This window comes from Notechis scutatus, chromosome 1, assembly GCF_049901735.1.
Source record: "Notechis scutatus isolate UNSWTSFEM ecotype Mainland chromosome 1, rNotScu1.2, whole genome shotgun sequence".
NCBI lineage: Eukaryota > Metazoa > Chordata > Lepidosauria > Squamata > Elapidae > Notechis > Notechis scutatus.
The window spans coordinates 104334093-104622450 of record NC_142009.1 but is presented as its reverse complement, the minus strand read 5'-3'; the positions used below and the strand labels follow the sequence as shown (position 1 = coordinate 104622450).

Below are 288358 nucleotides of genomic sequence, written 5' to 3'. Positions count from 1 at the left end.
TGATCTTATGTCTCAACTTAACACAAAACTCATTATTGATTAATGGAATCTTTTGCAAAAACTCTACCATGTGTCAATACTATGTAAATAATGTCTTGCTACTCTATTGTTCTGCTTTTCCACAATTTCTGATGTACTTGAGAAGACAAGAGTGGGAAGCTAAGATTGTTTATTGCAAGTAGATTTGATGATAAAAATGAAGGAAGGAAATGGAAGTAGGAAGGAGAGAGATGGTTTGTGGAAGTGTTGTTTGGAGGAAGGAAAGAGGCTTTGAAGAGGTCTCTGGAGTTAGCTGAAGGGATTGAAGAAGAGGAAAGATGTGTGTATGTGTATGTCTGTGAATGCAATGAGGGAATTCTGGATGTTTGTTTGAAAGTAAACAAGAATTACTTATAAAATTGGCTTTTTCTAATGCAAATCAAGATTGTCAAAAAATTCTACAGCCAGTTGCTAATAAGCCAGGAGTGACTTTGGCTGAGTTTTTACAACTCTGTAGAATTGTAGGAACAACCACTCATAAAATGGATATGCTTGCTACTGCAATCACTTCTTCATTACCAAATCCTAATTCTGCTTCCACTTTTTCTCCTGATGCTTTTGCTGTAACACGCAATGGCAATTGTTTTAACTGTGGAAAGCCAGGACATTTTAAAAATCAATGTCGTTTGCCAGGGGGTGGAGCTGCCTTTCGTGGCCAAACCAGAGGTCCACCTTCCTCATCTAAGCCAAAAACTATCTGTCCTCGCTGCAGGAAAGGCTATCATTGGGCTTCACAATGTCATTCTAATCCTTCTCCTTCTCAGCCTTCGGGAAACTAATTGAGGGGTCTTCAGCTAGCCTCGCTACAAAGGCTGAATTACCTGTCACAACATTTCCTGTGGTGCTGTTAGAGGATCTTGTGTATGAGGATCCTGGTGCAGTTTTTACTCTTCCTTTAACTACAACATTTCTCAAACCTTTACCTCCTTCCACACCTGTCTTGCTTATTCCCAATTCTTCTCTTACAATAGAGGGTGTGGTTGCAGCTCCTTACTTATATGATTCTTCTGCTCTTAATAATCTTGCATTGGCTGCAATAGGAGATCGTTGCTTTACTTTAAAAAAGGGGACAGTAGTGGCAACACTTATAATTTTGCCTCTTTTTGAACCACTTTCTTTGTTTGCATTACAGCAGCCTGTTCAAGCTTCAAAACCAACTCTTTCTGTTACACTCAATGGTCGAATTTTTGAAGGTCTGATTGACACCGTGCAGATGTTTCTGTTATTCGTTCTTCTGAATGGCCCTCTTCTTGGTCTCTCACAGAAGCTTCTTCAGTGCAGGGTGTAGGTGGAGCTCAAGCTGCTAAGGTCAGCTCTCATTGGCTCTCTGCTTCTACTGAGCATTCAACTTTAACTGCTTATCTTAAACCCTATATCCTTCCTCTACATTGCAATCTATGGGGACGTGATTTACTTTCTCAATTTCAGGCTTTTATTCAGATACCATAGTTTTTCTATTAAAATGTCTATTTCTCCTTTATCTCTTACCCCAAACCTCCCAATGTTGCAAAATATCTTAAATGTTTGTCTGTACACTCTTAACTTTCTCAATCTTACTGGCTCTCCTCCCTCCACAGCGGCTTCTCGCCACTTCACTAAGCCAGTAGTTCCCTCTTCCCGTCCTCTTGTTTATTTCAGACAGCTTCCAGATCCTGCGTGGAAAGGTCCTGCACAGCTCATCACCTGGGGAAAAGGTTACGCAGCTGTTCAACTTCCTGATCGAGTGCTTTGGGTTCCTGCTCGCTGTGTCAGACCTTACCATGGCAAACCTGACTCTAACCCTAATCTTTCTTCTGATATCAATACTTCCTGTCTTTTCTCAATTTAAGGCATCTCCTGATGCTATTTTTGCTTTCCTTACTGACACTGTTACTTTTATTTTTAAAGATAATCTTCTTTCTGCATGTAATTATGTTTTTCAACACAATGGTAGTTTTCTTTCTCCTACTTCTGACATAACTATTTACTATTACTATTCTCCTTGTTTAATATTTTTAACTATACATGTTACTCAACTTACTATAGGTTCTTATTCTTGCTTAGGATTTTTTCACAATCACACTTATTTCAATCACACTGTTCTATTGCTTTCAACTTCTTCAGTGGCATCTACTCCACTATCTTCGGTTTTACTTACATTGCCATCTCAAGCTAATTCTGAGAAAACTTTTCCTGGAGATAAACTACGCTGGCATCTTCGTTGCTGCTTTCCACCCTGTGATGTCACCAAATGCATATTGCATCATTCATCTTCCTGGGTTCCTGATCACTACAAACCACCTGTCGTGCGAAGACGATACCTCATCCCTGATGACATCCATCGCAAAACTACAGCTCTCATTCGAGCTCACTATCTTGGATATCCTGCCTTCATCGCTGACAACTCCATCTCTAAGCAGTCTGCATCTCATGCTGTTCCAAGATTTGGCTATCATCGCACTCCTCGAAGCATGCAATCATCTTCTACAAATGAACATCAACCTCAAACTTATACCTGGACTATCCTTGATTTTCAAGGAAAAAATTTAAACACCACCACTAACTATATTCATATTACTCGTGCTCAAGCACATCTTCCCTGCTCTCAATGGCCTTGTTGTGGACAGAGAATAAATCCACTCAGAATCACTTTTACTGCAAAAGGAAAGACACTTGCAAGAAAACAATGGATGGTTGGGTTCACTTGGGGAGGACGTCAGTGGGATGGTCAAGAAGATGAAGGGAATATTTTTACAATTCGTCTTTCTATATCAATGTCTCATTATGATGTTGGTCCCAATCCTAATTTGAAATCAACCTTTCTACAAAAACCCAATATTCAGGTGAATCCATTAGTACAGTTGGTCAATTCTTCCTACACATTGCTAGCAACTACACTTAATGATTCATCTAAAACTGATAGTTTGAATACACTTGACAATGAAGTTAACAATACTCAAAAAACAGTTAGCTTTCTCACATCTGTAATTGAATCAAAAGACCTTGTCAAAAAACCTTTGCTGGAATGGTACTCTGACCAAGAGTCAGAAGAAGAAATAGACACTAATAACTCCTTTTCTCCAAAAGAAGTTTTGTTAACTCTGCCAAGTCATGATTTGGGGGATGAGGACTTTTCCTCGTATGAGTTAGATCTGCAAGGCACCAACAAACTGAAGGGTTTGTTGTCACCTTGTGGGACTACTCGGGAGGAGAAAGGACTCTACCTAGAATCATGAGCACAAAAAAAATAAAGAAAAGGAGGAATTGTGGCGATTCTATCTCAATATTTTTCTATAAGAGAAATCTTGCTTAGCACGTATACCTCTCAGGGCAAAGTTCACTAAACTGACAGGAAAATAACTGACAGGAAGAAGCTAAATTGATAAGATTAACACAGAGGTCTGTGTCAGATAAAGTAAAGACATATTTCACAAAAGCCTGTGAAAGGATGTATATTCAAAAGTCTGTCAGATAAGATGTGTATTCTGTAAAGACATGTTTACCGGAAAACTATTAATCAATAACAGCCAAGAAGTTCGTTATTTGTATCACTTGTAGCCTGGTCTAAAAGATAAACTTTGTAACTTCTTTGTCTTTCTGTAAACCCCCCTCACCCCCCTCTTTTCAGCATAATAAAAGAGCACAGCGTAGAGCAAGCTAGCCAGCCTAAACATTCCATCTGTCTTAGGCTCAAATGAGGCAATCCCATCTGCCTCAAGCAATGCGCTGTCTCACCTAAAGAAATCTTCGTCTTGTGTTCTTTTTTCTTTTAGCTTTGCAATCACTCTTGCGAGAGTCCCTCAATCACCCTGGCTATAGGGTCCTGCTTTTGCCAAACTTCGCCCTTGCGAGGGCTTCTCTCTATCTCACCCTTGCGAGGGTCCCTTTCTGAGAGGAATTCAGCAATCAACCTGAAGATCTAAACAACAGACCGGTTGCTCAACGCAACACATCCTTCCCAAAACTGAGATCTTGGGGAACGCGTATAACCATCCCAAATGGAAGGAGTAAATCATTCTTCAATTAAAGGGACTGTATACAAAAGCCATGTTCCTCTACTAGAACCTCCAAACCACTTCCATAGCACTTCCAAGAAACTGCATAGATGCAGCCACAAAAGCTGAGCTTCATCCATTACTTACTTACTAGTGAATTTCATAGACATGTGGAAAAGCCTTCCCTTTTCTCTGTTCCTCAGCCTCCCTCCATTCAACTCTAGGAGACAATCCTGAACGCTTGTACTATGTAGGGGGGGGACATCTTTATTTGCTTGCCTCACGCTGTGTATAAATTTATAAAGTCCCCAATCATTTTCCTATTTAACTTTTCTGTAAACCAAAGAGCTCCAGGCTTCCCAGGGGAAATGGCTTCAGCTGCTCCATTCTGCAGGCTTTTGAGCTTGCAATATTCTATGTAAAGACTTGGCCAAATTAAATTTATAAGAGTTCTCCGAAGAAAGAGTCACTCCAATCTCACCACAAATAGTATTGATTAATCTATCATGGCATTTTATTTAGGAACAGATAATCTTTCATGTTTGATATTGTTCAATTACTGATTTTTGAAAGTTAAATATGCCCTGTTTCTACAACTGCTTGTGATGCATATTATCTAATACATGATTTTGATAAACAATTTTCCTCAATATCATGCATTTTATGAGCACTTTCGCCTACTGCATTCACTTTTGTGTGGAATTTGATTGCAAACCATATGGCAAAATTCAGGAAAAATCATGCAAATCAGTATATAAATGAATCATGGGTTAGCTAGTCCTAAGAACACTGTCACTCACTCACAGCTAGCTATCCAGCTTGAGTTTCATTTAGAAAGTTTGGTTAAGGGAATCTCGCCTTTATTTTCTGTGGATCTGTTGAATTTTAGGAACTGGATTAGCAGTAGTGGGTTAGAACAGGGAAAGAAATAGGCTTAGCTATTGAGGGAAGGATTTGGATCTCACACGCCCTTTTAAATTCAATGAGATTTTGTGATATAATTCAAGCATGTCATGCTTTAATAACTTTCTTGAAAAATAGCAATAATTAAAGCATGTCATGCTTTAATGACTTTCTTGAGAAATAGCAGCTCTTCAGCTGCTTCTCAAACATTTATGAAGTCATCATGTAAATGTTCAAGGATCAAAGCTATGCTTGTGATCATTACAGTAACGAAGCAAGTAATGGCCAGAGACATCACAGCCAGAAATTATGCTATCATCACTACTTTCTGGATTATTAACTGCAAATGAACAGCATTCAAATATAATGAAAAGGTCAACTTGTTCTTCTTTTCTAGTTCCTTTGAAAATAACTCTTGACCTTTCATATTTTGGTTTCTTTTTAGGGACAGGATGCCTGGTTTTATATCCGGCTGGGGTGCCCCCCATCTCCTAATTAGACAGGAGACAAATACTGTACCAGGATAAGGGCATCCACCGGACTACAAGAAAATAATATGTGTGGCTCAGGGTTGAACTATGGAGCATCAAGGACACCATAAGCGCATCCCTTTATTGCCAACAGCTCCCCTTTCTCAATCTGATGTTTTAGCTTGACAATATTTTGACAATAGTGGCCTCAGGTTTTCCTGGTTATCTTGGCAGATGCTAATGGCTCCAAATCACAGAAGCAAATTCTATAATTCTGTTAAACGCTCAAGCTAAATGACAGCAGAGGAAAAATCAGCAGGTTTCTATAAAGTCTGTGCAAAAAAGAAAATAAGCTACCACTAAGGCCTTCCCTTCCATGTTGAAGCATGTGTGAATACTTCAGCTTCAACCATAACAACACAAGAGCAAAACAATAGATACAAACTCAAGGTTAATCACACCAAACTTGATTGCAGGAAATACAACTTCAGCAACAGAGTGGTCAATGTCTGGAATACTCTACCTGACTCTGTGGTTACTTCCCCAAACCCCAAAAACTTTAACCTTAGACTGTCTACTATTGACCTCACCCTTTCCTAAGAGGTCTGTAGGGGCATGCATAAGCACACCAATGTGCCTACCATCCCTGTCCTATTGTTTCTTTTATTTTTTTATTTTTCTTATATGTATCCATGTATTCATAACTATGTTTTTACTTATACCTATTATCTTGTAAGCAATTGACAAATAAAAAAAAAATCTTATCACCCCTTTTGTTTTACATGTGCAGATAAATGTCTCTGGAGAATGCCAGCAGCAGGATTATTATCCTTACAGATTACAGGTTAATTGGAAGAGACCTAGTAGGTCATCAAGTCCAACCCCCCGCCCAAGCAGGAGACCCTACACCATTTCTGACAAATGGCAGTCCAGTCTCTTCTTGAAAGCCTCCAGTGATGAAGCTCCCACAACTTCTGAAGGCAAAGCTATTCCATTGGTTGATTGCTCTCACTGCCAGAAAATTTCTCCTTATTTCTAAGTTGAATCTCTCCTTGTTCAGTTTCCATCCATTGTTCCTTGTCTGGCCTTCGGGTGTTTTAGAAAATAGCTTGACCCCTTTCCTCTCTGTGGCAGCTCCTCAAATATTGGAAGACTGCTATTATGTCTCCCTTGGTCCTTCTCTTCACAAGACTAGCCATGCCCACTTCCTGCAACTGTTCATCAGGATTTGTAGGGTCCTGCTTGTGGATTCTCTGAGGGAACTGAGGATTGTTTGGTTACTGCTGGGATACACGGCCTGATTTAGTTTGACTTGTAGCTTTAGTGAGCATCAAAAAAAAAAATCATTTACTGATCCAGATAATATTTCATCTGAAAGTAAGGTTTCTTAAAGAAAGGTATTTGTCGGCAAAAATAATGTATTTTTTTTAAGTAGTTACTTAAAAGCTTAAAGTTTCATTGTAAATTAGGAACATATCTACTGCCTATGACTTTGTTTGCAAAGGACTAAAGGTATGGGGTTTTTTATGTGTTATTAGTTAAATTCATTATCACCTGATGGATTATTATCTGATCCAAGATAACGATGTGCAGAAATTAAGAGGTAGCAATGAGACGAGAAAAAGAACTGCATGCAGAAGATTTAGACAGTAAAAGCACTCCCTTGTTTAATAAAAAATGGGTTTTTTTACTTGTTACAGATGCCACTTCTTAGCATTCTTATCTGACATCCAAAACAGGATAAGTGAATGATTTAGCAGTTCTAAATGTAGACAACTATCGAGGAGATGTCTACATGTGGCAACCTGCTGCACATTAATATTTCTGATTCAGTGCGGACTTCTTTTCTTGGTGGATTGGAAATTGTGCTATTAACAGTTAAACTCATTGATTCATCTACATCTACATATCTCTAGAGAGGGAAATAAATCAATGGTATTGCCCAATAATTGGGGGTGTGTAGCAAAGCTTTGTGCTGGTTCCACTTGGTGTTGATAGAGAAGGAGAAGTCCAGTCTGTGGCCCTGGCTTTGTAGGGTGCCTCAAGGCTTGGTCTTTTCTCCCCTTCTGTTTAATATGTACATGAGACTGCTGAGTGAGCTCATCCAACGGTTTGGGGTGATGCATCACCAATATACGGATGTTACTCAGCATTGCATCTCCATCCCTCTAAGCTGTGAGGACCAGGATGGGCTGCAACCTGAGATCAACCCCAACAAGACGGAGTGGCTTTGGAACTTTGAACTTTCTAGTACCAGGAACAATGGTCTTAGATGGGATGGCACTGCCTTAGACATAACCGATGTATAATCTGTGGAGTGTTCCTGTATTTACGGCTCTTGCTTGAAGATCAAACAGACTTCAAGATGGGAAGAGCTTAGCTTGTATTGTCATGAATAATAGAATAATAACAGAATAATAACAGAGTTGGAAGGGACCTGGTAGGTCATCTAGTCCAACCCCCCCCCCCCCAAAAGCAGGAAACCTACTTACTCCTTTTCTGACTTGTGGCACTCCAGTCTCTTCTGGAAAGCTTCCAGTGATGAAGCTCCCCTCCCCAAGCATTTCTGCGCCCCTAAACTTAAGGATAAGTGTGCCTGGGAAGCCCAGAACATGCAGAGATGGAGCCCAAAGCACTCTGCCCATGTACAGGGGCACTCTTGACCAGGCAAGTTGAGAGATGGAAAAGGTGCCTGGGGTGGGGGAGCACAGCCCAAAGCAGCTCCTCTTTCCTGGGATGCAAAGTCAGGACATTTTGTCTAAAGAAGCCCAATATGAGGAATGTGAGTACATATGGATACACTTTTGATTCCTTTTCTGAATAAAAAAAAATAACTTTTAGATAATTATTTTGATTCAACCCTTCCAAAATATCGTTATGAACATGCAGATAGATAGATCAGGCAGGCAGGCAAACAGACAGACAGAATTAATGTAAGACAGTGGAAATGAAGAAGGAAAAATCTCCCTTACCAAGAAAAATCCACAATCGACTGCATAAAAACATTTCCACTAATTCCCATTCCAGTAATTCCCATCCTGTTGGGTTTCCTTCAGGGTTCTGTTTAGCTTGAAACTTAAGACTGGGGTGCCCCTCCAGATATGTTGAGTGCCAGTTCTCACAATTCCTGGGCAACATAGGCCAGGAATTCCATATCTAGAGGGTGACAAAATAGAGGAATCCTATCCATTCATTGTTTAGGATCTAAATGCCAGATTATCCCTGTCTATTTTGATCATCCATTCTGGAGCTCTTCTAGTGCCCCTCCATTTAAGATAATGTTGGAGCTAGTTGGAAGAAGCATCTTCTCAAGAGTGACTTCACCTTACTGAATGTTTTCTTATTTGTTCTCATAGGTATCATCTAGTGTTGTTCCAAACAATGCTTTTTCCAAATGGAAACTGGATTTTCTTGGTTTATTCTTTGAAAATTCACTTCTCATCCAAGAAGCTTCTTCAGTTCTAACTGAATGGATTGAGAATCTCCATAGACATCATTCAGTGTTCAATGTTCTCTGTATTTTTCAATATATTATGTTTTGTTTCTTTGATGCTGATATGTATGATTGCATTATCCTCTGTCTTTTTTGCTGCATAATTTGACAGCACTTCTTAGCTTCATTTAAGCATATGAGTAATATGCAGACTTAAGACTTGTCAGCAGAACATTTATATGTATGAAAATAAAATGATGGCTCTTTCTTTTCTTTTTTTAAACCTTCACTACAATCCATTGCAGTTTTTTGAGCCATATCTGAGGATTCTTTCTTGGTTCAGAATATAAAGAATGCAGCAAGCTTTCATTTTTCAAACTGCAGCAGCGTTTTTATATTTCTCTGTGGGTTATTTGGGGGCGGATGAATATCAAGATAGGAAGAGGGAACCATTTTGTTTTTCCAACAGGCACGTGCAGAAATAGCTGATTTCTTGGTGGGTTTTATGAGAAAATATTTTGGTGATTGCAATGTATATCCAATCTGCCAAGTGGCTGAGTCATTAAAGACAACCATCTTTTATTTAGATGACTATTAAAAGTGGTGTTGTCTTTATTCAGGGTCCAAATGAAGTTCTTTCCAGAATTCTAACTTGCAATAGGACAATCCTGATAAAGATATGCCAATAAATTGGCCACAGTATTTATTCATAGTATGATCCAAATTTTCTCCTATTCTTCATTTTCAGTTGTTCTTTCTTCTCCAGAGCAATTCCACCAAAAACAACTTAATTCCACCATCCTATGAATCAGTCTAGGTTGTATTACAATTATTGTGACAAATATTTGCAATCCTGGTTTATCATTTAAATTGTCTGTAATTTGTTATAAAGCGAGAACAAGAACAATTCATGCCTATTCAGGAAGAGCTAAGCAGGACCTAAGCCCAAGCCTAATATTGGACTGTATACTAGGCTTAAATCCTGATGACTATGGGGAATTGCCCTGTTTCTGTATCTGCAGCTCTAACAGAAACGTCCCCATCATCCCTGATAGTGTTTATCCATCTTATTGGTTGCCTTCTCTTTCTTCCCTCAGTTGTGCCAACATAATCATGTTTTCTAATCTATTTTCATTCACAGTACAAGTCCAAATCATGTGAGTTTTTGCTTATCAGTCCTTGCCTCAAGTGAACTGTTAGTTTTTACCTTTTTTTTTTTTCAGGACCAGCTGCTCAGTCTTGAACCAAGACTTGGAGCTGCTTGGACGCTCCAAAGATTGCAAATCCATAATTTGAAGTTATCTATTTTCTCTCAATCTTTCCCACTGTCCAGTTTTTCTCAGGCACACACTACCACTGGGAAAACCATTCTTTTAATTATCCTTATATCAATTGTCACTGTGATATTCTTATCCTTTTATCTCCCACTGTCTTCCTCCATAGAATTAAACAATATTTTACTTCTCCAGGACATTTTCCATCTTTAGCTATTCATGACAAGAACTAGTCCTCAGTTTTTGAATGTTAACTTAATTCACTAAACGTATTAGGTGATGTCACTTTTGTCTCCTTAACATTTAACATTAATCCAAATATTTCATTTTGTATTTTACATTTTATAATGAACAGTTCTAAGTAATTCCATCTGCACATCTTAAATTCTAACCTCCAGTTTCTTGTTCACTGCAATATTTCTTCAAAATGTCACCCAATGGCCATACTATATTCTACAATGTAGCATGATTTACCGAAGCAAAATCTTTGGAGAGGGAAATAAAGCAAAGGTAAGCCTCCTTTTTAAATTATCTTGGTCTTATGTTAGCCATCTGATCCTTCCATTTGTTCATTTGGCATTTTTCTATCTATATGCAGTCTTCATTATTCTTTATAAGAATCTTCCCTTGCTTTGTATGCGTTAGGAATTCAAGCAATGTATTGGATAATGTATACAGTTTCTTGCATCTTCCTTCCACAGCATAGATATATACAGCATAGTTTATTCTATCTGTAGGCCTCAGAATCTTGCTTCAAAATTGTTAACACAGAGCTGTTAGCACTTTGGTAGCTTTAAATAAGATTAATACACCTATCATTTTACTTGACAGCTGGCTTTTGGCTTCTCATGCCTCACTTCTTAGTCAGTTTTGAAATTAATTTCCCTTTGACCAATATTGGTGTCATTTTACAGTCCTGTTCCTCTATAGTCCTTCCATTTTTTTTCTATTTATTTATTTTGTTGACTCTTCCAACATTATCTTGAATAGTTTTATTTTAGCTATACATTTTCTTAGAATTTTCCTGATCTTTAGTATTTTAGTATTTATTTGATTTGTCAATCGCTTACAGGATACAGGTATAAGAATAAATATAGTTTTGAATACATGAGATAGATACTTATAAGAAAAATAAAAAGAAACAATAGGACAGGGACGGTAGGCACGATTGGTGCACTTATGCACGCCCCCTACAGGCCTCTTAGGAAGGGGGTGAGGTCAATAGTAGACAGTCTAAGGTTAAAGTTTTTGGGGTTGGGGGAAGAAACCACAGAGTCAGGTAGAGTATTCCAAACATTGACCACTCTGTTGCTGAAGTCGTATTTTCTGCAGTCAAGTTTGGTGCGATTAACCTTGAGTTTGTATCTATTGTTTGTCTTTGTGTTGTTATGGTTGAAGCTGAAGTATTCATTTGCAGGTAGGACATTGCAATGTATGATTTTATATACTATATTTAGATCAGACCGGAGGCAGCGTAGTTCTAGGTTTTCTAGGTAAAGAGTTTCAAGTCTGGTGGCATAAGGTATTCTGCAATGAGTAGAGGAGTGGAGAACTCTTCTTGTGAAATATTTCTGGACTTTCTCAATTGTGTTAATTGTCTTCTTAAAACTTCTCTCATTTTCATTGTCTTCTTACTTTCCGCTATACATTGCATTTTAGATTAAGATCTCTTTCCTTGTCCTTTTTGTTTAATGTTGAAAACATGCAATCGATCACTGAACCACTTTCATATTGCCCAAAGCTTTCAAACTATCATATTAGCTTGATCTGCCAATCACTTGCACTTTTTCATCTTTGAACCTTGAGGGATTGTTTTCCTGCTCTTTGTGGTATCACATCTTTCCTCTTGATTCTTTTACCTAAATTAAGCATCCTGAATCTATTCCTGACATTGATCGTATAGCTGCCTGTATAGCTTTCAGGTATACGTACTCTTCGCACTTTAACCCATTGGTTATTTCTATTGAGAATATTTAAAGATATATATTTATATAAAAATTTAAATGTAGTATATTTAGCAAAAATAATTCATATTCCTTTCTACAAGATATGCCTGTCTGTGGGAGCTGACTGGATTGAACATTTGGTTTTTCTGGTTCCTACAGGGTTAGATTTAATTCCCTGTTGTAGAGAGTCTGTTGCTTGAAGCAGATGTTGGTAATGAATGAAGAATTATCATCTTGAAACTCTATTAACCTCTCCCCTGCATTCTTATATTTACTCAGTTCAAATTGAGCCATTGCAGTTTTCACTTTTTCTCCTGCTTTGGTATTCTAATAATTTATAAGTAGTACTACACCTTTTCTAGATGTTGCATTTATTTCCTCTTGGTATTAGTTAGACAGTTCCTTAATTAATCACTAAGTCGGTAGAAAGGTATAGATTTCTACAATATTAATTTTAATAGAGATTATACTGTTCTTTGGGTAATAGCCCAGGATATACTCAGTGATTTTTAAAAAAATATTATTGCCACAGCATTTATTTGTATACATCCATGGGCTGACATGAGTGGGGAAGACAAGTGACAAATGTACATTATGATATCAAGACTCAAACACCATAACTGATATATCTAAATACAATATCTGAATGCATGTATAAAAGGCCAGCATTTGCATTATGTATTTATGTATTTCATCGATTTTGGTCATCACAATACGATAGCAGGCTTCTGTTGTTTCATGGTCTGAATGGTTTGCAACACAGTAATCAATTTTCAAGTCACTCATTTTGGCCCCACTAACTTATTTATTCTTAAGGCACCTGAACCATGGGGAGCTTAATTTCCACTTTGACAATTTAGAATTTTCCTTGAAACATGGCTCTTACGTTCCATGCCTCAAATATTAAAAAGAAGCTCCCCTTTCAGTACTGGCTGAATCAATGATTGAATTGTCTATCAATGACTAGAACTTGCAATTTTGTTCTGGCCACTTCATCACCTCCACATATGTTGAAAAAAAGGTTCAATATCCTTGCATTACATTGCAGAACCTTGCTTTCTGACATGTGCCTCCCACCCATTGCACCTGACTTAAATGTGTGAGCCTTGCTCATGTAGCTGGTTTCTTAGCAACAGTTCAGAAGTAGTCTTCTCCTGGAGTTTCTTATCCTAGATGGGTTGGCCTTCCTCACACTTATTGACCCTTACTGGCCCTTTCATTCCTCTTTGTGTTTGCCATTTAGCTTTTGTTTTTGTTTTTATTTTATTTTACAAGCAAGGATGATCCTACCAGGAGTCCCCATTCTCATCAATATTGAGCTCTTCTAATATATCAAGATAGAGTTGTAGGGAGGAATTAATTTAGACACAATTAAGCTTACGTCTATGAAGGCATACACAGGATCATATGTAGTTAAAGTCTTTCTTTTCCCTTTGGGGCCTTAGAGTGGACCTCTGAAAAATGACTTGCTATTCTTACAGCCTGCTAGATTTGCCAGAATCATGTTGCTGGTTCTCAGTTTTCCAGCGGAGCTTGTATGCAACAGATTCCTGCTTCGGTATTAAACATATCCAGACCCATCTGGAGAGACTCTTTCCAGATAGGCTGCTTTTCTGCTGCCCAGCCCTCCTGATTACAGCTTAAAATGTGACTAAGATTAATCCAGGGCTGTTCAGAACCCTTTTTTAGATGTATTCAAATATTGGGACACCATGATTACAGGCATGTTTACGTGTTCATGCAGCTAGAATCTCGTAGGGAATTACCAACCAATTACCACTTCCTCTTTATTTTCCAAAATGAAACCTGATCCATTAGTATTTATTACCACATCCCTGAAATGGAGTAAGGAGAGAAACAGCAGAATCCAGTGAATTATTCATAACATGTTAATTCCCATTTATTATATGCAGAGGGATCATTCAGATATATATCTCTTCTTGTTCCTGAAAGGTTCATTACAAGGATGAAATGAAGGAAATTAGTTATAGAACAAGTCAACCACAGTGAAATGCAGCACAAAAAACTTTTGAGTCCTGAAGTAGGGATGTCTGTCACCTTTTTTTGAAAAACCCAATTATTGTCAGTAATGACTGTCTGATGGCTTAAGGGCACTTCTATATAGAGAATGGAATTTCAGATCTGAAAGCAACACTCTGAAGGATAAGTCTCTTTGGATCTAATTTATTCATGGATATCTTAGCTGTCTGTTCTTAATCACATTTATACCAAAGTAAATCTCATTACTTGCATGCAGTTTCCCTTCTAAGGAGCCTGTATAAAGGCCCAGTGACATTGCTATCCGCCGGAAAACCATGCTACTTTACAATGTGTTGTTTCCATTGCCAATTTCTGCTCTGCATTAAGAAGGCAAGTGGATCTTGCTGTCCTTACTTAGGCCAAGTTAAGGAGTAGGATTAGTTGGATTCCCTGCCTTTCTGGTTATTTGGCTATAACGTTTGAATACAGATAATTGGACAAGCTTTGTTGCATTGCATTCTTGATTAAATTATCTTTTCATTGATACATAATCTTATGGTACTACTCCCCCAAAAGTGCTGTTATTAGCCATCAAACCTCAAAAATACACTTTCCCCAAAAGGTTTCCACACTATTGGCCACTACTGTACATACACACAGACACACACAGACACACACACACACAACTCCAGGTGGCAAGCATACTAATTGTCCTTTCTCTTACTATTTTCCTCACAACAACCATCTATGAGGTGGGTTGGGCTCAGAAAAAATGTTGAAACCCTAGCCCAGCTGGTTGTTTTAAGCCTAAGGTAAGACTAGAACTCACAATCTCCTAGTTCAGTGGTCACCAACCGGTGGGCGGCAGCCCACTGGTGGTCTGCGAGAAAATTTTGATGGTCCACAGAGAAATGTCACCCCCAAAGCATCCCCCAAAGAAATTAATCCAGGCTGCTGGGGAACACAAGGCTGCACCGCCCACATGGCCCGCAGGAACACAAGGCTTGCGTCGCTTGCATTAGAAACAACACGAGGTAGTGAGGGGGGAAAGAGCAGAGGGGGGAACTTGCTTGGCCACTGGGTTGCTTCTTCCACTTCTTTCTTCTTCTGCTTTTGGCTGCACCCAAGGAAAGCAGCAAAAGTCTTTCTTTCTCTTCCCCAAACTCCGCCAGAAATGAGTCTCTGGGACTCTGCAAGGCATCTGGCTCCAAGAGGCTGCACTGGCAAAGACTCATTTCTGGCAGAATTTGGGGGGAGAGAAAGAAAGAAAGATTTCTGCTGCTTTCCTTGCATGCAGCCTGAGAACGGAGCTCAAAATAGACTAGGAATGGGACTGCCTTGGAGGGAGTGGGGGCGTGTGAGGGAGAGAGAGAAAGAGAAAGAAAATTACCAGCCCTCGAGGTTAGATCGTATCTCTCTTTTCCCGCCTCCCTCTGAGAACAGAGCTCAAAGCAGGCTAGGAATGGGGCTGCCTTGAAGGGGCGTGTTTGTGTGTGTGTGTGAGAGAGAGAGAGAGAGAGAAAGAGACAGAGACAGAGAGAACATCACCAGCCCTCCGAGGTTAGATCAGATCTCTCTCTCTCCTTCTCCCTCCCACCAATGTCAGCAAGCCATGTCAGTCAAAATTCACATTAGTGGTCTGCAGAATTTAAAATAATGAGTTTGGTGGTCCTTGAGGTCCAAAAGGTTGGCGACCCCTGTCCTACTTTCTAAGATACCACCTTAACCACTACACAAAACTGTTCTCAGAGAACAGTTCTCTCAAATCTGTTCTTGACTGACTGAAGCAGATTGACCAACAGACAGTGACCAACTCTGTTTTCTGCAGCAACTGACAATGATGACACTAATAGGCCCCAGGATTACCAACACCTTCCAGGTAAACCACAGCCTATCTTCTGCATGGCAAAGAATCAAACTCAAATTTCCAAATGGAGCTCAGAAAAAGCTCTGTGCAGTTGAATAAAATGCTGAACTAGTTATCCTAATGACAAACTTCAATAGAGTAATCTTTTAGCTTGCCTTTTGTTATACCTATAAATATTTTTACAGTTGGCACGTGCTTGAATGGAAAGAGACATTCAACCAGGAAAAGCTGAAAGGGAGCAGTAATAAAGAAAAAAGCAAAAAAAAATACGCAACACTTTTAAAAATACTTTTAAAGAGAGTACATTTCACAGAAAATAACCTTAAGGCTCTTTCCCAGTGTGTTATTTAAAAAATCCGTATGCTTCTTCATCCTTCCTACAATTTGTATTGTTATCAGAGGGAAGCAAATCTTGGTGGTACACATGCATTTATGTCCCCGTCCTTCAACTTCATTGCTCACTCCAACACACAGCAGTGGAAATGAAGTAAGAGAGAAGGATTGAATGTCCCATCAGTTGGGCAAGCCAGCCTATTGTTCAGAACTCACTTTTTAAAAATCACTCTATTCATCATTACAACAATCTCAGTTGAGTTCCTAACAGTCAGACTTTTTTTTTAACATGGAGTTCCCCATAAGCACATCTTGCTTCAGCAAAAGCTTTCACTGATATCACAAAAGATTTCAGTCTCACATTCACCATAGTCCGTTCTCCAGTAGGGCCAGTATCAACAGAATTAGGAAGCTGATGCTCCCACCTCCATCGGTTGCTAAGCGATTCTGGCAAAATGCTAATTGCATCAATAAGGATCTCTGCTAGATTGGAGCAAGAATTACTTAGCCCGTCATCTTCTTTTCTACTAAGTATTGTTTTCCAGCTTAACTGTTTTTCTTGCTAGTCCTTGTGTTCTTCAGCTAGAGGGGTCGGGAAAGACATCCATAACATATGGCGCCTTTCCTCAACTTCAGAAGTTAATAGACACCTTTGTGAGCTCCCTGAATGAAAGAAGATTAAGTACTCTGATTTGATCTGTTCAGCTTTTGCCCCCACTATTCCATAAATTTAAAAAGCTGAGACACAGTTATATTTTCATACTTTCTGAGAACCATTGTGAAAAATTCCTTTATCTTACACATTCTGTATTGGCAATAGCTTTATTTGCCTGAGGCTACTGAGGGCCTTATCACATCTATAAGGGGAACATAGAATGGGATTTGGGGTGTGATGCTAGTTCACCTCCTCGTGGTGCATCCTGGATAGCAGGGTAGTGTGAACCAAACATCTAGCAACAATCGGCAGCCAGACTACAGTACATTGAAGAATTGGCAGTTAACGACAGTTGGCAGTCAGACATCTTTGTAGAATTCCTGGTTCTCTAAATGCATGGCAATGGGTAAACAAAACAGGCCTTCTAAAGCCCCAAGTGTGAAAGAGCACTCAACTACCATCAAGAAAGCGCTTTCAGCCTTTCGATGGTCAGCTCCATCACACTCTGAATTCACCTATCCTGGACATTAACATCTGAACCACTATATGGCAGCCTTGAAGCTTCCAAATTTAAAAAAAAATGGCTTCCAGTATGACAATTCTAATAAAATGGAACTTTGAGGAAATGCTTGCCTCAGAGTTTATTGGATTGGAGTTTGTTAGTTGGAATGTTGACACTATAAGTCTATGTATTTACCATACACTAAATAAATAAGAGTGGGATTTTCAGAGTTTTCATTGTTCTTTGTTTTAATTTGCCTGTTTGAGGGCTTATGGGGCATTTTTCATGGATTTCTCATCTGAAAATGGGAAGTAATTGAGAAAGTGTTTTTTGTAGTCATGGTCAGAAAATTTTGTGACAGCTGCCCAATTAAGAATTAAGGCATTCACACAGTCTTTGAGCTACTGCCCTTTGGCCATCAGTTATTATTATTATTTCTCTTTTGCAAATACAAAACTGTGATCAATGGAACAAAAAAGATTGGCCTAAAGCCATAGAGGGGGAGATTAAAGCTGGGGAAGGATTTAAATTCAAGAGATGCAACAAGTCCTGTCATTGCGAAATCAGAAAAAAATAATTTCCCCAAGAACCAAGGTAGCTGCCATGCATCCAGGCTGGATTCGATTGGCAGCAGGGTAATCCCCTCAGCTCAAGGCAATTTAACTACAACTAATGTGGGATAAGTGGATGGAGGAGTGCAATCAAGTCTGAAATGAAAAGGCTTAGTGTGAATTGAAAGAAAGGAAGAAAATCCTATGAAATGCAAAGGTTTTATATGGTCAGCTTCACACATACCCTTGCACCATGTACCAAGGTGCTCTAATTATTATTTTTCAAATGCACAATACAGGGAGAATAATAGAACAATCAATAGCATCTTAAAAACCTAAAAGGTTTGACCTAGCATGATTACTGTCTCTTTTGTCAGAAGGCTATAGCTACTAAAAATGCTTCCTTAAAACAATCAGGCAAATGGGACAATGCTATGTTTGGATGGAAGATGGGAGGTGGGGCGATCTGCAGGATATTTTTTAAAAAATTCAAAGATGGCAGCCACAACAGTGCAGTCAAACTTCCACTGTCCTTTATGTGCATCACAGACCCTCAACCACACTATCTTGGCTGCATCTTGGCTTTTTGCAGACACCTCTGATAACAGTAGAAATCAGTTTTAAAGGCAGGTTACACAAAACAACCAAGAAAAGCTACCTCAAACATCCTGTCAATCTTCTAATTCGTGTGCACCCTCATCCTCCCAAACTGACCAAGGCCACAGAGGGCAATGTGGAGACTTCCAGCTATACCCATGAGTCTGGCTAGTGGAGAATTTCCATTTACCATTCCATAGTAGGATTACCAACCTTTCTTTCCTTCAAAATCTTTCATTCCTAACAAATGAGCCCATAGGCACAATAGAGGAAGGAAGCCCTCTTGATCAGGGGCAAAGATAAACTGGTCAGATATAATAGGCGATAACAAAGATGCCCAAGCTTGGCAACTTTAAGACTTGTGGACTTCAACTTCCAGAATTCCTCAACCAGCCACAACCAACTGATTGGGCACTCTGAGCTATAAGAATAACCTTGGGAGACAGGAAGAAGAGCTGCAGCCTAGACCATAAACAGGATGCTAAGAGAAATCTGAGCCTAAGAGAGTGGGGGAATGGGGCTCTTCTGGTTCTCTGGAAAATAAAGGCAGGAACAGGGGTGGGATTCTACCTGGTCAGACCAGTTCTATAGAGCCGGAGAACTGGCAAATCGTGCCACTGGCTGGCCCCGCCCCACCCCTTCCCTCCCCGCCCAGTTACTCCTTACCTGGCATGCTTGCCTGCGTTTGGTAAGTTGCTATTTTTCCTTTTTTTTACCCCTGACCATCAGCTGTTCTGCTGTGCTGGGAGATTTAGATTAGCTAGAAAGCAGGAAATCTTGGATTTCTTGCTTTCTAGCTAATCTAAAAGCAGAGCTGAACCTTCTAGGACTGAAGCTTCTGTTTTTCGGTGCAGACTCAGGTAGCAGATTGCAAAATCATAGATCTCTAAGTGAATCTTTGATTCTGTGAGCAACTCAATCTGCCTGCCTGTTTTGCCTAATTTGGGGTAAAAGTTGCTCTTTTTTAATAAAAAAAATCAGTATTTACATAAATATTTATAATATTTACATACAAGCCACGCCCAGCCAGTCACATGACCACCAAGCCACATCCACAAATTAGGCCATGCCCACAGAACCAGTTGTTAAGAAATTTGCATCCCACCCCTGGACAGGAGAGAGAGAAAATGTTTTCAGATTGGCAAGATTCTGTTACTGTAATTTTACCATAAAGGTAGCATTATACTCATGATCTGGTTTCCTGTCTGGACAACCCTCAAAAGACTGACCTCAGGTGATTTGGGGCCTGTTATTCCCTCTCAGCCCAGCTCATCTTATATGGTTGCTGCAGTGTGAAAAAGTGTGAAATAAGATATGAACCCTGCTTTTAACTCCTGATTGAAAGGTTACACTGTAAAGTTAACAAAAAAATAACTAAATAAGCTATGCCGTGGAAATAATTCCTACTTCTCCAGTACAGAAAACTAGAAGTCTGGTAGCACCTTTTCCAACTATAACCAATTTTATTAAAGCTCACAAAAAATAATAAAATACATCGATCAGAAGTGGGTTGCCAATTCCTTCTGTTTTGTTTTGTTTTGTTTTTTGCCATCGTAGACTAGCACCGTTCTCCTTCTCCAGTACAGACAGTTGTATAGGCTACTGTATCCCACAGAATGGATCACTATAGCATTTTAGCTACAAAACAAGCTACAGCTATATTTTAAACCACTGCTATTTCTTTGAATAAAAGGTCGTTTGGCATTGCGACAGACTGTCCCAATAACTAGATCTCTAGCCCAGAAAGATTTTCTCTGAACCGGCGTGCCAAGGGTGCATACAAGAAGAATCACTGCTTCTCATTCAGCACAACTCAGGAAGAAGCAGCTAATCTATAGATCTAACTGTAGCAGCTTACAGTTTATTCATTATAGCTGCACCAACACTTCTGTTTATTGACACATTCTAAATTGAACCTGATTGTTTACAACAGGTCAATATTTTCAGAATTGTCTCATGACGTTTCAGTTAGCTGCATAGATGTTTGCGGGAGGAGGAGCATGTGGGAGGGGAGGGGAATGATGAATGCAGAGTAACATCACACTTCATCATGCTCTTTCTCTCTTTCTCTCACACGTTCCCCAACCCTCAGACTGGGACAGAAAAGCTGTTCATAGAAAATAAGGTGTTCCATAGCACATCACTCCCATTGATTAGTTAGGGTAGATGTTTTAGCAGATACAGTGAAATTTCTTCCTCCTTCTCTCCTTCTCCTCTGCCTCTGCCAACCCACAACAGTTTTGAGCTTCTAAATCTGCACAGATACTTTGTAAAATAAAAGCCAGGCCAGAATTTTGGGTGCACTAACTGCTCTTTTTGAAAGCTGCTCTGTGCCTCTCTTCATCTTTCCCATTCAGACTAGAATAAATGCTTTTCTGGCTGTGAACCAGCACACAAACACACACTTAGAAAACTGAGGAGGGAGAGAAGAGATGCAGGAAGTACCCAGAAACCTCCTTTATACCATTCATTGGCCTTAACTGACAACACGGATGTTGTTATTAAAGATTCCGTGGCAAATAACAGCTTCTTTCACTGTTGTAAAAAACACAGGGACTACCAATGCTATGACAGGGAGACTCTGAAAGGGCCCTACTAGATCTACTTTGACATCCAGGAATTCCAGTCTGATTTTAAAAGAAGAACTAAATAATGCAGGCAAATAAAATGCCCTCATTCACACCCATATCTCCTGCTGTGTTCAAGGAAGGGAAGAGGGGAAAAGTCAAAAGAACAGAACTCTGAGTAAGTTATCAAGCTTCGCCTCTTGGTAGGGAGCAGCTTGTTGAAAAAAAAAACAAATCTGTGGAGTCAGAGCTATGACTGTTTCGCTGGGCAGCAAAAATTTGGATGATCACTAGTTGGCAGCAAGAAGAATGGGAAACAGCACTTTGATGCCATCTAGTGGTCTTCCATGGTATCATCTACAATTTTATATATATAGGTAATATATATATTCCCCTCCCACATAGGTGCTAGTCATTTCTGGCAGTAGGGGGCAGTGCTCATCTCCATTACAAAGCCAAAGAGCCAGCGCTGTCCGAAGACATCTCCGGGTCATGTGGCCAGCATGACTAAACGCCGAAGGCGCATGGAATATTGTTACCTTCCCACCAAAGTGGTCCCTATTTTTCTACTTGCATTTTTACATGCTCTCAAACTGCTAGGTTGGCAGAAGCTGGGACAAGTAACAGGAGCTCACTCTGTTACGTGGGGCTAGGGGTTCGAACCACCGAACTGCCAACCTTTCTGATCAACAAGTTCGACGTCTTAGCCACTGAGCCACCACACACACACACACACACACACACACACACACCAGATGCTACATTGTAATTTTGCAACTGATTAAAAATAGGAAAGGCAGCAACCCAGTGTTTATGGCTTCATTTTATGGCTTAAGGATGACATGCAACCAGTGTCCAAAAACTCTCTGTTCTGACTCTGTATAAAGCATAAACATGAGAGATAATCTGGTGTGTTCATTGCTCTAGAATCCAAAAAAAAGAGATTCCAGTTGCTCCTTCTGGAATGATAACCTCCCCCTAGAAGCACTAAAGAGAAGGTAGAAGCAGAGGAGATAGTTCTTTAATAGGAAAAAAAGGACCAAAAGGGACTGGTAAATTTCCTCATGTTTTGGCTGGAAGAAAAAAATAAGGCAAGAGGGAACTGCTGTGTCCACCTTACAGATCTATTGGGAGCACAAAACTCCCAGAATACCCAGATATTCTGCCAAAAGCCTGGAAATTATGAGTAGAAAACCAAGCAGTCTGGAATCCATTTGAGAAAGAATGCAAGTCATACTGAATCTCGTGGTCTCCATTACATGATAAGTGAACACTTTCCTATGAAGTGTTTTCCCTGTCATAGCTTCTCTACTGATAGGTGGTGTATGGCAGGAACTCTCTCTTCAATGAGGGGAATTTTTATGATCAGTGGTGGCCAAAATTAGGCAGCTCCCAACATCTTCTCTTTTGCTTTTCATCTTATTCCTGGAGGATTGCCAAAAGTTCTGCTGTGTCTTCTGGAAAAGTGTCTCATATCTCGCTTTTGTTGATAAGGAGATAACCACATGCAGTGTCACAGATGTTAGTCAATACAGGCTGGTTTCAAATCAGTAATTCGGAAAATATTAGACTGTGCAGAGATGGATAGATTGACATTAAAAATAAAGGACAAAGAAGATACAGAATATTACGTAACATGGAATAGATTTTATGAGTGGTTAGAGATAAGAGGTAGACATTAGATGAAGAAAGATTGTTATGTATGAACTAAATATAAAGATGGTTTATAATTATAAATATGCCAATATAACCAACAGAACTACAAATAAGCTAATATAAAGAGAAATCTAGTTCTGTTACACTATTACTATTGTTATTAGTATATATGTTAATATTCGTTTTTGTTCTTTCTTTGCTTTTCTGTAAATGATATGCCCTGACAATACACTGTATTCAAAATGTTGATGAATAAAATTTAAAAAACCGATACAGGCTAGTTTCATCAGCTTACTTAATGTTCAAATATATGCATACATAACCCATTTTTCTAAGAGCTTTTTTTGGGGGGGGGGGGCAATGTCATGAAACATGTCCCACTGATGCCATTGTTGCAGTTCTATGGCAACTTGCCACAGCCAACTCACCACAAGACAACTCAGTGCGGGAGAACAGTAACATTAATATAGAAGAAATAGTGGAATAGAATAATTAAGGAAAGGATGCCAAAGGAGGAAGGGATGAAATGAAATATGAATGACAAAAAAAATAATTCTTACATTGCTTTAAATAATTAAATTGAATCGTTGAATTGTCCCGGCGCAAGTTGTCCTGTGGCTGAATTGGCCATGGCGATTCGGCAGCGCTGACTTGTCCCATTCGGCATTGTTATCACCTCAACAGCTCTCTGGTTTTCTCCTTGAAGATTACGTTATGCAATGATTTTGTGGTGCAGAGGGGACACAATGATTCAAATCTGCATGTGTGCATCTGTATGATTTGTACAGAGTTGGGTGGTATTACATGGAGTTTCATAGCCATCACCCTTGTGGATTGGTGTCCCTCCCAACTGTTTAAGGAGGGAAAGGCCTGATACTAAGCATTATTAAGCATCATAAATGTCATCAAAAAAGCACAACAAAGAATGTTCTTTCTGCGTCAACTCAGAAAGCTCAAACTGCCCAAGGAGCTGCTACAAAGGAATTATTGAATCTATCATCCCAACAACCCAATAGGACAGACACAGACTTCAGAGAATAATTGGGACTGCAGAAAAAACAATTACTACCAACCTGCCTTCAATCGAGGACCTGTATACTGCACGAGTCAAAAAGAGGGCTGTGAAAATATTTACAGACCCTTCACATCCCGGACATAAACTGTTTCAACTCCTTCCCTCAAAACGATGCTATAGAGCAGTGGTCCCCAACCTTTTTGTACCAGGGACCGGTTTCAAGCAGAAAATTTTTGCAAGGACCGGGTGGGGGGAGAGAAGGAGGCTTCGCTCTCTCGCTGCTCCACCAGCCCAGGAAGAAACTGCTTCAAAGAGCGGGGGCTTTCCTGTCGCCGCAGCTATTCCGAAGTGCCCGTTTCACCCCACCCCACCCCGCCCGCCGCTGCCGCTTCAATCCACAGTGTCCCGTTCTGCCTGCCTGCCTGCCTGCCTTAGTTTCTGGTTGTTTGGGAGGAGCTTCGGCTGAGAATAATAACTATTCGCCTCTTTTACTCAGCCGAAGCTCTTCCGATTCAACCATTAACGAAGGCAGGCAGGCAGGCAGAACGGAGCACTGGGTTGAACCCCCGCGCGGGGGCGGGAGGGCGGGCGAATGGGGTGGGGTGTGGGGGAGAAACGGGCGCTTCGGAGGCGCTGCAGCGACAGGAAAAGCCCCCCGCTTCTTTGAAGCAGTTTCTTCCTGGGCTGGTGGAGGAGCGAGAGAGCGACTGAGAGAGCTGACCCAGAGAGAAGGACAGGCTTGGTTGCTTCCTCCCTCCCCTTCTTTCATTTGTGTCCTTGATCCCCGATCCCAGCAGCATTCACCGAAGGTGAAGAAAGCCGCCATTTTTTTAAAAAAAAAAATTCTTTGCGGCCCGGTAGAGAGTTCTCCACGGCCCGGTACCGGTCCGCGGCCCGGTGGTTGGGGACCCCTGCTATAGAGCACTGCACACCAGAACGACTAGATACAAGTTTTCCCCCGAAAGCCATCACTCTGCTAAACAAATAATTCCCTCAACACTGTCCAACTATTAACAAAGTTAATGCCCTCCTATTACTCTTAATCTTCTCATCACTCCTTATCACCCATCCCCTCCCACATGACTGTATGACTGTAACTTTGTCACTTGTATCCTTACAATTTATATGGACTGTTTCCTAGTATGATTTGATTGTTTATTGTACCCTATGACTATTATTAAATGTTGTACATCATGATTCTTGACTCTTGACGAATGTATCTTTTCTTTATGTATACTGAGAGCATTTGCACCAAGACAAATTCCTTGTGTGTCCAATCACACTTGGCCAATAAAAGAATTCTATTCCATTCTATTCATTTGCTGGGGAAATGGTGATACAGTAGGAGTTCCATAAAGGTTTATCCAGTTATTGCAGACCATGCTACATCTCCCATACATGATCTGCAATCAAATAAGAATAAATAGCAAATGACATTTATCTTATGCCTCTTCACTCCCATTTCTCTTACTGCTTTCCATTTGATAAGCTTCTGAGAAATAGAGGAAATGTTATTTGTATATTTCTTTGGGGTAGTTTAATGATTTCTAACTTGTTTTTAATCATCCACCCAGCAAATACAGGAAGACAATCCCCAGAGCAATGGAAATGCTGGGGCGGAGGATGAAGGGAGCCAAACCAAACTGCCTGGCTGCTTATAATTTATCTTCTGTCTTAAGATTTACCCAGAAATGTTGAGAAGAGTTGAAATCTGCTGCGGAGGTAGCATTTTTTCTTCCCAGGATGCAAAGAAACACAGTCTTCTCTCCATTCCATAACAGATCTATCTCTTACCTAACAAGCCTTGCCAATTTTGCCCCTAGGGGCTGATCCCCATCTGCTAAACCAGGGAGTAACTAATTTAAAGAGTTCTCTCTCATCACACATGGAATTTTAATGAAGTTAACTGAACCCCCTTCCTGCTCCCTTTGTTGACTCCGCTTTAAGAATATCAATGCACAGGCTCACAATGAAAACCCTATTAAGACTTGGCAGCCACCAGGGTCTGGTTTTGAAATGCGGTTGCCAGCGTGCATTAATTCCTTTGGTTCAAAGGCTTTCTGTTCATCTCAATCAAAATGAGATTTCCTGAGACAAATGGAAAATATGGTTAAATAGCAGCAGCCGCCCTTTTTCTGATAGCATCTCTACATCTTTTAAGCTGGAAAAGATGCAGGTCCAGGACCATCACCCCCAAAGGATGCCTGGACCCCCATCGTTCTTGCTGAATCCCTTCAAAGTTGCATTTCTGGTGTTCAGTCAAGGCAAATCCCAAGATCTCAGAAAGCAGCATTTGGGTTGTCAGAGGAAAACAATTATCTTCCAACCAGGAAATTCTGCATGAAAGGGGTCATCAAATTTGTAGTAGCCTTCTTGGCCTCTCAGGTATTCTAGATGGAGAAATGCTGGCACTCTTCTTCCCCAGGCAGCTTCATCAATTTCAAATAGCTCCTTTGTCAAGTCAAGAAAAACATATTTAAGAGAAATACCTGTCTCAGCCTAACCTTTCTCTGAAAAATGTTAAGACGGAAAAATAGCATTTTGGCAAGAGAATTCTATTGATGCTGATTCAGAAAAAAAGTCCATGAAGTTTAGTGAGATATTCTCATTCTCTCTCTCTTTCTCTCTCTCTCTTCCCCCTCGCTCTGAGTTGCTTAGAGGAAGAATAACAACCAATACGTACACAGTGTCTATTCTACATGGCTTTGTATATCCCATTTATTCAAGGCATTCAGTCTGAATAGCCATATAATGAAGAAAAATTTGAATAACCACTAGATGGTAATAAAGGTACTTTTTTTTAAAAAAAGTGCTGCTCTAGTCATCTTGAGTACTGCAGTCCATCCAAGTGATAGCCTTAGATTCAGTAAGCTAGTTGCTGCCTTTTAACTAATGATTCCATAAAGCAATGTCAGCTGTTAGTGTCGAGATTAGCATACACCTTATTGATTTCTCCCTTATAAAAGCAGCCAAATGGCAGTGATGGAAGCAAAATCTAGTAAGATACAGCATGGTTCTTTCTTAGCTAGAGTTCAATGCTTTAAAATTCATTCATGCATACATCTATATGCATGAACCGTGGCGACGTAGTGGTTAGAATGCAGTATTGTAGGCTAATTCAGCTGCCAGGAGCTCGATCCTCACCAGGCTCAAGGTTGACTCAGCCTTCCATCCTTCCAAGGTGGGTAAAATGAGGAGCCAGATCACTGTGGGCAACATGATGACTCTGTAAACCGCTTAGAGAAAGCTGTAAAGCACTCTGAAGTGGTATATAAGTCTAAGTGCTATTGATTTTGCTATGTCACACACTCCACAAATTCTCCCCATGCAGACAAGTCCCCACTTCTACTGGTCTTGCTGAAGTCCCTACTGCCATCCAAAATGTAGGCAAAGGAGTCAGATTAAACTCTGGTGGAGGTAGAGCAAAGGTGCAGTTTGGCATTGTAAGGGTTGACTTTAGTGGAAGACATTACGTTGACCTCATGGCCTACCCTTCAACTTTTTCCACCTTCTTCTATTCATAAACTGCCCAAGAGCTCTATGTTGGAATAACAACAAGCTCACTAGAATGAATGAGAGAGTCCCATTCTGAAAGTCCCAGCAGAGGTACTGGTTCTCATCTGCAAAAATCCAGATAACTAGATAGCAATCAAGAGTTAGGTTTTCTCGGTCTTTTTACTGCACTCTAACAGCCAGGTGGCATTTCATCCCAGATATGTTAGACCTAACACAACACACATTTCTGATACATTGTGGTCTATTGTGGTGCATGGGGGTGTCTGTTTAAATAAGAGATGGTTACTTCCTGGGACACCTTTTTTTTGGGGGGGGGGGGAATGCAGGAAAAACACAGTGGGTAAATTTTGAAGAATAGCCAAATAAGTGACTGATCCAATACTGCCCTCTTCTGGTAGAAGGAGAAGAAATGTGCAGATAGAAAAGATAAGCCATCACAAGGACATTTTATTTCACTGATACCAGCCTTGACCAAGATCATGGCATATTTCTAAATGTAAGCTGTAACTGATTACCTAATGCAGTCAATTATGTATGAATATTAAAATACAATATTTGGTAATAAAATTCAAACTGCCGTATACATGCGGTATTTTCCTCCGTCGTAGGAATTTGACAAAACATTTTGAATACGCAAGCAAGATCATTCAGCATATTTGGATTAAATGCCTATCTCTTGATGATTTCAGCAACCAGGTGATGACTTAAATTGGTGAAGCAGCTTTCCCAACTGGTGCCTGCTAATCCAGCAGTATTTGAGTATAGGGTCCCAAATTTCCATATGGCATCTTGCCATATTTATTGACAATTATTAACAGGTGCTGGAGATAAGTAGAGCCGGCAAAAGGCGCAGGAAGGGTGAACTTTTGGTTGAGCTTGAGGGCCAAAGAATCAAGCAAGGACTTGAAGGTAGTCAACAAACTAGCACCATTCTTGTTTCAGCAAAGTTTCAGCCCAGCAAGAAGTCTTTTTATCTCCCTTCATATTTATTCACTTCTTTCATGTCTCTCCTTCCTTTAGTTCAAGAGCTCTTGGGAGCATACATAACACTCGTTTCTCCCTTCTTCCCCAATTAGCTAGGCTGAGCTGGGAATGAACATGATCAAGCCAAAATCCCTAATGAATGGCCATGATTAATGGTGGAGCTGAAATTAGTTCCTCCCTATTCCTAATTCAACACTTTAACCCAGTGCTCCCCAAATCTGGGTTAAAATGGGATAAAACTGGTTTTTCCTTAGATAATGATCCACAAACCCATTGCCCAATCACAACAGGGAAATTAAAAGTGAAAATGCTACACCTATAATGCAGGAGTGTCAAACTCACGGCCAGCGAGTCGGATGCGAGCCTGTGGGCCGTGAATGCCGCCCCCGCCCCCGCCCGGTTTAGCAAAGGGAGGGAAAGTCTCGATATGTCACATGATGCCACCCTGACAACACATGTTTGACACCCCTGCTATAATGGGTAAAAAGGACTTCCTGATAAATGAGTAATAAGGAACTACAAAGTCTGCATAGGCTTTGGAGCCAGATAGAAAACCATGAACAGAATTAACACATAGAATTAACAGCCGCAGTTATTGCAATGATGTAGCCCCGTTGGACTAGAGTCTGCATTTCCAGATTGGGACTGAAGAGTCACCTCCATATCCACAGATGAACTGCACAACAGTGTAAACCTACATATACAACTGGGGTGGTTGCTTCCCATGAATTAGCTGTAAAAAGTTGAAGGTTCTAAGCTAGGGTCTTACTGATGAGGGAAGTCTAGCAGGTGGTCCTTCTTCCCTTCGGTCTTAGTGCTTGATGTTTTCCTAAGAGGACCACAAGCACTGAGCAATTGCCATAAGTGACTGACATGAAATCAGCATGGATGACATTCCTCCAGATTTTACATCGCACCCAAGATCCTAGCTCTACACAGACTACTGGATCAAAAGAGAAATGTTTCTTTCCTATTTACAGCTTTGCTTTACACCCAGGTATTGCCAGGGTTTCAAGGCACTCCTTAACCAGCTGAGTTGCCTCCTTGGCAGTACCCCGGTGTATTGAAAAACCACCTCCCCCATGGCCATAATTGTGAACCACCAGCAACTTCTCGTGCTTGTGAGTCAGTACCTCCTTCTGTACTCTCACAGCTGACCGAGATGGCCTCAGGCCCACTCTCACTTTTATATTCTCAGCTGTCCGAAGGGAAGGCTCAAGTGCGGAACATCTGTCAAATATGTTTTTGCTGATAATGGGATCCGGGGACAAATTCCAGTTGTCTTTTTCTCTTATCCCACCTAATGTTACATTGTGTATCCCTGGATAGATGTAGGTCAGACCATCACCATCACGAATGAAGTGCTTGATCCAAGGAGCATGAACCTTGAGAACTTGCCCTCTAGTGGGGTATATCTCTAGGTCTTCTGTAAGTTTTCTGGAACCAATGCCTGAGCAGTTTACTACGATGTCAAAGTCATGGTGTAGTTCCCAAAGATCTTCTATTTTCCTTGCATGCACCTGGCCTCCATTTTCTTTCAGCCTATAAAGAATACGTCAGAGGTCAAAATACAACACTTTTGAATCCTCTATGGCTAATGTTTTACTTAGATCACATAGTTCAAAGAGTGAGATCACAAATCTGAAATGCAAAACTGAAGTGAGTAAAGAGAAGCCCAAATCACGTATGTATGTTGGTAGGTCATCACATGTCACAACATCATGACACAAACACATTTTGAACTGTGCCTCATTTATATTATATTATATCACAGGATGCAAACGATATAATTCAAACCATTTGTGCCATAGGTATCTGGCAGAAACCACAACATCCCATGCATTATGACATCATAATACATGGGATATTGTGGTTTCTGCCAGATACCTATGGCACAAATCCCATCAAAATGACAACAAAGAGGAAACATGTATGTAGGAAAACAGTACAGGATATATCTTTTTGCCTTTGGTTATCAGTTTTCAGCTACAAGTTTCACTAATAAGGAAAGGCACTCATCAAAATGATGTGACACCTTATTCCTGAAAAATTGTTATTCAATTTGCAGGTGACACTAAACTGGCAGGAATAACTAACACCACTGAAGACAAGATCAGGATCCAAAATGATCTTGACAAACTTGAACAATGGGTCCAATTCAACAAAATGAATTTGAATATGGAGAAAAGCAAAGTTTTACATTTAGGCAGGAAACAGATTAGGCAAGACCTGGCTCAAAAACAGTAACCATTTATTGAGGGACCTTGGAGTCCTACTGGATGATCACTTGAATATGAGCCAGCAGTGTGCAGCAGCAGCCAAAAATACTAATACAATCCTGGGTTGTATAAACAGAGGCATAGAATCAAGATCACGTGAAGTATTAGTATTGGTTTATAAAACCCCTAGTAAGGCCACACGTGGAATACTGCAACCAATTTGGGTCACCATACTACAAAAAAATTGTTGACACTTTGGAAAAAGTTCAAAGAAGAGCAAATAAGATGGTCAAAGGCCTGGAGACTAAACCATATGAACAATGGCTGCAGGATTTGGGCTTGGCTAGTCTAAAGAAAAGAAGAATTAGGGGTCACATGATAGCAGTATTCCAGTATTTGAGAGGCTGCCACAAAGAAGAGGGGATCAAATTATTCTCCAAAGCACCAAAGGGCAGGACAAGAAACAATGGTTGGGAACTAATCAAAGAGAGAAGCAAGCTGGAATTTAGGAGAAACTTCCTAACAGGGAGGCCAATTAACCAGTGTTCTACTGGTTTCTCCTTAATTCTGAAGCTTGCCTTCAGAAATCATGGGCACTCCATCCCTGGAGGTTTTAAGAAGAGACTAGACAGTCACTTATTTAAAATGGTATAGGTTGTCCTGCTTGAGCAGGGGGCTGGACTAGAAGACCTCCAAGGTCCCTTCCTATTCTATTCTGTTCTGTTCTATTCTATTGTACTCTACTCTACTCTACTTTGCAATTAAAATTATGATTGATGGCATTTTTTTTAAAAAAAGAAGAGTTTGTGTTTTTGGAGCAAAGAAAAGATTTTGAATAGCCTATGGGAAATATCCAGCTAATTATAGATTCCCCTTGCCACCATAATTGGTTCCCTTCTTTAATGTGGATCCACAAAAACTGCAGTCAGGATCCAAAGAATCACACTGAATGTTCTGTTCTCACAAAACTGCTAGGTTTTTGTTTATTGGGGCTTAATACCACATAGCAATTGTGAAAACTAAGTGTCAAGATAGTGTGTAAGATAGAAGTGTCATCAAACTGAGGCATCCAGTCTGAAACTTCAAAAAAATATGTTTCAAACAGATTCTGAATTTTATGAAAATCATGAGGAAATCACTAGTAAATAAAAGTTTCCCTGTGCCACTTTGTCTTTGCTGTATGTCAGACAATACAGGACATTTTGGTTAGACCTGAGTTTGCATGTATGGTTCAGTTTGTTTCTCGGCAAATGTTAGTTTTGTTCTTAAGCCAAAATGTCCCGAATTTTCATTTTTGCATAAGAAATTTACAGGATTCTATAAGAAATGTCTATTTTTCTTGATGATATGGATTGGGATCCTAATGGGTAAAAGTGCTGTTGGGTTTCTGCTCAAAAACACAATCCTCTTTGATCCTCCCAGACATTATGAGAAGTCTGATTTGGGAAATCTGCCCAGTTAATAAAAAGCAACAATTACAACTTAACACGGATGAAAGAACTCCTGCTACCCACAGCATTCATCCCAAAGTCCTGGACTGCTTAATGAAGCATGTGAACCTTTGTTGGACATTACACAATATCGTCACAGGGCATATTTGTTAAAGTTCAATCTTAGTTTCCTATTTCCCAGTTTGTGCCAACATGCAATCGTTTTAAGATCTGAACTTGGCAGAAGTTTTTATAACTGAATAGATTTGCAAGCTATGCCACCTTCAGAGCAGAGGCTGCCTCCCAAAGAAAATCCTTATTATCCACTTTAGTGGTTTATGGATTCCAGTCAAGTGGTTATTACTGATTCCCTTTGGGTGTCTTTTGATAAAGTACCAGCAATAGTGGTTGGGACACTGAAATGATGTTTAATAAACTGCACATTTATCCGTAGAAATTGTAATCGTGTTTTTCAGCTCGCTGGACCTAGGCCATCGTTCAAGGAAGCTGATCAGCCCCCACTGCAATGGGTTTGTGCCAGGGCATTGCACGGAGGAAAGGAAACTCCGGTGGGAAATCACAAAAGGGTAAAACAGAAATGAGACGCAACTGAAGCCTCTGCCCATAAGTCCACCTGACAAATATTAAATGGTTCCTGGAGCTTCCCTGAGCCTCAGTACGATGTTCAGTGTTGTTTTAAAAAATGAAACATGACAGGGCCTGGGTGTCCCATGAGACAGCAGGTAGGATTGGGAGAAGAAAAAGCACTCATGGATAATTACTGTAAAACAAGAAATCCAGAGCTGAATACAGTATACAAAACAGCAATACAACCTAATAACCAGCTAACTTTTGGTAATATTTGACTTGTGCTCTCCATCACCTCACTCTTGAATGCAAAACCATAAAAATGTCAAAATATTTAAAAGGGTAAAGGTAAAGGTTCCCCTCACACATACGTGCTAGTCGTTTCCGGCTCTAGGAGGTGGTGCTCATCTCCGTTACAAAGCCGATGAGGCAGCGCTGTCCAAAGATGTCTCCATGGTCATGTGGCTGGCATGCTTTGGCACACGGAACACTGTTACCTTCCCACCAAAGTGGTCCCTATTTTTCTACTTGCATTTTTACATTACTGCTAGGTTGGCAGAAGCTAGGACAAGTAACAGGAGCTCACTCTGTTACACGGTGCTAGGGATTCGAACTGCCGAACTGCCGACCTCGGCAAGCTCATCCTCGGCAAGCTCATCTTAGCCACTGAGCCACCATGTCTCTGGCCTATAACACAAAATCTCTGGCCTATAACACAAAAGCTGTCTTCCTGAGTAAAGCCAACAATGGTAGAGAGCAATTATCTTCAGATCCTGCCTGATTGCATCTCATGAGTTTGGCTTGACCATTGCCCGAGCAAAGAGGCTGGTCTGCTCCAACAGACATGTTCTTCAGTTTTTACAATCACTGTTGAAGGAAGCTGCTGGGATAAATGGATCTTGGGTTGTCGCTGGACAAAGCTTCCATCATATAATTGTCCAGCCACATTCTTACATTTGTACAAGGGTTTCCAAATTACAAAGTCCTTCCTTTGCAATCTTCCCATATATCCTTCTGTTTTTAATTACAAGAACTTCAGGGTCTTTGGCTGAATTCCAATGTATACACCATTGAAATTTTCACCATGGCTATCTTAATTCATATACAGCTTAATTCATATTCAGAGTTAAATCAGAAGGTATAATCAACATAAATTATAACCCAAGATTATAAACTGCCTATATGGGGTTGCACTAGAGGTGGTATTCAGCAGGTTCTGACCAGTTCTGAAGAACTGGTAGCGGAAATTTTAAGTAGTTTGGAGAACCGGCAAATACTACCTCTGACTGGAGATTTTACAGTATCCTCCCTGTCATGCTCTCCAAGCCATGCCCACAGAACCAGTAGTAAAAAAAGTTGAATTCCACCACTGGGTTGCACTAATAGAGTGTGTCAAATAATAGGCTCAATGCAATCAAATGCCTCAAGTTGGAAATCTAGTTAATGCAAAGTTCCAAGATAAAGTACCTTGCAGTAGTGATTTAGAACATAATTAAATTAATTTAGGCACATTAAGATCCATAATAAATGATCTTTTACTTGATCTTGTTGGACAGTCGACTTTGCTAATTTGACAAAAGGACAGACACCAAAATGTTACATCTTAGGATTCTGAAGCTTTCTCCTGAATGCTTGGTGGGGTAACAAGTATTTTCCTCTAACTTTGCCATATCTTATATTCTAATTCCCCAGATTTGGTTGGATCTTATGTTGGATCTTATGGTGGTGAAGAGAAACACACACATAGGAAATATATCAGTGCAGAGTGACACAATTACTGATTCCTGCTTTTAAAGTCACAGGTCTGACAGAGAGAAATTTTACATATGGTGGGATATCTTTCTAAATTACCTGCCCACAATTACCTATTAATAGTAACCTGTAGGTTTTTAAGAAGAAAAATCCCCTTATCCCTGAATCTCCATGTAAAAGTTAACCTGTAAATACTATATTATAAGGAGGTGTGCTCAAAAAGAAAACGTTAACTGACAAGAGATTATATTATATTTGCTTGCTGGGATTTAGTTCGCCACAATAGACATACCTAAAAACCAGGTCTTATCCTGTACCAGCATTATGTAAGTTTGACAGGAAAGGACCAATGAAGTGGGGAAATGAAGGATTAAGTGTAAAATGCACCAAATGTTTTAGATCATACTTCTTTATTGTATTGCTGCATTTCAATCTTACGTAAAACCCATACCTTTTCTCCAGCCAAATTAAATACGATGGGCAGTCACATTTCAGTGTGGTAAAAGCTTGACCATATTTGTGTTGTGGAAATTTCTTCAGCTCCTTTTCAGTCATTGAGCGAAAGGCCAGAACCACATCAGACCAGAATGGCACCTCCTCCTCAGGAATGTCCTTAAATATTTGCCAGCTTGTTCATATTCAAGAGAATAAGAGTGTAAAACACAGACATTCTTGGTGTTAATGGTCTCTCCCCAGTCCCCACCCTGAAATAATTTTTCAAAACCAAGCTTTTAAAAATTCACCAAATAAAACCAGCAAAACTGAGTTCCTAATCCACATTAATATGATGTTTAGGCACCATCAATCAAGCTGTATATTTTAATTAGCTTTAAATAAATATAAGGTGTGGCAGCTTCTGCATGTTCCATAATTAAACATATATTTCTGCAAATTTGAATACATATTTACTATTCACTGTTCACAAATTCAAAATAAAAAAACCAGTGAATATGTAGATATAGAAGTTTGGATACCTTTCCAGTTGTGTCAGTGCTAGTTTGTTTTTGTTGTTGTCACTATAAAACTGTTAATTAGGCTTGAAGAAGTACCGTATATTTCCAGATTATAAGCCGCTTTTTTCCCATGCTTTGAACCCTATGGCTTTGAACCCTATGACAATGCGGCTTATCTATAGATTTTTCTTCGCTAACTGCCATCAGGGGGCGCAAAAATGTGACAGACGCAAGAGGTCAATGCAAAGAAGATGCTACCGGTAGTTTTTGGCGCGCTCGACGCAAACAGCATGACACGCATGAACGCAAAATATTTTTCACACCCTTATCATAGAAAGTACACGAAGAAAAGCACATGATGAAGCTTTTAAGTTGAAAGCAATCGATCTGTCTATCCAGGAAGGAAATAGAGCTGCTGCACGTAAGCTTGGCGTTAATGAATCAATGGTGAGACGTTGGAGACGGCAGCGTGAAGAACTGATTCAATGCCAAAGGACAACAAAGGCTTTCAGAGGTCATAAAAGCAGATGGCCTAAACTTGAAAATGTTCTTGAGGACTGGGTGAACACACAGAGAGCAGACGGCCGAGGTGTATCCACCATGCAGATCCAGCTGAAAGCTAAAACAATTGCCAGTGAAATGGGTATTGAATATTTTAAAGGTGGACCGTCATGGTGTTGTAGATTTATGAGACGAAAAGATCTGTCCATCAGGGTGCGGACGACTGTCTGTCAGCAACTCCCTTCCGACTATGAGGAAAAAGTTGCAAACTTCCACAAATTTATTAAAACAAAACTAGCCCAGAATTCCATCGGACCAGACGACATCATAAATATGGATGAAGTACCTTCACCGTTTGACCTGCCTCTAACTAGAACTGTTAACAAGACAGGAGCATCATCCATTATGGTGAAAACAACTGGCCACGAGACAACGCATTTCACGTGTGTTTTGAGCTGCACCGCATCCGGACAGAAGCTTCCAGTGATGGTGATTTTTAAGCGGATGACTATGCCAAAAGAAAAGCTCCCAAAAGGCATAGTCGTTAAAGTTAACAAAAAAGGGTGGATGATAGAAAGCCTAATGACTGAATGGCTGACGGAGTGCTACAGTAAGCGCCTGGGAGGATTTTTTCACCAGAAAAAATCATTGCTTGTTTTGGACAGTATGAGGGCCCATATAACAGATTCTGTGAAAGCAGCCATCAAGGGAACAAACTCAATTCCAGCTGTGATTCCTGGAGGTACAACTAAGTTTTTGCAGCCACTCAACATCAGTGTGAATCGTGCATTTAAAGCGGCACTCCAAGGTGAGTGGGAGGCTTGGATGACCAGCGGAGAGAAATCATTCACAAAAACTGGCCGCATGCAAAGAGCATTCTTTTCTGAGGTCTGCCAGTGGATCCTAACAGCGTGGAGCAGTGTGAAAGAATCCACGATCACCAAGGGGTTTCAAAAGGCTGGACTGCTGCGTGGAGAGAACAGCGCAACTTCATCGGTAACTGTGCCTCGAGATGAAAGTGACATTGAGAGCGACACCGACAGAGAGACTGAAAAGGTGTGTGATGGAGATGTTCTGAGGCTCTTCAGCTGCGACACTGAAGAAGACGACTTCAGTGGTTTCAGTGCACAGGAGGAGGATGAATAAAAACATTAATGACTTTTCTGTTTTGTTTGTTCAGCCGTTTTACTGCCGTGTTACAGGTACCGTTTGGAAACAATTAAGCATATAAATAAACATTTACAAGATCTTTCTGTGTAAATATCTCATTTCACAATGTATATATCTGCGGCTTATAGTCTGGTGCGGCTAATATATGTAAAAATATTTTTTTCTTTTAAAATTTAGTGGGTGCAGCTTATATTCCGATGCGCTCTATAGTCTGGAAAATACGGTAAATGATTCAGTAGGCTACAGTTAGCCATTCTAATCTTTTTAACCCCTCAGGTTCTGTTTGTCCTGGGCAAACTCTAAGCATATATCTAAGCCTTAGAAAATAAAGACAATTCATGTTTATAAAAGAGGACAAGGTATCTCTAAATAATTCCAAGCAGCAAGTTCAACTAAGAAAAATATTGTTTTAAAAATATTAAACTTAACTACCAAAGCCAAGAAAAAGCAACCAAGCATGGGGAGGCCAAGAAAAATCTCTGCTAGAGCTATATGGAGTTTTCCAGGACTTCCCATGTGTGGGATACAGTACATAGGGGCATGACCTAAGATAACATCTGCTATTTCTCTGCTTGGAGAGCTTAAGGCAAAGTGGACTGGATATACACTATCTTGATGGAACTTTTAGACATCCTTTCCTGAAGCTGTTAGCCTTAGGACTTAGGTAGCTGTTAAAGCCAACGCACCATATGCCATCATATGCCGTCATCTAAAAGTATGATGGTCTATGAGTTTAATTCCTGGTGAAAGGTTTGAATCCCATAGAATACTTAAATCTGAGGAATCCAAATAAGGATAAACCTGGTCATGTACTGCCTCTTGGTGATGAGTGCAACTGGAGTTAAGTTTCAACTGGCAACACTGCCATCTTACAGCTATAAACAGAGTATAGAAGATGGGAAGCAAGGACTGCTCTAAAGCAGTGGTCGCCAACCAGAGGGCCAGGGACCACTGGTGGTCCGTGAGAAAATTTTGGTGGTTCGCAGAGAAATGTCACGCCCAAAGCAATTAATCCAGGCTGCTCAGGAACACAAGGCTGCACCACCCACATGCCCCGTGGGAACACAAGGCTTGTGTCGCTTGCATTGCGAACAACACAAAGTAGTGAGGGGAGGGGGGAAAGGGCAGAGGGGAGGAATTTGCCCCACTTGCCCCATGTGCATTGTCTGGCCACCAGGCTGCTTCTTTTTGCTTCTTTCCTCTTCTGCTTTTGGCTGCACCCAAGGAAAGCAGCAAAAGTCTTTCTTTCTCTCCCCCAAACTCTGCCAGAAATGAGTCTTTGGAACCCTGCAAGACATCCTGCTCCAAGAGGCTGCACCATTCTGGTGGAGTTTGCGGGAGAGAAACAAAGACTCCTGCTGCTGCTTTCCTTGCATGAAGCCAAAAGTCTCTCTCTCTCTCCCCCTGAGAACGGAGTTGGAGATGGTATCCTGCGATCCCAAATAAAGAATGATCAATCGGTAGGAAAATGGGGTGGGGAATTTTCCTCCAGACTTTTGGGGGGATTTTCCCAGGGTCTCTGGTCCGCGGGATTTAAAATTATATGTTTGGTGGTTCCTGAGGTCCAAAAGGTTGGCGACCCCTGCTCTAAAGAGCAGGCAAGTCATTTTGTTGACCCCTGAACAAAACACAAAAGTGCTGAGAAAAACAATGTTGCAAAATATTGACCACAGGAATGTACAAACTTCTGCTATTGCACACACCCACTGTTTTCTTATTTTGAAACTGGTTTTGTAAGCAACTGGTTCTACCCACAGACTGGAATTTTCCAATAACTCAGCTAAAGAAAGGCAGGAAAAAAGAATTAATAATAATTAGTAATCCAGAGTTCTATACATATCTCATGGTTAACTGTACAAACCACACTGTTTTGTGCAAGCAAAACAGGGCAAGGCAGCGTATAGATGCACGTAACTCCACATTTGCCCTGGACCCTCTGAATATTAGAAGGAGCTTTTATTATATACCTTCTACATAAATGGTATATTGTATAGAAGAGATTTATAATCAGCCCCACCAGCAGAGCCAATTAACAAGGGTTGTGTTCAGTATTATGATCCTCCCAAATACAACCTTAGGCTTCTTTCCCCAGTTGAGATATGGTCATATTCAGATTTTTCCCCCTCCCTTTGTTCAGCCATCCCAAAATTCCCAATTCCATCACAACTTTCTGTGTGAACAAAGAGAAGTCCAACTAAATGTACCCAAAATCAATTTGGCACCGCATCCTATTTGTCACAGTCACCAATCAGATGCACTGTGGGAAGTCCCACAGAGGCAGGACTTGAGAGCAATTCTATCTTCTGATGTTACTTGCTGATAACTGGCATTTAACATCAAACCTGCCTTTGAGTATAAAGTACTGCGAGAAGTCAGTGAGCCTCTTATAGTACTGTTTATCAGCAGCACATTATAAAAATTATAGGCCCAAGCCCAGGCTTTTGAAAACTGAAACTCTCATTTTTAAAAGACAAAAACAAGTGCCAGTGCAACATATTAATGTTTCCCTAAATAAATTCTAAACCCAGTTTAAGGATCACGAGATATAATTCTAAAATAAATGTTTGTATTCTGTTTTTCTTCTGCAGAACTCAAGACTAGGGTTGTCTCCTGGTCCCCACCAGTATTACATGCCTCCCGAATTTGCCCCAATAAAGAGGCTTGCTCAGCACAATGCTGAAAGAAATCACAAAAGCATTAATGAATTCTATATTCACCCAGATACCAAGTGAATCCCAGCTTCTGAGGCCTCTGGAGAATTGCAGATGGACAACAGATGGTCGAAAGTTTCCCTAAACCACTGCTTCTGCTGATCAACAGGTGTGCCTGTAGAGAAGAAAGAAAACAGATTTCAAATGGAGGGAAAGCATTTTAAGAAAACCTAGAAAAAGCAGACATAAAATGGGCTGCACTGAAATTTATTTATTGGATACAAACTGCTAATGGAAGGTTTTGAGAATCAAGCAGAGATTTCACACAGGAGGAAAGGGATAAAGATGGGGTCTCACACACCCCAAATCCCCATACTATTCATGCTATTTTGGAGGGTCATCCAGACTTCCAGGACAAATTTTCCAAAAACACAAGGAGTTGAAGAAGAGAAGGAGAAATCACAGTGCTCTTTTTCCCACTCCTCTCCTCCAGCAAGAGTAGAACTCTTCCTAATGACCCATTTCTCCACATTTCGCTAAACATGTGGAATAAAGTTGTTAGGGATAACATTGTTTCCCCTAACTGGTTTGGGTAAAAATAATAAATAAGGTATCATGGTTTGTTAGTTAAAGTGTGTGTAACTTTAACAGCAAGAATGTAATTAAGGGTGTGGTTGTAAAAGCACTATATAAGAAGCGAGACAATTGCAGCTCGCTCTCTCTGGCTTGAAGATCCCTAATTACTGGTTGGATTGATGACTGCGTTCTTGCTGGAACGGGGAGAGAAGAAGGAGTGTTGATTTTTCTCAACGGAGAGAAGATAAAGATTGGACTGATTTATTGTAAGTGTACTGACATTGGCTATTCAACACGGACTTTGCAAATCCCGACAAGACTTGACTGAAATTGATATATGACTAATGGACCGTTATTTTGACTAAGCTATAATTCTTAAATGGAATAAACTATATTTTTGATAGCACAAGCGTATCTGTATTTTTACTGCATGTTAAGTAGAAAACTTATCTCACACATTTACTTGTCTTCCTATCTGACTTCGCTGCACGTTCTGTTTAGTTTGTTTTCCTTAACACCCGATGGGGAATCCAGGCTTAACACTGGTTATGGGCCCAGAGAGACTGCAAAGTCAGTTTGACTAGGATAAAAACAGGTTTATGTAAAAAGTGAGATTTTGTGTTGTTACACGTTACAGTAAACAGACAGCTGTGTTTTATCAATTATAGTTTTATATCCATATAGTGAAACATGGCACAAGTCAGTCTACAAAGTTTGTCCCTTATATCCAAGCTGGATGGAACAAACTATGTTTCATGGTCTATGAAATGTAGTCTACTTCTACGAAGAGAAGGTCTGTGGAACATAATTGAAAATCCACCTAACGTAGAAGAATGGGATCCTGAAGATGAGGAAGACAGTCAAAAGATAGAAGACTTTAAACAGAAAAATGAACAAGCACTTTGCATCATAGGACTAACACTATCTGATCAGCAACTTGTTCATATACGCGGAGAGCAAACAGCTGTTGGGTGTTGGCAAAAACTGAGGAGGATTTATGTTCGAGATAACGTTGGTGCTCACATAAATCTAACACGGAAGCTTTCCGCACATATCTCCAAAAGAATGGTGATATGCTGAGTCATTTGAATACTATGAAAAGCATTTTTCAAGAACTTCATGAGAAGGAGTTAATTTTCTCTGAGCTACACCAGGTCTACATAATTCTATCTTCATTAGACGAAAGTTTTGATGACTACGTAACTTCCCTTGAAATATTGCCTAAAGAAAGCCTAACTTTAACTGATATCACTGGCAGATTGATTGAAGAGGCCAGAAGAAGGCTTGAAAGAGATCAGTTAAGGAGGGAGCAACCTCAAAAGGAAAATAATGAATCTCCTACTGCATTCGCAATTAAAAAGTATTTTAATTGTGGAGGGAGAGGACATTTGGCAAGATTTTGTAAGAAACCAAAGCGCCAGAATGCAAGCCAGAATGCTGAAAGCCATCAAAGAAGAAATAAGAATTATGAGTTAGCAATGTATAGTAATGGAGTTGTAAAAATAATTTATGGGTGGTTGACAGTGGTGCGTCCCACTGTATTACAAATGATAACAAAAATTTGTAAAAATGTCCATGAGTTCACAGCATATCTCATTGGCAAACGGATGGAAAATGAAGGCAAAAGGTGAAGGTATAGCTCATTGTTCTTCTATAAAGGAGAACATAAAAATGTTATATGTACCTCAACTTAAATTTAATTTGCTTTCAGTTAGAATGTTGGTTAGATTAGGATACATAATTACCTTTAAGGGAGATACTTGTTTAATTGAAAAAGAAGGTAAAAAAATTACTGCATCTTTAAGAGGTGACTTATATGTGTTAAATGATAATGGTTTAGAGGTGGCTAACACAGTTTATGATAATAAGAAACCTCATGATGAATGTATTCACTTGTTACACCGACGGTTAGGTCATTTAAATTTTAAAATGATTAAGAGAACTGTTCAACTATCTAAAGGAATAAATTTAAAACCTTGTAATAAGTATTTGCAATGTTCTGCTTGTAATCAAAACAAAAGCAAAGTTATACCGGCAAATAGAATTGATGGATTTACTACCAAAGAGCCTTTAGAGGTAGTATTTGCCGATATAATAGGTCCTAAAAAGCCAAGTGTAGGTGGTGCTAGATACATATTAAGCATAATGGACCACTATTCTAGGTATGGTTTCTGTTTTCTAATGAAGAGAAAAACTGAAACGTATACAAATTTCTTTAATTGGTTAAAATTTGCAGAGAGGAAAACTAAAAAGAAATTAGTAACTCTTATAACAGATAATGGTGAATTTACAAATAATAAATTCCAGAATAGACTTAGAATGGCAGGTATTCAACATAAAAGTCTGCACCATATAGGCCTCAACATAATGCATTTATAGAGAGACGAGGCCAAACACTGCAATCAATGGGAAGAACAATGTTATCTGATTCTGGATTACCTGACAATTTGTGGGGAGAAGCTATAATGTGTGGTAATCACATATTAAACAATGTTGTTAATTCAACAACAGGTGAATTACCATTCACTCTATGGCATGGTAGGAAACCTGATTTGAGTTATATTCACACATTTGGTGCACCAGCATGGGTGCATATCCCTACACAACTCAGGCACAAAGGACAACGTAGAGCAAAAAGATTAATTTTTGTTGGATATCAAGCAAACCATAGATCTTATAGATTCTGGGAACCAGGTCCATCTAGAGTATACTGCAGTGCTAGTGCACAATTCCTAGAACATATAGGATGGAATAGATTAGAGCAGGATTCAGATAATGATGTTATTATAGAAACCTATAAGAGGCAGAAAGAAAAGACTAGTTATAAGAAAAGTCCAATGAAAGAAGAAGTCCATGAAGAGCAAATAGAACCAGATCAAGAGGAAATAATTGATCAAGAAGAGATAGATAGTCAAGAACAGGAAATAAAGGAAAGTTCACCTGTAAGTCCTATTATACCTAGACGCACAACACGTATAACCAAACCACCTGAAAGATATCAGGCAAGTATTGTTTGCCAAGTAAATAAAGTTCCTACTAGCATAGATGAACTTAAGATGTATCCTGCAAAGGATCAGGAGAATTGGCAAAAGGCAATGGAAAAAGAGTTAAATTCATTAAAGGAAATGAAGGTTTATGAAGAAACCAAATTACCTCCAGGAGAAAAATCCATTGGGTGCAAATGGATATTTAAAGTAAAGACTGGAAATAATGGGAAAGTAACTTATAAGGCTAGATTAGTAGCACAAGGATTTAACCAAAATGTATTTGATTATGATGAGGTATTTATTTATTTATTTATTTATTTATTTTATTTATTTGATTTGCCAATTGTTTACAAGATAATAAGTATAAGTGTATACATAGTTGTGAATACATGAAATGGGTACATATAAGAAAAATAAAAGAAGAATAAGAGAAACAATAGGACAGGGACGGTAGGCACGTTGGTGAGCTTATGCACGCCCCTACAGACCTCTTAGGAAAGGGGTGAGGTCAATAGTAGACAGTCTAAGGTTAAAGTTTTTGGGGTTTGGGAAGAAACTACAGAGTCGGGTAGAGTATTCCAGACATTGACCACTCTATTGCTGAAGTCGTATTTCCTGCAATCAAGTTTGGTGCGGTTAACTTTGAGTTTGTATCTATTGTGTGCTCTTGTGTTGTTATGGTTGAAGCTGAAGTATTCATTGACAGGTAGGACATTGCAATGTATGATTTTATATACCATGCTTAAATCAGACTGAAGACGCGTAATTCAAGGTTTTCTATTTCTAGAATTTCAAGTCTGGTGGCATAAGGTATTCTACAACAGTAGAGGAGTGGAGAACTCTTCTTGTGAAATATTTCTGGACTTTCTCAATTGTGCTAATATCAGATACGTAATGTGGGTTCCAGACTGATGAACTGTATTCGAGTATTGGTCTAGCAAATGTTTTGTATGCTCTGGTTAGTAGTGTGATATTACCAGAGAAAAAGCTACGTAGTATTAGGTTAACAACTCTTAATGCCTTTTTGGCTATGTAGTTGCAGTGGGCTCTAGCACTTAGATCATTAGAGGTGAGTATTCCAAGGTCCTTTACAGAGCTTGGGTCATCAACAAGATCTTGACTATTCAGCTTGTATTTTATTTTCTGATTTTTTTTGCCAATATGTAAGACAGAGCATTTATTTGTTGAGATTTGAAGTTGCCATTTGTTTGACCATTCTGATACATAGTCAAGATCTTTTGTAGGGTAGCAGTATTGTCTGTGGTATTGAACAGCTTTACATCATCAGCGAAAAGAACGCAATTGCTCTTAATATGATCACAGAGGTCATTTATGTAGAGTATGAAGAGAGTTGGTCCTAGAACACTGCCTTGGGGGACACCACTATTGACAGGTACAGAATTTGATAGGACGCCCTATCAAATTCTGCACCAAATCTTAAGGCTACAACTTTAAGAGCCGCTTTAGTATGGGCAGCTAAGAAGAATTATATAGTTAACCATTTAGACGTAGAAACTGCATATCTGCATGCACCATTGCAGCATACAATATATTTGAAAAAACCAGTTGGTATAAAAGATAATAAAGTAAATAGCAATGATTGTTGAAAACTCAAGAAGAGTTTATATGGATTGAAACAATCTGGCTATGAATGGAACCAATATATTGTGAAAGAATTAAACAATATAGGGTTTAAATCTGGTTTAGCAGATCCATGTATGTTTAAAAGAGAAAATAATGGAACGGTGTCATTATTGTTATTATTTACAGATGATATTGCTTTGATTACTAAGACCAATAATGAAGCTACTGAGATTATTTCATTATTAGCCAAAAGAATAAAATTAAAGCATTTAGGTGAAATTAAAAAGTATCTAGGATTGACAATTAACAAAACCACAAAAGGATTTAAGATATCTCAAGAGGATAAAATTTGCCAATTAATTAAATTGTATAAAATGGAACTTTGTAAGCCTGCAAAGACTCCAATGAGTCAGGAAATTTGCAAAATTGATGCTCAAAGTCCCAAATTTGATAAGACCATATACCAATCTTTGATTGGTAGCTTATCATATATAAGCAATTGGTCTAGGCCAGATATAGCTTATAGTGTTAATCAGCTGGCACGATATAATAATGATCCACATCAATGTCATTGGCAAGCATTAAAGAGAATTTTAAGATATCTTAAAGGAACAATGCATCATGCATTGTATCTAGAGCCAAAAGGTGATTTGAATCTTAGTGCCTATGCAGATGCAAGTTTTGCAACTGACATAAACACTAGAAAATCAACATCTGGGATGGCTATATTACTTGGTAAGACACTAATAGGGTGGAGGTCAATCAGACAACAGCATATTAGCTTGTCAATGATGGAAGCAGAATTTTCATGTCTGTCATTACTATGCACTGACTTAATTCTGTACAAACAGTTATTATTAGACATGGGTATAACTGTTAAAGATTCTATTATTGTGTACGAGGACAACCAGGCAGCTATACAATTAGCTACTAATATTGCTGTAAAGACTAGATCAAAGCATACTGATTTAAGATACTTAAATGTTAGAGAATCTGTTAAAAATGGTCTAATTAAACTTGAGTACTGCATGACGGAAGAAAATATTGCAGACCAGTTTACAAAAGCTCAAGGTGTTGTAAAATTTAAAGAGAGTTGTAACAATTATGATTTAAAGGTGTAAATGGTTATATTATTGTAATATTATTATTATTACCCAAAAGGGAGAATGTTAGGGATAACATTGTTTACCCTAACTGGTTTGGGTAAAATAATAAATAAGGTATCATGGTTTGTTAGTTAAAGTGTGTGTAACTTTAACAGCAAGAATGTAATTAAGGGTGTGGTTGTAAAAGCACTATATAAGAAGCGAGGCAATTGCAGCTCGCTCTCTCTGGCTTGAAGATCCCTAATTACTGGTTGGATTGATGACTGCGTTTGCTGAAACAGGGAGAGAAAAAGGAGTGTTTGTTTTCTCAACGGAGAGAAGATAAAGATTGGACTGATTTATTGTAAGTGTACTGACAACACGGACTTTGCAAATATAGTATCCTCGACAAGACTTGACTGAAATTGATATATGACTAATGGACCGTTATTTTGACTATGCTATAATTCTTAAATGGAATAAACTATATTTTTGATAGCACAAGCGTATCTGTATTTTTACTGCGTGTTAAGTAGAAAACTTATCTCACACATTTACTTGTCTTCCTATCTGACTTCGCTGCACGTTCTGTTTAGTTTGTTTTCCTTAACACCCGTTGGGGAATCCAGGCTTAACAAAAGTGATGTGAGACAATAGTTTGGTTTGCATAGAGGCTAATAACACAAAATGATGGTTGATTCTCCCCGTGAGTCCTAACTATAAATGCAGCTGAAAACAGGAGCCACTAGCTCCCAAGATAAACGGCTAGTACATATGGTGAGACGCAGAGGTAGTTATAAATTTATAGAACATAGAATCATGTGGCTGGAAGGGCCCTGGGAGGTCTTCTAGTCCAACCCCTGCTCAAGTCAGGAGCCTTATATGATCCCAAATGGCTGTCCAGTTTATTTTTCAAAACCTCCCCTGATGGAGCATCCACCATTCCGGGAAGCAAGCTATTCCATTGATTAATTGTCCTCACTATCAGAAAATTTCCCCTTACTTCTAGATTGGCTCTCTCTTTAACAAGCTTCCATCCATTACTTCTTGTCCTGCCCTCTGGACAAGAATTCAGAATAAAGAAGAGGCTGTGGCATAGTCATTGAGACATAATGGCAGACACAGTGGGAAACCTCTAAGGCGGCCTTGGCCTGCTGATTTTACAGGGAACTTAGGCCATCCCACTTGCAATTTCTAAACCATGAAGGATAAAATCCTTTAAGTGTGTTACATTTTTTTCACAAAATGAGGGCAACTGTAGAGTATCCTGAGCAAAAAAAATGGCTCCAAGAAAGCTTCTCCCACTCCTAGTTTTTCTGTTATTGATACCCTTCAGAATTTGGCTACATTAATTACTTATTAGAAGGAGGGCAAGTGAAACAAGTCAGCATCACATTTTGTCCTTATTGAGACTCCCCCTTTGTAGAGTCTAAAAATGCAAGAAATGAGGAGTTTAAATCAAAATCACGTGAACATTTATAGATGAAGTAAGAAAGTCCCATATAGGCCAATTGTAGGATATATGCATGTGTTGGGAACCTATTGCCAAACAATTTGTATCATCATTGTCATCATCATCATCACCACTATCATCCACAACAATTGTGTCATGGAATATAATATCTGTACTAGAATGGCATGTGTAAAATAGCAGGAAACTATTATTCCCAAGAATTAAGATAAGATAGACTCTTCCTGACATGGACAATTTATTTGGTGATTTAACACTTAACATCTTAACGCTGTCCAGGAAAAGTAATAGCTTGTACCATCACATACAGCATGGAGTTACTCTGGAAAATTTAGAAAGGCATCCAGTCTTAAAGATAAGCAGATAGTGTCTCTTTCTGAATAAATTACAACAGCTTCAGCTGTCTTACTCAAAATCAGAGGTGGTATTCAGCAGGTTCTGACCAGTTCTGGACAACCGGTAGCAGAAATTTTGAGTAGTTCGGAGAACTGGCAAATACTACCTCTGACTGGAGATTTTACAGATTTTACCAAGCCATGCCCACAGAACCGGTAGTAAAAAAAAATTGAATCCCACCACTGCTCAAAATGTACCAGTTAAAAGACTGGAAGGGCTGTACTTCCTAGAAAATTGATTTCGGGGCTACAAAGTAAAAATCGGGGGAAAATAGGCATAATATAAATACTTGGATAACTTCAGATTTTGCTTTACGAAATGTAAATTTTGCTTGCCTGAATAAAGATGTGGGATAAGCATTCCTGCAGCAACGTCACTGGTCGTGTGAGGAGAAAATCTATCAGCCATGACAGACACACTGCAGTTTGGAATGGAGTCCGAAATGTACACAGCTGTGGATAAACCGATCAGACCGGCACCAACAACGACAATCTTTGCCTTGGACATGTTCTGCTAAGAGGAAGAGGAAGAGGAAGAAGGGGGTCTGAGTTTGAAGAAAAGGCTTCTGCATGGTTGGTTGCCAAGAAATCTACTCAACATAGCCATGGGGTAACTAGGGCAGAGGTCCTCAAACTTGGCAACTTTAAGACTTGTGGACTTCAACTCCCAGAATTCTCCAGCCAGCATAACTGACTGGAGAATTCTGGGAGTTGAAGTCCACAAGTCTTAAAGTTGCCAAGTTCAAAGACCTCTGAACTAGGGATTGAATGGAAGCTGAAGGATACTAAAAAAAATACTTATATCATGTAACATTTTATAATATCTCAACTAATTCTATTACACATATTTAATTCTCCACAGAAAAACAGAAAGATATGAAGGAGCTCTTAAGCCATACTCTGTCCTGCTGGGGTGAAGGGATTTAACAGGAGAATGTGACCACCCATATGACTGAATGGTCCCATTTGGAGACAATTAAATTGGCAACTGGCAACCAGTTGTATTATGATCTGCCATGAGGTAGGTTTTTCTTTTTGTTTAATCATCATCATCATCATTTTAGCCATTGTCTGTCCATTGCAGGATGAAGGCCTCTTCCACGTTTCCAATCAATACGACCCTGAGCTTTCTTTTGCCAAATGGGCCCACAATACTTGCTGATATTGTCACTCCATCTTGTTTTAGGTTTCTTTCATGGACTCATTTTATCAAGTGGGATCCATTCTACAACTACCTTGATCCACCTGCCATCAGTTCTTTTTGCTATGTGACCAGCCCATTTCCATTTCCATTTTTTTACTCTCTTGATGATATCCTATACTTTCATTTGTTCTCTAATCCATGTGCACATCTTGTCTTGTGATGCCAGACATGTATCTTTCCATGGCTCTTTGCACCACTCCTAGCTTTTACATTAATTTTGAGGTTAGTATCCAAGTTTCACCATATTATATTATGATTTAATATTATGGTTTAATGTTGTGGCCCCGATTCCCGAGCCTATGCTGTCAGAGGAAGAAGACCTGGAAGATGAGGAGGAGGAACTGGGAATGCCTTCCTCCCCAGGACCTTCCTCTCTGGCAATGCCTTCCTCCCTGATAATGCCTCAGGTTTCATCAGACAACCGAGAGGAACAGCCTGAGATTAATCAGGAGCAAGGCATATCGGAGCAGCCCCTGACAGGGAGTAAAGAGGAAGAATGTTGGCTTGATCCTAAGCAGCGTCGTAGGGAGAAACGTGAGCAGCAACGTAGGAGGTGTGGGAGAGTCAGAGAGTGAGCTGAGTCATTGAGCCACACCCCACAGGGGATAAAAGTGGGTGTGTTTTCGGCTGGAACTTTGTACGGGACAGAGTTTAATCTTACTTCAGATTTTCTTCGTGAATGATTTTTGTGGACTGCCTTGTAATTTTCTGTGAGTAGATTTTTATTTGTTATCAGTTCGGACTTGGCAGGCAGAGGGTGTTGGAATGCCAAGGATATTATCAGTTCCAAAGAATTAACTCTGTGAAGTCCAAGCCAGCTTGCCTGCCTGTGTTTGTGTGAGTTTGTATTCTTTCATCTTTTGGGAAAGAAGAAAAGTGAGACAGAACAGTTTAATATAGCACTTAGCCTTATATAATGCTTCACAGTGCTTTTACAGTCCTCTCTAAATGGTTTACAGTCAGCATATTGCCCCCAACAATCTGGGTCTTCATTTTGTCCACCTTGGAAGGATGGAAGGCTGAGTCAACCTTGAGCTGGTGGGACTTGAACTGCTGAACTGCTGGCAGTACTGCACTCTAACTACTGCTGTGCAAGTAACAGCCTATTTTGTCTTATTCAATAAATAGTAGTTTAACAGCTGGAGTTGGCAGCTCACAGCTGGCACAATTGTATTTAAATACCAAATCAAAAAGTAAGGTAAAACAACTTTTCCTACCTTGCTAGCTTTAGCTGTGTTGACTCTTAGGGGCAGCATTGATACATTCTCTTCTTTAAGCTAAGACAAGCTGGTCATCGTTTGCCTAAAATCAAAGATCAGCACAAAATGCAAAAGTTTAGACTCCGGTTCAAAAAAAAATAATCAATGCAAAACACAGCATGTGCAAAGAAAACTAGCAAAAGGCCTCATGCTGACACTGTGCCCTTGTCTAAAAGCATCAACAGAGATGTTCAGAGACCTACTCTTCGGTCAGGCACATGTTATTTACTTGGTTGAAACTGCTTCTTCAAGGTTTTTGTAAGTAAATAATTGGAGGAGCAGGGTGGGTAGGTGTCAACAGATAGGCATGCTGGATAAGAGATCTGGAGAGGACATCTGTAAGCTCATTCTAAGTGCTGTTAAGCTACAGTGCATTCCTTCAGTTCCTAAAGCCAACAGAAAACACATTCTTTTTTTATTATTATTCTTGTGACCTATGATACTCATCACCCTGGGAGAGCTTAACTGATGTATGCATGCAATGTTCCCTGTGCAATCAAGTTAACTAGGTGGAAGTAGCTAGGGAAAAAAAGCATGGTACATCAACACTATTATGAGACTTTTTTAAAGTCAGATAGCAGGTCCCTTCCCTTCCCCCTCCTAAAGCATGCTGAACGAAAATCTATTCTCAAGTTACACAACTTGTTTAATTTCAACAGTATTCTTTTGTTGACAGAATTATCAAAGCAATGAATCAGAAACCTTTGCCAATATTATTCTGTTGCACATCCAGACCTGCTTTCGGCCCATCAGAATGGCCCACATATGGACCTAGCAGAATCAAAACTTCCTAGTTTAACTTAATAAGCAACATTAATTCGTAGGTGTCAATAGATAGGCATGCTGGATAAGAGATCTGGAGAGGACATCTGTAAGCTCATTCTAAGTGCTGTTAAGGTACAGTGCATTCCTCCAGTTCCTAAGCCAACAGAAAACTCATTAAGTAATTTGTGCTGTCCCAAAAGACAAGTTCAAATCTGCCAAAGGAATGAGACTTGCAAATTACAATTTTTACTGCAAGATAATTTAAAGAGAGAGATTGGCAAATTTCACTGGCTTCCTTTCCCCTCTCTCCCAAAATAAGCGTCAGGTAGGAAAAATTACCATCAATCCCAGTCCATGGAAAAAAGGTCCACCCTGGTGAATGTAGCTTCATCTGTCTTTCTAATCACCTGTGTGGTAGTTAAACCACAGACTGGTTTCCAAAAGTTTTTCTGCTGACCGGGCACCCTGCATGCATTAAGACAGCTCCTTCCACTTAATCCTGGACCATTCTCCACCCCACTGCACAGAAGGTCCAGAAAACTGGTAGCCTGTAACAAATCAATCACCCTTCCTGTCACTTGAGCTAGAAGAGAATTTGGCAGAGAATGCTTGTCACTTTTACTCAAACTCCAGAATGACCCTCATTTAATAATGCTACAATGCCACGTTAATAATGCTACAAGTTGTTAGCAAGTGGTTGCACCTGAAATTATCCCAGGTGGTCAAAATAGTACTGAATAAGAAAAATGGCACATCCTTCCTTCCAAAGTCATAAAAAAGGTAATAAATGTGCCAAACCCTTTGCTGGCAAAAACAAAAAAACATTTTGACAATTTTTGCACACAGAATCAGCAATACTGTTTCTTCCTTGTTAAATCAACCCTCAGCCCCTTTCTTTTTTTTCCCCCTGGATCCAGTGAAAGACTCTTGAACATTTGTTTAATGATATTATCTTTGTTTTATTGGTGAAGTACAACAGATGGGAGTAATACAATTATGATAGCTCAATAAAACATATGAATACAGTTAATGTCTGTACAAACAATCAACATGCCGAAGTTTTAAGAAATGGAAAATATACTTCCTATGATTTAAAGATGAAGGAAATTTATCCGCACATTTTGTTTAATTTCTATTGAATTCCTCAATGAATGTTTGAAAAAGGATGGATCTTTTTTGGTTGGTATCTTAAGACATTTGAGGGTTGTTTTGTCTGCATGATTTTATCATGTTCCTTCATGGTTCTTTCTTGGTCCCACATTAATACATAGGATAATACAATTTTAGGAAAAAACATAAGCTATATATGTAGTTGTGATGATGTTTTTATTAAAAAGTATGGCTTGATGTTCCACAGGCCATGCTGTCACATGATGTTTCACAAAGTTTTCCCCCTTGTGGAGCTGAGGTGGGCATGGCCTGCTCATGACACATCTGGCCCACGGGCCGCCAGTTTGGCACACCTGTTATAGATCAATATGCTGGTTGGGGAATTCTTGGAGTTGGAAGTCCACACTTCTTAAGAGTTGCCCAGTTTAAAAAGCACAGTGTCCACTTTTTCCTGCAGCCTAAGCCAGCATGGCCACAGATGGCAGAGCACAATAATGGGGGAGGGGGAGAGGGGAAGGAGGGAAGGGAAAAATAATGTGCCAATATCAGCCTCAACCAGCCAAAGTCAGTCCATGGCTACAGCATTATGTGTGTCACATATAACTTGCATACCATAACATGCGACAGAAGAAAACAGAAACTTTTAAAATGCATGATAACGACTTGATAGCCAGGCAGCTTTCTCTTACAAATGCTCAGTTATTGCCCCTATTTTAAAAATGCCCAATCGCACATCACACATTTACAAATGCCCAATCGTATACTAAAAACATGGATATGTTTGCTTGTATGTGTCAGGTTTCTAAGTGATGAAATCCATTTTAAAAAAAAAAGAGCAAAGTCCATCTTCCAAAACAATTTCTTTTATTTAGGAAATCAGCAAATTGGCAAAGTCTGTTGTAATTCCGGATCTGACACAACCCGGAATTACACCACATAATATTGGAAGTTAGAAACATCCCCCAAAAGTCCTATTTCCCATAGAAGTAAATCAACTTTTCCTGGTGTCTTCAATCTCTACCTCCAGGTCTCAATGTGGTCAGCTTTTGTTCCCACGGGAAGAAGAACCACCTAGCCTAAACAACTCTATCTCCACTCCTCCCACCTTAGGAATGTGGCAAGCCCAAACCCTTCCCTATAACCAGCAAAGAAAGAAAGAAAATGAATATATAATAAGGCTAAATAAAATGGCTACGCATATGTCAATTTTAGGCTTGACAGTATGTGCTAGCCATTTAAAACAAATGTTTCATTTTTTTGAATGGAGTGAGGAATGACTTTTGTGGTTTCTTTAAATTGTATTTTTTTCTTTCTCTGATTTTTATTTTGTGCTATGGATCTATCTAGAGTATCTGTCTATATCATGAATCATGGCAGCAGATTCAATCATGGAGATGTTTTGTCCTTGTCAATTGGTCAGGTGCAAAGAGAGGCTCATGATATTCCTATCCTGTCCTCAGTATCCAATGGCTGCAAAAGGGAAGATGATCCCACCAACAATGTGCAAACAGTTTGGAAGGATTGAGGAGTGGAAATATTGCTGTTTTGAAGTGTACAAAATGACAACTTGGCAGAGATTTATGGCACTGGGTATCAATTTGACATGTAAGTGCTTAATGTACATACATGTTTAGAAACACTATCTAAGAATACCTTTGCTGCAGACTTCATATTTTATAGCAATTTTATCTTTGATTTATATATAAATAGATGCAGTTTAGGAAACAAGTTGAGTTTTTAATGGGTTTGAACAAGATGTCTTTTGCAATCTGTTTAAGAATAGCTGAAAAGCTTGAATTTCTATGTAGTTTTGCCATTTTACTGATCTGTTTTGCTTCAAAACAAGAATCTGAACTTTGAACTTGGCAAGAAAAAATCCAGTTGATAATTTCCCAAATATATTACCAGTTAAAAGAACAGCTGAAGTATTTGTTCTTTGTCCCTCCTAGGAAAGAATACAGCATTTTTTTAAATGTGTGTGGATTCCTGCCATACCCGTCCTTTCAAAAGTCACATTGCAAAAGGTTTGGTAGACCAAAGGACTTTGAGTTCTCTTTGAGTATTTGATAGATAGGCTTACAAATTGAAGATGGCTAGCTAAACTCCTCCCTCCAATTAACTTTTGTAAGTGTTTTATTTGCAAGCATTCATGCATTTTTATTAAGATGGGGTTTTAAAACCACATATACAACATGCTTTGCTTTATTTGATTTCATCAATTAGAAAAAACAAATGCTATCATGGGAATTCTGGGAATTGAAATCCATACACATGAATGATTCCCCCCAGGTTGGAGAAAACTGCTCTGGAAAACATATTTTATTTATTTATTTTTATTTATTTTATTTTGTCAAGCGATTATTAGATAACAGGTATATAAGGATAAACATGGTTATGAATACATGAAATGGATATGAATAAGAAAAAAAGAAACAATATACTGCATAGTAGCCTGATTCATAGTAGCCAGATCATGTCGAGTTGACTTTTATTGCTAAAGAAATTATTTGTCTTAGACTACTTTCCCACCATTCTGTAATCTGCGGAAAGATAAAAATTCATAATCTATAGCTATAATTCAGAATCTGACAACAAAAAATGAACAATTCACTTAAAGAATCCAAGCTATTTGGCTCCTAGAACTTTTGCTTTGATTTCTGAATGAACTTTCAGATATTGTTACTATTGTCATCATCCTATTTAAATAATAGCATCTTGAATGTTTCAGTGTGTCCTTCCCAAATAGTGGGATGTGGCTAACAATATGCTAAATCAGTATATAAAAAACAAAACTGCATGCAGTATTCCAGGTGTGGCCTTGCTAAGGCTTTACAGAATGATACTAGTACCTCACATGATCTTGATTCTATCCCTCTGTTAATGCAATTTAGGATTGCATTGGCTTTTTGGGCTGCTGCTGCACATTTGCTGGATCATATTTAATTGATTGTCCATTAGGACTCCAAGATCCTTCTCAGTTACTATTATAAGCCAGGTTCCACCTAATCTGTACATCTACTTTTAGTTTTTCCTGTCTAAGTGTAAGACCTTACTTTTCTCTACATTAAATTTCATTCTGTTATATAGGCCCAGTGTTCAAGGCAGTCGAGATCCATCTGGATCTTGAGTCTATCATCTAGGGCAAGGGTGTCCAACTCGCATTGGTACGGCATTGTCACATGACATATCACAACTTTCCCCCCCTTATCTACCAGCACGTGACATATCTGGCCCGCAGGCCCCAAGTTTGACAGCCCTGATCTAGGGGGTTGTATATTCCCGCCAGCTTAGCATCATCTGCAAATTTGAGTTCCCCTTCCATTCCCTCATCTAAGTCATTATGAAGATATTGAAGAGGAATGAGCCAAAGACAGAACCTTATGCTTACTTTCCCCTCCATATAGATCATGGTGGGATTCAAAAAATTTTTACTACCGGTTCTGTGAGTGTGGCTTGATGGACATGGCAGTGGAAGGATACTGTAAAATCTCCAGTCAGAGGTGGTATTTGCTGGTTCTCTGAACTACTCAAAATTTCCGCTACCAGTTTTCCAGAACTGGTCAGAACCTGCTGAATACCACTTCTGATATAGATGTAGTACCATTTTTGCTCATATGAGTATTATGATAAAATATATCATCACTAAGGAATACTTAAAGTAGCCTTTAAATGATGGTGAGCAATAGTAACAAACAAAACTTATAAAAATTAATTTATGAGAAGCAAACTGATGTTTCCTGTTATTTCACTGTTCATCTCAACTACCCAGATCCTTTATTTACAATTGAATTTCTTTTGGGAAAATGGGTACACTTAAAAAAAAAAACTGGGTTCCAGATACTTGTCAATGTTATTTTCTAAAGATGCTTATGGAATCCAGTGGCTTTCATGGAAATGAAGACAAAGATGAAGGGAACTGGTGCTTTACTTTTGCAGAATATTACCTGGTTGGTGGTGGTCACTGTTGTTTTGTAAATTTTGTAAAAAAGTACAGCAACTCAAGTAGGGCAGAAAGCTTGCTTGTAAATTTATTTTCTGCAATGCAATCTTTTCTTGGCAGTGTTATATGGTGAATGATAACTTAACTCCAAAACAATAATCTGCATTTAGTAAGGGCTTTAAAGGCTGGATCATATGTCTATGACTACTCCATGACTGACAAGTGAAATCTTTGACCTCAAACAGCTGACTAATACAAAAAGTATTTGTATAAAACTAGTACAAAAAGCAGCACTCCAGTCAGCCAATCCCACCCCTCTTGGGAAAGTACCTCCTTTGGTGTTCTTAACAAAACTTTTTTTTCCTTGCAAGGAGGCAAAAGAGAATAAGATTACAAGGCATTCTCCTCTCTATCTCCAACTAAAAGTGTATGGGAAAGGTGGGAAGGAGGCAAGCCAAGAGGACAGAAAACTCTTGCCAATGAAAAACTGTCCATTCCCAAATGTGAGTGTCCCATAAATTAAACAGTAGATTTGTCAAGCCAGAAGTGAATCAGATCAGCTGCTCAATGTAAGAAAGCCACACAGAAATACAGGGGAACAGTACATGCAACCTCAAACAAGGCCACAAACTCTCTTTGGAGGTTTCTTTTTTAAAAAAGAACCTGTCAGAGCAATATTGAGGCTATCTCTCTTTTTTATACTTTTCATGGCTTCCTCACCATCTTGGTTGAAGTCAGAGACTTGTGATAACTAGATCTTGTGAATAAAAGTTCAGTTAGGCTAATAAAAGCATTTCCTTCCTTATGGATTTTGAATTTGACTTTTGCTTACTCAAAAATAAGCCCCATTTCCAAGGAGTAGCTCCTGTTCCTAGATAACTGCATAGCATTTTTGCTGAGCGTTTATGGCACATAAAGCTTTCTTAGAGATTTACCAAACAGGTGGGTTCTATAAAAGCATATGCTATAAAAAAAAAAAAGATGCTAACTATTAAGGAGTCACTGGACACTTTGCTTATTTTTAGTGCAAAAGGTCAGTAGCTCTGGACATGCCATTGCTTCAGTAAATTAAGAAAAATCACAGAACGAATATGAGAATATATTTTCCCCCAAAACATGCTGTCAGGAGTGTATCAATAAATACCAGTCACTAAGCTTATTTCATAAATGTTAATGACAAACCATCAGTTTTCAAGAATCAAGTGTGTGTGTGTGTGTGTGTTTCAAAATATCGTTCTTCCAAAGTTAGTTAAAACAAGGAAAATTAAAAAAAAAGACCTATTGATGGCTTGATCAATATCAGGGAAGAGCAATTTCTCCACGGGTGCAAAAAAGAAAACTTATGTTGCTGTAAAGTACAACTTAACGTACGTTTCATGTACAAGCCTGCATTTGCAAGAATTGACTGAGTGCACTATCGACGTAAAGCTTTCAAGAACCACACGTATTACATGGGGAAGGGAGAGGGAGGACAGAAATACCTTTCTTATTCGCAGAAGAAACCTGATGTTTTCTGACAAGTGCGGCTTTCGCACAGAAGCGTTGCGTATCAGAGAATCAGGCGGATCCAAGCTCAACACCGGAAAACATGACTCCAGTGGGCGGAGTTATCATGATTAGCCAACTCTACTAGATTCTGATTGGACGGAGTGGGAGAAAAGACGTCTTCTGCTCCTTTTTTTTTTTTTTTGGTCGCTCGCGCGTGCGCGTTGGAAAAGTCTTGTGAAAGATGCGACTTTCGGAGGAATTTCTTTTTGAGGCGGCAGCCCTGGGACTGCTATTTGGAGACATAGGGGAAAGTATTTGAATGGGTTGCTTTGCTACAGTCTTTATAATCAGCACGGCTAAATTGTACGGGCACAATAGTAGCAAAAAAAAAACAACCACAGGTAACATGTGAACATTCCATGTGATTTGGTTATGGATTAGCACAAGGGTCTTCAAACTTGGCAAGTTTAAGACTTGTGGACTTCAACTCCCAGAATTCCTGAGCCAACATGACTGGAGGAGGAATTCTGGGAATTGAAGTCCACAAATCTTAAAGCTGTCAAGTTTGAAGACCCCTTGGAGCATATTGCATGAAAGATAGTTCTGCTAGCTCTGCCTTGCTCTTCAGCATATATAGTGCGCTAGAGCCCACTGCAACTACATAGCCAAAAAGGCATTAAGAGTTGTTAACCTAATCCTACGTAGCTTTTTCTCTGGTAATATCACACTACTAACCAGAGCATACAAAACATTTGCTAGACAATACTCGAATACAGTTCATCAGTCTGGAACCCACATTACGTATCTGATATTAGCACAATTGAGAAAGTCCAGAAATATTTCACAAGAAGAGTTCTCCACTCCTCTACTCGTTGTAGAATACCTTATGCCACCAGACTTGAAATTCTAGAACTAGAAAACCTTGAATTACGCCGTCTTCGGTCTGATTTAAGCATGGTATATAAAATCATACATTGCAGTGTCCTACCTGTCAATGAATACTTCAGCTTCAACCATAACAACACAAGAGCACACAATAGATACAAACTCAAAGTTAACCGCACCAAACTTGATTGCAGGAAATACGACTTCAGCAATAGAGTGGTCAATGTCTGGAATACTCTACCCGACTCTGTAGTTTCTTCCCCAAACCCCAAAAACTTTAACCTTAGACTGTCTACTATTGACCTCACCCCTTTCCTAAGAGGTCTGTAGGGGACGTGCATAAGCGCACCAACGTGCCTACCGTCCCTGTCCTATTGTTTCTCTTATTCTTCTTTTATTTTTCTTATATGTACCCATTTCATGTATTCACAACTATGTATACACTTATACTTATTATCTTGTAAACAATTGGCAAATCAAATAAATAATAAATAAATAAATAAATAAATAAATAAATAAATAAATAAAAATATTTACAACTGACATAGATGAGGGCACAAATGGGAGTCTTGGCAAATCTGCAGATGACACAAAGGAGGTGAGGAAAATTGTTAATTTAACAAAACAGGCTGAAGGTTCAAAGATAAGTAGTTCTGTTTAGCAAAGCTCTATCCAGTGATGAGAATTGTGAGATGCTAAGTTGGTACCTTGGCTTGGCAGAGGTTGTGAGAAGGTTCTGGGTGTTCTGAAAAACCACAAGGTAAGCACAAGGCTGCAGCTGCCAAAGGAGCCAATGTAGTTTTGGGCTACAGAAGTGGAGGCTGGTACAGAGGTACGGTATAATGTCAAGATCATGGAAGTGATCATTCTGCTTAAGACAGCATTGGTCAGACAGCAATTGGAATACTAGGTTGGGTTTTGATTTCCCCAAACAAGCAAACTGCTGAGAAACTGGAGAGTGTAGAGAAGAGCATCAAATATAGTGAAATCCTTGGAGATTAAACTCCATGAAATAATATTAAAAGAATTAAATATATCTAAGCTTTAAGAAGAGAAGACAAAAGGGGAGACATCATAGCAGTCTTTTAATACTTGAAGAGCCATCACAAGAAGTCATGCATTTATTCTCTGTAATGCCTTACAGAAACCAATTCTTTATAGAGAAAGGTCCAATCCCAAAATAAAGAGTAATTTGCTGATCATAATAGCTCTTAAAGAGCGGAATACCCTGCCTTCTGAAGTTATGGGTATTCCATCATGGGGTTTTCAAACAAAGGACAACCTGAGACGGCTCAAGAATTCTTATCCTAGAGAGGGGTTTAGGGTAGAGGACATCTTCTTCTAGGCTCCCCTATAGTTATACAATTTTATAAACTTAGTCAAATGTAGTTCATTCATTAAATCAGGGTGAATCAAACCATGGTTTAATATGATATGGGAGTGTAGTCACTAAACTAATCCAAGCGTAGAATCGGTGTTATGTAGGTTTCTTACTGGGAATTGAGTACAGTTTGAAGGTGACTTTACAATTGTTTTTACCTGTACGGAAGTGAATTCCATACAACTTAGAATAGAAAAGTAGAGGTTCCCTTTTGTCACCCCTCCTCCATGAGTTTTTGCACATTTTTAAATCCCATTCCATCTTCATTTCCTGGCAGTACACCCTATCCAACAATTAAGTAGAGCTAGGTCTAATACTTGGATTAATACTTCCGAAATTGATAGATCTGAGCTTGCAGAATACCAGAAGTTAAAATATGAGTGGATTATGGTTCAGTGAAATGAGTGAACCCAGAGCAATTGCAACTGTTCTACGCTTGGACTGTTGAATACAGGCAACTGTGATAGCCATCAAGAATTTCAAAATGTATAATAGAGCAGTGTATTTATGGGGCCAACTGAAAGACTGAAAGGTTTTGAGACCTCCAGAATTTCTCATCAGGATAAGAAAATAAAGGAAAGCAGGAATAGAAAGAGACTGAAATTGAAGTGATGGAAACTGCATTTAATCTTATGTTTTGGCATGTGTAAACTGGGGCTGCTGTATCCAGATCATTGCAAGACAGTAGAAAAATCTCCTGCACGTGGTTCTTATCATCTTGTGATTGTTAGCCAGCACTAGCATTGACAATGAACTTGACATTCTCTTTCTTGAATTTAAAAAACATTGATATAAAAGCATTAGTAACTTTAGCTCAAACTATGTAAGAATCCACTGGAAAAATGTCTGGTACATTTTATGTACACTATTTAATCAATCTAATTACATATAAGGTAGTTCTCGACTTACAACCACAACTGAACCCAAAATTTCTGTTGCTAAAGAAGAGAGTTGTTAAGTGATTTCCCTCATTTTATGACCTTTCCATAGTCGTTAAGTGAATCACTGCAGTTGTTAACTTAATAACACAGTTGTTAAGTGGAATTTGGCTTCCCCATTTACTGTGTTTGTCAGAAAGCCTGAAAAGGTGATCATATGACCCCCCCCAAGACACTGCAACTGTCATACGTACATGCCAGTTGCCAAGAATCCAAATTCTGATCATGTGACCGTGGGGATACTGCAATGATCGTAAGTGTGAAAAACGACCATAAATCACATTTTTCAGTGCCATTGTAACTTCAAATGGTCACAAGACAAATGGTTGTAAGTCAAAGACTAGCTTTATAGTATTGCCAGTGTACATTATTAAAAACTGGAGTAGATGCTGAACATAATGTACATACTTTTTATTAATAGAGCGCTTTAATGTATTGGTTTCATTAGATCTTTTCCTGTTGCCTCCATGCACTTGTAATGGGAGCCTTGGTTCCACATTGAAAGTGGGTTTGCTTTTAGAGGCATGAAAACCCACACATATGTATCTCCATTTTCAAGAGCACCAAACATGGACTTACACAAAAACCAGGAGTGTGAGGGTAGGGATAGAAAGTATTGACTCATTCTGGAGAAGCTGATGGAGGGTGGATGGCAGGAGAGAAAGTGCTGTTTTAAAGGCTGGTTTTACCCATTAGTCTCTGTTTCCCTTCCAGAAGGAATAAGATAATGAACTAAATTAGCAAAGCCCTCAAGAATCATCAAAGGGCTTTGCTCAGAATCAATATGATGTATCAGAATACATGCAATGGTCATGCAACATCACTCATGGAACAAAGTACATTGCTCAAAAAAATAAAGGGAACACAAAAATAAGACATCCTAGATCTGAATGAATGAAATATTCTCATTAAATACTTTGTTCATTACATAGTTGAATGTGCTGACAACAAAATCACACAAAAATTATCAATGGAAATCAAATTTAGCAACCCATGGAGGTCTGGATTTGGAGTTACACTCAAAATTAAACTGGAAAAAAACACTACAGGCTGATCCAACGTTGATGTAATGTCCTTAAAACAAGTCAAAATGAGGCTCAGTAGTGTGTGTGGCCTCCACGTGCCTGTATGACTTCCCTACAATGCCTGGGCATCTCCTGATGAGGTGGTGGATGGTCTCCTGAGGGATCTCCTCCCACACCTGGACTAAAGCATCCCACAACTCCTGGACAGTCTGTGGTGCAATGTGGCGTTGGTAGACAAAGCGAGACATGATGTACCAGATGTGCTCAATTGGATTCAGGTCTGGGGAACGGGCAGGCCAGTCCATAGCATCAATGCCTTCGTCTTGCAGGAACTGCTGACACACTCCAGCCACATGAGGTCTAGCATTGTCTTGCATTAGGAGGAACCCAGGGCCAACCGCACCAGCATATGGTCTCACAAGGGGTCTGAGGATCTCATCTCGGTACCTAATGGCAGTCAGGCTACCTCTGGCGAGCACATGGAGGGCTGTGCGGTCCCCTAAAGAAATGCCACCCCACACCATTACTGATCCACTGCCAAACCGGTCATGCTGGAGGATGTTGCAGGCAGCAGAATGTTCTCCACAGCATCTCCAGACCCTGTTACATTTGTCACATGTGCTCAGTGTGAACCTTCTTTCATCAGTGAAGAGCACAGGGCACCAGTGGCAAATTTGCCAATCTTGGTGTTCTCTGGAAAATGCCAAACATCCTGCACGGTGTTGGGCTGTAAGCACAACCCCCACCTGTGGATGTCGGGCCCTCATACCACCCTCATGGAGTCTGTTTCTGACCGTTTGAGCAGCCACATGCACATTTGTGGCCCGCTGGGGGTCATTTTGCAGGGCTCTGGCAGTGCTCCTCCTGTCCCTCCTTGCACAAAGGAGGTAGCGGTCCTGATGCTGGGTTGTTGCCCTCCTACAGCCTCCTCCACGTCTCCTGATATACTGGCATGTCTCCTGGTAGCGCCTCCATGCTCTGGACACTACGCTGACACAGCAAACCTTCTTGCCACAGCTCGCATTGATGTGCCATCCTGGATGAGCTGCACTACCTGAGCCACTTGTGTGGGTTGTAGACTCCATCTCATGCTACCACTAGAGTGAAAGCACCAAACCATCAGCCAGAAAGCATAGGAACTGAGAAGTGGTCTGTGGTCACCACCTGCAGGACCACTCCTTTATTGGGGATGTCTTGCTAACTGCCTATTCTTTCCACCTGTTGTCTATTCCATTTGCACAACAGCATGTGAAATTGATTGTCAATCAGTGTTGCTACCTAAGTGGACAGTTTGATTTCACAGAAGTGTGATTGACTTGGAGTTACATTGTGTTGTTTAAGTGTTCCCTTTATTTTTTTGAGCAGTGTATAAGGGTCCTGATGGAGTACCTGGAGCCTAACCTCACAAAGGTGTTTTTTCCCCCATTTATGTATATCTATGGAAATTCTCAATCATCCAGGTCCTGGTTGTTCCAAAGGTGCTGTTAAAAAGGCAACTGGACTTTCTTGGTTTTTCCCCTTCTACATATGTTGTTTTCCACTTCTCTTATTTATTATATTTCCATTTGTTCTTGGTTTTCTTGACAATCTCTGCATATTTTCTTCAAAATGTTCCTAGGCTCCTTCCCCCCCAAATTTGCTGAGGTGTTCAATTTTGTAATAAGAATTGACATATATAAACATTTCCTAGACTGTGCAAGTTATTAGACATTTTGAAGAGTGTTATTTTTAATACAATCTGATTTCAGTTGTGTTCTTCCGACTGTACTAAAACTACATCAAGAAACAGTATTTTCTTCCATCTGCACAATGCTGATACCTAGGACAGGGTGCATGAAAGTTATAGAATGCCTGTTTCTTTTCCTTAACTGATGACATTGCTAAGTAAGGAGACAAAATCATAGAAAATACAACTGCATCTTCCATGTACAGAGAAACCACTGCAACACAATGTGAGTGTTCCTGCACTGCCATACTTCTTCCTGAAATCATGAGTTTCTACTTTGTGTCTTCTGGTGCTGGTTGTTGCTGATACAAGGAATTCTGAGACAGGTTTTCAAAATAAGCAGGCAGAAAAAGTAACAGGAACTCTGAAAGAGAACCTTTTCTCTGTGTGTGTCTCAAAAATTAAAATTCACATTACTCCAGTTACTAGCTAGATGATTCAGAAAAGCATCCCGAACAAGGAATTAGATTATATGTCTCCCTTCTTGAGAAAGCAAGAAAATGTTCCAGTTACATGATACCATGTTAAGATGTTGCAGATAAAACTACACAAGCTGGCTAAAACCAAAGGGATGGTTTTATCAATCAGTGCCCCGTGCTCCTTGGTTTAGCATTTCCATTTTCTCCAGCGTTGAATCATTTTGTGCTGGAATAGTTTTTTCTGAATGGCTTTTATTGGTGACCTGGTCATCTAGTTCTGCAGCTTCTGCCCACGTGTTTGTCAATGGTTTTCCAAGTGTTTCTGGCAGCATCAGTGTTAACACACCGCTCAAGAAGGCCATGATTCCAACGATCAGCTAAAAGAAAAAAAAACAGCATTCAAATGAGAATATTAGCTTGAAAGAGAGATAATGCAATAGAATTCTATACCACTGAAATGCACCCATTGCTGCCGCTATACGTTTGGAACATTGATATCTAGAATCGCATGAACAAGTCTAGGTGGCTTTTATACAGGTAATCCTTGATGTACAACCAGAATGGGAGCCAGTATTTCCATTGCTAAGCAAGGCAAGTTAAGTGAATCTTCCCTGATTTTGCAACCTTTTTTGCCACAATTGTGAAGTGAATCACTGCATTTGTAAATCGTGTGATCACATTAAGTTGCTTCCCCTATTGACTTTGCATGTCAAAACTGGCTGGGAAGGTCATAATGGAGATCACATGATCCCGGAATGCTGCAAACATCATAAATACATGCCAGTTGCCTAGTGCCCAAATTTGTGATCAACAATATCCTACAAAGGTAGAAAGTGTAAGGCCCATTAACTTTTTTCAATGCCACTGTAACTTTGGACAGTTGGTCAACAAATGGTTATAAGTCTAGGACTACCTGTTCATCCAATACAAACCATTAAAGCCCAGCTGAAGAAACTTTTGAATGTTTTTCTTAAATATTTGGCTAAAAGGAAGTATTTTAATTTGCTCTTAAACTGTCACAAAGAGCCATCGGCATCAGCTCCAATAGCAATGTCTAAATCACAGTTTTCTGCTTTAACCTTTTTAATGTTCTTCCTGCATTGCTTTATTTATTTGGGATTTTTGTGGCCCTAGAAACAGTTGTTTAAAAATATGATCATAATATAGCTTTTTCAAATTGTTCATATTGTGTTTCAGTAAAATGGCAATAATTATACCAATTCAATCATAAGTAAGACAAAGCAAAAGCTGATTAAACTAGCAATGTTAAAATAAATTACCAAAGGTGGGGCAGCTAGTAAAATCAAGGGAAGGTAAATAAAGAATTAAATTTCCAGCAAAAATGCATCATGCTGGAGGCCTGCCTAATCTCTGTTAAAGTTAATTCTACAAGTGGGCACTGGTACCTTTGTCCTATGGCTGAAAGCACACCAGTATAATCCATGTTATGATCAGTAATACATTCTCCCCTCAATGCAAAGATATGATGGGTCTATACCAGGGGTGTCAAACTTGATTTCACTGAGGGCCACATCAGGGTTGTGTTTGACCTCAGGGGCTGGGATGAGCATGGCCAGGGTGGCACGTCCAGCTTGACATCATTTGTGTTGGGGGCACCTGTGGCCTGAGTGCTCTGCCAGAGAAAATGGGGTCCGGAGCTCCGTTTTTGGCTGGGACAGCCTCCTGCAACCCTCTGCAAGCAAAAACAGAGCTCGGGAAGGTCACATTTTCACTGGCAGAGGACCGTGGTCCAGTCCTTCACTATTTCCAGGGCAACCCCATGGGCCAGATCTGGGCCCCAGGCCTGGAGTTTGACACCCTTGGTCTATACAACAGCAATGTTTTTCAAACTTGTCAACTCTAAGATGCATAGACTTCAAATCATCAAATCATGTTTACAGTGGAATTGCATGTCTAAGCCTTGTACTATATCCTAGCTAGAATTATCTCTCTAAAAATAAAGGTTAGGGCAGACAAAACAGTGAGAAAAAAAAGTACCGTACATATTAGCACAGACTTCAAGTGAAGGATAAATCAATTTAGCAGCTGGTAGTTCCCAGACCCAGACTTCTAAAGAATGTTGTTGTTCATTTTAGTTGGGTGTTGCTCTTAGATATGGCACTTACCTGTGGGAAGAAGATCCAAACACTTGACAGATAGACACAAAAAGGTGCAACCACGCTACCAGCTCGGCACATCATGCTCCCACTTCCAACAGCAAGAGACCTACAATACCAAAAATGGCATTGTTCACTTGAATTGTCCAAATTATGAGGCTACTGTTGCAACAGAAAATATTTTCCATAAAATACTAAAGTGACATATTAATACTGTTAACACTAGCTGTAAAGAGAGGGAAAAAACTCACCGTACAACTGTTGGATAGAGTTCTGCCGTATACAAGTAGATAAGGCCAAATGCAATTCCTATTGCAAATTTTCCAGCCATATTTGCTGATATACTCAGAGTATTGAAATCCTATTAAGAAGAAAGACAATTTGTAAAGCATGTGGAAAGAGAACTCACATTTAGCTTTATCCCTGTGTACCAGAATTCAGGTAAGATTTCTAAACACAAAGAATCCATGTTGTTCATCCAATTCACAATTGACAAGAATCAGGTTTCCTTTATTCAATTCCAGTTTTCTGTATATAAACCCCATATTTCAGAACTCCAGAAATCTGTAAAGTCTCCCCCCGCCCGTTCTTTTTAGAAGAAATCCTTAAAGACAGTTTTATTCGACCAAATTCCCAACCCGAAATAAGATTTATTAGTGACTATCCTGGGAGAATGTTGAATTTAAACTCTGTAAGCTAGCAAAACTAAAATAATAAAAGCCATCATCATAAGCCATCAGCCATCATAAGAACTATTTGTTTGCCAATTTCAATGCTCTTGCAAGATTTTGCAATTACATTTTTAAGGTCCCTGTAAACATGTTCATAGGAACATTACACTGACAAAGGAATATTAATTCACTTCAAGTCAACAGATACCTTCAAGTCAAGATACCTTTGGCTCAATGTGGGAAACCTAATAAAGCAGTGCAAATTAAATACATCAAATGTGTTCCTATAGGATCTTGGTGTGAGTTACTCACCTGAGGTATGAGCATCACTATCCCACAGATCACTGCACTTGTGATGAGGAATGGGATCAGGGTGTTCCTTCGCCCTATTTTTTCCATTCCCAGGCAGGCAATGGCATATGCTGGAAGCTCCACAGCACCTGCCATTAGAAAATGAGAGTTTTTAGAAAGTTCTTAAGAGTATAAAGACACAAGAACATTAATACTTCCCTGCAGTTTTTCTATCTCCTATAGCTCTTTTTCACTCAAATGTCCTGGTGGCATACTTAAGTCCTTGCATTTCATAATATCTCCAATAAATATAAACTGAGTTTTTCAGCCTGTTTTTTTGACTGTTTCTTCTAAGCATATTGGTTCAACTCCCATAATTCCTACCCCACAAGAATGCTGACTGAGGATTATGGAAATTGGAATTAAATCTGAACAAGGTTGGGTTGGGGAAAGTTAACATAGGTGGATAAGCCTCTATATCTCGTTCTTCTTTGGCCTCAAAATGGGAGTAATAAGATTTCGCCTATCTCACAAAGTTAGTGCAAATATTGAACGTAATTTACAGATATGCACTTGCCATTGAGGAAAATGCTCCAGGGAAATGGAAATTGGCTATCCTTCTTACCTCTACAATATGTCTTTTTTAAAGAAAAGACCTCTTCAAGATTCAATCATTTCTTTGGACAAAACTTTGTAATGGTGACTATTCATCTTGTAATATTTACTTAGTGTGGAAGAGAAAACACTTTAGATAAGTCAATTGATTTGATGTATATACTGTATATTTGTATTTGTTTTCTTAAGTTTTCGCAGGTATTTATATGTATGGTATTCAGCTTTGTTCGGGTATTTTCCCACGTCATTATAGTTGTGCTTTTAAAGTTGTAGCAACGTTTCGGCAGAATCTCATCTGCCATCATCAGGCTTCTGTATTGTGTTCGTCTGTCAGACTTTCACAGCCGTTTCTGTTTTAAATTTGGTGCTAGCCTGCGCTGTGCCAGAATGGTTTTTTCTTCATCCTGATTGGTTGGGAATCTTGGTCTGTGTTTATTGGTCTTGGAGTTTGCTGTGTTCTGCTTGATTGGTGTTTCTAATATCTTCTGTCTGTTTTGTAGCTTTTTTTTTTTTGTCTTGATTGGCTGGCAACATTGTGTTTCCTGTATTGGAGGCTTTTAGTGCAGCTTGGCTCCGAGTAAACGGACGGCTATCATTTATTAGGAAGCTAGGTTTCATCTGGGTGCCTGGTTGGGGTGTGTTTGAGCTGGAGGTATCAGGGTGGTCTGTTTGTGCCCAGGTGTTTGGCTGGCTTGTGGTGTGGAGATTTTTTTGTTTGAGAGTGCAGGCTTCCAGATAATTGACAGTATGGTGGAGTCATCTCTTCTATTCATGCTTTAGGTCTTTTTTCAATCTCTATGGCTTCTCTGATAATTCTGTAGCTGGGGTTTTCTATAGTGGCTAGGGTTTTGGTGCCATTGAAGTCGATGCTGTGACCTGTGCCTTTCATGTGTTGGACTAGTGAGGAAGTGTGTTCCAGCTTTTTTACTGCATTTTTGTGTTCATCTAAGTACAACTTTAAAAGCACAACTATAATGACGTGGGAAAATACCTGAACAAAGCTGAATACCATGTATATTTGTATGTATATACTGATCCTGAATGGTCCCAACAAACAGGAACAATCTATGTAAACTGAACCATTTTGAGGCACACTAATTTCAACATAAGGAATCTAAGCCCAGACTGAACATTCCCCAGGAGGATTTAAAGATCCTTTACTTGTCTGAATCATAACAATTGAGTTAGTATGATTTCCACTGCATCTTGTTATTTGGGATGGGGAAAATGGTTAAGCATGTGCCACAAACGTATCTTTCTTTATTTTAAAGTAATCGGGCAGAATTTCACTGGATAGAGATGTCAACATTTGAGGTAGGCCTGGTCAAGAAACAGACACTATCAGTACAATTGGAAAGTAGTTTAAAAATCCTGAAACCCTGATATAAATTCTTTCACCTTCCTCTTATATTAAAAAGAATCAAGGTGGGGTAAACTTGAGTTTCTTTCTCACTACTTTCTTCCTTCCAAGCCTAAACTACTATTTACAGAATACTGAATTCCTTTTTCAAGAATTCTTGAAAACTCTGCAGCTTTACACAACAGAAGGGAAAATAGCCCTCCGGTTTCTGTATATCAAGATTTCTTTACCCTGCTCTTTGTAGTAGTTGGTGGAGGTGTGTGTAAATTTTACTAATATGGAATTAACTTTCCTTTCGGACATGTTATGCATTTAACTTATTGTAGTGGTTCTCAACCTGTGATCTGCCTAGAGGAGGGGTGCTTGAGGGCTTGAAGAAATGTTTTGATTTAAATTTTGAATTAAGTCTTGGTGGTCCATGGCCAAAAAAGATATTTAAAGAGTGTCCGTGGTGAAGAAAAGGTTGAGAGCCACTGGCTCATTGTTTGCTCTTTAAGTTACTTATTTAAGCAAACCCAGTTAGCAGATGCATGTCTACTATGTATGCATACAATTCAACATGCAGTGCATAATATGTTTTTGTAAAGTTGATTTTTCTCATCTTGATGTCAGAGGAAGAATGTAAGAAGCTGAGAATTCTTGCAAAAGGCTATATAAACATCCCCACCACCCAACTGACCATGTGTGCAGAACCTGAAAAATGAAGGTTGCATATTAGAAATTCTGAATTATGATTAAATGAATTTACTTATGTGAGGGGCAAGATCAGCCAATTAAAATTAGCCAGCAATAGCCAGATATTTTGAGCAGGGAAACAAGATATAGAAAACAACACTGGACAGTCAGAACATAAATCTACAAGTATAGACTGTATTTACAGGCGAGAGCTCTGGAAGACAAGGGAATAGTCATCCTGCTTAAGCCACAATTGGCATTTTTCAAATGACAATAAATTCAATACTTACTTTTCTAATCATATTCATATATATATATATATATATATATATTTGTTAACTGCTTTTCAGCTATTAGGAACTTTTGGATCCACAAGTTTTACAGCACTAGGTGACTTTCAATTAAACCCTTAACAAAAAAAAAGATTTAACTACAAGTTTAAGCACTTATAAAATATTTTTTTGGTATAAACAGAAAAGGGTTATTAAAACTTTGATTTTAGAAAGTTACAAAAAGACTAAGGTTCCAAATAAATTTGAAACAAGATTTTGGAATTAATAATAAAGAATCCTTCCCATGGGAAAATAATCTTGTGTTGATTTTTTTAAAAGATAAGATTTTAAAAATTGGAAACTAGAAGGATCTAAAGAAGGATATTTCTGAACAATGGACCCAGAAGTTAAATTGTAAGAGTATCTGCATTCTAATAATAGATTGTGTTTAAAAGGTCTTATGGAAGAGGAACAAGTTTTACTTGACAAGATCAAGATGGAGTTGAAAATGGATTTTAAAATGACAGACAGCAAGAATGATACAGAAAATGATGTTACATTGGACATGCATTTCTTAATAATTAAGAAGGATATACAAGTAATAAACTAAGAGAATGGCCTGGATAATTTTTCTATATTGAATTTACAAGAGGCTTGTTCAAGTTTTGAAGAATTTTGTGAGACAAGACAAAGAAAAGATGAAAGGAAATCAAGTCCTAGCAACATTATTTGAAGGGACTAAAGATCAAGATTGTTAAAAATAAAAGAAATATAAAATTGGTTTTTATGATTTTCATTTTCAAATTTATGTGGCCTCCCATCTCACAAAAAAGTGATTCTGGTTGGCATAGAAGAAGATTAAATGTTAAAAAAAAAGAAATTATTATTATGTTATAAACTTTAAAAAACACAAAGCTAAGAAAGAACAGCAGATGATCATAGCAATGGAGCCACCTCAGTATCTCACTGGTCCCCTGGGGTCCACATGCCTGATGGCATCACCACGTTTCAAGGATTTTAAGAAAACCAGTGGGAACACAGCCAGTCTCGCTTCAGGGGAGAAGATGTTCCATAAACTGCCAGGGCAGAGAAGCCCCATCTCCTGGGACCTGCCAAATGTTGCTCCCTAACTGACGGTATTCATAGTATGCCTCTCCTTTCCAGATCTGATGGGATGGGCAGTTGTAATTAAGGAGAGACAGCTGCCACACCTAAAACCCAGATGGGCAAAACTCAAAAAAGAGTCACACTCCCCTTTCCAGAGCCAGCCTGGGAGATTATGACTCATTTTAAAAACAGCAGAGATAGAAGGGAGGGGACCTCCAACTTCCAACAGTGGACAGGCCCAGCAGAGCTTAGGTGGATCCTAGGCAGGGATAGGGATTGTGCATGACGATGCAAGCAGAGACATGAGCAAAGCACAAGCTGAGGGGGGAAGAGAGGGAGGAGGAGGAGAAGAAGCAGGTGATGAGAAAGCACATGTGTGAGAGATGCCGCTGGGCCTTCTTGGCTGTGTACCCCTCCTTGCAGGTGTGTGCCTACGTTTCTGCAGGTGCAACAGCTGGGTGGGTGGTGTCCATCACATGGCAGGCACAAAATATCTGGGGTTGGGCTGACCCAGGCACCAGCGGCAGCCACAAAAATACAGGGGGGGGGAGCAGGGGGAGGAAAAAGTTTTATTATGTTTAGTTTAAGAACACTGTTAATATATATATGCCAGCCAACATACGAAACAAATATAATAATTTTGTAACTTCTGGCTTGACTGGGTAGGAGATTCCCCAAAGCCTGAAAAATATGTAAAGGGTTCCTCCAGGCTGAAAGGGTTGGGAAAGGGTGGTTCATAAACAAGAGGTAGGTTATGGGAAGAGGAGGTGGTTTGTTTGGTTAATTGTAGGAGAAGGTAGTAAGTTACTAAAATTGTTTATACTTGCGCTGATGGGGGAAGCCACTTTTTATATATATATATCTTTTCCTTATTTTTCTTTACTATAGTCTTTTTTTTCTATTCTATTTTTCTTTCCTTACTACACTTGTTTTTTTCTTTTTTAAAAAATTTTGTGTTAAGTTTTTAGTGTTGTAATTGCAATTTTTAATAAAATGACTATTAAATCTACTTGCAGGAGAATGGCCTATATGTTCAGAGATATTTAGTTGCATTACATTTCACTGAACAAAATGGGAGAGAATTCCTTGCTTACTGTACTTCTCCCTAAATTGCCAAATGGAAAAGGGATCGTGTCTTAATGAAAACCGAATCTTTACGAGGAAATCTTTACGAGGACCAGGCTAGCCCTTCCAAACTTCTTCTAGTGACCCCAATCCTGCTTGAAATGTGTATTCATTACAACGATTTGTATTCCATGAAGCACATGGTTACACAATTACCTGGCTAACCCATTTGTATAAAGTTACAGTTTACGGAATGGCTGCCATCCCAGCATGGACCTAGGATTGGAAGTAACCAGCAACAGTGATAATCCCTGGACATGTATTTCTGTTCCAAGTGCAATAAGTTACATCAAGCAATATTTACCTATGAGAAACAGATTTAAAAATTCACTGCCTCCAAAGTTCACAGAACTGAGGGAGAATACATAATATCCTAAACTCCCAGTGAACCAAATCAGCCAGACTGTAATTGTCCTTCTTGCAATGTGCCAGTTATGGAACAGATCTAAGATGTTGTGTTTCTTCATGGGAGAACTGTCATGATCCCCCATCCTGCTATTGACAAGATCATCTTGCATCGGGCACAGTTCGGCAATTTTACAAGGAGTGCTTACTTTGTTCCATCTTGCCATTACATTAATTATTTTTTGTGCTTCTTCATATCTTCCCTCTGTGAGCAGCCAGAGAAGTGTCTCTGGGAGCATCCAGCAGCACAAGACAAATGGGAGAGTTGCAACAGAAAGGCAGATCTGATAGACCCACCAGGTCCGTGCCAAATAGCCCACAAGAGCCACCACCATGATTCCCACAGCAAAGAAAGAATGGATGTGCATGGATGCCCAGGTGCGGGCTTTGATGCCCGTGTATTCAGTCACATAAACAAACACTACCACCAAGTAGCCACTTGAAACCTAGGAGGGGGAAAAAAGACAGGTAAAAGAAAACGGCTTCATTCTAGACTCCCTCTAAGATTTTTTTGTAATTAAAAAAAAATGATGGTCAGGGATGCTACATGCTCAAAACAGGAAGGCACCTTTCTTAACGGGGAAAGTGGTGCTGCAATAATGAATGGAGCAATAATAGTGAGAGTGCGCGATACTGTGAGAAGTGAAATGGGTGGTATCTAAATTGAATAAATACTGGAAACTAATGTGGACACAGTTCAGCCAAAGGATGCCTGGGTGGCAAGCAGGGGTGAAACCACCTCGCACCACCTCAGGACAGGTGGTAGGGACGATTTGAATCGGTTGGCCCCACCCACGCACACCCGCCTTCTTCCTTTTAGAGGCTGAGTCCCACCAAGCCACGCCTACCAAGTGACGCCCACAGAGCTGGTAGGGAAAAATTTTGAATTTCACACCTGGTGGCAAGATATAATAACATGGACCTGGGGCAGGGAACCATGGTCCAGATTCAGATCTGATGGTCACAAAATGTATCAGGTGATCTTTGGCCAATCGGTTTCTCAGCATAGAGCTTTCCCCATAGAAAAGAAGTTAGGGAAAATGATTTAAACATAGGGCAGTCCACACTTACGTCCCTGAATTCTTGCACAGTACAAGAATATATAAAATAGGGGGGGATTTGCCATCTAAGATTCCTCATTTAGGAGAAAGGAAATCAGAAAAATTAACCACTCCATCTTTAACTCTCTAGCTGGATTGAGACCATGTCTATATTATAAGCTATGTGGTCCATTATTTTTGAAGGAAAGTGCATGAAATGTTATCTTTATTCCATTTATTGCATTTTATCTTAATAGGATTAGATCCATAGTAAACCAATTTTTTTTTTTTCAAAAAAAAACCTCTAAACACTGTTTTAACTTGATTGGGAAATGCAGCACTTGTATTTTTTGAAACATCAGTTTTTAAAAAAAGTAACGCAAATTATTTCCTTTGAAAGAAGATAAGCTCGTACTCTTACCATTGCAAGAAGGAAACGGACAATCACAAAACTGTTGTAGTTAAATGTGAACGCCACAGCAATGCCAAATATAAACTGTCCGGTGCTTGTGATCCACAGGATGTACCGTCTCCCCAGCCTGTAAATAACAAGTGTAACAATAAATATTGCAGACACTGCATTGGACAAACAGACTAACATTGGAAACTAACATTTCTGCCACAGTCATTAAGTGAATCATTGCAGTTAATAAGTTAAGAACCCGGTTGTTAAGTAAATCTGACTTTGCTTGTCATAAGGTCGCAAAATGGGACCATGTGACTTGGGACGCAGCCATAATGGTCATAAACGTGAAACTGAGGAGGAGTCCCCCTGGGGAGGAGGGCCGGGTAGCGCTCCGGCTGAATAAGGGGGCCATTGGACAAACAGACTAACATTGGACAAACAGAACTAACAAATATTTGATATTCGCTATCAAATCTCTCTACAATCTTCGGAAATGTTACCTTGGCTTCCAACAAATTACAACAGTATGTAAGCAACAGCAATAGCCCTTAGATTTATATACCCCTTCATAGTGTTTTACAGGCTGTCTCTAAGCAGTTTACAGAGTCAGCATATTGCCCTTAACAATATCTGCTGCATGCTGCAACAATGCGACTAGACTAGGATTCATTATATTCGTCATATTTTTTTAAACAGAAGAGTTTATTTGATACTCAGAATCACTGTGTTTGTTTCAGAGTACATAATTCAACAAACTTTGAAAAGGTTGTCTTATTTTATATAGAAAAGGAACAAAAGGAGGCAAGGGAAAGAAAAAAACAGAAAAATCCACAGCACCTAAAATATCTCATTGAATTGTTGTAATAATGGAAACTACCAGTAATTGCACTTATTTACGGTCAGTTACCAAGTCAGTGTCAGGATTCCGGCAGTTACCCCAACTAAATCATGAATCTTGAGCCAAACTTAACAGAGAAATAATTAATATTAAATACACAGGTAGTACTACTTGAAAGAAAAAAAAATTGAAAGAAAAAATAGGAACCATAATTACCAAAAATGAATTAAAGACAATCCCCCAAAACAAAGAATATGCAAAAAACAAACTGCAACATCTATCTATCTATCCATCCATCTATCCATCGTCTGTCTGTCTGTCAGTCGGTTGGTCGGTCTTGAAGCATATAAACCTACATATTCACACACAGCCATTCTCGGCCCAATTCAGCTCACAGAGTTGTAGTTGTAGGGAAAACAGGAGGTAGGAGCAGCAAGAATGGAAATAAAAACAGAGAAAGGGGTAGCTGTGCTAGAAGGAAAAAGAACTGAAATAAACCTGGGGAAGGATTTAGGCAGGGAAAGATATCAGAGCAAGAGAAGCCTGTCTCCACATTCAGAAAGGGTTAAAATTCATCAGGCAAGCCGCTCTTAATTGCTAGGCTATCTAATACGCCAATCATTTACACTTCAGCCCATCCCTTTGTTTTCAACACACGCTCTTCTGTTCTTTTCAGGAAGTTAAAAGCAACCCTTCCATAGGGGTAAGTACAGTATTGCCAATAGAATTTTTTCAACATCTAATGAAAAGATTATGGCAAAATCCTCCTTAGGATTAATATAAAGGTATTTATATTAATAAGGTTCAATGTTCATCCCCTTATCTATGACAAATCCTGCTTGATTAATACTGCCATAGAGTACATTATTATTACAGAATGATATAAACTATGCTACAATATGGAATCCCTATTACCGTAATTTTTATTCAAGTAAAATATCAAACGTATGCTAAATATACATCCATTTCATCAAGGAATGAGGATGCCTTCTTTGGTTACAATGTTGGTCTTCAGCCAAGAGATTTAAGTTCAGGTTTATCTCCACCACAGACTGGAGATCAGTCCCTCCCTCAGCTCAACTTCTCTCACTGGTTTGTTGTGGAAAAATACTTGAGGAAAGAGTGCCTTAGGTTACTGGAGAGAAGATGCAATATAAAAATAACAAATTAAAATAAACAACCAATGTATTATCTGGTCTTGTACTAGTAAACACCAGAAAATACTTACAGACATGAAATCGTTCCATAATAATAATGCTCTTTTACAAGTAGCTGGTCTTACTTTTCCCATCGTATTTAACATAAATACATTCAGAAGATCCAGGTTCATTTTCAAGATTTCTCTACAAAGCTTACACTATTTCTTCACAACTGAAACATTTATTCCAATCCAGCAACAGCTTTTACTTATAGAATCCCTTATGTACAATAATAAGCACAAACTGTGCACACTTCTACATCTGCAGTGGACAATGTCTGGCAGATATCTGGCCTCACTCTTGTCCACGCTTTTAAGGGGTGCCAAGAATGGTGCTTCAGCTGCATTTGGGGACCACAAGTTGCCTAGTCCATTCTAGAGACTCTGTAAAATGTATGATTATAAGTCTATATTTCTACGCTGAACACATTTGACACATACTCCATGAGTGTCAATCTCACATTTGGAGCAGTTTGAGTAGTTTGAGTCTGCACTGAAATCACAAAGATGCCCTCCCTGTTCCCAGCCCTCAATGTTATTGTTACTGCCAAAATTCTAAGCTTCCTGTTAGGTATAACATTGATACCCAACAAGGTTTGGGTGGATAAATATATAAACTAAGGTATCATAGTTTAAGTGTTTGTAACTTTAAGCACCACACTGCATGTAATTAGTCAATTAAGGGTGCGGTTAGAAACTGCAATAAGAGGAAGCAGGAGAAAGCTTGCTGCCTACTGCCTACTGTTTTACTGTTTACCGTTTGCTGCTTACTGTTTACTGCTGTTTACTGCTGGATACAACTGTTTACTACTGTTTTATTGCGACTGTCTACTGTTTGATCGTCCTACTGAATATCCAGCGTTATCCTCTGGAGAAAGGCATCGGAGGAGGAGAAGATATCTTTATCGGCTGATAATGACATACGGACTGATTGACAATGCTTAAACTCTAACTGGATTAAAAACTATTTAAACTACAAACAGTGTTTGTGTTCAGTGTGTGTATACTCTAAAACCCTTCCTCTCTCATTTGGCTGCCTGGCTTGACTGCTGCTGCATACTTTGCTAGGGGTTTATCCCCAAACACTAACAATGGTTATGGGCCCAGCTGCACAGTCTAACTAACCAGGATATAGCAGTGAGAGTTGGTGTGAGTTGCACATTACTGTAAAAACAAACGGTTTTTATTAGTTTAAAATAGTCATATATCTGAAGAGTAATGGCACAAGTAAATCTACCACATCTGTCCCTGATATCCAGGCTGGATGGAACAAACTATGTTTCATGGTCAATGAAATGTAGTTTACTTCTACGTAGAGAAGGTTTGTGGGACATAATAACAAACCCACCAGATGTGAGTAGCTGGGATCCTGATGATGAAGAGGATAACCAAAAGTTACAAGACTATAAACGGAAGAATGAGCAGGCTTTATGCATCATAGGACTGACTCTCTGTGACCAGCAGCTTGTCCATATTCGTGGAGAAGAAAATGCTGCAAACTGCTGGGAGAACCTCAGGAAGATATATGTTCGGGACAGTGTAGGAGCACATATAAATCTTACACGGAAGCTGTTTCGAACACATCTTCAAAGGAATGGAGACATGTTAGCTCATTTAAACTGTATAAAGAGCATTTTTCAAGAATTACAAGAAAAAGAGCTTATCTTTAATGAGCTGCAACAAGTATACATTATATTATCTTCATTAGATCAAAGCTATGATGACTATGTGACTTCGTTGGAAGTATTGCCTAAGGATAGCCTCTCATTAACCGAGATTACAGGCAGGCTACTAGAAGAAGCCAGAAGAAGGTGTGAACGTGACCAGCTGAGAGAAGATAAACCTAAGAAAGAAGAGAAATTATCTTCAAAGCTTGATAGAAACCAGCTTAGTAAAGGAAAGCACCCGGAAGAAGAGAATTTATCTTCGACGGCATACACAATTAAAAAGTGTTTTAATTGTGGAGGAAGAGGACATTTGGCAAGTTTCTGCAAAAAGGGAAAAAGCCAGAATGTAAAAAAGCCCAAGAAAGCCTTTGAACTAACCATGTTTAGCAACTGTGATGTGAAGAATGATTTATGGGTGGTGGACAGTGGTGCATCCCACTGCATCATGAGAGATAAGACAAAATTTGTAAAAATGTCTACAAGCTCTCAACATATATCACTTGCTAATGGCTGGAACCTGAAAGCGAAAGGAGAAGGTACTGCACATTGTCCGTGCATAAATCAGGATATAAAAATGTTGTATGTACCGCAACTAAAGTTCAACTTGCTTTCTGTAAGGGTATTAGTCAAACTAGGTTATGTAATTACATTTAAAAATAATAATTGCATAATTGAGAAGGATAAAAAAAGGGTAACTGCAGCTTTAAATGGAACGTTATACGTCTTAGATCAGGGGTGGGCAAACTACGGCCCGCGGGCCACATCCGGCCCGTTGGTCATTTTAATACGGCCCGCCTCTGAAAAAAAAATATTCTCCTCTGAAAAAAAAATTGGGGCCGGCCAAAAGAGACCCCGCGCCACACACCAAAAAATCGCACACACAACACGGAGCTGGGCAGCCGCTTCCCTGGTAGCGGGGCCAGGGCCGCCACCTGGGGAACGCCCACTGCTTTCCCTCGCCAGGGCCGGGCGGTGGCGTGTTGCCCTGCGCCGCGTGGCCCCTGCATGGCAGCGCGCTTCTCGGTTGGTCTCCTCCTCCTCGGCCATACAGAACAAACAGCCAGAGAAGGAGGAGACCAGCCGGCTGGTTGGGGGAAGCTTTCTGCGCCGAAAGAGGCAGCTACTAATCTCCGGCTTTGCTCTGCTTCTCCAACATCCGGCGCCATGCTGTTCTGTGTCAGGCCCAGCAAGTCTGAGCAGCCGGCGCACAGAACAGGGCGGCACCGGATGTTGGAGAAGCAGAGCGGAGCCGGAGATCATTAGCCGCCTCTTTCGCAGCACAAGAAGCCTCCCCCAACTGGCCAGGTGCTCTCCTCCTTCTCTGCCTCCTTCTCTGCCTCTCCCCTCTTGCTCCTCACAGTTGCCCTGAGCTGGTGCGGTTCTTTACTTGGGCATCCAGACTCCCGCAGCAGCAACAGGCAGTTCCACCCAGGCTCCGCTCAGGTGTCCGGCTGGGGCTGTCAGGAGTTGCTACCGCCAGCGCAGCTCCGCGCGGCTCCAGTCCCGCGTTGCCTTGGGAAGGGAAAGGCAAAACCAGGAGCCGCTGAGCCTGAACCTCCGGTGCCGCTGCTGCCATTGCAAAGCACCGTCGCGGATCTTCCTTTTTGCCTTTCCCTTCCCGAGGCAATGCGGGACTGGAGCCGTGCGGAGCTGCGCCGGCGGTAGCAACTCCTGACTCAGGGGGCCTCCGAGGGGAGGAGAAGGAGGAGAAGAAGGGGGGAAAGGGGGGGCGATTCCCAAAAAATCTTGTGCTGACCCGGCCCATCTGTCAAATTTTAAAAGTCAATGCGGCCCCCGAGCCAAAAAGTTTGCCCACCCCTGTCTTAGATGATAGTAAGAAAGGGGAGGCACAGACTGTATTTAACAATATAAAGCCTCATAATGAATGTATCCATTTATTGCATAGGCGTTTGGGGCATGTAAATTTTAAAATGCTAAAACGTACAGTAGAGTTATCTGATGGAATAAGGTTAAAACCTTGTGATAAATATTTGCGTTGTAATGTTTGCTGTGAAGATAAGAGCAAAGTATTGCCTGCAAATAGGTTAAATGGTTTGAAAACCAAAGAACCTTTAGAAGTGATATTTGCAGACATCATAGGTCCAAAGAAACCCAGTATGGGGGGTGCTCGATATATACTGAGCATTATGGACCACCATTCTAGATATGGGTTTTGCTACTTAATGAAGAGCAAAACTGAAACATATCAACATTTTTTCAACTGGCTTAAATTTGCAGAAAGAAAGACTAAACGGCAACTGATAACCCTGGTGACAGATAATGGTACGGAATTTGTTAACAACAAATTCCAGAACAGACTAAAGGTAGCTGGAATAGAGCACAAGAAGTCTGTACCATACAGGCCAGAACACAACGCATTCATAGAGAGAAGAGGCCAAACACTACAGGCAATGGTTAGAACAATGTTAACTGATTCTGGATTACCTGATTCTTTGTGGGGGAGGCTACAATGTGTGCTAATAACATATTGAACAACGTTGTTAACACAACGACAGGTGAAATACCATTCACCAAGTGGCATGGCAGGAAACCTGACCTAAGTTACCTGCACACATTTGGTGCACCAGCATGGGTGCATATCCCTACACAACTCAGGCATAAAGGGCAACATAGAGCTAAACGATTTTTCTTCGTTGGTTACCAGGCAAACCATAGGGCATATAGATTTTGGGAGAAAGGCACATCTAAGGTGTTATGTAGTGCTAGTGCCCAATTTCTAGAGCACGTAGGATGGGAGAAGTTAGAACAGGATACCAATAAAGAAGTAATTATTGAATCCTATAGAAATCCCATTAGTTATCCCTGTAACTTTAAGAATAAAGTAAAGAGAGAAATACAGGAAGAAATAGAGCCCATAAAGGAAGAAATAGATCCAATAGCTGAGCAGGATGAGGAAGATGAACAGGTAGTAGTTCAAAAAAAGTCCTCCTGCAAGCCCTGTAATTCCCAGAAGAACTACACGAATATCTAGACCGCCTGATAGGTACCAGGCTAAAACAGTGTGCCAGATTAATAAAGTTCCATGTACTGTAGATGAAATAAAAATGTATCCTACTAAGGATAAGGAAAGTTGGTATGCAGCAATGAATAAGGAACTGAACTCATTAAAGAATATGAAAGTATATGAGAATGCGAGATTACCTGTAGATATGAAGTCCATTGGCTGCAAATGGATCTTTAAGGTAAAATCTGATAAAGATGGAAATATAATCCATAAGGCACGATTAGTAGCCCAAGGTTTTAGACAGAATGCCAATGACTATGATGAGGTGTTTGCACCTAGTCTTAAGGCAGCAACCTTGAGGGCAGCTTTAGTGTGGGCAGCTAGCAAAAAATATATAATTAACCACCTAGATGTGGAAACCGCTTACTTGCACGCCCCATTAAAACACACTATATATATGAAAAAACCTGTTGGAATTAAAAGTGAAATAATAGATAATAATGATCGTTGGTTGTTAAAAAAAAGCCTATATGGTCTTAAACAATCAGGCTATGAATGGAACCAGTATATTGTAAAGGAACTAAACAATATAGGATTCAGAGCTGGGTTAGCCGATCCATGTCTATTTAAGAGGGAGAAAAATGGAAAATATCATTATTATTATTGTTCACTGATGATATTGCATTAATTACTGAAACTAATGATGAGGCCAATAAAATAATAGCATCATTAGGAAAGAAAATAAAGATTAAGCAATTAGGGGAGATAAAAAAATATCTCGGTTTAAATATACAGAAAACACAGAAGGGTTTTAAGATATCTCAGGAAGATAAGATATGCAAATTGCTAATAGATTATAAAATGGAGCTTTGTAAGCCGGCTAAGACTCCAATGAGTCAGGAGTTTAGCAACACTGATGCACAAAGCCCGGGGTTTGATAAGGTAATTTATCAATCATTAATAGGTAGTTTGTCTTATATTAGCAATTGGTCTAGACCAGACATATCGTACAGTGTAAATCAGTTAGCTCGTTTCAATTCTGCACCAAGTGAAAGACACTGGATTGCAGCTAAAAGAATATTAAGATATCTTAAAAGACAATGAATTATTCATTGTATCTAGAGCCAAAAGGTGATCTAATTCTGAGTGCTTATGCTGATGCTAGTTTTGCATCAGAAAGAGACACAAGAAAGTCGACTTCAGGAACAGCCATAATGCTGGGTAAGACATTAATAGGTTGGAAGTCAATAAGACAACAGCATATAAGTTTGTCAACTATGGAGGCAGAATTCTCCTGTTTATCGCTATTATGTACAGAATTGATTATGTATAAGCAAATGATGAATGATATAGGCATAACTGTGAATTATCCTATAATTATACATGAAGATAATCAGGCAGCAATTCAAATGGCCACAAATATTGCAGTCAAAACTAGGAGCAAGCATACAGATTTAAGGTACCTAAACGTTAGACAATCTGTGAGAAGTAAAATGATACAGCTGGAGTACTGCATGTCGGAGGACAATGTAGCTGATAATTTTACAAAAGCCCAAGGTGCCAGGAAGCACCAGGAGTGTTGTGAAAACTATGGGGTTAGATTGTAAAGGTATTATATATTTATATCACCCAAAAGGGGAGAATGTTAGGTATAACATTGATACCCAACAAGGTTTGGGTGGATAAATATATAAACTAAGGTATCATAGTTTAAGTGTTTGTAACTTTAAGCACCACACTGCATGTAATTAGTCAATTAAGGGTGCGGTTAGAAACTGCAATAAGAGGAAGCAGGAGAAAGCTTGCTGCCTACTGCCTACTGTTTTACTGTTTACCGTTTGCTGCTTACTGTTTACTGCTGTTTACTGCTGGATACAACTGTTTACTACTGTTTTACTGCGACTGTCTACTGTTTGATCGTCCTACTGAATATCCAGCGTTATCCTCTGGAGAAAGGCATCGGAGGAGGAGAAGATATCTTTATCGGCTGATAAAGATATAGTAAGGACTATTATCTGGACTGAGTTAGTGAGTCTTACTGAATGGATATATTGTGAATGACATACGGACTGATTGACAATGCTTAAACTCTAACTGGATTAAAAACTATTTAAACTACAAACAGTGTTTGTGTTCAGTGTGTGTCTACTCTAAAACCCTTCCTCTCTCATTTGGCTACCTGGCTTGACTGCTGCTGCATACTTTGCTAGGGGTTTATCCCCAAACACTAACACTTCCCATGGAGAGTCACTTCCTTATGTCAGAGAACAGATGGTGGTACCTAGTCTGGCAATTAAACAACTACATGGGGAAAAAAACCAAAGCCAGAGAGCACCAAGAACCCAATAAAATGATGAACCTCATTTTGACATGCTGTCAAAATATTGCTTTTGCAAGATGCTACACAGGCTCATGGTTCTGCATGTACATTTTCCTCTTGTCCTTGCATACCCCTGAAAAGATTTTTCTACTTTGTTTTTCTCTGATATCTTTGTTTAAAACTTACAGCAGGCACCATCCTTGTAGAGCCATGTGCTGCCCTGGCAGCAAATTTATATAGGGGAAAAACAGCTGCATCAGACCATAATGGTGTTGTACTTTTTTTGTGCGTGCCAGGAAGGTTCATGAACTTTCACCCAATGGAATCAAAATCAAGAATCGGTAGGCTATGAGCAGAGAAAGAGGAGTCAATTAATATTTTGAGCCATCTACATTTCTGAATATTTTTCATTAAAAAAAAAATCAGTATCCACTGCTGTGTTAAACAACCTTAAGACAGCAGCACAGCCCTGGTCATATTTGCATGGCAGGACAAATATAGTCTGGACTGCCCAAGGTAATAAGTCAAATTGACAGGGGCATTAGATCATGTTATCTTGGTAGCAGCCATCTTCGATAGCATCCCAGCCATCTGAGTAGCTGGCTGTTATTTCTTCCGTCCTGTTGAAATCTTTGTAGGTCTTGACTTGGAATATCTCAAAAGTTGTTGAAGCTTAGAAAGAAATGAGGGCAAGTAGTTCCTAAGAACACTGGAGCTCCAGGCTTCAAGCCAGATGCAAATAAACCTAAGCAGAGTCAACATCCAGAAAAGTGTTTACTTTTCCTACGAAGGGACAGAGATTTAATTCATATTTATTTGTTTTTCTAAAAGTTATGCTGCTCTGTGCTTTTTGCTGCAGTATGCATCAGCAGGGAAGAAATCCAACTGATAGCAGAGACAGATATGTTGGAAGTAAGGCACAGCTCAGTTAGACCTTACTGGTAAAAACAATTCATGCAGCTTTGTACAGAATTTCCATCTAACTTAAACTGGATCCCATTATTTACATTTGCAATCATAGCATATTAGGAATCAATTAGCCCCAATGGGAAATAATACTGTTTTTGCATAAATGGTGCTAATTGGTTTAAATAAAACCCTAGGCACATGCAACTTTAGAGGAGAAAGTTTTCTTTACTTTACTTTTGCTAACTTTAGACTAACTCAAATGTGGAATGTAAAGATGAGCAGAAAAACTTCTTAGAAGCTGAAGGCCAAATGTCTGTGAAGACAAAATATGTCAGCAACAGAGAAAATGCTGCATGAGGAAGCTCCTGTAATTGTGATTTGTATTATGTTAATTCAACTATCACTCCAATATTCTCTGGAAAGTATAAAGGAAGACATTTCCCCAAGGTAAATGAGCTCAAGAGCAAGGAGATACCTCAAGTCCTCCAGCAATTTTTTGCAAACCCCATACTATACCTGTCGGCAAGATCTCCAAAGATTACAGCTCCGATAAGGACTCCCAGCATAAACATTGGCTGGGTTAATTTTGCAAGCCATTCTTGCTGACAGACCAAATCCCACTCCGTTACAATGGTGCTCTGCCAATTGGTGTGATCGTAGATGTATCCATCAGTACAGTGAAAATCAGTTTTGCTGCCACTATATTCATAAGTAAATCTTGAGGCATTTTCTCGTTTAGACCTGCTGCATTGATTAAGCTCCCAAATGTCTCCATTTTCCAGCTGGACCAAGATGTAGCTTTGTGTTGATGTCCAGAGACTCCAAGCATCCTCTATGTTTGAATGAGATGAATTGTAAATGAGGACACGACTCACATTTCCAGCAACATTACATACAAACTTTGGTGTTACAGCCAAGAAGACAGAAGACAGGTAATGGATGCCACAAGAAATTGATTGAAACACAGCGGCAAAGTAAATCAACGCCTGGTATCTGCAAAGGAAGACAGAAAATTCATAATATTTACCATCTATAACTTCAATTCTTCAGAAATAGTCCTATTTAATTTGCTACTAATATAATTTAGTGCAGGTTTTTAAGTACAGGGTTAGTATTATGGAGGGGGTCAATATAACCAATGCGTCATGAAAGCACATGGTAAAATTATATTGCCATTTTGTTAAATATTTTGAAAACAATTACCAGAAAAGCAACTCTAAAAAAAATTGGCATTTGTTTTCCTGAATCCAAGTTCTAACCTAAAGTGCAAGCAGAAAACAGCAGGGAATATTTACATGAGGACTGGCAAAATGGTTTTTCTGCGGACTTTTAAAAAATTTCCAATTAGTTTTTATTCTCGAAATATATTTAAAAAATTTCTCCAAATTGTTGCTTCCATTAAAAAAGGAGTAAGCTTTAATAAAATGGACGCTTTGCACAAGCCTTTAGTATGCCGTGTTTAAACCAAATGGATAAAATTATAGTAAAGGTAAATTAAAACATCTAGCATCTGTACCCAAAGAGAAAAGTCTGCGTCTAACTGAAGCAAATATCAAATTTGACTGTGACAAGATAGGCTAAAATCAACCTCACCCATTACCCAGACACCTATTTAAACATTACTTTCCTTCTTTTCCATATGAATATTTATCAGACACAAGCATCCCATAACTTGTAATATTGATCTTCCTCAGGTATCAAGAAAAGGTGGAGAAAGCATCAATATTTAAGATCCAATCTGCTGAGGGATAATGCTACACTACAGCCATGTCCTTAGTAAACCCTGGCATCTCCAGCTGTGATTTGTGCTTTTCCACTGCTGTGCAACAGGCCAAAATTCAACCAGAGCAAGTTTCCCAGTCATTTTATTTCCACGCCGAGAAATGCTTGACTTCCTGAGACTCTAATGGTCATGTAGTTATTAAAAATGCTGGAAGTATTACAGAATCAAAAGATCAGAAACAGCGTGACCATTGTTTAGTATCTTTATACATCTGCCCCTGTGTAAACAACGGCCCCCTATACAACTAAAATTATTTGGAAAACCCACAAAGATTCATAGCAGACATGTGTGGCCTAATTTCCAAGGATCAGCCAATTTCTAAATATAGACAACTCCATGCCTTCCACAGCAGGACAGGATGGAAAATAATCATGCAATGATGAACTTTATGCTAATATGTTTACACAACACTGTTAGCCGCATTGAGCATAATAGTCAATGAGAATAATAAACCTTATTAGCATTTAAAAATTCTTCCTTCCTTGCTTCACCCATAAACGGGGAAAAGGTCATTGCCTTCATTCTGAAAGGTCAACATGGGGAAGTCCAAATGATTATGGACACTATACCATTTCAGACAAATGGTTTTTCAATCTCTTTTTGAAAGCCTCCAGTGATGAGAAGTTGCACCCACAACTTCTGAAGGTAAGCTATTCCATATCTTGCTATACCTATCAGCAGATCTTTTACCTTTTCCTGGACTTACATTATAGCCGTGCCAGCATAGGGCACAACACAACAAATATACATTTGAGTTCAGTTGCCATTAGGGAGGCCATGACAGGGTGCCTTCAATCTATCTAATGATTTCAGTATCTCACTGGTTAGATCTAGAATATCAGATAATTTCGCTTGACTGATCCATGCAGCATTCCCAGAGAGGGATTTTTTTCCAATAACCCCTACATTTTATAAACAGGGGAGAAGCTCAGCTAGTCTTGTTCTCAGTGTTCTCTTAGCGATGAATTCCAAATGTGTTCCTGAATCCTAGAATTTATTCAAGAAAGAAATAACAAGTTAATTGCTATAGCTGGGCTGACTATATTGAATGTGACTGTCCTTAGTTCTCCTGGATTTCCTTTTCTTTTTTTGTCTAGAGCAGTGTTTCTCAACCCCAATAAGGTTGACTGGGGAACTCTGGGAATTGAAGTCCACACATCTGAAAATTGCTGAGGCTCAGAAATACTACACTGGTCTAGATATTTGGCTTTGTTGGTTTAATAGAGGATTTTCTCTATAGCAAGATTACACTGTTAAACAGATATCTTATCTTTTCTTTCCTAGGATAGACAGGAGGTTTATACATTTTTGAACTGCTGACTTCAAGGCAAGAAGACTGAGGGCATCTTCCTTTCTACTTCCCAGAAGTTTGGCTGAACAGAGATGTCCTCAGTAGAAGGGCAAAGATCCTACAGCAAACAGACAAGTCTTATCAACACAGTTCCTTTTTAGTGGAGGTTCATGGAAGAAAATCTGCTTTTAAATTACCAGCCCTCCCAACAGGTTGTACTGTACAAATTGTCCAAAATGCCATCCTGCCATCCTGTTCACCTTTTTTTTTTTCCTGTAGCCAAAAAGACGATTCAAAACACCCAAAATTCAACATACATATGCAAGCTTGGGTAAGATTGGCAGTATGTCTTAAGAAACATTAACTTTTGCTTTATAAACTTCTTTCCTGGACTTTTTATCTCTTTGGGCCCTTCAGTGACAGCATTTCAGTTATTACTTAGCCAGGCAGATCCTATCTAATTACCGTTATGACTATTTTTTCTATTATCTAATCTTTAGACCTCCAAACTATACACTTGTTTTGGAGAAAGAACTGACTCAAGTTGCAGTTTAGATAAACCAGAGATTATTTACTTTTTAAAAATCTTTTGAACAGCATTTCATTCACTCTGCCTTTTAAAAATATGGTTCATTTCCTCCAATTCCATATTCATTAAAAAAAAAGAATGTAAAATAAATTATTTATTCTAATTTTACTACATTGTTTCTCTCAACCCTGACTTTAGAGATTGGTTTCTTAAACACTTGCCTTGTCTTCCCCCAAAAGAATGCAACGTTCTAAACTTTTCTATAGCAACATTATTTCCAAAAAATACAGTCCAAGACTTAAAAGAAGAGTGTGAGAAGTATGCATTGAAATTTCCAGACCTACCCAGTCCCCCAATGGATGAAGCCAACAATTTCAGGGTTTAAAAAAAATAATTTGCAGGAATTTAATGGTCAAAATATAGGTAGTCCTCAACTTAAGACCACAATTGTGCCCGAAATGTATGTTGTAAAGTAAGAATGTGTTATATGAGATTTATCCCATTTTATGACATTTCTTGCCACCGTTGTTAAGCGGGTCACTATAGTTGATAAATTAGCAACCTGGTTGTTAAGTGAATCTGACTTCTGCATTGACTTTGCTTGTCAGGTCGCAAAACCCTAGGACACTCCAACAGTCATAAGTATGAGTCAGTTGCCAACCATCTGAATTTTGATCACGTGAGTATGGGGATGCTGCAACTGTGAAATATGGTCATAAGTTATTTTGCCATTGTAATTTTGAACAGTCAGTAAATAAACTGTTGTATGTCAAAGACTACCTGTATAGAGGCCTAAGGCATCTATTTCGCAGCTTAGAAGCCTCTTCATGACTGTAATGGTGAGTGCCTGTAATCCTAACCATCTGAAACAATAATTGTGGAAAGTCTCTTTTGCTGCACAAAACCTGTTGCATCCCTTGTGCTAATGGAAGTTATGCACTTCATAAATGACATTCCTCTGAATAGTGTGCAGTTTAATCATTCTGAAACAAGCTTTCTCTTATCTGATCTTGTCTGGATGTATTTGTTGGGGTTCGCCAGCAGCCTGTGCAGACGGCAGCGGAATCGGACAGTGGGGAAGAACGGGGACCAGTCCAGGAGTCTGGGGGCAATTTGGACGAGGGTCCTGTGTCCGATGCAGAGATGGGGCCAGGACCATCTGGGAGCTGTGTGCTGACTCCGGAGCCTCGAGTCTGGCAGCAGCAAGGCAGAGGAACAAGGGGAGCCTGTTCTCAGTGCGCATGTGCACAGAGCTGCTAGAAGGCAAGAGCAGCTAAGACAAAAGGGGCAACTCAGGAGTAAGGCTTAGAGGTGATTGCCCCTCCTCTAAGGTATAAAGGAAGTGCAAAGGTAGAGAAACCTTGAGGGACAGTTTGGGACTCATTACGGGCTGGGAATGAACATAATTCCCAGCGCTGAAATAAAACAAGAGCTGTTTGAACTAAGCATTTGCTTAATTATGGTCTCAGAAAGCCTTGGTCAAAACAGTATTGAACTACAAAATTCATAGTTCTCAGCCAATACTACAATGAATCCCAATTTTCCAAGATTGTGGATTTGGGGTTTTCATGAGCTGTAAGCCATAATCATCTCAATTATGACACATCATGGCTTGAGCTATCTTGCTTCGCATGTAATGAGTCTATCTCATATATTAGGTTCACCTTTTAAGCTGCATTACTGAAATAAATGAACTTTTGCACGATATTCTAATTTTTCGAGTTTCACCTGTAAGTGGGCAGAAAAGTAGAAAACATTCCTCTTCCAGACTTTGACTTTGCTTGCAATCCTTGCTGTCTTTGAAAATTAAAGAGCAAATTTGCCTTTATAACATAGGGCAGGCAAAAAAAAAAACCTCCGTTACTTACCTACTGCAAAATAATTCATAATAAATACATAAACACTTTTATGCGATTTTTAAAAAAGCTAAATTATGTGAAACCGAGATGAAGTATAACATTAAATGAAGATTTTGTTTTTCTTTTAAGCAGGGAACTCCCTACCATCCTGTGAAATCTGTGAGCCTCGTAATTATTTTTCCCCCCTTTTGGTCCTTCCAAACCACTTGATTTGTTGCTGCAGACAGAAAGGTTACTGTTGGGCAGGACACACTTAACGTGAGTGTTTTCAGGAGAGAATTTCTCTAATAGTAGATCACCAAAAATAAGTACTGCTGCAGTTTAAGTTTTCTCCCCAATGAGAAGAGGAAGCCAACAGATAAAGAGAAAAGATTATTCAGCAGCAATGGTAGGATCTATTCTGTAGGAGCCAATATCAGTACTGGGATTGCTATAGTAGCAATAAACATGCATAGCACACTGTTCTTTTCTTATTAATGTAAGTTTTTACCTTATATGGTTAAGCACAAACATAAGCACTTTGTTCTCTATATATTCCCTGTATGGGTTGAATTGTCATTCCTCCACCCTGGAATATCTTGACATGGCATTTTCTTATACATGACCTGCCCACTGAGAGATAATAGGAAAGAGCCTTGATTCAGTAGCTTTTTTTAATGACTGCTCATATACTTTTATTAAATGTTATTTGTGCCTTACTGTTGACTATGTTTCTCTTCATGAATTGCAAAACTGTCTGAAAAGGAACTCCATACACATGCAGTTTGACTCCAAGCAATTCACCATAGATGTTTCTTTGTATGCTTCTGGGTGTCACAGGAGGGCAACTTTAGTCACTTCTTATGGTAAGAAATCTGTAAAAGTACAGATCTGTGAAATCTGTAAAAAAAATACCTTTAGCTAACTGAGCTGGGAATGTCCAATCAACACAGCAGCCTTCTCCAGCTGGATATCTGCAATCCAGGGGTGCAGAGACCACAACTCTTGGAATTCTGAGCTGGCATAGCTGGTTTGAAGATTAACAAGGTGAAGCAGAGTAATCTTTTGCAGAATAGATTTGTACACTCCACTACCTGCCATGCAGGCAATCCATATGTTACAAGAGTTAATAATCTTCATAACAGATCAATGTAAGAATTCAGAAACTGTGGGAATTAATACATCAGAAAGCCAAAACACTTTATTCAAAAATATTTAATTTATAAAAGTTTTCTCCCCAATGCATGCACAACTTCAATCAAAGCCGCTGAAGGCAGTTTCCAAACAAGCTAAAATACAGTATTAGTTGCGTTGAATCACTATACATTCAATAAGGACATACTATGATTCCATGAGTAGTCTTGTTTTAGAATTGCCTTACAAAAAATGTGTGTATTAAAGAAATAACTTGTACATTCTTGTTGAAGTAGCCCCTCCAGACATTGGGGAAATGTAGCCAGTTGGAATGAGGGGAAAGCATAATTAGAAGATACCAAAAATATTATGCATTCTGTTTATCTACAGCAGAGACATTTTGGACTCACCTAAAAGTTTTCTTATAGCAAATATTAAATTACAGACCAGCTTTAGCTAAGGAAGAACTATATATGGAAGACATGGTTCAAAAACATTGCAGAGGATGGCTTGAACATGAATGAAAAAGACAATGGTCCAAGATCTGAAATGAACTTAGTACCCAGGTTAGTAGGTTAAGAGATGGCAGAGTCACATGGAGTCAGTTTACTGGTCCAGAGACTGGTAATTGTGGCATGATGCAGACCATGCAGCATCCATTTTAAAGGCTGTGGATCATTGCACACAGGAGGACTTTTTTGCAGCCAATTCAAGAGCATTGAAATGTACACAACAGAGGAAAGAAATATGACTTGTTGAGCAGAAATAAAAAGAAATGTGAGCATTAGGATCAACATAGAAATCAAAATTAACCGTGCTGTTCTTTATAAGAGTCACTTGGAAAAGCACAAGGGACTTGTCCATTTAATTTACTGCACTTTTCATGTTTATCCGTTTTTCTGCATCTCTGTAATTATGTGCGGCTCCTTATTGTGTAATTTAGGTACAAATCTCAAAATATCCGTCCCATGTCATGTTTACATACCACAATGGCAGAAAGATTAGGCCAAGATGTACCTTGTGCTGAATTATGTATAGTTATGGATAGTATTGACCTAGAAAAATTCAGTCCAAGTCAACACCCATTTTATTACGCTGTTGCCCTGAAACTTGAAAATGTTAAGAAGCTACTGGATCAAATATCAAGTTCACCAAACAACTATCTGTTCCAAAATCCTAATTATGATAGTACTAAATCCAATCCATTTTCTTCCCCACCCATGCACACACCCACTGATTGTTCAAGTCAACAAATAGAAGGGAAATTTAGAGCACCCTTAATGTGTAAGTTCTCAATCTCCAACAGAATTGTACATGCTTTCTCATCCTTCTCTTGCTTAAGGGATGAAATACCTCTTCACTGAGAAAAGGCACCAAGCCAGGCAGCTGTGCCTACCCCGGAAGCCTCAGTTCCACCCACAACAACCAGCAGCACAATTTGTGCAGGTGAAAAACTCTATCTACTTCTTTCCCATTTGCTTAAACAGCAATGCTTGGATTGCACCACAGGGCTGAAGGTGGTCCCCCTATCTTCCTTCATGTCATTTTCTAAACCTTTTTTTTTCTGGATGCTCTTATAAATGGCAGATAAGGGTAACCTAGCAGTTTTAGAGGGAAATCAACATGGAAAAAAAGGTGTGGGAGGAGGGTAGGATGAAAATATGCTTACAGACAAGAACAATACCATCAAGTAGCTTTCATCTGACCATCTAAGGAACTAATCAATCAATCAATCAATCAGAATAGAGCTGGAAGGGACCTTGGAGGTCTTCTAGTCCAACCCCTGCTCAAGCAGGAGAACCTATACCATTTCAGACAGGTGGCTGTCCAGTTTCTTCTTAAACACCTCCAGTGATGAAACACCCATAACTTCTGAAGGCAGTAGAACTTCTGAAGTTCTACTGGTTAATTGTCCTCACTGTTAGGAAGTTTCTTCTTAATTCCAGGTTGCTCCCCTCCTTGATTAGTTTCCATCCATTGTTTCTCATCTTGCCTTCTGATGCTTCTTTGTGGCAGCCCCTCAAATACTGGAATCCTGCTCTCATGTTCCCCCTAGTTCTTCTTTTCTCTAGACTCACCAAACCAAATCCTTCACCTTTCTTCATATATTTTAGTCACCAAGCCTTTAATCATCTTAGTTGCAACTCTTTGCACTTTTTCCAAGGTCTCAATATCTTTTTTTTTTGTAATGTGGTGGCCAAAACTGGATATCGTATTCCTAGGCGTGGCCTTACTAATGTCATGGCTTCAACTGGCTATCACAATCAAGGATCATGTTCTCTGCTTTTCAGACTTAAGAGAACATTTGTGAGAAAGAAGACAAGAAGAGTCATGTCAAAAAATTGTTTGAAATTTAATACACTGCTTTATGGCACACCTGGGTTGGTATGTGCTTCCAGGGAGTGTCTACTGCAGGACAACCAAGCAGAAAAGTGGCCACAGAATCAGGAAAATAATTTGTCAGCCTGTATAACGTGCAAATGTATCCATTGTGTACCATTCTCTGTTGCATTCTGATTATGTGCACTTAAGTCAATGTCAACCTTTAGTGACCACATAGATTTTCTCTGTGATGATCTGCCCCTAACCCGTTTCTTCAGGTCTTCCAATAGTGAATCCAACAGCACTGTAACTGAGCCAATCCACCTTGCCAGATGCATTAACATCTAAATATTTTATCAGATATTCATTCCAATGAATTCCTTATTATATCTCACTGGATTCCTCGACTTATGACCAAAACTGAGCCCAACATTTCTGTTGTTAAGTGAGATATTGGTTAAGTGGGCTTTGCTGCAATTGTTAAGTGAATCACTGCAGTTGATAAGTTAGTAACCCAGCTGTAAAGTGAATCTGGCTTCCTCATTGATTTTGCTTGTCAGAAGGTTGCAAAAGGTGATCACATGACCCAGGGACACAGCAACGGTTGTAAGCATGAATCAGTTGCTAAGCATCTGAATTTTGATCACATGATCATGGGAATGCTACAAAGGTTACGGGAATAAGGGTCATAAGTCACTTTGTTCAGTGCTGTTCTAACTTTGAATTGTGACTACACTGTTGCAAATCGAAAACACACATTTGAATGCCAGCTATCCTTACAACTCTAGCTAGCTTACAATAAATAACTGACAATATACAGGAGGCATATATTTTTTTTCAAAAACCCAATTACCAAAATAATAGAGCTATTCTTAAGAGCTATTGCTACCTCTTGCAAGCTCTATCTATCGGGATCCCTTTGAAACATTACCGTATAAAATATAATTATATTATAGATTGTTACGTGTAGGATGCAGCCCTTCAAAAACCCACAAAGGGATCTGTCTTGCATCATAAGGCTAATTTTCACAATCTTGAGACACCAAATGACATTGGTGTCCAGTGTCCATTTTGTTTGAGCATTGGCTGTTATCTGGGGATGACAGAACTTGTGACCAAGCATCGCTTAGAAACTGAAGGCTGGGGAAACCTCCACATATGCAGACTACCAATAAAGAGGGGCACGCAGACACTTTCCTTCTGTTTTCACTTTGTTAACTAAGTTTTCTTGGATTTATATCATTACATGGTGCAAATATGGGTTGGTCCAAATTTAATCATCCTTAAGAATAAATCAGCTAAAGTTAGTATGATGTCTTGATTACCCTGGATTCCCGGATTCAACCAACTATTAAAATAAATATTCTGATTTCTGTATGCACTGTATTGAAATTTCAGTATTTTCAGTTGTGCCATGCAGTGTACATAAAACTATATAATCTATCAGTCCAGAATCTTCTTGTTTTTTTCTTGGTATATTTTCTGCAGTGAACAACTTCACACATCCCAATATTTGTTTATGTATTTATTTATAACATTTATTGGCTGACCATGTTACCATAAGGTATCTCTCAGCAGCTTACAGTCATTAAAAATATGTCTATACATATACATTAAAACATAAATAAATAAAAATAAAAATAATTAAACATCATTTACTTTGAATAAATTTTCCTAAAGACAGCCAGACTGAAACTTTCTTAAAAGAACAGGTTTCTTCTAAATTCAACATGGTTTCATCATCTTGCCATCAAAAATCAAATATATTACAGTAATTGAATAAAAATAACTGAACACACATTTACATGCACGCGCGCACACACGCACACACACATATATGCACATGCATACATATACATACACATATAAAACAAAAGGAAATAAACTATTTTTCAGCAGTGATCCTTAAGAATGTTGTTTCAGATTTTAGGTTTGAAACCTACTTGATAAATCCCAGATAATATTTATTCAGCTGGAACACAAAATGTGTACTATTATTTTTCATTTTGTGTTTTTAATTTGTCAGTGTGCAAGCCATGTTCCAGTATTTACTCTTAGAATTGGGAAATGTATCTCTATTTGGTTAGGGAGGGGACGGGGGAAAAAAAGGCAAAAAAAAATGTGTGCAGCTCTGTAGCGCACAGGAAGGCAAAAACTAAGCAATCTCTAGATTCCTTATTCTCAACAGTTTAATACTGCAACTTGAAAAAAACAAGCTATGTTTCCATAGTACAAGAAACCATCTTTTAACATTTTATGTAAATCCTACTAAGAGATGGTTTACAATCTACAGTAGTATTGGGCAAAGCCAGAAAAAAGAAGTGTATCATGGTTAATTTGGCAAGTAGTCTATTTTGTATTTTCTTACATTTTTTGCATTTTTTGGTCACAGTTTCCTTAGATGCAAATGAAAAGTATTAAACTGAACACTGTGCACCAATAAATAAGTAGGAACTTTGATACATTTTTATACTATGGGTACAGGCTGTATTTATGTGTGCCCCGATGAAACAGATAACTTTTTGTATCTAACCACACATCTCAGTGACTATTTCACACTGACCTCCTGTTGGCTGATCTGGTTCTTAATACAAAACTTAGTACAATTATATTTCTTCAGGTAAAGTGTCATTTCTGCAAAGAAAACAAATACATGTTTTCTTTGCAAATAAAACCAATGCAACCAGTTCTTGGTTAACAGAGCTGCAAACCACCCTCCTAACTCAGCACACTAGTTTTAAATTTCTTAGCCTATTGTTAGTTTGGATAGAGTGTGGAGGCTTAACAGTTATGAAAGAGTTGCACTATTTATTACTCTGTTATGCTTGCCCTTTCTTAGGAGAATATTGATGTATGTACTAGGCGCTTTAAAGAAACAAGCATTTTCAGAAGTGTGATTCTTTTTTCCCCAAATAAACAACCTCACTTTGGATATTGTAGGAGAGCCCTGCTAAGTCTAGGGCAGGGGTCGTCAACCTTTTGGACCTCAGGGACCACCAAACTCATAATTTTAAATCCTGTGGACCAGAGACCCTGGGAAAATCCCAAAAAAACTCTGCAGGAAAATTCCCCATCCCGTTTTCCTACCAATCGATCATTCTTTATTTGGGATCGCAGGATACCGTCTCCAGCTCCATTCTCAGGGGGAGAGAGAGAGATTTTTGGCTTCATGCAAGGAAAGCAGCAAAGCAGCAGAAGTCTTTCTTTCTCTCCCCCAAACTCCGCCAGAAATGATTCTTTGCCGGTGCAGCCTCTTGGAGCAGGAAGCCTTGCAGGGTCCCAAAGACTCATTTCTGGCGAAGTTTGGGGGAGAGAAAGAAAGACTTTTGCTGCTTTCCTTGGGTGCAGCCAAAAGCAGAAGCAGAAAGAAGCAAGCAGCAGCCTGGTGGCCAGGTGAGGCGCGTGGGGCGAGAGGGGCCCTTTCCCGCTCCCCTCACTACCTTGTGTTGTTTTCAATGCAAGCGACGCAAGCCTTGTGTTCCCACGCAGCCTGGATTAATTGCTTTAGGGGTCCTTTGGGGGTGACATTTCTCTGCAGACCACCAAAATTTTCTCGCAGGCCACCAGTGGTCCCTGGCCCACTGGTTGGTGACCACTGGTCTAGGGTAGACCACAATCAGAAAGAATCCAATTAGTCAAAAAGTTTAGTCAGAAAAGATGCTACAGATTCCTCCAGATTTTGAATTTCACTTGTAACCAACCATCCTCCTTTTCCATCTCTAGGAAATCGAATGCACTAAATTTGCTGGCACTCTGCTCCGACTGTGCAGGTACCAGTAGTCCTCCACTTACAACCATTTGTTTAGCGACCACTGAAAGTTACAATGGCACTGAAAAAAGTGGTTTACAAGTGGTCCTCACACTTATGACCATCACAGCATTCCCCACACTCATGTGATCCAAAGTTAGGAACTTAGCAACTGGCATGTATTTATGATGGTCACAGCATCCCAGGGTCACCTGATCACCATTCATGATCTTCCCAACTGACAAGCAAAATCAATGAAGGAAGCCGGACTCATTTAACAACCTCATGATTCAGTTAGCAACTACAGTGGTTTACTTAACCATGGCAAAAAAGGATATTATATCAGGCATGACTCACTTAACAACTTGCCTTGTTTAGCATTGGAAATTCTGGTCTCAGTTGTGGTCATAAGTTGAGGAGTACCCGTACTCCTACAGATTCATTAAACCTCAACAGTTTATCCCACCTCTATTTCATCCTGATTCAGGTTTGATCACGGAAAAGCTGCCCATCGGATTTCAATTTTGTAGACCTCAATCTTACTAAGAATTGAGGCTACAAATAAACATGTTATTACACACAGACATGTGGGAGGGTCTTTCAGATGAGGGCATACCCCACAAATAGATGAGATTTATTGTATCATCCCATACTGAGTCCCAATGGCTTTGAATACATGAAAGTCGCAGAGCCTCCAGCACCTACTCCAAAGGTTAGTTTCCACTACCACCGAACTTCAGTTCTCTACCCAAACTGGATCGAAGGGCACAGATCATTCCTTCCAGCATGTGCAGAATAATTATAACGGTATCTTTGCAGATGAAGGGAAGAATTTTCCGCAATAAAAGGCAGCCTCCGCTCTGCGTAATAACCGTCGCCGCTATCCCAGCTACAACCTAACAAACCAGCCTTTAAATCCGCCACAGAACACCTTCCCAGCACACAACACGCGATCGCCAAGGTCTCCACTACCCGTTTTTTAGCTCCCCAAAACCGACGTCGCTCTTCCTCTGTCACGAAATTCAGGAGTTCAAAGTCACAAGCACGTGCTAGGTTAGGATTATTTATTATTTTTTGGAGGGGGGAGGAGGTGTCCACGGGTTCAGATCTCCATTTAGCCACCGAGCTACCAGCGACCTCTCTCGGGTTCTGCTCGTCGAATACATATTGATAAATCCAGCGGATCCTGCGAACCAGGCGGTTTGGTTGAGGGGGAAAAAAAACCTCACGGATCGGGCGAAGGTGCCGTCAGCGGGCGAGGGTGCCGCGAGGGATTCGCTGCTGGAGGTGGCAAAATCGGCTTCCCCCCTCGGCAGCCACGTGTCTCACCCTGGAGCCCAATCCCAGGCAGCTCCCTTGCCTTTCCAGCGCGGTTCCGCGCTGCTCCGGGGCGAGCAAGGAGGAAAGTCGGGCGCGCCTGCGGTCCCGAGTTGCCTCGCCCCCACGTCCCCCGCGGTCCATTTACCCACCCAACTTCTTTACTCCCCGCTAGAAAGAGAGAGAGAGAGAGAGAGAGAGCGAAGAGCGAGTCTTCTCCCCGGCCGGCGCGTCCTTCCTCAAACCGCCCCCCGGGTCTCCGCGCAGGGCTCGTTTACCTGCCGAAGTGGCCGAGGGACTCGAAGAGCAGCTCGAAGTTGCGAGCCATGGCTGGGGACGCGCGGCGGTGTGCGAGGCGGACAGAGTCCCATGGCAGAAGTTCCCTCCTCCTACCCCACAGAGCCCGCCTGTCGGGAAGGGGCGTCGCCTTCACTCTTCCCGTCCAATGGACCCTTCAGCCGGGCGAGCGGGCTGCGATATCATGACCCCTGGCAGCGGGGGAGGCCTCCCCACGGGCGCTCGCCGGCCCCCGCCTCTTTTTCCCGCGCAGCCTCCGCCGCCGACCGCTAGTCCCATCCTTTCCAGAAGGAGTGGCCCTTGCGGGGATTCGACCCGTGAGAAGGGGGGGCGCTGGGAAGATAAACGTGAGAAGGGGGGGCTTTGCTGCTGCACGAGCGCGTTGGCCTCGTCGGCGTTTCCCCCACCCCCAATCCTTTTTGAGGGGGATCTGTGAATCTGTTTTCAGGGCAGGTGAGGAATCTGCTCCATGGCCGCTTGCTCTTGCTGCGGTTCTAAATTTTCTGGTGGAAAAAGTTTTCTTTGGGGACTACAGGTAGCCCTCGACTTACAACAGTTCACTTAGTGACCCTTATAACAGTATTAAAAATGCAACTTACAGCCATTTTTCACAGTTAGGACCTTTGCTGCATCCCCATGGTCATGTGATCAAAATTCGGAAGCTTGACAACTGGTTTATATGTGTCCCCAGTCATGTGATCCCCTTTTGTGACCTTCTGACAAGCAGATTCAAGCCACATGTGTTACTAACTTATCAACTGCAAGTGATTCACTTAACAACTGAGGCAAGAAAGGTCGTGAAATGGGGCAAAACTCACTTAAATGTCTCACTTAACAACAGAAATTTTGGGCTCAATTGTGATTGTAAGTCAAGGATGACCTGTACTTCATATGTAACGCAGAAGAAGAAGAACATTGATTTTTTAGTTGAATTTTGGCTCTGTAATATCTGCGGCTGAATTCACAAAACTCACCAAGGAGGACTAAAGTGGGGTTGGGTAGTTCCCGTTTAAGCTTGTTGTGAGAACCCAGCCATTGTTTAAGTGTCAAACCTGTTTTCCTGAACCTTCCTCAAGTCCATTCCCAGAATTTCCAACACAATATGGCAATTTGTGTGAATTCTGAAAGTGGAAGTCCACACATCCGGAGGACCAGAAAGTTTGTTTGTTGAGCTGCAAAATGATTGATTTACATGGATGTAGTATGTTATGTTACGTTATTCCCACATGCGATTCATTAACTCAGATTCAGAATTTATGTTATGTACTGTTGAAAAGATATCCTGCCTCTGATCAAGGCAGTATACAGCAATTTAAAAAATATGCAATCTATCAAATTAAGCCGTTACATCAATATGTAAAATTAAAAATGTAACACATACAATTAATATCCGTAAAATACCATTAAACTAAGGTTTAATAACAGGACGTGTAATTTTCCTAGATATTGGGAAAGAGAGAATACACACTTTCCTGTAACCAATTTCATAACCTGAGAACTCAGAGAGGGGGATTTCCTGGGTATATAGTAGCTGAGCTTCTGACAGTGAATGTCTTCAAAAGAGCCACTCATGCTGTGAGGAACACACACGATGACATTTGTATTCAACATGGAGTATGCAAAGGGGTATCCCTCCTTCGCTATAATATAATACTTAAGAACCGCCCTCACAGGGGAGTTCCAGTTTGTAGCACTTCGGGGCAGGCGGGAATCCGCGATCGTGCGTGGTTTCTGCCTGCGCTCACCGCTCGAGTGCTCTGAGCCACCCGGCTTCAGGGCTAAGCCGCCCCGTAGAAGGCGGTAAAGACGGGATCTGGCAGGGTCGAGAGAAATCGCACCTCTCTTCCCTAGCTGGCTAAACTCCCTTTTCCGAAGGCGGTAAGAGTGGCGGTCAGGAAATGGCCGCCACAAAGAAGCGCTCAGCCGGGAAAGAAAGTGCAGGAGGAAGTTAAGAAGTGAAAGGTTTTTTTGCTGACTGGGACAAAAGCAACATTGAAGGTACCCTGGAATTTAAAATCTGCAAAAGATACATCGTTCCCAGAGACTCATAAGCGGCAAATGAAAGTTAAAAGGGAAAGTTCTTTTTTCTTTTTTCCGCTCTCCTTCCTAACGTTGACAGCGAACAGAAATGAATGAGAAATCGGAAAAACCCGCTTTGGCAATAATAGGCAACTAATAATAAGGATTTCTGAACACTTAAAAAAAAATTTTTTTTTGCTGTAAGTGGGAAGGGAGAGGAAAAGAATTGGAGCAGGATTTGGAAGCAAGGAGGAGATTGCCTAGAATTTTAAAGAATCATTAAATACTAACAAGACTTCTAAAAGATACATTTTAACTGGACAGTTAACCCCCAGGAAGAGAAAGTGAATAAAGAAGAAAGTGTTTAAAAGAAACAGTTTATTTGGATTGTTTGCTGACTTTGGGACTTTTGGAAATTATCCTTGAAGGACTAAAAACACTTGGGTGGTTGTTTGGAAAAAAATTTCTCTTTTTACAATGGTATCACTTGTGGATGAATTGAAAATTGAATTTAAAAAATACAAAGAAGAGGAACAAGAAGGGAAGGGCTCCTTTGGCTCTCTTTTTCAATTCTTAGAAATGGCGATTTGCACCTATGAGAAACTGACTGCGCAACAAGAGGATTGGGACAAAGAAGAAGCCATCTTTGATGAACTAGTAACTTTATTTGGGGAAGAAAGGGAAAAGGAGGAAAAGAAAATGGATATTTTAAGACTTAAAAAAACAACCAAAAAAGGGAAAAATAAGGTGAAAAGTGGATATAATGTTAGAAAACAACAGAAAGGGGGAATACAGAAGAGGGAAATGGAGGTGGAGAGACAAGGGGGTAAAAAGGGCAGGGAGAAGAAGAAGCAAGGGAGGAAGGAAGGGATGAGAAGTTTCAATGGTGTGGAGCAAGATGGAGCAAGGGGGCGTGCATAAGCGCAAGGGGGCGTGCATAAGCGCACCAACGTGCCTACCGTCCCTGTCCTATTGTTTCTCTTATTCTTTTATTTTTCTTATATGTACCCATTTCATGTATTCACAACTATGTATACACTTATACTTATTATCTTGTAAACAATTGGCAAATCAAATAAATAAATAAAATAAATGTAAAAAAACAGGATTTATTTAGAGATAATGGGTAAAAACTTAATTGGAAGAGGGATTCTGCAAAGGTACATAAGATTGTATTGTTACATTTGTAATTAGAAATAATGTTAGAAAATTGGAAACAACGTGATTGAAAAGTGGGATAAAATATTCAGTGTAATTTAGTGAAATTATTGTGAATAAAAGGAAGGCAATGAAATAAATGAGAGAATTGAAGTAGGAAGGAATGGGAACATTTTAATGATACAATGTTTTAAAATACAAGCTATGTGAAGTGGGGGGGGAAATAATTATGGAAAGTTTATAAGTATTCCCATAAAAGTATGATATTCAACTGAAAAGCAATGTGTAAAATGTTTAAGACTCAAATGAATATTAATATTAATGATAGATTTGAATTGGTATGGATTGTTGTTTTAATTATATTATATACTTATAATTTTTTCTTTCTTTAAAATATAGTGTGTAACTTTAGAATGTACTAAGCAGAATCCAAATGGAAGTTATGTACTGTACTAAGTGTTATAAATCTAGGGGAAAGAGATAAAGGCGTCATACTCTAATTAGTGTACAGGAGAAACTTTGTTTAAAGAGAAAAGATAATAGATAGCTGGAAACAGGACAGACAAAGAATAATAAGCATAATGATCTGAACTGAGATGAGATGAATAAAATAAAACTAAGAAAGTTAAAAGAAGGGAGAAGCTATATAGAAAATGTAAAATGGTAATAAGATATGGAATGATATATAAAATGAACATGAATTTGAATTTGTGTCTGTACGAAGAGATGTAACCCGGGATCAAGCTGCTTTCAGAAAAGTTGTTTTATGTTTTATGTTTTGTTTGTTTGTGTATTGTCTTTGAACATCAATAAAATTTGTTTTTAAAAAAAGAAAAGAACCGCCCTCACAGAAGGTCTCTGTGCAGTGTACAATATAAACAGCAGATAGCATGGCTACATGTCAGAAGAAGGTGTGAAAACTTACAATGCCCTCCTTTGGGTCCGAATCAACAACACACAGCTGGCAGACTCTACCTCTCTTTCTCAATTTCAGTTGACCTTCTGCACAGAAAGCAGTCTTGTTTGTTAACACGTTCTGCTGCTCTTTCAAAAGACCATGAAGCAGAATTCAAAACAGGCCTAACGGTGTTCCAAAAGAATACTAGACTTAACACCCTTGTGTAATGCATGAATGGTACTCTGTGAAGCAGCAACCCAGCATTACATGAGCAAATGCTTCTGTGGGAACCAGGTGCCCAGTCTAAGCCGAAGTGGCAGGGAAGGAGTGCCAAGTAACCAGCGGGGAGGAATGAGGCATACCCACACAAACGTACAGTGGCCAAAGGGAACTGGGCAGTCTCTATCCCTGAATGTGTCAATATCGTTAGAGAAGCATCACTGAATATTTGTCTGGCAAGACTTGTGTTGGGAGAAGAGGAAAAACACAACGTTCAAACCGAAAAAGCTAAAGACAAACCGGGCCGAAGAGGCTACAATACTGTGTCATGAGGACATGTCCTTAAACCTGTCAGCAGGGCATCCTTGGGTTGGGATAGTAGGAAAGGAGGGTAGTCCCAATGAGTGGCTAAATTTTCTAGTCTTCTTGCTAACCCATGACAGGGCACTTCTCAATCCCCCATGCTGCAGTTTCGTGCTGCTGTGTCAGCATCTCTGTTACTGAAAAGTAACCAGAAAAAGTACAGAGAAGAGCAACCAGGATGATTAGGGGACTGGAGGCTAAAACATACAACAAACGGTTGCAGGAACTGGGCTTGGCTAGTCTAGTGAAGAGAAGGACCAGGGGAGACATGATAGCAGTCTTCCAATATTTGAAGGGCTGCCACAGGGAGGAAGGAGTCAGCTATTTTCTAAAGCGCCTGTAGGCCAGACAAGGAATAATGGATGGAAACTGAACAAGGAGAGATTTAACCTGGAAATAAGGAGAAACTTTCTGACAGTGAGAACAATCAACCAATGGAACAGCATGCTCTCGGAAGTTGTGGGAGCGCCATCACTTGAGACTTTCAAGAAGAGATTAGGACTGCCATTTGTCAGAAATGGTGTAGGGTCTCCCGCTTGGGTGGACTAGATGACCTACAAGGTCCCTTCCAACTCTGATTATCTGTTATTTGTTAACTGCTTCCTTTCTGGGATTAGGTGAACGAAGAAAGGGCATGGATAGGCTGACTAGCTAGCCAAAAATGGGGACTTCGACAATCTGACAATCTCCCCCTTCGCTGCATTTCCTTTCACAGAAGGAAGGCCTTGGTGCCTGTGGGGGAGGAACAACATCTGGCTTGGTAGGCCACATTCCCGTAATAAGGGACATTTTTTGAGTTTTTGGGGGCATGTGGATGGGCTTCAGATGGAAATAGATGAGCGATAGCTTGATGTACCTATTTTGCCACTTCAAATGAGTAGGACCCCAAAAATAAAAGTGCTACTAAAAGTTTATTGTTTGGGAACAATTTGGAGGTGCTTTGAGGAATAGAAAAATTCCTCCAAAAGCCCATAATGTGGCTTTTAGTTCATATTATTCCCTCTTTCCATATTAGAGTCACATAATAGACTTGAAGCCCATAGTGTAAAGTCTGTAGTCTGAATTTTAAAGAGATAAATGTGTATTTCTTTAAGGTCATTCAACATATTATCAGCGTGACGGTAGAATTAGATTCTCCTTGGAGGGCTATTTTCTCTGTGATTTAGACCTAATAACATTTCGATTCAAGTGCCAATTGCTTAGCCAGCAGTGAGCTGTGGATCCATTTGTTTTCCAAGAGCCAACAATATAATGTCAAAAAAAAAAAACCCATTCATTGGCATAAGGTTCTCTTATGAAGTCTTTCTTGTGGCCATGTTAATTTTTATCCATTCCCTTCTAGATTTGGCAGAATAGTATAGTAGCATCAATGGGACTGCTTTCACTGTAGAGTTCTATTCTGCCTCAGTAACAAGGGCAAGACATGGCACTGCCCTTACAAAATTCACACAGAACCAGTTTTAAAAGCCAAATCTCATTAGCCGGCCGGGAAAAATACTCACCATTTGCTCTCCTTACTGTAGACTTTGACTGGGAAGAAGGTAAATTCTGACAGGACTAGCCCAGCAGGTTTAGCCATCTGTGAAACCTTGCTCTTATCAGCTGGGGTTAGCTCACTGTTGGGTTTCATATGGAATAAACTATTCCAAAATGGAGTAGCAGTAAAGCTATGTTTAAAAGTAGCCTTTCCGGAGCCGACGAGAAGAAGCTCTTCATCTCACAACTGTCTCTCCCACATCTCTCCCCACAACAGGAGTTCAAGATCAGGATCAGCTCCCTGTGATCAGACATCTGGATGAAAGTAAGTCAGCCTTCCCACCCTTCAAGTCCTAGAAGCTTCAGGATGTGGTGTCAGTTTGGGATTTGGTAGTTCTTTGGTACAAGGAAGAGCCTAGTTTGAAAGAACAGACACTCTGTTGCCAAAAGCAAAATCACTCTAAGAAAAATTAGCCATCATCAAAAGGAATCAGTGGATACTGCCAGATCTTAGTTCCTTATGTGATGACCCAGGGTGGGATACAAAACAAACACAGCCACAGAAAACAGGTGAAGCCCGTTTTATTCCTTCACTTTGCTTCCAAGCTCCGAATATATTTGACGGAAGACAAAAAATCTCCCACACACACAGTTACATGAAGAAGGCAAAAAAGAAACACAAACCAGGCAAGATAAGGGCTGAAGGATGTCCACACACTGGGAAGGATGCCAAACTCAGAGAAGAACTATAAACTCAAGATATTTACACGCTTTGTATCCAGCTTTCACCAGTAGGCAGGTCCATACTCTTATTCAGTTGTCACAGCTGCAGCCCATTAAGAGGATCAAGGCCCTCTCCTCCTGAGTAGACCACATCTCTTCCTTATCCTCTCCTCCCTGCATGCCCTAGGATGGATAGGGGATGGGCCTGGATCCTCCTCTGACTGCTCAGCCAGCCTCTGCCCTTCCCCAGCCTCCTCCACAACCACTGGAGCCACACTTCCACTCCCTGTCAGCTGTTCCTCCTCTCCCTCAGAGTCAGTCTCCACCAGGGGCATGACACCTTCCCTAGTCACCAACCTTATTCTAAGTGATATGTTGTACAGGTTGTAAGTCAAGGATTATCAGTAATGTATTCTGTGGTGTGCTGTAAAATGTGTTGTGGAGGAACTGACAAAACACTGATTGAATAGCAGATAGCAAAACATTAACATAGGCTGCCTCTGTGCTAAATTGGAGAAAAAAATGAAATCAAAAGAAAACAGCCTGTAAGAACAGTTAGCAGTTCATCTTAATGCCTTGGTTAGCAGAACATGAGAATAAACTCTATTAAAGAGCCGTTGGACCTATACAGTGGCAATTGTGGGTCTTGCCAGCCCTTGTAGTTTATCCCAGAGCAATCTCCGACAATCCCAGTCTTCCCCTTTGCTTGCATAAATATCCACAACTCATTTCTGGCCCATGAGGGAAACTGTTAAGTCATCGCTAAATGTACCTATATAAAAATAGTATTCCTTCCTTAAGCCAACACAATCCATTCCCATCCCAGTTTAAATGTTTCTAAAATCTGCATTGCTTTGTCATTAGTTTGAAGGCCAGATGACCTGTTGTGGGCATGACTGGAAATATGTTTTAGGAGCTCTGCAAGATTCAAGGAGAATGGCCTGGTCTCTAGACCAAGCTAAGTCCATAGACAAGGCCATGATCTGTTTTGTGGTTTGCTTCTGTTTGGCTTACTTTACTGCATGAACTTAGACATAGATGTTACACCACAATTTATGACACAGCACATTTTCCTCAATTTGGGTGCTTTCCAGCAGCTGTCAGGCTATTGCTAAGAATTCTGAGAGGTGATTCCATTCATTTGGAGGGTGCCAAGACTAGGGAAGGCTAATTTAGTATGTTGCATGAATCTCAGCCACTTGAGATTTTTCAACAAATCCTAGTTATCTGATGATAGTGTTAAAAGCATTGAACAATTTGACTAGTCAGTTTAAGTCACTGAGTAAAATTAAGAAATGTAGGCAAATTTTAGGGAGGGGGCTTTCTTTTCTAGAACCCCAATGCAACTAAGCCAATGCTGGCAGCTAAAGTGGGAAACTAAAGTTAAACTTTGCACTGTTGCACATGTGTCCAAATAATGTGTTTGATTGTGTCAGGCAAACACCTGTTTTAGGGGAAGAAAATATAATTTTAGTATCGAGTATGAAAATATAATTTTAGTATCTCTCCCTCTCTCTCTCCCTTTCTCTCTCCCCTCTCTCTCTCTCTCTCTCTCTCTCTGAAATGCAGATAGTCCAGCAGCCTTCTTCAACCTAATGCTCTCCAGATATTTTGGACTTCAACTCTCAGATTCCCTAATTTTAGAAGTCCAGTGCATCTGAAGAGTACTACACTGGAAAAGATTATTTACAGGCAATGCTTTAAAAAAAAGATAACTAATCAGCTGCAAACCCTAATAATTCAGCAAGACTTCTGGAAGTATTTGGTAAAGTTACACATTTTTAGACAAGAAATTAATCCTTAGCTTAAACTGGCAAAGAGTTGCCTTTCTGAAAAATATCCATAACAGAGTATGTTATGAACTAATAAAAAACCATTTTAATAAACTTATTAACATTATGTTAAGCAGGCTTGAAATCCTGCACTTTGGATTGGCCCTTGGATAGCGAACTGGGATTGGTCCTCATGGAGCAACCTGATTGGCTACTAGTTTAACATCTTTCATTGGCCAAAAGTTAAGCATGTGAACACAGGTCATTGGTTAACAGGTCAGTAGCTAGCTCTATAAAAGGGCTACTGCTGCCCAAGGGTTTTGCTCTCTGTTTCTGATTCTTAATAAAGAGTTGAAGTTCACTAAGTCACTGACTCGTCTCAATTACTTGCACCCATGCCCAGAATATAACACTGGCGACGAGGGTGGGATGCAAGAGACGATAGAGCTGACTGAACACTAAAAGAGCGCCAAGCAGAGCACGTGGCTGAACACGCACCAACGACGGCAACATGGCCAGCGGTGCTATACCACCCGCTCCATTTGACCCGGCAAACGAAGACTGGGACTCATATATGGATCGGTTCCAAATGTTTTTGGAAACCAATAACCTGAAGGATGCGACAACCGGCAAGAAACGAGCAATATTCCTGACCCATTGTGGGCCGGCCGTATTTAAAATGGCGAAATCACTCGCAAAACCAGCTGAAGTGAAATCAATGGACTGGGACGCCCTCGCTCCCCTACTAAAGGCCCACTATGCACCCGCGGTGCCCACACTTGTTCGAAGACATTAATTTTACCAGAGGGACCAACGGAAAAGCGAAAGGCTCGCAGACTACATCGCTGACCTCCGGAATTTGGGAGGCCTCTGTGGGTTTGCCAACCTCGAAGAAGCTTTGCGAGACCGCATAGTTCTGGGATTAGATGACCAGACGGTGCAAAGCAAGATCATGGCAAAAGGGGACATCGATCTTGCCGATGCCATCGCAGACGCTACTGCAGCAGAAGCAACCAGGAAGTCGGCTGCTCGGATGCGCCGCAACAACGCACCGCTTCGCCAACTCGCAAATGACACCTCGCCTCACCCCGAGAGGCACTCAACAACGGCGCATCATGAAGACCTGGAATCCCCATCAGAAATTGATGAGGAAGAGGTCAACCGACTCCGGTCCAAACGAGACCAACAAACCCAACGATTCCCGTGACAATGCGCGGGTTGTGGAGCAAACCACCCACGATCTGATTGCAAATTCCTCGACGCACTCTGCCGTTCCTGTGGAAAAAGAGGCCACATTGCAAAGGTCTGCAGAAGCAAGCAAGGGTCCAGTCCCAAGCGCAGGGAGAATAACTGCAGCCAGTCTTCAGGATTCGAACCCTCGAATCGGAACCACCCGAACCACCAATGGAACAACCACTCCTACAGAAATAAAGCACCTGCCTCTTCCACAAGACGGGAAGAAGCATACCAAACCATTACCATCGGCCACGCTACATCCTTAGACGCAAGGAAGATCCGAGTGAAGGTCGCCATCGAGAACCAACCTTGCGTGATGGAAGTCGACTCGGGGTCGTCCCTCTCAATGGTTTCCTGGAAAACTTTCAAGCAACTAATCCCGGCCATCCGTTGACAGGACCTCAGCCCCCAGAGGATCATACTCAAGGATTACCAGGGCAACAGAATTCCGGTCGTCGGTTCCAGCCAAGTCCAAATCTCCTTCAAGAACCGTGTTGCATCACTACCACTGACTGTCGTCGATCGTGATCGGCCTAGCTTATTGGGCCTACAATGGTTCGCCCCGCTCGGGATCATGGTAGCCGGCGTCCACTGAGCTGAGAGCAACGACTGGGAGGAGTCTCTCGTCCAAGAATTCCAGGACGTTTTTTCAGACGGACTAGGCAAGTACAAGGGGACCCCAATATCGTTAAACCTCAACCCTGAGATAGCTCCCATCCGCCTTAAGCCTCGTCGGGTGCCTTTTACACTAAAACCAAAGATTGACGAGCAACTCGATAAATTAATAGCCCAGGGCGTGTTAGAACCAACCGACCACGCCCGTTGGGAAACCCCAATTGTAACACCCATTAAACCAGATGGATTGTTAAGAATTTGTGGGGATTATCGGGCCACTTTGAACCACGCACTTCAGCAAAGTGCTTACCCGGTACCGGTGGTTCAACACCTTCTCCACTCCCTGGGTGGTGGGAAGATATTCGCTAAATTGGATTTGGCACAAGCGTACCAACAGTTGCCCGTTGATGCAGAAACTGCGGAAGCACAAACTATTGTTACGCATAGAGGCGCTTTTAAGTGCAATAGACTCCAATTCGGAGTGAGCGTAGCTCCGGGAATTTTTCAAAGTTTAATGGAGAGACTCTTACAAGGCATAAAAGGGGTCGTACCATACTTTGATGATGTATTAATCACCGCCCCTAATAGAGACATCTTAGAAAAGCGTCTCAGAATGGTCCTAAAGAAATTTAAAGACGCTGGCCTGAAGGTTAAAAAAAATAAATGTCAACTGTGTACTGAGAGGGTGGAGTTCCTGGGATACCTTCTCGATAGTCAAGGAATCCACCCCACTGATAACAAGCTAAAAGCGATTAAAAACGCCCCAACGCCCAAGAATAGAACAGACCTCCAAGTATTTCTGGGGCTCATTAATTTCTACAACATTTTCTTGCCCCAGAAGGTGACTGTGGCGGAGCCCTTACACAGACTTCTTGATAAAAGAGCTACCTAGGTCTGGGGACGTCGAGAGGAACGCGCCTTCCAACAAGTGAAAGACTTGCTCACCTCCGACGCTGTTTTGATGCAGTACAACGAGACTTTACCTTTAACTATTACTTGCGACGCTTCACCGTTTGGAGTGGGAGCGATCTTAAGCCATGTACTTCCAAACGGAAATGAAGCACCTATTGCATTTTTCTCACGAACATTATCAAAGGCCGAAAGGAACTATAGCCAACTCGATAAGGAGGCCCTTGCTGTTGTGTCTGCTGTGAAGCGCTTTCACGAGTACGTGTATGGGCGAGCATTTACGATAGTTACAGATCACAAACCATTGCTTGGTATTATAGCGGGAGACAAGCCAACCCCCTATATATTATCGCCAAGAATGACTCGATGGTCTGAGTTCCTAGCTGCCTACAATTACGTGTTGCAACATCGCCCAGGGAAAGCCATTCCCCACGCTGATGCATTGAGTCGTTCTCCACTTCCGGAAGCCGTCGACGACCCAGCTCCAACCCTCACGACGCTCCAAATCGAAACGCTGCACTCGCCACCACTAACAGCGAAAGACATCGCGATCGAGACAAAAAAAAGGACCCTATCTTAGCACGAGTCCTCAGCTGGGTCGAAAGAGGATGGCCAGTCGACCAGATCCACGACGATTTCGCACCATTCAAGAATCGGCAGACAGAGCTTTTCTCCCAGAGAGGTTGCGTTCTCTGGGGGGATAGAGTAGTCGTCCCAGAGAGGCTACAATAGACTGTTTTAAAAGTATTACACGAGGACATCCAGGCATCGTGCGCATGAAGGCGCTCGCACGAAGCTACGCATGGTGGCCGGGTATTGATAAACAAATTGCAGCCTGGGTAACCACGTGCCAGAAGTGCCAAGACATTAGCAACGCCCCACCTAGAGCGACGCCAACCGAGTGGGAAACCCCTCGGGGTCCGTGGTCCCGTATCCACGTTGATTTTGCGGGACCCACCAAAGGACACACGTTTTTATTAACAGTTGACGCCTATTCAAACTGGCTAGAAATCCAAAAGATGAAGACAACCACAACAGAGTCAGTCATTAATAAACTGAATAAACTATTCGTAACACATGGGTTACCAGACGTTTTAGTTTCTGATAACGGGCCCCAGTTTACGGTCCTAGCTTTTGAACAGTATCTAGCGGACCGGGGCATCCGCCATGCGCTCACCTCGCCGGCGCACCCTGCGGCCAACGGAAGGGCGGAGCGAATGGTACAGTTCGTCAAGAAAACCCTACATAAAATGGACTATGGGGACATCGACGACAAGCTCAACCGAATACTCCTGCTCCAACACATCACCCCACACAGCATCACGAATAAGACGCCTGCCAAACTGCTAATGGGGCGGAGACTTCGCTCTCACCTCGACCGCCTCCATCCCTCTTATTCACCAGAAAAACCCTGTGGATCTAGCGGGAAGTGCCGCGAATTCAAGGTAGGCGACTTGGTGTTTGCTAAAAACTTTTCAGGCGACCCATTATGGGTCCCTGCAACTATTACCCAACCCACCGGCCCCAGATCCTACCACCTACAGACTAATGACAGGAGACTTTGGAAACGCCATATAGATCAACTTTGATCCAGAATGGCACCCTTGACTCCCATAATTCACAAACTAAGGGGGGAGGAGATATCGAGGAGGCTGAAAACGGGCTAGATGACGACATAATCATGGGGACCCAGCAACCTAACCGAAGAAACGCGCAACCTGAAGAAGAATCAGGGAGCGGGGTGATATCTCCGCCCAGAAATAGCACGAGGGAAGCAAGCCCACGAGACCCAGAAGCAAGCCTAGGAGACTGGGATAACAACAACGAGAGCCACGCCGAGTCCTCCCGCGCGGAAACGGAACTAGCCGCACCAGAACCCCTTGATAGCGTTCCACCGGAATCGGACGGCAGACAAAAACCGGTGGAACTGCGAAAATCAAACAGGCAGGTGAAACGACCTGCATATCTCTGCGAATATGTTACCGCACCCCTCAAACGGAACCTAGGGGGAGGGGTGTTATGAACTAATAAAAAACCATTTTAATAAACTTATTAACATTGTGTTAAGCAGGCTTGAAATGCTACACTTTGGATTGGCCCTTGGATAGCGAACTGGGATTGGTCCTCATGGAGCAACCTGATTGGCTACTAGTTTAACATCTTTCATTGGCCAAAAGTTAAGCATGTGAACACAGGTCATTGGTTAACAGGTCAGTAGCTAGCTCTATAAAAGGGCTACTGCTGCCCAAGGGTTTTGCTCTCTCTGTTTCTGATTCTTAATAAAGAGTTGAAGTTCACTAAGTCACTGACTCGTCTCAATTACTTGCACCCATGCCCAGAATATAACAGAGTACAAAGCAGAAAAACCAAGGAGCAAGCTGTTATTTCCTTTCTGGATGGGAACCCAGCTGGAGGAGGAGGCACCAAGTAAGAATTGGCTTCAGAAATTACAAATCAGATGTATCCTCCAAAGGCAGCAGTCAGTGCCCACTCCATAGAGCTTTGCTCCCTTTTCTTTCGTGCTCCTTTATCGCTGTTGAAAATATAATACGATTAAAAAAGAGTTCTAAGCCAAGTAAGGAGGAGCAAGTGATTGGCAGAAGTTCATAGTCTCATAGCTTCTGTCTCCCTTCTGACACCATCTGTCAAGAACAAAACTTAAACTGGCCTAAATAATTTGTTGTGTTCTGTGTCAGCTGTCACGTAATATTGCCGTAGCTGATCCACCTCCGCAGCAACTGAAAATTCACAGTGGTCAATGCTGTATGTTGGTTTTTTTTTTTAACATTTTTGGCTCTTTGTATTTTTTGTACTTCCTTATTCAACTACCATCCTTTTTAATGTGTAATGAATGGTCTGTAATGAAAAACCACTTATCAACAACCCATTGATCCTGAATTGAATAAGAAAATGTTTGGGTTACTAAAAAGAAAAACTCATGTGTGTGTGTGTGTGTGTGTGTGTGTGTGTGTTCCAAGAGTTTCACTTTTTCCTTAGGTTACTCCAGTTTCTGTATCTTCTTATCTCTGAGATAATGCCATGCCATTTCTTTACAATGAAAAGATTCACTCCTAACCCACTTTATGAGAAAAGGCAAGTGAGGTAATGTAACTGGCACACTGAATCTAGGCTTAAAATAGGATCACAGAAGCAGAGGCAGATGCTTCTGTTCACCGAAGAACATAGACATCATTCTCCAAATCAATATCACTTCTAAAGCTAACTATTCAGCAGATCATTTCCCTAAGAGAGGAGAAAAGGAGATCACAGGCCATCAACAACATCTAAATGTTTATTTGTCCAATTGATTTCCTCTGTGAGGAAAATGGGTGGTTTCAAAATTTGATAAACAAATAGAACGACAGGTGCAAGCAAGTGATCAGGGTTTTGCCCTTTTTAATATGGATCACATACATTGCATGCATATAAAAAGCAGCAAGGCTTTTTCCGTCCTAGTTGAGTCTGCAGTTTGACACTGTTTGGGAGTGCAAGGCTACATATAACAGAATTTCAAAAACTTATAATGCTACCGTATGTATCTTAAGCTTAAGATCTTAAGCACCGTCTGTCAATGACTCATTGATAGGCGGTGCTTATTATTCAATCTCAGGAAAGAGCCAACAAAGCAGCAGTCATCCAACTTTGCTGATCTGACCATCCCCACCGATCACCACCAAGAGATCCTATTTCTTTTTTAATATAAATGTTATTGAAAGTTTTTTTAAAAAAAGATAACAACAACAATGAAAGAAGAAAAAGAGAGAAAAGCAAGAAAGTGCAAAAAGAAAAGTATGATTTAAAAAATACCTCTTACACTTTCATTACAAAAAAATCCTTTTTTCTATTATCTTTTTTTTCTTAATCAGCAAAACTGTAAATCATTGGTTTATTTTTTTCTGTTTCATGGAAAAACTCTTTAAGGGGTTGTCAGTCTGTGCTCCCTCTAAATCCCAAGAAAGAAATACTCAGACTCCATGGTGTAGAGCAAAGTCATCCTTTTACTGGGAAATAAAGTGGAAACGACAGAGCCAATTCCGAAACTAAGAAATTGGCGGGTAGAACACATATACAAAGGAATAGAATTGCTCCCACCCCCCAAAGTTCAAATGATTCTTCCAATTAAAACTTCTGAATATGATCATGTGGTCATATCCAGGTGGTGATGAGGCTACTGTCAGTTGACCTTGACATATTTTGATAAAAGTTCGCAGTTGCGCAGAAAGGGACAGAGGCTAGCGAAGAAATGGAAAGTTAAAGAAAAGAATCCCCCCTCCCCTTGCTAACCCAGCAAAGGAATGCAAAACACCTCCTGCCTTCTTCCCCTCCAAGATTCCCCCCTCCCACCGTTTCATGACAGCCGAAAGAAGTAAATTGGCATAGCAGCAGAGATGCAATAGTTAGGAGACAGAATATACTTATTAGGAAGATATCTTGAGGCTGACAGGGGTTTCCAATCAGCCATAAATGTAGATATTGCCTTTTCTCTAAGTTTAGTCATCTCCTGAAGTTCCATCATCTTTACCAACCGTAATTGTTCCTCTAGAATAGAATACTTTATTGGCCAAGTGTGATTGGACACACAAGGAATTTGTCTTGGTGTAAATACAATTATAAGTAATGTCCAACCTTTCTACTTTTGAGCATATAATCTTACTTTATAGTCATATATAAAAACAAAGTTGTGTAACTTTTTCTATCTGCCTGTTCATTGGCTGCGGAAGAAAAGCCTCAATTGTCTATGCATCTTTAAAATCTTCTGAATTAGTAAAAATATTTGTATCCAAGGGTTTTGGGGTGCACCCACCAAACATGATAAAATGTCCCTTCATGTTCTTCACATTTCCACTACTTCATTAGCCAGTGTTTGCTGCCAGTCTGAGTTCTAAATGCATCACAGTCCAAAGGCTTCAAATGCTTCTAGTGTTTCTGATTGCATGCAAGCAATAGTTTAGACTCCAGCAATCAGCTAACTTCAGCAGCAGAGACTTTGGCATTGGTATAAAACTTGAGAAAGACTGTTCTAACTACAGCACAAATACGCTCTGTAATCACTTTTATATGTCATGACATAATGATCATCTCACCTCACATCCAAGTGAGATCAACTGTAAGTTACTTTTAATTATTTCAGTTTTAAAGGAGCATCTTTCCTCTTCTCCAGACACAATATTTGCCCTGCACATAATCTGACATGCTTTGTCAATAAAAGGTTAGGTGATGGGGGTTGGTGGCACAGATTCTCCATTTCCCATTGGGTACTGTTGGCCCCTCCAGTCACTTCAGTATCTCCTCTGGGATCAGACTTCTGACTTCTTGAATAATGAGTGGCCAGCATTTTCCAAGGTGCTTCTTACTGCTTCTTATGTCAGAGGAACCCATATAATATGCTCAAATTTCAAGATGTGTTCTTTTGAAAAAGAGCTAGATTTGCTTTCTAAACTTCAGTGCTACACAATGTTTTGTGGCTGTATTTTTTTCCCCTTTTTTTATTACTTTGAGGAAGCAGCACCGTTTTCCCCATCCTACTGGCTACTTTCAGATGCTCGCTACTTATCACTGCCTTCCACTTCAGACTGTGCCCCTCTTCCATGGCTATGGGTACAAGAGGTCCCTCCTGCTCTACCCCTTTCCTTCCTCCTGAAATTCTACTGGGGCTATTTTTAGGCAGGAGTTGAGTGCTCTTTCAACAGAGAGTAGACCTGTGTTCTGAAATAGCTTGACTGACAGGTCCTCTCTGTGTACAACTTCTTAGTCAGAAAATATAGTAGTGATTAAAATCTACTATGGAATCACCAAACTTCACTTAGTTAGTCTCGCAATGTGATACATTAAGGAAAACAACTGGTGGTTGTTTTTACCAGCAGCAGTGAAACTGGGTGAAAAGGGAATCAAACTCACAATGATATTCTTTAATTTGTCCTGTACTAAAAATGTAAGGATGATACCTCACAGGGAAGTACACCTATTTCTCTGCCAACTCCCATGCTGGTGGGTTGTACTTCTGTACAATCACCTGACTTTACTTTTGGACTTGTGTATTGGAATAAGTTGCTGTTAAGTCAAACACCAAAGGGCCTTAATTCTACTTTCTTGTCTGTAAAATTGCAACTTTTTGTTCATTTGTTTCTTTTCTTTTCTTTTGCTCTGTGCTGTTCCAGATATGGCCCTGCATTTCCATTGGCTGGTGTTCAGAAATGCCTAGCATTAGGCAATGCAACATTTTGGCCTGCTCCCATTTAACACCTGTTAAAGGCCCCCATAATTCCAACTCAATTTTTCCTTGGCTGTTGAAGCTTCCATCATTGAAATCTTTCTCCCTTCTTCTTTAGAAACCTAGTGGCTTTCTTTTCATTCCCATTTCCTTCTCTCTTTCTCTCTTCCCCCACTTCATTCTCTTTTCTATGATTTCCTTTATTTCATTATGGGCATCCCTCCTTCTCTTTTTCCTCTTTTCTTCTCAGCACTGGTTGTATAGACAAAATGAACAGCATTTCAAATATGAGCAGGTGCACCATGACAATAACCTTTACCCCTTCTTAACCTATCATGACAATCCTTTTCACTTGAGGCTGTTGTGGTTTTTCCTTAACGCATACGGGTTCACAATTAGATCAGAGTTCCAATAATACTCTCTGTTGAGGTAATTCCCCGTTAGGAGAATGAGCGCATACAGGGAGAGGTAGTGAGAGAAGTGTTGAATAATACATACACAGATACACTGTACAGTAAATGTAGGGTTTTATTTCCTATAAAGGTTTAAGCAAAGTTCAAGATAAGCAGTCCAAAGTCATTCACAGGTTAAATCAGTCAGTTTTCAGTCCAGGGATAATCCAATAACAAAGTCCAATGTCAAAAACAGTTCAGTATCAGACTTACATCAAATCCAAGAATATCAGTCAATTAGGAAAAATGGAGGAACGGCAATACTCTCCAACAGAAGGAAACAGAGACTCACTCACACTCTTTTCTGAGACTAAGATTAAACAACCCAGGTTTCTGGCTCCATCTTATGGCCATTTTAGAAACCACACCCAATTACACTTTTGCATTTCCTTAAAGATACAGTATTAAAATGTTTATCCTAGTTTATATATTGTCCAACCCAAATAGCTGTTAAGTGACTTACATTCCTAACACTCTCCTAAAGCAATCGCTCTACAGAGATTTAAATGGGGTAGCTCACCTGCATAATTACTGTAGGATAATAGCCTTTCAAAGGACCCAGGCCTGAATTGCACAGTTCTACATACTATTTTGACTTTTTCCCCATTCCACACACACACCCTGATCTTCTTGTATTCTAATGCAGTGATCCTTCAACCTTTGGGGCACCAGGGACCAGTTCTGTGGAGAGAGGGGCTGTGGTTTCACATGCTGCCTGCATCCTGTGGATGGGGCTTAACTTATTTGTGTGACCCAGTTTCTGGCATGCCGTGGCCCGGTGCCAGTCCACGGGCTGGTGGTTAGGGACCCAAGTTCTAGTGTATTTCCGGTGATAGAATATCTATTTCTCAATTCCTTCTCCATTTTTTTCTCCCAACAGCCTTAAGATATAAGTTGGTCTAATTGTATTTAATTTTAATTTTATTGTGTTTTAACAGTTTTAACAGTTTTTATTGTTTTTATTATTGCTTGCCACCTAATAATCCCTGTTTTAAGCTGCATGGTTACACCAACTGAATAAATAAAATAAAATAAATATTTGGACCAAGGGTTTGACCATCAAAAGTTTCAGAGCTACTTGTATACATTCCCTAGCTGTCAAAAACAACAAAAAATACTTCTTTGGTCTTTTTAGTTGCCAGCACAAAGGGGGTGGGGGAAGGTAGTGCATTCCTGAAATGCTTCAGATAAGGCAGCCCAAAGCTGTCGGTGCACAAGAATATTACTGGAGAGCATGATTGATGACTCTTGGCTATGGATGTGTCCCATTGGAGAATATACATCCAGGGGGTGGGGAGAAGACCAGGGTCAAGGAGGAAATGAATGATGTATTTTAGTGTCAGCTGCACCCAGCTAATGCCGACATAGTCACTCCTAATAAATCAGTTTTTTTACTCTGAGAGATGCAGCTAGAGACTTTGAAATGGGGATGAATTTGTTGGAGCCCTGACAGCAGCTTTTGTTCAGCACACTGATTCTTTAGACAAATGATGGGAGAAAAAAGTACAGGTAGTCCTTGACTTACGACCACAATTGAGCCCAACATTTCTGTAGTTAAACAAGATAGTTTTTAATGTGAATTTTGTCCCATTTTATGACCTTTCTTGCTACAGTTGTTAAATTGGTAACACAGTTGTTAAGTGAATCTGGCCTCTTCATTGATTTTGCTTGGCAGAAGGTCGCAAAAGATGACCACATAATCCTCGGACTCTGCAACTGTCATAAATATGAACTAGTTGCCAAGCATCTGAATTTTAATCATGTGACCCTGAGGGTGCTGCCCCAGTCCTAAGTGTGAAAACTTCTAAGTCACTTCTTTCAGTGCTGTGGTAACTTTGAACGGTCACTAAATGAACGGTTGTAAGTCAAGGACTACCTAAATAGGAGATAAATGTAGGAAAGGAAGAATGTAATCAAAGCTAATAATATTGAATATTCATTGAAGCTCAAGTTTTCCTGCTGTTTTCGGCTCTGTGGTCTCTTCATATCCCCCACCTCCCCAGAGGTGGTATTCAGCAGGTTCTGACCAGTTCTGGAGAACCAGTAGCGGACATTTTGAGTAGTTTGGAGAACCAGCAAATACCACCTCTGACTGGAGATTTTACAATATCCTTCCCTTGCCACGCCCACCAAGCCACGCCAACAGAACCCAATAGTTAAAAAAATTGAATCCCACCACTGTCACCTCCTTTTTTTTCTTCTGCTTTTTATTTATTTTATTTATTTATTTGATTTGCCAATTGTTTACAAGATAATAAGTATAAGTGTATACATAGTTGTGAATACATGAAATGGGTACATATAAGAAAAATAAAAGAAGAATAAGAGAAACAATAGGACAGGGACGGTAGGCACGTTGGTGCGCTTATGCACGCCCCCTACAGACCTCTTAGGAAAGGGGTGAGGTCAATAGTAGACAGTCTAAGGTTAAAGTTTTTGGGGTTTGGGGAAGAAACTACTGTGGTGGACTCCCATGGAAAGGATGAGACACAAGCAAGTGAACTCGGGATGAGAGTCTAGAGCAATTTCTAGTGCTCCCTTTTTATTGAGAATTTTACACATAGTAAGCATTCACATTGTGGATAATAATTAAACATAATACATGGAATTATTTACAATTGTCTGAGCTGCATGATTGTTTCTGGTGTTTACTTTTAATTTCCTTGTTTTATCTAGGTGACCTTTAGGCAGACATGTATGTATAAGGTCTTAGATTAATCATTACTCAATACTGGAGTCAGAGTTATTCCCACATCTCCCCTGTTTTAGTTTTTTGATGATCGCGGATGCCTCGGTAGCTTTTCGCCATCTGCAACAACAGCTCTCCTTCCGTAGGCTTCACCCGACACATTCCTAAAAGTCCAGGGAGACATTGGATACAACAGCATACACAAAGAGAAAGTATAAAAAGCAATATCACTCCAACAATTAAATGACGAATCCATGAACCATCTGGCAACCAGGACCAAAGTGCAGACCACACGTCCAGTCCCTCGTCCTCCGATTGTAATGGATTCTCATTCAGGGTTTGTTCCATATGCTGTATAGTAGCTGTAATGTTTGGAGAAAAATCAGAGATATACATGCAACAATGCGTATGAATCACAGCGCAAACTCCCCTTGCGCTGCCAAAATAGTGTCCACCGCATATCTGGTTTGCAGGACAAAGTTAAGGATTTTTCCTTGCTCTTCTTCAAGCAGCTTTAGAGTTTTAATGGTTTCTTTAAACATAGTAATTGTCCAATTGTTTAAACGATGTAAATCTCTATAGTTCATCATGACTCCTAAAGGAGGAATAACTCCCTCGATATCTGTGTCCAGTAGTCATGAGTCAAAACAGAGTTTATTTCCGTTGTGGAACGCGCATTGCGGATATGAGCAGTCCCCAAAGATTTTTGAATGAAATGAGATGGGATTACTTTCCCAAAGGTGCAGACTCCTTTCCATCGTGCTGGCATGCGATCATAAGCCATCCGTCCACACAGCAACCATAAATTTGCTCCCAGGAGATGACCAATCGTATTTGGTTCAGCATAGATTAATTTTGCAAAGGACTGCATTAACATAGCCAAATAAGTGGATGGTGGTGCATATTTCCCATTCGCACATTTGTACAACTGGTTTTCTCTCGTGGTGGGACAACATGTGGCAGGAATATATGGACACCTATTTTCATTGATCAAAGATGTGATATCATATCGAGAAATATTATGTACAAAGTAAGTGAGATTTTTAGTTTTCATATCATTAGAATAAACCCGACTTCCATTGCTAATAACAATTGTTTTGTTGCAAAACGGATATGTTCCCAAGTAAGTCATATTTTCTACTGTCTCATTGTGGGTCCAACAGATACCCGCCACCTCTTGGATTCGGCTTCCAAGATGCAATGTATTTATGTTACTTGTAGTCCAACTGCTAGACCACGTCCCTGAACAACCATAGCATTGTCCCTTATACCAGTCACCTTCAGCCAGAGGTACTGCAACCATTGGAAGCCCTGATGTTTTGTGAGTTGGCATGTGCATACATATCCAACAATCAGTTTTATTATGAAGGTTTGCTAGCTTCCCCATGTCCTGGATCAACGTGTTTCTTTTCCATTCCCCCAAATCCATCCCCTTGCCCCTTTGGCTGATGATAAGGACGAACACAGCAAGCAGGAACCCAAACAACTGTCCCCTCATCTTCAACAGCAGCGTATCCTCTGCCCCAAGTTATCAGCGGGACAGGTCCTCTCCACGTTGGATCTGGCAGTCTCCTATACCGAACTTTCGGTCTTGGTGTTCCTGCAGAAGGGGAGGAAGCAAAATGCCTACTGGCTGCCGTAGCAGCTGTCATGTTTAGAAAATTTTAAGTATATAATGTAATATTAAGAATGTTTTGTATGTAAGGCAAGCCATATCCATCCATTTCCCCGTTTTTGTTTTTATGTGAAGGAGTGTCCTTTGGAAGTGGCCATTGATCAATCCAGACTGGCTGAGAGGTTAACAATTGCAATTTTTCCATTATCCAATAACAATTTTTGGGCGAAATTGTGATAGCAAATCTCTACCCCACAAGTTTATATGCAAGGGCAACACAAGAGGTTGAATCCTTGCAGTCTCACCAGTTTCTCTATGCAATGCCTTCAACCAATGTACACTACTTCTTGCAAACTGCATACCACCCACTCCACGAACAGCCGGAGAGTCCTCAAGCGCCCATTCATTTGGCCATTCCTTTTGGCGTATCACAGAGACATCTGCTCCGGAATCTATAAGGCCAGAAAATGATTTTTCTTGAATTTCAATTGTCATTTTTGGTTGATCTGTAGTCAAATTTTTTTTCAGCGCTAGCAATTCTGCATCAACTGGAGAACTGGTCATTTCAGTGGACCCAAAACCGCCAGTTCGTGGGATCCCAATTAAAGGATTCATAGGAATGTATGGAAGCAATAATAACTGGGCAATAGAGTCACCGGCCATTAATGATGCAGGAATATCAGTGTACAATTGTACCTTAATAACCCCTTTATAATCCTGATCAACAACTCCTGGAATAACAAAAAACCTTTTTTCTGATGCAGAAGACCTGGGAAGTACTAATCCCACTGTTTTTTCTGGCAGTGGCCCATGCAAATGAGTGTCCTCAATGTACACTTGATTAGGAAAGGTCACATCAATTGAGTTCAGCAGTTTTAAACTCAAACCTGCACTCCCAGTAATTGCAGGTGATGCTTTTGTGACAGCCTTGGGAGCGGGGCTAGCTGCACGCCCAAATTTAGTTTCCGGATTTTGGTTCTGATCAGAGCGACATTGATTTGCCCAATGAAACCCTTTTTGCATTTTGGACAGACTGATTTCGGGCGGATGTCCTTAATTTTGTTTTTGTTAAATGCCATCCCCCCCCCCCCCCAGGAGCACGGCACTGAGCTTTAAAATGGCCAGGTTTCCCACAATTAAAACAATTCCCTGTAGGTTTCATCCCTTTTTGTAATGCCATAGCCAAAGTCTCCATGTTGTAAGCCTGAGAACCCACCACTGCACATGCCTTTAACAGATCAGCCAGAGTAACCTCACCTCTAGCCACCAAAGGCTGTAAGATACGCTTGCAGTCAGCGTTTGCATTTTCAACTGCCAATTTCAGCAAAAGTTCCTTTGCTGCTTCTTCATTAGATATTTGTCTGGTAATAGCCAATTGCAGCCTTTCCACAAAATCATTATAAGACTCAGATGCTGTTTGCTTAATTTGAGAAAAAGACTGTGCTGGGGTTCCCACATCCTGGATGCAGGACAATGCCCCAAGGACAGCTGCCATAACCACTGGAAATACGTGATCAGGCAAATTAGCAGCTTGATCAGCAGTGGATTCAAACACGCCTGCCCCATAGATTTGGTCTGGCGTATACAGCCCCCTGAATTCCTTCCCCTAGTGATAGCTTCTCTTTGGTATTCTGAGTCAAAGACCACATACTGAGTAGAACTCAATATCATTCTCATTAAATCTTTCCAGTCACTAGGAATCATGCGTGAGGTAGCCAAACTTGTCAGAAGCCCCTTTGTAAAAGGACTTTGAATACCATAATCTTTAACTGCTTTTTTAATTTCTCTAAGAACAGCTAAAGGAATCGGAATCCATTCAATTTCCATATTGCCTTGAGCATTTATTTGTCTGTTAACTGGAAACAAATTCATCTGGGTAATCTCGTCAGGCTCTAATTTCCCTTCATTGAAAGCCTGATGCATCATTGCTTGAACTTTCCCCATTTGTGATTGGATTTTCTCCTCTACAGGCGTAAGCGCTGTTGGGGTAGAGAAGGCATATTCCAATTTTGAAATTGGGGGTGCAACACAACTCCTTCATAAGGAGGAGGTTCAACTAAAGTTTTTAAAAGAGGCTGTTGCTGGATTTCTAAAGCAGTCATAACAACCTTCCAATATATTAAAATTTTAGCTGTTGCCCATGGCTCTTCATGAAGGATAGTTCCAATTCTCCTCCATGTGTCTAACTTTAAAGATCCCTTCTCTGGATAGTAGGGACACTGCCGCCAGATCTCTTGCAGCAGCTCTTTCACTTTATCTTTTGAAAGAACTATTTGCTCCCCCAGAGGGTTTAAAGAAAAAGAGGTTTGTCCTGACTAACCTTAGCAGCTCACTAACATGCCGTTCCTGTGGCTGAGAAAGTTTTCCCCCATGCTCCCTGAAAAATCCTATTGTCCAGCAATAGTTAAGTATGTACTTTACCTATTCCAGGTGAGGAAACACGGAGGTCCGGACACGTACCACCCGCAGTGGATCACGTCGGGTCACCACTTGTGGTGGACTCCCATGGAAAGGATGAGACACAAGCAAGTGAACTCGGGATGAGAGTCTAGAGCAATTTCTAGTGCTCCCTTTTATTGAGAATTTTACACATAGTAAGCATTCACATTGTGGATAATAATTAAACATAATGCATGGAATTATTTACAATTGTCTGAGCTGCATGATTGTTTCTGGTGTTTACTTTTAATTTCCTTGTTTTATCTAGGTGACCTTTAGGCAGACATGTATGTATAAGGTCTTAGATTAATCATTACTCAATACTGGAGTCAGAGTTATTCCCACAAACTACAGAGTCGGGTAGAGTATTCCAGACATTGACCACTCTATTGCTGAAGTCGTATTTCCTGCAATCAAGTTTGGTGCGGTTAACTTTGAGTTTGTATCTATTGTGTGCTCTTGTGTTGTTATGGTTGAAGCTGAAGTATTCATTGACAGGTAGGACATTGCAATGTATGATTTTATATACCATGCTTAAATCAGACCGAAGATGGCGTAATTCAAGGTTTTCTAGTTCTAGAATTTCAAGTCTGGTGGCATAAGGTATTCTACAACGAGTAGAGGAGTGGAGAACTCTTCTTGTGAAATATTTCTGGACTTTCTCAATTGTGCTAATATCAGATACGTAATGTGGGTTCCAGACTGATGAACTGTATTCTGCAGCCTTGCTTATTTTATTTTATTTTCATTCACTTGGACTAAAGTCACATCTTTGGTTCATTCGGGGCCTTTTTCAACATCTGTTTTCCAGGCTATTGGAATGTGTTTTTCTTCTATAGAAGAAGCTAAAACAAACAAACCTGCATCTGAAGAGTGTTTGATAAAGTGCCTTTGCAGAGCCTGAGTTCTACAGATGCAGACTCTTTCCTACAGCTTTAGAAGAAATCCGAAATCCCTGTAGGTGTCCATCATTATTTAGCAAATGCTTTCTGAAGAGAAAAATATTGGTGGTTTTTTTTTTTTTTAGCTATGTCACAAATAATCATACGCTGTCATGGCTGCGTCTACATTTAACAACATTTAAAGCAGACCAATAGCATGCTTTCAAGCCTAAGGCTAATGATTCAAATCTTAATATTTGCTCACTGTGAGCTAAGGTTACTGAAAATGAACAGCAGCAGCTTTTTGGACTGAATGTGGAAAGGGGTAAGTTATTACACAGGAAACACAGGAGAAGTTGATTTTGTATTCAGTTCTGTTCTGTGACCTGCTTAGAAGATCAGCTGCTTGGAACCAAAGGTATTTTGAAAGCTGCAGTTGTCCTTTAATATCAAATAGTGATATTCTGAGACTGCTGACAACACACATTTTATACTACCCAGTGAGTATCTGTCGGTGTTACTGTAACTAACTCTGTTTCAGAAGGCTTGTCTGTATAAAGAACATATAAGCAATATGTGTTGTGTTGGAATCAAGTACCTTTGATTATTCTTCTGGTTTGCATAAAAAAATTATATGCTGAGCTCTCAGTGTTAGCACATGGGGTTTTAAATCCCTTCTCAAATGATTTTTGTATTCACCCTTTAACATTGCAGTTTCTGGCAATGTTTAAAAGGCACTAAATGGAAAAAAATTCTCCTCCTTATTTCATTCATTCAACATTCATGTTACATTCCTGGTATGTTACTCTATATCAGGGCTGTCCAAACTTTGGCAACTTTAAGACTTGTGGATTGGCTGGCGGGGGAATTCTGGGAGTTGAAGTCCATAGTTTTAAAATTGCCAAGGTTGGACATCCCGGCTCTATAGTTTCAGATCCAAGAGAGTTCATATATAGAATGGAGAAAAAGTATGAATGCTTCTCAGATCTGTAAGGAGTATATTAAGTAGCCAGAATTGTGTGTAATATAGAAAAATATGAGAAGGCATCTGCCAGAGCCTTTTCCAACTAATGACTTTTATTAAAAAGTATATGTTTTTGTGAGCAGGGACTTACTTCCTCAAATGCAGAGAGCTGATAATAGTGAGTTGCAGCCCAGGTAAGCTTATGACTTTAGTATAAATTTGTTTCTCTAGGTCAGAGGCGTCAAACTCCCAGCCCATGGGCCGAATGCATCACGCACTGGCCACACCCACGCCCGGTTTAGCACAGGGGGGAAAGTCACGATATGTCACGTGACGACGCTGTGATGATGCAAGTTGGACACCACTGCTCTAGGTACTAGTAGACTCCTTCTGATTTTATTGTCATCATAGACTAACCTGATACTCCTCCAGGGGTGGGATCCAACCGGTGTAACTACCGGTTCGGTGATTTTACGTTTTTCTCCCCGCACATGTATATCGTTGTCAGCTAGCTGCCTGGACACCTGAACAGCACTGTGCGCAGGTGCGCAGCAGTTGAAAAAGCACTTTTTTCCTGCTTTTTCAACCGCAGCTGTGTCATGCAAAGCAGCTGTGGTTGAAAAAGCAGGAGATAAAGGTCAGGTAAGAGCCCGGGCAGGCGGGTGAGCCAAAACAGCAGCAGACAGAACTGGTTCTATGTATGCTCTCTGTCTACTGCTCTTCAGAACTACCGGTTCTACAGAGGTGGACAGAACCGGTAGAATCCCACCTCTGTACTCCTCCTATAATGGGTAATATACCAGTTTGTCTTCTGATGGTCATAAAAGATCTGATGCCAAACTACTCAAATCTGGAAAATGCTTTGTATCCACTATTAAATAGAGGGATCTTCTTTCATTTAATAAAATGTTGAGAGAGGAAAAAGAAAAACCTGGCATTTTCATTTATACCATATCAGGATTTTGAAAATATTTGTCCTATCTGCCCCTGTTTCATCCCTCCACTTTTTTTTCTGTCTTTTTTTTTCTGTCTGTCTTTCTGTCCTTTTTTTAAAATTAGTTTTTCATTTGCAAAGCATGTTTTCATACCAATCTTTATCCTTCTTCCCAGTCAACAATTTCTGGCCTAATTTGGCAATGCTTTAGTTTCTTCTCTCATCCATTGCTTTTTAGAAAGCTTGTATATTATTTCTTGGTCATAAAAAAGATATTGCCCAAAAATGAATTCTGATTATTTCTTCATCATGGATTATCATACCATACTTTTAATATGCTGATCAAATAGATCAGTAGTTCTCAACCTGTGATCTGTGAATTCCTGGGGGGCCAATGATGTCGTCACAGGATGTCCACAAAGGCTTGAAAGAAATGTTATGCTTTAAATCTTGAGTTCAGTCTTGGGGATCTGTGGCCTTGATCCATGGCCAGAAAAAGTATTTAAAAGGGGTCTGTGGTGAAGAAAAGCTTGAGAACCACCGAAAACAGCCAATTCAGTTTCTCCTGCTGTTCAATCACTAGGCTACACTGCATTACAAGTAGTCCTCAACTTAGGACTATAATTGACCCTGGAATAAATCATGCTGATTATTAAGCAGGTTACATCAAAAGCATGCCCAATGGCTTTTTTTGTGGCAGTTGTTAAGAGAATTCATTGTCCACAATGGGTGTTTCAGCCTGAATACAGAGAGAATTAATTACTGCAAGTTCCTGGAAAATACTGTGAATATGTGTTTTTTTCCCTGTGGAGATTTGACTTGGTTTACTGGATTTGCTATTTTGAAGAGAAATGGCTGGTATTTCCCTTCCTTTCAGGTTGTCCTTGAACATTTAAAAGAAACCAGTCTTAAGACTTCTGAAAGCTCCAATGTGCTCTCAAGAGCCACACTTGTGCAACATTGGAAGTTGTTGCTGCACGGGGAGATGGAAACTCGACCTGCAAAGACATGGCTGCCTCTGCCAAGCATGTGGGTTGAGATGAGCAGAGTCCCCTTTTGGTTGTTTGTGTTATTGCGTTTGGTTGCCATTTTATATTCTATATACAGTATTATACTGTATAGTGTACAGGATATGTTTTCTGTTTTTAGTTTTCTGTGATAAACTGCCCAGAGGCACATTGTTTGAACTGGGCAGTCTTGTAAATCCAGGAAATGAATAAAATAAGTAAATAATAAAGATTTTCATTTCACTTCTTAACAAAAACATTTATTAGCATTGTTAATATTTGCTGAGGAAATATAACAGAGGAGAAAAATATCTGAAGGGTGTACTTTTTCCGATCGACAATGTTTATTTAAAAGCATACGTTTTTGTGAGCTACGTATCACTTTGCCAGATGCAATTAATCTGGAAACTCATATGTAAGCCGGAAAAGGTGCTCCAGACTCATTCTGATTTTTTGATACCATAAACTAGAGTTTCCTACAATTTCTCAGTGGAGAAGAAAGTCATTCTGTTCTTTTGTTACACCCACCGATGAAAATAGTTTTACAAGATTCCCAAAAATGAAACAATTCCTCAAGATGGTAGAAAGAGAAATTTAAACTCAGTAACTAGAGACAGACATTTCGTGAATGGGCAATTAAAGAATCAGAATGGCTTGTAACTATATGAAATATAACATCTCATTTTTCCAATATGCAGGCCATAAAATTAGTTGTATGTTAATTTATTTCTTAAAGTCCTCCTAAAAATTGCTGATACCATAATTGCCTACTTAGAGAACAACATGATCCTTGATCCAGAAACACTTATTTCCGGAAAGAGAGAGAGGGAGGGAGGGAGGGAGGGAGGGAGAACCAGGAACCGGGATTTGGAGGGGCCTACTGGGACTCAGAGCAACCACACCATCGAAGCCTCAACCCCAAAGGGGGCGAGGGGTCTTTACCTGTTTTTGCTGCAACCAACCAGGGCACAGAGCTGCTGAATATCTGATACCTCCTCTGAATGTTTCCAGAATACCACAGAAATCACCTAATAGAAGAAGCACCTGATCTAGTACTAGACAAAGCCCAGAACATTCTAGAGGAGTGGTCCAAATGGAGGCCAACATCGAACCAGAGTGATCCCCTGATGAGATGCCCTCCACTCCCATGAAGCCATTTCCTTTAGAACTTGAGATGGATGACCTCAATAGTAAATAGACTAATTCACCCCTTTATCATTTCAGTGGTTATTATTAACATGAGAACAAATCAGAAAATACAACCTGGTGCACTGATTGATTTGGGGTGTACAAGGTGTTTGGTAACAAGGGCAATGGTGAGTAGGTTAGGCATATGGGTACTCTATTTGGCCAAACTGATACATTTTGAACAGGTGGATGGTTCAATTTTTGGGGCTGCCCCTGCCACACATAGGATGGAAATGGTACAGATGGATATGGGACACCATTGGGAGAAAATTTCCTTCATGGTGGTGAAACATATGACAGAGTCTGTGATTTTGGGACTGTCCTGGCTTGACAATTGGTGTCCAACTATTTGGTGGGAGGGAGGTTTTCGGAAGATATGATTGGTGGTGGGGCCCAACCCGTCAGAAGATGATGTAGTGGAGACTGCACCACCTACTGCAGTGAATGCCTTGGACAATGGTCCGAGGACTTTCAAGTATCCTAGTGAGTACAACGATCTAGCCGAAGTATTCAATGAGCATGGGAGTGATCAATTACTATGTCATTGTGCTATTGACTGTGCGATTGAGCTACTTCCAGGTATGAAACTACCTAAACCCTGGATGTACTCAATGACTCCCAAAGAGTTGGAGGAGATGTGCAGATACATCAATAAAAACCTGGAGATGGGGTTTATTAAACCCGGACGTGCCCATATAGCAGCCCTGATCTTATTTAAAGAGAAAAAAGACAGTGGGTTGAGACTTTATGTTGATTTTAGGGGTCTCAATGCGGTGTATGCAGAACCACTATATCCCTTGCCTCTTACCAAGGACCTGTTAGCACGTTGGCAAAGGGACGGATATTCACAAAGTTGAATTTGAGGGAAGCGTATTATCGTGTACAAATCCATGAAAGAGATGAGAGGAAGATGACATTCAACTGTCCACTTGGAAGCTATCAATTCTGGGTCATGACCTTTGGGCTGCAAGGAGCTCCAGCAGTCTTCATGAAATTAATTCATGGGATTTTGCATGAACATTTATACCAGGGTGTGTTGGTATATTTGAATGATATCCTGATTTATTTCAACAATATGGGTGATCATGTAAAACTCATGAGACAAGTGCGAGAGAAGCTTTTAAAAGCGCAGTTATACATTAAGCTATCCAAGTGCGAGTTCCACTGTACCCGGTTGGATTATTTAAGTTATAGAATTTCTGGAGAGGGCATAGAAGTGGACCCACAGAAGGTGAGGTCAGTGATTGAATGGCAGGCTCCAACCACTCACAAACAGTTACAGGGTTTCTTAGGCTTTGCGAACTTTTTTCACCAATTTATTCCATCATTTATGACAATTGCATTATCATTAACTGAATTATTAAAGGCAAAGCAGTTACAACAGGCAAAGCATAAGCCAGGGAGTCCAATCAAGTGGTCAGACAAATGTTAACGGGCTTTCAAAAATTTGAAACAGTTGTTCACCCAAGAACTGGTCATGAAGCAGCCTGATCCTGACCTTTCTTTTGTTATTCAAGCAGACACCAGTGATGTGGCAGTGGGGGCTGTATTGTTACAAAGAAATAAATGGGGTCTTGCAACCATGTGCCTACACCTCTAGAAAGCTCAGTCCCACTGAAAGAAATTGGGCTATCTGGGAGAAGGAGGCATTTGCAGTTCATTGGGCATTAACATCCTGGAGGCATTTATTGGAGGGGGCCCAATTCCCTTTTGAGGTGTGGACTGACCACAGGAATCTTGAGTAATTGCAATCACCACAGAAACTATTCCCTAAAGAGATTCCATCGATTTAACTTTGTGTTGACGTATATTCCTGCTGAAAAGAACTTTATGGTAGACACACTCTCATGGTTGCTGAGAGAGAGATGAGATAGTACAACCTCTTATGCCAGGACAGGATTCCATGTATTCATTGAGGTCCTGATTGACAACAGAACTTCACGAAGCAATACAAAATGACCAATGTTTGAAGGAGAATCCCACCCAATGTGAAATTTGGGACAGAATTGCATGGAGGGTACCAAGCTGTATATAACTCCAAAACTATGATGCATGGTCCTAAAACGGTGTCATGATGCTAAATAGGCTGGCCACTATGGGTTTTTGAAGATGTTACATCTGGTCAATTTTGCAGCCAGCTATGAGAGCAGAAATAGAGACCTATATTAAAGAATGTCCTGTTTGTGCTACAGCAAAAACAAGGCCAGGAAAGCCATTGGGATCATTACAACCAGTCTCAGATCCTCACCACCTATGGCAAGATATAGGTATGGACTTTATTGTAGACCTGCCATGTAGCCGGGGTTACGCTGTTATCTGGACCATTATAGATCTATTCTCCAAGCAGGCACATTTTATCCCCTGTACTAGCTTCCTGTTGGCATGTCGATTAGCTGGTATGTTTATTAAGCATATTTATCAATTACATGGGGTACCGCGATGTATTATATCCGACAGTTCACTGCTAGATTTTGGAGTTTTTACATCTTATCAGTTCATCTCAGGATTATGTATGGTATACCATCTGCAGCACCAGGGCTGCAGAGAGAGCCAATGCAGTGATAGAATGGTATTTATGCTGCTATGTGTCATACCAACAGACAGACTGGGCTACTCTAATACCCTTCGCTGAGGTAGCGTATAATAATGTGGTGCACAGCAGCACAGGACATACTCCTTTTAACATTGTGTATGAAATGGATTTTGTGGTGATTCTGGAGTGGCCTCGGGCAACAAATGACCCTACCATGGACACCGCTTGGTCCAAGAAGATTACGGAGACATGGAAAACAGTACACAAAGCAATACAAAATGCCTTCCAAGCATATAAAACCCAGGCTGATAAAAAAAAACAGAGTGACCACAAACCCGTGTAGGGAATGTGGTGTACCTGTCCACCAAATATTTGAGATTGGGAATCCCATGTAAAAAACTGGGCCCCAAATATATAGGACCATTCCCCATAATCCATGTGATCAACCCTATTACTGTACAGTTGAAGTTACCTTCACATTTCAAACAAATACCCCTAACTTTCCATATCAGTCTCCTTAAACCAGGAAAACCTAAGCCCAGTGAACTGTCCCCTGGTCCAGTGAAAGACAATCACTATGAGATAGAGGCCATTCTCAATTCCCAGGTACAGAGAGGGATCCTGCAGTATTTGGTTAAATGGAAGGGGTAACCTCTGGGTTAGCCACACACGTGAATGCACCACGTCTACAACAATGATTCCATCAACAATATCCTATGAAAGCAGTGGGGAAGGCTACCCTTAGTAATTGTATGTTCCCTATTTTGCAGGCAGATCTATGGTAGAGGGAACCACCTGTTGGGCTCCGAGTGCAGCGCTGTTTCAGAGCCCACCAGGTCGCCAAGGCTTGGCAGAATCTTCTTAATCTTCTGTCTCAGACACTGAGCTGACCTGGCTGTTGAGTGGAAGCCCACCGGTGCTGTCTTCTTCCTTGGTGAACCTCCCGCTGACCCGATGGAGCTGGGAATCACATCATGAAGACATGGCAGATGCGATGAAGCTCTGCGCCCATGCCAGACGACGAACTGACATCTGGTAACCGATCTCTGAGTGTGAAGGATCGAGATTCAGCTGGGAGATGGGGACACACGTGGGTGAGGGCTAGAGTGTAGGATCAGATGGTGAAGGATGCACGAGGTGGGGATCATTTAGGAAAAGGCGGGATAAGACAGGGAAGTTGTCAAGAAACAATGCTTTGAAGGTGAACTGTCAGCAAGGGGGGATAATAGGCTAGGCAGCTACGTGTAACATGGGTGTGGCTGCGTGGGTGTGGCTGCTGTATGGATAAAAGGGAATGGGGAGTAAGAACACTCAGCGCTAACCTTGCCTGGCTTTGAGCCATTCTTGTTGGAAGAGAGTGTTTGTTGTTTGCTCATCATAGAATAAACCATCATTGGCCTACAGAAGAGTTGGTGGCTTTATTCACTTTAATCTTCAAGACTCAAGGACCGGCTAAGAGAGAGACAGAGAGAGAGAGAGAGAGAGAGAGAGAGACAGAGACAGAGACAGAGACAGAGACAGAGAGAAAGAGACTGCTTTTCGATGACTAAATTTGATTCTAACATTTTTAACATTTTTTTTTTTACATATGTGAAGGTCAAATAACACAGAATTCAACGTACCTATTTGAAGGATCTAAGAAACAAACAGCAAACCAGTTTGTTTTCAGCATTTGTTCAAAACCATATCAGCTTCTTTCGAGAGAGGAAAAAAAAGAAGATAAACCCGTTTTCCAAGTTAAACTCATCTGCTTAGATTCCCAGCCAATGAGGACAGCCAGGTTGCTATGAAACATTCCTGGAAAGGTGAAGCAGAGAAACCTGGAAATCCTCTGCTATCGTGATGTTATTTGATTAAATGGAGGAAAATAGTAACATTTGTGGCCCAGATAAATATTTAGGCCTTTGGCTAAACTTTGGATTGTAGTCAGCAAAGGAAAGAATAGACACTTGAACTCAATGTAGCTGTCAAAATAGGAAGCATTACCAAGCATAAATCGTCCATCACAAAAGATAAGCCTGTTAAAATTATGAAAGTCCCAAGTCCTCAAATCTCATGTGAACTATTTATTTCCTTCTATGAAACATCAATTTCATAGAAAAACAAAGCAATGAATTCACAGCAGGCCATTTTCCTCTAGGTTAAAACTCTCCCGCAAGTTTTCTTTTTTCTTTCCATCCATAGGTTCTCTACTTTGGCCATAAATTATAATACATTTAAGCTTCATTACCCTCTGCTCTTTATTCTTTTTCCTATGATCAGATTCCTTTTTGTTCTACTTTTTTCCCTTCTATTTTTTTCTGTTCTCTTTCACACAGGTCACCACCAACTGATCAAAACTCTCAAGCTGATTCACGATCACTTTGAAGGGCCTAGGCAGCATTGAATCCAACACAACTAATACTGTCGGACACCCCTAACTAAGACTAAATATTAGGATAGGAAGACACCAAATCAATTAAGAAATTAGATCTTGGCACACTGACAAAATTATGCACTTACTAACAAAATAACATGCAACATTCTGGATTATGGTCTAATATTGCAACTTCAAGTTCAACCACTGTATCGCTTTTAGTGATTGTGCTGATGTCTTCTCTTCTCTTAGTATTGTATCAGTTTCTCCCCGAGGGATATAGCTATAGATGTTAAGATACTGCTTGAAACTAGAAACCTTAGAATCAATAAATCATCATGTGATTATACACATAATTGTTCCATATGGTTTGCCAGTGACTCTGAAGCTTTTATATTTCAGATGCTATTTTTGATTATCATCATCCATTATTATTATTTACTTGTCCTTTCTCTTTCCTTCCCAAAACCTGAATTCACCAGCAGATGGCAACAAAGGCTTGAGAGAGATGTGAAATTAGCCACACCTTATTCACATGCATACATATATAAATTCTAAAAGCTTATAAATACAGCTTATAAATTATAAAAAAGCTTATAAATTCAGATATAAATGATTACAAAATGTTTAATCAGGGACAAGGCTATCCTCCTCATACATTCAAAGCATAAATAGCCATAGTATATGATAAAAACTTGTATCAGGTGCTTGTATCAGATGTTTATGTTGAGTAGTTTGTTCATTAAGCTGTATTAATTTATGAGAGAGAGAGAGAGAGAGAGAGAGGGAGGGAGGGAGGGAGGGAGGGAGGGAGGGAGAGAGAGACCATGTGATGGAAAGGTTCAAAAGTAGGCAAGAACTTGTGAGAGAAGGTTTAGTTTCATACTGCAACTTGATAGATTGCAGGCTCCACATCTGACTCCCTGATTCCTGTGGACCTGAGTGTAGCTGCCATTTAAAAGGGCCCTAAACCAGTGGCTGAAAACATACAGTTGACCCAGGACAGGCAAAGGATGAAGGAGAAGGGATTGTGCCCACGACATTGATGGTGCTTGCTCCTGCTTGAAGCTGAACTCCACTCCCATACCTATAAGCTTTCAGTGCATATGCCAAGTGAAAGGCAAGGGATTTTATCTGTCTCTTTCACTCATTTATTCTCTCTCTCTCTCTCTCTTTCAGTCTGTCAGGCTGCTCAAGAATTTGCTAGCCTTTTGTTTAAAATACAAGCCTCGAATATTAGTATAAAAACTAATCAAACTAAAAAAAGAATAAAAAGAAATAAGGGCAGAAAAAAGGAAAAATAAAAAAATGAGAAACAGAAAAGTAACAATATAGTAAGGAAAAAGAAAAAAAAATATACAAAAAGGACTTCCCACCTTCATTACAAGTACACCTTCTGTTAAAATACAACAAATGATTTTTTTGCTTCTCAAAGCCCATCGTTTATCATTAAATAAACCCATAAAGCATTGTCATTTCGGTCCTGGTGTCAGCAAAAGTCCATTAAGGGTTACCAGAAGCCACTGCAGTTTGGGAATGATGACTATTCCTTCCTCTCCCTGAACTCTAAACCTACAGGAGGCATTATCTTGAAGGAGCAGCTGTTTGGAGCCCTCATTGGTAATCTCAAGCCCTTTCCTTTTCTGGAGAGGAATTACAAAGAGCCAATCTTTTTTCTGCTGACTTTTCATTCCCCTGTGATTGTTGGTCCCACTTTCTGCAGAGCCATCATCAGTCCACCATTTGTTCTACCTTAAGGCCCAGCGCAAACCATTTGGAAGCTGAAGAGGGAAAACATTTGTTTAAGTCTAAAAACCACTAGGGATTATTTTAAGCTGCCTTTCTTATGAGCTGGAAAGGAAATGAATATGTGCTATTTTTTTTTAAAAAAGGGGGGTTAATTATTCCACAGTCAGAGAGTTGCAAACATAAGTGTAAAGGCTTTCTCCCCAGGAGAGTGGTTCAATCCCTCCAATATATTGATTGCTCTTCCATTTTGTACTTTTTCAGCTTTTTAATATCCTTTTTCAGAACTGCGTTCAGAACTATATACTCTACAGCATATTAAATTAGAGCATTTTTCTTGACCATCGTGGTTGCTTCATGAAGGTTGAACAAATTGATCCACTTTTTCAGGTTTGGCTGAAAACTGCTCCTTTTAAAAATTCCACCAGCAGTATTATAAATTAAAATAAAATTTTTGAAGCCTTTTGAGGAGTAATCTATGCTGCACATTGATATTAGAGGTACTGTACCACTTTACATGCTACGATTAGGCTTTTCTACAAGCCATTCTCACACCTCCCATTCTAGGAGATATTTGCACATACACACAGTTTATCTTTTCTAAGTTTGGTGAAGAAGACGAATGGCAACCATATTTTATCAAAAGCATGGGCGGGCCTCTGGCTTAAATCCTTATAGCAAAGCTGGAAATTTCATCTATTCAAATTTTTTTCAATGTACATAAACCAGGGAAAACTGACCACAGTTGGAGAATAGATCTACCAGGAAGAAAGAGTTAGAACTGGGCTTACCTTTGAAGATGTATTGACTTTGGTTTGCTGTAACCAGGGGAACACATTGCTTGTGTGCATTGAATTCACAGAGGAAATTCAAACAACTATTGCTGGTCTCCATGGGTGTCCCCTAATGTACTTGTCATACTTCGTTTTCACTATTGCAGAACAATAGAATATGTCCAGCAGTTCTATTATTTTTTTTCCCTTTGTGTGTGTGTGTGACTCTTCACTGAGCCCATTTGTCTTGGTTTCCTGTAGCTTCGAAGCTAGATCCCGGGTACTTTATTTTCTGTTGCATCAATAATTTGTCAGCCACATATTTGGCAGGCAATCGAAACATGTTTGATTCAGAGTATGCAAACAGCCAAAGAATACGAAATCTGTAAGGAAAACTAGTTGATTTGCTTCTTATTACACATATATGCTGTAATCCTCAGGGTGACCATTAAATAAAAAGGAAACAAATAAGTAAAAATAGACCTAATAATAGTAAACCATTCTCTACAATACCCAACATTATTTTATTTCACTATGACAACAGCATTTTAATTCGAACTGAGATTAGGATCAATATTTTTAATTTCTGACTTTGAAAGTAACTACCTTGATTTAGTCTATGGAGATTCTCAGTCATGCAGGTCATGATTTTCCCAAAGGTGCTTTTTCAGGAGGCAACTGGACTTTCTTGTTTTTTCTTTGAAGCAAAACGTCTTCGCAGAAAAAACCAGAAAGTCCAGTTGCCTCCTGAAAAGGCACCTTTGGGAAAATCATGACCTGCATGACTGAGAATCTCCACAGACTTTTAGGCTATGCACTTTGGGATGAACATCCTTCAAATGGTGTGGAAGTAGGAATGGATTTCCAGGAAAATTGCAGACTACAGGAACCAGGAGAACTTCAGTTTAAGATGCAGACAACACAGATTCATCCCCAAAAGCCTGCTTCTGTCTTCAACAGTGAAGGGAGACAGGGCAGAAAAACAACCTACAGCCAAGAAGGCTCCACGCCCATTTGCATTAGTCAGGTGACCCTGAGGACACAAATAATCCTCCAAGTGGCCTCAATGACTCTCTAAAAAATGCAAATGACCAACTGTCTGTGAGGAATATAAATGCTTCCATTCCCTACCATCCAGTCAGAGGTGAAAAAGCTTCTTGGATGAGAAGTGAAAGAAAGAGAAGTCTTCAAAGAAAAAACAAACAAAAACAAGTAAGGCCAGTTGCCTCCTGAAACAGCACTTTTGAGTCTATCTTGATTTAGGACTACAGTCAGTGATGGCATGTGGTACAAAGTGGATCTCCGGGTATTTGCTTGATGTGGAGGTAATGTTTCAACTCCTCCTGGACTGGAATGCAAAGAAATGTCATGCTTGATTTAACAACACCTTTAAGGTTTAAAAAATTGCAGCAACTTGAGAACTTTAATTTCATTTTTCTGTGATTGCACTCAACAACATTGTGCTGTTTAAAGAACCTCCCCTTTATCAAGGCACAAGTGTCTACAGACAGCTGTCTTATTAATTATGTATTATAATACCTTTTAAAGCTTAGTGATATTGTTAACATTTTAATTTGTAAATGTACTGTTTGAAGCTTAATGTATTGCCGGTATCTTTCAGATAATTGTTACAGTCCATCATAAGAAACTGTGCTTAAAAATATACTTATCTTTAGAAATATACTACAGAATTTCCTTTTTTATATTCAAGCGCATGGTGTTATTGTTATGTTTTCTATAGCACTGCTTAATTAGAATGGACAATACCCAGATATCTGACTATTAAAGTGTCTTTGTTCTTCGTATAGTATGGCTAGTGCATATTAAGCAGCAAGAAAAGAGTACTGTGTCTGATGATTTGATTCTGCATTTGCAAGCTTACGCGATGGTTCTGAAGCAAAGACCGCCAGCTTTGTGTAAATCTGAAGTCAAAGGAGGATTTTAGGTTAAATTGCACATTATTTCAAAGGAACAGAGGTCCGTAGCCATAATCGGAACCCGATCAGAAACAACTTGCAGAAAAGCTGCTGTGTCTGCTGTGTGTGTTCACGTCTTGGGCTGACAGAGGAAATATTTGAAATGTCTTAAATCAGTACATGCTGGATTTTTTTTCAGGACCTTTTGCTAATTAAAACACAGATAGAGTTTCTATGCTTGGACTGGACCTGAGCCACCTAATACTGTTCTGTGAAAGAGAAACCCCACACATCCCCATGGTCACGTGAACACAATTTTAACCGTTTTTCACAGTTACAACCCGTTGCAGCATCCCCGTGGTCCACATGATCAAAATTCAGATGCTTGGCAATCGGTTCATATTTGTGACGGTTGCAGTGTCCCGGGATCATGGGATTGCCTTTTGCAAACTTCTGACTAGCAAAGTCAATGGGGAAGCCAGATTCGCTAAAACTACCCACGTTACTAATGTAAGGCCAGCAGCAGCAGCAGCAGCAGGAGCAAGCAAATGCTGTCAAGGACAGGCAGGGCAAGAATCTAAATAATAAATGATGGGACAGAAGAAAGATATCAACCCCTGTACTTTAAATAAGCATATATTGGTGGGAGCGAGTTCAACAGCGGGTCTAAAGTTGATAAGCACAAATGCGTAGTGTTCCAAAAATCAGCACACTTTTGGCTGTTTAAAACCAGGAGGGTTCATATACCTACTTCATTGACTCAGTATAAGAGCCCTTAGCTTTATGGATGGATGGATGTCACAGAATAACAGAGTTGGAAGGGACCTTAGGGGTCTTCTAATCCAACTGCTGCAGGAGACTATATAGTTTGGTATAATACATGAATCTTGCAGTTCTCTTCTTTCTTTTGGTCCAGTTACTGCTTCATTCATTCTTTGTTGTTCTTTCCTCTTTTCATCTCCTCCTCTGGAAAATTAGTTTTCTTCTTCCTCATCTCCATCTTAGTTCTCCCCCTTTTTCCTTTTCTGCTACAGGTGTGACAATTTGTGAAAGCAATTTCTATGTTTAAGAATGGTTTGTATATGCCGAATAGGATCATGAATTTTATAATGAATTACCTTATGTTAATGGAAATTAAGTTTAATAAGTTATTATTATTTTGGTCTAGGGTTAGGGTTACAGTTAGGATTATTCTGTTTTGTGGGGGAGGGAGAAATATCAAATGAATACACATTCATCTTTATTTTTACACACACACACACACACACACACACACAAAACAATAGTGTAAAATTCAGCTTTCCTCAACTGTATGCTTTTCAAATGTGTTAGGTCTTCAATTCTCAGCCAGTAGAATCTTCTTGGGTTGGAATTCTAGAAGGCATTCAACTAGTAAAGACTGAATTTTGTTTAATTATCATTCAGGTTATTATAGATGCTAATAAGTGCATACTGTACCTAAGAAACCTGGTCAACCACATGCTCCTAAACTGCTCTACATACCAGGAAGAAGCATAACAGAGACTATTTCATTTTTTTGTTTTTGTTTAAAAGGAATCAAGTGACTAGAAATTATAGCCACTGGCCTCGCGCAACTGCCCCTGGCTCCGTTTTCAGCTGCGATGGCCTCCTGCAGCCCTCTGCCTGTGAAAACAGAGCTCCATTTTCACTGGCACAGACACCGCAGGCTGGTCCCTTCTTGTTTCCAGGCCAGCCTCATGGGCCAGATCTAAGCACCCTGCGGGCCGAATCCAGCCTGTGGGCCTTGAGTTTGACACCCCTGTCTTAGAGGCTCTTGATTCATAGTTTGAGACCCCATGCCATACTCTAGATTGGATGTGATGTGGAACAGATGTGGCAATGCAATGTGGAATCTAGTAAATATATACCATAGTATTTGGAACAGTGGTAGGATTCAAAACTTTTTACTACCGGTTCTGTGGGTGTGGCTTGGTGGGCATGGCTTGGTGGGCGTGGCAGGGGAAGGATACTGTAAAATCCCCATCTCTCCCCATCCCACTAATCTGCTTTCCAGCTTCGTTCTCCCATGCAGGGCAACAAAAGAAGGCCCAGCCGATCAGCTGGAACTCAGGAGACAGAGAATAGATGAGGGCGGGGCCAGTCAGAGGTGGTATTCCAAACTACTCAAAATTTCTGCTACTGGTTCTCCGAACTACTCAAAATTTCCACTACCGGTTCTGTAGAACTGGTCAGAACCTGCTGAATACCACCTCTGATTTGGAAGTATCTACAAAATCCTATGCATTTTGGGTCTCAGCACTGACAAGTTAATTAAGTGCTAGCCTGCAACAAACTATGCACACACTCTTTAAAATGTTATTGCCTGACTTCCGGTTTGTCGGCTTCGCGAGCGGCAGGGATTTGCGGCTGCGCGATCCCTGCCGCGCGCTAGCCGTTTTTGGGGCTCCGACCCAGCCGGGTACGGAGCTAGGCTGCCCTGCAGGGGCAGCTGAAGGTAGGGGATCCGGAGAAGGGTTTGGGGTGCTGCAGACCCCTCCTGGCCGGCAGAACCCCTTTTCCCAGGACGGCAGCGGTCCGTAATGGCCGCCACAAAGAAGCTGGCAGCCGGGTAAGAATGCGCAGGAGGAAGTGGAGAAAGTGATTGAGAGGAGAAAGTTTTTCTTGGCTCCTAGGACTCTAAGACATATTTAATAAAATTCCTGAAAAGTATGACTTTCTGAATAATACCTGCCAGAAGAGGAAAAAAGCGGCTGCTTGAAGGTGCTGAAAGGATAGCTTTCCCTCTTTTCCCACGGAATAAATAACTGGATATTAAGAAACCTATTTTTTTAGGTGGAAATTGGTTTTAAGCGATGAGTGGGAAGAGAGAGGATTAAAAAGAAAATATTTGTATGCTAAGATTTGTTGGAGCAGATGCCTTAAGGATTTGAAGACTAGAATATATTGTAACAAGACTTTAAACAGATTTGGACTTTCTTTCTCTTTGATTGATATCACCCCAGAAGGAGAAAGTGAGAACTCTGCCTTGGTTTGGACTGATTGATAACTTTGGGACTGTTTTATCTTTTTTATTTTCTTTTGAATATTCTGGTTGTTGTAAGAAGAAAGAAGGAGAAAAGAAAAGAAAAGATTTATAATGGCTCTTTCTGTTGGAGGAACTAAGAAGTGGTGTGGAAGAAGCTTTCCTTTTCTTAGAAATGGCGCTTACTAATTATCAACAAAAATTACAACAGATGAAGACAGCAGAGGAACAAGAAAGAAAGGAAGGAGCCATCTTTAATGAATCTCAGAATTTGATCCAGAAAAAAAAGAAGAGAGAAAGAAAAGAAAAGAAGAGAAAGAAGAAAACTAAAGGATTTAAGGACTTAAGATCTAAAAACATTTAAGAAAGGGAAAAATAAAGTGCAAAACCAATATGATGATTGTAAACAAAGGGGAAAAGAAATACGACAGAGAAGGGAAGCCGGTAAGGCAGAGGCTAGAAGAAGGGGGGTAGAAAGTTTTGTTGGGAAAAGAAAGAAAGGGAAAAGGTGGAGAAAAGCTACAACGTTTTGAAATTAAATGGAAAAAGGAATTTTTATGGATAATGGATAAAGTAAAAAGATTTTGCAAGGTACATAAGATGAGATGGTAGTATTGCAATGGTTTAAGAGTTGATAAGAGATTAAAATGTTAAAATGTTTAAAAATGATTGGTTTTAAAACTTAATAATAGGAGGGGTTTAGAATATTGTTTTAATTAAAGAGTTTAATAAAATTATGGTATTGATGTTATTATGAAATTTTTATTATAGTATTTCTTTTTAATATTTGGATTTATTCTCTAATTATGCACTTAATTGTGTTGGATGTATTAGTTAGATAGAATGTACCAAGCAAAATCTGATTGGGTATTAGATATTATTTTAAAGATTAATTTGATTAACTTAGGGGGAGATAGAAAGGCATCATACTCTGATTAATGATTTCAGGAGAAACTGATTTTCTTTTTTTTCATAAGGGATGAGACAAAGGGATGATAAAAAATGGACAAAAGATACAAATATAATGATTTAAACTAAGATGATTAATTAAGGTAGAATTAAGAAGTGTGAAATATGTGGAGAAGTTAATATAGAAGGCTTAGAACGGTAAATAAAATAAGTAATGATATGTAAGATGAGCATGAATATAATTGAAGTCCATGAAGAGAGAGACACCTGGGTCCAAGTTACTTTCCAAAAAGATATTTTTTTATGTTTTGTGTGTTGTGTGTATATGTCTTTTTGGGGGAGAATTGGTAAAAACTTGTAGAAATATAGAATGAGAATAATGGTAACTAAGTCAGAAAGAAACAGATGAAATAATAATAATGATATTGAATAAGAGTAAAGAGAAGTAAAGAGAAATTGAATAAGAGGTTTTGGTATATTATATGGAAATGGTTTAAAACAGAATTATAATTTATCTGACTTGTTAAATTTACAAGGGAAAAAGGTTTAAACATGTAATGAATAATGATAATTTGTGTGTTTTAAAAATTAATAAAACTTGTTTTTTTAAAAAAAAAAAATGTTATTGCCTGACTTTCTTAAGCTACAGACTAGTTATGGCCCATAAAACAAAACAGGTAATAAAACCTTTAATTAATTAAATTCTTAAAGCCACAATAAAACCAGAGGCAACACAATACAATGAATTATTAGTTTCCCCTCCTGCCTCTTTCAACCTTGATACCTCCATTTCAGCTATGAAAAATGAGTTATTTACCTCCAATCTTAAAAGAAAGTAAAAGCAAGACACCTGTGATAGAATGTTGTCAGGATTAATAGGAGGGAGGGAGTGCATTCCAGAGTAATAAAAGACAACACGGTTTAGATACGGGTAGTTTGTATGGGAGAAAAAGGATGAAAGTGGCTCCTTGCTAGTTGTATATGTTTATGGTACAAGTAGTCAGATTTAATTTGATTTACAGGGGAGGAACAATAAAGGAAATATTCAAAAGTGTCCTAATACATCTTTCTTGAGCCATGGTGGTGCAGTGAATTGAATGCAGTATTGCAGACTAATTCTGCCGACTGTGAGCAGTTCCATCTTGACTGGCTCAAGGCTGACTCCGCCTTCTATTGAGCTCAGTAAAATGAGGACCCAGATTGTTGGGGGCAATATACTGACGCTGTAAGCCACTTAGAGAAGGCTGTAAAGTACTTTGAAACAGTATAGATTTCTAAGTGCTATTGCTATTTTGTTTCCCTAGAGATTCCTTTAAAAAGAGAAGACTAAATCTACTCTAGAAACATACTGCATAACAGGAACATGAGACTTAAACGTAACTTACCGCTTTACAGGTGGGAATTCATCCAGGACTTCATAGCAATTGCCACATTAAGTGAAGATCATAGAATCATGGTGTTGGAAGGACCTTAGAGATCTAGGTCATAATCTCTACCGGGATTATGGAATGGAAATCCAACTCATTTGGACAACAGCAGGCTAAGTGAATGGAATTTATATCTGGTCTTGAAAAGGAAGTGGGAGAGATTAAACAAATACTCAGCTTTGGGAAAATACTGTATAAAGCAAAAGACAAAGGCTCAGAACAGCCCTATCTTGATTGTGTGTTCTTTTAAAAGGGGCAATGAAGATTTAGGGTATTCTATCAAGATTCTGTTAATATAATCTACTTAATGTTTCTTCATGTGCTCAACTATTTAACTTAATCAGTGGTTGAGCTAGCAGTCAATTAAAAAATGTTGACTCTTTGCTACCACCTAATGGCTGAAAGGTCAAACAATAGTCACAAAGTGGCCTAAGCCCTGAAATAATTTAGCCCATCTCAGGTTTAAAGCACAGAATTGAAAATGCAGTTCCAAGAACTGAGAGCTCTTGAATTTCTAAAGCCTGCTTAGTGCAGAATTCCCTTCACAATAGCCACAAGGGGTTCTTGCCAATAGAGTGGGAAAGAAAAAAGGAGAAAAAAAGAAGATGTGGCATTGTGCATACCAATTGAAGGACACTTTTCGCATAGTGGATGATGTTGGACAGAAGTTGGAATATTACATGTCAACTATATATATACAGTTTGGACAGCAATACCACATGGGCACATAAATGTGTGCTGTGGGGGATAAGAGGAACTCAGATGGCATCATTTTCAACTTGCTCCAAAATGCAAAGGGATAACAGCCCAGCAGCTGGGTGGATTAGAATAAGTCTAATATGAAGCATTGCACTAAATATGTTATTTGGATATACTCAAACTTAGGAACAGGGAAGCAGGAAACTGTCCTAAACTAGGATTACTATATCGGCTGCTAAAGTCCAGACAATGTGGCAGAAAAGTGACACTAGTTATTCAGCTCAGGTTTGTTTAGCCTTAACTAAATTTAAAATGCCAGGAAGTTGTGTCACTATTGTTTGAAATATTTGGATTTTGTACTTTCACGCAGAATACTACAACTATACACAGGGATGGCTGCAATCACATACTTTGGATGTGATTCATGGTTCATTGAGTTAAATAGAAAATTCTGAAATCCTTGGTGTGGTTTGAGCTTTGTTGTTTGCTTGCAGATGTCCAAAGTCCAAGCAAACATCCAAGATCAAAGAGCGCCAAGGACTCCATAGTTCAATCCTGTTCTACATATATTCTCTTTTATTAGAGGTCTCTGTTAGCTTGCACTTTCATTAATATATTGTTTCTCAAATAGTCCACCTGGGTCTACTGCTGTGTCATAATGTTGTTCAAGTTGATCTCAAAGTCACTTTATGTTTCCTTACATACACCATTCTATAAGAAGTTTAAATCAAAGAGTCTAAAGGAGGCAAGGAAGTTGGAAATACATACAAAGGCTGATATTGTTATGCTCTTGTTATTATGTTCACAACAATATGAAGTCACAGCTGCTAGTTCTTTGGGAATGAAGATGAATATATGTGTCTAGGAAAATATTGCAGGATCCAATCTGTGTCAGTCACTGGGACCAGAGGTTTTGTTTTCCAAGCTTTCGGACTGGTGCTGGAGTCCAACTTCAGGGAACTTCTCTGTAGCGGAATGTGTGCTGTTCTGTGTGTGGTATTTATAGAGCCTGCTGTAAGTGGGTTTTTAGATGTTGATTGGGGAGTGTTGATGGCTGGCTTTTAAGTCATTAGCTGTTCTTTGCTTGTGCTGCCCAGCCCCATCTTCTAAGTACTTGATAGGCTGGTGGTAAATCAGCACTCCTGTTGACACTCCTGCTAGTTCTTTAGCTGGTCTTGGCTTTCATATGCATTGAGGTTTTTTTCCCCAAGAATCAAAGATATCATAATGTATTGTCATAGTGTAGGAGCAAATCCAAGTGGTATGGCCTTTTGCAAATGACATATGGAAATTTTGTTAAGGTATAGATTTTCTATTGCTGTCCAAGATTTTTTTGGTATGAAACCCAATGTGCTGATAACCACGAAGACCACCAAAACTGGTTTATGCCATAATTTTTCAATTTCAATTTTCAGATTGTGATTGTCTTTGTCTTCTGTTCTACTATCCCTTGGAATTGCCATATCAATTACATACATTTTCTTCTTTTTAATCACAATTGTATTTGTTGTGTTATGAGCCAAGACTTTGTCAGTCTATATCTGGAAATCCCACAATATTCTACCCTGCTTATTTTCGACTACTTTTTCAACTAAATTTTCCCATCAATTTTTCATTACTTGTACAGGATAATTTTTATATATGTTCTATGACTCATTGTGGGGACTGGTTTATGTTGTCATTTATAATCAGTTTGTGCAATCTTCTTGTGTGAGCTGAATATATGATCTACTGTTTCTTCTGCTTCTTTGCACAATCTGCACTTTGAATCATTTTATGATATTTCGGATCTGGCCTTGATTGCCTTAGTTTGAATAGCTTGCTCTTGAGCAGCCAAAATCAAGCCTTCAGTTTCTTTTTTTCATGTTTCAATTATACACCAGGTGTTAACTTTATGCATACTTTCCTCTCAATCTTTTACAGAAATTGACTTTGTAATGCTTTTCTTTGACAGCATTCCATTCATGCTTTTATGGTATTACATTAAATAGTCACTTTTTGTTTCCTGTGCATTTAGTAAGTTCTGATTTTTAATTTGCATCAGTGCTTGTTCTTGGCTATCTTTTACATAATCAGCCAACACACACTTTTCTTATTGGACAGTTTGTTTGACTTGAAGTAAGCTACTGCCTCCATTTCTGTAGGGCATGATTAATCCGTTAAAATCACTATGGGGGTGTAATGCATACTGAATAATTATCAGAGTTGTTTTTTGTTTTTTGATCCAAACTTTTCAATTCAGCTTGTGCTCATTTATAATTCCAGCAGTGCGTCATGGCCCAGGTATGATCCAGGTATTGATGGCTTTGATGGTATTTCCACCATTCAATTTTGTCTATACCAATTTTCTCCCTCTTTGTATATATATTCCTTACCAATCACATTTTTAACTTGTTCATACTTGTGTCATCCAAATGTAACATGCCCAGATATTTATATGCTTTATCCTGATAGTTCCTGATGGTTCGGTCATTCAGTATTTCAATTCCATTATTGTTTGTGATCTTACCCCAATTTATTTTTAACTGGAGCACAGTTCTGAAGGCCAAATTCCATTGCTATATCTGAATGAGAAAATACTGTATGTGAATACTTTAAAATGGGAAATAAGGAAACCTGGTCTCTTTCCCAGGGATGAGGAAATGTTATTACTGGATAAATGTTTTACATGAATCCAATGTCATCCTTGGGACTTCCTGAACCTTCTTCTCTATTTATTTTTAAAAAATGGACATGAACTAGTATCCCATTATATCATTACTGGGTATTAGTGCTGAAGCAGCTAAAAGTTGTAATTCAGCAACATCTGGAGGTCCAAATGTTTCCCAAGCTACTTTAGACAATGACACTATCTCACAATTCAAAACACGGTGAGCCACTAGGGAGCTATCTTGCTTACTCTACTAATCAGGGCCTTGGGCTTTATGCCGAAATCCAGTTCCAAAAACCCCAGGACCATGGAAGTGATTGGATTGGACATAGAGGGTGTTGCCAACTTCCCCACTACCACCACAAGCCCACTAATTTAAAATCCAAAGGCACTCAATAATAGTGAAGGTGGGAATCAACATCGTATGGACAACATTATGAAATGCAAATATTTGGCTGGAGTTTGATGCATTGCCAATTAAGCTAAATATTTAAAACCAAAATCACCTTATCAACAAAAGGGGGGGGGGAATCATCTTTTTTGGGGAGGTTTGCTGGGTGGAGTCCAAAGTCCATTAAACTCTAATTTATTTATTTAAAATTATGCTTGGAACTTCCCTTTCTGCTGAAATTTCCAAGAGAACAAACAAGAACTCGTTGAAAAGTTTCAACACATTAAAATCAAATACATTAATTAAATAGTAGCCACAAGGAGCTTTAAAATGACAATAAAAAGCGTCAGACCGTTCAAAGAAAACACATTATCTGTTTTCCTCTCGAGAGAACAGAAGCGTTTGGCATTTAAATGATAGAATAGATCCCGGAAAATTCCTGTGGATAATATTCACTTCAGAATTGTGCTGGGTGGAGTCTTTTGAGAGGTTTTGGGTGGGGCACTATGTGGTCTTGTGAGCAAGAGGGGGCAACATGCTTCCTTTCCATGAAATCCAAATGAAGCTTAAAATTATGTGTAAGAAAACATACATAGTGCTATGGGGGGCAGGATGATATGTATCAAAAGAAAAAGCGATCAAATGTATGCACACAACATATATCAGTTTGCATTCTCAAAGAAGATTCAGATATTTGGATATCAGGTGAAAACGGTCTATTATGCATGTGAAGCTTCAATGCACCAAAAATACTGGTGAAGAAGCCAACTACAGCAGTAGCAAAAATATGCTCCACTTAGCAACTTGAAAGCCAGCCCCTTTCTTTTGGAGATTGGTTAAATGTGTGGATGCCTTCTTTTATGTCCTGTTGTTTGGCACAGCAACCGAAGAAAAATAACTATGCAGGATCCAATCTGGATTGGTCAGCGGGATCAGAGGTTTTGTCTTCCTGAGCTTTCGGAATTGTGCTGAAGCCCATGCTCAGGTACACACACTGCTAGGGAGAAGTTCAGAGGTGGTATTCAGCAGGTTCTGACCAGTTCTGGAGAACAGGTAGCTGACATTTTGAGTAGTTTGGAGAACTGGCAAATACCACCTCTGGTTGGCCCCGCCCCCATCTATTCTCTGCCTCCTGAATCCCAGCTGATCAGAGTCCCAGCTGATTGGCTGTGTCTTCTTTTGTTGCCCTGCACATGAGAATGGAGCTGGAACGCAGGTTAGTGGGGTGCGAAGGGAATAGGATTTTGCAGTATCCTTCCCTTGGAGTGGGGTGGGAATGGAGATTTTACAGTATTTTCCCTGCCACGCCCACAAAACCGGTAGTAAAAAAAATTGAATCCCACCACTGGAGAAGTTCCTTGAGGATGGGTTCCAGCATGAGTCCAAAAGCTTGGATGACTAAGCCTTGGGTCCCGGTGACTGATCCTGCAACATTATCCTGGGACATGTATATTTGCCTTCATTTTCATCGTGAAAAATAACTATTCTCATGATTTTTGTACAGCAGATACAAAATGCCTGTAAACACTTTGCTAAGCTATTCCCCATTTTTGAAGGTGGATGGAAAAGGGAAAAAAAAGAGCTGAAAGAAATGTTCCTTCGGCTGCAGTTATTCAGGATATTGCTTTGTAGTGCAAGACTGAGAGCAATTTTGATACAACAGATTCAAGCATCGCAGCTTTAGGTAAAAGGCATTACAGGCATTGGCAGTAACTCAACTCAATGTCTCTGTTGCCTCTTCATGTACAGTATATCTGAAACCCATCCCTATGTATGACAGGCACTGAGAAAAACTATATTTGGATCAGATGGTGGCAGGGAGAATACGCCACCCTTTGCTATTGCATGTTCAGCTGGGTGATCAAAAATTACTAAATGAAAAACTACATAGGTAAAGTAAACATACAGCATAAGCTAGTGAAATTGTGGAACAAAACAAACATTCTAACACCCATACACGCCTATGCAAATGAAGTAAAATTACCCTCTCCACCCACAACCATATTGAATTCACACACACAACAGATATTGAAGCTCAGTTGGAAGCTGCATTTTTTTCTCAATGATGATCTGTTATTGAAACAACTGATAACCAGGTAAACAATGCAAAAAAGGATAGCCTCCCCCCCACTGGAGCTTTATAACAAACACTACTGAGAATTATAGCCAAAGTAAGTACTGTATGCTGCTTTTATTGATTCGCAACATAATGGCATCAGTGATGTGAAGGCCAATATTCTGAAGGCTATGGTTTTGGAATTGTCTTTTGTCTATAACTGGCAACATCCAGAAGAGGTGCACTTGATTGTAGGTTATACCACTTATTGCTATGTGAGTCATTATCTCCACTGATACACATGCCAAATGAACATTAATGGAGCTATTTCTCTCTATATAACTTCTGTTAAGCAAGTGGGATAACTCTAGTTCTATAATCAGAAGTTCACGATAACCACATTTTCCTGGTGAAACAAATCTAACATACTTGCTACCTTGCCCAGAATCTGATGCCTGGGGACATATACAAATATTGCAAATAAATAAGTACAATAATATCTTCTCCCACCAGCACACTGATTTCAACCCTTAACTCAATTGTGATCTGTATATTTGCTTCCCAATCACAAGCTATTTGAAACAATTGAAAAAAAGGATGGTCAGTATGATTCCACCCCCCTTAAAGCTTTGACAGTAACATTAAAGAAACATCAATTTTCTCCACATTTGCTCATTATTTTCTAGACTTCTTTCCTTCAGTGTTGCTATAAGGCATCCCTGGCCTACTGGTTTTTCAGTTGTGGGGGAAATCAATTTTTGACTTGAATGGGACTGTTTAATATACAAATGGAGGACATATAAAGAATAGGCCAGGGATGGGGAACCTTTTATGGCTCACTCAGGAATTCTGGGAGTTGAAGTCCATAAGGGATAAAAGAGCCAAGTTTCCCTACCCCTGGTCTAGTCTCCAAAGACTCTTTGGAAGTAGTTTTGTAACATTTTCTAGCCTGATCATTAAAAAACTGTTTGTTTGGAGTTCCTCAAAAATCCCCTTTCTTTTAACTATGAGACATAGAGTTCTGAAGATCAGACTTTAGATAATGAATACCCAGAATTCTATCCCACCTGATTATCATCCCATTGACTAAATACCTGATTCTAATTTCCCCTTCAAGTGAACTGATATTCCTAGAGCACGGCTGTCAAACTCATGGCCCATGATCCAGCTGACCACGCCCATGCCCGGTTTACCAAAGGGGGGGGGGGGGGAAGTCCCAATACATCACATGACTTCGTGACAATGTGAGTTGGACACCCCTGCCCTAGAGGTTCATATACTTTTGACAGACAAATATGTAGCTTTGGATCATTTTACTCAATAATTGAAGAAGTATACATCTTAACTCATATAATTGGGTTCTCTTTATCAAGTTTTAGATGTTTCAGGTTGTAGTTATGCATACATATTGAAATTTCAAAAGCTTCACAAACTGCTGCACTCAATTTGCTTAGATTCACCCTTTACAATAACAGAGCTGCTGCCATAAAGATACTGCAAGTCTATCACAATAGTTCTCTAGTGGTGAAATATTCTAATCAGCTCATAGTTTAAGAAGAATTATATTGTTTCCATTAGTTATAGTTGACTGACAAAGAAAAAGGGATGGCAGAACCTGGGGACAGAGTTAAAAGGGGATCAACCTAGAATCCCTACGTAGCCACAAGAGTACTAAGTTCAACTCCCCTTGAATGCCGTTGACCCTTATCTAACTCTAAGCAAGTGTCAACCATTTGTTGAGAAGATTCCTGTGCATAGGCTTTTAGCAATAAAAGAGTTTAATTGAACCTTCACACCTGGACCTGGTCTTTTGCATATGAAAATTGCACAAAGGACCTCATTTAGGAGAAATACCTCCTAAACTATGAATCATGCCATTTGGGGGGATGTGTAAAACTCTTGAGAGGTGTTTGAGTAAAAGAGGAACGGTGTAAATAAAATTGCACGTCATAGTCCTCCTGCAGTCCAAAGTTTACAGATTTCCCATAAAACACCTGCTTGACTTCAAACTTTTTATTATTACAAATGTATATTATTTTATTTTTAAAAATCCACACGGAAGCAATTCAAAATAATTACAACAAAAATTAAAATACTGCAGATGTAATGAATGAAAACATAGTTTTTAACAGTCTATTGAGAGCAGTGTAAGGAAATTTTAAAAAGCACAAATATTTAATGAGGGCAAAGTCTGTTGGATTCTCTTAGCTGCAAATGCCCAACACAACAGTTTTAAATTTTAAGCCAATTACTAAACAGAGCCAGGGGAAGGTAAATTGACCTGAGGGATGTTAGGAACTAAATTCCCCTGTACATATCTCTATTCACCTTTCATCTGCACTATTTAAGCAAGGCCAAGTTTGGAAATTATGTTGGACAGTTCCTAAGTAACTAGCTTACTATTCTTCTTACTTATCAATAAGAAAGTCAATTGAGATCAATATTGCTGGTAATGGGTAAAAAAAAACCCCTCCAATGATTAAAGTTAGGAGCAGGGAGGGTTTTGTGTACATTAAACAGTGAGCCTGGAGATGCTTTTTAAGAAGTTAAGACACAGACTCATACAAAGAGTTGTATCCTTCTACACCTGTCCTCTGATGAAATTGATCCCACCAACAGCACTAATTTCCTCTCCCTGTGGAGTAGTTGGGGCATCCTTTAAAGACTGGGGGAGGGGCACAAAGAAAAGAGAGCAAAGTGTTGCATCAATAATACTTTACCAATGTAACATATAATGATGTAATTATTTTCAGTTAAGTGTAAATATGGCATGAAATCTTGACAAGTAAAAATACAACTCTGCACTGGGGAGACTGAAATATCTATTGCAATGTTTGTCCATCTGTCAACAGGCAAAAAATATATTGGTAATCATGGATTATTACTGATGAACTGACATTAAAGAGGACACACAAGCATACAATAAAAACAATTGCAAGAACTAAAGATGAATATGTCAAATAATGTATAAAAGAGAATTGAAGGCAGGCAATCTTCCACAAATAGTAATACATGAGCAAATAAAAAAAAACCCAACTACTTACAGATATAAAAATTATTAAACTGCTGTTCAAAAGGGACACTTTCAGTTCACATTATATAATACTTTTTAGTGTCTACTAAGACAGATACTTTTTTGAAAAAAATTAAATAGAATTAATTTACTGCTAAATATGTAGGAGATAACAGTGCATTAAAAGACTTGCCCCCTAAAGCAATACATATTACTCTGCTGGCAAAACAAAGATTACACATGATCTTATATACAGTATGTTTATTTTTGTCTTAAAACAGTTATCTTTACTTAAGTACCATCAATGAAGATTATGAAGGGGAACTAAGCTTATTACGTTTATATAAAATATTATACATAATCAAATACTTCAAGCTTCCACTTCCCTAACAACAAGATGTCCTCCCAACCTCCCCACCCGACCGATACAGTGTCACAGATACAGTGCAGGGACTTGCAGCTTTCACACGATTCTTCCTTCATTATGCAGTCTGTGTTACTGTTCATGTCATCCCTGCTTTGCTAATCATATTTTCTTGGCCCTTTTCTTTGAAAAACCAGAAGAGAAGCACTGCAGAATGACGGTAGGCAAAATTCAATTGCTTGATGTCCACTTCCGAGAGCCAATGAGATAGCGACATGAAAACGGCAGGTTTAAAGCGAAGCTGCACAGTTATGAACGTTTCTGTGTCCTGTCTCCATAACATACAACAGATGATTTATTATACAATGTATTTTGATTTGTTAAATTCCCCTGAAACAAAGCTATCTCACTTTAGCCCTGCAATACATGAGACACTCATCATATTATACACAAATAGTTCACCCTAATAGGCCAAGTATGCCGCAAAGCCAAGATACAAATAGAGAATGAGTGCAGTAAACATTTCAAAAGTGTAAACCTATACTTTCATCTATTCCCCTGTCAATGCTTATTTGGAAGGCCATGAAGTATTGAGCACAGCTACATATGTATGCACAGACGCGGCAGGGAAATGGAGCACATCAAACCATTATTTTCCAGCAAATATGCAAATATATCAATACAGAGTATAATCATGGCCATATTCAAGGGGATCGGAAGCTCATGGAAATAAAGCACATTCAACACAGGTTATCATCACACTGCATGCACAGAGGAAGCTATATTTTGACAGAGTTCACAATAGTTGCAATTGCTACAAGAAGAAGGCTGGAGTAGCAAAAAGAAAATGGGTTGCTCATAAGCTGGTCGAAGTGAAATTTAATAATCTTCTCAGCTGCTGACCAGATATTAGCTTGAATGCAGTAAGACAGATAAAATTGGAGACGTATGAAAGAAAAGGAATGTTTTCACTGAAGATTTGTATGGAAGACACAAATTCCATCCAACAAAACTAATTTAGACACATGATGCGCAAATTATTACAAAAAATAAAGTTTTTCGGTGGAGAAAGATCCAGTTATATTTCTTCTCAAATAAATTACTTGTTATTTCGTGAATCAGACACCTCTATTACACTTAGAATTAAATTTTCCCTTCCAAGCGAGTGGATCCACTGTCTAATTTTTTTAATTATTATTTATTTATATCCCGCCTTAATTTTTTTACAAATAACTCAAGGCGGCAAGCATACCCAACACAAATTTATATTTCAGTCATAGTATAAAGTTTTAACTTTTGTTAAGGGGTTCTTATATATAAGAAGAAAAAAAACCACAAGGCATAAGTTTATGCTGTATAGTGTAAATGCCCATAAAATGCCTATATAACCTGGTTTCTTCCTCTATTTCTCTTTTTTAATAATTATTTTTAAAATACTGAGTGCTGCTTATTGTATATACTCTAAAGTATATATCCTCTTACATTTAGTGCAATAGTTAGGGCCTTGTATGCTTAAAAAGCTTCTGCACCATGATGAGCCAAATCCCACACAAGGAAATTGAATTCTACAATTTGTACAAACAACACAAATTTGCACTGATATCTAATTATTCCACTTTTAGTAGTCGTGGGGAAGGAATAGTGATTACCCCAGGAAAACCCTATTCAGTTGCATTCCTTCACATTCTAAAATGTTAAGAAATGCTTACTTTAAGTTATCTTCATACATAGAATGACAGAAAATCTAGTTTAAAAAAGAAAAAAAAGTCAGAATATGGTGAATTCAACGATGAATTCTAAATTTCTGAATAAAGCACACTACCTTATTTATGTAGTTCTTTTAAAAATAGATGGGGGAAGGAGTTGCTTCATAGTCTATGTTGCTTCTGTTCACAGATACTATAACTAGTAATTAGACAACAAGTCTCCAACATATAGGATCTGTTCATAAGCTTTGTTATTTTTCGTGTGAAGTGCTTGTCCAAGATCACAATATTTCTTCAGGACTCTTTGGGTCAGATCTTAGGGTAGAGACAGGCAACCTAGTGCCCTCCTCCAGATGTCCTGAACCTTCATTCTTAATCAGCTTTAGCTAGCACAGCCAATGGCAAGGATTATAGTCCAAAACACTGGAAGGATAGCATGGAGTCTATTCCTGTTTTAGGATTAAAAAACATTTCAGTATAGCATATCTTATCTATCATATCTAATCTGGATCAATCACCGCAGTGATACAACAACATCAGATGCATAATGTACATGAGAAGGCTAAGCAACTTCAATATATTGTTCAACTACTCCTTTTTCAGTATTTGATCTGCTTCAACTGGATAATGAAGGAATAATAGCAACAACAATAATGGCTTCTCCAGGTTCATGATTGCAAGTCTTCTGCAACTAGGCAGATACTAATGCAAGAACAAAATTATTAGTCTTTTAAGGTGCCACAGCACATTTTGTTTGTTTTTGCTGCAAGTTTCAAAATCAAAATTCAATCAAAGTCTAGGTAAGAAACAAAAGAAAGATGCACATATACACTTTGTCCCTCTACCCGCCCTCCCCAAAGGAGTGACAAAGCCTTCTTTGCCCTTTATCCCATTGATGATGAACCCCAGCTGTAGAGATTCAACACAGAGCAAAGACACCACTGCAAGGTAACAGATAATCACTAAAGAAGACACTTAGTCAAATTTGTTCTACCGGAGCCACAAAACTTGATGTCTTCTGCTTTGCTTCCATACCTTGATATAAAGCAAAGCTCCAGTCAATTCACTTGGAAGAAAATGACCAATCATCTATGGGATGCTCATCTGAATGATAAAAGAAACATTCATAATCTTCTGTTTGGGGTTCAATCCAAACACATAACATGTAATAGCTGCTGCAGAGACTTGGGTTGTATATTTGTCTTTTCTTCTTTTTTTTAAATATCTCATCTGAAAACTAGACTACTAAAAAGATAATAAAATACTCTGGAATAGTAAAATCTGCTGTTCTTGACATCCATGAGCAAAAGAGTAATATCCTGTGAAAATAACATAGTGCTTTTAAAAGGTGCATTATACCTGTATAGCTAAACTGGTCTGCCTAGTAAAAAAAATAACTATATACAAGCTTGAAAAGCCCAGGAGTTCAAGATTCCAAAAATTTAAAATCCTGGTAAAAGGATTTGGAAAAGGGTAGATTTATGGCAATTACTACAACACGAGAAAGGTGCACCAGGAATCCTTCAACAATTCCATAGGTTAAAGAAGTTTAAGTGCTTGGTTCAGATCAGATCGAGTAACCACAATGGAACACATGCGAAAGCAAGCTGAAGGGAAACTTCACAAGAATCTCCTTTATGGCAAAAAAGGATTAAAAACTGTCTTCTTGTCTTAAAATAATTAGTAAATAAAAAGTTTGCAATTCTAAAATCTGCATCACAATTTGCATTTTTTTTTTTTTTTTGGTTCTTCTCATGGTTATGAACTTCATATTGCTGGAGTCCACTCATTGTTAGTTCATTCCTTTCTAACACCCTTTATGAAGTCTCCTTAGTACCGGTGAGATTGATGGGACGGATGGTACTGAGAACTCTGCTGAGATGATGTTGAATAGCCCATTGTATTCTGGGACTGAGAAGATCCCTGAATGTTGCTTTGGTAACTCAGGCGTGAACTGGAGTGCTACAAAAAAAAAAAAAAAAAAGCAAAAAAATAAATGTTTTTATGAAGCAGAACTGTATCATAAAAGAGGGGGTTGAGGATGACCACAAAGATTTTTATTGCAGAAGCTCCCTCTCGTTTCCTTTGGATAGGTTTACGTACGGAAATGAGACTGGTATATCTGTCTTTCCCTAACTTCTGCTTTGTCTAAGGAATATTTAGCTGTTGATAATAGAGAAAACTTAGGTTGAATAACTAAAAGCCAGATGTTAAATATTAATCTAATATATCTTTAATCTTGAAGCTGAGTTCATAAAACTGGATTTGAGAGTGGGGACAAACAAGATACTAGTAAACTTCTCCTTGAAATCTATGTATAACCAGAGCCTCAAATACACATCTTCTTGCACAGATTTACATGAAGAGAGACTAATATTTTAACCGTACTTACTGTTTTCGTTCAAACTAGCTAACCAATCATTCTGGAATAAGATGGGACTACATTCTGAGCTTCACTTTTAAACAGCTATCTCTCTGAAGCAAAATCATTGAGTAAGACAGAGATGCATATCCGTGTGCTGCCTACATTCCCACAAAGTCGAGGAATGCCCCCCAGATTACCATCCAAAATTTGTTCAAAGTTGTAGTGACATCCTATATGTTGTGTGTTCACAGCATCAATAAACTTAGCCACGTTTCAAGCATGTTGGTTATGGGGAAAGTTTTCCGTTCCATAAAATGCCAATTGGAAAGCTTGTTTGGTATTAGCATGCTTAAATATAGAAAACAAATTGTCTACATAACAATGTACATTGAACAAATAAAATAAAGATGGTTTGTCACTGAGACACACTTTCTCTTAAAGCCACCCAAAGAGGAAAGTAGCTAGATAAATATAATGAAAACAGCCCTGTCTAATTTGCATTTAGAAAAGGGGAATGAAGAATGGGACTCATAAAATTCAATGCATAATATGAAGAAATAGCTTGATGCCAGACTTGATAGGCCTGAATATATGTATTGATATTTCAGTATTAACTTTCTAAAAAACCATTTAATGAACATACATACACTTATACAAGCATGCTATCATTTGTGACAGCTAATATGTTTTAATATTGTAAAAATGAATGTATCATATGACTGTAGTTGCAGTTACCATGGCCAGATGAAGTCATAAATGTGCTAGAGATAATACACAGAGCCCAATGGTACAAGCACTGAAGAGCCACAAGGGAATATTATGCCATATAACTACAGAGATGATTACCATCAACATGTAATGACCAGACTCCTGCACTCAAGATTATGAATTTGGATACAGCAACTTACTTTCCACAAGCATTATATTTCAATTTATTTAATAATAACAATACAACATATTTTCAGTCATTATTTTCATTATTTTCAGTCATTATTTTCAGTCTCCATGCTAGTTAAGAATTATGGAAAATGGTCCAACATCTTTACCCATCAAATGGCTGGGCAGGGAAGGATATAGAACAGTGGTGGCTAACCTTTTGGGGCTCCAGTGCCAAAAATTGTGTGCGTGCTGGTGCTTGTACGCTCGTACCCAGAAGGCAATGCGCCCCACCACCCCTGTGCCTGCGTGCGCAATCCTCCAGTCCCCCTTTACCTGCACTGCACCTCACAGCTGATTTTCGACTGGTTTGAGGCCTTTTTCAGCCTCCCAGAGGCTTGAAAAAAACCTTTGTAGGCCGAATAGGCCCATTTCGTCACTTCCGGTATTAACAGGAAATGATGAAATGGGCCTATTCTGCCTGCAGAGGCTTTTTTCAAGCCTCTGGAAGGCCGAAAAAGGCCTCAAACCAGACAAAAATCAGCTGTGAGGCAGGCACATGTGCAGTGAGGTAAGTTTGCCTGAGGCTCATGTGCTGGCACAAATGGCTCTGCGTGCCACCTGTAGTATTATCATCGAAAGAAATGAAAAAAGTTTCACTGAACCAGGAGGGTGACCAGTGAAAAGACCTCACTGAACTGGTTCTATTTCTTATAATGAAACAAAGGGTGTTGTTTTAATTAACCATAAAAGCATTCCGTGTGCCTTAGGCGTTTAGTCATGCTGGCCACATGACCACGGAGACATCTTTGGACAGCGCTGGCTCTTTGGCTTTGTAACAGAGATGAGCACTGGCCCCTAGAGCCAGAAACGACTAGTGTGTATGTGCGAGGGAAACTTTACCTTTACTAACACCTGTATCTCAAACTTTGAAAACTGTCTTGAACAAGATTTACTTTGAAAAGTGGCAATAAATTATTTCTTAAGCAGGAATATGTGCTTTCATCCATACACACATTCATAAATTGAGCAAGGCCCATAAAAACATTCCAGTTCAAGGAAAAGCCATCCTATGGTGGTGTTTCCTAACTCATTTCCCCTCAATCCTTGAAAAAAACCCAAAGAAGATATAAAGAAGACAAGAAAAAGGGAACGTACTTGATAGTCTGAAGGCATGACAGGCCCGCCTGAATTCGTGCCTGAAGGCCCAAGGCGTGGTTTCTTGTTTGGAGGCACCTGGTTGAGGCCAGAGTCCTGGCTATGCTGGAGACCTGCCCCAGTCCCACCACCTCCTGTCCCGCCACCCCCCGCAGTTCCATTGGTCTGGGTGCTGTTTTGCTGTTGAGGTGCTGCTTGAGGCTGTGGTTGCTGCGGCTGCTGAGGTGCTGCTTGCTGCTGCTGTTGCTGCTGAGGTCCTGTTTGTTGCTGATGTTGGTTCTGCTGCTGTTGATTCTAGATTGAATCCAAGGGAAGGAGAGAGAGCTGGGATTACCATGAGGTTTAGTCCTAGGGTAGTTCTTATTCCACAGAGCATTCCTAGAAATGTACACAAGCAGTACACTGGCTCATTAAAGGTGATATAATGTTTAGAGAGCCTAAGGAATAGGAACATCTATACTAGGATGAAAAAGGTTAAACTTTGAGGCATAAATTTTTTATATAACTGGCTGACCTTCTCATGCTCATCTGATATCAAATCTCTAATTGAGGATTGTGTAGACATCTTAGGAAAATGCATGGTATAACTATAAGCAAGCTTATCGTTTAAATTCTATATTGGATTTTATATATATAGATATATATATATATAGTGGTTTCCATTTATTCAGCCATTGTTTGAATGTCTTTTAAACATATTGCAATGGCCATCTTTAAAAAACATTAGTTAATGTATATGCGACACATATGTGCCTCTTAAATGAATATAGGCTCCTTCATTGCCTCACCAATTTCTTCTAGCTATTCTATACTCATGGTAATAGGCTTTGCTTGTCCCTTCCATTTTTGAAACAATGGTATTCATATTTTTTTTAGAGTAAAGACTGCAAATAATGGCTTTTTAAAAGATGTATGATGCGTTGCTTTCTACTTTCATATCTTCTTCCATCAATTCTTTAAAAAGAAAGCCAGTTTGTTAAGGCACTAGGCTAGAAAGCTGGACATGGTGAATTCAAATCCTGCTTTAGCCATGAAATCTAGCTGGCTGATCTTGAACCAGTTAGTCTCTCTCAGCCCAACTCATCTCATAGGATTGTTGTTGTATGGAAACAGGAAGAGAAAGGTTGGATATGTTTGCCACCTTGAGTTATTTATAAATATATACAGTCTATAAATCTTGAAATGAAAAGAGATTCTTCTTAAAACCCTAACACAAAAGTAACAGAGAAAAAAATAGGAATATAAAATTTCCATAAAATCTGCATAGACCCTTATCTCAAATCTTGGAACGAGATAGTTACAGCTTAAGTGCTTGCCTCTTATATTTCATCTATGGCTTTGGTTGATTTATAGTAGCTGAAATCTATATTACTCAAAATCTATGGTTCAGTATCAGAATTCCTGGAGCCAGTCATGGAAACCACTATAGAGAAAGGAAAGGACTGAATTTTTGATTTAATTATAAAAATAGCAGGGTATAGAGAGTGACGCTGATTGGGACATAGGTTTTCCAAGTCAGGTCAAAGACAGAGAAAGTACTCCAGTGAACAGAATAATAAAGAGGACAAAGGAGCATCAGAAAGTTTGGACTAGTCTGAGGACAAGAAAAGAAGGAAATGTAACAACAAACTTAAGCAAATCTTAAGAGGCAAACTAGAAGATTATTATTTTAACATTTGGTCCCAATGTTTGTTGACTTTTGAGTAAAAACTTTCAGCAAAGTAAGTGCAATTAAATGCTGAGGTCCAGTAATGGCCAAACAACCCTTTTAAACAAAAGGCTTTGAAGTCAGTATGTCTTTTTCCATATGTCTCAATGCAATAAAGAACTTTCACTGTGAGATGAAAAAAGGACAACACAAACCAAATAAAATTCCTCCCATTAATTATACAACTCTGTTATCACTGCCAAGAATTACAATTAAAGCCATATTTATACTTTTACTATAATAGATGACACAATATTCAGGAACGATATTGTCTTATGGGAAAAGCCAGCTCGAATTATAATCTGCATTTGTGTATTAGTCAAAGGAATATGATTGTGATGATGCCCCAGGCCAAAATAGCTGATGGAATGTAATTGGTTGAAATTTAACCAGCTGGAGTAATTTGTTAACATCTGCAACAACTAAACTTATTTACAATCTATTTTAGAATTCAGCAGACTTAATGTCACAGAAAGTGGCAATTTTGAAAAACAAAGTGGAGCAAAAACCATAGATAAAGATATTGATATCTCTGTGTCTATCTCCTAGACATAAAGCAATTAATAAGTAATTTTTTATTCTTACCGAGAAAATTTTATGGCTAAGTCTATACAGTCACTAGGAGTCAAGCTCCACTCAAGGAAAATTCTTTTTCTTAAGTCTCAGAATCAAAGCAGGACTCTGCTTCTTAGTGATACTGTTATTGGCTGCTTTGTATTTTAATTCTTGTAAATGTTTTTATTTTATTTTAATTTTGTTTCCTACCCAGAGTTACTTGCTCAGATGGACAACCATATGAACTGAATAAATAAACGAATACAATCATATGCCTGAAATATGATTTAATGGGAACAAAAATAAATATAGTTCATTTACTAGAATATTTCATGTCCTGCAAGTTTTATTCTCATTCTTAACAGACTTTTGGCTTGCTTCCACAATTCCACAATTTTGATCTTTGAGAGTATGAAGCTCTTCTTGAAGTTTCTAATTTATTTTCTCTCTCTGTTACCATAGGAATATGAGGCATTGTTGTACATCAACAGGGATTTTCCATCTAAATTACCTCTACTGAACAGCAGTAGTTCTTCAGGGTGAAAGGTACTTGATACCAGAGCCTTGGTACCTGAGCCTTTTTAATGAGAGATATCAAGGATTGTACCTGGACCCTTCATAGTGCATGCTCTTTTGTCACTGAGCAATACCCTTCCTATATCCTCCTCCTACTCATACAACATCATTACAAAAAAAACCACCAGAATATTTATTGCCAAGAGATGACTTTTTAAAGACATTATTAGGATATGTGGGTTTAAGACTTTTTCCCTTTTTTATTCCAGCTGTATTATTTTTTATTCCATTATCTAAACGTACTAAAGATTATTCAATTTTAAACTATCTAATTTCTTGTAATTATTACATATCAACATGCAATCCTTTTTGAATATGTCCCAGGACATTGCATTACAATCATATTGACCAGAAATCCTGGTCAGAGTAACCTTTGATATTATATAAGCTTTCCCCCTCAGAAACATTATTATTTTTTATTGATGGTAACATGGTCTATGAACTATACCTTATCACCCTTTTCCTCGGGTTCATCTTCATTAAGAAATTCTCGTTTGGGGTATGGAATCTGGCAACCAGCAAAAACACTAGAACAGAAGAATACAGTGGAATTGAACCAGTATACGTTAGCTTACAATCTTACAATCATTTAAAAACATATTAGAAATTAAATAAAATTTTGGACATCTTTAGCAGAAATGTGATGAAATGAAAAATATTTGCTTTCATTTTAATATGATCAATATGTTGTTTCACATTAGACATACTCATACAAACTATAGCTAGAAATCACTAATATCTTTCTCCATGAACTAGTCATGGTGATTTCAGGTTGATGTTGAATTATTTTAATCTCCTTGTTTTAGGAGTGTGAGGCTATGGCAATTGTAACTTGAAGCACAGATTGCAAGTAGCTTTTTTGAAGTCTGTTGTAACTTTGACCAGTCATTAAGCAACTGATTGTAACTTGTGGACTACCTGTACTTTTCCAATATTTTGCAGCAACAAACAAGATAGCAAAAGAAAAAGAATTTAATTGAATTGTTTTTGTTGTACCAATTTATGTGTGTCAGAAAATATGAACAGTAAATCAAGAGTAATTCATTATGAAAAAGTGCTGATTTTCCCCCCAATTCCTTCAAAAACCATCAGCAAAAAGCATTAATAATTATGTATTGGTACCAAGATGGTAGCACATACCATTTTGTTTATAATCCTCTCAAAATAATATAGAAAGTCTATAATTATTTTTGAGAATATCGCTCAATATCAGTCTTTGTTTCAAATCAGTTGAAAAGCACTATGTATGTGCAGCATAAGAATTATTGGTTTGAAGTTTCTATCTAATTTAGCATACATTTCAAAAAGTGTTTCTAATATAATTTTAGCATTACTGGTGCTTAAAAAGGATTTAGCAAATAATATTTTTCCCCCTCAACAAACCTTTGTTACCTCACTAAGCAAAACAGATCTAGTGTATTCACCCTTTAGGGTAAAATTCAAGCAATTTACTATGCAGTCCTATCCATGTTTACTCAAAATGAAGTTTCATATATTAAATGATTTAATACCCAGTAAAAGAGCATAGAAATTGAAGCAAAACTTGCAGGGGGAAAAGAGAAAAAGCTGATAATAATGTCATGTAGGGCATCTATCACCTCTGCAACATTTCCTCAGAGACTGCAAATTGCAATGAAATCTTTCACTAGCAAAGAAATGTTTATAAATGACTGGAATATATTCTGTCTATTTCTACATTCAATTCTGTTTAAATATAAATTTCCCTACTACTTTAAGAATGGAACCTTGGATATGCCATTTTAAATCTGAGTATGGGTCTATTATAAAAGATATATCTTTTATGTTATAAAATGGATATTTCAGAGATATAATCAAACACACATTACGGCTATTATTTTACTTTTATATAAGTTTAGAGAGTTATTTGGAAAGTAAATTACAGCAGTGGAGGAAGGACTACAAAGAACAGGAAAAAAACATACTCTGATGTAGGCAACGGGTCTTCCTGGAAGTAAGGATCCTGCAAAGCTTGCTCTGAGGTAATTCTTTTAGTTGGATCCATAGTCAGAAGTTTTTGAAGCTGCAAAGGAGCCAGCTTATATGAATTTCTCAGTAAAACTCAATGACATGCATTATGTATTTAGTATTATGACCAATAATACTAAAGTAAACAAATACAAATAAACTTACAGGATTCTATATACAGAAAATATCATATAGTTAAAAAATTAGAAAACATAAACAAATCTACAACATATACACAAATAACAAACCCAGAAAAAAGCAAGCAAGCAAGAAAGAAACGCGAAAAGAAAGGAAAAAGAAAGAAAAAGAAAGAAGGGAGGGTGAACACTTAAAAACATTTTCCTTTTCGACAGTTTGTAAGATCTTTTCTTCTTAAATTGTATCATATTTTATCAGATTTGTTTTTTTAATTGTAAAATTAATAAAATTTGTTTTTTTTTTAAATAAATAAATTAGAAAACATAAACTAGAAAACCTAAAATGTAGAAGTCTCCCTTACATTGAGCCCAGCATGAGAAGGGGAAACAATTCTGGCAGGCAGTCTGATCTGATCTGAGCTTCATTCCATCACACTGGTTCCCCCTCCATCTAAACATGGAGCTAACAGAAGGCTCCTGTTATATTTGTTCTCCCGCCATAATTAATATTCAGAAATGGAAAGTAAGTTGCTTGGATGGATTTCGCAATAAATGACAGAACCGTATGGAGCATCTAGCTTAGCCAAGGAAGCTGAGTAGATAACTGGCCCAGCCAGTATTTTCAGCTCAGCCTATGCCACATGGTCTTTTAGGGAGAAACGGAAAGCAAGTGTGCCATTTTAAATTCCCAAAGAAAAGAGGAGATATAAACCTAACAAATTAGTTAGTACAAGAATTATTAATCATTATTATTGTTGGTGCAGCTAAAACTTTAGATAATATTAAAAATACTGGGATATTCTGGCAACTGGAAAGATTTAAAGTTCTTTTATGCATTATATTTTAGATCTATGCATTTTAAACCTCATTTTCTGCCAGAATATAGTAAGAGTGACATCTTATATATTCTTTCCCTGAGACTAAGCATCTCTGAACGGGGCTTACATCTGAGTAGAAATGTAAAGGATCACAGTTAACTTTACAAAACAAAAGATTACTTCAGCAGCAACGAAGTTTTCTTCTACAGCTATTTGATACTAAGAGTGTAACTTACTTAAAAAGCAAAATAAAGCCTCTATGTCACTTACCAAAAGGAATACTTTGCTATCAGGCTTGACTTTGTGTTTTTCCATGTATTTGAGGAGGCTACTATTGGCATATCTGAAAAAAGAACGAAATCAAAAGAATAATGTAGAATCAAAATTTTAATTTTTTTTTTACAACATATACTACTGTATATGTTAATTACATTTCACAAGCTTTTATTTCCTGGTGCATAACAATGAACCACATACAGATAGCACTGGCACTTTTTATTAATATACAGGTGCCAATCCCATTTTATCTGAAAAAATAGATAAAACTAATCTCAAAATAGGCTCTACTGTGGAATAATTAAAACAGTTATAAAGATATACTAAACTAGGTTTCTCTAATGTATCGTAATGTGTGTTTACATGTATATAGACACTTCAATTAATACTCCTTTTTAACAAAATCTGAAATGACTAATAAAACTAATGTGAAAATAACAATTAAAGCATAAAAGCAATAGGCAGCAGAAGCCAAGGTAATAAAATTGATATGGAGTCTGAAAGCATCTTCAAGACTAATCAACTTCACTGGGACATAATCTGTGAATAGCAGCTCACTTCATCAGATGCGCAGAATGCAAGCCCACACTATCGATCTGTGGATGTGATTTGCTAGAAAATTAATGCCCAATAAAATCAGCTAGTCTTGAAGGTGTCATTATATTCCATAACTACTTTGTGTCCATTGAGTAATACATATCTTCTCCCCTCACCAAAGTTAATGAAATCAGAAATAAAAATTAAAATAGAAGCAAATATTCTAAAAATGCAGATGAAATCCTATCGAATGCTCAAGAAAAGTAAGATAAGGTTTGGACTATCATATATGGGTTGCAACATTCCACCAGAACAGCAGCAAGGACATACAGAATGCAGTGCAGTTTTTAGAAACCAGATATGTCAGTACTACATAAGAAAATAGGATTATCTATGATCACAAATGAAATGTGGTAATCTGAACCTTTGTTCTATTCATCAACCCAAATTCTAAGAGGTAGTAAAATATCTGGAGAAGGGCCTTCAATAAAGATTTTATTTGCTAGGCACATAGCCTAATAATCGGTATCTGTGATTCTTAAAGTGTTAAAGGTGATGGGAACTGAAACTGAACAACTTATGTGAAGGGCACAAGTTGCTACATGTTGATGTGAGTTTGGAAACAATGCAACTCCCTCAATTCTGATATAATTTACTGTCCCTGTTAGGGTTACTCTTCCTGTTAGGACTTGATTCTCAACTTCTAAACACAGCAACTAAAAAGCAATTATCCATTAAACTAGATTACTGAAAAAAGAATCTTTAAAGTTGACCAAAGCTTGATCTTGATACTGATCATAAATCCTTTGGTTGATCAGTTATTCCTAGTGACACAGGCAGTTAATAGCACACATCTGCTTTAACAAGCCACTAATTTGCACCTGGACTCTGGCTGGTGACCCTCAAGTTCCAGAAAAAAATTGTCGTCATATGACATAAGGCTGCCCACTTCTTCTGAAGTAGCTGAAGGGCAACTTGTATATCAAACGATAATAATCTAACTGGGACATCAAAAGCGTTTGTATTTTAAGCCTCAAGAATGAATTTTAAAATACAATCCTTGCTTATCGATGCCTTGCTCAGCAACCATTTGAAGTTACAACAGTACTAAAAAGGAAATTTATAAGTGGTTGAACATATGGCCATTGCAGCAACCCTGCAGTTGTGTGATCACAATTTGGATGCTTGGTAACTGGTGCACATATATGACGGTTGCAGCATCCTACAGACATGTGATCGCTATTTCCAGTCTTCAAAGCTGGCATTAAACAAGCAGTCAATGGGGAAACTGGCAGGAAGTGAAAGTCATGGTATGGCACACATGCTTAACTGACATTATAAGCTGGGCATGGTAATGTGATGTTTTACTTTATATGACTGTGTTCCTTAGTTGCCAGTCTCAATTGCAGTTAGTAAGTGAGGACTACCTGTACAGTAGCCATGTTCAGATACAACTCATGATTTAGAGTTATGTATTGTAATAAAAGTCTCTATATGACAAAAAATTCTATAACGAAATGATAACTGAGATTTCACATATTGTCTAAATCAAATAGTTTCTTGGTCATATTGAATTTATCCCATTTTCTTCTATTTAAGTTTTCCAAATGTGTTCCTGAAATTCATACCCCCCAAAGGAAGAATTTGTTGCAAACCATGATCCTTTCATGAAAAGAAAGATAGAGAAGGATGAAACTTTATGTCTAAATCTACATCATGCTCCTTCCTACTACCTAACAACCCAAATAAAAATAATAAAAACTATATACTGATAATTATATATTTAAAACATAATGACCAGAAATATACAACTTACGTTGTTCTTCTAAAATCTTTTTGAAGTGTAGGATATTCTGGCATTTTCCTAATGTCTTCCCAGTCTTTATCTTTGTAAAGTAAAAATTTGGAAAATATTAAAGAAGCACAAGATAAGCTACTAGAAACAGTCTACCCTATATTCTTTAGTAACTCGACTTACAACCATTAATTTAGTGACTGTTCAAAGTTACAATGGCATTGAAAAAAAGTAACTTATCACAGTTTTTCACACTTATAACCATTACAGCATCCTGATGATTATCGGATAAAAATCCAGATGCTTGGCAACTGGCATGTATTTATGATGGATGCAGTGGTTCCTTGGGTCATGTGACCTTCTGACAAGCAGAGTCAATGGGGAAGCCAGAAGCACTAAACAACTGCATTACTAACTCAACAACTGCAGTGATTCACTTAATAACTGTGGCAAGAAAGGCCGTAAAATGGGACAAAACTAATTTAACAACTGTCTTGTTTAGCAATGGAAATTTTGGTTTCAATTGTAATCCTAGGTCAAGGGCTACCTGTACAAGCATATGAATTTGCTGACCAAAAGCCGTAATAAAATTGTATTTGAATGGAATACATGAATATGAAGAAAAATCAATTTATTGAAAACAATCCAGATCAAAGATTTCTTATATGTTTTAACGGTCACTGAATTACCTGCAGGAAATCCCATGACGCTAAATATGCGATCAAGCTGATCATGATGAAAAGGATTGCTTGTTTTGATGTCTTCCTGACGACAGTGAAATATAGGTTCTGAAGTCAATAACTCAGCAAATATACAGCCAATAGCCCATATATCTAGGAAACAAAATAAGATATAAAATCTAAACAGCTTTTTAGAAAATAAAATACATTTAATATTTGTCACAATAGGTGTGTAACAGTCAAACAAAAAATGAAATAATGATATTATAACAAGATGAACAAACCATACATAAATTTCACTTGAGAACCTTCTTCAAATGAGTAAGGTATTACCATGTTTTTATATAAAAGTTTATGCTTACAGCTCCCTTGGCATGAAAGAGCAGACAGAATAGAATAAAATAAAGTAGACAAAAATGCTATGCAGTGCCCATCCTATTTCATTTAGAGTCATCAATCTCCTGCATCATTTTGGAAGAAACAATCCTGTTTGAGGACTGGACCATCTCAAGAACACCACAAACACCACAAACCTCCTCCAATTTTCCCAGAATGGCATAAGTCTAGGAAAGGTTCATAGCTCAGAAAGAAATAGTAATTTCTACTCCCACCTCAATGAATTTTGCACATCCTGCCCAAGGATCTGCTGATACAGTTCTACAGAGGATTTATTGAGTCTGTCATTTGTACCTCAATATCCGTCTGGTTCAGCACAGTCACCAAACAGATCAGGTACAGACTTCAAAATCACCACCAGTCTGCCTTCCATTGAAGATCTGTATACTGCAGGAACTAGAAAAAGAGCTGAGAAAATATCTACAGACCCCTCACATCCTGGACATAATCTATTTCCACTTCTTCCCTCAGGATGCTACTATAGAGCACTACATGCCGAAGCAACTAGACACAAAGATAGTTGAGGGTGGAGGTTCATTCTCTGAACTTGTGAGTTAGTTTCTTAAAGTTTCATTACCAGGCTTAGGTCACGTCTTCACTGGAATTTAGGGATATCAGTGTTGGTGTTCTTCTGCTTATAAGGGCTTTGTGTGGTTAGTAAGTCTTGTGATCGTGAGGTCACGTCTGGTGAGGGTCACATCAGGTCAGGGTCTTTTGATGGTCTTTTTGATGGGTCTTGTGATGGGTCAGGTGTGAGTTGTGTCAAGTGAGGAATATATCATTTCTCATCTTTTCTCATCTTCCTACTATCTTCTCCTATTGGTTTCTTTTGATTTATAATCTGTAACCTATTACTTGCTGTTTATATCTACACTGTGAGCTTATGCACTGGAGACAAATTCCTTGTGTGTCCAATCACACTTGACCAATAACTGTGTTGTGTTGTGTTGTGTTGTGTTGTGTTGTGTTCTATTCTATTCTATTCTATTCTATTCTATTCTATTCTATTCTATTCTATTCTATTCTATTTTAACCTTGTGGCAATGAATTCCACAGGTTACTTATACACTTTATCTCTTTTACCTCTTTTTCCAGGTAGCTTCAGCAAAGGATTCCTGGCACCAATATTTTAAGAGAGAAAATGCTACCCAATTGTTTTCTCCATGCCATGCATGATATTATGCATGAATCTACAAAATTCTAGGGTTTGTCCCAGAGAAAGTGTTTGCATATCTTGATCATTTTAGTTGGCTTTTTCTGCACTTTTTCCAGCACATTTTTCTAGGGGTGTCCAGAATGCTGCATAATATTCCAGATGTGAGCACAACATTCCTTGTAATTTTTACTGTTATTAGAAACATTCTTAATCAATTTACTGGCTTTTAATATTGTAAGCGGCCTCAAGTCACCTCAAAATGAGATGGATGGCAAACTAATCTAACAAATAAATAAGCAAACGAAGATGTGTACAAAGAGATTACAAAGTTAGGAGTTTTACTTGCAATCTTTTTCTTAATGATCCTTAGTACAGAATTTCCCTTTTTCATAGCTGTTGCCCAATATCTTTACTGAGTTGTGGCCTCAAGATACTTTTCTTAGTTATAGGCAGTTCAGACCACATCAGTGGACTGTATATTCAGCCAAGAGTTTTGGCATTGTGCATTGCCTTAAATTTACTTAAATTGACTCTATTTGTTATGTAAGTGACTATTCACTCCAGTTTAAAGAGATCCTTCAGAATCTTTTCACAATCACATTTTCAATTTGCTGCTCTGAATTATTTGATATAATCCACTAACCCAGCTTATTATCGGGAGTCTGTGGTAAGACAGAGCTAAGTATCTTTTAGCTGGAGATGACAGATGGTGTAAAACTGTGAAGAGAAATCTCTAGGGAGTCAACAGAAGCTAAGAGAAAGGACTTCCAAAGCTTCAAAATAAGGTTGCAATCTAGGAGAATCATGTCAGGGATTAGTCAGACATCTAGTCAGGACATCCAGCCAGAAAAGCAAACCAGGAAAATAAAATGCTTTTTTTTTTTTTTTTTTACAAAATCTAGCAGGACTGTTCCCAAGTAGTCACAATCTACAGTATATCAATTGCAAAGAAGAAGAAAAGTCCTTTCACAGTATCCATCTCCTGGGTAACCAACAGCTTGAAGTCTACCTATCAAGTCAGTTTATATAAATGGGCTGGAATAATGGATTAAGAACAGCTTGAAATCCCATGCATTCCCATAATGGGTCTCAACTTCCATTTTTCTGTCAATTCTCCCTACAACTCTTTGGCATAGTCAGCAATGAATGCTACTAGTCAAGTTACTCCAAGAAATTCCCCTTCTATTGCCGGTTTACCAAGATGTAAATGATAACCCTGTTCCTTTAGAGGCCTGGAGATCTGTGCTAAAAGTTGGATTCCTTTCCCAGAATGAGACCCTCTGGCTCATTAAGAACTTTCCATTTTGCTTATATCTAGATTTAAGATTTAGAAGTAAGTAAAAGAAGAAGAAAGGAATAGACAGTTACTTTACGAAAGGAATGAGTTAGCTGCTCCATCAGATCCAGGATCTCAACAAATGCACAAAATGCTCATAAAATAAAACTATCAAGCCCCACATAGCTGTTCAGGCTAAAGGAGCAAAACCCATGTGGAGTTCAGGAAGTTTAATGCTACCTAAGGATAAAAACACCTGCCTTTTGTGCATAAATTGAACTCTTCCTCCCCCACCTGCTCCTCACAAGAGCAGGAGCTATACTACAACTAGCTTCACTAGTGTTAGCTTGCTGTCCAATTTCACTAATTTCCAGCTTAATAACTGCTGGATGGAGGCTTTCCTCTGAACTTGTCTTCAGCCAGACTTAATGGGAAAAAAATACTGAAGACAAAAGCAAAGACAAAATGGAGGTTGCTTTTCCATTTTAAAAACCTATAGGGGATATTGAGCCTCTTGATTGGTTTCTTGCCTTTGGTTTTTCTGGGCTTCAATTGTTTCTGCCCATTATCTATATGGACAGGTCTACTAACATGACTTTTTAATCCTTCTATGTCTGGATCTCATGAAATAGAATTTCTGCACATTCATTACAGCTAATACACGTGGGATGGGGATGTAGGAGAAATCAGACTGCATACCAGCATCATTGGTGTGAAAAAAAAATCTAATTTTAAAATTCTGGAAGGGCAAATTAAGTTGCTAAATTGGATACTGGAAGACTGTATTTTCTGAAATGCTACATTTTCCACATGCCAGATCAACTAAGTACAAGTTAAAGGAACTCAATGAACCAATAACTGAATGAAGGGTTTAAATCTCACTTTTCTCTTAACAATTCAAGGCTGGTTATATGAAGTTTCCTCTAATTTCATCCTCACAACAGTAACCTGATAAGATAGGTTGGGCTGAGATTGACTGAATGATCAAAAAATCACGCTCTATGGCCAAAACCCCAGAAGGAAAGCAACTGCAGTGCAATATGTCTGAATTTACCAAATTGGGTAGAACTTGACAATGAAGGTATATTAAGAAGGAAACCTTCACAAGACTGCTGAAGAAATTTGATCACAAGCCTTCTGAAGGGAAATAAAGATACTGTGGTTGTACAATTTGTTATAAAGAGGTGCTTTGGGAGCATACATGAAGCATCTCTCTTTGAACTGTTGAAGCAGTCACATTATTTATTAGGTTCATGTGGTTGCTTCATAAACTTTTCAACAATAATGGCTTGCACGAATCATGAGCAATCTTATCTATTCAACAGGTAATCAAGACTTCAACCAGGATTTTCTCCCTTTAATTAATCTATAAAAAGAATTTGAAAAATCCCTGCAGGACAAAACTGTGAAGAATTCAACATTAGTGAAAAATTATTCTTTGTTACTTTCGCCATCTCAAAATTAGCTTGATAATTGGTTTCAACGTGTTTTTGTCCAATTCAGTCCAAGTCTTCTGTTCATCTGCATTCTATATCTTTTGTTTCATTCTCTTCACCAATGACTGCATTTTATACATTGAAAGCATTATCATGTTTCTGCATGTAATTCTGAAGCCTCACCCAAAGGGTAGTGAGTGTATCTTTTAAATAAGTAAACAAAAAGAGCAGCACATGAGCCTGGGCCAAGAAAATAACTTGAGAAAATGTCTCAAGCCACTCCTACCTTGAGACAATAAAGTTAGGTGCTGGCAAAGATACACTCGGACTTGCAAAATTCTGTTATTATAGTAGTCACAGTAAAAATAATGTTGACCTATATATAGCATTGGTTCCCAAGTCTGCTTTACATTGTAGGGCCAATAGCAACCATGTTATCTCAATGTCAGTGTGTCATCCTCTCCTCCCTTATCTAGGACTTGTTTGAGAAATTTTCTTAAATTATTTTCTTGGTCTGGGCTCAAGCCCATTTATCTGACTGTTGCCTTGGTAGCAGCTCTTCCTCCTGTCCTTCAAGTCCTCTATGTTTGATTGCCTTCTACAACAGGAAATCAGAAGATATGTCCTATTCCAGTATGAACTGACAGTGTTGGAGTATGCATTGATCAAGAATAGTAGTTTAACTTATTATGAAGTATTTCTCTGGGTATCAGAAGACAGGCCCAATGTTCCCATTCTATTTAGGAGGGGAAGTAGATTAATACAGTATATCCAAGAGATCCAAGGGCTGACATGTGAGTTATATTACTGTAATGTTGGGAAATTCCCAGGCAGGCAGGGAGAAGGGATCAAACAGGAAACTAGCCTTGAGTCCTTGCATAGCCACAAGAGGCACAAGTCTGTCCCCTCCGCCCAAAGTTCCATGGATTGTTCCCAAGGGAAAGTAAGCAGTCTAGGGAGAATCTTGTAATATAGATAGAACACAATAAAGTTCTTGACTTGGACTTTTTACAAGTGGATTTGCTTGCCTGTGCCTGGCATGTGTAATATCAAATATTTATACCTTATTCTTCCATTCTCATATGTATTATAAATTGCAAGTTAGCTGTTACAGTGGAATATGCAATGCAGGAGAAACTAATTAACACAGCTGAATTCAAAACACTGAAGTGAAGTAAGTTCCTCTACAACAGGGATGTCAACCTCAATTTCATTGGGGGCCACATCAGGGCTATGGTTGAACTCGGGGGGACTGGGGGTCATAGCCAACTGGTTGTGGCTGGGTGGGTGGGCGTGACCAGCTTGACACCATTCCCCAAACTGCTGGTATGTTTCTTCTTTGCATTGGGTAGACCGGGATGAAGCTACGCTGGCCCGATGTTTCTTCTTCGCATTGGGTAGACCAGGCTGAAGCCATGCTGGCCTGATGTTTCCTCTTCACACTGGGTAGACTGGGCTGAAGCAACGCGGGCAGGCTCCTTACATTTTCCAGAATGGCCCTGCAGGCCAGATCCAACCACATCTCAGGCCAGATGCAACCCGCGGGCCTTGTGTTTGGCACCCCTGCTCTACAGCCAAGGAAGAAATATGAAGTCTACTATTAAGTTTTCTACCAAAAAAACACACTAGACTCATCTCTAATGACGAGAATGGGAACATGACACCTCTGGAAGTTAAACCGTTCCCATTCCCCTAACTCCCTAAAGAAAGTTCCCAAATTAGTATTTTTTCAGACAAATTTTGGGCATTTTTCAGTAATGAACATGGCTCTGGGGCATTCATTTTGGTTCAGCAAGGATAATAAGAATGTTCAGAGCAGATCTATAAATTATTTTTTTCCTGATCGTGGAAGATTAAAGACATAGATCCAATAAGAAAAGAAAGTCAAGTAGAGAAACTGGAAGATCATTCTCTCCCCATCCCAAAGAACATTTAAACATTTCCTAAATGTATAAGATTAGTGAAACAAAACTATTTTAGACACAGAATATTTCTTAACCACTGAGTATTCAGGAATCGGAATAGAGGAAAATTACTTTTTAAAATCCATGTCTCATATTTAAGTTCAATATTCTATACACGTACACAGGGTCACATTTATAATAATGTTACTTTGAAAAGACAATGAGAAGAGAAGAATGACAGAATAGAAATAGAAAATTTAAAACATGTTTGGTTCTTCTTTTCCCACATAGATATTTCTGCTTTTTCAAATAAGAATTAGTAATACACTAGAGCAATAGAGTTCAATGGCAGTGTCTCAAAAGCATGTATAGTGACTTCATTATTATATCATAGAAATAGGAGTACCTAAAAGGATATTCAGAATTCTGCATTTTTACAACCCAAGTAAGAGAACCCACCTGTTCCACAGGTTTCCTCACTGTTTAGCTGTCATTTCTGAACATCTTTTTTTTCATTATTCCCTCAGAGAATCATACACATGGGCTATTCTTTTCCAGGATAAGCAATGCAACATTGAGTGTGGAAAAGGAATGAGAAATAATAAGCCAAAGAAATTAAATATATGAGATAGCTAACGACAAAGGAGGGTGATCTCTGAAAGCAGTGATGTAATTAATGTAGATAATGGTTCTGCAGGAGTATCAGCCAGTTCAGTCAATCAAATAAAATTGATAGATAAAATAGAAGATGGTTACTAAGTGGCCATTAGAGGAACATGGCCTTATATGGCTGCATCAGCATAGTATATTCTTCAACTCTTCAACTCTAGCAGGTTTTAAAATTATCGGCCAAAGCAAAATCTTCTTCAACCAGACACCATCAAAATTTGTCAGAACTGCAATCCGAGAATTCTCAAGGGCTCATGCTGGCTGGAGAACCTGGAAGTTGCAGCCCATGTACACTTGGACAACCCAGACTGGTGAAGGTAGACAGAGGAAATGATTTGATAAGAATATTTTGCTCTTTTTTCCTGCAGATTAAAAAGGTTTCTGGACAGAGATGACCTAAAACACAGGATCTTTTACACTAGGAGACCAGAAAAGGAAATGGCAGTTGGATATTTTTGGAATAAAAAGCTATTAAGTCTGATAGAAACACATTCAAAATATTTGTGAAACATCCTCCAATAATGGTACTTGTAATATGGGCATGCTTTAATTTGTATGAATCAACAGATCTGTGTTTTATTTCTGAAATGGAGTAGACATTTAAAGTATTTAACTACTTAAGAGCTTTATAACTCTTACATTTATTCTGCACATTGATAATTCTGATAGTTATTGAGCTATATTTTTTAAAACAAAACACTTACCAATTGCCTTTGTGTAGTGCCGTGCTCCAAGTAACAATTCAGGAGCTCTGTACCAAAATGTCACCACAACTGGGTCAAGGTCTGCCAGTGGCTTAAGAGGAGAATTGAATAGCCTTGCAAAACCCATATCAGCTGCAAAATAACCAATTTTTGTATTAAACCAGACAAAACTTTTCTGAAGTAAATTCTTCTGAACTGCTATTGCTGATATTATCACTGCCTCATTTATCTTAAAGCTAGGCCAAATACACAATCTTACATTGCTGCCCTATCTAGAACTTTCCGATAGGATCTGTTTGAGGATATTAGTTTATTCCCCCCTCCCCTTTTGGGGGGGGATTAATGATTGAAAGTTACTCCACATCCCAATGTATTTGCACGGACAATACATTAATATTGCTGACAATTCTGAACATATTACCCAAAACTTTATATTATAAATGCATTTCACCCATGTTAGGAGCTACAAACATTCCCTATTGCCATTCCCTTTAACATCGTAAACTGAGTATGAGTGGTTTTGAACATGTGTGTTGATTTGAATTGACTTCATCAGTGAAGATAACACCATTATTTAATATATCTATTACTATATCTACTATTATCAAATATGTCATAACTTAGGCCAAAATAAATGTTCTGTGTAGCTATTAGAAATATAACTGATTTATGCAAGTCCAAACACTTTGTTATTATTAAAACAAATTTATATTCCCGTTCAGATTAAAAGACTTGATATAAAACGTATACAGTCAAATATTTTAATATATAGCATAAAGTTCATATAAGGCTGATATTCATGACATTCAGGACCAAAAAAGGTGGTTTGTGGCTTGCAGAGCACAAATGAACCATCCATAGTGCATTGAGGAAGTATTCAGAATCCCCTTCATTTCTGTCAATTTTGTTATGCTGCAGCCTGTTGTTGGAATTCATTTCTTTCTCATTAATCTACACTCAGTACCCCATAATGACAAAGTAAAAACAAAAGCAGGCTAATTCTGCTGCCAGGAATTCAATTCTCACCAGCTCAGGGTTCACTCAGCATTCCATCCTTCCGAGGTCGGTAAAATGTGGACACAAAATATTGGGCACAATATGCTGACTCTGTAAACTGCTTAGAGCAGGGGTCCCCAACCCCCAGTTCAGTGGTTCCAGCACACAGCAGCTGAGCTTTGCTCAGTTAGTAGTGAAGAGAAAGCACGAGGATTAGGTTAACCCCATCTGCGGCAGGATGGAGTGCAGATCAAGTACCACGACCTCTCGGTCCATGGAAAAACCTCTCTTCCCAGAACTGGTCCCTGGTACCCAAAAGGTTGGGGGTTGCTGGCTTATAGAGTGCTTTAAGCACTGTGGAGCGGTATATAAGTCTAATGCTATTGCTATTGCTTTATGTGGTTCTTTTAGCCAGGATTGTACAACTGCTTTCTGAAACGCTGTGCAGTCTGAGAAAACATGCAGCTGCTTTAGTAGTATGCAGGAATGGTGTGTCTGTGTCCCCACAAACTTCAAACCACTTTTTTGCAATTGTATCTAAAGCACTATAAAGCTTAACATTAAAGGATTGGCAGATCAAAGGGTTTTTTTTGGGCAGCAGCAGTCTGATTCTATTCTTACTGGCATTATATAGAATAGATCATATTTAGGCAATAGCACTCAATATTAAATATGTTTATAGAATCACTATAATATGAAAAAGAATGCAAAATACTAAATTTCTCCTCATTAGATTTCTTTGTCAAAATGAATGGACATGTTTGGGGGGGGGGAGGGGCATCCTTAAACAATCAATTGATTCAAAGGAAGCTGTGCCTATCTCCCACTGCCTCCATCAGACTTTTAGTCATTTTCTTTGAACAATTAAAATTAATATGAAATGAATGTCTATTATAAAATTTGTGATAGAAATATCCCTTTTATTCCTTTGTACCATTTTTTAAAATAATTTATCAGTCTCATCTAGCATTTGATATATCACTGTTTTACTGGTCTAAGTATATGATAATTTTTTAAAATAAGTAAATTTAGATCCCTGTTAATTTGATCTAGGTTACAAAGCTTTCCTAACTTCTGCCTAATTATCATATACTTAGACCAGTAAAACAGTGATATATCAAATGCTAGATGAGACTGATAAATTCTATAAGTAACGAAATTATTGGTTACCAGATATTTTTTATCTACAAAGCTCTGGAGCTTTATAGATAATAACTAGTACCATGAAATGATCTGAGCAACACACTGGAAACCAATGTAATCACAATATGAGTCGTTTAGTACAATTTAAAAAGCATCTGCCAGAAAAACAATCCAGCTTCCCTATTTTACATAAATGATTTTACAAAAGCAGTTTTGAATAAAGCAAGATAAATGAGAAGTACTAAGGTAAGGACTTCTATAAGCAGATGTTAAGCATAAATTGCAGTTTACTCCTTGGTTTGCATGGCTTTTAGGCCTCAAAAGGGCAACATTTGGTTAGAAGGGACATTAAAAGACACTGCATTTATGTTCTATAGCAGGCATGTCAAACTGGCTGCCGCAGGCTGGATGAGTAATGCATAGGCCATGGCCACTCCAGCTCTGTGAAGGGAAAAAACATTGCAAAACTTCATGTGATGGCAAGGTGACACCGTGAGTTGGACACCCATGTTCTATAGTAAACAGAAATGAATTGTGTCTTAACATACATCTCATTATGGAATATACTACATTGTTACATTGAGATTTTCTCGCATTCACAATTCTTTTATAAAAATATTTTTAAAAAAAATTACATTCACAATTCTGATTGATGTGACAATATTTTTGCAGGAAAAAAAGTAATATCAGTGCCACAAAACATTTTACTGGGAATTTTTGAAATAGGAAAGTCTTTTTTTTCTATTGACATAATCAATTAAAGCATGATAAGTATAAAAGTATACATTTGAGTCTCGGGTCAGAGTGAACCATTTTATCACTCCAAAAAATATGGGGGAAAGGCCTTGAATTTAAATCCCAAAGAAAGGACACAGAAACAGACTTCAATTTCTGTGTACTGTAGCAAAAATGTCTTCTGTGCAAATATGACTTCATTAAAACTAATAAAATAGCTAATGTAGTCATGTAATGTCTATGAATTTTCACAATAAGCAAGTTCATGAATATGCAGTTCAATATCTGGAGAGTAATGGTCTATTGCGGTGTCTGGAATGAAGCCTCATGATAACTAATAATTAGTCTCAAGTAAACAGCTGGTACAATTCTGCTATAAATTGCTCTGCAGAGATAGGCAAATAACAAATTTTGAGATTTGGCAGGTTTTAGTACTGATCCATAGAAAAAGTAAAGTTTACCCCCAGAGTTAAGAGCTTCAAGCTTTTAAACATTCAATCATAGCTGAAGAAATATACTCAGTTTTAATTGCTCCCTTTCAGTGGCTCCAAGAGCCAGATAAACTGGTAACACCAGTCTTTAACATGCATTGTTATTAGTGCTTCAGTAGAGATCTACTCCTATTCATATCAAAACTGGTTCATACATCACATCAATCACTCTAAACAGTTTCCTGCTATTAATATACACAGAAATTTCTCATCTGCACTTCACCCATGGCAGTTTCCATTAGCTATTTCTGGGTTTTTTGGAAGTAGGCTAGAAATTTTAGAGGTAATAACAACCTACCCTAGCAAATTATATATTTTATAATCATTGAATAATTTTAAATGTTGTTTTTGCACTTACCTTGTGTACCAGTGCAGCACATTCTTTTAATGGTATTGTCTCTAATTAAATGAAGAACAGGTTACTACTGATCTCCAGAGAACACGGGACTTTCTCCCATGTTATTTGGCACCTTACTTACCCACCTCTTACCATATTCAGCTGAATTCTGGAGGCTCGTGAAAGGATATAGGAAACTCATTTTCCTTTCTCATATTCTCCTATAAGCTTTCCTTTGAATTCAATTATCTATACCTTCTGTAAGTCAATGTGGTTAAGATGCTTTGCTTTGGATTTCTATTAATTTCCATTACACTTACATTTATAAATACAGGTATTTATAAAACTTACCTATTTTAACTCTTCCTCTTTCAGGACCTTCTCCCATTACTAGAATATTTGCTGGTTTCTGGGAAAGGAAAGGAAAATATTCATATATTTCATGTATCACACATTAATTTAATAGTATAGTTTTATATATAAAAGATTTAGAATACACAGATCACGCACTTCCCTTGAAATGTTATTTTAAATTGGATATGTATATTTCTTTCAATATAGAGATAGAAGTATTTGGGGGGAGGCAGTGGTTTGCTCTCTAAGCTTGTTTCAATTTAGTTTCTGAACATTTCATTACCAGACTAGGTAACATCATCAGCAGGATTTTCTGGTGCTACTCTCCTTAGCTTATAAATGTCTTTGTGTGCCAGTGTGGTCAGTTGGTTTTTTTATTTGAATAGTTGTTCATTTGGAGCTATATTTAAATTTGGAGCAGCTGATTGGTTCTCTTGTTCATTGGTTGTTGAAATGGTCAGGTTTCTTTTTCTATTATTTCGTTGAATTCTGATTTATTTTATATGAAACCATTTGAAATAACCGTATTATTAAACATTGCTTCAATATAACTTAAATGTTTTAAAAGGGAAAATACATTTTTACAAATGTTTCATTTTATCTATAGTAAATCCATGCAGCTAATAAATCTGACTCCAATATCACCATCTATTGAAATTGTTACCTCTATTTTATCTTTTCATGCCTACCCATGTTGACCTCTCAGTGTCCAACTTATCTGTCAACAGTTATATTGAAATGGAAAATAGTATCCTGGAAATGCTTAAATATCTCTCTAGTCTCTTGAATTCAGGACAACCCATTGTCACTCTTCAACTGACAACTGAAATATGTGACCTAGGAATAATGTTTCTCTGTGGAGGAAAGTACAGCCAGCCATATTTTTCCTTCAACTGGAAGAAATCAATTTATTTTTATTTTCATGGCCTGTCGCTGATTTTGGAAACTAGATTTAATTGTTTTGACTATAATCTGCACATTTTTCTTTATGTGAAAGATACCTTGTCAGACTCCAAATTGTCCACAGCTCTCACTTTTCTCAAATTCAAGTAGTCGTTGATTTACAATGGATTGTTTAGTGACTGTTCAAAGTTACAACGATACTGGAAAAAGTGACTAATGACCGTTTCTCATGATGGTTGCAGCATCCCTATGGTCACATGATCAAAATTCTGACACTTGGCAACTGACTCATATTTATGATGGCTGCAGTGTCCTGAGATCATGGGATCAGTTTTTGTGACTTTCTGACAAGAAAAGTCAATAGGGAAACCAGATTAACAACCATACCACTAATTTAACAACTGCAGTAATTCACTTAACAATTGTGGCAAGAAAGATCATAAAAAAGGACAAATTCACTTAACCAATGTCTCACTTAGCAACAGAAGTTTTGGGTTCAATTGTGATCGGAAGTCAAGGACTACCTGCAAAGATACCATCCACAATGCATCTGCATCTATCATAAATCTGTATTATTCCGTTTTAGCAACTTTAAAATACGTGGACTTCAATTCCCAAAATTCTCTACCCAGGGGACTTTAAATACACATATGTTAAAATTGCTGAGGTTGAGAAACACTAGTCTAAATCTTTGGATCTTACTTGGACAATGACAGGCTATTAAATTCACTATGTCACTGAGGAATTCCTTTCCCAGACAAGTTTTCCAGTGTATCTTATATAATATCTTCCTTTTTCATTCCCACCCCAGCTCTAATCTCTCACTGACCAGCTTCTTCTGATTCATTTTGTAATTTGGCTTTTCTCTTACCATTTAGAAATCCCCCACTCCTGCAAAGTCTCTGTTCCCATCCCTATTTCTCCCTTTCAGATATCTTCCACTAAACAAGTCAAAATTCCTAATGTTTCTTGACTTCTGCTTAATATTTATGAAACATTCCGGTCCTGAAGGCACCAATACAACCTTTAGTCTGTCAGAACAGAGCAAGGGATTCAAAGAGAAGCAGAAGTTAGGAAGAACTGAGCTCTTCATTGTTTATTTATCTGTTACATTTATATACCTTTCCAATCAAAAATTGATTCTGAGCGGCTCACGTACTTCATGCAGTAACCAAACTAAAACTATCAAACGATATACCGTATTTGCCGGCGTATAAGACGACCCGGCGTATAAGACGACCCCCACCACCACCGGAAACGCTCCAGAAATCCCGGGGCTGCAGCGGCAGGGCAGAGTGCCAGGGGCCGTGGGAAGAGCAGTAAGGCTGCAGCCTCGGGCGGAGCGAGGCGGCGGGATGAAGCGGAAGCGGCAGGGGATCCAGGAAGCCAGAGGCGCCTTCGCTGCGTCCAACAAGCCTCCGAAAGCCGGCAGTGGATATACCGGCGTATAAGACGACCCCCACTTGGAGGCATGTTTTTCGGGGCAAAAAAGTCGTCTTATACGCCGGCAAATACGGTAAATAACAAAGCAACAATTACAACCAAAAGGTAGTGGGGAGAAACTTACAAATATTTCCCTACAGGAAAGAACCATGCTATCTTTCAAGCTTGCTGAAAGAGCATAATCTTAATGGCTTTATTGGATCTCTGGTGTGCTGGGGGAACATCACATTTCTAAAAGGACAGCATTTCAAAAAAGAGGGCAATAACAGAGAATGCTTCCTTCTACATCCAGTCTTGCAGGGCTTCTGCCCCAAACAAGGAGAATAGGCTGATCAATTGGTATGACAAAACTGTAAGAGAAAACATATTTTGAGACCACACTTCTAAGATAATATCATCTACAGGTAGTTCTCGACTTACAACCACAATTGAGCCCAACATTTCCACTGCTAAGCAAGGCAATTGTTAAGAGAGTTTTGCCCCATTTTATGACCTTTCTTGTCATTAAGTGAATAACTGTACTTGTTAAGTGAATCATTTGGTCATTAAGCGAATCTGGCTTCCCTCACTGACAGCTTGTTAGAAGCCAGCTGGGAAGGCTACAAAAGGTGATCTCATGACCTTGGGACAGCACAACTGCCATAAATACACCCTAGGGGCCAAGCACCTGAATTTAGATCATGTGACCATGGGGTCCTGCAATGGTCATAAGTGTGAAAATCGGTCATAAGTCACTTTTTCTGGTGCTGTGGTAACTTTGAATGATTATTAAATGAATGGTTATAGGTTTATCTGTACACAAATGTTCTCAAAAGATATATAGAAACATATACAAATAAATATAAATTGAAAGAAGTTTGACATGCAGAGGCTAAGGTGACCTAGAAGGAATCAGATCCAGTATGACTTTTAATATTGTCTGCTCTCAATAAAAACTTCATTGGGAAAAAAGAAAAAAAACACATTCAAAACTGGTATATGTTTGTTCAATTCATCTGATTCTGATGATTTAAATTCATTCAAAATAGTTATTCTTTTATGAAAGTCGTGACCAAAATTAGGGCATATTCAGTTTTTTAGGGGAGTCCTCTATTTCTGTCCTCCTAAATGTACAGAAAGTAGATTTGCGGGCATTAGAGAGAGTGAAGGAATTTATTCTGCAAGCAATAAACATTCTGCTTACTGATGGGTTTTGCTGGTTTTCACCCTTACTTAAAAGAAAATGCTGGCCCTGGAGTAAGCCACGTTGGTTGCTATAGAAACAAAGTTTTGGAATTTCATGTTTAAATTATCAGGAATAAAAATTGAACAAAGAGATCCCAACTGAGACTAAAACATAGGGTTTGACTATCCAGTAAAGATACGATGCAGAATGAATAAGATCAAAAATAACACAGAATATTTGCTGTGAACACACACACACACACACACACACACACACACTGCAATTTAACGGAAAATCCTTAGAGTTGTAATATTGAATTGATTAAGTTATCATTCCATTCAGATTAGTGGACATAAACAACATAAACATCTCAGGGAGAAAGAAAGTGTAAAGGCAATTATGACATGCTCTTGAATAAAACTCACTTAACATAAAAAAGAAATCAATCCATATAAACTTTGCTACTGCATCAACTCAGTGTGATCAATTCTTTTAGTATGGAGAAGGTCAAAAGGGAGCCAGCAAAAACAAACAGAAGTAAAACTGTCTGCAGTTTTGAATGAGAGGAACACACCCGATTAAGTGATAAGAGAAACAATGGACAACCGAATGCTAGCATTTAGTAACTCTTACTGTTCCCAGGCTTATCTAGAATATAATTCTTTTGAAACTTGACATTCCCATGAGAAAAAACATTCTCTTTGGCATAGTGCTGTTGTCCTTGCATGTTTTTTAAAAAATATGCATTGTATTACCTTATATATTATATTATGAAACTATATTGCAAGGACTTATCACACATGAAAATATCTGTATGGTAAATTAACTCCGAAAAGTATAAACATTGCTGAGATTCTCACAAAAAACTAGAACTGAAATTAGGAAAACACCCTCCCCCAAAGAAAAAATCTAACAAAAACAAAGGTTTTAAACACTCAATAATTCACACCAGGGTAACAGAGATCCCTGAAAATAGAGATCCTGATAACATAATCTTGGCCAATGAAAATGAATGAACAATAATGGTTGTATGATTATTTAACATGGCACAGATATTATTTGATAAATTAAGCTACTAGGTTTAACATGGTCAATGCATTATGGACTTAATGCACTGGATTTCAAGAACTCTTGTACATAAGGCCTTGCGTGATCATTATTGTGCAAATGCGCATACAGACAGAATACACTGGGACTGTGTATTAGACATATCTAGTTCCTTCAATCGTTCATTGTACGGTTTAGCCTACAGACCTCTTATCATCTTTGTTGCTCTTCTCTACACTCTTTCTAGAGCCTCAGCATCTCTTTTTTTGTATCACTTTGCATCATTTTGTATTTTGTACAACAAAGGAGAGTTTTTAGTAGGACATTCATGTGCTTTGTACATTTGCATCCATTGCAATTTTGATCCTGTAGTTAACTTCAATGAAAAATCTTGGGACACAGTTTTAACTAACAGGAAGAATATTAGTAAAAGACTGGAAGGCTTGCCATCTGGGTATCATGTCTTCTTAACTAGTTAGTTAGAATGAATGACTGCACATACCTGAAATATAAATTTATAAAGAGACAATATAAAGTAAAAGAATATTGATCATAGATGGGCTGGGTACATTAAAATCTTTATTAATGGCATAAAAAGTCTCTGTAGTCTCAATGTCAAAGAAAATAAGAATATTTCCAGAGTAATATTTTTCCAGTCATATTCTAGGAACTGCTATAGTTCAGATCCCTTAATTAGGCTGAATTTGTCTTTACACGTTTGGCTATGATAACCTGTGTGATTAATCCAGGAAAAGAGTTAATCAGAAAAGAGACTTGTGTATTATTTTCTTTAAAAGGGCTGACATCTGCATCTTGGCTCTTTTTGAAAACCATGAACTTGTTTATTTGAGCATGACAAATAGCAGGATGGGAAAAAATAAAAGTTAGACTCAGCCAGCAACACTACAGTCTTGATGTAATTATTTGGGAATGATCCTTGTAAAAGAAAAAGTATAATAGAAGATCTAAATGTGCAATTTGAAGGTTAAGAGGCTTGAAATGTGAAAACCCAATTTTATAATGTGTGGTGATTTTATCCATGTGGTGTTTTGTCAGGTTTATCTAAATAAGAGAAGTACTTGAAAAACTCTCTTCTTTCAACTAGGTCCAAATTCTGAGAAAGAATGAAAGTATTTTCTGACATATAATAACTTGAAATATATGTGACATATATGGTTTGACCATCTGATTGAACTTGATGGCTTTAAACTAACTGAAATAGGATTTGAGGGGTAAGGGAGAAGAGGAAGGAGAAGGGCAAGAATGCGACCTCATTATTTATAGGGGGTAGCCTGTAGAATTTATGTCTTTTTATTTCTGCCTGGACTTGGGGGGGGGGGGATCTCAAAGGAAACTTCTTTGTAACTTAAAATGGTAAACAAGAGAGAAATCATTTTTTTCCACAGAACAATATGTGGCAATTGTTCAATGAAAAAAGAAGTTTTAAGAAATTAAGGTATTCTCATGGCAATTGCATATTTCAGAACTTTTTTTAATATTGTAACAATAGTACTATACTCTAGTAAAAACAATGGTATTCGTTCACTATCTGTGCCTGCTATTCTGAAAACTGTTAAAATACAGTCAGCAACATTTTGTCGGAACAGAATTCTAAAAATGCTCTTAGCCCTTGAAGGACATATTTTATCTAGAAGATATAAACAATGTTCATAAAATGGTTGCAAATGGAATCTCAGAACAGTAGGAAGGATAAACCAAGAGATTAGCATAGTTTTTGCTGTCCTACTGTTCGAGTGTGAAATGATGTTTTGCCATTGGGTTGAGTAGCAAGGAAAACAGCTGTGCTATTATGTTTAGTTGGAATGGTCATGAGGTAGCAAGCTAAAAATTAGCTGCACCCACCTAACACCTACTTTAAATAAAAGGTTCTGATAAGGTTGCTATCCAGAACAAAAGCTGTCATGAGATTTCACTTCAGAAATAATACATAGCCATGTGCTTATGAAGGGAAGAACTTTAAAGTACAATTGGGTTGCCCTTCCATTTATCATTTGTTTCAGATTTTTCAATTTCAGTTCAGAAATGTGTGGAAAGATGTGGGAAGAGATGAAGCAGAAGGCTAGGACCAAATAACAACTCAGGACAAAAGGACAAACCAGGAAACAGTACCAAAGAGAGTACGAAAAGAAAGCCAGCAAAAGATACAGGAAGACCCTTTGCTCAAACAGGGCTGAACAAGAACAACATTTTTCCCTGTGAGGATCTAATGTCTAGTCTGGATATGCAGAGTCAGCCTAGGACTTTGAATTAAAAAAAACACCACCCCTTGACTCTTGTCATCCCAGCATGTCAATTGTCCCACCAGAGGCAAAAATACTTTAGACCACCACTACACAACAGTAAAAGATGCTTATAAGTCTTTACCACAAGCAGCTGTGGGACACACTGATCACTGCATGATTCACCTTGTACCTGCCTGCAGATAAAGACTTAAAACCATGAAACCAACAATTAAATCAGTGAGGACTTGGTCTGATGAGGCAAAGCTGAAGCTCCAGGCTTGCCTTGATTGCACTGATTGGAACGTTTTTGAAGATACCTCTGCAGACCTAGATGAGCTCACAGGTACTGTAACATCATGTCAGCTTCTGCAAAGACTTATGTGTACCAACAAGGAACCTGCAAATATATAGTAACAATAAACCTTGGTTCACAGCTAAATTTAAGCAGCTATGTCGTTTCAAAGAGGAAGCCTACAGAAAAGGTGACAGAATGCTATACAATCAGGCCAGAAACATATTAACAAGAGAGATCAGAGCATCAAAAAGAAGCTACTCTGAAAAGTTAAGGAATCAGTTCTCAACAAATGAACCAGCAAACATGTGGAAAACTCTTAAAAACATTACTGGCTACAGCAAACCTCCTTCAGAAGGACATCAACAACTAGCAGATGACCTGAATGTGTTACTGCAGGTTTGAAAGGAAACTACAGCCACCTATCTCCACAACCCCCATCTCAAACACACCAACAACAGCCAAGCTCCTACAACTGACCCCAACCCATTGGGTTCACAACCCCTGGTGATCATAGAAAAGGAAATGCAAGATTGATTTCACAGACAAAAGCCAGGAAAAGCACCAGGGCCACACAAGATAACTCTTTTTTGCTTAAAGGTGTGTGCTGACCATCTTTACCCGAATTTTCAATAAATCATTAGAGATGGGCTATGTTCCTTCTTGCTTCAAACGCTCTACTATCATCCCAGTGCTGAAGAAGCCCTCCATCAAGGAACTGAATGACTACAGACCAGTTGCTCTAACATCTGTAGTTGTGAAAATCTTTGATAGCCTAGTGCTGTCCCATCTGAAAACCATCACGGATCTGCTGTTAGATCCCATGCAGTTTGCATAGCGAGCAGGTGATGCTGTTAATATGGCTCTGCCATCCTACAACACCTTGAATCTCCAAATATCTACGCAAGGGTCCTCTTTGTAGACTTCAGTTCAGCATTCAATACCATCATTCCAGACATTCTTCTAACTAAATTAAACCAGTTAGCGGTACCTGAACACACTTGTAAATGGATCATAAGTTTCCTAACAGACAGGAAGAGCAGGTGAAGCTAGGCAGAATCACATCTGATACCTGTACAATTAGCACAGCCCCCCCCCCCCCTGTGTGCTTTCTCCACTTCTCTTCTCTCTCTATACCAATGACTGCATCTCAAATGATCCATCTGTTAAAATACTGAAGTTTGCAGTGATTGGTCTTATTCGAGACAACGATGAATCTGTATACAGACAGGAGGTTGTACAACTTGCCTCATGGTGTAACCGGAACAATCTGGAACTGAACACACTCAAAACCGTAGAAATGGTAGTGGTCTTTAGAAGAAACCCTCCCATACTACCACCTCTTACAATACTAGACAACACAGTATCAGCATTAGAGATCTTCAAATTTCTAGGTTCTACCATATCACAAGACCTAAAATGGACACTTAACATCAAAAACGTCATCAAAATAGCACAACAAAGAATGCTCTTTCTGCGCCAACTCAGAAAGCTCAAACTGCCCAAGGAGCTGCTGATTCCTTCCACAGACGAGCTTTATGGGGATGCTGATTTCATTTTCCAGCAGGACTTGGCACCTGCCCACACTGCCAACAGCACCAAAACCTGGTTCAATGACTGAGGGATTACTGTGCTTGATTGGCCAGCAAACTCGCCTGACCTGAACCCCATAGAGAATCTATGGGGCATTGCCAAGAGAGAGATGAGAGACATGAGACCGAACAATGCAGAAGAGCTGAAGGCCGCTATCGAAGCACCCTGGTCTTCCATAACACCTCAGCAGTGCCACAGGCTGATAGCTTCCATGCCACGCCGCATTGAGGCAGTAATTGCTGCAAAAGGGGCCCAAACCAAGTACTGAGTACATATGCATGCTTATACTTTTCAGAAGTCCGATACTGTTCCATGTACAATCCTTGTTTTATGGATTGCATGTAATATTCTAATTTTCTGAGATTGTGGATTTGGGGTTTTCATGAACTGTAAGCCATAATCATCACAATTATGACAAATCACGACTTGAACTATCTTGCTTTGCATGTAATGAGTCTATCTCATATATTAGTTTCACCTTTTAAGTTGCATTACTGAAATAAATGAACTTTTGCACAATATTCTAATTTTTCGAGTTTCACCTATACATTCCATCTTCATCCACCTTTATATAGATACATTATGCTGTGATAATAGATGGATCCCCTATAAAATATAGTCTTTGTAAGGGACTGTCTAACAGGTTTCTCCTATGATATGATTCTTATTTCCACCAAGGCCTTTCTAAAAGGCCAAAACAGTATTTACATTAAATTGATCAAAGCTATTTAAAAGGGAAAAATTGTATTAATTTATATTTAATAGACATACAGAAACAGTTTATAATTCTGTCATGGAAATGATCACACTGCTCTACAATCAGGAAGACATATGTCAGATTAAAACTTAAGTTACTATTTCCCATAGAGAACAATAAGTGTGGACTTGAAGAAATGTTTTTGAGAAAGATTTGAGTACTTCTTACTGTAAAGCATACAGATACCAGGTAATTTCAGTATTTAGAACTAGCACGAAAAGTTTTATTAGTTCCAGTGAACACACTTCTGTTTTAGTTCTTCCTATTAGTGAGTCACGATTTACCAAAACAAGGAGGCCCTTCTTGAAGGGTTTATTTGCATCCCCTCTATTCTTTAAAGGTAAAGGTTCCCCTCGCACATATGTGCTAGTCGTTTCCGGCTCTAGGGGGCGGTGCTCATCCTTGTTACAAAGCCAAAGAGCCAGTGCTGTCCTAAGACATCTCTGTGGTCATATGGCCAGCATGACTAAACGCTGAAGGCACACAGAACGCTGTTACCTTCCCACCAAAATGGTCCCTATTTTTCTACTTGCATTTTTACATGCTTTCGAACTGCTAGGTTGGCAGAAGCTGGGACAAGTATTCTACAATAATCCCAGCCTTTTTTCTTTTCCCAAAGGCTCTAAACCATGGGTGCCAAACGGGTATTGATTTTCTTTTTTAACATTGTACGTCTCTTATGAACTGAAAGATGGCCATGTCAGTCCTACAAGATAGACCAGATCAGGAAACCAACTCCATAGGGAGAACAGAGCTTTACTTCATTGAGAAATAGTACCAGAATCTTACAAGCTTGATTGTGCTTTACCTCACTTTCCTTTTACACCTCAATGCATCATGGGAGGTGTCTGTCTAAGTCTCAGACTCAAGGTCTTGATATTCTACAGAACATTTGCTTTCCAATAAATTTGTGGTGTTTTTTTTCAAGGATTGCTATAGTCTTTGCAACTTGTTCTCGAGCTGGAGCACAAATTTGCCACAAACACTACAGGTCACAACTAAAATCTCTCTGCTTCTTAAAGCAGTAATAGTCATTGCTTACATTTTCTCTTGTTCTTTTTGCAGACTTTCAGTTCGCTAAAAGCAGGCTGAATTAGAAGGAAAATTATTAAGGTTTTTCCTATTGAACTCAAAGGCAACTCCCATTTTCCCAGTCCTATTCATTTGCTCTACCAGTACTATAATATTCCTAGACAGCAGTGCAACTGTTTCAGGATATACAACTGGATATCATTTAACATCGGATTGAGAAGGCAGCTTAAAGACAGAAATCCTTGTAATAATGTTAATTATTCAAGTAGTCCTTTAAATAAAATTCAAGAAAAGTATCATCTTTTTTAAACATTAAAATTAAATAATTTTAATTTAACAATTTTAATTTAAAATTTTAATAATTTTAATAATTAAATTTAACAAATTTTCTCTTAACTGACTTTTCTGTTTTGAATGGAATTGTATTTGTTTCTATACCCAAAACACTACAATCCTATGAATCCTTCAACGCAGGTCAGGTCAAGAAACAGTCTCTACAAGAACTAATGATATTTTTTTTTATTATTATAGGATACAATAACAGAATCTTGAAAGCTGCCCGAATTTCTCTCTGTTCTCTGTTCCATCATGCAGAACCAAGGCAGGTATATTTAAAGTTTCTTTTTAGACAATATTTTCAATATTATTAATGAATCATTTAAGCTGATACATATTTATCTCACCAATAGTTTATTTCCTATAAACTATGTGAAAAATTGAGAGAATTTCAACAAAATGGTAGCTGCAGTTTTTACAATAGTAGAAAAATACAATAACCCTACTATATTTTAATATCTTCCAAAGTAAAATGTAGCAGACTCTATAGCTGTTTTTAACAGTTTTAAAACTGACCTGTAAAATATACTATAGGTCAGGGGTGTCAAACTTGTGGCCTGCGGGCCACATTCATCACATGCTGGCCCTGCCCCCGCCAGTTTAGCGAGGGGGGGGAAAGTCCCAATACTTCCCATGACAATGCAAGTTTGACACTCCTGCTATAGATAAAAACATCCTATGATGTCATGATAATGAGCCATGGTGGTGCAGTGGTTAGAATGCAGCTTTGCTGGCTAATTCTGCTAACTGTAGATTGCCAGCAGTTCGATTCTCACCGGCTCAAGATTGACTCAGGCTTCCATCCTTTCGAGGTCGGTAAAATGAAGAACCAGATTGTTGAGGGCAATATGCTGACTCTATAAATCACTTAGAGAGGGCTGTAAAGCACTGTGAGGCAGTCTATAAGTCTAAATGCTATTGCTAAAATTAAGTTTTCCTTTGAAATTTCTAAAAATTATTTACCATTTTTTAGTGACGAGACAATCTTTTACTCCAGATATACAGGCTGTTAAAAACAAACATGGCAGGGGATTGAAATGGTTGCAGGCATCACTGCTGAAAAGTATGGGTGGCTTTGAAAATAAGCCCTTTTCTGAAATTACTAAAGAAAACTTTTCTTTTTTGCTAATTATTGCTTCTCACCTCATTTCTAGCTTTGTCCTTCCGGTCATTTCCCATTTATATCTATTTTCTCCTTCACCTCATTCCATTCTGTTTTCTTTTTTTACTATTTCTGCTAAGTTTGGGGCATAATAGTTAATATGTGAGAAGAGGGGATCAGTTAATTTGATAAATGAGTTAATTTGATAAAATTAATTTAATCTAATTTTACATAGATTTTAAAAAATTGTTGTTTTGTTGTATCTTTTGTTATGGTTGCTGTTCTGCTCTGCCATTTTGAGTGTGGCTTCTGGCCAATAACTGCCTGCCTGCCTGCCTATCAGCTGCTTACAGATACTAAAAGGAGAAAATGAAGGAGAAGATGAAGCTGGCAAACCTAGGGTGACAAGCTTGGAACTCCATTGGATTTCTCTATATATTCTGCAATCTCTTTGAAATGAGCACATTTACGTTCTGGCTCATCTTGCTATTGGGTAAATATGGTAAAATTTTCAGGAAGAAGTGTAGTAATCCAAGAGATTAATATTTTGCATTTTTATCTGTACTTTAAAAAAAATACAAATATAACTGTCTATTTGTAGGCAGTTAAAGTCACAGCACTTACTAAATCTCTGTGAAGCACCCAGTTTGCATGGAGATAATGGATTCCATCAAGAATCTGATAAAGTAGTGATTTGACCATAGATCTTGGCAGTTGCATGGGTTTTTTGTTTGCTTTTGAGGCACGGTGAAACTTGATAATATGCTGGAAACAAAAAAGAACACAAACATGAAAGCATCATGTAAAAAAAAACCCCACAAAATAATTGCAAAAGATGAATGTATTTTAATTTTGAAATCTAAAATTGGAATTATGAACTTTTTTATATCTAACATTTAAAAAACTAACAGTGAAACATCACATTGCTTCCTCAGCTTTAAAGTTACATGAATTGAAACAGGACTTTTTTTTTTTGCTCTTCATTGACATTTTCATGAAATTCTAAAATCATTTTAGGTTAATTCTCCCCAAGACCTTTTTTTTAAAAACAACAACAACAACTAAAGATTTAAAAAGCTCTGAAATATTTTAAGGACTGCATCTAGAAAAAATTTCAGAAATACGACAAATTTGCCTATTGTCTTTGCTTACCTTACAGGTAAAGGTATTGCTTGATGGTAAAGCAATAGAGATTAGGAAATTTATCAGTAATTGGAATAAGAAAGGAAATTGTCACTAAAGTAAAATGAAAACTGAAGCAAAGAAATCTGTTGGGCCCTAAATTTTCCTTTGCTTCAGTCTTCTCAAGCTGGTGTCCACTAGACATGTTAGATGACAATTTCCAGGATTCCTATTCAGTGTGGTCTGAAAGTTTGGGAAGGCTTCTAGGCTTTTGACTGATTTTGCATTCAAAATCCATTTCAAACACAAGGCACCCTTTTCAGGAAAAAATGGGCTCTCCAGGGTATGAAAACAGTAATGCATATTTTTTCTAGATAGTTAGAAAAAATGTTGGCAGCATATCAATGCTAACAGAAAATCTGAATTTAAGATGACCCATACATTATAATATAGTAAAATAGAACAATTTCTCCAGTGCAAAAAGTCAACTAGGAAACATTGGATATTAAGTTGCAGTCTCTTCACTCTTCTGTAGAATATCTCTCCTTTACTTGTCAACTCCAATGTATAAATATCTGGAGCTTTTTCCAAAATGAAGTTTTCAAACTGGAAACAAACCCAACAATGCCCATTCTTCATTCTATTTCCATAAAATCCCCCTTGAATACGTCATTTTTAAATTAAATTAAATTTTACATCTGAGCAGATGCTGCTAACCCATACCACTTAATCCTCTATGTATGAGGATCAGATAAGAGTATTTCAAATTCCAATAGATGGTTGGATTAGATGGTTCCATTAGAATAAAATATATGTAGCTCAAGGTTGAATGATATAGTTCTGGTGCTCTCTGAGCTTGGTTGTTTGCTTGCAGAATGCCCCAAAATATACAAGCCCGTGATAACTTTGTCCAACTGTGAAATTACCAGGAATTCTAACAAGAAACATAGCCAAAGAACTTACAAAAGGGCTTCGACACCTCATAGAGGAGAGCAAATATTTCATCGACTCCCCCATTACAGTGCCTTCAGAAAATGAAAGATCTAAAAGAGAAGATGAAATTATGGTTTCATTCAATGTCCCAGCATGCTTTAATCCATAAATCCAGAATCAGTGGAAGAATCCATGGCAGACGTATAACACAACATACCCAACCCAGCCAAATATACTAAGATTGAAATACCAGAATCATGAACCTCATCAACCTTTGCTTACTATCAACTTTCAGTTTGATGAAAAAATATGCCAACAAATCTGAGGAACACCCATGGGATCACCACTGTCAACACTTATAGCAGAGAACACAATTCAGTGTCTACACACTATAGCACTCCCAGATATATCGAAAGTATAGAATCTTCCTCACAGTAAAAAAGAAACAATTAGAAAAAACATGAACTCATCAACATATTCAAAGGAATAAAATTAACAAGGGAAGAAGAAAACAATACACTACCCATCTTGTATATCCACACCAGCAGATAAAATAGTAGCACATTGGAAATGCTACTGTCAAAAAACAATCCCACTAACCAAGTGTTGCATTACTAAAGTAACAGCTCAACCTCCCACAAGAGAACCTATATAAAAATATTACTCATATAAGTACAAATGTACTGTAGCACCAAAGAAATAAAACAGACCATCTATATCTATGTATGTATTTATTTAATTAATTTGTTTGTTAAACATGTACAAGATAACAAGTATAGGTATGGACATAAACATGAACAAAGGAAGTAAATACAGATAAATGGGGACAATAAGACAGGGACGGTAGGCATGCTGGTGCACTTATGCACGCCCCCTTTATGGACCTCTTAAGAATGGGGTGAGATCCTCAGTAGATAGTTTGAGATTGAAACTGTGAGGGTTTGAGGCTGTAACAATGGAGTCGGGTAGAGCATTCCAGGTGAATATAACACATTCCACACAACTTTATAAAAAAGTGCTTGACCATTCAACCCACTACAGCACAACCAGCACAAACTATGAAAAATATAATTTTACCATATATATCAAAAATTTCAGAAATAACCAACACAGTTACAACTACACAACATTATTATAGGACATAAAACAAACACAGCTTTCCAAAACATGTTAAGTAAACAAAAAGACCCAGTAACACAAGAAAAAAAGTAATCTACAACACAGAGTGTAAAGACTGTAACAGTCATTATGTAGGTCACATAGGTAGAAGATTAGCAGAGAGTATTCATGAACATCAACTAGCAATCAAAAGACACAATGAAAATCCCATAATCTCACATGGATAGAGTCAACCATAATTCCAACTGGGAAACAATGAGCATCCTAGACCAAACTAAATCCAAAAACACAAGGGAATTCTTGGAAGCTTGGTATTCAAACAACTCAGCAATCAATAGACACATAGAAAAATAGTAAATCATATTTATTCACCACTCAAAAGAGACCAAAAAATGATGGAGAAGAAGAAGAAGAAGAAGAAGAAGAAGAAGAAGAAGAAGAAGAAGAAGAAGAAGAAGAAGAAGAAGAAGAAGAAGAAGAAGAAGAAGAAGAAGAAGAAGAAGAAGAAGAAGAAGAAGAAGAAGAAGAAGAGGAGGAGGAGGAGGAGGAGGAGGAGGAGGAGGAGGAGGAGGAGGAGGAGGAGGAGGAGGAGGAGGAGGAGGGAGGAGGAGGAGGAGGAGGAGGAGGAGGAGGGAGGAGGAGGAGGAGGAGAAAAAAAATCCTCTCCAGGAGCCATCACCCAGATAAGCAGGGATTAACACCAGGGAAACAAACAAGCAAAGCAGGAAACAATACCCTAATCAAGGAATTATCAAGGAGAAAACCACAACCCTACCAAAACTGGCAGGGCAAGCAATGTATATAACCAAGAATCAAATCCTGCACCTACTTGCATTGATGTTGTTATCTAGTTAGGTCAGGGGTCTTCAAACTTGACAGCTTTAAGACTTGTGGACTTCAACTTCCGGAATTCCTCCTCCAGTCATGTTAGCTCAGGAATTCTGGGAGTTGAAGTCCACAAGTCTTAAACTTGCCAAGTTTGAAGACCCTTGAGTTAGGTAGTGAAACATTTGCAGGCAAACAACCAAACTGAAAGAATATCAAGGACACCACAACTAGATGGTTACTATTCATGACAAATGTAATACAAAACTTTATTAAAACTGTCAAGGAAAGGGATGGGAAAATGTAAATGAAAGTATGAATAGGTAATGAGAAGAAAAATGACAATTTGGGGCTAATTTGCAAATTATGGAAAGCAAAAAGTTAGAATTACATTTGCACCAGATCTAAATAAATCCAAGGGAAAAGTGTGGCTTTTATACACCATCGAGATTTCAAATATAAATAACATTCTTAAGGACTGAAGTGAAGAAGCACAAGTTAATCACAATATAGAGTCTTTATAGAAAAGAAATCTGAAGGACTCCAATCTATAACTTCCATAAAAGTTATATGTTGAAAAGTAAAATTATTTCAATTATTGCTTACTATGCAAATTGCTAATTCAATACATACAAAAGAGCTCCATGGATTAATAATGAATTAAAGCCAAAACAAGTATTGTTTGTCTTGTTGACAGATCAACAGAAAAACAAATGGCAGTACTGAAAATGCTTATTGTTCTTGCTTTTTTCTCTAATTAAATTGGTATGTAACCATAATAAATGTAGGAAAAGTTTCTATTCTTAAAATATTATCAATATCAAGAAATGAAGAGAATGCTTGTCCCTAAAATAAATTCAGTATAATAAAAGTGATGGATGTTACAAATGGTATAACATCAATTATCAAATGTTAAAGACTGCTATGTTTTATTCAATATTTTCACCCACCAAATATGCCTTTGCTGTTTTGTCAATAGTCCTGCTCCCAATCTGGGAGACAAAGTGGTAGTAGGCAATGAGCCCAAAGTTTTTGCAACATTATAACTCTCTTCTCAGTTCCAAATTGGGAAGGGAAACTGGGGATGGCAGAGTTAATATGTGAAAGATACGAAGATGCTCCAACTGCTTTCTCAGTACATAACTAATTAAGTTCTCAATAATCGTACAGGAAAGAGTTTTCTGGAGAACGATAAATACCAATCCACCTATATAAATGGCCACATAGGAAAATTATTTTGGGGTTAGGTTCACCTTGACAGTAAATTAGTTAACATTTTAATCTGTATACTATAAAAATATGAAATGAGAAATTATGCTTGCTCCAAGGCAAATCAATGATTTCTGATGACTTGTTCAGGATTTAAATTGATGTCTACCACCCCTTCCCACCTCCCACTCTTTACTGGCTATAGCCGCTATACCATGCTGGCTGTCAGTACCAAGTATAAAAAAATAACCACTTTAGACTATCATCTTCTCTGTCCTATAAAGTTTAAATGCTATAAAAAATTAGAATGAAGCATATAAACTAGTAGGACACAGAGAATGTTAAGGTATTAATAAAAGAAATGTGTTCCTAAGCATGAGGATTTCAACACTGTTTTTGTTTTTTGAAGGAGGAGAGCTTTACATACGTTGACTGGGAAGCTGTTCCAAGTGTAAGAGGCAGCATGGAAAGAGACAAAGTTGGGAGTGAGCAAAAAAGACAATGGGGAAATATGGAGTGATGCTTAGGATAACTGAGAGAAGGAGTCATTCAGACCATGAGGGATATTAATTTGGGCCATCATCACCAAATGCCAAAAAATCACATTAAACAGTACAGCAAGACAAAAAAAATTGCAAGGGTTCAAAATCCAGCAGTTATCTCCAGGACAACATTTTCTTCATATTTCATTTCACTTAAAGTTCTTCACTAGTCCCAATTTATCATTTTAAAAAAAATCTTGGCTCACAGAGGTGCATGATTACTCAATGTTAAACCAGTACGACTGCTTTCTACACTTTATTGAAAGAGAGGGAGGGGGAGAGAGAAAGAGAGAGAGAGAGAAATCTGTTTGGAGGGTAATAATGTTGCTGTCTTCTAGGTTTCAAGAGATGATTAAATATTTCTGTGCAAAAACAAAAGAACAAAAAAAGTCGCACTAGAGAAAGTGTAGGGTTATGGAAATGACCAATTTTATATTAACTCTATTGAATGAGAGCACTTAATATAGAACAGTCCAAGAATCAAATAGGCACGGTCAATCATGTGGCTACTTCGCAGCCAAGTGGGAGGAAAATATTTGAGTGGAACAGCATATGTCTGTTCATCTGGTTTATGTTCTATAATAACTAAAATTGCATGGGAACATACCATGTAGGAAGTGGCTCCCTGAACAATGCAGGTAAATGTGAAGTGGTCATTAATCTAATAATTGGACGGATATAATATATATATATATATATATATATATATATATATATATATATATATATATATTGCATTGCATGCTTCATTTCAAGAACACTAGAAAGTGAACATAAAAAAAACATTCACAGTACAAACACATGCAAATATTGGTAGCATTTATATGAAATGATATAGCCTAGGAATTTGTGATAATGATGTATTTGCATGTATCGAGACATTGGAAGCTAGGGAGCATATTAGGAAGAATGTACACTTTGCATTATGACTTTACAACAATCAACAAGAAAGAGTGCCCCTTCAAAACTATTGTTAGATTATTCTTTTTCAAACGAAGCATGCAGTATTCAGGTGTCAAGAACTGCAAACTGGATTATTAAACATGCTTCCTATTATAGCAGCAATACATTCTTCTGCAGTTGCTTTTAAAAGCGAACAACTGAAACACAGAAATAAAGTTTTGTGCACATCAAATGAAGCTTTTCATAATGTGACTCTGGCACTTTTGAGCGATGAAGTGTACATCTACTCTTGGTGTAATTAACTTTGATGGAGAAAGCTTCCAGAGTGGGTGCAAGTTAGTAAAACTATAAGAATAAGACTCTCCAATTAAATTATATGGCGCATGCAAAAACATGAAATCTCATGACTTTATATTATTTTGATTCAAGTTTCTCTTTGGTTGGAACAGTTTATACACATAATTTTCTTGACAGTAAACTATTACTCATGGGCTTCATAATGAGTTTTCATCATACCGTTTAAGCAATACAGTAATTTGTCTCTAGCAAATCTAACTTTCATGTTAATTTAGTATTCAGTATAGCTTGAACTGATCTGGCAAAAAGAGAAGAGGAATATTTCCCTATGAAACCTATCACAACATGCTGCAAAAGGCAAATATTTCATTTCATATTAAATGTAATACTTCAAAAACATTACACTAATTGCGCATATAAAATCTTAGCCTACAGTTGAGATCTGAATGAGTTCTTTCTTATATTGATCTTCAAGCCCATACTGCAGCTGCAGAGTAGTGCAGAGCTTTCAAAACCTTTAATTCTAAAGCACTTTCTGAGGCCAAACTGGATGATAATTGGGAAATCTGCCTAATATCTTGGTTCCTTCATAAAAGCAGCCAATGGGCTTCTCAAACTGGACTGCAGATCAGATGTATTGGAGTGAGAGACAATGTCAGTTTCTCCCTCAGCTGGAAATTTGCTCCCCTTGAGGAAAAATACAGGAAAACCAAATCACATGGGAATCTTTTAAATAGAAGAAAAACTAATTATTTATAATTGCTATCTAAAAGATCTCAATAGCACTTCCTGTGCCAAAAAGTCCTGACATAGTTTACAAGTCTACTACAAAACTGGGGGGGGAAAGTCAGTGGCTGGGAAAAGTTGGTGCCTGAGAAAGGCTAGCACCAAAAGTTTAAATTTTACAAGAGACCTAAAGGATATACAGGTTGGAGTCTTGAATGTGTACACCAATTCAAATGAAGAAAATTAGAGAAGGATTTACTAAATGTATATTTCTTTATGAAAGAACTGTGAGCTTTATTTAGTTCTGATAGGTAAAGTAAATTCCTGATATCACTGTATTTATATGTATATTTCTCCCCCATCAGACAAAAGAAAATCTCTCAAGGTTTGAGGGAAAACCAGATTTATTACCTAAGTGTAGCTCTGTCTAGTCCTGTTCTAGACACACACAGATTCTTACAGTGTTCTAGTCTCTGAGCATATATAATATTACCTTTCATTAATTAGCTCTCTTTTATAACTGTGGAAACCTACAAGCTCAATGATATAATGATACAATTGGCTTACAACTCTTAACAACTGAGTTATGGAAAGAAATGACATATTTAATTTCCAAAATATTTTTTTAAGAAAAAGTGGCATTGGTCTTTGGCAAGGAGAACAGAAAACACTTAAGCTTTTTTCACTCTTAAATCCTGTGGGGAAATGGAATTGAGAACAGTTCTGGTGCCACACTGCTATAACTTTTGGATAGTTATGTATCTCAAAATGGCATTAGGGCCTCCTCCAAAATGTCTCTACCTGTTTCTCCTTGTTTTTTTTTGTAGCCAATCATGGTTTTAAGATAGTGTAAGGCTTTCAGTTTGTGAACTCCAAATCACATCATACACAGAATGCACAATTAAACCTCATAAAGATTTTAATTACTTAAATAAATGCAAAGCAATCTCAACTTCTGAGAAAAGGCTAGTGGGGAGTTTTTCAGTTTGTTATTTTTTTTAAAAATCTTGAAAATATTTCTGCATCTTCAAAGATTACCTGATCATATATCTTAAAATGAAAATTTTCCATACAGATACATGGATTTTATCGTGGTTCTTCTTTTCTAACATGCTTTGAGTAGCTATATAGTTTAAGATACGTGAGATTGGGGAAAGGTTTCAAATCCATTCTGACTGCAGTTACTTCTTTTAAAACATAACATAATTATAGTAAAAAAAAAAAAAAAGGAACTTCAGAACTTACCCACAAATCATGTTCAGCATAATCAAACAGCAGCCACACCTTTCTATCACTATGAGAAAGGAAAACCTTCTGTAATGCAATCACATTAGGATGCTTCAGTTCTCTCAAAAGCTGCAAGTAAAGAGATAAATAACATAAAACTTTCCATATAGTACCAATAAACAAAACACTTTAATTAGTGATAGAGATGTCCAATAAATTATTCTTTTTCATTCCAACAATTCTGGAATAATCTGTGCACAAAAGGGAGAAAGTAAAAAGCTTGGTTTTTTTTCATTTAGTAGAAAATGATATTTTTAAAAAGTCAATTGCTTACTTGGATAAAAGTTTTGTTCCCTGTGCAAGAAACATCCAGACCAACTTTATTTAGGAAATGCTCCCATTGATGTAAGGGAAGCTAGCAAAAAAAAAAAAAAACAGACTGTGAGTTATTCTTGTCCCAACCGTAAGTCCTTGGTTTATCAAGCCTTCATGGAATAATCAACAACATCCAATATCCATCAAAATCTCTAGATTGCCGGCAGAAAGCCCAACCACGGGTCACAACAGGAAAACTGTGAGAATTGATTCTTGTTGCCAACCAGTAAGGTCCTTGGTTTATCAAAAGCCTTCATGGAATAATTTAATATTAAACAGAACAACATACCAATATCCATCAAAAATTACCTATATTACCTACGGGAATAAGAAAAATATGGTATCTTTGTTGCTCTTATTCTTCCATTCATATTTTCTTTCCAAATGTATGTTCAGTAGTGTAGGATTATTACTCATTACTTGGTCATTTTCACATCAGTTCATGTAGTTATGAAAAACTATACTGTTTTAACATTTACATGTATCTAATACTTAAAATATGTTGTATCAAAAAATGCAATGCTTGGGCTCACAAGCTACACTCTACCCGAAGTTATGATGAGATTCAAGTGGCTAGGGCAAGAGGAGGATCGTCTTTTCAATAGCTCCCAGTTCAGACTGAGTTATATGAGTTGGCTTGTTTGAGTATTCTATGGATAGAAACATGAGAACGTGATTATAGCCTAAATGGTGAGATGGGCAGCATGTTTTTCCTGCTGTGTTGCTTTCCCCAACCCTTGAGATTTGATTGGGGAGGGGGATAAAATGTATATAGGGAGAGGTTATAAACCAACATTACAGTTGTTAAGTGAATTATTGCAGTTTTAAGTGAATCTGGCTTCTCCTATTGACTTTGTTTGTCAGAAGCCACCTGGGAAAGTTACAAATGGTGATCACATTACCCTGGGATAGAGCAACTGTCATAAATACGGTATATACCAGTTGTCAAGTCCGCAAATTTTGATCACTTGACCATGGAAATGTTACAATGCTTGTAAGCATGGAAACCAGTCATAAGTCACCTTTTTCAGTGCCATTGTAATTTGAAACAGTTGCTAAACAAATGGTTGCAGGTCGAGGACTATCTGTATATAATTTTATTACAGTGAGTTTATTATTAGGTTTCTTAACTGAAATGTGAACGATTTTTTTATATGTACAACTTTCATAAATCATTCAGATATTTTATTGTTCAAGAAATATCCTGTGCTGGTTTATCTTTTGTATTTTCTTCCCTTCAGTAGAAATGAGCATGAAAATTGAAGTAATATTTCAACGTGAAATGTACACCTGTCTCCAGAATGTTTGTTTCAGATTTCGGACTATATCATTATAACCAGGCTTTAAATATTTGGAATGCCAAATGAACAAATGAAATAAACACCCTGTTTTTTGCTCCACTGATTACTAAGAACACAGTTTATAAACATTTGATAAAGTATACATGTCATTAAAATAATATAGTTTTACAATACATTGTATTCTATACTTAAAAAGAAGTCAAGTGTGAACTTCAAAAAGGTTACTTTTTAACTAGTCATTTCACAATCACTTGCTGATTCGTTGATTAAGTTACCATTTAAAGCCAAGTAATTGGATCCAACATTTAATGCATCAATGAAAAGAAAAAACTATCCTTTTCATTGATGCACTAAAAGGATTTTGAATCACTTCAATACATGAGTCTTCTAAAATTACGAAATGCTAAACAAACTGCAAAATTAGTATCTTATATACTGAGTATGCTATTATGAGTATTTCCATGATCTTTGCATTTAAACTTTTGAGAGTATCTTTGCAACAGAATCTACACATAATTTACAATAGAATTTTAAATATATCGCTCTGAAAGTTCATGAATAATTTGCAATAACAAAAAATACAGCGGTGAAGCAGATTCTCGTATAAGGGAAACAAAAGAGAGAGAGAGAAAATAAATCTTTGTCATAAAAGTATTAAAAAGCTCAGTGTTTTATCTATTTGACATAAATCTGCAGTTGATTAATAGGCAGAAACTATTTTTAAATCAGAGAAACTGCAAATACATTTTGCTTTTTAGATTATTGATTTTGCTGGGGTATTAAAAAGGAGTGAAAAACAAAGATTAAAAATAGATTCTCTTTGAATATATCAATTATTTTATTTCTTTTGTTACCTACAAAATTAAAATATAGAAATGTCTGCATATTAAGTAGATTATTATATTGATCATCTATTGCTTTTACTTTATGGCCTTGTTTAAACCCAGTTACCCTTCCTCTATAATATCTGCTTGTGGGAATTCCATGTTGGCTTCGATCTTATGCCATTCATCAAGTCACACAACATGGTGCAAAAAAAAAAAAAAAGTGCTGCTGCTAGCAGTCTCCATCCATTTCACCTAGGCAACTCTTAGAAGCAAAATCCAGATGATATTACAAGAGTCTGTAGAGGAAAGGCCTGTGCCACCTGCCAAGTCAACTTAATAACACAGAGAAGGAGAATGATTTTGCACAATTTTAACAGCAGCAAAACTTGGAGAGAGGTAATCTGGGAAGCAACTTTGCTAACTTCCTGCCCTGGAAGATGGAAATACAATACACAGTTTATAAGATTTGTAAAAATGTAGTTAAAATGCACCTAGTAATAGATGCAGCTTCTAAAAACATAATTTGTAGATGTCTAAAGAGAGAAACAATTCATCTCAAAATCATATACTTTTTACAGCTTTGTTTTTGAGATTATTGGAGGTATAAAACTATTTTGTAAAAAAAAACTTTAAAAACTTAGATGCTAAGGATGCTAAGTTATGCAGTTGCATATCTAGCTGTCAAACCAGAATCTCAATGAGTATGAGAATTAATAAAGCAAATTGTCCTACCAATTAAGAATAGCTATCCACTGCCAAGAGGAGCAAACAATATTTAGGATTTGAAACTCATGGACTATATAATAAAAAATTAGTTTGTATTTTTGTGTATTGTTTTTGAGAGAGGCCTCTTTTGGCCACAGTTGCTCATGTCACGTAACACCCTCATTTGGTAATAAGCATTTTGAAAAGCAATTGTTCTATAAATAATTTCACTTCTGAAAACGTTCTGGCACTGCTAAACAGCATTCTTCTTAAACAAAAGCATTGCAAGTGATTTTTTAAAAGGATTATAGTATGCCTAAAATAAAGGAAATGAAACAATTAGCATTGTGTCTTTTATTCTATGGAGTCTCAGAAAGATTAGAAATAAGTTTCTAACAACTTCTACTGATAAGATGGTGCAGCTATATATCCCCAACTGACCCATTTCTAGTCCAAAAATTAAATATACCTTGTATTTCTAGATTAACACTTGTAGGGAAGATGGGCAGTATAAAAATTTAATAAATACATAAAATCAACATTTGCTTGTTGCTAAATTGAATCCATGTATTTGAATGCACAGGTAAAATAATAGTGAACTTGTGTGAAACTTTAAGGGAGTTAGAATTATAAGCAACATTTCATATACATACATTTTTCTACTCTAGTTGAAACTCTACTCTACAAAAGTTAATGGCCACAAGTTAGGCTTTCTCAACAAGAGATGAGTTATTTTACCTCATAATAACCACTCTAGGAAGGCATTTCAAGGACTTGTTCCTTTTTGACAAAATAAAATAAATAACCATTTCCAAACACCAAGGAGCACTAATTTTAGGTTTTAATTCTTTACCCACAAATTCTTTATGACCAAAGATTATCCACTAGTGGAGAAGGTCTCACTGAATCCAGAAACCATGCTGTGTTATACTGTGCCTTCTATTAGGATATAAGGCCCATTTAAAACTCCCAAATTGATGAAGTACTCAGGCAATTTTGATGTATTGAGATATTTGACAGTTATTTCATGTGGAAAAAAAATGTTATATTATTTGCAACACTCAAGACTCCCTGATCATCTTGATGACATCTTGGTATTATGTTTTCATTTTATTTTACCTGAAACAGAAATTGTTTACTTACTTTCTGATCTTTCAGAATTCAAGTCAGGGACCCTAATAAAGACCTTCTACCAGTCTCAGCATATGTTACAATTTTCACTAAGAGTTAAAATAACCAACTTTTTCAATTTTTGAAGAAAATTAAAGCAGAAGAGTCAATCATCTTGGCGTAGTAGTTAAGATAATACATTAAAAACCAGGAAACTAAGAATTCTGGTCCTGTTTTAGGCATGAAGCCTGCTGGGTAATATTGGGTCTGTCACACTCTCCACCTTAGGAAGAAAACAATGGCAAACCACTTCTGAAATCTTGCCAAGAAAACTGTACTGACTAGTCCACACAGTCATCAGGAATCAACACTAATCTGAATACACACAAACACACACAATTTTAGGATTCCATCTTCATTACATTTTCATCTGAAGTTTAAAAAGTTATTTGACACGAAGGGTCTCTTCACTTAGTCTCCAAACCATGTTTATTATACTTAAAATTTAAGAGGGGTGTGTGTGTGTGTGTGTGTGTGTGTACACATACACTGTTCTTAGAGCCAGTAACTAAAATTGAATTTTTATTCAATTCTGTATAGCTCATCAATATAAACTGATCCACCCAAGATGTACCCATTCTCAAACACTCAAACAGTCCTGACTACTGATAATAATTCAAGCTTCTTTTTTTAAAAAAAACAACGTTATTGATTACAAAACCAAAATATCAAACAAACACAACACACAGAAGAAGAAAGAAAAGAATTAGGAAAAAAAAGAAAATGATTAAAAAACTAACAATTCTACTATCGACAGTCTATGGTTCCTTGTTTGTTATCAATATTGGTGATACATTTGCAAATACATCTTATTGTGAATATATAATTACGATTTACATTTTACGTTATTTACTAATATATTTTCTATTTTTGTTCTATCCAGTCATACCAGCATTCCCAGCTTCTATAATATTCTGATGTTTCTTTTTCCTTAAGTGCTAAAGTTAACTTGTCCATCTCTGCACAGGCTGTTATCTTCTGTATAACCATCTCCTCTGTTGGAATATCTGCTTGTTTCCAACACTGTGCAAAGGTTATTCTGGCTGCAGTAAGAATATGCAGTATTACCGTATTTATCGGCGTATAACACGCACAGGCGTATAACACGCATCTTCATTTTAAGAGGGAAATTTCAGGAAAAAAAATTAAATTTCTAAATAAAAACTTCGAAGCAAAATAAGGGTAGCTCAGAACTTTTTTTTTATTAATATTATTACCACTTATAAGGTAAATAATGCAAAATAATGCCCTCTGCTCGCACCCCCGCCCCGACCGCCTCCTCCGCCGCACCGCCCGCCTCCGCCGCACCGCACCGCCGCCTCCGCCGCACCGCCCGCCTCCGCACCGCCCGGCCTCCGCCGCACCGCCGCCTCCGCGCACCGCGCACCGCCCGCCTCCGCTCGCACCGCCCGCCTCCGCCGCACCGCCGCCTCCGCGCACCGCCCGGCCTCCGCCGCACCGCCCGGCCTCCGCCGCACCGCCCGGCCTCCGCCGCACCGCCCGGCCTCCGCCGCACCGCCCGGCCTCCGTTGGCTTATTATATCGGCGTATAACACGCATACATCATTTGCCCCCTATTTTCAGGGGGAAAAAAGTGTGTGTTATACGCCGATAAATACGGTATATATTTGACATTTTTAGGAATTTGTCTATTAAATATCCCCAATAGGAAGAATTCTGGTTTTAATTCAATTTGCTCCGCTGTTATTTCCTCTAACCATTTTTTTATTCTATGCCAGTATCTTTGGGCTTCAGTGCAGGACCACCACATATGAAAAAATGTTCCCTGTTTCTTTTTACATTTCCAGCAATTCGGATTCATGTTAGGAGACATTTTCGCTATTCTCAAGGGTGAGAGATGCCATCTATAAAACATTTTATAGGCATTTTCTTTATATGCTGCTGATCTTGTAATTTTATTATTCCTTGTCCAAACCTTTTTCCATTCTAATAATGTAATGCTATGTCCTATGTTTCTGCTCCAAGCTATCATGTTGCCTTTGACTACTTCCTCTTCTAATTCCGTCTCTAGTAAATAATTATAAAATTTAGTTATATTTTTTTTATCTGGACCTAATAAAATTTTATCTATTTGTTGTGCCTTAGTATAAATTCCAAAATTTTTCTTGTCCTGGCTATATCTGTTTTGAATTTGCAAGTAAGCCCACCGGTCTACTTGTAGCCCCTGTTCTTGGAGAACTTGCCATGATTTTAAAGTTCCTTGCGCATCAAGAAGGTCTTTGTATTTTATCATTTTATTAAGATCTAGATTATTTGGATGTATCATCACCTCCATCGTTGAGATCCAAACTGGGATTTTTAAATGTTTTTTTTAATTTGTTCCAATTAGCCAATAAGGAGTCTCTAATTATATGTCTGTGGAAATACTTCTGTTTAATTTTCCCAATGTCCCATAAAAATGCATGCCATCCCCTCTGTAAATCATGGCCTTCTAAAAATAAGATCCTTTTGTTTGACAGATTTACCCACTCTTTCAACCAGAGTAAGGAGGCTGCACTATAGTATAATTCCCAATTTGGGAGTGCCATACCTCCCCTGCTCTTCATATCTTGCATTGCCTTTAGGTTTATCCTCGGTTTTTTCCCTTGCCAGATAAATTTGGTGATTATCTTATTAAGTTCCACGAAGTAATTTTTATGTATTTTTATTGGTATTGTTTGGAATAAGTAAATAAATTTGGGCAGAATATTCATTTTTATAGTGGCAATCCTCCCTAATAAGGAGATTTGCAATTTAACCCATATCTCTAAATCTGTTTTAACTTGCTGTAATAATTTATTATAATTATTTTCCATTAGAGTTTTGCATTGAGCCGTCAAGCAAATTCCTAGGTATTTAACTTTTTTTACTATTTGTAATCCCATTATCCTTTCCAATTTTAGTTTTTGTTTTTCTGTTAAATTTTTAGTTATTAATTTCATTTTTTCCCTATTAATTTTAAGTCCTGCAACTTCCCCAAATTGATCTAACTCTTTCAGTAATTCTTGACCTGTTTCAGTTGGTTCCTCTATGAAAAATACCATATCATCCGCAATTGACTGGAGTTTATATTCTTCTTTTTTAATTTTTAGTCCTTTTATTCCTGGGTTCTGTCTAATTCGTGTAAGCAATGTTTCCAAAGATAACTTGAAGAGCAGGGGGGATAATGGACATCCCTGCCTGACTCCTTTCTCTATTTTTATTGAGCGTGTGTACTCTCCATTAATTATAATATTCGCCTTTTGTGAATCATAAATTGTAGTCACAATGTTTTCAAACTTAGTGCCTAGATTCATATTGTAAATTTGTTGAATTAGGAATTGCCAATTTAAATTGTCAAAGGCCTTCTGTGCATCCAAGAATACAAGGGCTATTTGTTTTTCCGGGTGGGCTTCGTAGTATTCCAAAACATTTAATACTATCCTTAAATTATTCCTGATTTGTCTGTATTAGGTTACTACTGTTATGAAAGCGGAAGAGAAAAATGAAATCAGTTTGTCATTTAACAAGTCCAATATCCAAAATTTCTTGTAGAAGGAATGCAGGCAGTTCTGTATCATTTGATGCTGAGTGAAGGTACTGTTTCTCTAGAATATGCATCGAAGTATGCTAAACAATGTAAATATCTGTGGTTAATACAATGACAGGGTAGATCAAGAACATATTTTGAGGACCAAGTACTGAGTACTGCCAGATGGAAAATGCTAGATGTCATATCCAACCAGGCCCTGCCAAGCTTTTTCAAAATTAACAGATCAATTAACTGCTGTAAAGAAACCTTTTCCAAAAGGCAAGGAATGATTCCTTTATATCATTTTAATCAATGGGTAGGATTTTACCACTTGCCCCTCTCCCAGGTCAGCTAATCAGAGCCAATAAACATTTGATACAAAGAGTTTGCTCCTGTAGCTGAGGCAATTTTGGACTTGGCCAAATGTTTCCAAGAACATGGAAGAAAAAAATAGAAAATCTCGCGTATAGCAGAATAAAAAAAAATGTTGGCAATCAAGTCAGGAAGTCTCGAATGACAACAGAGAATAACACCCTGGAGAAAACTTTCCAATATGCTACCATGGTAATTAAGAAGGAACTCAGGGTCAACAAGAACTGTGTGCTAGAAAAGCATGCGCCACCTGAGGAGTAGACAGGGCCTACTCTCAAACCTCTTATACTCAGGAAATTCAACACACACTCTTCAACACGTGAGAACTTAGTGTGGGGATAAATTGCTACAATATTATCTTCACTTAATCAACCTTATGTTAACATCTTTGTAATCCATATGTGCACTGAAAATATTATTCGGTATAAAGTTCACTTTTTTATAATGTTCACTATATAACGATTGCTTATTTGTATGTTATACGGTGAGCTGACAATAAAGTTTTAATATGGAAATTAAAGTTATCGAGGTCAAAAATTAACATCATGATAGTCATGTGTTTCCACATGATCTATGCCACTGACTGAAAATCTGATAAAACCCTGTTCTATAATCTGTTATTTTGACATTTTCCGTTTTAGAAAACTATTTCTGCCTTAATTAAGGAACTTTTAAAATTACCTATCTCAAACCATGCATAAAACATATTATAACACAAAGTTTGATAAATATATGGAACATTATGAGAAAAATATTACGTCCAATAATCTCATTGTTATTCTCTTTTAAAATGCTTTTCATGTCAGAGATAGGTATAAGTAAAAGTTCAAATACATATGCAGATATTGAAGCTTTTCATGTCAGAGATAGGTATAAGTAAAAGTTCAAATACATATGCAGATATGGTCTATTTAAACTCCAAGAAACGGACTAAAGACATAACTACTACTTAGCAAAGGATAGTACATGCCATGGTTCATATACTTACAAATTGCTGGAAGAATTAAAAAATGACCTTAAAAATGAGAGAGGTCTTCTAAAAAAAATGACAGGATTTGAAATGGTCATAAACAATCAAAACCACCTCGTAGGGCACATGTATAAACTCACTCAGATGTGACATGGAGACAGAAACAATAAAAGTTGCATGACAAAATGGGTGCACAACTTTAAAGAAATAGTTGCCACAATGGGAAGAACTCAAAAATTACTAGAAAAAAACACATAGCAGTATTCAGATAAATTAAAAAATAAAATTTGAAACTGAACCACAATTCTATTTATCAGGCATAATTCCAAAACATTCCATCAAAAATATCACGGTCCACTAAGATACATGTTTAAGGCAACAAGGCTAGCTTTAGCAAAATATTGAAAAAGAGATGTTTCCAAAGGTACCAGATTGGGAACTTGAAACTTGAAAATATGCAGTGATTGTTGATTGGTTAGGGTATAGTATCATGATGCTGGATGGGCCCTAGGGTCTTGGAAGAGGAAAAACCAAGAAGAGAACTTGGGTCTAATGGGGGGGGGGGAGAGAAATATTTTGATGTTGGTAGGCAAAAGGAAATATGACAGGAGATAGCACTAATGGGGAGGATATGTTTGGTGTTTACTACTGATTTCATCCTCCAGCTTCCTCAAATGACCCCCGAGCCTGGAAGATTTTTGGTGATCCTGGCTTCCAGATGTTGCTGATGCTGCTTTGCACTACCTTGTTCTTATTGTTTTATTTTTATCACAACCTTTTAAAATTTATATTTGGTCAACTCAAGGTGGCCTCCTATTTTCCTCACATCAACAATCCTGCGAGATGTGTTGGACTGACCCGCCCAGCTTTCATATTTAAAGAAGGCATAGAATTCACAGTCTTTTGGTTTCTAAGCCAACATCTTAAACCACTATGCCAAATGGGTGCTCTGTATGTTAGCCTGTAATAAGTCTCTTCTCATCCAAGATCAAAGATGAGAGGACTGACCTGGCAAGTATAATCAGAACACAGATAAACACTGATGGATATATAGCCTTTGGGGAGATGTGCCCACCTATGTATCAAGTATGGAACCAGCTCTAATCCTAGAGTAGTGATAGTAGAGTGGCTATTGTGACTTTCAGAAGGGCTGCTCTAAAGATAGCTGGATGTGAACCGCTTATGAAACTGGCCTCTAGGGATCTGATGCTTTAAATTGTTAGCCGCCAGCATCACTTGGTGATTGGGCAGCCGTATATAATTGATTGATTGATTGGATAAGATGCTGATGTTACGTAACATAATCATATAACCTCCCCTACCTCTTAAAAAGATGTGTCATAAAAGTCCATATTTCCTAATCAAACAGTCATGAAACAGCCATCCATAGTTTTGCTATGTACAGTAATGGCTTCTTCAAACTGGTACCTTCTAGACTGTAACTCCCAACAATATGGAGAACTTTAGGATGGAGGAGAGCAATTCCAACTCTCCTCATAATTTTATAAACCCGAGAAAATGTTATTTGTATACAGTTTCAGGTTTTTTTAAAAATTCTTAGGACTGTTACTTGTTAATTCTACAGAGTGATGTTTTGCTGTAATGAAATCAGGTCAACAAATGATGATGCAATAATATTCTTTAATTGCATTACAGGTTCATTGTCTATTCTATTTGTCCGACTGATGCAACAGACTAACCAAATGCTGTATCAGAAAGTTATATACATGTATAACATATTTGTCACAGACTTAATATTACAGAGCATTTTGCATCCCTTTAAATGCACTGTATGTTAATACACTCAACTGCAAATTATCAAGTGGTACAAATAAAACAGTGCACCTAAACAGTAAATCTTTGATTTAGAAGACTTCTGATTTAATAGATAAAATTTACCACCAGACATCATCCCAAAATAACAATGTCAGTTTATACTCAGAATAATCCAGACATTTTGTGAACATTATATCATTTATCAATTTAGAACACTTGTGTAATGACAGCATTACACAAACAATAAAAAAATTATGCAGATTATGTAAATTACATCATTTATTGATCTAACAGATCCTTTACATGTTCCCAACGACGGCGGTTCCGGGGGCCGGTCGCTGGCGCCGCCTTTTTTGATTTTTCAGGGGGGATTACTGAAATAATGGCAGCTCCTGTGGAAAGGTTCACCGGGGGGGGGGGGGAAAGTTTCGGGGGGGGGGGGGGGGTTTTTTTGTAAAAAAAGGTTTTTACCAAAAAGAGGGCGCCCGCAACCAGCCGGAAGGTGCCCGGTTCGCATAGATTAGTTAAGGGTTTATAGAAGTTAATTATATTGTTCAATTACTAAATAAATGGAAAGTATCCTGTAAGTTTTCTGGAAAGTAGAATCACTACTATCTAAATCAAATCCATATTATTTTATTTTCATTTCTTTAGTTTAGTTAAATATTGTATCCTGCACTTTTCTGAAATATACCAAAAAATAAAATCTCCTAAAAATTAGAAAAGTAGTAAATTAACAGTACAGCAATTAGGATGTTAATATTTTCTATTAAAATTTAAAAATTAGGAAATTAATCTAATTATTTTTAAATATCTAAGTATCTTTTAAATGTGGATTACTGTATGTATGGTATCTTTTAAATCTGAATTTAAAATATACCATGTTATTTAGGTATAGGTGTCAAATGTGACATTTAAACCAAATATGTTCAAATTTATAGAGACTTTTAGAGTTGACATTTAGCAGAACAATTAAAATTAACATGGCAAAATTCAGCTAGTTTCCCTCTAGAAATATTAGGTTCTATTGGCTGATAAAGGACGGGCCTGATTTCAGCAATATTCCTCTCCCACTCAATCTGACTTCATCCATTCTGCACATTCCTAACTAGTCCAGAACGGCACTGAACTGTATATCATAGTTTATAATGGTGAAACTAAGTCTCCCCTTCCTTGCTGAAATAAGAACAGAGGAAGCTGCCTTACATATTAATTTGGATTGTTGTTCTAACTAGCGTAGCAATTTCTCGATTAAATGCCAAGTATTGCAGATGGGACTTTCTCCACAGAAAGCAGGATGCACTGCACTACAGCTTTCCCCTGATGGAAACTAGTTGGATCCCCATGATGTTAATTGTAGAAAGAGTTGAGCATTTTTGTTGTGTTCACTTACTGCTATTTCTCTACATGCCGACATGGATATCCCCGTGCCTTCAATCTGCTTCAGTGCATATTCCTTTTCGTCTTTTCTGCAAGAAAAAAAGTGGAGTTTACAGGACTTATTAACACTTGAAATATATAATAAGACTTGCCCAGCTTAATCTCTATTCTCTTATAACAGACTAATTGATGGTACAGTGCGGTTAATGATTCATCCTGTTTTCCCATACCAATTGTCACTTTGACAGCTAGCTTTTTGATAGGCAAAAACAACAACAACAATAAAATGGACATTGTGATCTAATGAAAATACCTAATTTTCAAGTGATAATTTTCAAAATACCCTCCTAATTAGATATGTGGGGGGGGGAAATTGTGATGATGGCAGGGCACTGCAAGGGTAGAGCAAAACTGAGTGTAGGAAGGAATAGTTGTGCTGAATAAGACAACATTGCCAAGAGAATGGCAATAAGCGCATTCAATTAGCACCTGTAGACATAACAAAATAGCTTGCTTATAACAGGTTGTTTAAACCATTTAGTTGTGTCCAACTCTTGGCAACTTTATAGGCAAATGTTCTTTATGCTACCCAGGCAAGCACAGGTTCTTTCAATTGTTGGATGTTCGCCTTTATATCAGCTTTGGTACAAAGTGATACAGAGTGAAATCAATTTTTTAAAAAGTTTTTTAAAGTGATGCTGTAACAGCTACTGTATATCTTCTACATCTAGAAATTCTATGCTACTGGCATCATTAATTTTTAAAAAATCAGGTACCAAACAGATGGTAGGACAGATCCATACCTAAGATACAGTGCCTAGACAGAATCTACGAACAAAATCTTGAGTCAGATGGATAAAAAGCTTGATACAATATTGCACAACTTTTTATGTACATTTATTAGAGGTTTCCACTCCCACAGTACTAAGGGAAATAGTAAAATGCACCCCTTTTTCCTATGTAATTGTTAATTGTTTTAATGAATGCTTTTTAGGAGCCGTGGTGGTGCAGTGGCAAGAATGCAGAAAGTCTGGTAAAATTTAATGGTGAATGTTCAACTAAATGTGCATAAAAATTCAATCTGCATAATTACATAATTTTAATTGATAATTGATATTCAAAATCTCTACAAACTGACACATATTAATTTTAAAAAATATTTTATGCAGGATCTCTCTCACACACACAAATATACACATATTTTAAATCTATACTATAAAATCTTGTTTGCTAAATTTTACTTTTTTTTCCCCCCAAATAAAACTTGTATTATTTTTTAAAGTAATATACTTTATTTGAAAATCAATAGCAAGAATAATACAAACAATTCTTGTAAAAAAACTATAAAGATAACATAGATGAAATTAAATTGCCCCAAAATGCTCATGTATTATGCAAGAATATAATGATGACACAATCCTCCAAAATATTATTCTATTCAGTTATTGATTTTACATAAACTCCATTCAACCTGTTAGTTCAAAAACATTTTAATTTTGTTTTGTATTCATTTTCTGGTTGGCTCCTGGTAAGCTAATATTAGATTTCTAAATCTAATTAATACATAATATAGCTGCCATTAACAGGACTGTTTTGGCACATGTAACATTCTCAGAGTTACATTTTTAATTTAATTAAGTAGACATAAGAGGAATAGTTTGTATCTGCAGTTTAAATATTACCTTATTTAACCCTAACATCAACTTTTAAAAACTTTATTCCTCTACTGCGTTATCAACACATGTATCAGACTTTGGAAACTTGACTATGCCAAATGTTTTCCAACACACTATTGTAAATGTTATACACATCTTTGGCACCAGCATACTATTTTTATTCTCTGTTAACCACTACTAAAATTTGAGCCATTCTGTTAAAAAATGTACTATATCCCTATATAGAGCAACTTAAATAGTTATTTCATTTGGCTTAACTATAAGATCTATAACCCAAAATGGCGAGCATGTATGTACATTTCCTGTTATCTTTATTAGAAACACTGATTTTAGTCATAAAATATTTTTATTGATTTAATGCCGATCAGAACCCATGCCTCATATTATTTTGTTGGTCTATATAACAATTTATCGGTATAGCAGATATCTATTTATAAAAAGGTTTTACATTGTTCAATTTAAAAACTGAACCAAGCAATCTAATGTTATGCGCTGTCATATATTTTGTGACATTAATGTATCAAGAAAGTTTGGATTTGATAAGAAAGCAACTTCTTGAAAATGTTCAGATTCTAACTTTCAAAAAAAATCTTTCCAACCACATCTTCAGTTTTCCCAGAAATTTTGAACTTGCAACCAATACAGGATTGTATTCATCTCTGAAGATCCATAAGGAGTTTGTTGACTTCTGCTTTGGTATGGCCTCTGCAAACATGGCTATGATGCACAGAATCTAAGAAAAGTTGAAGGTTTGTCAGAACAAATGCTGACTTCAGATATTTTTTCCCTTTTAGTTTTGAAATGAACTTGGCCAGAGGCAAGACTATGGTTTTTATGTAGCTGACAAGCTGGAGGCAAATAAATGTCTAATTAAAAATAAATGTACCACCCATATGTTTGCATGCACTCTTTAAAGAAGACAACCAAATTGCATTAGCACACATACAAAAATGTACCCATTATTAAATATTAAAATGCCAGTTCAAGTAGTTCTTGTTTAGCGACTGCTTCATTTAAAAACTGTTTGCAGTAATGAAGATGATGAAAAAGTAATTCTACCATGAAACCTTGCATTGGGTAAGATATTTCCTCTGATAATCTGGTTCCATGCCATGAATGGCTTTAAAGGTGATAACCTCAAAATCCTATGGTGTCAGATGATCTCATTCAGTAGCTTCATGTAGATGTTAAAAAGGAGCAGAAAGAATAACAAACCCTGTGGCATGCCAAAAAAAAAGTGGTCTTGGAAAAAACCTCTATCCCTATCAACACTGACTGGAACCAGCCTTGGACAAAGGAGCCAAATCAGCGCAAGACTGCATTGCCCAGCCCAAAATCCCGCAAAAGCCAAAAAAGATACCATGGTCAATAGTATCAAAAGTCTATGAGAGAGAGGTCAAGGAAGGAGAGGATGGATGCACTATCCCCATCCTGCCCTTGCCAGAGATCCTCTACAAGCACAACCAATGTTGCTTCTGCCTCTAATCAGGCCTGAAATGGGACTGAAATGGATCCAGATAATCTATTTTCTCCAGGGCTCTCTGGAGCTACAGTACAACTACTTTTCTAGCAACTTCCCCCAAAAAGGAAGGTGAGAGATTGGGGGGGGAAACCTGTCCAGATAGGTAAGGTTCAATGATGCTTTCTTAAGAAGGGGCAGACCTCGACTGGCGTTGATGCTGCCTGGATCCACCTGGAAGTCACCATCCTGGAAGTTTTAACCAGCCAGGAGGGACACAGATCTAAAAAGAAACTGTTCTTTTACAAGAATCTACCCTCACAGTTATCTGAGTATATGTAACTTGATATGATATTCAAAAGTGCTGTCCTGAAGAACATTATAATATGGATTAGGAAAGTTAAAGTGAGGGGGGGGAAGGGTCTGAGGGAGCCTACCTTAAGGGCAGAGAATTCATCTAAAAGAACCTCTGGTTTATATTCAGTCTTCTAAATTTCTAATAAGACTGTTCAGTCACATGCTATTATTGCAATCCTAAAATAACTTCCTGCTGAGAGTGCCACCTCTGGAGCCAATTCTATTCTTGTCAGGAAAAGGAATTCCTAAAACTAATGACTTCAGCCTTCTTGCAGATATAACATGCACTGAAAATTGTTACACAGTATGGAGCAGTAAAAATTCTTAACAGAACTGAAACCACGAAAGAACCATCTTTACTTTGCAATTCTGCAGAATATTTTTTATATGCTCGACATACAGAGGTATATTTCAGCAGCAAGACAAGAGAGATGATGAATACCTGAGCACCTAGGATTACCATAAAAGATAAGTTCCCTGTACTTGTTCCAAAGAAAATAAAGAACATTTATGTTTATAGTTCTCCTTTACCTTAGCAAATAAAATTCAATCACAAACCATCTGTGTATATGCAGTGAAATTCTAAATGCAACTAACCTATGTTCTGCCTGGCATAATTATTTAATATTTTTCTTACATGTAAATGGTATTCATCCAACAATGACTCCAAGTTTCAAGCAGCCCTAAAATGGCCCAATTCAAACACTATCATAAGCAGCCATTCTTCACTATTGTCTATAAATTTATTTACATAGCCTGAGTCATATATACCTTTAATTACAATTACTGCAGTAGAAGCAGATACACAGCAGCTGTTGAAATTAAAATATTATCACTGAGGAAAAGAATATTTGTTTCCGTTTGTTCCTGATGAGTTTATGTAAAGCAAAAGTTTCAAATATCTCAGTTCAAGGATAATGTAAAAGAGATTATCACCAAAGTTCCCTATCAAAACTCACACTGCAATAAATAGAGGGTTTGAAATTAAATATTTCACAAATTTCCTCACTTCTATATTGAGAAAAAGAGTTAAGTGCTAACGAAGTGTAAAGAATTAAAGAATCTAATAAATTCTTAAGTTACATGGAGTAAGATAAGAAGCGTAACATATTTATTGGGCGAACTTCAGCTTTTATTTAGGCTGGATTCATGCATTGTGCTAAACCACGTTTGATTTTAACTTGTTGTATGGTTCCAGAAAGCCTCAGATAAATATACACCCAGAAAATAAGAGACATGCATAAGAAAATTACATCAGAAATGTCTGTTTTCTCCTACTCCCTTCATTTCTGCCCCTTTATTCCTACAGTGGATCCTTTTAGAATGGAATGTACAGTTAGAGTAGACACCAATGAAAGGGCCTTCTTAGTTTCATGGATTGTATGAACAGCTCAAACAGGCAGTCTAATAACATGACTATTAACCAGGACCCTGATGTTATACATGTATTTATTTTTCACCTTCAAGGACTGCACAGTACTATGTCGGTGCACACTCGCACACAGGCACACATTATGATGCCAGAAGGCAGCACTCCTCTTTACCTTCTGCTGAGTATCTTGCTACCTCCAAGGCTTGAAGTCCATATACGAAGCCCATTGGAATCTATGAACACAGCAGAAGTAAAAGGCAGAAATTTATGTAGATATACAGGATTCACACCTCAAAACTCAGCAGTGCCTAGTATCTAGATACCCATGGAGCCAGTCTTTAATAAGCAAGCATTCTATTTGGAAACAAGATCATTGCCAAACTAAATCCATTTAAGTAGTTGAAAAGTTGTCAAGGGAAATATGGTTCTCATCTTCTGGTATATCTTAAGTTGGAAAAAGGCAACCTTAAAAAAGTGAAAGCCATTTGAAAAAAACTTTGCCTCCTATGGCATACACTAAGTCACCCCATAGTTAATTCTCGTTAAGCACATTTTACAACTGTAACGTTTAAAAATAAATGCTTACAGAATCAGAAATAGGGTGAAGACCTTTCTTTTGAACCACCTTCAACTCAGTGGAAAACCAAAACTATTATCTTTATCCAGCCAGCATTGCTACTTCACAAAATCAACATGAACAATCTAGTTTGTGCTTTTGAAAGTAAGCACAAGTACTTTTTTAAAAATGTCTTTAATATCTGGACATATCCTAATTTTATGGTATGAGGGAAATCATCTTTACTGAAGGAGGTATTTCAAAATTTTGCCATTTAGCACGAGAAAAAGTAACAACACCCAGCACAGGAGTCATAAATCACTTTGAGACAGAAGAAAACACCATAGCTTTTGCTTCAACAGAAAGTGGGGATAGCATGATGCTATAATATTATGATGAAAACATTTAAGAAAAATGTATATTCTAGAAGCATTCATACATTTTAAATAAAAATTAAAACTTTATCTGTACGGAAGGAATAAAGAGTGATAAAGCTAACTGGTCATCAGTGGTGCAGGTACCACACAAATTTATATATATTTTAATCTAATGAGACATTTCCAATTACAGATGATAGTTAATTATTTAACACTGGTGGTTATTTGGGAGGGATCTTCCATTTGAACCCTGAAATATTTCTTCCACCCATAACTAGTTAAAGCTATAATGCTGCTTAATCTCTTGTAGCCCAGGGAGAATTCTGTTCTAAAAACTCTGAACACCATATCCATTTTATTGTCCAAGATATTGCATCAGCTTTATTTTTAAAAGCATAAAAGACATAGGTGCATTTCTAAATGTGTTGAAGTATTAGATGGAAGATCTGTTTAACTATATAAAAAGAATTACATTGACAGGTGTCTATGATAAGTTAAAAGTGATGGCAACAAGTAATAATTGTATCATTCCTTGCTGCTGCAGAACAGGTTTTCACAATGGCTATCCTCCAAGTGCACTGGGATTACAAATCCCAGAATGTGTAACCAGTAGGCACTGTTCACCTTGACCTCTGAGAATTATAGTCCCAATGCATTTGCTAATGCGCTGGAATGGGCAGCTAGCTGAAGGAGGATTGTGGGGGAGGATGTCAGCAGTAGCACTGTGGCTTCCCAGCAGCACATTCCAGAGAAGGGCCCAAGATCAGAGACTGTGATGTCCTGAACTGGATGGGGGAGGGAGGAAAAGGTTCAAGGTAGCCACATTCTGGAATCTCGCAGGATATGTCTATTAGGTTACAAGGTTATAGCTTTAGTCTGGTGAGATTCTGTCTATTAGTCATAAGCAAATAAAGAACTAGGTTTGATTGGATTTCACTGTGTTATCTTTGGCTTAGATCTGACAGCTGGGCATCTGTGGGAGACTGGCAAACAATTTCAGGTCTTTTATTCATATTATATTGGGGCACAGTACATCTTGGAATATGCCACTACTACCATATCAGTGGAATAGCCCAGGAGATGAAAGACATGCCATACACAGTGGAATTAATGGGTTTTATATTTGAGATTTGACTTCTATAAGCTTCCCGAAGTCATCATCTATGAGTTGGGTGGCAATATAAATATTCTTAATAAATAAATAGAAAATAAAGAGAGAGGAACCTTAGCATCCTTTGTCAACAATACTAAATAAATCAGGGTATGACTACAAAAATATCTTTGGTTTGACTGATTACATGCCAACATATCAGCGTTGACTCTTAGTAATCACACAGGTTTTCTTCATGACAATCTATCCCCAACATGGTCCTTCTAGTCTTCCTGCGGTGCATTCATCACCAGTATAATTAAAAATATTAATTGTTCTCTTCTTCCCTTTCCTTCCACTTTCCAGCATTAGAAACTTTTCCAGAGGTAGGTCTTTGCATAATATATCCAAAGTACATATGGGGAGGAGTGAGCTCCCATCCTTCGCTCCAGCTCCTGCCAGGACATGAAAGGGACCCAGCAACTGGGCATCCCCCTGGGCAATGGTGATGTCACTGGCTAATCCTTTCAACCTGGAAGCACCTCAGTGCTTCTGACACAAATGAGGGGAAAAATCAGTCTAAAGTCAATATTCCCACTTTCATCCACATTTTTTTTTCATATTATTATCTTTTTCCCAATTTTCAAAATTGGGTTTCCCCATAAAGTCAATTCAGCATGGGAAAAGAGTTAAATCAATAGACATTATTTTCAATAGATTTCTAATTGATGTATATGTTTTCAGAGATATATCTTTATGAAGGTTTTCAGTCATCTAGATCATGGTTGCTTTTTTCAAATGGCAACTGGAATTTCTTGATTTTTCTTGAAGATATTTTACTTCTCATCCAAGAAGCTTCTTTACCTGAAGGTGCCTTTGGTTTCCAGAGATACTAGAGTATTAGTATATTTTGATCCTCATATTACTCATCTAATCATACATGTTATATATGCATATTTCAAAGCTGTCTAAATCAGAAAATTAACACTGATTGTTGGTTTCCAGTATTTAATATTTGACAATAGTTAAGCATGATGTTATAGTTCCAAATTCCAAAAACCGAATCCTTATTAACTGATAATTGCATTTTCTGTAAACTTATTCTCAAACCTACTGGATATTTTTAATGTTCCTTGTGTCACTAGCCTACATATTCTTGTTGGAATAACTACCAGTTATTATAGTTTACATCTTATAATCTTAATAGACCCCAAGACTCTGAATTTATTAGGCATATTGATTTAGAAAGATCAGATCAGCCGGCTATATCAGCATTTTACAAAATCAAGTTCAAAAATGCAAGGTTGGCACAATTATAATACACTATACATAATCAATACAAGTCAGAGTACTTCAGAGTTACTGTTGCTACAGACAAGTAACTCTCTAACCAGACACTGCAGCATTCATAAATTCCAATATTGTTACGTAGATTTAAAATATGCCCCCAAAGTTACTGTATTTTCTCCCACTTTTAAATCTCATTCCTACAAGATATAGGCCATATGAAAGGTTTTACTTTGGTAAGTTTTCCACATGCATAACAAAATTAAATTCATTTAGCCATATTTAAATTTATGAAGCATATGTGTTTCCTACTCATATGCAGTGTTAGCATCCTAACAGCATCCTAATCAAGCTGCTAGTAAGCTCCTTTGCTAATATTCCATTTACATATCCCAACAAACCCTACAAAGTACATTTAAATGTGTCTCAAGAAGCATGGAAAGCTAACATTTCATTGTAGCCAATGTCCTACATAAATCAAATGCACAGATAGCTGACCAGATAAAAAAGAAATTTTACTGACTATGCTATCACTCACTGAAAACAAAAGTGCAATACTTCTATATCAATAACTTGGCTGAAAATTAATCATTTTAGAAAGATTCACAACTGACAATGTACAATATAAAAATATCTGTGTAACCTTATTGTCTATCTAGATTCTAGAATACAAATAGATTAATCAACAAATACATAATTATAATGATGTATCAGGTACTAAACGTTTTCATCCCTCTGAGAAGAAAGGCAGGTGAAATCATCATACATTTGTGTAACCTGCTAACATGGATTTTAGCTATACAGCAGCAGTCCCTTGCTACCATGGTGATTAGAAAACTATAAATATGCATTGCTGCTGGGGGTTTCTATGGAATTTTAACTGGCAACACTGCTACACTGCTTCCATTTTTTAAAAAAAATCCCACACTAAAAGTTTGCCACAGATTTCTTTAATTAAGAAACTAAGTCCTCTTATCACCCCACTTCTCTTCTAAAAATTATTTAATTATTTAAATGTACTTCCTTAGTATTTGTCATTATCCTTTCAGGTAGGCCAGATCAGGAAATAAACATCACAAGCAGTATGGCAACTCTATAGTTAAAAGGCATTATACTAGAACCTTGAAAATCTGACAAAGAGAATCAAACAGTATTATCTGGAATTGCCTTATACCCAGAGTAAGCTGATGTTTATTTAGCCATTCTTCCTTCAAGTTTATCTCCATTTAGTACTTCTCTAAAGAACTGCATAGAGTTTACTAGATCTGCCACGCTCCTTCTTGATGTTCTAGTAGTAACCCATTACTGTGTGATTTTAACATTTTAAAATGAATATTCACTAAAGCTTTGTACGTATATATACTGGAGTTAATTACAGATGTATTTTACTTGTAGATTTCTAAGCAGCAGCATTAACCATTAATTTATTTCTCCATTAAAAAAAATCATAAAGACATATCCCTGAATTATCCTTCTAAATCTCTAGCCTGCTTCTGAAGAGGCATTCAACTCAATGTAATGTAATGAGGAAATTGACAAGTTGGTAAACAGTACAACCCTAAACACGGCTACCCAAAAATAAGTCACTTTCAATGAACTTGCTCCCAAGTAACTATGTATACTGTTATCATTAAAATATCAGTAAAAAAAAAAAAATTAGATGTGCAGAGTGGTTTCCCATTGATTCTCTTTATTTCTTGACATTTAAACAGCATGTCCATGCACGCACATATTGATGTGTCCTGTCGGCCACCGGCTCCTCCAGCAGCCCAATCAGAGGAGGAGGAGGAGGCGTGGGAGTCAGGGTCAGCCTCAGGGCAACCTAGGAGCTCTGAGGGGGAAGAGGGAATGGAGCTGGCAGAGAGAGAGAGACAGAGGTGGAGCCTGGGCCGTCCGTCAGCCCTCAGATGGTGAGTCAACAGCCCCCAGGTCTGGAGGTGGTTGATGAAGAAGAGGAGGAACAGCTGGGTCTAGTGCCTGATGGGCAGCTGCGCAGAAGGCAGAGGAGAGCATTGAAAAACTGTGGGCCGATCCTGGGGAAGGAAGAGCCACCGCTGCTCGTGAGGCCGCACCCTAGTTCTGGGGAAAAAAGGCAGGGGGTGGAGATGAATAGGTGTGGCAGACAACTATTCATCTTCCAGCTGGATGGACTTGTTGGCCTGAGAAAGAAACTTTTTGCCGGGGCTGCTGGCATTCCTAATAAAGGAATCTTTTGAGTTCATATCAGAGGGTTTGTCGTGTTTAGGGATCTGGGTCAGAACACATATGGACACACACATGCACTTCCTTCATATAAAAAATGAACTTTCTAAACCTGAGAATAAGGTAACATTCAAAACCAGCCAGCTATTGGACATTGTCCAACATATTCACAGAACCAAGTTGGGGAAGAACAAATCAAAACTTTTTCTGTCGCAATCTCTGTGGCCACCTGAGAACAGCCTGTCTCTCTGTATTACAAGGATAATAAGCAAGCATATATAAAAAGATATTTTCAATCTTGACAAATGACTCAATTCCTTTTCCTCTGAAATCCATAAAGTGCTATCTAGCCAGGAGCCAGGCAGGCTTTGAAAAAGCTCAGCTTAAAAAAAAGAGAATATGAAATAACTAACCTCTATTATCTGCTGCCAACTACAGGTAGTCCTCAACTTACAACAGTTCGCTTAGAGACAGTTCAAAATTACAATAGCACTGAAAAAAAGTGACATGATCATTTTTCACACTTATGACCGTTGCAGAATCCCCGTGATCACATGACTTAGATTTGGATGCCTGACAACTGACTCACATTTATGATGGTTGCAATGTCCTAGGGCCACACGATCATCTTTTTCAACCTTCTGATAAGCAAAGTCAATGGGGAAGCCAGATTCATTTATCAACCGTGTCACTAATATAAGAACTACAGTGATTCACTTAGCAACTGTGGCAAGAAAGCTCATAAAACAGGGCAAAACTCACTTAACAAATTTCTCACTTAGCAACATAAATTTAGAGCTCAATTGTGGTCGTAAGTCGAGGATTATCTGTACTATAGTGCAGTAGATGAGAAAGAATAACTACTAACTGAGGGCCAGAGATGTTTGTTTTCATATCTGCCCTACAAATCTTTTGCATTAAAATTTGTGAAAACGGGAAATCAGGCGAGCAACAAATGGATATATTCTTAACTGTCCAACCTCAGAGAAGTGTTGATATTTTCTACTGAAGTAGGATTTACAGTTCCAAAGTAATACCTTTTTCATTTTGAGTAGTCATTATTATAATTTATAAAAGTCCTTCCTAAAAATTCACCACTATCCATATTAGAGTTGTTTGCTATCAATGATGCATAATTAAATGGGAATACAACTCTTTGTCTTTGCCTTCCTCAAGTTTTAGTATATATACATTCTGAATTTAAAATTTAGTAAACAATCTAAATCATCAGGAAATGACAAAGTGGCTCCATAAATTATTACATCAAAATTGCATCAAACCAAGTATATCCACACACTTGGAACTGCACTTGTACTGTACAGTACATTTTAACAGTAACAGATTAAAGAGAGAACATTATCATTATGTGAATAAACCATGAAAGTCTCGCTGATTTTCCAGCTGTGTCTTCATTTCTCTCACACTTTGCATCCCTACTAGCAGGGACACTATCATAATTTCTCTTCACCTAATCTTCCAATGCTTATCTGATCTTTTAAGGCTACAAGTACAGTATCCCGTATTATGGTGCTACAGTGTACTTTTCCAAAGTTGGAAGATTGGTCCAGAATTCACAATACTGTATGTATGATGAGGCTGAAATAGGGTATTTCTTTCATGTTTTTTAGTTCCACATTGGAATGAAAATGTATATAGACAGAAAAACAGAGACAGGATTAGTAATGGCATGCTCATAGAGATAGCTTTTGGCTGAACATGATGTCTTCCCAATATATCAAGGATAATCTGTTGATGTATGATTTCGTATGGCCCAAAGCTAATTGTAGGATGCAACATTTCAGATGTATTAAACTTAATATCATGCATTGTTCATTCAAGATCTGTCCAAGGATAGATCTATATTTAATTTTATATCCAAAATTAAATAACTTTTGGCCATATATTCACAATCAAGCTGTCTTTTGAGTTTTGAAACAAAATTAAGTAAGGAACAGAGAATAAGTAACCAATTCGTTATTATATCATTAATTATATCAGTTTTGCAGAATTTTAATGATATTGTTGTAGATATACAATCAGAACAATATGTATACTTCATATTAAAGAAAGAATACCATTCTATGAAAAATCTACATTTTGTCAACTGCAAAATTAGGGTAAGAAACCCAGTTGAGAGCTATTCTTTAAAAAAATGTTTAGCCACTGAGAGACATAGAAGGCAATGACACAATGATTATATCAAAACATATCAAAGCAACAATTTTCCATCACTTCCTGAGTGAGGTGTGATTGAGTGTATTATTATTTTTAAAAAACTGAATTAAACATGTTAGAGGTATTACAAAGTGAGTTTCCTGTTCCAGAAAAAAAAGATAACTCTCATATTATTTGGTGATCTGATACCAAATTTCAGTAGTTTGACCTTGGGGGAATTCTTGAGCCTACAAATAAGAAATTGAAGCAATTTATAGCAACCAATTTTCCACCTGGGACACATTATGCAAACTGAGCAAAATTTACAGCAAACAGGCATATAAGAAATGTATTCCATTCTCTGAGCCTACATATTCAACTACAAGTTCATTTAAAAGCCAGACACATGACTAAATAAGATTTCAACAGGCATTTTCAATATGTATTTTCAACATATCTTCATATTTATAAAGACTGGCAACTTTTTTTTCTTTTTCAGTACAGATTGTTCAGAAACTGAAGTCAATCCTATTACAGAATTATGGGATTCATAGTGGCCTGAATATACTCAAATCTTTACCCAAGGGAAATATTACAGCAACAGCTATGACAAAAGGAGAGATAAAGTGCTGGACTAGCTAACTAAAAACAGCCCCACTTAACCTTGGCAATGAGTAAATTCCATTGCTATTTCCTACCATCTAAGGTATCAAAACAGGAAAGGCTTTGCTTAGACATTTTTAATTCAAAATTGGCAAATACTACAATGATGACATTGAAAGAAATTTCTAGCCATATTTGCTTTGTTTATAAGAAAAATAGGAAGAAGTTCTCTAATTTTAAGAACATAAAGTGGAACTGGTCTGGGTCAGATCAAAATACACACAAAGATTTTTGAAATATTTTGAGCTCTAATACTCCTTTAACTCAGTTATCATCCTACAATTTAACCACCTATTTAGACAGTTTTTGATAGAAAAGGATATTTCCTATCATTAAATTACTTCACAGATTATGTCTTAAGTCTCTTTTTATGCTTTTATTATGGCACTCTGCACTCTATGATGTAGAATTCCTTGAAAAATAAATGTTCCCAGGTTTCTGTTTAGCCCATTATATCTTCTATTTGAACTATACATTCATCATCTTGACTTGAAGACTTTTAGTATAGAAGTTTACATATTATCCCTCTTCAAATGTCAGAAATGTGAATTTACCCTGTTCCCCTTCAGATCTTTGATTAATACTTTTTCAGATGTGGGCATGATCATCATCTACTTGAAGAAGACAAAGCATTTGAAGAATGAAGAACATATAGAATGTAAGTATGACAAATTAGTCCTCATATATATGCAATGTATAATAGAATGGTGATTCCCAAACCTACCCAATGTTCCATGTTATAAAGAAATACACTGCTCAAAAAAATAAAGGGAACACAAAAATAAGACATCTTAGATCTGAATGAATGAAATATTCTTATTAAATACTTTATTCATTACATAGTTGAATGTGCTGACAACAAAATCACACAAAAATTATCAATGGAAATCAAATTTAGCAACCCATGGAGGTCTGGATTTGGAGTTACACTCAAAATTAAAGTGGAAAAAAACACTACAGGCTGATCCAACGTTGATGTAATGTCCTTAAAACAAGTCAAAATGAGGCTCAGTAGTGTGTGTGGCCTCCACGTGCCTGTATGACCTCCCTACAACGCCTGGGCATCTCCTGATGAGGTGGCGGATGGTCTCCTGAGGGATCTCCTCCCACACCTGGACTAAAGCATCCCACAACTCCTGGATAGTCTGTGGTGCAATGTGGCGTTGATGGACGGAGCGAGACATTATGTCCCAGATGTGATCAATTGGATTCAGGTCTGGGGAACAGGCGGGCCAGTCCATAGCATCAATACCTTCGTCTTGCAGGAACTGCTGACACACTCCAGCCACATGAGGTTTAGCATTGTTTTGCATTAGGAGGAACCCAGGGCCAACTGCACCAGCATATGGTCTCATAAGGGGTCTGAGGATCTCATCTCGGTACCTAATGGCAGTCAGGCTACCTCTGGGAAGCACATGGAGGGCTGTGCAGCCCCCTAAAGAAATGCCACCCCACACCATTACTGACCCACTGCCAAACCGATCATGCTGGAGGATGTTGCAGGCAGCAGAACGTTCTCCACGGCATCTCCAGACCCTGTCACATCTGTCACGTGTTCAGTGTGAACCTGCTTTCATCTGTAAAGAGCACAGGGCGCCAGTGGCGAATTTGCCAATCTTGGTGTTCTCTGGCAAATGCCAAACATCCTGCACGGTGTTGGGCTGTAAGCACAACCCCCACCTGTGGACGTCGGGCCCTCATACCACCCTCATGGAGTCTGTTTCTGACCGTTTGAGCAGCCACATGCACATTTGTGGCCCGCTGGAGGTCATTTTGCAGGGCTTTGGCAGTGCTCCTCCTGTCCCTCCTTGCACAAAGGTGGAGCACTGCCAAAGCCCTGCAAAATGACGCTACGGTCCTGATGCTGGTTTGTTGCCCTCCTCCATGTCTCCTGATGCCTCCTCCATGTCTCCTGATGTACTGGACTGTCTCCTGGTTGCGCCTCCATGCTCTGGACACTACGCTGACAGACACAGCAAACCTTCTTGCCACAGCTGGCATTGATGTGCCATCCTGGATGAGCTGCACTACCTAAGCCACTTGTGTGGGTTGTAGACTCCGTCTCATGCTACCACTAGAGTGAAAGCACTGCCAGCATTCAAAAGTGACCAAACCATCAGCCAGAAAGCATAGGAACTGAGAAGTGGTCTGTGGTCACCACCTGCAGAACCACTCCTTTATTGGGGATGTCTTGCTAACTGCCTATGCTTTCCACCTGTTGTCTATTCCATTTGCACAAACAGCATGTGAAATTGATTGTCAATCAGTGTTGCTACCTAAGTGGACAGTTTGATTTCACAGAAGTGTGATTGACTTGGAGTTACATTGTGTTGTTTAAGTGTTCCCTTTATTTTTTTGAGCAGTGTATATTAAAAGGTCTGACTAATTCTCCCTTTAATCAATAGCATTAGTATACAATAATTATTTCAACTATCATGTTGCAGTACTTCAATGACTGTCAAAACCTTCTGAAATACAAAATGTAATTCACCTCTAGAATTTCTTTTAAAATATTAGTTAAATGGGTAAAAGAAATAACTAGTGAGCTAGGAAGCTATATTTTTGTTTGAAGTAGGTATTTTGATCCATCAATATATGATTGTAATTTTACTATTAGCTTGGAATATCTACTTATTATTCAAATTTATATAGCTGCCCATCTCATATATATGACTTTAGGACGCTTACAAACAATTAAAATACAAAAACAACAAAGAAGAACCCAACAATTTAAAAAGAAGGAAAAAAAATCCTTCTTAAAACTCACAGCTGAAGCATCCTGTTCATGACAAAAGACCAGTAGATCTTTGGCAGGGCAGTCTCCTTTCAAGGCACAGGAGGGATGGGCCTGGCAGGAAGGAGACCCATGAAGATATGCTCCCCAAATTTATGTATATTTACTTAAAAATAAATTCCACTATTTTCATTGTCTTTTTTTTTTTTGTGATAAATCTGTACAACTTTGAATTTGAAAGTTTTGGAATCACAAATGCTTTGGTCAACATATGTATACAAGATATCCAATAATCCAACAAAGAAGTACTTTTCGACTTGTGCATTTTTAAACTACTCACATCCTACATCACGCCGTAAAAAAACTCCAATTGCTCTGAGGCTGTTCGTCCATTTTCCATGTTTAATTTCAAAATGAGCCCCCAAAGCAAATTTAATTACTTTGGTTTGTTTTTTGTTTTTTTGGTTGGGTGTTGTGGGGGGGGGGGGGGGGGGGGGGGGTGGGGGTGTTTGGGGGGGGGGGGGGGGGGGGGGGGGGGTTTTTGGGGTTTTGGGTGGTTTTTGGGGGGGTTTTTTTTTTTTTTTTTTTTTTTTTTTATAAAAAAATATAAAAAAAGGGCAGGGGGGGGGGGGTTATATTTTTTTTTTTTTTTTTGTTTTTTTGTTTTTTTTTTTTTTTACAACAGCTGGGACCTTATGCCCAATAACACATACTAGTGACAATCAAGGACTAATTCTAATTAGTCACATACTTTCATTAGTTCACAGGCTTCAGAAGACAAGGAATCATTAATGGGTAAAGTGTTTCCTACTTTTAGATCCTTCTAGTGGAGTATGCACATCTAGGGATCCCTTTTTTCTGTATTAATAGCAATAGCACTTTATATATGGCTTCAGTGCTTTACAGCTCGCTCTAAGTGGTTTACAGAGTCAGCCTCTTGCCCCCAACAATTTGGGCCCTCATTTTACTGACCTTGGAAGGATGAAACGCTGAGTCAGCCTTGAGCCTGGTGAGATTCCAACTGCCAAATAGTTTTATTAATAGTTTTATTTGCATTCACTGTCTCTTCGGGACAGTTAAGATCCGTTTGGACTGTCCAGGAGCAAAGATATCGGCAGCGATCTCAGACCTCCAAGATCGCATGCCGTATCATCACGACGCCAGCTCCGCCCTGAATGTAAAGAGCGCATCCTGTCGATCCCAGGGACACTGCAAAGTCCCTGGTAGATCCAGGAGAAGCTCTTTTTGCCAGCGGCAAAGAGGCAGCCATTAAAGCTGCTGAAGTTGGGACAGTTCCGAAACAAAAGAGAATGGAAAGAGAAAGTGTGCCTTTTCTTTACTTTAAGGTTTGAAAGGACGCCTAAGGCAGGGTGGGCAAACTTTTTGGCTTGGGGCCTCATTGACTTTAAAATTTGACAGCGCGCCACCTGGTGTCGAATGCCTGTCATTAGTCAAAATCAAATGAATGCAATCATTCAGTCATTACATCAAACCATAATTCTGTACCAATCTTGGGGCAAAAAGACCAACGGGCGGATGTGGCCGCGGGCTGTAGTTTGCCCACCCTGCCCTAAGGAAAAGAAAGAATCTGTAAAAGTTTTGACAGAAGTGATTAAGCGGTGATTTTAAACAGAAGTCAAAGTAATTTTTTTTCCTCATTGCTGGATTTTCTACACATGATTTTATATTTTGAAACTGGACTGGTTTTTTTTTCTTCTTTCACCTATTCTTTCTCTCCTTTTTGACTTTATAATATTCTAGGCTAGAGACTCCCTTTTAGTCATCTTTTTTAATATCTTTTTCCCTTTTTAATTAATTTTTATTATATTTTGTTTGGAAAAGGAGGGGGAAAGTGAAAGCAGAAGAAACTCTGTAACACTGCCAACTAGAGGCTTGGAAATATTCTATCTCCTTTTTTCTTGACCAGACAAAGCTGAGAAAGAACTGAGACTTCTTTTCAAGGACATTGCTTGTTTGATAAGATAGAGGGAAGAGCATGGGAGAGTATTACTGCAGTATTATCTGGGTTTCTATCAATAGCTGCAGTCTCGTGTTGAAGTTTATAGAAAAAAAGGTGATAAGACTCTGGAGAAGAGAGTTATAAATTTTAACAAAAGCCTTGGATAACCAAACAAGGTGCAGTGTGCTCTTTTTATTTTTTTAATCTGGACTATTTCTTACTTTAACAAACCCCCTCCTTACTAGCTTACTTTTTGCAATAGCTATTTGGATTTTTGGCCTTTTGGAACTTGTTTTTGTCTTTCTTTTTGTTTTTGAAGTCTAATTTTCACGTTTGCATATTATTTTAAAGGAAAAGCTTTAGTATTAATGATTTCCTTCCTTTTTTTTCTTTTTAAGGGAGTAGTCTCTTTTCTTTTTTCTCTCTCCCTCCCTTGTATATTTTTTTTCTATTTACCTTCCATATTGGTTTTGTTTTTTTAAAATTTTTGTGGCTTTCTTTTTTTTTTTCTTATGCATCCTTTTATACCTGAGACTTTTTAATTGGATTAAGGTGTTGAAGAACCTGAAGAACTTTTCTTTTCTCTTCTTTAGTCTTTTATTTTTTACTTTTCCGCCTTTTTCAGGATTTAACAATTTTTTCTTTTTTGTGTGTGTTTATGGTCTTTTCTTCCATTTTTGAGTTTTTACTGCTATCTAACCAATCGATTGGATTAAGGTATACAAGAACCTTATTATTATTAATTATTATTATTATTATTATTATTATTATTATTATTATTATTATTATTGGTATTATTTGGTTTCTTTTTCCCCACTATTTTTACTTGGAATTACAATTGGTTATTTCACAAGTGGATTAAGGTCTAGAAGAACCTGAAGATTTTGAATTGTCCAAAATGAGTAGGAAACTAACAGCCCCTGGTTCCTCAACTTCTACTTCTTCCTCTTCACCATCTGGAGGACAACGCTCAATACAGACAATGTTACAGCAAGAAAAAGAACAGGAAAAAGTGACCCTGCAGATGATTATGCAAGGAATTCAAAATATTCAAATAAGAACAGAGAATATTGAAAAGAGAACAGAGAACATTGAACAAAGAACAGGAAAAACTGATGAAAAGGTGGAGAACATTCAACAAATGATGATGAAGTATGATGAGAGATTCCAAAAAATTGAAGAAGATAAACAAAGAGATAAGAAGATTGGAGATATTGATAGCAGATTAACTGTGGTTGAACAAGATAAATGTGGGATGTTGAGATGGGAGATGGACAGATCAGAATTTTATCTCAGATTCCAAAACATAGAGAAAGAAAAGGGACAAAACCTAGCTGAGACAATGATAGAAATTTTGGCTGAAGCTTTGCAAATATCTAAAGAGAAGATGATGGATGGACTAGACGAGGTTTACCGAGTCTTCACAAGATATGCAATGAGAAATAGCTTACCAAGAGAAGTTCACATCAGATTTACAAAGAAAGCCATTAAAACGCAAATATTGCAAGTGGCAAGAGAGAAAATATTGAAATATAAAGACAAGGAGATTGTGGTCCTGAAACAAGTACCCAGAAGAGTGACAGAGAAGAGAAGAGAAGAGAATACCGATTTCTGACTAAAATCCTACTTAAAAAAGAGGTGAATTATAGATGGCTGATTCCAGAAGGTTTAATGTTTACATGGCAAGAACAGAGACAAAGAATTGGCTCAATTGAGAAAGCTGAATTATTTTACACAGAATATTTTGGAGGGAAAGAGGAGGAGGCAGAAAAAGAAATGTCACTAATTGAATTCCAAGAGGACTGCCAAATGGCGATTGAAAAAGAAGAAGGTGCACTAGGCGGAAAGGTGGAAGTCAAAGAACAACGTGAACCAAGATCTACGAGAGCTGCTAAACCTAACTATAAAATATAACCATGGAAGAGAAAAAACTGATTACAATTAACATAAATGGACTTAACTCAGCTGTTAAAAGAAGGAAAACTTTTCATAAATTAGAAAAATTAAAATTTGATATAATCTGCCTACAAGAAGTACATATTAAAAAGCAACATGAACAATTGCTGATACAGCCAAAATTAGGGAAAATATTTACTTCTTTGACACAATGCAAGAAAAGAGGAGTGGTGCTATACATTAAAGATATTATCCCAGCGAAATTGATCTATACCGATGACGATGGAAGAATACTAATGGTGGAAATAATGGACAATAATATGAAAACACTCATGATTGCAATCTATGCCCCGAATGACAATCAAGAAGAATTTTATAAAAAATTACATATGAAAATGATTGAACTGGACTATGCTAATATAGTTATGATGGGAGATTTTAATGGAATTGTAGATAATAAACTGGACTACACAGCACAGAAAACAACAAAGCAAAACAGAAAGACTCTCCCTAAATCTTTTTTTAAAATGGTAGATGAAATAAATTTAAAAGATACATGGAGAGAAAGAAATGCTAAGCCTAACAATACACCTTCTATTCAAATAGACATTTATCATGGTCCAGAATAGATATGATATGGACGTCAACAGAATTGTTAGCTAATATTCAAGAAATAAATATTGAAATAAGTACTTGGGCAGATCACAATCCAATGACAATTAAATGGAAAGGACAAAGAAGAAGACCTAGATGGACGTTAAATAATACTATATTAAAGGAAAAAGACTTCACATAGTGGATGGAGAAAGAACTGGCTTTCTTCTTTAGAGAAAACAAAAAAGATACATCAATCCAGAACATATGGGATACAATGAAGGCATATGCCAGAGGCTTGATAGTAGACTATACAAGGAAAAGAAATACCATGAAAAGACTAGCCTCTAAGGCATTAGAGGATGAGTATAAAGGACTTGAAAAAGAGCTACAGAAAATGCCACAGAAAAAGGACATTAAGTTAAAAATGGATATAATTAAACATAAAATGGGACTAATAGAAAAAGAAGAACTAGCACAGAAAATCAGAGGTGTGAAACAGAACTACTTTGAAGATGCAAATAAACTAGGTAGATGATTAGCATATAAATTGAGAAAGGAGAAAGAATCAAGGAAAATATTGCAATTAATAGATGATCAAGGCCAAGTTTGCTATGGAAGTAAAGAGAAGAAGGAAATTATACGAGACTATTATGGGAAACTATACACACAAGAGAATATTGATGAGGAAAGAGTTAAACAGTACTTACAGAATGCTAATCTACCCCAGATACCTAAAGAGATTGAAACAATGTTAGAAAGCAATATAACGATGATGGAGTTAACTGAAGCACTTAAGAAGCAAAACAATGGAAAGGCACCAGGCCCAGATGGATTTCCGGCAGAATTTTATAAAACACTACAAGAATCATTGAACCTTCCATTGCTAGAAGTTATGAATGAAGTTATGTTAAAGAAGAAGATCCCCAAATCATGGTCAGAAGCTTATATTACACTTGTCCCAAAAGAGGAGGCCGATCCATTACAAATCAAGAACTATAGACATATTTCCTAAACGCAGATTATAAAATTTTTGCTTCAATATTGGCAGAAGGACTTAAAAAATACTTAAATAATTTTATCCATCCAAAATGGATTTCTGCCAAAGAGACAAATTAAAGACAATATGAAAGTAATATTGGACACTTTGGAATACTACGAGGCACATCCTGAAAAACAAATGGCATTGATATTTCTAGATGCACAGAAGGTATTTGATTATGTGAATTGGCGATTCATAGCTGGAACAGATGGGCTTTGGTAAAAAATGTATTCAAGCAATAGAAGCTATATATCATAATCAAACGGCAAAGGTAATGATAGATGGAGAACTGACTCTATTGATATAAGAAAAGGAACAAGACAAGGGTGCCCACTACCACCTCTCTTGTTTGTGTTAACCTTGGAAGTGCCAAACAGAAATATTAGAGAAGAAAAGGATATAAAAGGGATGAAAATAAAAAGGAAGAATTTAAATTGCAAGCATTCGCAGATGATTTGGTTTTCATTTTAGAAGATCCACTAGAAAGAGCATCAAAATTGATAGAAAAGATAGAGGTATATGGAAAGGTGGCTGGTTTGAAAATAAATAAAGATAAAACAAAGATCTTGACAAAGAATATGCTATCAAGACAAAACTGGCGGATCTATTGAAAATTCAGGTCACGAATAAGATCAAGTACTTGGGGATACATTTGACAGCAAGATGTAGTACACTAAAAGAGAATAATTATATCAAACTTAAGCAGCAGATAGCGCTAGATTTGGCGAAATGGGAGAATTTACAACTGTTATTAATAGGGAGAATATCAACAATCAAGATGAATATACTACCCAGAATTTTTTATTTGTTCCAAACAATTCCAGTTAGGCTTGGAAAAGATTATTTTGAAGATTTAAATAAAATTGTGTTGAAATATATATGGCAAGGTAAGAAAGCTAGAATAGGGTTAAAACTTTTGCAAGATGCCAGAATAAGAGGAGGATTTGGTTTGCCTAATTGGGAGTTGTATTACCAAGTTACAAATTTGATGTGGGTTAAGGAATGGATAACATTAAGAAATACTAGATTGTTGAACATTAGAAGGACATGATCTGTTGTTGGGGTGGCATGCTTTTCTATGGTATAAAGGAACTAAAACACAGGGGTATTTTAGAAGACATTATATACGGGAGTCTCTGTGGGAGAAGACTAAAAGACAATGTTATTTGAAAATTCCAGTCTGGCTATCGACTATTGAAGCATTTTCTTATCCTATAATATATAAAAAGGAACAAACAGTTAGATATGGTGAAATATTGAATGAAAAGGGTGAACTTAAATCTATGCAAAAATTAGAGGAACAAGGTAAGATGAATTGGTTTTCATATGCGCAAATAGATTCAAGGTATGATAAAGATTCTAAAACAGAAGGTTTCTATGATAAACTGACTGATTTAGATAAGATTTTGACAGGTACTGATGAAAAGGTGATTAAAAAATTGTATGGATATTTATTAGAAATTAAACTAGAAGAAGAACAAGTTAAAGAAACAATGATTGCTTGGGGGAAGAATTTTGGATATGGGATTGATCTAGAGAAATGGCAAAAATTGTGGTCTCAAAATTATAAAATGACAATGTCAATAGCATATAAAGAAAATTTGTATAAGATGTTTTACAGGTGGCATTTCCCGCCGACAAGAATAGCAAGAATGTTCAAGAACAAATCTGAAAAATGTTGGAAATGTCATCAGACACCTGGCTCATATTACCATATGTGGCGGACTTGTGCGGATGCTAAAAAATATTGGACTAAAATCCACACGTGGTTGGAAAAAATGACAAAAAGCATATAGACTTGAAACCAGAGATATTTTTATTGGGAATTTTACCTGAAATATATAGTAAAGAATTGAAATACCTGATTGTAAAATGTATTAACAGTGGCTAGGATTGTATTTGCCAAAAAATGGAAAAATGAGAAAATACCATTACAAGAGGAAATCATTAAGAAAATATTGGAATGTGCTGAAATGAGTAGATTGACATTTGAAATCAGAGAACAAGATGATAAACAATTTTATAAAATTTGGGATCTATTCTATCAATGGTTAGACAATAAAACATGGCAATGAAATATGTAGATTCTTAGAAAATAATAAATATATGAAGATGTATTCTTTTCTTATTATATCTACAAAATGATTGTAGGATAGATTTTAGATGATAATATGAAATGTCATAAAACAAATTAAGTAAAATATGGATTATTTTGTAAAACATGAATGAATAAATGTGTAATTAAATGATTAACAATATTAATGTATTTAATATTTGATTGAAAATATGAGAATATATACAATGTAATTGTAATTGAAGACTACGAAACGGAAGCACCAATTTGTAAACCAACCGACACACTGTATGTATATATATGGAAGATGGCTTGATGTTTTTATGTTTTGTTTGTCTATGTTTGTCTTAAAAACCAATGATTTTTTTAAAAAAAATAGTTTTATTTGGCATGAACGTATCCAAGCACAGTACAGATAGTCCTTGATTAACAACCATTTGTTTGGCAACTGTACAAAGTTACAGTGGTGCTGAACAGGCAGACTTATCTGGTCCTTGAAGTCGTAGCCATTGCAGCATCTCTGCAATTCATGACCGCAATTCAGATACTTGGCAAACAGCTTGCAATTGAGCCAATCGCAGATATGATGGTTGCAGCATCCTACAGTCATGTGATCACCATTTACAACCTTCACTGCTAGTTTCCAATAAGCAAGTCAATGGGAAACCAGGAAGTCACAAATGGCAATCATGTGTGATGTCATGACTAATAATTGTGTGGGAGTATCTAATGAATGCAACTAGAATTGCCAATATCAGTCAACATGATCATGTGATGTTGAAACTTTACTACCAGGTTGCATAGTAACAGAGTTCTTGGTTCTAAATGCCATCATTAACTGAGGACTACTTATATCAGATCTGATGATTTTTAAAGGTAGGAGCCAATCACCAATATCCAGTGCTAATCCTTTCTCTTTCTCCATCATCCACCATGCAGAACAAATCACATTCTCTGACTGATTGGCTCCCTGGAACTTCTGGGTATTTTCTAAAATAATTTATTCTTTTTTAAATATAAAGTCTGGGGTATACCACTAATCTTGTAAACGGTGGTGGGTGGGGGTATTTCCATGGTATGCCGCTTCCCTTTCTTCTTTTTGCACTTCGCTTCAACTTATGATTTTAATTTTTTCATTGTCTGTACGTTAGGAAGGTGGAGGCAAACACTTAAGTATGTGTGTGTGTATATGTGTGTGTAAGTGAAGAATTTTTAATTACATTGTTACATTACATACTTTCAATGGTATTGTTTTCTTTGTACATTTGTATTCATTTTGGTGTTTGGAATTTTAGAGAAGCTGTTCACATTAAAGAGGTGTGTGATAATAAAAAAGTTTAGGAACCTCTGCTCTAAAGTACGGAAGCAATTTTAAGGTGGATATGAGATTATTAAAGAATCCCCAATCCTGATTATTTTTCTCACTTTTTCCTTTTTCTATTTTTCAATACATTTTTCACTTATGTCTTTCGGGCTACCTTTTTCTGTGCAATTAATTGCTAAAGGAGCAGAAAGATTACAACATGCATCCTCTTTTCATCTTCAATTTTACAGTCCTGATTTTGGAAAGGATGATTAATGCTACCTGTTACAATGAACCAAAACCAGCTCATTTGTGAGGCATGCCATCAAAATAATAAATAGTAGTAGAAAGAGAGATAACCTGCCCCAAGATCCCTGGAATCGCCTTCTTTAATGCATCTGAGTTTGGCCATTTTACTCTTGTATTTCTCTGCCCACAGAGATATTAATAAACAAAAATACAAGCAACCACTTCTGCCTTTTTAGATGGGTGATGCAGTACCAATAGTCCTTGGCTTACTTCCATTCATTCATTGACTGTTCAAAGTTACGACGATACCAAAAAAAAAATAACTTACAACCTGTTCTGTAAGTTACAGACGTCACAGCATCCTCATGGCCACAAGATCACAACCCAGGCATTTGAGTGTCTGGGTCCTGATTATGGCCACATCGTGTAATAGGCATTTGCTGGCTTCCCACAAGCAAAATCAATGGCCAGCAGGGAAGGTTTCAAGCTGCCCCAGTAAATTGCTCCCACTTCTAAGAGCCCACTACTGTACAGAGTAAGACATTTCAGGGCATAGATGCTTCACCTCATTCCACCCCGTTGTGAAAGTGGGGACTGGATCCAATTAGCCAACTTCTTCAAACCCCAGAACGAAACAGAACCATCATACAGGCAATGTTTCCTTTCACCCAAAGCCTTTCTTTTTGACGGTCCCACTATGCCTAATCCTTCCTGCTGCACTACCAGTGAGAAGGGTGCATGTTCATCCCAAAGAGTGAGGAGACAGCAGCAACCATGCAATCCCTTCCATCAAGAACTCAGCACAAAGAAAACAGAAGGCACGCAATTGTATAAAGACAGTCGCTGTTCTTGCATTAAACAAACGATCTCTCCTCACTTTCTTTTTCTAGAAAGTATAGCAAGAAATGAGTGAACTAAGTTGAATCCACTCATTGCCAAAAGAGAGCAAATGAGAAGATTAAAAAGTCCTAGGATTAGTCCTCTGGGTTGTGTTGTTCACACAAGCATTGGGATCAAGCTGTCTGTTCAAGCAAAAAGTTTAGGTAGTGTCGTGGAACCAATCTTGGGTGCTGTGATAACGCAGGGAGAAAAGTACCCAGGATTTAGACTAGAATGGAAAAGCAGAAGAGTTCCTTCCCTGGAAGCTGACTTGTCCGCTTTCTAGTTAGGGAAACTCACTTAGGACTCTCGATCTTTGTTTCTTGTTGAAAGAAAATAAGGAAAGCAGAAGAAATGACAGCTTGCATCATTTCACCCAACCGGCACCTTTTTCTTAAACGGTAGAAATCGCTGTGCTAAAGTAGGGTGGTTTGTTTTTTCTCTTCCCAAACAAAGATTTAATTTCAGCTTCAATGGGACAGCCTTTGACTTTTTTTTCCCCCCTGGCATAGAAAAGCGTCCATTCCCAAAAGATGCTTTTGCTGTTGCCGGGGGTTCAAATTCCTGCACCACCAATCTGCCTCGTAGGTACTCAACGCTTTCGGAGTTTCCTCGACTCTGGCTCCGCCCACCACTGGCCCCGCCTACTGTGACCCTTAGATCCGCCCACCAAAGGCTCTCCCTGCAGTTAGTTGCCCTGCCCTCCAACCCCCCAGCTCGACGGGTGCGGGAATTAAGCCCCGCTGCTGGGACGGCACCGCGGAAAGGAGCAGGGCTTGAAAGTTCAGTCGCTGCGGAACCGACGCTTCGGCTCCCTGGGCCGCCGCCGCCGCGCTCTTCCCGCTCCCCGCCTCCCGGTTCCTTCTTACCCGTCCTTGCGCCGCGCTTTGTAGACGTGCCCGTAGGTGCCTCGCCCGACTTTGCAGCCCTCGTACTCGAACAGATCCTCCACCCGCTCGCGCTCGGCCGCCAGCTTGGATTTGAACTCGTAGTCCATGTCTTTCACCCATGGAAGGAGCGACTAGAGAAGGAAGAGAGGGAGGTGGGCAACGGGGTGAGGCGGCGGCGGCGGCGGGACCGGCAGCATTCAAGCGCAAGGGCACGAGGCCACCATACTGGGCACCATTTCCTTGTTTTGGGTTTTGGGGGGAGTGGGGGGAGTCCCCTCAGCCGCCACCCGCTTCAACTACGGCTTCCAAGAGTTAGAGTCGCAAGGGCTTCTGGGTCAGGTAGTAGTGATGGAGGCGCGAATTCGCAGGCGCTTGGGGAAGACTGGGAATGCCGGAACTACAAGGCCCAGAGTCTCTTGCAGTACCTTGGCCAGCAAGCGCTTGCGCGTTACGGCGCGCTCCCTCGATTATTGCTGAGTGGGTGCTGGGAAGTTGCTGACTCTTCACGTTGTGAACGAGTGGCGAATGGCTCATTAAAGAAATCGGGAAGCGAGCTCATTCCCTTGGCCTGCCACCAGCTGCTTTCTTCTGGAGGGAAAAACTAGGTTACGGAGCTCGGTTAATGGAGAAGTCTCGCGCAGGGACTTGTTTATCTCCCGAGCTGTCATTCAGGTTGAAGCCCTACCCTTCATTCCTTCCCTCGCTTCTATTGGCTAGAATTCGTCCCGCCTTTTCTTCCTCGACCAATGAAGCGGTCCGGTCGCCGAAATTAAAATACTGTTCTCAATCCTTTCGTTGGAAGGGCGGAGCTTTGCGCTGATCGTTGCGGGCAAAGCACTCGGCTGGAGCGGTTCGTCCCCTCCTCGCTCCAATGCTTCGGGTTTCCCGCCCTTCCCCCGTCCTGGATACATTATTAATGACTCCGGCCGCGCGATTCTCACCGATGGCTGCTCGGCCTTGGCATAACGCTGGGCGAAAGAATAATGGTCGCAATGAGTAAGGCAATAGCAGTTGAGACATGCCATTAGATGGGTGGCATTGTTCTACAGGTAATGCGTATAAAATCCCCCACCTTCCGATGAAAATGTGGGGCAGTGCACCTAATCCCACTCGGAAAAGAATAGGAGATAAAGACAAACATCTTTAGGTTTGGCTTAAATGAAAAGGCCGTAGCTTCGAAACAGTCTTGGAGGAATTAGTTTACAAGTATTTCATTTACTATCACCAGTTCTTAATGTACCCGGAAGAATTTTCTTGAAATATTCAAAATACAAATATCAATTTTTAAAAAGTCAAAAACTCGCTTCATACGTGCTTCCACCTATTCTGACAGGCTTCCTGATTCTTCACTAAAAGTACCTCAAAAAGGAGGGGAGCATCAAACCTAGTTAGTTTACAGATTGAAAAAGGCTCAAAACGTCAAAATGCACACCCACAGAATAGCCTTATATTTTATCCTTTGTGGTAAAATATTATGGGGCTGTGGCAACATTTTGACATGCTTGTTTTTTTAATTTTTAAAATGTTTTTTTTTTTTGCATTATGAACAAATACTATAAGAGGTATATATATAATCACACAGTCATGCATCTGCAAACTCAGGTGTCCTTTTTATTGCTTTCTATTGGACTCAGTGCTCAACAGAATACCTTTCTCATCAGTTGTTTACCAAAAACCTTGAGCCTTTGACCATCAAACATCCACCTAGAACAGGGGTCTTCAAACTTGACAGCTTTAAGACTTGTGGACTTCAACTCCCAGAATTCCTCCTCCAGTCATGTTAGCTCAGGAATTCTGGGAGTTGAAGTCCACAAGTCTTAAACTTGCCAAGTTTGAAGACCCTTGACCTAGAATGAAGTATCTCTTTATTCAGAAGAAATCAGTAAATTCCCCCCCCTCCCCGAATTACTTCTGCAGGTCCCCCCCTCCCCTAAAACTCCCATTCCCAATACTTTTGCTACTCTTTGGAATCCACTCCCCCCCACCCTCTTTCTTGCAGTTCCACCAGCCCATCCTTCTCTTTGATGATCTCCCTGCCTAAGCAAACACCATGTTTCTGGATTTTTGTTTACTTTGAGCCATTGATAAGAGGCCATGATTGGATGCGTGCTTTAAATCCATTCCACTCTGGTCTGGTAAAGATGAGCCCTGAGTTACTAAATTTGCTGCTGCTATAAATGTAGTCTTATTATACTGAAAGGCCAGTTTCATTATTTGATTTTTTTTAATGTCATAAAGAGGATTAATGTATGTTAACACACTTGTGTTTGCATTATCTCCTGTCCTTCAATTTAACAACTACATTTTAATCTATTTTAATGTGAACCAATCTGTGTGATTAATCAATTTATTTTTATAAAACAAAATGGATTATATAAATCATGGTTCAGTTAACCACAGGTAATCATGTGGTTATACATTGCCATTCCTCTAAAATCATTTTTGATGCTGTTTTTATTTAAGTAAAACTGCATCATCCATACCTTTGTTTTTAGAAGTTAAAAAATTCTGAGGTTTACAAGCTAACTAGCGTTGGAAGAAATATCTATCTGAGTTCAGTTCCAAGTGGAGAAAAAGATACCGAAACATGGAGGCTGTTTGGAAAGTGGACAGGATCACATGCCTTGGAGGTCTTGGGCGAAGAAAAGGGGCAGGATGCTGAGTCTCTGGCTTGGAACTTCCTGGAGCACAGGAAGTGTATCCTGATTGGTTGCTGCCAGAGGTCATAGCTAGTTTTGTAGGTTGTGTGCTAAGTTTGGTTGAAATTTGGTGGGTGATGCAATGAAGGGCAATTGAATGGTTCTGCCTGAAGGAGGTAGATCTTTGTTATGTAGAATAGACTAGCCCAGGCCTTAATGGCCCATTAACAAAGGTTGGGGGGGGGGGGGAGTTTCTGCCTCTGAGTTTCTTTTAGGGGAAATATTCTGCCTTTTTAGTATTTCCTAAAATATTTCATTTTTCTAGGAGAGGGCTGGGTTTTAACTTCCAGCGCTAGGAAACATACTCGTAGTTGCCAAGGAATGACAATTGAAAATTGAAAGTTACTAAAAAGTTTGGGGGCATAGAACTTAGAAAAGAGTGATTGGCTCATTTACTGACTAGTTAGAACCTGAAAAAGAACCTATCACATGTCAATGTCTTACACATTTGTTCTTTTTCAAATATTCAGGCATAGTGCCATTTATGTAAAATGAAAGTATTTGCTTAAGAATATAGAAGCAAATAAGGGCAATCCTATAGTTTGCAAAAGCAGAAAAGAAAAAGCTACAGGAAAAAAGGAATAACATATTTAGAGGCCATTAGATGCAATGGAGATGATGAGACTATTAAACGAGTTGAGAAAAAGAAGCAATATCCTAGAAGATACAGCTCATCAACTCAAATGCACAATTTATGAATTCAGCCTTTACTGAGGGTGGTACCCCTTCTGTTTTTGCAACTGGGCCATGTTGCTATGCTACTGTCACTTTCTTCCAAATCCTAACAGGCAATATCTTAATGCCTGTATTAAAAAGACCACCACTCATCCACCTTCAATATTTTACAATGCTGCCTGAAATAAGCCAAGCTTATGTCTTTCTTATTCTATACATTGGAAGAGAGCACAATGTTAACCTATACAGAATATTACTTAACATGGAATAGATTTTATTCAACCCTTCCTCTGCTTTAATCATGGGAATAGCCAGGTATTGTATCTGGACTGCAGTTAACACAGCCCCTGCTTCTTTTCCACTGCTTCTAAAAAAACAAATGCCGATTGCTTTTGTTTCTGTGGTCATGTCTTTTGAGGGCCAGTGGAAAAGTTTAAAAAAAAAAAACCACTACTGCTTTATCATTCTTCCTGTCACTTGTGTTAAAAGAGGAAACTTGGCAGAACTTTAGTAAATTTCACTTTTAAAAAACAACTAAACCAGTTAAGGGAAAAAAAAAAACAGCTGCAGCCAGCATAGCCAGCGATAATGAAAACAAAGTTGTTTCTGGATATCCTACCCATCCCTACATTAAAATTTACTTCGAAGTTGCAATATATATTGATGCACTTCATTTTTAAAAGAGCCTTTTATGATAATGACAGTATTAAACATTTCAGTCTGCTTCCAAGCTACAACTTATATGGAAAAGGGAAACATAAAAAGGAAAGATAAGTATATATCTTATTGAGAGTGAAATCATATATAAGACAGTTTGCACTAAGAATTAAGTAAATTTCTTTTGCAAGTTAGATTTTTCAACATTCCTGGATATTTTAGTTATAATCAAAATTAATTGGTTCAGAATCATTTCCTGCTAGCACTATATAGAAGTACTACATAGAAATAACATGCAGAAGTTTTTAATGACAGTTGTTTAGATATAATGACTATGATTTATGGCTGATAGGAGCTGGAGTTCATCATCTGGAGGACTATATAGCTTTTTTCATCTCTAATGTAAAAATATCCATATTATGATAACTGCCACTCAGTAGAAGATTTTTTTTTTTCATATAATAGGAAAAAGAAAAAAGTCAACTGTTTTATATGTTCTGGTTGCACCATGAATATTAGTTTTTTGTTAAATTTTAGTTGGGAAGCCCTATTTTTGATTCTTTAATTTATAAATTAATCTATTTCTATAGAACAGTTTCCCTTTTTTGTTTAGTATAGATATAAATACTAAGCATGACAAATAATAAATCGCTCAGTCGCTTTTCAGAGTGAGATTGGCCGCATATAAATTAATAAATAGTAAAAACAAAACAAAGTGTAATGCAAAACTATAAAAAGACCTATAAATAAATCTACAGAGATAATTTCATAGTTAGGATGACATAAAAACAGTAACAAAGTTGGAAGGGACCTTGGAGGTCTTCTAGTCCAACCTTTAGCTCAAAAAGGAAACCATATACCATTCTAGACAAGTAACTGTCGAGTCTCTTCTAAAAAACCTCCAGTGGTAGAGCACCGACATCTGAAGACAAGCTGTTCCACTGGTTAAATGTTCTCACATTTTATTTTAAGAAATTTCTCCTTAATTTTAAGGCGCTTCTTTCCTTGATTAGTTTCCCTCCATTGTTTCTTGTCTTGCCTTCTGGAACTTTGGAGAATAGATTAACCTCCTCTTCCTTGTGGCAGCCCTTCAAATATTGGAATACTATTATCATGTCACCCCAGCCCTTCTTTTCACTAGTCTAGACATACTCAATTCCTGCAATCATTCTTCCTATGCTTTAGCCTCCAGCCCCTTAATCATCTTTGTTGCTCTTTTCTGCACTCTTTCCAGAGTCTTTCCATATCATCATGGTAACCAAAACTGGATGCAGTATTCTAAGTGTGGTCTTACTAAGGCTAAAGCGGTACTAATACTTCACATGATCTGAGTTATCTGCTATAAAGGAATTATCTATTTAGCATGTATCAATACTAATTTAATCAAGAAAGATGCAGCATTTCATATTGGACCCAATTCACATTTTCAATATATTTAAATGTTCGCTTACCCATAAGTATTTAATAAAATTTAGATTGGTTAGATAACTATAGCTAAATGATTGGAAAATTAAACTTTACTGGGCAGGATTTTGTCTTATTTTACCCTATTTTCCAGTATAGTTCAAGTATAATTTACAAATGGGTCTAAGATGTAGTTTCAATAAGTACAATTCCAGGTTTAAACCTGGAATAATTCTGTCCTTATGATTTTACAGGACATGCTGCAAGTGGCATAATAGGATTAAAACTGTTAACTTAGTCTATTCTTTCACCCTTACTAAAAACATTCAATGAAAGCCTTAACCAGTCAGAAGCATGATTGATAACAGAGGGCAATATTTATGGGCACATCTGGTGAGAAGCATATATATAGAAAATTATGATGTAGAAATATAAACGATAAGCAGTATGAATGAGTAACATGAAGGCATGTTCTGTGTTTGGAAACTCAAGAGAAGGCAAATAATGTGCTATGGTTTAATAAAGGTGGCCTAATATTGGCAAGCAGAATTAGTGAATCTCTCAGGATACTAAATATATAATTACAAATGAACTAACCAAATTGTAAAACAGTATGAAATGGTGTTATCTGGATGGTTGTAAGTACATATGAAAGTAGAAATCTGTCGGTAAATGACACTTGCATGTTACACCATGTTGAATGATGAAATTGAGGTGAAAATTCTGCAACCTTCTGAATAAATGCAAACCAGAGGAAAATTATTTTGTTAAATAGGGTTAACTGAAGAATGGGAGAGTTTTAAAAAAGTGATTGAGTCTTTAAGAAATTCAATAATGAATGATAAGTTGTTTGGGAATATCAATTTTAAGAAGTTTTGTTTTAAGATTTAAACATAAATCTATTAATACATGTGCATATAAAGAAATGAATGTAAATTTAAAACCTTGATTTATATATCATTAAAGTTTGAGAAGATTGGTGAAAAGTACAAAAATGATGAGAGGTTCTGATATCTATGGAAATTCTCAGTCATGGTTGTCCCAAAGGTGCTTTTTCAAGAGGCAACTGGACTTTCTGTTTTTTCTTTGAAGACATTTCGCTTCTCATCCAAGAAGCTTCTTCAGCTCTGGAGAAGTTGAAAAAGCTTCTTGAATGAGAAGCAAAACGTCTTCAAAGAAAAAACAGAAAGTCCAGTTGCCTCTTGAAAAAGCAACTTTGGGAGAGGTTCTAATGTATTAAACAGATCACTGTTTGGTAGTACCAAGAGCTTGGGAACAAATTGACCTGAATATAATGAAAGAAATAAGAAAGAAGGGAGAATTGCAAGAAGATGATATACAGGTTCTTTATGAAAAAGTATTAAAAGATACTCTCCCAATAAAATGAATGGAAATATGCAGAAACTGCTTATAATAGAATGAAAAGAATGGTTAAAAGTACCACAAAACTCAACAAAGTGGGTGATATTATCAGATATTATCAGTACGGACTGAAAGACTGGAGGAAGAATTATTACTAGTAGGAAGTAAGAGGCTGAGGCTGTAAGAATTGCATGAGGAGATGGCAGTTTGGAGTGACTTTCTATGTTGATTAGTCCACCAAAATAGTATTATGTAAATGGAGGACAATGGAAATGAAGTGATTTGGAGCTAGGGGACATGGAAGAAGAAAAGGGGGTCTTAGGATCCAGGGGAATTGTGAGGGACAACAAAAACATTAGAATAGTGATAAGTATGCGAAAGTATGACAGGAATTGCTGGGTGAGCCATTCCAGGACAACTTGTAATTTGATAATGGCCTTCAGTTCAGCCTGATTGCTGACCAGTCTAGAGTCCTGATTGCTTCAGTCTAGAGTAGTGGTTTCAGTTGAGTCCAAAGTCCAGATTGTTCATGCCTCTGGTCTCAGGCTTTTGCTAGTAAAATTTGCCAGTTCAATTTTTAATAAGACCATGCTCAGAGATGATTTGTTCATGCATAAATAAGTCAACCTGTGATATGTTATTAAAACTTGACTGGCAGAAGGCAATGATTCTACTAAGTTCATGTATCTTCCTAGTGAGCACAGAAGAGTTCAGGCCATACAGATTTGTGGAGGGGGGTGCACAGGAGGGCAGGCAAGGCACAGCAGGAGAGAAATTATATTTCTTGAGTCCCATAAGATTATATTATAGTTGGTCATCTAGTTAGCCAGATATTTACACTGGATTTGGCATATTTGTCCATGTATCAATTCTTTCTCAATAATAGTTATAATAATATTTTCTATTACTTGGTTTATTTTGTGGTTCTTTGCAGTTGTTGCATGCAGACATGCGATATTGCAATGCATCACTATTCCTACTTTGTCATGACATTGTTTGTAATCATATTGTGCACTTTTGCTTCTTTGAAGAGATACCATTTGCTGTTTGTTGCTGTCTTCTCTATTCTGCCTTTATACAGTATGCATTTGCACAATTAGTCTTTCTGTCTCTTATAATTCTTAAAACCTCATTTGTTTTTTACTGTTTTATTTACAAATGTACATGAGTGGGTGTAAATGTATGTATATGTATGCATGTATGTACACAGAGATATATATACACACAGGTGCATGTATATAGTATTTATATTTTATACTGTTATTCTAAGTATATGTTATCCAGATTGCTAATTTTAATTTCTTTGTGTTGTATATCTGTACCCTGAGCAAGTTTTTTGCATATATTATTTGATATTTTGTTTTAGCCATTTTTTTTGTCTGTATATATTTTCCTTAACTGTCCTGGCATTCTCAATTTAGTTTGGGATATTTTGAATGTTTGAATGTTAATTCTGTAGTGTTGGTTAATAATCACAATAAAGTTAAGCATTAAATATTAACTTTTCTGCTTTGCCTACTATTTTTTTTGTGTACTGGCTATGTAATACTTCACTTCAGCATCTCTTTTCTGTTCTTCATTTGATCTTTCTTATAGGTCAGTTTGATTTATTTATTTATTTATTTTATTTATTTGATTTGCCAATTGTTTACAAGATAATAAGTGTATACATAGTTGTGAATACATGAAATGGTGTCTAAGGTTAAAGTTTTTGGGGTTTGGGGAAGAAACTACAGAGTCGGGTAGAGTATTCAGTAAGCCTTCATGGGTTTTAGTGCATCAGCATCATTGTCCTCCAGATAGTCTTCTAATGCCCTTCTTTTCTTTTTCAACTATCTGGTAGACTTGCAGCATTCCACACCCACCCATTTTCATTGGTAAATAGAGTCTGGCAATGTTGCTGCATGGATGAAGGGCATATTTTTCTGGCTTTCATATCCAGGACTTTTAGTTCTGGTGCTTATAGTTGATATTACAGTATTGGCATCTTTTAATACTTGTGCTAGTTGTTTCTTTGGACCAGGCTTCAATTCAAGCAACATTAGTCTGGGGTATTTTCTGCTACTCTAGATGGTCAGTTATTCTTTGTTTCAATTTCTCTTTGTCTGAGAAGGCTGAAGAGAGGGGCTTGGTTTGGAAATGAAAATGATTCAATAGGCTGGCTTCTTATACAGCCAACACTCCTTTGCTTGTCTCTACAGTGTGAGCTATTTCTGGCAAAAAAAAAAAAGCCCCCTGTAGACCTCTGCAGTTCTTCCACTTCTGAATCTTCAAATACTTTATTTTGTATAATAAATGGATGTTGATTTGCTGGCCTATGTTGTGTTATTTCTGATTCTGGATATTTTTTCTGGAACTGATGTATTCTTTTCAGATATCCTCTTCTCAAGAGGATTTGTAATAGCAAATCATTATTTCTTTGTTTTCAGCCTTTTTTGTGATGGGTACACAACTTTTCTTCTAGCAACTGCTGCATGTATGAAGGATGTAACTCAAGGGTGTCGAACTCAAGGCCCATGGGCTGGATCCAGTCCACAGGGTGCTTAGATCTGGCCCATGGGACAGGCTTGGAAATAGCAAAGGACCGGCTTCTACTGAAAATGATGCCTTATTCTGGGCCTGGATAGCCTCTCCTGCAGTACTCTGGCAGCCAAAATGGGGCGCGGGGGGCTGTATGTGGTGCAGGAGGCCATCCCTGATTCAAAAGGTTATAAAAGTGAGGAAAGGTAAAATATTTTATCTTTCAGGCTTGCAGGATTCTGCTACTATAGCCTATGTCAATAATTTTGTAGTTCTAGTCTTCCTATGGAGTCAGTTTCTTGATCTGGCCTCTCTCTCTCATAGGGTGATCAAGTAGATCAAGTATGTATTAAGAAAACAAAATCACAGAAATGTACGCCTCTCTATTTTTATAAGTGTATAAAACCATGTGTGTGGAGGTGTGATCCCATGTCAAGCTCACTATGCCCACCCCGCCCACGTCCATCATGGACATGCCCCACATGCCTACCTCGGCCCTCCGAGGTCAAACACAATCCTGATGAGGCCCTCAATGAAATTGAGTTTGATACCACTGATGTAACTCATTGTCATTCTTCTTCTGGTCTTCCTAACTAGGGCTTTTAGTTCTGTTCAAGTCCAATCCATATTCTAGCTGTGGAATGGAATTGCCTTAGTGTTAATTGCCTTGAGGGCATTATCTCTACTGGTCTGAAGGTCTTCTTCACGCTCATGATATATTCATTTCCAATCTTTTTCTTGACTTTTTAGTGTGCTTGATGTTGTCAGCTTAGGGTGCCCAGGTATTTGTAGTGATCATTTCTATCCAAACTCTTGATATTATTTCCATAGGGCATCTTGATTTCTTCACTATCTTTTCACCATTTTCACTGAATAGTTTTCACTATTTTCCTTCTGTTGAGGGTGGCATATTTATCCAGTCCAAACTCCATTGCAATAACTTCACTGTATATATAGACAGTGTTGAGCAGTATTTCAGAAGTGTTTTTCTGTACAAGATCTTCTCTGTAAAGTAAGTAAGCTAGCCAGGCAGATGTTTCTGATGTTTCATAGCCATGGCTTCACTTGTTCAGTATTGTTGACAAAGGAACCAGTACAATGATAAATAGTACGAACAATACCAACAGTAGTGGTGATAATGCATCTCCTTGAAAAATTCTCCTCTTAATATTAACCTCTCTCAGTCTATCACAATTGACCAGCAACTGTGTCTTCCATTGTGCCATTGATTTTTGCACAAATGTTCTGATGTTTCTACTGACTCATTATTTCTAGGCACTTGATTATCCAATTATACAACAGGGAATCAAACACCTTTGTGTATTCAATCCTCACGTTAAAATTGGTCTTCCTTCTCTATAATTTTCAACTAGATGCTGTTTAATTGCATCAACTACCTCATCAGTTAGCAATTTGAAAGTTAATGGTAAGCAGGTAATTGGCCTATAGTTGCCCAGTGGTGCCCCTTTTGCTGGATCTTTTATTATCAGGTAAGTTTTGTGAGATGTTAATCAATATTTGATTTCACCTCCTTCCAATATTGTTAAACAGCTTGGCAATGAGTGGGTGTAGATCACTCAGCCAAAAAACATTAATGTTAATGATTATTAATTTACTACTATGGTTCATTGCATGGTCAGCCAGGTGTTGAGACTGCATTTGATATTTTTATCCATCTATCAAATCATTGCAGGATATAAGATGTTTCAAGCAAAAGTGTGTTTTGCAACTGACTGATGGTGATTTTGTCAATGCCAATAGTGTTCAAGTCTTGTTTTGCAATTGCATCCAAGGCTCCTATTACTATTGGTATTACCTTTGCTTTCTTTTTTCAATCATTCTATTTCTATTTTGCAGGTCTTTGCTATCTTCTTCAGTTCTTTCTCTTCTATTCTGCTGTCTCCAGGTACTGCCATGTCCACTATTTAGAGTTTTTTTTAATCTTTATTGACAGTTGATTAAGTTTGGAGTGTTGTTATGGCAAGTGCACTTTAGCTTCATTTTCTATTACTTTTTCTTATTTTATGGCCCCACTAGTTCTTGCTTGCAGGCAAATAATATAAATAGTATTTTTTTGCAGATATTTCAATGCACCATTGTTGCTACTTTCTCATGTCATTGTTTGTAGTCAGTCTGTGCAATCTTCTTGTGGCAGCTAACCAGGTGTAATTATTATTAGAATTTATATCGCTCTATTGCTGATTTTATAGGATCAGCAGAAATAATTGGAGAAGACTATACAGCAGATATACACTGTTTTATGACCACAAATATGAGTCCAGGATTACTCTGATGAGTGGCCAATAAATTTAATAAATAATAAATCTTGAATTACATCTGGAAGCCAACTAGTAATAAGTGCGTCTGACAAAGTATACATGTAATATACAAGTGAAAGACTACCCTAGTTTTTTGATCCTGGAGAATTGTAAATATGTGAACAAAATCAGAAGCAAAAGCCTGAAATCAAGCCTACTGCACTATATTGGGGGGTGCGGGGAGACCAAAATTAACCTTTTATTTCATTATAAATAGGAATCATTACTGGACCAAGTCAATGGAATTCTCTCATAATAGTTTCATTAGTTTTTCTACAATCATTCTATTCATCATGGTAGTAGGATTCCAATTCCCCTAGAGAAAGTAGATTATCTGCATTCTTTTTAATCAGGTTTCAAACTAGGGTATCAGTTTGTGCTAGTTGGTGACTTATATGGGTTCTAGATGTGAGGAAGGCTCCCTTCCTGGTCTTTTTCAATTTCTTAGGATCATGAATTCCATTGATCATAAGATCCTTCTGGACTACCTGCAAAAAATTTAAGTTCACTTCTGCTTCTTCTAAAATGTAGAGCTTCAGTTGGCAGAGAAGCAGGAAGAGGTCCGATCAGACATAGTTCAGCTTTTCTCTCTTGTCTAATTGTTAACATTTGCATGATACCACTGGGAAATGTCTTAATATGCAAATTATATTCAGTTATAAATCTCTATTAGAAAGTCTTGGCCCAGTGTGTGTGGGGTTGTCAGGATTTTTCCTGGGAAAAAGTTGAATCATAGTAAGACTGTATTAAGTACTTCAACTTATATATAACATAATGAAGGCAGCATTGTTTTGAGTTTCTTCTCATACTTTCTACTTCCCAGGACTCAATTATTTTTCTTTTTTTTTTTAAAAAAACAAGTTTTATTTTCAAGACAAACAATACATAGATACACATAAAACAAAACATTTTAAATTTTCTCAATTTTATTTTATTTATCTCCTCTCAATTCATATCATTTTTCTGTAATGGCTTGGTGTTCTCCTTTCACCACTGAATAAAACCAATAGTATTCTTTCTTGAAGAAAGAAATGCTGACAACAATGACTCTCACTTACAGTGCAGGCTACATGGGATTGGCTTTGAAGAATACCTGAAAGATGCAATTTATGCAGAATACCACAGGGCCCGTCATTTGGAAGAGGTACTTCTCACATATAATGCCAATTTTGCAGGCTCCCGATAGTAATTACCAATAGGCTCCCAGGTACAATTCAAAGTGCTGTTTTTCACTGATAAAACTCTATAAGCTTTGGTGCCCAGGGATTTGTAGCAAAATCTACCTATCTCCAGTTAGCATGGCTGATGTGGGAATGCTGAGTAACCCAAGAGAATATTGGGGGAAAATCCAAAAGTCAGTGCTTCCCAGCGACAGCTCCTCACCTGCTGATAGTATTCCTGTGGAAATCCACATGGCACTCTCCCTCTTTATATTTAGAAAGGTGATTTAGACCAGCGGTCGCCAACCGGTGGGCCGCAGCCCACAGGTGGCCCATGAAAATTTTTTGGTGGGCTGCAGAGAAATCTCACCCCCAGAGCACCCCCCCCAAAGCAATTAATCCAGGCTGTGCAAAAGCACAAGGCTGCGCCGTCCACCTGGCCCCCAGGAACGCTCCCCGCCCACTCACTCCTTACCCAGCAAACTTGCTTGCTAAATTGCTATTTTTCTTTTTTCCGACCAATATCAGTTCTGCTGTGCTGGGAGATTTAGAGTAGCTAGGAAGCAGGAAATGGTTGGATTTCTTGCTTTCTAGCTAGTCTTTAGATCTTTGGCTCTGCTTTTAAGCACAGCTGAAGCTCCCTTAGGACTAAAGTTTCTGTTATTCAGTGCAGACTCACAGCAAGCAAATTTGAGAGACTGAGCTAGCCGATGGCAGATAGATAGATCACTGAATGAATCTGATTCTGTGAGCAACTCAATCTGCCTGCTTGCTTTGACTGATTTTGGGTAAAAGTTGCTCTTTTTTAAATAAAAAAATTCAATATTTACATACATGGTATGTTGTGAGTTAATTTTGTGAGTTTGCTTGCTAGCAAATTTTATGTGACAGACTGAGCTAGCCAATGGCAGATAGATTTCTGAATGAATCTGTGATTCTGTGAGCAACTCAATCTGCCTGCTTGCTTTGCCTGATTTTGGGTAAAAGTTGCTGTTTTTTTATAACAAATTCAATATTTATATAAATATTTATAATATTTACATACAAGCCATGCCCAGCCAGTCATATGATGACCAAGCCACACCCACAAATTAGGCCATGCCCACAGAACCGATTAGTGGTCCCTGGGATTTAAAATTATGAGTTTGGTGGTCCCTGAGGTCCAAAAGGTTGGCGACCCCTGATTTAGACAAGCCTGTAATGTTTGAGATCTTATCACTTGAGAAACATCTATAATTATAATTAAAAAAATACGATATATGATTTTATAGTGGTTGTGTTAGAGTTTATCTTGTAAATCCCTAGGTACCTTTTGAAAACATGTCAGTATAAAAATACACACAGACATATTTTCTTTCTCCTATGCAGAGGCTATCCTAGGATATATTAGGTCTGTCTGTCTGTCTGTCTGTCTATCTATCAATCAAATTTGGAGACCACTGACCTCACTCAGAGTGAGTTGACCATATATTGTTAATTCATTCTAGATAGCAATAATTTTTTAAATAATTGATACAGAATTATAATACCATCTTACTGATTTTATTTAGAAGTAACAACTAATTCAATCTGTTTTCAGAGAACTGTATGTTGCTTTTGTGCTATTTTTGAAATAAATCAAAATTGAGTAAAGACTTTGATAGAATAGACAAAATGGCTGTTATATTTCAGAGCTGCAGGAGCAATAATTTTATTGTTATCTAAGGGGCAGGATTAATTTGGCACTACACATACCACTAACAATTTTGATTTTGATACCATGTTTGAACTGTAGACCTGGTTAAAATACCATTATAAAATGCTGCTCTTACTTGCTTTTGTAACATTTTGTGGTAAAGAATACTGGAGAACTGGAACATTTTCTCATTTAGTATTTTGTTTGTTCCATTAAAGATATTCCATTATATGTTTTAAGGGACTAATAAAGCTATAACTCATTTTATAATTCTTGAAATAATTACATTATGAAAGTATATTCCTCTGCTCAATTTCATGAATTATCCCAATAAATTTGCACTATCTTAATTAGGATAGATGTTTAAAAGTTAGTCCAAAGTTCTTATTTTTGGTTAAAATTTTATTTTTCTCCCCACTTCTTTCTTTAATAACATGAAAATGTTTAATAACATTTGTAGCATACAAACAAAAGTTAATTGTTTAGATTTGTGCCTCTGCAAAATATTTTCCCAGCATAGACTCATGCATGTACTTTGTGGGAGGAGATACAAAAGTCTCTTATAGTGGATTAATTGTAGTTAATTTTGAGCAGAGATCTTTCTTACACAAATATTTCAACATATTTTCAACACATTCTCATTGTATAGCTTTACTAATGGAAATTCTTAACAAGATATTGCATGCTTACTTTTCCATTTTATAGACTTTTAGTGTTAGTATGAGTATTTGGCAGCTTCATGTTCCATCTTGTGCTGCATAAGGTGATTCTGTCTCATGGTACTGAAGAATTCCCCTGCCTATAATGATATTTTACAAATTACAGACTCAGTGATTGGATATTTATGACTAAAAAGACACAAATAATGCATACAGGCTGGAATCTTAAATACACTTATTAAGGAATGAGCACCATTTCCAGCTACAGGACTGTTCTCCAAGTAAACATAAAATGTATTGCAGAACCAAAGGATACATAATGGGACTTTTCATGACTATTTAAAATCTGAGCAAGATTATAAACTACAGGACTATTTATTTACTGCTAGTGGAATTGTATGGCTTTGATAGTATCATTGGTATGATTGTCTGGTTAATCTGGTTAAAAGACGGAAGAATTCTTAAACAGACTTTTCAATTAAGGAGTTTATTTTTTATTACCACCTCATATTCTTCATAGCAAAAGAGCAGCTTGTCTTACAAAATATAAAACTATATTCACCATAAACTAATATCCTGAAAGCAGCAGTAAAAACTTTTTTTTATAAAAACCCTGGGAAGCAAAATTAACCAGAAAAAATACTTTGATTTAAAGGAAAAAAGAAATTCTTAAAATTTAAGCTTCCTTAAATTTTGTCCTGCTTTCGGTGACATATGCAGTCTGATTCAATGTTTCTTTACTCAGAAGTCTCTAGGAAGTTTTATATACAAATACACTCTTCCATCAGTTAATACGTTTCCCCTGGGCTCTTTATTAGAAATAATTATTTCTCAAACAGAAACACATCTTACTTTCCGCATCCACTGTGACTGAATTTCAGAAAACCCCATCAACAATCGTGATTTTGGGAATTCTCACAGTAAATTTTAACCAGCCGCCATAGCTTCTTTCAGAAACAGATCTCTTGGGCATTATGTTACCCTTACACATGCATTCCTTGTTTTTTTGTGTTGGCTTTCTAAAAAGAATAACATAACTACTCTCTGCCGATTATTTTCTCGCTTGCTTGTTTCAAGCCCTCGCATGTGCCAGCCGGGGCCATCTACAGCGCACCTCGGTGGAGACCGCACGAGCTGGAACAACCAACAAGCTGGGACGAGCTCCTAGTGCCTGTCAGACAGTTCGAATGCCCTATCAGGGAAGGAAATGGGCGGACCTAGTGAGCGGAAATCCAATAGCAGCAGACCCCCTGTACCTGTGCGGTTATAAAAACTCTGCGTGGCTTCCCTCACTTCGCTTCCACAGTATGGCCGGCGACATTAGCTAGCGCTCGCTCAATGCTTTTCTCTGTAACGGGAACACACGGAATACAAGGAACCGAACCGCACCGCATCGCCTGCACGCTTGCCTACTCCGCACTTCTTGCCTTCCATTTCCCTCCTTCCCCTACCCCAAAGGATCCTAACAACCCGCCACCCTTTTCTGCAACCGCTCACTGATATATTTTATATATGAGCGCGCCCGCACACACACACACGTATTTTATCTTATAACTTAATATAAGATTACTGCCCCATCCAAGGTAAAACCTGCTTGGGACGGGCTGGGATCCCACGAAGGCGCCGCGGCCCTGCCTAGAAGCAACAGTCCTATCAGCTGTAGCTGGTGTAGGTGAGGGCGGCGGCGACAGCAGCAGATTTTGGTTGGGGGGGTGTTTGTCATTTTAATTTCTGTGGTTGGTTTTGCGGAGTTGTCTCACCATGATGGAGGAGAACGGTGCACACTTCTTCGAAGGGACTGAGAAGCTACTGGAGGTGTGGTTCGCCTGGCAACAGCCCTCGCCGCAGGAGCCGCACCAGAGTAATGGCTCCGGCGACCTCCGCACCATTCCCAGGTGAGTTAGGAGCCGGCAGGAGAGCCGGTGGGAAACGGGAGGGTTGGAAGAACATGGAGGGGGTGCTGGCCGAGTGCTGGAATATGCCCGGCCGGTGGCGCGCATGCCCTGGTGAAGAGAGGCCGTCACGCCGTACCGCTGGGCGGGAAGCGAGGGAAGCTAATGGCCGGGGAAGGGGGGCGGGCATGGCGGCTGCTCCATTCAGGACGGCGTTATGTTGCGCGAGGCGAGGGAGGGTCGGGGCCCGCCTGCTCCGAAGGGAGGGGAGGGACTTTCACCGGGACGGCCTTGCGGGGGGGGGGGGGGGGGAGGGAGCAAGCCGGCCCCTTCAAGTAACGGCTGCTAACGTTCCCCCGGCGCATGCAGGCTCGGCCTCCGCGTGCGGCGGCTAACTGCAGGCCTTTTTAAGTTCCCCCGTAGGCCGGCTCTCTGAGGGAAACTTACAGAAGAGGAGTTAACATCGGGAAGGGCGGAGTTGTGACCTTGCTAGGGCGGGACGTGACCCTTTCGTGCCTGTCCTTTTAAATTAAAGAGGAGGCCTCGGCGATTGCCGATTCCTGCCCCCGAAGTATATTTATTTCCGATGCACGGCGGGCTTTCACGAGTGGGTCACCTTATTTGGCTTTGCGGTCCTTAACAACGGAGTGTGAACGGAAGTCCTGTCTTATGCAGGAGGAGGTGTTTGATCCCGTAGGAAGGTCGAAGGCCACCGGGATTCTCGCAGTGTTCGATATGAACCGAATGGGGAGACGGCTTGTACATTGCTTGTTGGTAGGACTCGACGAACCCCTACCACGTTGGCCATCACAAGTGGGCGAGCAGGGCACCCACGGACATCTCTGCACCAGCATGTTCTTGAAATGTGGATTGGGTCCTTGGCCTGTAGACTCGTAAAGGGACTGGACTACTCGTGCGTTTTCTCTGAAAGTGGATGCAGCTTAGTTATGATCCGATTCTTGACCACAAACCTTTTGTCAAAAGTGTCGAGGAAGCGGAGGAGTTTCTTCTGCTTTTTCTAATCTCTTCCAAGTACAGGGAAAAAAAAGTAGGCTGTTGAGGAAGCTGCCAAGGATGTTTTTGTATTTATTGTAATTTATGTTTTATTGCTTTGCTTTGCCTCTTATAGGATAAGCAAGAGCATGCCTGTAGGCAATGGGAGGTTTTATGTATGCATTTGCCCTTCTGGAATTCAGGCAATGCAGTGGGATAGACAGAAACCCCTCCTGTGTTTAACTCAGTTTGCAACTTTTTTTTTTTTTTAAATGGTTCAGTCTCAAACTCCAGATGAAAAAGCCTCTCCTCCATTAATGAGATCAAGCATTACTTTTTAGTGTTACTTTAAGGGCTGGGTCTGGGACTGTCATCTAGTGGGCATTTCAGGAATGTGGAGGAGGCGCCAACTCCTCAACAGTCATGGGGGAAGGGTTGCATTCTCTACAACCCTAAATGCACACTAATAGTACGAGTATTTTACTTGCGCTGCACGTACAAAATAATAGTTTGAATCTGCTTCAATAGAATTTAGACATTTGAAAATTACAATGCCTAGTCTATGTGCGTGTTTGAATGAGCTACATTTAGCAGAGAATAATTAAAGGTATATGGAATAATGTACCCTTTGTGTGTATGTTTATTCTCATTCTCCCCTAATAATGTACTGCTAATGTGCTAAGAATATCAAAGAAATAATAGACAGCTTGGATAGGAAGAATATCTGTTCTCAGCTTTATGTAACTATGCATTTGTAATTTTTATTAGCAAAGAGTAGTGAACTGCAGAAGTTATTCTGCCAATAAATTATATGGAGTGCTCTCGCAATAATTAGTGCACTTTAACCAGCTTTTTTCTGAAAACAAAATGTCATTTTAGAAGGCCATGTCAAATCTCATTAGATAAGAGTTGCATTATGAACGAATTTGCCTACTGTGCAAAAATATAAACAGTAATAATTGGGTTTGTATATTTCTGACTTCAAACTACATTATGCCTACATTATGCCAAATATGTAGTAGCATAATTGAGTTTTACATGACAGTTCTGTATTGTTTGAATTAATCTATTTCAGATTTAATGATTTTGTAATATATTTTGTGCAGATCAATTCTTAACTGAATCAGTTGTTTCACCTGATAGGACAAACTGGTTTGTGATTTGTACTGTTCATTTTGTAATGCCAAATCTATAAATAGCAAAATATAAGAAACTGCATAGTTACAAGTACCTAGACTAAATGTCCAATTATTTTTATATTCTCTTTCCTACACAATATTCATACCATGGTACAAGTGCTTTTCCCTTGTCCAAATTTGTCCTTGAAATTGTTTTTTTATGTGGTCAGCTAGGCTGAGGAATTACTGAAGCATATCACCTATGATCTTGACCAAACAGCATGGAATGTTAAATACCAGTGTGCCATTCAATTGTTCTGGTAAATGTTTAGTTATTAAATGTTATTCTGAATTTATCCATGTATTTTTCTATAGATGGCAACTGTGTGTTTCCCTAGAAACAATCATTCATGAAGTATGTCAGCACCTACTTTGATACTTTCAATAATACCCCAAATGCTACTACAGGAATTACTTAAATTTATGATGGGTCATAGACCCAAGTGACATAAAAGAAATTATATAATGTAAAATAAACTATAGCATATACAGTAAAAATCTGTACTCGTGTTTAGACTACTGTCATCAATACATGAATTCTGTCTGCTACTTTTTGAGAGCAAGAGTTTCCCTGGAATCTATTATATGCCAAAAGACACCGTACATAGAATTTGTTTGTCCAACCTGGAAGTAGAAGGTGCTTTAATTAGCTCATTATAAATGTCTTAGTAAAATTACAGTAAAACAGAGCATGACTCTGTAATTCAATATTCCCATCTTTATAAGGACAAAGCTTTCCATCGTGTGGGATTTTGCCATATTTACTCTCCAACGTTGCCGATATTACTGTGGTAGTGTGAAGGCCTTCTGAAACACATAAGTTGATCCAAACATAATGCTAGCGAGAAATAAAATTCCCTGTGACCCAGTCAAGCTCTGATCATGTTAACTAGTTGACTAATAAAATGTCTGCAAGCAAATAACCAAGCTCAGAGATCACAAAGGACTCCATATTGAATATCTTTTCTTTGAAAACATCGATTGCCTAAACTTTCCTGGATATCCGCACCTCTCTTGAACTAAGAAAATTTTACTTTGTATAAATCACACAAAATATGGCTACTCTTCATAAGTTGATTTACTACATTCAGTATTGTAGTATTTGTATTTGCTTCCAAATTTGTGTGGGCTTATAAAACCAAGGAAAGAAAAACATGACATCCAATAAGTCAAGATAAAAATAAGGTAAATATGAAACTGAGTAGAACATTTTTGCTTTCACTATTCTGAATCCATGAAGGAGGAAGCCATTTTGATCTCCATTGGGAGATTGTTCCACAGGACTGGCACTACTAAATAGCAACACCTTTCGTTTTAGTTCCCTTCTGCAAGGGGAATGGGGAATAAGAGCAGTTTTCCCTTTATAATCTTACCAGATGGGTCTGTTCAGGTTAAAGTAAGCAGATACCTAAATGCCAATCCATAAAAAGATTTGCAGGTCAAAATCAACATTTTAAATTGTATGCAGAAATCAATTGGTAGCTGGCCAAAGGTTCTTGGCACATGCAGATGTGACATGCTGAAATTGTTTTGAAGTGTTTCTGATATGTACATGACAAGTAATATGTCAAAACAAAAATGTTATGTACTACTCAGTCCTTTTAAAGATAGGCTGCAACCATATAATTGTTTCCACTGAACATAAGAATAACAAGCATCCTTGTCATAGTGCTATGAACAGATGTCCTAACTTTCAGAGATGCATGATAGATATATCCAATCTTGGTTAGACATAATGTATACATTTTCCATTACATTCTCTTCTAGAGTTAGAATCTAGGGCCCTCCAGGATGGCAAGTGATGAATATTGCTGGAATTTGTTAACTTACCAGCAATGAAATGGCTATGATTTCATATTGCTGGGCAGTTTGACACTAATCCAGTAGTTTTCCGCATAATACATTGTGCCCTCATTTTTTTAAGAACCTGGTATGGATTGTAAATTGCTTAATTTGAGAAATTAGGTGTTATCTCTATTGTTTCCCGAGGAAACTTAAGAAGCGTGAGTGATATCTCCTTGTTTTGCAAGGCGCAACTGTCGAAGCAAGAATGTGCTTTAGCAGTCAGTTTTGAAAACACACAGCTCTCCTGTAAGATTACAATGACTGAAGCTATTGAGTAAGCCAAATTATCTACACCTTTAAATAGTACTGTAGTGCCTGCCAAGAAAATATAGGTAGAGTTGTAATTTCCTATGAGTTGGTCATTATTTAGAGGAGGAGCATAAGGGTGTGCAAAATATTTCATGCACAGACCAAATCCAAATAATGAAAGTACTCTGTGATTCAGTTCAGCCAGACTATGACCCATCTGGAAGAGTCAGATGAACATTAAGCCACAACGTGTTTGTTCGGTATATTAAACAAAACCCATTTTCTAGTTTTTGCACACCTCTAGAAGAGTAAGGTGAGCTTACTTAACACAGGGAGGAAATATACAGACCTTTGCAACAATACATTTGTGGTCTTTTGTATAAGAGAACTTTGTTGCTTTTCTGTGTACAACCACTAGGAAGTAGAGTTGTTCTGTACAGTTTAATCCTATAAAATCAGTCAAAGGATTAGTATTCTGTCTGACAACTTAGTTTATCTTCAGTTCTATCTTAAGACAATGACAGGTATTTGGCTAACTGAAGTGTAACAGGCTTGGCATATGTGCATGGAATGGTTCTAGGGGTTTGAAAGTATTCACGAGAATTACATAGGGGTTTTTTCACCTAATTCTGAGGAAATAAGAATTATTCCAGATTATCTGGGATACATATTTTTATTTATATCCCTTTATTAATTTTATAAATAACTGAAGGCAGCAAGTTGTTTTTATAAATAACTCAAGTAGTACCTAATACCCTTTCCTCTTCCTATTTCCCCCACAACAGCAATCCTATTAGGTGGATTGGCAGAGAAAGTGACTGGTCCAGATAGTTTGAGCAATATGATCTAACTAGTGCAATGTCATAATATTATTGATAAAATATTCAAAATTTAAGAGTAATATGTGTTTATCTGAATACTGTAATGTCTTTATATTTTGTAGTCTATAACACAGGTTTCAAACATTCTGCATCATGTGACATTTGTGATGCATCTGGATCGTGGGCCATTAGTTTAACTCCCCTGGTCTACACTATATAAGTTTTAAATTTAAATAAACTTACGGTAAATAAACTTTAAATAAATAATTTTTCTCCTTTGAAGTCACGAACTATGGTGGTGATATCAAACTTTATAACAGTTTAGATTTATTACCAGTGCCTAAAGCTTTGACACTTGTATACTACAGGGGGCATTGGACAGGGTCAAAATTAGGCATTAAATTTGGGTTAAAGGAAATATGCAGTATTTCACAATTTCACAAGAATAAAATGGTTTCCAAGAAGTTGGTAATATAAATTGCCAAGAATCTATAAAATTCAAGTTAGTTTACAAATTCAAATAGTAATTATATTATATTATTTAATTAAGCTACGTTATAGATATTGTACAATAGTTTGCACATTCGGTTAAGTTTCCTTTTTTGATATTGAAATGTAGATTGACATTTTGTGATAGTACAGCATGCCCTCTTATTTAAAAAAAATGATGAAATTCACTTAATACTTTATTGTATTCCTTTTGGCAGGTTTGAGTGGGACAAACTTCTGGAGAATGTGCATTGTTTGATCATAAGTGTGACAAAAACTGACAAGCAGGAAGCTTATGTACTCAGGTGAGTAAATACAATTCCTGTACACAATGCATAGGCTTGTTTTTAATGTATTACACTTTTACATAAATATTAATTTACTTGCTACAAAAGTATAAAGTGATGTGCGATGTACAGGTAGTCTTCAATTTAACAACATTCATTTAGTGACTGCTTGAAGTTACAATGGCCCTGAGGAAATACCAGTTGCTCAGTTAGCCTTCCTGACTAACTGGCTAGGATGTCATTGATCCCATTATGTTAATTAATACTTCCATGTTGATGGGAAGTGTTCCCCTGGCTCAAGTAGGTAGTTGAAAACATTATTGAAGAGATCATAGCATGGTATGCTATGCAGTTTTAAGGAAACTAAATTTTTCAGTTTATGGAGAAAGTGGCTGAAAAAGAGTAACACTGCAGCTTCTGACACAACTGGTTAATATTGTTCACACCCATTTTTAAACAGCTTTTGGCAAGGATATACAGAGGTTAAGATGGTTGTCTTAAGGATAACTCAGGGTGGAAATTGATATAGGCTTTTGGTCTGGAGAAATATGGCCTGAGTATTTTACCTAGATTTCTGTGCAACTTCTAGTAACATTTAACACTGACTTTATCTGAACTTTCTGATTGTAATGTGTCTTGGGGATCCCCCAGCCCTTATGTTCAGAAAATGTCAAAAAATGTGGTGCTGTGGAACTACTAACCACTGTACAATGTCCCATAGGTTTTCATTTTGTCCCACAAAATCTAGATAATTGAGGTAGGTGGGTCTCCGATTTAAAGAGGGACTGTTGACTTTATCATCCATTTCTAAGGAACAATACTATTGAACCCTGAATGAATTCAGGATCTAGATGAGGAACAATAGTGTTGAATTATTGGATTCAATTTTCTAGTCCTTGAGGGCTGAGGTTCAAACTGTTCTGGAAAAGTTTGGTGACAGTGAAAGATCTGTGCTAGTTAGCAGTACATTTTAAGGCATTTGCACTGAGTTTTCAAATTCTATATGGCTTAAAACTGGCTATTTCAGAAACTGCTTTTTTGTTGTTAGAAACTTGTCTGACAACTAAGAACTACAGGGTACGCCCTTTTGAAACTATTCCACTATTGGAGGCTTACCTATTTGGCAGAAAGAAAGGTCATTCTCTGAATAGCTCTCAGACTACAGTAAAACCTAATTTATACAGACTCCCAAACAGTGTAAATGTATCCCTCAATGTACAACCACAATTTTTAAATATTCTCAGTTTTTGTCAGCGTTCTTGTTTTGGAAAATGGGATTGAGAATGAATTTTCAGTATCAAACTGTAATAGAAAATGTCACAAAGGTGCTTTTCAAAAGGCAACTGGACTTCCTTAGTTTTTTTCTTTGAAAACATTTTGTTTCTCATGCAAGGAGCTTTTTCAGTTCTCTTCAAAGAGCTGAAGAAGCTTCTTGGATGAAAAGCAAAACATTTTCAAGAAAACTCTCCAAAAAGTCCAGTTGCACTTTTGGAATAACCATGACTTGGATGATTGAGAATCTCCATAGACATTTGTAATAGAAAATGTTCTTTTTTGTGTAGTCCTATCACATAGCTAGAATCACTTCATTAGGCTCCATTATAATATAGATCAGAGTTTAAAAAAAATGCTTTCTTAACTGTTGATTATATTGTATGTGATATGGTAGATACTTTTCACAATTGGGAAGGGCGGTCTAAAAACACCCTATTTTTAACTTGTAGACAAATACTTAATGATCATTTTTTTCAAACTGCATCTGCACAATCAAAAAAGACTTTCATTTCAACATTATAATAGAGTTTTCTATGTTGTTTTATTAAAATATTAATATAATCAGTATTAAATGTTCATTTTAAAATGAAGATGTTAATGTATCATATTACTTATTAATATTTTGAAAGAATACTAACATCACTGTAAGTACAACATATCCACATCTCAATTTTATTTCTTTGAACTTGCGTTGTATTGTCTGAATGTTTTAAATATTCATGCAGTTTGAAGTTTGTCAGCTATACCTATTCATGTAGCATGTAATGAAAATAATCATTATGTATTCTAGCAATGAAGTAAATTGGATGTTTCCCTAAACAATTGCATGAAAAAGAAGTGAAAGATATCAGAACTGAGTAAAATTCAGCAAGAGGAATTTATTGTTAAATATTGCTATGTAATAATCTACAGCACCTTGATCAATAATTGATACTAGGTTCATATGCTGATGGTTAAGCAAGCTAAGAATGTGATAGAATTACAGAACTTAAGGTTGAAACCAGTTTATTATTTGTTGTAATGCTAGATACAATGAAATGTCTATGGAAATTCTCAGTCATCCAGGTCATGGTTGTCCCAAAGGTGCTTTTTCAAGAGGCAACTGGACTTTCTGGTTTTTCTTTGAAGACATTTCGCTTCTCATCCAAGAAGCTTCTTCAGTTCAGTCAATCTGCATTTAAAAGACAAAGGCTACTTTTGATGACAGCAAAGTCCACATTTTGGACAGAGAGGGCCGCTGGTTTGAAAGAGGGTTCAAAGAGAGCATATATGTCAAAATTGAACAACCCTCTCTCAACATAAGGGAAGGGATATCACATCATCTATCTCCAGTCTACAACACAGACATCCTCAATCTCCAGTCTAAAGTACAACACAGTCCTTTCATCCCCTTTCACAGTTCCAAGAAGGTTCCACACCCATTTGCACCACACAGGTGATCTTGAGGACACAGATAAACCTGCAGGTGGCCTCAACCACTCTGTAAAAGAATGCAAATGACCAGCTATCTGCAAGGAGTATAAATCCTTCCATTCCCCACCACCCAGTCTGAGCTGAAGAAGCTTGGATGAGAAATGAAAAGTCTTTAAAGAAAAAACAGAAAGTCCAGTTGCCTCTTGAAAAAATGTTATAACCTGCTCCTCCTCCAAATAGTTCAAGGTGGATTACATGGGACTCTCCTTAATGTTATCTCAGTAACTGTGTTATCAAATAGATTCAGTTGAATTAATAGCCTAAGTTATCCAAAGAGTTCCATGATTAAGGATTCAAACGTGGTTTAATACTCTAACCATTAATCACCATTCTGATTCTAACATTTACCCCAATATCTGTATTTGAAATCTGTTTTAATGCATTATGACATATTTCCTTACCTCAGGATTACGTAAGACTTATCTGTCTAATCAGAGTTGCCCAGTTGGGTGTGGAGGGGTGAAAAGGGACAAATGATGAAAGCAATATCACTGTAGCATAATGCAAGTTTGACCTTTTTTATATTTTGCATATCATAAAGTGGGCAGTTTGTATCAGAACAGCACTGTGCTACTTTTGTAATTTTGATGAAAGCATCAAAGCCTGCAGGAACTTCTTACTCTAGAAAACAATGGAAAGGAATATTTCATGTTGCACCATTTATATAAAGAGTAGTTGTATTACTAGATTTAAATCAAATCTACTTGATTTAAAGTAGATGAGCTGTGTATGAGATGAGCCTTTTCATACCTACAGAATTCTGAAGGAACAGAAGAGATCTATATTGACTAAGCCAAGATTTTTATGTCTCTAATTCCTAAGCGCTTAAAGAAGTTTTAAGGGACTGCTATCAAATAGATTTAGAATTTCCAAAATCCATTCAGATATGAAATATATTGATTATATCTTTGTGTTTTTCAGTGAGAGTAGCATGTTTGTCTCCAAGAGACGTTTCATTTTGAAGACATGTGGTACCACCCTCTTACTGCAGGCACTGGTTCCCCTGTTAGAGCTTGCTAGAGAGTACTGTGGGTTTGACTCAATTCAGGTAAGAAAAGAAAAAAAGAAAACAATATTCTGAGACGTCTTCCAAGTTGCTAAATATCAGTTATATTTTAAACAGTATGTTAACTTATTTTTTGTGAATATTTACAAAATATATCAGTAGTAAATGCTGAGCATCTAATAGCAATTTATTATTATACAATATGTAAGAAATGTTTTTCAGATTAATTCCCCTAATATTTCTGGGATTTTCATATCTCATTCATACTTTGTCTTTCTTGCACTATATATTAATCTTGTCTCCACTCTTGTATGGTCATCTTAAGGTTGCTGGAGATGCAACCTCTGTCAGTCATCAAAAGTTTATGCAGAAATACACTTAAACACCTTTCAGTGAAGTATCAATGGTTCTGGGATCTTGGATTGGCGAGTGCCTTAACACAAAGCCCACAAACATTCCTGCTTTTAGGATGACATACAGTACAAAATCAATATTGCTAATAAGTTTATTGGTGACAAATTATCAATTTGCCCAATATTTTTTGAAAGTTTTTAAACTTATTTTACCCCACTTCTGACTTATAAAATGCACTCCTCCACAGTATGACTTTTGACTAATATGGCTATCAAAGGTTATCTGAGATAGCTCATCTTCATAAAGATGGAGAGATTCAGGTTTTTTGTTAGATTTGAGTTGGGGGCAACAAGAGGAGAAAGTAACGTTTTCTTGAAGATGCTGAATAAAAAGATATCATACTTGTAAGACATGAGATACCAACTTCTAAGTGGCAGCACAGGCTTAATCAGATAATCTATATTCATAGTAAAGATGAAATAAGGATCCTGCCTCAGATAGGTTGGCTTTAAATGATACCAGCTTAAGGTGGGGGATATTCAGCTTATGATATTGGAGGCTTCAGTATGAGGCTTGCAAAATGGTTAGGAGGAGAAGGAAAGATCTTAAGCTAATTGGCATATCTTTTACTAAAATTCTTGATTCTCCTTTTCTATACTCCTCCTGACACTTGCAAGCAAATGCTTTAAGAACATTGTTCATATTCTTATGTACTTCCTGACTAAAAAAATCCACTTGAAAAAATGCTGATATATATTCATTATGTTCTTAAATATCAATTCTGTTTTTCATTGTACAAATATGTCATGGACCAATCATTTTAAAGCTTTATAATCACAAAATAGATTATCCTTATTTGAAGGAAGAAAATATAAAAACTGTTGCGATTTCAGAGTTATTTACCACACAAATATGCATAACCATACCAGTCCTCTACCTTTTCTGGTTTTAAGTAAATATAAATCACACTGATGTGCCAAGCAGAACTTGTATTTTTGTCTCTTTAGCTTATTTGTAACAACAGGAATATTGGGGATGGGGAGTAATATGTGAGACTTCAGATAATCTTAAAGCATAAGATCGTTGAAAGATAAAAATAGTATATAGTTGAAAAATTTTGTCCAGTTGAAAATAAATGTTATTCTAAAGATGCCACTTTTTAAATACTTATACTCCATGCGGGCATCTTTTATATAGCAAATTATATTCTTTATGAATTTCTAAGAGATTACTGCATTCATATATCTAAGGACTAGCAGGGTACCCGTACTTTACTATGAAACTATATGATCGGGCAAGTTTTGGGGGATGAAAATAAGGGGAAAAATTGTGCCTCTGCCTACCAGCATCCATTGGTATTCATCTGGCTAGTGTCCTATCAGTGTGTGAGAGAGTTCAGGGCACTTTGGAAACTGAAATAGTATTTGCTGTGTGAGCAAGAAGGGGAGACAGCAAGAAGCGGGGGAGCCTGGTCATGGCTTAGCAGTTGGAACAGATTTTTTTTCAGGTGGGGAGGGAGAGTAGGACTCCTTAGCATCAGAGCGTGTTAATAATAATATAGGAAATACTAATGCTCTGGATGTCATTTCGAAAAACCCTTTGTTAGTGAGCACCTAAAAGCCAAGAGGAACATACGTGCCAAATTTCAAGTTTGTAGGCTTTACGGTTCTGGAGATTTTGTGATGGTGCGTGAGTGGTATTTCGCTTTTATATATATATAGATACATGCATGTCTATATATGTATACAGTGGTAAAACCTTATGTAGTAGATAATTTCTTTTTGTATAAGAATTAAATTGTGGAAAACAAACTTATTTTATTTGAACTCTTGTTCCCCTCAGAGCTTCTTTTATTCACGTAAAAATTTCATGAAGCCTTCCCACCAAGAGTACCCACATAGGAATTTCCAGGAAGAAGTAGAGTTCCTTAATGAAATATTTCCAAGTAAGTAAATATATTAATATCTCTTCAATAAATATAAATGTAGTAATATCTCTTCAATTTACAATATTGTAAATAAAATCTGGCTATTCAGAATGTTTATGCATAGGAGACTGTTCAAATCAGTCATGATTTCATGGCTAAATGATTGAAAGATAACAAGTAAAAATAATAAAGCAGAAGGTTGCTCTATCAAGTACAGCATTTTATTTAACATTTTCAAAACAATTATCCATGAAGAGTTTTACAACTGTTCTGCAACAGTGATGCAGTATTGTTGCTATAACTACTTTATGATAGTAAGAATGAAAACGCCATTTCTAACTGAAGCCTGATTTAATACACAGTCAGACCTTGCTTTTGACATGATATATGTAATAGATTTATATGCTAATAGTTGTGTAGCATGCATTTTGTTGAAATACTGTAGATCCTTCTACCTAGTAATATAGAAAATGGTTGTTAAGTTAAAAAATAGAGATGTGCATTATTTGGATCTGAAGTGGCAACAGGTGCTTTGGATCCAACATGAGCATGCTGTGTACCTGTTGGTTCCTTAAAGAAGCTGGGTTCACATAACTATTTACTTGAGTGAAAGAGATAGTGACAGAGTGCATTGCCTGGTTAACTCAAAGACTGTTTTCATGGGATGTGTGGTGTGAAAGATTGAGCTCACCACCAAGACTGAGTAGACATTTCCCATCTGGGATTCCAGGTGCTATCTGAAAAGGAGTGTTAAAACAGACTCTATAATTGGAGAATGTTTCCTAAAACTAACCCAGCATGGGTATGGGTGTGTCAAAGGAGTCAAATCAGGAAGACAGCAAGAGACTGGGAAAAAGAAACCAACAACCCAAAGGTAAGCACCTAAGCAACAGTGTCCAGACAGCAAAAGATAAAGTAATTATTGGAGCTGAAGGACCTGCTGAGAGAGGAGGGCGCCTGACCAGTGTCTACAAAACCAAGCAAGTCTGCAAACCAAAGTAAGCCCATTGTGTGCAGCAGCCCAGGTGCAGAGCACCTCAAACCAGTTCCAGAAACAGAGGGCTGGGAGGGAAAGAAAAGCCTATTTGCAATCTACAGAGGAGTGAGAAGATAGATTGGGATTGGCTACTAAAACTAAAAACCTGGGAAGAAAGGAAAGGTTTAAAGAGCTAAGAAAGAGTTAATATGAGAAAACATAGTACTCTAAACCATAAAGATTGAGCCACAAGCATGGACATTTTTAGATTAAATGAAAGAAATAGTTGTAAATGTAACTAATAGGAAGGTAGTTGAATAAGATAAGTAGGAAAATAGAAACAAGTATGGAATTAGCATTAAAGTAAAGAATAGGATTTTTGTACAATAAAACAATTGTTTTAATGTACAAAATATTGTTCTGTACCATATTAAGAAAAACCCTAATATGGCTTCCGTATTTACTCGAGGAAAGGTGTAACTTCTTTAAGGAACCACTGAGAGGCTGAGTAAATATACCCACACCAGACCCAAAGCACATTTCCTGCTTTAGAAGAAAATACTGTACAAGAAACTATGGGCTACTTATTATAATATAGTAACTACAGTAAATTACTTTGATACCGATAAGTATGGTATAGCTATAGTTTTTATTTCACAACATACTTTTTCTTCCAAGTGCACAATCCATTCCTTTTCTCTTTCCTCTTCTTGACAAAAAAGATGTAACAGTAAATATCTAAAGCCAGAAAACAATTCATTAAAAGCATTTATTTGTATTGTACAGTCTTCCATGATTTCTTTATGAGTTACAGGATGCTATATAGATCTGTATGTTCATATAATCAGATTTAATCCAGGAATTACGATATAAGAGAAAGTTTTTTTTATGAGACCACTTTTCATTTTATTTATCTGCCACAGATGGAGCAGCATACTGCATGGGCCGTATGAATTCTGACTGCTGGTAAGTTTGCTTCTATTGGTGTAACTTTTGGAGCAGTATAAATCTGTTACACCAGTTTAGAATGTTTTTTTTCTGAAATGCATTTTTTAAAACAGGTATTTGTACACTCTGGATTTCCCAGAGAGTCGAGTAATCAATCAGCCAGATCAAACACTGGAAATTCTGATGAGCGAGCTTGATCCAGCAGTTATGGACCAGTTCTACATGAAAGATGGTGTTACTGCAAATGATGTCACTCGTGTAAGTCTTGAATTATGGAATTAAAATAGATTAAGTCTGTGAATAATAGAGCTTTTTGTCTGCACAGCCATTCATTTTCAGGCATTTCTAACAAGTCAGTTCTGTGTATAGGTTCACGAAGATTTTGAGGTGGATCCCTTTCTAATCTAATCTTTGAATACCATATCTTTTAAGTAATGACTTTGTTGACTTGTTTATTGTTTTATATCTTTGTTGTGGTTATACCATCCATATCACTTTTTATGAGATGGCTAGCCATATAAATTTGATCAATAAACAATCTTTTGGAAAGTTGATACAGATAGTCTTTGATTTACAACCATTTGCTTAGTGATCATTTGAAGTTCAACAGCATTAACAAAAGTGACTTATGACTGTTTTTCACATTTATGACCATTGCAGCATCTCTATGGTCACGTGAACATAATTAGGATGCTTGACAACTGGTTCGTATTTATGACAGTTGCAGTGTCCCAGAATCATGTGATTACCTTTTGTGACCTTTAGATAAGCAAAGTCAATGGGGAAGCCAGGTTCACTTAACAATCATGTTACTAACTTAACAACTGCAGCAAGAAAGATCATAAAATGAAGGCAAAACTCACTTAACAACTGTTTCATTTAACAACAGAAATTTTGGGCTCATTTGTGGTCATAAGTCGAGGACTACCTATACCATCTGCCTCTTGGCTCCATAAAGCTAGAGTTAGATAATCCAAATTTGAATACATTCCAAATTAGGAGTTCTTTTGTTTTCTTGACTAATTCATGGACTAAAACATAATTATGAGTTTTTTTGTGAGAGGGAGGGTAGCTGCAAGTCAACGTTGACTCTTAGCAATTGCCTAGAAGGGGTTTTCCATTCCTTCTCTTTCTATGAAAGAGTGCCTATCCTCGTCACCCAGATGGCTTTGTGCCAAAGGCAAGACTAGAATTCCCAGGCTTCCAGTTTTTACTGATACTTTAATCATTACACAAAACTCTGTAAGTCATAGTTTAACCTAAAACTAAATAAAGCAATTGGATTAAAGCAGTGAATGAGTCTAATCTTCTAACTAAGCAGTGCTCTTATTTCAGCTCTACACTATCAAAGCTGGTATTTTTTTAAGCATTAGTTTCTAGTTCAGTTTGATTTTTTAAAAAAATCTAGTAAAATACAGAAGTATTAAATTCTCAATACTACAATTCTAACTATTCCAAAGCTGTAGCTCTGGGGCAATTAATCCTTCATGTCAGATGTTTAGTTACTTTTGTTTTGCTTTGAGAAGTGTTACATCTATAAATATAGAAAAGACCTTGGGTGGGATTTTATCACCTAGTTAACAGCTAGTTACTTTTTCTTACGTTTCTTTCACTTTACTACCATATACATTTTATATAAACATGGTTTATGCAATTCAAAATTAACAAAATACAGTGTACTTCAGGGAAAACAGTGTTCAACGCTTAACTGAGAATATTAGCTGGAACAATGTTTAATGTTTCATTAAAGATTTAATAATGAAATATCTCTGACAAAAACAAAAAGTAGCAATAAAACCAAATAACATTTTTTAAAAAAGAGCAAAAGATGGTAAAACTGGGCAATAACAAAAAAAATGGGCACGCTATTCAGAAGGGCCTTCAACCACCTTAATAAAGAGCCAGGTCTTCATGACTCTGTAAAACAACAGTAAGGTTGGTCTCAGATGGGACCTCATTATCTGAGAGAAGAAAATGATTTGGATGAAAAATAACTGTGGTAGACATAACATGAATCCTCTGAAATAATATTCATCAGTATGAATCTTCTTTATTTTATAGGTGAGTGGAATTCGTGACCTGATACCAGGTTCTGTCATTGATGCTACAATGTTCAATCCTTGTGGGTATTCAATGAATGGGATGAAAACAGATGTGAGTATGATTTTTTTTCTCTAAATTCCATTGAGTATTTGCAGAAATAATGTAACTACATTAAAAATACTAATATAGATTATTTATTTTGCTCCTCTCCAGGGAACTTACTGGACTATTCACATCACTCCAGAACCAGATTTCTCATATGTTAGTTTTGAAACAAACATAAGTCAAACATCCTATGATGACCTAACTAGGAAGGTCATTGACATTTTTAAGCCAGGAAAATTTGTGACAACTCTCTTTGTTAATCAGGTAAAATATCTTTTACTTTGTGAATATGGGACAGATCTTTTAGATATGCTTTTTAAAAACTCATAAGTTACATAATTGAATAATTGTGTTTAGTTTGGGAATAGAAATCATAACCAGTCCCTATCCATATGGAAGTAACCAAATAACTGAATCTGTAATAATTAAGAAGGGGAATCACCCATCCTCTAACTGGCTAACATCTTTATCAATTAAGGGAAAGTATTTGAATTTCATCATAACAGGATTAATTGGCATACGTTTCAGTGGCTATTGCTACCTCTTTTAATGCAATTCTTATACATTTATATGTGGTAAATGTTATGTGACTTCTAGAAATTCAGAAATGTAAAACTTAGAGGCATATGTATTCTCAGTTATTGTACATATTCTTAAGATAGATGGTTTTTGGAACTAGAACTGTTCTGTGGAATAGTAGGTTGCTTCCACCATAACCAGTTTCTCAGAAATCAACAATAGCTGCATAAACACTGTATTCTGGTGTAGTAGTAATTGCTGATTTTAAAGTTACTTAATGTAGTTTTCTCATTTTGAATTATTCTTGTAAAACCATAAGTTGCTGATCTTCTTTATGCAACTGATTTGTGAAAGGGATCATCTCTGTTTTACATATCCAGAAGGTTGCCGAATATAAATTTAATAAGTAGTCAAGTGCACATAACCTTATATTCTACTTGTTTATTAATCTGGTTGATCTATCTTTCTTGTACATATTTTCTAACAGATATATTCTGTAGCTTTGGGAAGCCAGGAAACTTGTTCAATTCTTATTGAGTTCTTAATAGGGTTAATCCGTCAGATACATTATTTTGTACTGGTTTTCCTGGTTTCTATAATTCCTGAGTTTAGTTAAATCAAGTTAAATCTATATTAATGTCATTTTAAAGTTATCCCTTTCATCTTTCACCATTGTGAAAATAACAATTGCTCCTTTCAAATCGGTTTATTTGCTACTCTATTTTTTCTTCTACATAATTTTATCAATCTCAAAATTATTGTGAAACATTTCTCAGCTTATTCTCACACATTCATTCTCTTCTTCTCTTTCAAATAATTATACCTACCAACTGTGGTTCTTGTCACTCAGCTCACAAACCTGAGTTCATATACATGCTATAATAATGCTTAAAGCGCCAGAGCACACACTTGTATAGTTGAAGATAGTTATTTCTACACATTGGAATATTTACAAAGCTGACTTTAAATGTTTGATTAGTTTTTTCAAAGATTTTAGTGCCTTTCCTTTCTTCTAGAGCTCAAAATGTCGCACCGTGTTTTCTTCAGCCCAGAAGATTGAAGGTTTTAAGCGTCTTGATCGCCAGATTGCCCAGTTTAATGACTACAACTTCGTTTTTACCAGTTTTGCCAAGAATAAGCAGCAAAGTTGATTAAGAGGAATGAAGAAGAAAAAACGCAAAAATATACCCAATAGAGGTGGTGGTGGTTGCTTTCTAGTAAATGATACAAGGGGCCATATTTTTCATATCCACCTCGTAGTTGCAGAAAGCCCTAGATGTAATCATAGTATAATTTTCAATTGTATGCATTATTATAACAGAGTTTTAGATATATTGCATGAACACTCTCTTCTGTGTTTAGATATTCTATTTCACTTTTGCTGTGAAACTGAAGCGCATGTAGAAACATTTTACTGTATGAGACTCTACAGCATTTATAAAAACAACTCAAATAGGTTTACATGCAACATAGTTTTTCTCCAAGTATCACCTAAAATTCCCCACAGACAAGGATTTCGTCCTCATTAGAATTTCCTCTAGATTTACTTAACTAAAAGACTTCATTGCCTAAACTTTTTTCATTTGTATGCTGTAACAAATTTTAAAACAATTATTGAATGTGTTGTTTCTAATTGGCACATTTTGCAACAACTGAATGACAGATTAAACTCAAACTTTAAGATGTTGAAACTGATAGAACACTTAATGGGATATTTTCACTTAAAAATATTGAACAATTTTTATCACATTGGATCTGCATATAATTCCACAATGAATTGAAGTGGCAATTTGCTGTGGTTAGCACATTACCTTTTCATCTATGGGTGAGTATATTTGCTGATTTGTCAACAAGTTACTTTTGTCAGTTGTGTAATTTTTGGCAAACCCATTCTTGCTCCATGTCCTTTGTTTAAAGGCAACCCATAGCAATTGGTGGCAGTCGTTGGACATCTGTTTAAGTATATAAACAAAATGTTGACAATTAAGAACACAGTTGATTCCAGGCTTTTCACAGAGATCAGATGCAGTTTTCACATCTAGGAACTTAATCAGTTAGGAGATTGGTGCGCTTTATGGTAATTTTAACAGAGAAATTTGGTAGAAATGGTGAAATGTGATTTCAAATTACTGCACAAAATAGCTGCCATTTCTTACTGTGAAATATGCTGGCTCAAATGTTAACTTTATATTAATTCAAACATGGGCCCTTCCACTCTGTAATGTCCTGTGACAACAATGCATGTGATGATTAAGCTAAATTTAGCAATATTGTGACTTCATCTGTGTTTCTTCCTAATTAATATACAGTTCTTTTTTACATGGTGTAGAAGGCATTGGGTGATTTTGCTGCAGTAAGCAAATATGGGGAGCCTAAATACAGTCATGTAAAACATTTATATGTAGTACATTAGTAACAAAATAGACATGGATATTGCTTCATGGATATTAAATGCAAGTTCCTGAGAGAGTATGTTCAGTCACCTCAAATGCTGTGGGATTTCAGCTGTTGAGACCAGCAAGTCTTATAGATGTGTCATTCTAATCCTTGGCTATGTTTTTGATTATGAGTGTTTTGTTCCTTTTGTATTTATAAAGGAAACATTTTTAGTGTTTCTATGTTATTAAACCTGCTTGCTTGGAAATCAAGCAATTGGAACATTTTTTCATACCAAAATCAATAAATGTTGTTTCTGTGTAGCACCGAGCAGTTTATGGTGCTTTTGCTTTTTAAGGGCCAATTTTTCAAATTTTTTATAAAGAGTACTCCAAGTCAATAGCGCTCTTTGACTTGAGATCTGTTCAACTACAGATTCCTTGAAGTAATGCTGGAAATGCAGAATTTATACATAAGCCTTGGATAGAAATAAAGCAGTTCAATGGATCTTCATGAATTAGTAGGCTGAACAAAATGGGAGGGGGATATGTTTGGTGTTTAAAATTATCTCTGGTGTTAGACATGGAACATTAAAATGTACAAAGATGCATCTGTACCAGAAATCATAATGCTTAAATAAAAGTTTGCTTTCTAAGCTGTTGCAAATAGTAAAAATGCTACTACCCTGACTTAGATAATTCTGCTTTGTATTTATAACAACAAAGCCTTGATATGAATTAACAGATGTTACCTGTATTTTCTCAGTAGTCCCTATGTGCTATTGAATGCCAGGGTGATTCAAGAAGATTAAATCTACTGGAAATGTTACTCTTGTTAATCAAACTAGAACTCTGTTTCTATTCAATGAAAAAGCATGATGATCAAGAATGAAAGCTGATATTAAAGATCTTTAAAAGTATATCAAATTGTAATACTGTATAATCAATATTAGAAAATTGTAAAGCTTCATGATATTTTACTACCCTCTTTAATTTTAAAGACTGGTTTATTGTTCAGAGATGAAAATTTCTGAAATCTTCAAAGCTGAATTTATAGATACACCCGTATGTTGGAGCAAAGTCTTATGTGTTTTATTGCTTATTTTTTTATTTACCATAACATTTTAATTTGGATTAGTCTATATTTGACTTTGCCCCATGTATAAATTTCTGTTTAACAAATCTTACAGGCTATTCCAATCAGTACTCTGTGGTATATAATACATTTGCTAATATGTTGCCCTCATCATGGCTTCTACTGTAGATTAATGCTCAGGTTTGCAATTGGCCTCTGAAATATAAGTACAAACTTCAAAATCCATAAAATTTCATGTAATTGGACTCCATTGGAAGTCAGTAATTAAGGACATCGAGAGGGTTTAAAAAACAGCACATCAAGTAGGAAACAAAATTCAATGAGACACAGACCAAGGTTGGTGAGGGAGTTTTCCAAATAAATTCAACATTGACCCACCACTCCCCATCCATCTCAAGGCACATGTTCCTACCCATTCATCAGCTGTGGCATACCAGATGGGGAGACAGTTATGAGATTTATATGAGTGGCAAAAGAAATAATAACTAAGCATGATTTAAAAATACAGTAGTAGTGCAAAAAGCTTTGCTTTATTAAATATAGTATACATCAGTAGGTCCTTATTTTTAGATCTTGTCACCAGTTGATAATGGAACCATATATAATTGACAGGGACCTGATTATTTACTGTGAAGTAAATTTCTTGGATAACTCAGAAAAGTATAAATATTACCTATGACTTTGCTCTGGCAGTGTTCTGCTATACTGATTGAAAACGTAAAAAAATTCTGATTATTCTTTCTTCAGTATTGCTTCCCCATCTGAGGAAATTTCAGGGACTGAATTTCTGCCTTTTAACTTTGGTTAATCACTGACTTGCACAATCTATGAAGCAGCTAACTTTATTCCCACAAGTTTGTCTGACTATTAGTTCCATTTTCTACCCCAGACATGCTGGACTAAGATAAAATGTGGTTGGGTAATCTTTAGTTCAATATTTCGTATGAGTGTAATTCAAAATATAATTGCCAAGACCAGAATTGCACAAACTAGATTAAAGTGTTCATTATAGTAGTCCTTGGCATACAATAAGTGGAACATGCCCATTACAGTCGTATATCATGATGGTTGTAAAACAGGGTCATGTGATTTTTACAGGGTTTTTTTATGGCAATTGTTAAAGCAAATGTGGCAGTGGTAAAACAAGTGAATCCATTGTTTATTATAGTGAGATTTTGCTGAGAACAGTCACATGACCACAGGATGTTAATAGTGGCCATAAAGTGGCTATGTTGGTAAGAGCCTCTTGAAGTGTGGTCATGTGATTGCAGGAGTGGTGGGGAACTGACCATCCAAATTTCAAAACCAGATTGTAGGTCCTGTTTTCCAGATAGGTTTTAACTTTGGTCATTAAAGGACCAGCTATAAATCAAGGACTACCTGCATGTGGTTCATTATGTTGTGGCAAGTCATAATATGATGGCTGATGTATCTACAAAATCTGACTTCAAAACCAAGGAGAATTTTTTTTTAAAAAATGACAATTTAAAATGCTTAAGTTCATCTATTAGGCCATATATATAAACTTAGACAAGATAAGACAGACCAAATAAAAGCATATATAATAAATTGGATGCAAAACTTAAAACAACAGGAAGAATTGTGGAACAAATCAATAACATTTACAAACTGCTTTAGAGAGAACATATATAAAATGTTTTATAGATGATATTCAACCCTGTCAATAATTGTTAATAGACAACTCATAGTAATAAATGCTGGAACTATCATGCAACAGAAGGAACACCCAAAAGTATTGAAAATTGAAAAAATATACACAGCGCAGTTCAGAGAATCTTAAGGAACAAACAAGGAAATCACTTTTTTCCTGTGTTAAATATAAATTCAGAACATAATAAAAACATTTTTACTACTTTTTCAAGTTTTCACCAATTTTTCATTACTGGCACATAATTTTTACAGATGTTCCAATGAATCATTTTGATGACTGCAGCCTTCCATCCTGAGTAAAATGAGGACTCGGATTGTTGAGGGCAATATCTGACTGTAAACCACTTAGTGCTGTAAAGCGATATAAAATGGAATGTGAATCTTAAGTGCTATTGCTATTGTTCATAATCAATTTGTGCGATCTTGCACAAGCTAAGTATATATGACATACTTCTGCCTTTGCACAACCTGCAATTTGAATAATTTGGTGGGGTTTTTTTTTCAATGCTGGCCTTGGTTGCATTGGTTTAGATAATTTGCTTTTGCACAGCCAGAATCAAACTTCCAGTTTCTCTTTAATGTTCCAGTTGTAAGCCATTGCTAGGTTTTATCTTTATCCACTTTCCCCTTGATCTTTTGTAGAAATTGACCATATTGCTTTTCCTTCCCTGCATTCTGTTCTTTTTTGTGTTACATTATTTTGATATTCATGTTTTGTTTCCTGCACATTCAGTAAGTTTTAATTTTTAATTTACATCAGTGTTTATCCTTGGCTTTTACATAATCAGCCAAGGCATGCTTTTTTTCTTCAACGGTTTGACCTGAAATAAACTTCTGCCTCCATTTCCACAGGGCAGGTATAATCCACATCACAGTGGAGATGTAACACATGGTTAATACTCATTAGCTATTTCTGTCCGAATTGTCCAGCTCAGCTTATTTCCAGTTAATAATTCTAGCAATACATGGTATCACAAGTATGGTCCAGGTTTGATAGTTTTTATCTTTCAATTTTATTTTTAAAAATAAAAAAAATTAAATATAAAAAAATATCAAGCCAATCACTTTGTTGTAGAAAGTGTCAACTGCACAACTGCAATAGTATTTCTCCTCCCTAGTGATGCTGACAGGCAGAGAGATATTCCGCACCCCATGTTCACAGTAAATTTCTTACAACAAATCACTGATAAAGCAGACTAAACTGATTTACAAAGTGGTTTTGCATAAATAAAATGATAGGATGTGGAACAACAAAGTATAAATCACAGGACAAAGTTAGAGGGAAGTAGTTTTTTCCCCAAACCCTTAACCACCCTTCTCTAAAAATTAAAATCTGGGAGGCTGCTTCTGATTGATGGATTAAGTGCCACAAAATCATCCTCGACTCTTAATGACCATCGAAATTGATGTTCTCCCATCATCTGTCCTTAGCCTAGTCCTCCAGCTATTCATTGCTACTGTAACTGAGTCCATCCACCTTGCTGCTTGGTCGTCTTTTTCTTCTTACCTCCACCTTTCCCAGCAATATCGTCTTTTCTTATCTAAACTGAGAGCATATGGACCAAAGACAAGTTCATTATGTGTCCAATCAACCTTGGCCAATAAAGATTTCTATTCTATTCTCCTGAGAGCTGACTCTCACACGATCTGTCTGTAACTAGGATAATTTAAGCCTGATTCCCTTCTATTTCGGAAGAAAATTGTGGGCTAAGAATTTCGCTTCTACCGAATGGCAAAAGGGGGAAAAGCCATGTTTGCAGGCGGACGAGAGCGCTTCGGGCTACTCTACGCACTAGAGCGCTTAATCCACCGTTTCCCCAACCAGACTTAAGTCGTGAACAAGCCCCGGTAAAACCAGGCTGCTGAGCTCGACGTTCACGCCACAACCCACCACACAAAACTGCCGCCTCCGACCGCCTGGCGGCGCTTCTGCCTCAGAAAACGCTAGAGGTTTCAGCTGAGATGGCGGCGGGAGCGTGGTCACGTGAAGCCGGCGGAGGCCCTGGTAGCATGGAGGCGGCGGCGGCGGCGGATGGGACTCAGCAAGAGGAAGAGGTCGAGGTGGGTTGCAAGATGCCTCAGAAGGGCGACCGTCGGGGAAGGGGGACTTTCTCTCCTTCGGGTTTGCTGACTCTTGACGATGTCGCGGGGCATTTCCCTGCAGCCAATGTACCAATGTAATGTACCAACACAGGAGAATATTGGTGGAATATTTGAAATGAGGTACTCGTTGAGTTCGATGATTTTCTTGCAGACGTTTCATCGTCCAAACTAGGTAACATCAAGGCTACGATGTTACCTAGTTTGGGTAATGAAAAATCTGCCAAGAAGCAAAGAGAGCACCAAGGACCCTTAGCTTTTCAATGTGTTATGCTGCATTAATGGCACACAACGTGTGCAGCAAAATAAGAGCGCTCGCCAGCCCGTTTATAGGCTGGCTTGTATTTACGAAAGAATTGAAGGAAGGAAGAGAGAAAGAGGAAGAGGAAAGATCTTCAGCCTGTTCCTTACTAACGTGAATATAATTACCTCAGTGTAAGCCCCATTTCACCCGTAAGGAGGCTCTGAGGGAGCGCTGCTGCGTATCGTCCCTGTTTTGAGCCGTCTCGGGCAGTTGAAGTACTCCAGCTTTTCCCAATTTGCAGTCCTCCAGATGTTTTAGACGTTGGTTCCCATAAGCTTTATTAGCAACCCTGCCGGTTGGGCCTTGAAAACGTGGCATCTGTCCGTGTTTAGAGAACAGCCGGTTGATTTATGAGCGCTGCTCTCTGGGAACTGAATCAATCTTTTCTACAGCTTGGAAGGAATCTGGATCTGATGAGAGCTACTAGCCCTTTTCCCTTTGAGAAAATGGGAGCGGGAAACACTTTAATTAGGATTATAAATATCATTTAATTTGTATTTTATTTCATTAAATGGGGAAAAACTGAAGGAGAGAATAGTATGTAAGTCAAGGCTCCTGGAGGAAAAAGGTTATATAAAGATTATATTGATTGTGTACTATCGAGTTGTTTTGGGCTCCTAATAACCAAACAGATCAGGGATCCCCAACCCCTGGGCTGCGGCCCACTACCAGGTCATGGCCTTTTGAAACCGAGCTGTACGAGAGGTGGGCTGGTGTGCACGTGCACATGCATCTCTAGTGCAAGTAGCGGGCCAACGTGTGCACGCCAGCATGCGCACACCATTTGCACAAGTGGAGCTGTGCGTATGCACCTGGTCCACCACCCACTTGGCCTGGTTTCCCTCTTTCCCCCACCCCAAGCCAGGCTGCCAAACCACAAAGCTTATGGATTGGTGATACAGATTTTCTCCATGACAAATAGGAATCCAACAAATGAATAAATTATTTTTTACTGTAAGTCATGTGGGAGCTTCCTGTTCTGTAGCTATGGGTTTTATTTTATATTGTTTTAAGTTTTCTGCTGTTTTCCAGGAATCTGGAACTAGCATGCATGGCTTCCAGGGTAGTATCATTATGTAAACCTAATGGGAAGAATTTCTTCTAAAGCAATTTTATTTTTTCTTTAGTTGGTAACCTAACATATTTACTACCCTTATCGTAGTTTATGAACAAAATAGAAAGAAGTGGCTTTGATCACCAAATGAAGAGAACTGCCTTTCTGAATTGCAGGTGTAATCTTTTTAATGGTGCAATGTAGAATGACAGAACATCATTCTATATTCCAATGAATTAATGTAAGTTTGCCTTGTATGTGTTAACTGTTAAGATAAGTGAAGCACTATATAGAAGCAGGATAGATGCTGGATTTGAAATACCATGGTTACTTATTTTTCTACTAGATTTTTACCCCACTAAAGACAGCTTACATGATGGCATACATTACTTTCTACTTTACAGTGACCAAGAAGAAAACAGAACCTGGATCTCTCTGGTGCTAATTCCCATACTACCGTATATACTGGAGTATAAGCCGAGTTTTTCGGCCCATTTTTTGTGCTGAAAAAACCCCCCTCGGCTTATACTCGAGTCAGATTCCCCTCTGAAAAAAAAATGGAGTGGAGCTCCGGAGCTGGGCAGGCGCTTCCCTGCTTCCGTGTTTCCTTTGCAACTTTTAAGCATGGGGGTAATCGGAAGCAGAAAAGTTCTTGCATGAGGATATATTTTTTCTTTTTTTAACTGTTTTTTGGGGGGGAAAGACCCACCGTCATGTGAGAATGCTCAGACACGAAATCTATCCGCCCAAAAATAAGTGTGTGTGTGTGGGGGGGAATTTTAACAGAGGGAAGATGTAGGGAGAAGGTAAAAGCGACGGAAGATCCTTCAGGGGAAACAGGGGGAGACTCACCCTTGGTCCAGATGAGCCCCCTTCCCCGCCCCTAAGGAAGCAGAGGCAGCCAGCAAGGGCAGGCAAGCCCCACTTCATGGACTCCGTCCGTCCTCGCTCCCACCCAAAGCCACGAAGTCCCCCAATCGCGCAGCCCAGAATCGCCCTCCCCTCGGGGCAGCAACGACGCCCGGTTTTTCCCGAGACAAGAAGCTCCGCCGTGCAATGAAAGCGCCCTGGCTCTAGGCTCGCGGGCTCAGAAAACAACGCGAGCCGAGGTGGCTTTGGCTCCGCTCGGCTTCTCCAACATCCGGCGCCGCCCTGTTCTATGTGCCGGGCCCGGCAAGTCCGAGCAGCCAGCACATAGAACAGGGCGGCGCCGGAGATCATTAGCCGCCTCTTTCGCAGCACAAGAAGAACAGGGTGGTGCCGGACCATTGGAGAAGCGGAGCAAAGCCGGAGATTAGTAGCTGCCTTTCGGCGAAGAAAGCTTCCCCCAACCAGCTGGCTGGTCGTCTCCCCCTCGGCCATACAGAACAAGCAGGCAGAGAAGGAGGAGAGTTGGGGGAGGCTTCTTGTGCTGCGAAAGAGGCGGCTAATGATCCCCTTCTCCAACATCCGGCGCCGCCCTGTTCTATGTGCCGGGCCCGGCAAGTCCGAGCAGCCAGCGCGTGGAGCAGGGCGGCGCCGGAGATCATTGGCTGCCTCTTTCGCAGACGGGAGGCCTCCCCCGGCTGGCCAGTTGCTCTCCTCCTTCTCTGCCTGTTTGTTCTGTGTGGCCGAGGAGGAGGAGACCGGCCGGCTGGTTGGGGGAGGCTTTCTGCGCCGAGGGAGGCGGCTGCTGGTCTCCGGCTTTGCTCCGCTTCTCCGATGGTCCAGCGCCGCCCTGTTCTTTACTTGGGCAGCCGGGTGCCCGCAGCGGCGCCCACGGCGGCAACAGGCAGTTCTGCCCGGGCTCTGCTCAGGTGTCCGGCTGGGGCTGTCGGGAGTTGCTGCCGCCAGTGCGGCTCCGGTCCCGCGTTGCCTTGGGAAGGGTGGGGCAAAACCAGGAGCCGCTGAGCCTGAGCCTCCGGTGCCGCTGCTGCTGTTGCAAAGCGCTGCCGCGGCTCTTCCTTTTTGCCTTTCCCTTCCCGAGGGGACGCGGGACTGGGGTAGCGACTCCTGACTTAGGGGGCCTCCGAGGGGAGGGGAAGAGAGTGACTCCTGCCTCCCGCTGTCATCATCATCTTCTTCTTTTGGGTTAGTGAATCAATTAAACCTTTCATGATAGTGAGATCGTTTCCCAAATTAATTATTTTTATTTTTGAAATTTACCAGTAGCTGCTGCATTTCCCACCCTCGGCTTATACTCGAGTCAATAAGTTTTCCCAGTTTTTTTGTGGTAAAATTAGGTGCCTCGGCTTATATTCGGGTCGACTTATACTTGAGTATATACGGTATATTAGCTCATTTGATTCTTTAGTGACAAGGGCAAGCCAATATCAGAGGACGACACAAATAACTTCCACAGTATTTTACATTTGGGTGAAATGATTGGATGGCTGCTTTTTCATAGTGTCACAGTCATGCTTAAATACCCATATTGCAACAATGCCTCTGATAATGTATATTTGCAAATGGATATATATGCCATTGAACTGTTAAATACATTATTTGAAATGTTTTGTAATTTTCCTCTAGGAACAATTAGTTGTGGTAGAATTGTCTGGAATAATCGATTCAGACTTTCTGGAAAAATGTGATAATAAATGCAAGATTTTGGTGAGTGTTTTTAACATAGTATAAATTAGTATATCTTTTTATTAAAAAGTACAATTGTGATTGCATTCAAAATCTTTTAAAATGGCAGTAGTTTAATTTGCTTAACAGAGTGGGCACAAGCGTGATCTTTTACTTAGTCTTTTTTGCTTTTTACAACAAACATTCATTGCAACAGGACACATACTTCCATTCCTTACAACAAACCACATCTTAAAATTTCTCCACACATTTTCCTGTGCTTAATCAACATTCTACTGAGTACAGAAATACACTGTCTTATTCTAGATTTTTCCACTGTTATATACAACTTGTAGTTATTCGTGCTAATTTCCTCATGAAACAGAACCATCTTGGTCTTAGATACATTGATTTCCAGATCCATATTCCTTACTACAAGTTATCTAATATGTGCTGCAAAACATTTTGGCTGTCAGCCAACAAATCAAAATCATTTGTATGCAAAAGTATATATACAGTATGTTCACCAACCAGCATACGTCTAATATAACCACAAGTATTCTTTATACATTTATTCATATTGCACAATCAAAAGAACATCATGTATTTTGGCCCTACTCTCTGTTTTAAGGTTTACTAAGTACTAAGGGAACATCATGTATCTTGGCCCTACTTTCTGTTTTATGATTTACTTAGTACTTTATTTCCTTTATATGCCATTGTTATTGCATTTAGCAAACAACCCTGCTAAGCTGAAGCATTCCATAATTGAAACCTGTTTATCATTGGTTTTCTATATTAAAATATACAGCATTTTTCTGCTATTTGTAGATTTCTTGGTGCCTTACAGAAGAACAAAATGCTTTGCTCTGCTTATTTCCTGTTTGCTAAACTCTTAGCTTATTGTCATCTCTTGTACCCTTTCCATCCGAATTTGACACAATTTTCCCCAAGTAAAAACTAGTTAGGTATGGTAAATTTTGGTTAGTAATACTAAAGACACAACAACAGCGCATTTTATCCAAGCTTGCTCATTCTAGAAAGCATATTCAGGGTACTGTTGTGAATAATCATGATGTCTGGGTATTCCTGCTCATTACAAATGGCAGTGATAAATGTCTGTCTATGCACAAACATTTTGTAATGACATGTCAATTTTATCAATTTTAGAGATATCACCCGGCTTACATCATGCTTTGAATTCACTGACTTCCTTTCTCCCAAATGTGCTTCTGTCTTTATGTTTTTAGGGGATTGACACAGAGAGACCTATTTTGCAAATAGACAGATATATCTTTGCTGGAGAATATGAAGGTAAGAAAAGTAATGAATAGCCTATTTTATAAGCTATAATGTAAAGTAACATGAACCTTAAGAACCATCTTACTTTCTTTTTGTCTTTGTAATTTTTTTCTATAGAAACAGAGGGAACCTTCATTTTCTAGTCAATAAATGGATCAAAAATTAACTTACAGTTTAAAATCAGTTATTGCCTCGATTATGTAAAAAATCCTGATTGAGTGACTAAATTTAAAAATAAATCAAGGAAAAGCATGCAATTCTGTGGATAGTGAGGTTAAGCTTAATACTAGCCACATTTATAATTAGCCCTTATTTTTATATGTGCTCCACATAGGAGACTATTTGAGCCCAAATTGGGACACTACTTATTAGGGCTACAACTGGAAGATACATAAGCTTCCTATCTAAAAACCAAACTTGTTTCTGTTCAGACTCGGAGGTAGAATATGTCTCACATATACTATTAATTAGCCTCGGTGGCGCAGTACTGCAAGCTACTCCCACTACAGTTTGGCAGATTGAATCCCACCAGGCTCAAGGTTGACTCAGCTTCTATCCTTCCGAAGTGGGTAAAATGAGGACCCAAATTGTTGGGGGCAAGAGGTTGACTCTGTAAACCGCTTTGAGAGGGTGTAAAGCACTATAAAGCTGTATATATATCTAAGTGCTATTAAAATGTCCAGGATTAAACTTAACTTTCTGAATGGGAGATGAGCATCTTCACCTCTATGCCAGCACACCACTTAGATACTGCACTATATACAAGCCTATTGTGTTTGATCTTGGGCTGTAAATAAAATTTGAATTTATGCAGGCAATCTTCTAATTCTTTCATAGAATTGAGTAAATATTACTCTTTAAAATAAATTTATATTTTCCCTTAGCAATCTGTTTACTCTTATCCCCAGATACCCTTGGAACATGTGTAGTGTTTGAGGAAAACCATGATCATGGTAAGCAGTACTTTTATTTTAATTTTTCAGAATCTCAAATAAAGTTTTTTTTTTGTAAAAATGAGAAACATTCTGCTTTTTTTCTTGATAGATGTGGAAGGCAATCAAAAATTGCAACTAAAATATAAATGCCACACAATGAAGAAACTAAATATGACGCGGACACTTCTGATTGAGAAAAAGGAAGGGGAAGAGAACATAGGTGATTTTCAAATTCTAAAAATTCATCCTTTTTTTCTAAAACTGCATTTTTTCTTTCCTCTGTCTAAAATACTCTTTAGGTATATACACAAGATCCCTTAATATCATGCATTGCTTTTTTGCTCTTTTCTATCCAGGTTTTATATACTCTAATTAGGTTCACAGATAGTTTAAATATTATATTGCAGAATACAATGTTATAAACCATAGCAACATAACAATATTGCTTGTCTAACATCGTAAGCCAATTTGAGCTTTTATGAAATTGCAGCTCAGAAACTTCCTGTTATCCTAATGAGATCTTAACCAATTGATCATAATATCCTGAACTGTAAATATGTATAAATTAATTACTAAAACTGTTCAGGATTGTTTATGTTCCCATTCCTTAATTGATAGAATCAATTTGAGAAAAAAAAACAGTTAGTGTATGTTCTGTTTGATGTCAGAATAATAATCTTGCAGGTCGGGAAAGGGCAAGAGTCCCATCTACCTTCATTTATTCTTTCTAACATTACTTGTCAGATCTTTTGCAGATTAACCCAAATCTGCCATTACTGGAGTTCAAATCAAGGTTGCCCATCATAAGAAGGACCTGTTACTGAAAATTCATGTGATACAAATATTTCCGTTTAATGTTGTATTTCACTTAGATTTAGAAACCTTAAATTTGGAAGTGGTGTTTTTTCTCACGTTTTGTTGTAGTAGCTCACCAGAGCAGCTATGCAATATGCATTTTTGTAATACAGAATTATCTCAACATGAATCTTTTAATCACAAGTAACAGCCAAATAATCTTTGAATTTTGCTGTGCAGCATTCTCAGTGTGAACATCATTTACAGAGTGATATTTCTGGGAAACCAGAAAAGAGGGGATAAGAGAAGAGAAGAGCAAGATATGAATAAGGGATGAAACAGAATCTTCAATAAAATGTCATTTGTTTGTTTATTTTCTTCTTACTAACTCCTTCCTATCTCTTTCCCCTCCTTTTAATTTGGCAGGAGGCGGCATAGAATGGCTAGATCTTAAGGACAAAGACTTCTCATATAGCAGACCAAACATGATTTGCAATTTCTTGTATGAAAAAGATGACGAAACAGCTGAATCCCAGGAAAAGCTGGCAGAAGAGTCTGAAGAAGAAGCCAGTGACAAAGGAAACGTGGATTGGAATATGGAACCCGGGATTCCACCTGACATTGCAAAGGATGATGCTGAACCTCTTTTGGATACTCCAGATCCCATCATAGAGAATCCTTCCATAGAGAACAGTCAGAACATTGCTTCAGAAGAGCCTCCACATTGATATACAGCTGTGCTCATAAGTTTACATACCCTGGCAGAATTTATGATTTTTTTGGCCATTTTTCAGAGAATATGAATGATAGCACAAAAAAGTTTCTTTCGCTCATGGTTAGTGGTTGGCTGAAGCCATTTATTATCAACCAACTGTGTTTACTCTTTTTAAATCATAATGACAGCAGAAACTACCAAATGACCCTTATCAAAAGTTTACATATCCCAGTTCTTAATACGGTGTATTGGCCCCTTTAACATCATTGAAGTCTTTTGTGGTGTGTGTGGGTGAGGCTCGTTATCTTCTCAGATGGTAAAGCACCCATTCCTGGCCAAAAGCTTCCAGTTCCTGTAAATTCTTGGGCTATCTTGCATGAACTGCATGTTTGAGATCTCCCCAGAGTGGGTCAATCAGGAGACTGAGATGGCCACTCCAGAACCTTCATTTTATTCTGCTGTAGCCAATGACAGGTCGACTTGGCCTTGTGTTTAGGATCATTGTCATGTTGGAATGTCCAAGTACGTCCCATGCGCAGCTTCCGGGCTGATGAATGCAAATTTTCTTCCAGTATCTTTTGATAACATACTGCATTCATCTTGCCATCAATTCTGACCAAATTTCCTGTGCCTTTGTAGCTCACACATCCCCAAAACATCAGCGATCCACATCCGTGTTTCACAGTAGGAATGGTGTACTTTTTATCATAGGCCTTGTTGACTCTTCTTCAAATGTAGCTGTTGTGGAGCAGCGGTAGAGATTGAGACGGACACGGGCTACGTTTAACAGGCTTTATTCAAGTGAATAAAGGGTTGCCGCGGCTGCCGAGGCTAACTGGCAGTCAGCTGGCGGCAACAGCTGATGCCGTTTGACAGCTCCTTTTATAGCCGGCTGTCAAACGGCATCAACCAATGGGAGCGATCGGCGCTCCCGCGCGGGCGGTGGACCGGAGTGAGGACTGCCGTCAGTCTGTGAACACAGCAGTAGCGTTTATGGTTGTGGCCCAAAAGCTCAATTTTGGTCTCATCACTCCAAATGACTTTGTACCAGCAGGTTTGAGGCTTGTCTCTGTGCTGTTTGGCATATTGTAAATGGGATACTTTGTGGCATTTGCGTAGCAATGGCTTTCTTCTGGCAACTCAACCATGCAGCCCATCTTTCTTCCAGTGCCTCCTTATTGTGCATCTTGAAACAGCCACACCACATGGTTTCAGAGAGACCTGTATTTCACCTGAAGTTATTTGTGAGTTTTTCTTTGCATCCCGAACAATTTTCCTGGCAGTTGTGGCTGAAATTTTAGTTGGTCTACCTGACTGTGGTTTGGTTTCAACAGAACCCCTCATTTTCCACTTCTTGATTAGTGTTTGAACACTGCTGATTGGCATTCTCAATTCCTTGGATATCTTTTCATATCCCTTTCCTGTTTTATACAGTTCAACTACCTTTTCCCGCAGATCCTTTGACAATTCTTTTGTTTTCCCCATGAATCAGAAGTCAGAAACGTCAGTGCAGCACTGGATGAAAGATGCAAGGGCCTGTCAGGAGTCCAGGAACA

The 288358-nt window shown here is 38.2% G+C and overlaps 5 protein-coding genes and 1 long non-coding RNA gene across 20 annotated transcripts; 3 read left to right on the top strand and 3 right to left on the bottom strand.

The window, feature by feature from the left end:
- Positions 1–27705: 27705 nt before the first annotated feature.
- On the bottom strand, positions 27706–57502 carry DDO (D-aspartate oxidase). 8 transcript variants are annotated; one of them, XM_087942323.1, is made up of 7 exons: positions 57406–57486; positions 51192–51435; positions 50046–50130; positions 47961–48138; positions 39593–39701; positions 34703–34879; positions 27706–29804 (listed from the first exon to the last, which is right to left on the bottom strand). In XM_087942323.1, exons 3-7 carry the CDS (start codon positions 50082–50084, stop codon positions 29237–29239), a joined length of 1071 nt encoding a protein of 356 aa, XP_087798449.1. In that variant the 5' UTR covers positions 50085–50130; positions 51192–51435; positions 57406–57486; the 3' UTR covers positions 27706–29236. The 8 variants fall into 8 exon arrangements, with proteins under 8 accessions (XP_087798449.1, XP_087798476.1, XP_026522452.1 ...); XM_087942350.1 differs by having other exon boundaries at positions 47961–48135; positions 51192–51400; positions 57384–57460; XM_026666667.2 differs by lacking the exon at positions 51192–51435 and having other exon boundaries at positions 57384–57502.
- Positions 57503–62953: 5451 nt separating this feature from the next.
- Positions 62954–98281, bottom strand: SLC22A16 (solute carrier family 22 member 16). Of its 2 annotated transcripts, XM_087942308.1 has the most exons (10): positions 97986–98079; positions 89907–90086; positions 89698–89819; positions 84262–84738; positions 73864–73981; positions 72302–72848; positions 66865–66992; positions 66133–66242; positions 65891–65990; positions 62954–64141 (listed from the first exon to the last, which is right to left on the bottom strand). In XM_087942308.1, the coding sequence occupies exons 3-10, from the start codon at positions 89718–89720 to the stop codon at positions 63926–63928; spliced, it is 1719 nt and encodes a 572-aa protein (XP_087798434.1). In that variant the 5' UTR covers positions 89721–89819; positions 89907–90086; positions 97986–98079; the 3' UTR covers positions 62954–63925. The 2 variants fall into 2 exon arrangements, with proteins under 2 accessions (XP_087798434.1, XP_026522457.1); XM_026666672.2 differs by lacking the exons at positions 89698–89819; positions 89907–90086 and having other exon boundaries at positions 63326–64141; positions 97986–98281.
- Positions 98282–123499: 25218 nt separating this feature from the next.
- On the top strand, positions 123500–126814 carry LOC148132929 (uncharacterized). Its single transcript, XR_015746985.1, has 3 exons — positions 123500–124179; positions 124875–125016; positions 126455–126814. It is a non-coding gene; the product is annotated as an uncharacterized LOC148132929 (long non-coding RNA).
- Positions 126815–150230: 23416 nt separating this feature from the next.
- Positions 150231–239066, bottom strand: CDK19 (cyclin dependent kinase 19). Of its 6 annotated transcripts, none has more exons than XM_087942282.1 (15): positions 238822–239054; positions 238376–238527; positions 216619–216679; positions 211596–211671; positions 199214–199324; positions 190917–191057; positions 178377–178434; positions 174324–174455; positions 166792–166935; positions 166124–166193; positions 163765–163837; positions 162497–162594; positions 161002–161080; positions 157715–158008; positions 150231–155277 (listed from the first exon to the last, which is right to left on the bottom strand). In XM_087942282.1, the coding sequence occupies exons 4-15, from the start codon at positions 211617–211619 to the stop codon at positions 155146–155148; spliced, it is 1356 nt and encodes a 451-aa protein (XP_087798408.1). In that variant the 5' UTR covers positions 211620–211671; positions 216619–216679; positions 238376–238527; positions 238822–239054; the 3' UTR covers positions 150231–155145. The 6 variants fall into 6 exon arrangements, with proteins under 6 accessions (XP_087798408.1, XP_087798413.1, XP_026522462.1 ...); XM_087942287.1 differs by lacking the exon at positions 238822–239054 and adding an exon at positions 213836–213991 and having other exon boundaries at positions 238376–238504; XM_026666677.2 differs by lacking the exon at positions 216619–216679 and having other exon boundaries at positions 238822–239066.
- A 15755-nt stretch (positions 239067–254821) lies between these two features.
- AMD1 (adenosylmethionine decarboxylase 1) lies at positions 254822–275200 on the top strand. Of its 2 annotated transcripts, XM_087942248.1 has the most exons (10): positions 255925–256191; positions 257759–257848; positions 261211–261297; positions 264949–265075; positions 267230–267332; positions 269214–269256; positions 269352–269496; positions 271300–271392; positions 271495–271650; positions 272922–275200. In XM_087942248.1, exons 4-10 carry the CDS (start codon positions 264959–264961, stop codon positions 273054–273056), a joined length of 792 nt encoding a protein of 263 aa, XP_087798374.1. In that variant the 5' UTR covers positions 255925–256191; positions 257759–257848; positions 261211–261297; positions 264949–264958; the 3' UTR covers positions 273057–275200. The 2 variants fall into 2 exon arrangements, with proteins under 2 accessions (XP_026522463.1, XP_087798374.1); XM_026666678.2 differs by lacking the exons at positions 255925–256191; positions 257759–257848 and adding an exon at positions 254822–255420.
- Positions 275201–278669: 3469 nt separating this feature from the next.
- Positions 278670–287545, top strand: GTF3C6 (general transcription factor IIIC subunit 6). Its single transcript, XM_026666680.2, has 6 exons — positions 278670–279108; positions 283017–283097; positions 284306–284369; positions 285266–285310; positions 285402–285512; positions 286514–287545. Exons 1-6 carry the CDS (start codon positions 279010–279012, stop codon positions 286813–286815), a joined length of 702 nt encoding a protein of 233 aa, XP_026522465.1. The 5' UTR covers positions 278670–279009; the 3' UTR covers positions 286816–287545.
- Positions 287546–288358: the final 813 nt, after the last annotated feature.

Bases quoted from the DNA above. Each gene is read 5' to 3' on its own strand.
- DDO (XM_026666667.2), bottom strand. From the start codon at position 50,084: ATGCTGCCCCTAAGAGTCAACACAGCTAAAGCTAGCAAG. The intron at 48,139-50,045 runs GTAGGAAAAGTT...TCTTCCTCTTAG, and splicing joins ACACAGCTAAAGCTAGCAAG to CAGAACATGTCCAAGGCAAA. The intron at 29,805-34,702 runs GTATGGGTTTTA...TATTCTTTATAG, and splicing joins TTAATTTGGCTGGAGAAAAG to GCTGAAAGAAAATGGAGGCC.
- SLC22A16 (XM_026666672.2), bottom strand. From the start codon at position 98,035: ATGGCTCGCAACTTCGAGCTGCTCTTCGAGTCCCTCGGCCACTTCGGC. The intron at 73,982-84,261 runs GTATAGTATGGG...TGTTATTTACAG, and splicing joins TTTGGAGATCTTGCCGACAG to GCTGGGGAGACGGTACATCC. The intron at 64,142-65,890 runs GTAAGTGCCATA...TTTTTCTTTTAG, and splicing joins TTTGGATCTTCTTCCCACAG to CTGATCGTTGGAATCATGGC.
- CDK19 (XM_026666677.2), bottom strand. From the start codon at position 238,503: ATGGACTACGAGTTCAAATCCAAGCTGGCGGCCGAGCGCGAGCGGGTG. The intron at 178,435-190,916 runs GTAAGTGCTGTG...TTCCTTTCCCAG, and splicing joins GGGTGCTTCACAGAGATTTA to AAACCAGCAAATATTCTAGT. The intron at 163,838-166,123 runs GTAAGTTGTATA...TTCTTTTTTCAG, and splicing joins AAAGATTTTAGAAGAACAAC to ATATGCCAATAGTAGCCTCC.
- AMD1 (XM_026666678.2), top strand. From the start codon at position 255,287: ATGATGGAGGAGAACGGTGCACACTTCTTCGAAGGGACTGAGAAGCTA. The intron at 269,497-271,299 runs GTAAGTCTTGAA...TTTATTTTATAG, and splicing joins CTGCAAATGATGTCACTCGT to GTGAGTGGAATTCGTGACCT. The intron at 271,651-272,921 runs GTAAAATATCTT...CCTTTCTTCTAG, and splicing joins CAACTCTCTTTGTTAATCAG to AGCTCAAAATGTCGCACCGT.
- GTF3C6 (XM_026666680.2), top strand. From the start codon at position 279,010: ATGGCGGCGGGAGCGTGGTCACGTGAAGCCGGCGGAGGCCCTGGTAGC. The intron at 285,311-285,401 runs GTAAGCAGTACT...TTTTCTTGATAG, and splicing joins TGAGGAAAACCATGATCATG to ATGTGGAAGGCAATCAAAAA. The intron at 285,513-286,513 runs GTGATTTTCAAA...TTAATTTGGCAG, and splicing joins GGAAGGGGAAGAGAACATAG to GAGGCGGCATAGAATGGCTA.